The 234831-nt window shown below is 39.6% G+C and overlaps 3 protein-coding genes across 4 annotated transcripts; 1 reads left to right on the top strand and 2 right to left on the bottom strand.

The window, feature by feature from the left end:
• Positions 1 to 14364: 14364 nt before the first annotated feature.
• LOC137295692 (dynein axonemal heavy chain 12-like) lies at positions 14365 to 114475 on the bottom strand. The gene is made up of 68 exons (XM_067827176.1): positions 114307 to 114475; positions 112265 to 112488; positions 111962 to 112052; positions 109900 to 109926; positions 107610 to 107799; positions 107101 to 107176; positions 106551 to 106709; positions 105381 to 105464; positions 99541 to 99652; positions 98742 to 99087; positions 98006 to 98026; positions 93783 to 93874; positions 88315 to 88493; positions 87933 to 88068; positions 87509 to 87634; positions 87208 to 87414; positions 86524 to 86645; positions 85777 to 86050; positions 85230 to 85415; positions 83763 to 83963; positions 80278 to 80472; positions 79950 to 80071; positions 79322 to 79604; positions 78653 to 78929; positions 77907 to 78232; positions 77667 to 77759; positions 77124 to 77516; positions 76074 to 76303; positions 75700 to 75883; positions 74869 to 75093; positions 73273 to 73455; positions 72972 to 73097; positions 67815 to 68003; positions 67556 to 67701; positions 66761 to 67063; positions 66455 to 66647; positions 65604 to 65809; positions 60784 to 60858; positions 60315 to 60402; positions 55538 to 55716; positions 54863 to 55055; positions 54152 to 54313; positions 53716 to 53910; positions 53419 to 53552; positions 53129 to 53291; positions 52530 to 52787; positions 52113 to 52244; positions 51879 to 51968; positions 51079 to 51609; positions 50710 to 50855; positions 50122 to 50336; positions 42910 to 43102; positions 41386 to 41578; positions 40782 to 40954; positions 40120 to 40260; positions 36678 to 36836; positions 36356 to 36500; positions 35220 to 35444; positions 34866 to 35045; positions 34033 to 34173; positions 33778 to 33915; positions 25662 to 25895; positions 20686 to 20871; positions 20312 to 20415; positions 19372 to 19576; positions 19036 to 19173; positions 17677 to 17768; positions 14365 to 15791 (listed from the first exon to the last, which is right to left on the bottom strand). The coding sequence occupies exons 2-68, from the start codon at positions 112486 to 112488 to the stop codon at positions 15530 to 15532; spliced, it is 11997 nt and encodes a 3998-aa protein (XP_067683277.1). The 5' UTR covers positions 114307 to 114475; the 3' UTR covers positions 14365 to 15529.
• A 101-nt stretch (positions 114476 to 114576) lies between these two features.
• Positions 114577 to 125130, top strand: LOC137296624 (IQ motif and ubiquitin-like domain-containing protein). 2 transcript variants are annotated; one of them, XM_067828434.1, is made up of 13 exons: positions 114632 to 114677; positions 117024 to 117052; positions 118464 to 119146; positions 119307 to 119441; positions 119929 to 120096; positions 120466 to 120797; positions 121318 to 121528; positions 121713 to 121888; positions 122365 to 122535; positions 122970 to 123146; positions 123476 to 123724; positions 123987 to 124172; positions 124501 to 125120. In XM_067828434.1, exons 3-13 carry the CDS (start codon positions 118468 to 118470, stop codon positions 124678 to 124680), a joined length of 2664 nt encoding a protein of 887 aa, XP_067684535.1. In that variant the 5' UTR covers positions 114632 to 114677; positions 117024 to 117052; positions 118464 to 118467; the 3' UTR covers positions 124681 to 125120. The 2 variants fall into 2 exon arrangements, with proteins under 2 accessions (XP_067684534.1, XP_067684535.1); XM_067828433.1 differs by lacking the exon at positions 117024 to 117052 and having other exon boundaries at positions 114577 to 114677; positions 124501 to 125130.
• Positions 125131 to 133189: 8059 nt separating this feature from the next.
• LOC137296319 (uncharacterized) lies at positions 133190 to 220817 on the bottom strand. Its single transcript, XM_067828090.1, has 11 exons — positions 220506 to 220817; positions 199743 to 199794; positions 179389 to 179496; positions 162903 to 163018; positions 159125 to 159251; positions 142093 to 142265; positions 141461 to 141511; positions 141194 to 141269; positions 139943 to 140089; positions 139324 to 139401; positions 133190 to 138577 (listed from the first exon to the last, which is right to left on the bottom strand). Exons 1-11 carry the CDS (start codon positions 220599 to 220601, stop codon positions 137484 to 137486), a joined length of 2118 nt encoding a protein of 705 aa, XP_067684191.1. The 5' UTR covers positions 220602 to 220817; the 3' UTR covers positions 133190 to 137483.
• Positions 220818 to 234831: the final 14014 nt, after the last annotated feature.

Raw genomic sequence — 234831 nt, 5'->3', positions numbered from 1 at the left:
GTGTGCGCATCTATAGGCGGATCCCCCACCCCTGTGTCCTGGTGTATTTTATATTTGAACACTCACTAGGGTGAAAACGAAGTGTGCACCCCTTTCCCCTTTCTCAGTAGTGTGCTCTCCCCAGCACCTCAAAAAGCTGTATCCGCCCCTGGTGCCAATGTCAGGAGTGTACGCCGTACATTAATCATGGATCTGTCAATACTTCTGTGCCGGTTTTGGCGTCAAAATCTCCGATTGAGGTTCCTGTTTTGATTGGTTTGTGTTTGTTCACGTGACCAGTCGATCAGCGTGGGCGTTTGTGTAGTTTCAGGACAAAGGGTTTCACATTTTAGTTGAGTTATAATCGCAAAGTATCGCTAGCATAAGTTGTCATAAATTCGGGTTCACTTAAAATACAATTGTCAAAAAATGTAACATGGTTATAAGCCTATCCTGCTACGTTTCGTATCATCATAAGTACTTTTCCATCGCAAGTGGAGAGCGAAAGTGGACTGAATGAAGATCACATGTAAAAAATAACACAATATGTTCTGGTATTATTTATAGACTTACCTGCTTACCTCCTCAAAGACTGCTCCGAAAAAATAAAGCGTCACCGGTATCATAGCAAACAAAACATAAACACACACATACAAGCATACAGAGAGAGAGAGAGAGAGAAAGAGAGAGAGAGAGAGATCAGGTACCGTTCAGGTGATTTGACTAGTTAAAGTAGTTTTCAGATTTACGGGGTAAACTGCAAGAAAATCTAATTTGTGGTTTGAAATATGATGAATAGATCTTAGCGATAATACGATGTTGTCATGATGTGATGGCGGTTGCCACATATTGGCAAGCAGAACATGGATAAAGGACAATCAAATCGAAGTCGATTGATCATGATTGTTCAAATATGATGCATATCATAGTGACATCATAATATTTACAGGTCGATATTTTACCTCATCAGCTTTGTAAAACCTTTTAACCCGTGTAAGCTCAACCGTACCGCGGGCTATTCCACGCACTCCTATCTGGTTATTCCACAAACCGTTATCTCGCTATTCCGAGCAACACTCGAGGGTGTTTTTTTTTGTCAATGTTTATTGTGGCGCATAGAGGTCGCACTATCCTCTGGGGACATTTCAGCAAAGAACATTTTCTTGATCATGCATGTGTTTGGATGTATTTGCTGTTGTCATTAGAAGAAAGCGCGGCCATAAGCAGGCCACTACCAGTACCGTCAGCATGCACCTCTTACTCGTGTGTGTGTATACTTACACACTTGTGTCAATGTACATATGTATACTTTTTCACGCACATTCACGCGTGTGTCCATATACATACCAGGAACAAATCTGAAAGTGTCTCCGGCAGAAGCAAAAGTAAATTTACACATTGTCTGTTGTATTGTTTACGAATATACCAGCGCCTTAGGATGCAAAATCATTTTGGTCAGCAATGTGTAGTAAGCAGTCTTGATTTTATAAACTCGATGAAACTTGAACTCCATTTTCTATCCTGGGAGCGTGGTAGGGGGCGAACCATCCGATTTAGTATATACCACAGACTTCCACAACGCACTAACAACCAATTTAAGCACAAACTACGGGGGTCAGGTGGAAATCTGTGCATAGTGACAACATCACCCGACCCCAAGGAACAATTGACGGCAACACAACAATTCGCCATGTCTTTGGTGACGTCGAGAAATCAGCAAAATGACGAGCTTCACGCACATTTTCTATACATTTAACTGAAAATTGTTCCCTCTATGACGTCACTGTAGGGCTCTGGCGACAGAGTTACGTAATCTATCTGCGGTTTCGTTTGAGAAAGAGAAGCAGACGGCTTTTTAGCAACTTTTGAGCGCTTGGTATTAATTAACCACAGGTTTTTTTTAAAAAAATAATATGGTGTTCTGTTTATGACTAACCAGAAGTCTTTCATATCAAGTGATAAAAGGAGTACCAAAAAATTGAGTTTAGTTGTTAGATACACACCAACTCATATGTGGACATTGAGAGCTGGGCAGACAGTGTTTTCTTTTAGTTTCAAGGAGTTAAACATTTGTCGAGTGATTTAATGAAACACATGTATATTCACTCAAAGATGTAATTTCCTTCTCATTCGGCTTTGATTGGAAAACAACCTTTTGTGTTAAACGGCTGATAAATATGTGTGCCTTGCAAAACGTAGATTACCTAACGTACACCGCTTCGCAATGTCCGTGCGAACACATGCAAAATAGACTTATACTTGCGTGTATATAGCTACGCGTATAGATTGTACAATGCTGCATACGACATGTCGATTTATCAGGAAGTATGATTGTTTGTTATTAACGCCACACTTACCAATAGTCCAGCTACTTGGGGCCGGACACTAAATAATCGTGTCTTGGCTAGACAGTCCAGTGACCGAAATCATCAGCATATATCTACCTAACTGGGATTTGATGGCCATCGTCCACCAATGGACTAGTTAACTAAGCCCATTTGTTCTGTATTTTGTCAGTGGTCAAACTCCACCCATGGTGTTGATGAGACAGACTGAAAATTAACCAGTACCACAAAAATGCTTTGTCATGCATATCGTGCAGTATCATATTGCATGTGGTAAATGTATTGCAGATTTATGGTGACATATGGTCCTGTACACTAAGCTCAGGTCACGAATAAGTTGCAGTTAAGCACCGTCGAGCTCGGACAGTCCTTGCGTGGGTGACGTTGTTTGGCAGCTTGACTACTGAGAGTTTCTTCCGTCCTACCCCTGCCTTAGTTAAGTGTGTTCGTTTAAAGCTGCCTCTGTTCACCGAGCAGAAAATGGGTACCCTGTTGGACAGTCTTGTGACTATAACCTTTTAGCGCCTAACAGGCAACTTGGGTTATCCGGAGTAATAAGATTCTGATTCTGCCACTAGCAATCCCTTGTGTTTGGACACTGCGCCATAGAAGATGACTGATTATATTCTAGATGACTCATATAGGTACATATCTGAATAAATTATTAATAAAGGCCAACTGTCTTCCCAGCACGAAGGAAGGATTGTACTTTGCCAGCAACACGATGACTTGAGTCTCCTGGTGGAAAAAAAGACTTGATCTTGAAACACTATGTATATCTCGGTATATTTCCATTATCTTACCATGAAATCCACAGTTTCATGAGATAAACATAGTACTTCTGGCGTAAAGGGGTATCGATTGTACAGTTAGAGATAAACACTACTCACTTTATACACGACTCATGTCTTTTTTAAGAATATTCCTTTGTTGATATATGATATAGTTTGAGCGATCTAAGAACATTTATTTGTCCACGTGAACGCATTAATCGTGATTTCCACTTGCAGTTTGGATGTTTCACCCAGACACAGGAATGTTAGGGTGCCTCCCCATTGTGATATAGATGTCGCACACATATAGCACTGGGTTCCAATTCACATTTCTCAGTTGCCGTGGACACGTTCATCTCTTGTTTCATGTTCATAAGACAAAGTGCTTTTACCTGCTTGATGCCAGTGTGAGAAGCGGCGGTAAAATCCCAACCTCTAACTAAACTGATTTATTCAATCCTCATTTCTCAAGGCACAAGATAGTATGTGCGACCTTCAGCTTACGTACACTGAATGAAATACTACCCGCACATCGGTAGTACATGTGGACACCAACGGGTTCTGAATATAAAGCTAAAGAGCTATGGTTCTTATACTATAGAACTACCCAGTGCTTCAGCAAAAGAAAACGACCAATATTTTTCATAGCCTTGATTGATTCATCAGTCCGAAATATACTCGTTTGTGAAATCCTTCAAAGTATCACCATATAATCCTCATGTTGACAGCCCGCCAGAAGTTGAGGACATATTCGTTGAATAACTACTGTTTCCTTCTTAATGTTAATCGATATGTCTGTAAACCAAGTCTGTGTGCAATGGGTGTGTTTCTAGGTCGTCTGCTAATTGACAGACATATCCTTCTGGTTCTATTTCCAGTGTAAACATTCTGTAGATATGTACACCATAACTTCCATTCAGTGCCGTCTTACAGTCTCAAATTTATATATTTGGTGGAACCAAATAAGTAAAGGTAAATTTCAAAAGAGCGCCATTAGCTTGGAGAAGTTTTTAAACCGAGGAAATCTGTTACTCCTTTAATTAAGAAAAATACCTAAGTGGCATAAAGTCACAAAGTCCTTTCCATAAAAATGAAATCCATGTTTTGTCTAATGTATAATAAAATTATTCCGAGTTAATAATGAATTTTATAATGGCTATTATGTCCACCCACTAGTGCATGCTCGTGGTCCAATGAAATCATGGAATGTAGAAATCAGCCATAGGCCAGTCTGAATAAGTGTTTCTTTAGGCTGTTGTTATAAGAATCAAGAGAACGTGTTATGTTGTGGTAGATCGTTCCATAGAGCAGGGGCGGGGTGGCGGCAAATCTTCTTTCTACAAGACGAGACACGAGCGGATAAAGCTGAAGTCCAGAGAACTCTAGTTGGTGTAATCTCAGTGAGGAGATGTGAACGATGGTCTGGTGCAAGATTGTGGAGATATGTGAATACTATGTAGAGAACATATACAGAACAGGAAGCAGATGGAGACATTTCAAAAGGGAGACGATGTGGCCATGCTCGGAAGTGAGAGAAATAACTTGGGCTGTGGTATCCTGAACTCTTTGGAGCCATACTATATGTTTCTTAGGCAACCCAGTGAGGAGGCTCATGCAGTGGTGCACTTTCTTTGTTACTGTATTTCCTTATTGTGTCGGTGACATGAATATGATTGTAACAGGCCCTGCACAGATCAACAACATGTGCGCTCATGGAAAGGTCTGCAGTAGCACCACAAGCTGTTGTCGCGATAGTGAGATTCTGGCTTAAGCAGTCTTCATGGAATGTATGTCCACCCTGTCCATACTTTTTTTTATTGTTTTTCAGCTGTATCACAAGAATGTTTGTATGAATCACTATCAAACAATCTGGACATCAGGTATTCGCGAAAACCTTATCCTGAACCTCTTGTTGCAGCCCCACAAACACCTCAGTCCAGACCCATTGGTTGCACCCTTCACAAACACCTCAGTCCAGACCCACTAGTTGCACCCTTCACAAACACCTCAGTCCAGACCCACTGGTTGCACACTTCACAAACACCTCAGTCCAGACCCACTGGTTGCACCCTTCACAAACACCTCAGTCGAGACCCACTGGTTGCACCCTTCACAAACACCTCAGTCCAGACCCACTGGTTGCACCCTTCACAAACACCTCAGTCCAGACCCACTGGTTGCACCCTTCACGAACACCCGAGTCCTGGCTAACAGCAGCTACTGATATGATATATACTTTGCTCTTGTACCACCGAGAGTGTGTTACAAAGTCCCCGTACTTAGTAAAAACAACAAAGGGAATTTACCTTGCCCAAAACTAGATCAGGTCAACTTACGTTACAACTATACTTAACCCACAAGAGGGGGGATCAGCGGTGGTCAACAGTCTTATTATCGCTTCGATGTGATCAGAGTTATGAATGCTGAATGTATGACTCGTCGAACACACACAAGGCATACATATAACTGGCATATCTCTGACTCACCTCACAGGTACGGTATTAGGTACACCTATAATCACCTGTAATGGCTTCACCTGTAATTGCAATATGATTGCATAATCAATCAATACGTCACGAGCAGCTGCCCCTAAGTGCTTCCCACGTGCTTCTAAGCAAGTATATCTAATTGCAACCAATATCCCTGTTAGCTAGCAATATGCTCCGAGGAAATAATATGCTTTCAAATTATGCGTCCTAAAATACTTCGGAAATGTTTTGAACCCTTGTCAGTCTCTATGTCGTTTATAAAAAAACGCAATAAAGCCTATTATCTTGTAACCCTGCAATGTATTATTTGTCTTTTGGTGTTTAACGCTGCTCTGAACATTCCAGCTTTATGGGCTATCTGTATAATCAATCGAGTCTGGACCGGGCAGTGATTGACAGCATAAGCATCGATCTGCACAATTACAATACGATGACATATGTCAACCAATTTAACTCAGCGAGCTCGCCAACCGATCCCGTATGTCGCCTCGGTAAACATGGGTTACTGATGACCAGTTGTAACCCGGATCTCAAGTGATCTGTAATATATGGCATCACTCATATGTATATTATTTCATGTTCAGGATTAATGAAAAACATTCAATCACCGATCACTGATAGTCAGAGCAGCATATTTAACATTAGAAAATGGAGTACTGTATTAATGCATAACGTGGTATTTGCAAGCAATAATTAATGTTACAAATATCAAAGTAACCCTTAGTAAACTGACGTTATGTCTTCTATGCGGATTGCCAATCAATCAATCAGTCAACCAATCGATCAATCGATCGATCGATCAATCAATCAATCTGTTCAAGTAGGTGAGAAGATCCTTGAAACATCGTGTTTATTTAATCCTATAATTAAGTAACAAACCTGTCAACAGACATCTCACATATATACATATATATAGCATATAGGACCATTTTCACCACTCCATTAACAGCGCCAGATATTGGCAAGATCGTTACCACATGTTATTGAGCATATCCTTTGGTTTATACAAATACTTTGAGAATTATGTAATAGTAAAATGTAATTGTAATGCTTTTCATCAATATCCTTGTTATCGATTCAAAGAAAACTGCAAGCATGTCATGCTTTTCCGTCATCTCTATTTCGAGATACATGTCAACCTCAAGACTATCGATAAGAGAAAAGAAAATAAATGAATATTTCTTTATATAGTACATATCCACGAACTAGGATGACATGGCTATATTAATTAGCTATTACAATTTATGCGTTCTCCAACTTCGGATCCAACTATGCTTGTCATAAGAGGGGCCTGACTTGATTGACACGTCATCGGTTCCCAATGTTCATGATGTTGATCACTGGATTGTCTAGTACAGAATAGATAATATACAGACAGTTGCCATATAGCTGGAATGTTGCTGAGTGCGGCGTAAAACGTAAATCACTCTCTCCAATCCTTATTACATACTGTCATTGCATGTAATAAGGATTGGTGTATAACATAGTTGTGCTGTATAGATGTAAGAAAAAATCAGCTCAGAGTGGTAGGATATATTTCCACACTTCCCCCTAGTGGATACCTATTTCATTTATTACAATCTTTCTCCGCTAATGTTACGCCTGTATTCTCCTGTGCACATGTAGTGAAATACAGCAATTAGGTAGTATTTCACATGAGGGTTATTGTGACGGGAATACATCAAGCGTATCATTGAGACAGTGTCTGGTGTAGATTTAATGCGACACAAATGCACCCGAGCAGTCAACTTTGTCGTTACAATCTGTTTATTACCTTACGTAATCGCTGTAGGTAACCATTACTTGTACTTGAGCGGTCACTTAGGTAACACGTTAAGATAAATCTCTGTGAGTCAACAGTCTGATGGTTAATTTAGTTGTAAATATTATGATTTCAGAGGATTTAGAATCAATCCCTTTGCAAATCGACGCAATGACATTTCGCTTTCAGCTGAAGCAGTTTGATTTTAACAAGATTGGTGATTTAATAAGAGTGAGTGCATGAGTTATTCCGGAAATATCATGGCGGGGGACACCACAAATCGGCTTCACATATTGTACCCATATGGGGAACAGAACCCAGATCTACGGCGTGACGAGCGAATGCTTTAATTAGATTTAATAAGAACACGTACTAGTTATGGATGACAACTTTTTGTTGAGACATTGCGTTAGCAAGGTTCAGATATGTTGTTGTCAGTCTGGAAAGACTGTAGTCAGTAAACGAGGGCTATATGATACGTCGTTATAAGCAGGAAATTAACAATTACAAGAGGGGATGGATAACAGATAGCGTACGGATAATTGGACGAAGCCATGTGCACAGTGAGAATAACAAACAGCACACTAGCAGGTAATGAAGCTAAATTAAAACTTTGACCGGACGGACTAGCTACTGATTAAACTGTTGAGCAAGCTAATAGGATCCACATAAAAACTGTCTGTAGCTTGATTAGGCGGGTCGTCATACCTTTGATCTCTGTTGATCAAATGTTTGACAGCGCTTTTCATTTGCTTTTAAGAGCAGTCTTTTAGTGACGTTATGGTGTTTGGAAAAGAGGATTTACATTTTGTCAAACCGAGTTATGATCCTGAGGAACTTATAACCTTCTCTGATACGTGAATCTACCTGTCGAAACTATTCACTAAGACGATGTACTGCATCCCACAGATCACTCCTTTGGGGAACGCTTGTCCAGAGTGAGTAAATTTAGTTTTGCGCCATTTGAAGCAATATTTCTGCAACATTACCGCAGGGAAGACCAGAAATGAATCTTCACACATTATATCCATGTTGGTAATAAAACCCAGGTCTTCGGCTTGACGAGCGAACGCCTTAACCACTGGGCCAACCTACCGAATCTGTAAATATTTGTGTACAGTCCTTGTCACAAAACATTACTACTGGAATTACTTTTGTACGTCAGGGGAAAATGCAAATAGAGTAACTGTTCCTTTTAACATCTGGATATAAATTATTAGCAGAATAATTCCTATGAACGGTACATCTTCTGATATACTTGTTTATTGTGATCGCATTTTTAACGGAATTTACGAAGCTGTCAATAATGTGACCACAAGCACCTCAGTCATGCGGTATGTTAATGGTTACTAATCTCAGTGGCTAATCGTATGCTCCCATTGTGTAAGCAGGCTCTTGAGGCATGTGGCGTGTGTGTGGGCGTAATCATGTATCCGCTTACGTTGTGAGCCAGTGTGAAGGTTGGAGTCATCGCCAAGGGCAAGACTGACAGATGAGGGGGATATACCAACTCACCAGAATTCACCAGGCAGCTATCACCTAGGTGTATTTGCGTCCCAGTGTAAATATCTAGGTGAAAATGACTGTCTGAGAAAGCTTTTACGAAAGATTTAGCAATATTCTAGCAATAGCGCTAAAGAGATCAGAATACTCCACACATTGTACCCATGGGAGATTCAAACCCGGGTCTGCGGCTTGACGACAAACGTTCCTCTAAGCGAGAGTTCGGCCGGCCTGCGGTCATACATTCCATTCCAGCTGGATGTAGGTTTTTGTGTCTTGACTTAACCCAGCATGTTATCGACCTTCCTTCTACCACATCATTGCCTAAACGTCCAGTGGTAAGTATAAAAGAAGTCAATTATCGTCAATGTATATTTCATCACGAACACTCATAACTTCCATATCCGTATAATTTACATACCAAGAGTAACTAAATAGGGGTCAGACGTCTGGCTGCATAGGCCTCAAACGTTCACGATCCGTGAAAAGGAGAAAAGCATTGAAAACACCCAGCTTAAATAGTTGTATTATCATTCACAAGCACTTCAGCCACAGGTTTGTTTACCGACGTACTTACAGCAAACACCCTATGTCAAATGTCTCCAGTTTCTGAATGTCAAACTACTGCCGATAATACGCTTATCTGTCGACTCCGGTTGTCTCACCAAACTTAGTCATCCGAAAACTACACCTACAAGAAAAGAATGGTGTTATAAAATAGGGATTTTCTCGAGAGGAAAGCGTTGTTGTACTAGTAACTATTAAATCTGCTTCCAGCTTTTGTAGATGCAAGTCGGTTAGAATCGAAATCAAAGGAATCCGGATGAGCTGTCGGACGCTGTCGGTGAATAAATCTCCCGTGGCAGAGACGATCGTCGACACGTCTACAATGGGTGGGATATGATACCACAAATTACTTGAACTCCCGACCCCAACCACACGTACACTGTCCATCTGACAAGACCAGGCAGTTTCTGCACTGTGTCCAATGGTTGTGTTTAAACAAGGTGTTCAGCAGTGCCATAGTAAATACACTGTCCTTTGGACATGGTCCGTGGTTTCTACACGACGGATAGATTTAATCGTGATGTCTTCTGTCGAATATTGCCCCTAACACGCAAAACTAGATCACAACACTTGAGGTCAGGCATCATACATGGACAACGTGCACCACTCAAAATACAGGGCCAAATGTTTAACACCATACTCAGCAATATTCCAGTCGTCTGTAATAATCGATTCTGGTCCTGATACCGCAGTGATCAATAGCAAGAGCAACAACATCAGCATCGATCTACGCAATTGGGACACGATGACCACTACAGCGAGCCTGACCACCCGATTCCGTTAGTCGCCACTTACGAGTTAGTGAGTGTTTAATTTTACGCCACCTTTAGCAATTTATTCAAACAATATCAAGGCCGAGGACAACGGAAATTGTGCCCACGTGGGGAATCGAACCCAGGTCTTCGACGAAGGCCTTTACCACTGGGCTATACCGCCGCCTCGACCACTTACTACCATGGGGTGCTAAAGACCAGTTCTAACCCTTCAGTGGTAGGTAGCTAATAAAATAATGATGCTTTGCCAGGAAAAAAATCTGAAATAATTAGCAAATAAACAATGATCATCTTCCCTTTGACGTCGGCGCATGTGAAGCGACGCCACACACACACACACACACACACACACACACACACACACACACACACAGTTGAAGGTGATGTGACTGGCATCACCAGATACACACACACACACACACAGTTGAAGGTGATGTGACTGGCATCACCAGATACCAGCAATACGCCAGGATCAGTTGACATGGCTGACAGTGTCGTGAATTATTGATTGCCGTGCTTCTCCATTGGTACCGGAAATATATACCACCCTGTCTGTATTGAGAGGCGGCCACCAGGGTGCTGAGCTGGAAACCTGCGTCAGACTGACACATGAGATGACTACCTACTGAAACCCCTGTCAGTAATTGCCAAAACAGAAGCCAAGATTGTCTTCAAACAGCTTTCAGATATTTCCGCTTTGTAACGTACACAGTCCGACACCTGCAACAAATGCTAATCCCACATGTTAATACATCGTTCTCTTGAAGAAGTAGGTGATCATGAAATATACATGTTAATACTTTCAGTGTTATAACAAAGATAATTGTTGACGACAAATGTCTATTGCAAAAACGTGTATGTCTGTGTAAGGTTGCACCATAAAATGTCTTTGAAGGCAGCACCAAAGTATATAATATTGCTGTACATAATGGCACCAAAGTGCATAGGATATGATTCCTTGTTTTGACACGTTCAAGGAAGATCCAACAGTTGCTATTATTTCTGTCTATCTTGCAGGCATTGTTTCTGATACTGTTGTGACTATGTAAAACCAGGGATTACGTATAATCCTAGAAACTGTCAGTGATAATATATAATGTTTGACTCAGTGATTATACATAATCACCGAAAAATAGAATTTTAGACGTATTTCCTGAAATCATTTCTTGTGAAGTTTGAGATACCCAAAGATGTGGGATTAGACTTTTGTATTAAGCAGGATAGAGACGCATCTTTGCAATAATGGTACATGTATTTTTATTCAATATAATGAAATTTATACATGCTTCATTTACGAAAAGAAATGTGTGATGAACATGTTTTGAAAACATCAATTCAGTTTTTATTTTGACAGTTTGACAAGACAACCATGTGTGACACTTTGAATGTTGTTGTCGAAAACAAATACCTCCCCAATGACGGCAGCATTAAACTCGGAATAATTGTCACCGGTGTAATAATGTCCAGAAAGATGTCGACAAACTGATACGCTACTTCTACAGCACTCTTGGAGGTCAAGGGTCTCATCACACAGAGATGGTCCTGATAATCCTATTAAATTGACATTGACACATGGACTGCATGTCAATCAAATTCACTCTTGCTCCTGAACCAAAGTCCTTGGAGATGGCGCGATGGACTGGCGATGGTGCGTCTGTAACGCCCGGAGCGTCTACTAGCTGTTGGAATGCTGGACACTGGACGAAGTGATCTTGCTATGGAACAGACGCACATACCATTAGAATAGCTCTTAAAACACTATTTTGTCACCCTATTATCAGCAAAATGATATCCACCATCTTAGTGTTATGGTGACGGCCAAGATCCGGTTGTAGAACAGTCCCACCAATTTCACGAGATATTGTCACTGTTGTAATCGATGTTGGACATGTCTTGTATTTCAAACTGTATTGCCACACAGTGATATGTGAAAAGATGTAACACCACTTATGCTTCTGAAACGATATTCCCTTCAAAATCCAGATTCACACAAAACAGAAAAGTATTTGGCAGTGAACTCTAAACATTTGCTATCAAACCATTGCTGTCATTTAACTGATTTCTCATTAACGTTTCTAATTTCCACGCCTGTACTTTTATTACATTGCCTTTTTTTGGGTATTCGCATATTGTGATTCTGTTCACTGATTCCATTACATCGAACCATAAATACTCACCGTGACCGTTAAATTTTCACCAGACACTGTTTAACTGCCAGACTGTGCATGAATATACACAATACTATCTTGAAAGAAGTCAAATGTAACCCGTTTGATATTACATTTTCTCAGTACTAGAATCTGCACTTTACCGGTAAAGTGTAATCTCAGAATAGAACATCTTACATCGTAGGAGTTTGTTGCCTGTTTAGTCGTCTCTTAGGACAAGCATGGGTTGCTGAAGATCAGTTCTATCACGGATCTGCGTTGGTCTCTTCCCCAAAATACAATTTAGACCTGGGAATTGGGAATGGCTACGTGCAGATGTTCCAGGGATAGTATGCAAAGTTATGCAAAATGATCATTGTGAAAAGGAGCCTGATACCTGGAAAACTATGGCACAGAAGCTTGGAAATCTTTGTATTGGTGTTGTCTGATTTTTCTGAGGAGCAAATAGCTCTTATAACAAGCATCGCCTTCTTTTATTCACTTGGCACCTACGATGCTAAATCTGCTGGGATTTTAGCGCTGGTCACATTGGAAATTTAGCTTGTATCCCTTTTCATGATATCAAGTATGACTTGGCTTTCTGGATCTAGAGATGGTCATACCGTCCTCTACAATTCTGTGGAAAAGTAAGTTCATTTAAATGTTGTTTTTTTTGTTGTTGTTTTTTTAAAGTCGGGTCATGTCATTGTTATCAGTTAATGCACCTAAATCTTTGAATCTGTTCATGTCAATTTGTATTCTATTTGAAGATTTTATGCAACTTGTAATTTTTATAGGGTAGGATAGTTTCATAGGGACAGTCCTGTATAGTGTTGGGCGTCTTCAGGGGCTAACCAAGAGAAACCTTGCCTCACCTTGTACTTGAAGTCAGGACTGACATGATGCAGTTCATGCACAAAGCACCCATGTAAGTAACCCATTATCATGTGGAACTGGGGCTTATTGTTTGACACATGCTGTGTGCAGTAGTGAGTGAGTGAGTTCAGTTTTACTCTGCTCTGAGCAATATTCCAGCCATATGGTGGTGGTCTGTAAAAAGTCGAGTCTGGACCAGACAATCCAGTGATCAACAACATCTGCGCAACTGGGAACTGATGACGTGTCAACCAAGTCAGGATGCCTGACCACCCGATCCCGTTAGTTGCCCTCTGGCAAGCATGGGTCGCTGAAGGCCTATTCTACCCCGGGACCTTCACGAGTCCTGTGTGCAGTAACGATGACTACTGCAGTTTCCTGTAGCAGTGACAGAAGGGACACAACTTGCAAAGCAGCACAGATTCCTCCCGGAAGCTTCATACATGGGTCTTTGGAATATTATGTTGATTTACATTCACATTTTCTTCAAGACACATGATATAAGTAAACATTCCTGGCATTTATTTTGTCATGAAAGTTGGAAGATGTATGCTTTCATCATCCATTATGCAAGGTTATGTAATCAGTACTATATGAAAATCTGATATCAACAGTTTGTAAATGTTACGACATTATGGCTCCATTCACTGAATGACTTCATTTTCAGGGGTGAATGAGTGAGTATGATTCTACACTATGTTTAGCAATGTTACTGTCTGGGAGTATAAAGGATCAGATTCTGGGACTTCTTTCAAGACATGAGCCTGTTCACTTTTGGACAGTTTGGCATGGATGTTGCCCAATGCAGCACTATTGTCATCCACTTTCTCAATAATGATAATTTAGCAGATGACTTTTTGCAGATGCTCTAGTTTCCCTTCCCAACTTGACGAGAAAATGTAATAGTTTCCACCTCTCACATGCACAGATTCATTGAGCTTAAGGATAAGGTTTACCTCAAAACTGATCAAATATCGTTTAGCTGGGCTTTTGTTAAAAAATCTTAAAGACATTAATGTGATGACAGCCCAGATGTGAACATATAGCATGCAATGTTAGAAGTAAGTATTTGAGCAGTTTTACGAGTTTGTCCCTCATTACTTACTCATATGTTAGTGAAACAAATATGTTAAAAACACGAACAAAGTTGTTGTGTATTGTATGTATTTTATTAACATCTCATATCACAGTGGTATTGTGGGGACACACAATGTAGTATGTAAATATATATATGTGTACAAACAGGAGTGGCTCCTGTTGTTTATTTACACATGTACAGTGGACGGATAAAGCATGTATAAAAACTATAAACTCTGGAAATGAGGGGTTAGTATCATTATTCAACTCCAAGAAAATCTGTATAAGCACTGATAAGCACCTACATGCTACATCACTCGCCACGGCCAAACAAAGGCAGCTGTAGGTGATCTGGTATTGTTCTCAACTAACATTGAAGATTTACTCACACATACACTGGTCTTATTGCTTGATGGAAATGTTAGAATTTCAACACAGAAAGACATCAATCAGAATTTCATGTGAAAACTAACACCCAATAAAAATGGAAAAACTAACCCCAACACCCATTCTGATCCTTTATGTGGGACCTGTATAAGTAAATACTGAAGACAAGAAAATGCTGGTTTCACTTATAAAAAGACAAACAATGCACTAAACATGTAAATCTCTTGAAACCTGGGACAAAAACAAGATAAAATGTAGATTTTATTGACTTTTATTGACTTGTTTCCGAGGTTATCAGTGTCCCACTATCTACTGGACACGACTGAAGGTGAAGGTCGGGAGGGGCAGGTAATACTGTTCATCAGGGACGTTGCATAACACTTTTGTTTCAAAGACAGATAATCATTTGTCTCAGATAGTCATTTGTCTTTAAGATATTGTGCTGAATGTAACTTGAAAACAGCTACCGATGAATAAAGAAATACACCAGAGAGATCAACAGACAATTGATTCAGGAACAAAAAGATATTCAGTTTTCATTGTTAAGGTTCTACAATATGTGAACTTTTGATAATGCTGTGTATGTTTAAACAGTTCACATTGAAAATCAGCAAACAATATCAAATCATACATTCTGCTTTGGCCCAAATTTGATTCACCAGTGTTTCCCTTGTGAAAGTAAAATATTGTCATTAGTACTCTACTTATTTGAATGTTTCTGCAACATTAAACAATAGCAACAAAATAAATAGGATTGACTTCAGAACACATATCAATACATGACACAACAGATCAACATAAACAGGTAACACGTGAGTTGAACATGGCAAACTTTTGTATCTGTCTGTCATCTAGTTGTCCAGTTGACACAGCAGAGCTGTACCCCGCTTGACCCAATGCTGGACTGGCTTCTCAGTGGGCAGTAGGATGGCCATGACAAAGTTGGTGGAATGACCAGTTGTTGACAGTGTGCCCCGACGTTCGCTTGTCTTGTACACTGGACATTTGTAGCGCTTGTTGGATATATCAATCTTCTCCTGTAGGCCAGGCTTCAGCCATATGATGGGCACTGCATCATTGAGAATCTTTGGCAGTTGTTCTGTCAAACAGCCGCTGTAACACATACAAAGAGAGTGAAACTGATATTTTACTAAATGTCACAATGGCCATTAACATTTGTAGATGCCAGCAGGAGTACTCCCATTATTGGACTAGGGATTAAATAGGGCAACACCTATATATACGAAAACTTGACAATGGTAAATTTATGATTTTTTTTGTTTCTGTTCACTGGAATATTTCAAACAGTATCTCCAGTATAAGTAAACACTGTGAATCCTTTAATTTCATGAAATTGTAAAGTCACGTGCAGTTTTTGACTTTGTTGCCTAGAAAATGAAAAACTGTGAATGCATGTGCAAACACAAAATCATGAGGTCAAGTGCTGCATGTTTACCTAAACTGAATAAGCACACTGAGGTTAAATTGGGAAAACAAATTGAATTTTTCCTTTTGATGACCTTCTGGAAATGCCACATCTTGTAAATGAAGAATGTGCTATTGGGAGGCTCGATGATGGTCAGTCTGTGGTCGCTGTTGCAAGAGCCTTTAACTGTTCAAGACAAACAATCTTTAATCTAAGGATGAGAATGCATCAAACGGGAACAGTTGCAGATCGCCAGGAGGCCAAGAGGCCAGAAGTGTCATGTTTGACACTACTCTAGGAAGATGCAGCTATACAATTATGTCACCTTCGCAACAGACTTGTCACTGCAACTTCCTGCAACTTGACGAATCTCGATTCAACTTGAGATTTGCAGGGCCAGTGTGTACTGCAGACAAGGTGCGTCCATAAAGTTGATCGATTTGGGGATCTTTTTGCACACACGAATATTCTCCTCTTGTTGTTGTTCAAGCGAACTAAACTGTTGTCCAGTACAGGGATCAGATTTTGCAGCCTGTACTGCTTCCGTTCATGCTGAGACACGCCCCTGGACTAATGTTCCAGCAAGACAACGCTACGCCCCATACGGCAGTTCTCAAGCAGAATTTTCTAAGAAATGCTGCTGTTCATATCCTGGATTGGCCATCACATAGCCCTGACCTCAATTCCATCGAACATATCTGGGATGAACTGGGTCGACGTGTCCATCAACAAGTCAATCCACTACAGACGCTGCAAGATCTTCAACATGTCCTTGTTGCAATGGCGACGTCTTCCTCAGGCAGTTTTCACTATCGTTCTGAGAGCCATGAGGAGACGTTGTGTGGCTGTACGAGACGCTGGAGTTGGACACAATCATTACTGAACTCCTCAGCTACATTGTTCTCCATTTTGTGAACTTCACTTTGGAGAGTAGTCTGACATCATAAATGTTATCAACGTTACAGGTAAACAGCGTGACATGTTTTCTGTTTTCTGTTGATGTCCAGGTGTTCTGTGCACAGCATACAACTAAAATCAGTCCTCTGGCTAATCATTATTACACTACTACCATAATATATTATCATTTATTGTCAATTGTACCTCTAATGATGACATGTAAATGATATCAGCCTTAGTGCAAATAAACTTCTGATCAGTTCTTTACTAATTTTATGGGCTATTCCTATTTCATTCTGAGGTAACAGGCAGTGGATTAGCTGTGCACTCAAGCAAGCAAATGGTTTGTTCTTTTAAATTATTTGACTATTGGGATGTCTGACAAATGCCTGTGTGGCACCAGTAGATATAGAATTGGGCTGAGGTTATCAGGAAATGACCAACAACACAAATGACAGGGTTTGGGGTAGATAAACTCTGTTCTATTGTACAACAGATTTCCCAGTGAAATTGTTTGAACTACTGATGTCCTGAGAATGTCATGGGTGTGTCAGTGTGTCTAATTCTCTAATTCTACATACAGCTCTGGCAGCACTGATTTAGTAATGAGGGATTCCACACTAGGAGCATTTCTCTGTACACACTGTATGACAGACTATAATGTGCTTCAAGTACCTGTTTTTGTCCCAGCGGGCTCCATCTAAGAACAGACCCACAATGTAAGCTCCATCCTCAGGTGCCTCACTCAAAGTGTCATGGACTAAAACCTGAAAAAAAGCCAACTTGATGTTCAATAAATGTCATTCTTTATAAAAATCCAAAGTGTTAACTTTATCTGCTGTGTAAGATCAACAGAAGCAGACTGACAGGTACATTTCTAATAACGTGATTTGGCTCATCATGTCATCACTAATGTGACACTTGGATGCTAACTGAAGGCAGTGGTCAGTGGTCAGTCATATCAGATGAAGACTTCTAATCACATCTCATCAAAGGTTAATCATCTGTCTTTACACCAGGACAGACAGCCTGTAACAAGCTTCATTCCTGGCTGAAACTATAACAGTAAAAGTGCTAACTTTTCAGAGGTTGAATCACTTATAAGCATAGTAACAACACTGTATGGCCTCGTCCAAAACATTTTAAAATTTCAGTTCTAAAAGACTTACTTAGCAGGTTTCAAGTAATGAAAAACAAACACACCAAAAACCAACCTCAACTAATGAACAAAATACTACATAGCACTCAGGATTTCCCTGCCTCAGGTGAAAGGGCAGAGCTGACATGGATCTCGCATGTTGGTGTGATTGTAACTAAAATGCTGACCAAACAGCCAAAGCAACACATGGTGCTCCAGAGTTCACTGGACGCTGACACATACTACACTCTTTAGTCCATTAACAACCTCCCTTTCATCAAGCATATATATATATAAAGGATATCTGCCTTCACTTTGAAAGTCGTTATATTACATAGAAAGAGATGGGTATATTTGACTGAATTCTAAGAAAACATCATACAATGTATGAAAGATGATTTACACCACAGTCCAATATCACCACCAATATGACAGTGACTTATGAGAGTGAGAGAATGGGTGGCAGTGTTCATTGCAGCTTTGTACAGAACTCAAGTTCAGTGACAGGGTGCACCTAAATTTGGAAGGAAAGCCCAAAGTATTGTTGGTACTGATGTATTGTTGGTGTTAGATGTCTACCACACCTCGGTCAACATCCCAGAGGACAGGTACATTGCTAACAAACCTAGAGATACCATAGAGGCAAGGTGGGATTCAAACTCATCATCATAAGTTCGTAGGTGCCTGAGGGAAACAACTCTACCCAGTGAATTGTTGCCTCCTAGACAAATGTGCCGTGTGCAAGCAGTAACAGTTTAGTTGTTGCAACAACAGTCATGTTCAGTGTTAGATCTAATGACAACAAAGAAGTCCTACATCACACTCATATTTTATATGTGTAAAAACAAAATGAGCATCTTTGGTTGATGACATCACCAAGAATGTTAAGTACGTACCTCAAAGTCAAAGGCCAGTTTATCAATAGGTATGGTGTACTTCCTGGCGTAGTTTTGCATCACCCCAGTCAAGAAGGCTTGAGTGAAGAAGAAGCCAGACACCCAGAATACTGGGGGCTTGGAACTATCATACCAGGTCTGTAGGGGTGAAAACATTTCTTAATCAATGGCTGCAGATTAAAACACACAAGACTGTTCTTTCCAGTCACCACAGTATTGAAACATCTTGGAAAATGTCCAAATCCTTTTTCAAACTGAATTTCAAAAACCTTCCAAAATTATGCCATGATCATGTCCACAATCACAAGCATTCCAACATGAATTGACTTCCCTCACCTGTAAGAACTTGAGTCTCTCAAGGAAGTCAGCAATATAGCTGCCCAATGGCTTGAGAGAGGGGTATGAGCGCTTGGCCCACATGGCTGGTTGACGGCCAATCAGGAGACTCCCAGCCATGTCCTCCAGCTCGGATGACATGACCACCAGCCCCTTGATGGCCTTCTGTAGGTTCTGCAGGCTGGATCTGATGATACTCAAGAGTCTGCGGCAGGAGGAAACATTAATACACCTCACATCTCCTCACGGTCTAACAATTGCGGAGATTACTAGGGGTGACTTGAGGGGGAAACAAGTACTGTGATAGTGATAGTCTACTAATTCTTACTTTTGCAACCAGTTATTCCAATACCGTTGCAAACCTTTTTAATATACTTGAACTGTCTCATTTGAAGTCATTTCCCAAATGAAGGTACATTTCTATAAAATAAAAACAAGCAGAAGTAGTCTCAGTCTCTTTTAATGACTGAAGAAACTTGAAACCCCGATAAAACAGCTAAAACATAAACTTACTGTTATTCACAATATCAAAATCTGAGTAGCAAGCTGTGTTTGCTGCCATGTTTGTTAATGAGGTAACTCTATATCAACATCAGTCAATCTGGTACTTCCTGTATTTTGTGTTGCACATTTATCAATGGAAGTCACTTATTAAACTATCCAGAGACCATATACCGATGTGGTCTCTGAACTATCCAAAGTCACACATACTATCAATGCATCGATAGTTTTTCGTTTCTACCATTAAATAATTGTTACTGGAAACTCAACTATGGTCATCCATCAACAGTCTGATACATCGTTACAGCATTAGAGATAACTACATGAGAGGAAGATATTGTTTATATCATGAGTACACATATGTTCTTTGAAAACTGTAACGGCACATGGCTTTCACACCTAGATGTGTAAGAACAGAAAGTGTTGTCTCATGCTGTACCTGTTAAATCTCTCCATCTCCTGTACCAGGACGGTGTTCATACTCTCACTGTACACAACAGGGAACTTCTTTGTGGCCTCTTCAATGTCATAGTCACTTGGCAACTGGTGATAGATAAACGCCCAACATTCATTTTGTTTACTTATTTTTAGGCCACTATAAATATATCATATATATATATATTTTTGTCAAGATTTGATGACATTCTTCTCACAATTTCTCTTTATCTGTTCTGTAAAGTATGTCCATAAATGAATTGATGTTGGAAGAAGAACACTGTTTTACACTTGATCAACTACTTTAATTTAGTTTAACGCAAGAGTTGTATTGTGAATTTGCAGAAATGTGAATAGCATGGAAACCCCATTACCCACCTTTGCAAGAATATCAGCAGAAATGTCAGACAGTTTATCATCTGTCTTGCCACCTCCTCCGCCACCTGAGCGGCCTTGAGTCAGCAGGACTGAGGCAAACAGTAAATTTGTCTCTTGCAGTTCTCTGGAGATGTCCACATTCTCATGCATACCGAACACTTCCGGGTGCTGGTTCTGGGGCAGGTTCTGTCAAGAAAATGTCAGTAAATATACTGGCTGATCCTGGAAAATATTTTCTGTGACAATTATTTCCTAAACAATCTAATATGTGTCATTTCACATATTTATGGTGGTGCGTGGTCCTGTGCATACAGCTGAAGCTGAGCAAAACTGGGCACAGAGTGTCCTTGCATAGGTGACCCTGTTAGGCAGCTTGACTCTCGAGAGTTTCTAGTCTTGCCTCACAAATGAAGCCACATATATGTGGCATTTGTTCAAAGTTTCCTCTGTTTACCCATCAGAAAATGGCAACCCTGTGACTATTAACCTTCTAGCGCCTCACAGGCAGTTTGGGTTACCAGGGTTAACCCCCTGGATGCCACAGGAAGATATATGTCCTTCATCTTCTCCCCTCACTTTAAAGTCCAATAAAATTCTAAAATATACTTCACAGTTTTGAATTCTGCGAAAAATTCCCTGTTTCTTGATACCATCCACTATTGTCTCAGACCAAGCTAAAGTGCTTAAAATTGCCTTTCAAAAAGGCTTCATCGTAAATGTCACCATTTTTCACACTATTCAAAATCGCGATTCACAGCGTTATTTGATGTATGTTTTGAATAGTGAAAATTGGATAAATAGTGTCAGTATTGAGTTTCAGAAATAGCATATTAATGATCACTCATGTCAAGTTTTCATGTAACCAGTAATGATAATTCTGAAACCACACCGATGAACCCAGAATTGGTTGGGATGTCTTTGAAAATACACTTACACAAACGCCGAAGTACGCTTTCCACCATATTGGATAGTGTTTACAAAATCACGTTTCAAGAAGGCTGGTATTGAGAGATGCCTATTACATCACATATATTTCATAGTCAGCTGCGACAATGCATCTTTGAATTCCCCACACATCTTAGAATCAAATTACAAATGGTCTTTGTCACCAATACCAACTGTCTAGATAAAATGAAACGAAAAATACTGGATATGAAAACAAACGATGTGCTAGATAGACTGCGGTTGTTTGAAAGGTAAACAAAGGTAAACACTGTGTAGAATTTTGGGTAATTTTCCAACATCCTGCCGTGGAATAATTGCCTACAATAGCTCAATACTCTTAGAATATTCAGGGGAAGAGTATCTTTGCATGAAATAGCAAATTGTGCCCCCTTACCTTCATATGTGCATGACCTCTGTTAACGTTTGACATCACAGAAGAAAATCGATTCCAGGCTGTTAATAATTATCTGTGCTTTGAGCATGATGTTGGTGTGGATCTTGCACTATTATTATTATTATGTCTTACAGATTAAGATAGAAATGCAGCAGGCAGGGTTTGGGTGATCCTGGCACAGTCAGGCATGTAAGGTTCATCATCAGCTCATTACCCCCTCTACATGCAGCCTGGACAGCGAATGCAACTTTTCTCATGAAACACTGCCTAGTCGAACCCACAAAGAACGTTTCGGAGAATATGAGAATATGAAGGCTCCCAAACACTACAGTCTTCTGCATTACCCAGATTGTCAGAAGGGCTGTGCTCCCAGTGGAGAACCCAGGCACTCTCCTGATCTGCACCAAGAGATCAGGAGGTACCAAAACCATGGACACCAAGAACAATGGGGAGCCTGTACTTGGGATGCAAGCAAGACATTTTAAAGGCAAGGTCCACATATTTATCATGCTTTTCCTGAATCTTGTCAGTCACATTGCTGTCAAAAGGGACAGAAAATTCAATGATACAAATCAATTCATTGGCTTTATCAAAAAGGACAAGATCAGGTTTGTTTGCTGGAATTTTTCTAAGGCTGCATATTGGCCTATTCCAAAGAAGTTTAAAAGCATCATCTTCCATGATGCCCTGGACCTGTTCAGGGTCGTACCATGGATGGATCTCACAGTCAAAGCCACAGGCAGTGGGCCATACCATCATGTCTTTTAAGTTTGTTTGTTCCAAGAAAGGGCATCCACTGACAAGGTGGTAGTGAAGATATGCAACCTACAGCTGCTGACAGGCATCATGTAGTTGTCTGTGAATGTTTTCTCCCGTGCAACATAGCCTCTACAAGAACTGATCAGCCACACGTTATGCCATCAAACTCTGACGTTTTCACATTTCGCATGATGTTTTGTTGGTATCAAGGCAAGGGGTGGTTAAAGTCGGTGTTAAGTCACTAGAGTGTTTATATATTTAAAGATACTACTATGTTCATATCATAAAAATCTCTTCTCTCATAACAATATAAATCACTATATATTACAAAATCTTGCCATGTCAGCTGACGATGCAATGTTGTATATCAGCGGTGTTTTAATGTTAATATATGTATTTATTCATATTGTCATCACGTATGCATATGTACTATAGGCATGTGCTGTCCTTGAGAAAGACACTTTAATTCCAACTTCTATAGTTTTAAATTCTGTTATTAAAGTCTCACAATTTAGTGCAAAGTTTGGTTTGTCAGTCAGTGTATTTGAAAGGGTCTCTGAGTAACAACAGTACAGATAAAGTTGTTTATGTAGAAAGTACTGCAGTCTTATGCTCACTATAGAAAATGAAAAAAAAATGCTGTTAGTGATGCTGATAAAAATATATTCAAACTGTCATAAAAACGAAAAGGAGCATTCGGCATCTAAATGGCAAGCCAGCATGAGTGACCTGTCTAAAAGCAACAACTGTACATGCAATATCATGGACATAGGGAAAAATATAAAATCTTCAGATACACAGAAGCAAACACATCCGTTTTCAGCTTGATCTCCTTATAAAGGATCTGATACTGGAAACATGAACAACATAAAACCTCTAGATATTCCTCAAAAGCAAAGATATCAAATCAAAATTTGATTTCTGAACTTATAAATTGTGAAAATTGAATGCTTTTCAGTTTTATTGACAAAGGGTTAGATGGGTGGAAGGATGGATGGATGGATAGTTCCAAGACACTGATTTTAATGTTTGATTCAATGGTATTTTGTCTTTAATTGTAAACTCTTACATAAGACACAAGATGTTAATATAAAATAACAGTTAAAAACATTCACTAATATTAACCGCGGATAATGATAAATGACCTGACATGTCTCTCCTCATCCCATAATAGTCTTACGTGACTAGTCAGTTTTTCGTTTTTCATCACATTTTGGGGGGGAAAAATGGGTACCCCTACTTTACAGCTGATTTCAAGAAAATGCTGAAATTCACAGAAGTCTATCATAGCGCAAACAAAGCACATGATATTATTCTACAATAAAAGCACCATTTCACTTAGTCCCTCTGAGTGGTACCGATCACCCCAATTTCAGTGGTACACAGCAAAAGTATTGGTGGCTTTGATTTTGTTTTGAGCATTTAGCTTTAGTTTATCTTGAATTCTTATCTTGGGCATTCTGGAGTTTGTCACGAACTTGCATTCCAAAATACGTGTAGGCCTGATCTTCCACAAGATGCTCAATAACCCCTCCCCCTTGTTACTTGACCGATCCATCGTTACCTTGCCACGTTTCAGATGAAGAGTATAACATTAGTTGAGTCCAAATATCATGCCAATATCATTAGAAAAGGACTCGACAAGGAGAACCTGTTCTTTCAAACTGGTATCTCCTTTGGTTGGAGCTTGATGTCATCCATGTAAAGGAGATGAGTAAGAGGTGTTGGGGATCTGTGCTGAGGAGGTCAAAGGTGATAACTCTCCTCCCTACTGAGCAGACGACCCAAAGGATTTAAAGACAGACAAAAAAAGCAAAGGACTGAAGGAGTCTCACTGAAATATTCCCCTTCTAATCAGAATAGATTCCAAAGTCTGCACCTGCCCTTGCAGTACATCTCAAGTTGAGTCAACAGCAGCTCATTTGACACTTGAGTAAAACAAGCAGTCACTCAGGGACGCTGAAGAGACTTCAGAATTCATTCGCAAGGGACAGAGGCATATGCCCTTTTGTAACCAATCAAGCACATGGAGATGTTGCGGTGGTACGTTTTAGCCTCTTCCAAAATCATTTTCTGTACAAGAAGTTGATCCTTGCACCCCCAACATCCCTTTCTTGCCCCCTTCTGCTCTCTGTAAATTATGTCATTGGAAGAGCAGTAAGGTGACATGAGGTTTGTCAAGCGTCCTGTGAACAATTTGTATTGTGTATTCAAACATGTGATAGGGCAGAAGTTCTTGGAATCAGTCTCCTTTGCTGAACCATGGTGAAACATCACCTGTGTCCACAATAGAATTAAAACAGTGAAGTAATGGTGTTTGGACACAGAGGAACAGTTTCCTGTACCAGTTTCGAATGGCATCAGGCCCTGGAGCTGTATTAGATTTGGTCTTTTTGATAACATTCTTACGGCAATCTGGTGAGATGCAACAGACAAACCACTTAGTTACTTTCTCATGCATAGTATGGTCATAATGACAGACCCATGGTGCCTCCAGGTTACAGTCGCCGGATACAGACCACAACCTTTCCAGAACCTTTCACTGGCATCCATGGGAGGCCATTTATTACGCTCACCATCACTTGTTTTCAGTTGCCTGAAGAAGTGTTTTTCATTATTTCTAAAAATTTTATTTTGTTTGATGAATTTGTTTTTCTTTTCCAATTTTTTCTTTCTTTCAGTCCAATCTCTTATTTTTGCTTTAAGGGAATCGACAATTTGGAGAAGTAACTTTTCTCTTTATCCCTCGTACTGTAATTATAATTTTCTCCAAATTGCCTTCTGTCACTTAGACATAGGATTCCCTGATGATCTTAATATCATTATTATCAAGAACAATTAAAACTCCATCCTAAATTTTCCATAATGATTCTGTCACCTTGATAAACTGCACATAGTCCTGATAGGATCCCTTGGGGGGTGAGTAGTAGGAGCCTGAAGGGGAGAACTTGTACTTGGGGTCCATGATGATGTGAGGATTGTAGAAGTCATCCAGGATGGTGAGTAGACACCGCCTGTCCCAGTCATCTGTCACCCGACCTCCGTAGTTACATTCGCCAGTCATGTAGGACACGGCGTCATAGGGCACTTCATCATACTCGTTGATGAACATCTGCAAACCCATACATGTATCTCCTTTCATTATTATAGCTTATACATGAGTGGACATCTTATCATATCTGAACACATTTTTCATTTCTGTCAACTGTCTTCTGTGTTTAAGAAGAACTTACATGTTTGTTGTTTAAAGCCACAGATGGCTGTCTGTAAATAATCGTGTCTGGTCAGACAAACAATTGATGTACAACATGAACATCGATTTACACTACTGGGATACAACTGTTAACCAATTGGCAATCCTGGATGTCTTATCCTGGCTGTTCTATCCTGCAAATAGCCTCCTACAAAAGCATGCTAAAAAGGTTGCTCAAGAAAAAATCTTGACAGGTGAAAACAACATATGATTTACATATTTTAAAATTATAAAATGAAAGCGCCAGGTAACAAATACATAACACTACATACCCAACCGAAATTATTTCTGTCATGACTGAATATCAATGGTAGCTGATAGAGGATAGGCTTTGAATGTATGAGGGGCCAAACAACCAGTATATGGTGAAGGGGAGATAATCACAACTGTGTTGTTTCCCCTCTCAAAAGTGCTTGCCATGATAAACCCTGAAATGTTTACAGCTGGGAATATTAAACTTAACATTTTGTCAACAAACATTTTCAGTAGAAAGTAACCCAGATGATAGTGGTATTCAATCTGATTTTGAAAATTTGAGTATAAATTCTATATTTATATGCTTATAATATCTCACGGTATGTACGTCTATCTCTTGATTCGACACTGAGTGGAATGGTTCAAACTTTTTTCTCTCTAGGCATCTCTCGTCCATCCTCCCAAACACTCCATGCTATCCTATTTACAAGACAGCTTCCCAACTCTCATGCAAAGCACGCAGCATGTATCACTAACTGCCCACGTAACTATCTCTGAATCATCATTCTAAGATGCTTCGGTGAAAGATCAAAAGCGCCGGGAATACTATATCAGACGATAATGTGCACTTTTTTTCATTACATCACAATGTGTTGGCGTCCTTAGTAACCGAATGCTAGCCTTACTCAAATTAAAGATGGCATTTCCGCATCGACTGTCATTTGGAGAAGTTGTTTCTCTGAATGGAGAAACCTGCCGTGTGGTGAAATTCTATTTTCCCCAAAGAAATATGGCTAGCAAATTTGTGATCGAAAATCATAGAACTGGTTGCAAAAAAACTGAAACAGACTTTGAAGATAGCGATGATGAAATGCTACTCACTTTCCGGAGACTGAATCGACATGTACACCTGACAGTGTGATTACTGGCATTGGCAATGCCGCTTCGCAAGTGCCAACAAACATTGATTGGCTGAATTGGCTGAGACACGAAACGAAAAATCAACAGAAATAAGCACAAAATGGGCATTGAAAATATTTGAAGGTAATCAAAAAGGAATCAAGACTATTAAGCTTGCATATATGTTATTTATTTCCATAAAAAAACTCATAAAAATATAAATCTATCTATACAATCAAACACTGTTGGCACTTTTGACTGTTTGATTTTGTTTCGAGTCTCATGTCTTTTCCTCAGTAATCCATATCACGTAGACTATTATCTAAAAAAACACATGCACTGTTTCAGATTGGCTCCTATCAAACAACCTCCCCATTGAGTTTGAGATACGTTCAGTTCAAGAACTAAACTCCATTTTACGAAGATTTTATGTGGAAGTCCGGACTAAAGCTGGAAAAGAGTATTCAAAGTCTACTATGACTTCCATCTGTGCTGCTATAAATAGGCACATCACATCCCCTCCATTCCATTGTCAAATGAACATGCACGACAAAGACTTTATGACATCAAACCATGTTTTCACTGGAGTTGTCAAAGAGATGAAGCGAGCCGGCAAGGATGTAACCCGCCACCACGAGGCCATTTCTCATGGAGACTTAGATAAACTGTATTCAAGTGGTACAATCTGGAATCGATCTGGTCAGAAAAGTCTGGTTTGAAGTAACCCTTCATTTCGGTCGTTGTGGAGTTGAAGGTCTTTGGGATCTACGCCATGATTCTTTTGTGTTGTCTACAGATGATACTGGGGCTAAATATTTCTGTTTACAATGAGTCAATGGCATTGACAGCCACGAAAAGTCTAAGCCACTGATGTACGAGACAAAGGATGTGAACTGCACCATTCAAAGCCACTGTCTGTACCTTGAAAAAAGAAATCCATCAAATACTTCTTGCTTTCAGCGTCCTTTATCAAAGCCTACCCCTGATCGCTGGTATTCCCAGCAACCCAAGGGAGACAATACTCTTAAAACAATGATGTGAACAATCTCCAAAGCAGCGTGTTTATCACAAACGTACACAAACCACTGTGTCCGCGCTACAGCTGCTACAAAGTTGTCCGAGGCCGGTGTTGGTGTTTTGGGAATCATGTCAGCTACTAGTCACAGGAATGAACAGTCATTAAAAAGTTACATAACAACATCCTCAGTTGCTCAGCGAAGGACTTTCACCAATATACTCAAGTCCAGTCTGACCTGAACATAAACAACATTGAAACATGTTCTTGTTTGTTTCATCGGAAGAGTGTGCCTTAACATAGGGGGTCTGACACATCAGTAGAACAGCCTGTCAGTTAGCCTGGAACATGGATGGAACATTTATGTCTTCCACAACATCGTTCTCCTATTTTGTTGTGTGACTTACATTGATCATCAGTAAGTATTAAATATGGCATCTTCAAAAAGAAATACACTTCACTCTACCACCATGGACAGTGTAATAAAGCACACTTTCGCCCTGAACTATTATAGTTAAAGCACGAGGACGCTTGCATGGTGGTAGAGCAAACTGTATTTCTTAATTGTATTTCTTGGAGCCACTGAGAATATCCATCTTGGAGATATGTGGAATGGGGAGGAAGGGCAGGAATCATCATGTGTGAGATAGAAAAAGTGTATGTCACTTGGCCACGATTTTCAAGGTACCATGTAAATTACAGTCATTGACAATAGTCTGCTTCAAGAAGGCCCCCAGAGACCGACCAGGGGTAGGTGAAGGAGAAGCATAGCTCAGGAAAATTTGAATATTCACTTCTGGAAAACTGTGAAATTGACCCTCACTCATTTACATAAGCTTGATCAAAGGATGTGTCCGGCAGCTTTGAAGTCAGAATGCAATGAAATCCACTGGAATTCAGGAGAATCACACTTCACTGATGTAAGTGCTCTGTGGAGTAGCAATAATTGAGAACAACGATAGAGAGAAATGATTGAGATCTTGTTCAACTTTGTTCCATATAACGGAAAACAGTAACGTGTATGCGGAACTGTCCCTCAACTGCATTGCAGGGCTGATGTTAGCTGCTGTGTAAATATAAGAGGTCCAAACTAGAGTAGTCCTAGGACATCTGTGACAGGTAATATGAATACCAGAAACACCATTCCGTGAGAGCAGTCAAGGCACAGCCACTAAGGAAGCAATCATCGAGGTTAATGCATGAATCTTATGAGGATGGGAGGCGGCAACCCTGCAAAATGGAGAAACCATAGCCCTTGAAGCAGCTATAAAGGGTATGAAGAGGTGCTTCCATTACCATCGACAATCCCTAGAGGCAGCAATGTAGAAATGAGAGGTACAGGACAGAGTGTCAGATGTTCAGTATCATCAGGCCCAAACATGGACAAAGGGGAAATGGGAAACATCCAGTTCGGTTGTCCTGGCAGTTGGTAGTTCACAATGAAGCCCCAGTGGAGACCCAGGAAAAACCTTGCCATGTTTCTTCCACTTGAACTGCATGGAATTGACATCAAGTGCGCGAGGCTCAAATATACTAGCAGCAATAGTCTGCAACACTGAAAGAGTGGATATCTCCATACCCGTGTTAGTAGCCAAACCTGAGTTGATAGCAACCAAACAGGTAACTAACATAGTACCCTTGAGTTTCCTGGTAGCACAGAGATGCTGCAGGAATGCAATAATGACCTGAGTGAAGGCAGAGTGGGAGATGGAGTTCCCCAAACCTGCAACAGCCATTAAATTTCTTCTACTATTGTAGTAGAAAGAATGGGTCAAAGTATGATGAACTCAAGTGATAGCTGTGGTTTCTTGATGAGAATAGCCCTAGCTATGAGAAGCCTGAAGGTACAGGCATGAAAATTGCTGTAATGGCTGAAGCTGTCCTCTGTTCATTAGGGCTTGATCTGATGTCAGAAAAAAACCTACTAGCTCAGTGAGAAACAGACAGCACTGGTGCATCACATTGCTAGGTCTTCATCCACCTGTCTTGGAGGGTGAATATCATCACTTGACTACTGTCAAACAATGTATCATTAAAGTAGGGTCTCTCGATCGATGTTTGTGTCGATTCCACAATGTACAATAGCCACCAAAACTGATGGCGCAACATGCTGGTGAACTGCAGTTGTCAAGGAAGTACAATTAAATCCCGTTGTGTCTGGATGCAATCATCAGTGTAGCTTACCACTGATGTAGAGATATCTGTTCTTAGACAGGAATGTTGAAATTGTCAGTGCTGTCATGGCAAGTGTTGAAAGTAGTAGATTCGGCACACAGAGATTCTCAGTCAATCTACTGGAATGGTCACACGGTGCATGCATTGATAAAGGTCTTAATAATGTTGATCTCAGCAACATTGGTTCGCCAAATGAAGTATATGGTCTTCCAGACCGTTTGATAAAGATAGTACCGTTTGATAATGAAACATTCGTAAAGTTGCTGGAATGACGAAGGTAAAAATGGACCAGCAATGCCAGCGAAGGTTCGTCCGGGAGTTGAAGGCAGTAAAATAGGTGAATGTGGACCATGGAAACATACCTGTAGTGACCTCAGAACTGAGTGTTTGGGCTAAGTTGACAGCTGAATAACTTTCGGTCTCCCTTGACTAACGAAATCCAACATAATAACTCTTACTTGGAATGGCACTTTTCATCGTCCCTGGCAATAAAAAAAGGCAGGGACTGCTATCCGCTTGTAGGACCAGGACAATTCTGTCATTGTACTTCATAGCGACTCTGGTAAACAAGGGTAGTTCGCCATTTGTAAATTGTACCCACAATGCAACAGTGACAAAATCCGGACAACGCCATCTTCTGTTGTCTTCGGTTAACCGGGCAAGGCATAAACCCCATAACATCCCAGCACAGGCATGATAGCTACTTGACAGACATCACTAATGGTACCATGCACAGAAACTTGACCATCAGTCCAGAAATTTCATCACCCTTCCCTTGAGAAACCAGGCCATGAGTACACCATAATGCTGTTAAGAGTAGAATGTAGTAACAGGACCCAGTGAAGTGTCAGAATTATTCCTGGGTAGCAACCTGTGTAGTGACGTACAGATGAGTGGTTGTGGAGCTGACATCTATGCCAAAAAGTAGATTCCTAAACCAAATCATTCATCAATGGGAAGTTTGGAAGGTAGATAAATCTGGAATGACTTAAGTAGAAGTCTGAGAAATCAGGGATCGTCAGTGCGTAAAGTGCCGGTGTACTCTAGATGTCTGCGCTACTGACAAAACTACAGCATCTGTTCTGTCAGCAGAAAGGGGTACCAGGTGGGATAAGTCATGTGACTAAAATCTTCTAGTGCCTCACATGCTGTAAGGTAATCTGGAAAGCCATGTCAAATGGCCATTCTAACAGCATGCCACTCCGAGGTGAGGAATGCCACGTATCACAAAAAACAAAAAAACCCCAAAAAACAAGTATAAACATTCTGGTAGAATTGAATTAATAGGAAGTATAACTGACCATGACTAGAAGTAAGGTCATTATCCTTGATGAACATGTAAAAAACCCAGTGTTCCACTTCCACACCTTCAAGCTGAATGTAGGAAATAGATCATCGGGCATCGTGATCATGATAGCTGTAGGTGAGTGAGTGATTGAGTGAGTGATTGAGTGATTGAGTGAGTGAGTGAGTGAGTGAGTGAGTGAGTGAGTGATTGATTGATTGATTGGGTGAGTGAGTGAGTGAGTGAGTGAGCGAGCGAGCGAGCGAGCGAGCATGATCTTATACTGGATAACTGTAACATTGATTGATCTGCTTGACTAGTATGGGGATGTGGTGAATCAATTCGACAATGTGGTTAGGAGCAGAAGAATTTGTTTGACGATGTCATGGCAAACAGGCCTGTTGAATCAATTTGAAGATGATACTTGGATGAATTTCACAAAACATGGGATGGCTAGATCAAAGAGCTCTGATTCAATGACTGCTGATTCAATAAATGTTGGGTTAACAAACTCCGATTCTAGAAAAAAAGGTCTGACAAATTTTCAGTTTGGTGAATGGCAGTTAATAAATGCACTCATACTAGTTTGTTGAAAATACATTCGGTCCATGTCAAGGGAACAGATTGTTGCTGATTCCAATCACTAGTGGAGGCACTTAGCATTGCAGCCAGATCTGGGAGTAATATTCTGAGCAGAAGTCCTGGAAACTGATACAATCCGAGTAGAGAGACGCAAGGAGGCAGAAGCCCGTCAAAAGTCGTAGCCTGCTGAGAACTATATAGGGAGCCATGATGAGTAGATCTCCCTATCAGTACAATCATATTGATGTATGTATTAGTGTGTAAATAAACAGAATACTAAGAGACTGGTCCAAATGACTCAGTGAAGTGAAGTGCCTCTGTGCTGAGGAGACATATGACTGTAGGATCCAACAGAGATAGTGAAGTACTCAGATGATCCAGAGAAAGGTGTTCCGATGAGTACCGCTAGGGAGAAAGTTGTTTGGCGAAAGTTGTTTTGGTGACAAATCGGTTCGATCCATGCCATACTGGTAAAAGGTGTCATTTCAGCGAAAGGTGTGGATTCAGTGGGAGGCTCCGTTTGAAAGAACAGAAGGTTTGACGAATGGTATCGATTTGGTGAATGGTGTTGATTCAGCAAGTGGTGTCGGTATGGCGACTCATGATGTGAAGAGACCCGGACAGGTGAATCATGCTCTGGCTAAATGAGATTCACTGAGCTGGTAGGTTTCGGTGAAACAGACGTAAGTGGTGGCTGAATACCGGAGACAACACCATTCTTCTTTGAAGGGGAAGCAGTCGGCCAAGTAGCAGATAAACGATGATCAGGTGAGGTAGAGAGATTCCTTCACAGCTGACTCAATGACGAGAACAAGAGCAAGTGCAGTGCATGCACTGAGTCTGCCATTACATTCGTTGAATGAGAACGAAGAACAAAGATCTTGTTGAGCAAAACAATCCCCAGGCAATGGAGCATTGCTGCCACCACTATGCGGGAAGTAGTTGAAGACGACAGACTCAGACTATTAGTATGATGAAAGAACAGCAAATTCCACACATCCTCTGAAAGATACGAATCGGACGATGCCCATGTAAATTCTTCGTCATTTGAATGAGTTGACAGAGCACATCGGCAGATAAAACTGGACGTTTAAACTTCCCTTAAGAGGGAGTAGGCCCTTCAAGCGCTGCAATGTAACAAGCCTGATCAGTAAACCAACAGAGCGTAAAGTGCCGGTGCAAACTCCTCAAAGGTGTGATGTCTACATTTTCCGCAGCAAGAATCCCACATGCATTGACCAACACAATCCACACACAGCAAATGAGGATCCTAGCTGGAAAAAAAACTTTTTCTGATCAACCTTTCCCATTTAGTTGAGAGTAAATACACAAATCCGCACTAGTGTGTGACAAGAAACAGAATGATGATTCGGAGATAGTTACGTGGGCAGTTAGTGATACATGCTGCATGTTTTGCATGAGAGTTGGGAAGCTGTCTTATGAGAGCAGCATGGAGTGCTTGGGCGAGTAGACAAGGGAGGCCGAGGGAGAAAAAAGTTAACATCATTCCACTCAGTGTCAAAATCAAGCGATAAAAGTGCATACATTCGGACAAGTTTCAAAATTATTATCTTCTGTAACCAGCTGACCTGTAGTTGCCTGATGGAGATCCGGAGATCAGACTCATTGAAACCATATGGGATGTTCCAGCCGATGGGGCCCATCTTCCTCCTCTCCTGCACCAGGCCATGGAAGAAGCACAGACCAAACAACAGCTTCTCAAATTGCTGAAACAAACAAACATGTATACTGTGAGTACCCCAGGTTGGGCTAGAAGTGATACATATGAAGGACAGCAATGAAAAAAATAGTTTTAGACATGAGCTGTTATTTGGCGAACTGACCAGTTCCTTTCCAGGACATCCCCGGAAGAACTCCTCGTCACTGATTGGGTCGTTGAGGTAGGACTGTAGCAGATTCTGACGCAGGCCAGTGGGAGGCTCATTGGTCATCTTCACACCATTCTGCAGTACGGTCACTGGGAACTGAAACACAGTCATCCATATGTGAACTGTCCTGTCCTGGGTCATTGCTTTACATAGTTTAGTGACATGTTACAGACTGGTATTGATAGTTGTGAATATATGAATGTTCAGTAAGTGTGAGTAAGAGTATATTGTTTCTAAAGTTTTTTTCTTCTGCTAGTTGTGATGGTCTGATGGGCAGACGGTGTACCACATTCTGAACTAATGGTAGTACAAGAACCAGTTTATGACTGGTCTATTGGTCAGATGTGGAAAGATATTTAAATTCTGATATTCCTTAACATCTAAGACCTGCATTGTCCAGATTTAGATGTGGTAATTCTAATTTAGCAGTTGAGACTGGAAGATACAATAAAGTTAATTATAATGAGAGATTATGTTTACTTTGTAAATTGAATGACAAAAATGTTGATTTTGAATTTCATGTATTCCTGAACGTTTTTCGGATTTAAGATTGAGATATATTCGGAAATATTTGACTGATTTTGATCCAAATGCCAATTTTATTAATGTTATGAAAACAAGTAATGACTATGTTACTAAAGCTGTTAGTATGTTTCTGTACCATGTACTTCACCACACTAGAAATGCTTCTTTTAAACAGCATGTGCACTAAATCCAACACCATATGCAAATGACTCTATGATGGGCCTGTGGCCTTTACTGAATAAACTGGCTATTGGTCAAAGTACCTTGTCTGAGGGGTAGCTGGTGAGCCACAGTCTGAACTCAGGATGAGTGTTCTCAGTGTTGAAGTCTTCACATATCTTCTCAAGGGCAGTCATCCAAGAGACAGCCAGATGACAGTTCTGCAGAAGCACCCAAGTACCATCTGCCCGGGCCTTCTCAATCATCTTAGATGCAATAGGACCCTGGGGAAAGAGTGGATATGTCAGAATCATTGTTCAGTAAAGTGATTTTAAAGCTTGAGTCCTGTATTCAATTTATGAGATGATATCAAATGAAATAATGACACTGCAAATCAGTTCATAATAACTTCAGATAATAAATACAATATTATCCATCCAACCATCCATTTGTCTCACCTGTCCCTGCCCAAGAGAGATAGAGTTAAACTTGTTGCCACCATATCCCTTGTCGTCAGCAAACTTGAGCAGACTCATGGTGGGGTCAGCGCCAGGTGACAGGACAAAGATGAGAGGTGTCGTCTGATTGGAGTCAACATAACTCTTGGCAAGGTCAAATGGCGGTGGCTCCACAAACTTCTTCCCAAGCTTGTCCATCACAAAATCAGTGATGGCAGGAGCAATCTGTGTAGACAGCAGGATTTAATATCTACTCCTTTCACATCAACCAACAAATACAAACCAAGGCATGAAAAGGACATAAAAGTCAACACATTTAGCATGTTTATAACAGTAAATAATCAAAGCGCTAAGTGTTTATCATTTACACACCATCAGATTTGAGGCACAGTTTCACATATTTCAAGAATACTTTCGCCTATATCTTATTTATTGGGGCACATGCACTCACTTTAGCTTCCTACTGATACAATAAGAGACTTATTACTCCTTAAAACTTGCTGGAAATCAATAACTGAAACTTTGAAGTGAACAACTTCCAAACAGAGAACCCTTCCCATATATGGAATGTAAACAATTGTTCCGTACACTGTTGCATGTGATGTTGTCAGATGAAGTGGTTTCAATCACAAGTTGTGTGTAGAGTATTCATAAAGAGTACTTCAAGGGACATAAGTTCACTTGAAATAAAGTTTGGCTGGTAGAGGGTCCAAGAGTCCATATAATGCAACATTCCAACTTCTTTCAGCAATGATTACACGATGCCATTTAGAAAGTGGTCAAATGCAACATATGTCATATTTGGGATTTCACTTTCTTAGTAAAGTACAAATTCTAGTACTTTTTTTCGGTTGAGTCCCATCCGGGATTCAGCAAGAAGTAAATCTGATGTGTACAGGATGGTCAAAAGGTCCATGAGGACATTAATATGGACAGTTACACCCAGTGATCATAGTGCTCAACAATCATAACACTCAAACATTAACTTAGGGCAGTCTTTGTACTAAGATGACTTTCAGGAATGGACCTATGGATGATTGGGTATTGCTGCTCAAGACAGACACCTCTACAGAAACTACACAACAACTAGCTGAGACACTGAGCTGTCATCTACAACCTGGTATTTGTGTCAGTACCTTGTCTGGCCGGATACAGCGAAGCACGATCATCTTCTGAAAGTCATTCAGCTGTGAGTGATATGGATCTGGTAGCTCGGCCTTGTTAGGTTCCTTGTTGTTATAGAACTCACGCCATTTGTCAATGTTCTTCATGAAGTGTTCCCTGGCAGAACAAGTAGAATAATAGGTTCACAAGAACAGGTAACCATGACCGAGAAATCCAGAAGTATAATCTCTAATTATCAATCTGATTAACTATTAAGTTCTGATATTCCTAAACATAAATTACACAAATAGAGGTTATAGAGCTACGTATTTGTTGGTATGAATATGTCCTTACTTGAACTTTTTGAAATGTTGTAAGTCTGAAAGGCGACAGATCTCATCCCAACTCTTGTCAGAGAGCCATGACGGTGCTGGGTTGGCCAGCTTGTTGTCCAGCCCCACACCACCAGTCAGGAAGAACATGAACTCTTCCTGGTCCAGGTCACTACGGGCCCTGCAGCACGCACAATAGACTGTCAGTATACTTCCTACCTTGGCATCTAGCCATCTTATCTAGCTATACACTTGACTAACATACCTGTAGTCAGCACAATAAGCCTACATACCCTGGTACCCTGTGTTTCCCACATATCTCCTCCTCATCCGTAGCCCACATATCTCCCTATCATAAGTAACACACATACCTCCCTATCATGAGTAGCCCATATATCTCCTTATAATAAGTACCCCACATATATTCCTGTCATAAGTAGCGCACATATCTCCGTATCATAGGTATCATACATTTCTCCCTATCACGAATAGCACACACTTCTCCCAATCATAAGTAGCACACACATCTTCCCTATCATGAGTAGCCCACATATCTCGCTATCATGAGTAGCCCACATACCTCCTTATCATGAGTAGCACACATATCTCCTTATCACGAGTAGCCCACATACGCCCTATCATGAGTAGCCCACATATCTCCTTGTCATGAGTAGCCCACTTATATCCTTAATACACAGCCATCATAACTAGCAAACATGTCTCCTATTCATGATTAGTGGACATGCCTATCTCTCATAAATAGTTCACTAACCCAGCAGGGATTGGAAAAGAGAACTTTGACAATAGGTCAGTTTCAGAATTATTAGCCATTTCTTAATTTTTGAATGGACCACTGCCCTTGTATCAATAGTTAACTTCCAAATTTTAATGGGCCATTTTTCATTCTAATGTGCAAAATGGCCCATGGCCTCTGCCTTTCCCAATCCCTGACCCAGTCATTATAAGTGGTCCATGAGTTACCTCACACTAAGTGCTTCCAGATATCTAGTCTTCAGCATTAGCCCACATACTCAGCCACCACACCAAAATTAGTCCAAATACCTTGTATACATATCTAGCATGCATACTTACTCATCATAACTAGCCCACATACCTGTAGGTCATTAGTCTTACTACCTAGCTATCACAACTAGCTCACATACTTAATTGTCTTTGCCAAAATACCTAGTTCATCTTAGTCTACATCTTATGTCAACATAGAAATAAAAACTAGTTGGCCATGCGAAATTGAGGTACACAAATACAAACTAAACAGTAAATGTAAAATGTAAACTTTTGCTCATTCTACTGACTCAAACCATGGTCCCCATCATGGAAACCATGAATATCACATGCACAGGAGACTCCTACAACACAATCCACACAACATAGCTGACTATCAATACTCAGTCCTAAACTCAACATGATGGCAAGTATTAATGGAACATCAAAACAAAACGAAACAAAACACACAGTGTTGGTGCACATCAGTTAGCCCTAGAATCCACCAGCTCAAGGAATGATGCAATGAAGGTGAGCCTGACGTATTGGGGCAATTTCTCCCAGTTTCAGGACAAATGGAAATGTTTGCAAATTCATTTTCTGGAGCATATATTCTCTTGGCCCTTTTTGGTTCCCCTCATCCAGTGTAAAAACAAATGTACCCACCCACCCCTCCCCACCCCCAATATACCAAATCATAACATTAGACATTAGACTCTATTGTAATTAAGTCCGGGACTGCAAAATTCTACATTAATTGTTATCGTATAGAGACTGTGCAATTTTAATACAAGCAGTTAGAACATTTGAGATGATGCCCCCATATGCCTTATTGACATCCACTCTTTATATCACACTAGATTTAAGGATTCGTCTGAATGCCATTCTCAATAAGAAAGCAAATGGTTAAGCAGTCTTATCTGTGAAATATACTTCATACAATTACAGCAAAATATTAACAAAGTGAAACAAACCATCAAATATATTCATGAAAGGCAACACATAAGCATCACACAGTGCCACATCTCGGGTGCTAAAAACATGCATATTTAAGGTTATTGTAAACAGCCATCAACCAGAACCTGCTTTAGGTGCTGAAACAAACTGTGTAACAACAATATATTATATCAAAATGAAAAATCCAAAGGTTGTTAATGTTACAGAAACATCTATCTACATGCTCAGATGAATGCACAGTCAGTAATGTTATTAGTAGTATGAAAGCTAAGCAAAGCAACAGCAAGGTTAGGAAGTACTTAGTAAGAAACAAGGTGGAATTAGAAACTGTTGAAACAATGTATATTTGGCAATAGGGAATAGCCAAGTCTGATCTGGGTTGTGGCTCCCACCAGGTGTATTCCAAAACAGAGTATCTGTTCGGTCATTATTACAGGCTCTCATGATATCACTGTTTAAACCTTCATATAAAAATATGCTAATAACAGAATTAAAAAACCCCAAAATATTTCTAAGCAATGGAAAACTTGAAACTCTTTCAGACTTAATGAAAGGTTTTTGCTTCATCTAGTGCTGAGGACACCATTTACATTTGACAATCTGGCTTGGGCTTGTAGCCTAATGGTAGTGCTTGACAATATAGAACATGTCTGAGCTATTTAGATTGCATCTCTGCTGATACAAATTATCAGTTTTTCCCTTTCCTTTCCAGGAGATCTGTTTGACTGTCCCTGTTGTCAATGGCACTAGTTGAGACATGTTGCTGCATACTTACAGCAATATATTCGAGCAGAGAAGGAAAGAGAAGAGCAGCTTGTCTTTTTCAAATAGAGATCTACAGACATTGCAATAGAGGTTATAGGTGAAGTGGTCCGACAGGTAGCGTAATCTTTTTTCCAGGATCTTGGATTTGTTGCTGAAACAGATGAGATGAGCACATGTGGAGATGACAGATGGTAGAGAGATGACAGTGGGCACTGCACCAACATCTCACGTCCATCAGAGGTTGCCATTCTTCTTTTCCAGACACCAGCAGGCTGATAATTCAAATGCAATTGGCAGTGAACACAGCAAAACCACAATAACTTCAAGGACAAGTGGCAAATTTTCTGTAACCACACATGGTTAAGGCTAACTTTGAACTGTTTTGGAAATATGTAAAAAGTAAGTAAACATTTGTGTGAATTTTTCATCCAGATGCACAAACATTCATATATGCTTGCATCAGAAAAAGCACACATATGTCATAGACGATTGTTTGTTTGATAGCAAGAAAGGATAACACAAAAATGTGACCAGACGAGGTTTAGGATTAACCCCGTTATTGAGGTCTTGGAATATGCCTGTTTCAAGTGTAGTCACGTAAAAGCTGCTGTCCACAAAAGTGATTGCTTGTTGCATTCTGTGCTAGCCACCTGATGGAGAGTGAGAGATGGTGCAGCCACAGCTGTGAAAGATGTTCATGCCTAGCTGCTGTGAACGCTGTGATGGCATTTTGTACTTACAGCAACTGTTTGGCACACAGGAGAAACGCAAACACCAACTTGTGCTTGGCAAATATGGACCGAGAGACATTGTCATACAACTGATAGGAAAAATGGTCTCTCAGGTAGCGAAGTCGCTTCTCCAAGATCTTAGATTTATTACTGTAAAAACAAAACTCATTAAAACATGCAAATAATTACATATAAAGATGACATTATAGACTTCAGAGTCAACATATAATGTAACAAAATGTAATAAACATGAAGTAAATACGTTCAAACTAAATAACTGGTAGCTTTTCATCATTACTGACATCATGATAATGCGTGAGTTAAGTTTTATGCCACTTTTAGCAATATTCCATCAACATCATGGTGGGAACAATAGAAATGGAATTCACACATTGTGCCCATGTCAGGAATCGAACCAGGATCTTTGGCAAGGTGACGAATGCATTAACCATTTTATCAAACTTACATTTTTCTTGCGGCATATTCCTGACAATATCATCATTTTCCATTTGTGTTGAATGTAAGTAAGATAAGTCCCAGTATTTACAGAGGTCCCTGCATCTGACACAAGAGTGTTTGGCTGTAATTGTTTTTCACAATTGGGCCTAACTGAAAAGAAAACTGATCCCTTCTCCTGATCTATAAGAGGTGAATGGATTGAAATGTCTCACCTGTCATGTATGGACATGATGAAGAGGTTGACAAACCAGATGAGGGAGTATTGGTACATGGGGTCAATGTTTGGCAGATCAGCGATGGAGAAGAACAAGATGGATGAGTGTTTAGCTATTGGTCGGTAACCCATTCGAGAATTCTCAATCTTCTTCTCCGTTTCTTCAGCAATCTGATACAGGAAATTTCCGTTTAATACATCTGGATATATGTAGCAAATACAGATGTATGTCAATACAGAAGAAACAGATGTCTACAAATACAAACTATAGTATTTATCTCTAGCTTGAACAAAGTGACTTTATGTACAGCTGCATTGGGGAGTGAGTGAGTGAGTGAGTGAGTGATTGTGTGAGTGAGTGAGTGAGTGATTGTGTGAGTGAGTGATTGTGTGAGTGAGGTTTTATGACACTTTTTATCAATATTCCAGCAATATCACCATGGGAGACACCAGAAATGAACTTCAGAGATTGTGCCCACGTGGGAAATCTAACCCAAGTCTTCATTGTAATGAGCAAATGCTTTAACCAATGGGCAACCCCACCGTCCCAGGGTGGTAATATTAAAATTCAGAAATATGTCAAGCTAAGAAAGTGCAATGACCTTCTGTTTCTTTGATATTTCATCTGACAGTATTTTGGAGGAGTCGAGAATCTGTATAGCACTTTCATCCTCCAGAATGTTGCCCTCGGAGGCTGACAGAGTGTGCAGGATCTTGTCCTCTATCTCCTTCAGCTGCTTCCTGTTGGCTGCACTTGTCACAATCAGAGCCTGTCTCTCCTCTTCAAGCTCTGGCCTGCAACAAGGAACATACCAACTTGTCACACACTAGGAGACCATTATGTACATGTGGCAACAGCCATGTCAGACACCTGAACTGACCTATCACTGTTCTCCATACACATATGCATCAGATATCAATCCTCATTTCTAAACATCACTCTTAATGTCTGTGCTGTCATAATGACACCATGTTCACTCACCATTTCCTCTCATGTGTAAGAAGGCGATGTTACGACGGTCAATCAAAAAGAATGTAGATGATACCAATGCAGTTATTTTCATGCTTTATTTTTCTATGATATCTGTCAACCTGAAGCAAATTAGTTTTCCTATATTCCAGCCTCATGATCACCATTCTGTTTGACATTTTATCTTGCTAACTCCTCAAAAATGCTAAATCTGCAATAAATGCATCATAAACTTCAGGAAACAAAATATGCAAGGAACACTTTGTGTGTCTTAGATAGACAGAAGTCTAAAAGATAGAAGCTGCGATAATAAAGTGCATGAAAAGGTAATTTGAAACTACAATCGCTTGTCAAAGTGACTACCCACTTCATATTTACTATAAAAGCTTGTTTTGAAGACACTACCCTTCCCCTTTCATATGACACAATCATAAGGACATTACTTATTCTCATGTTTTCAGTTATCCATACACGATGACAAGGCTTCAAACTAAATACTGAATGGTCACATAAGTGTCAGCTCACAATATATTGTAAACAGTGCTAGCTTGAATATCTGGACTGAATGGGGTTGTCCTATAAAAGCAGCCCATGACTGAATATAAATCAAGCAAATCTGAGTCAAGTCATTCAATACTATACTCAAATATTTTATATAATGTAATCTGCGGACATACCATTATCCAGTAGGTACCAAATGAGAGATCAATTCCATTTTCTGCCATTTTGCAAGAAATATTATATCCCAGTGTGTTGTGATGACTAATATCTCAGTAACCACATTACCCACAAATGTGAAAGTTTGGATATGGCTTTGGTAATGATTCCTTCAAATTGGAAAGGAAGTTTTTCAAACATGGCATATTGAGAATGCAGTTAAGCTACATACTTTCTGATCACCCCTCGTATGCCATAGAACTTCAAGGAATTTTCTTTTTTTTAAATATGGACCAATGCACAGACATCACTGACAATCCACATGAGCAAATATTTCATAGATAAAAGATAATGACATGAACTGTTTTCAGGATGTATGTATCTTCCATCTGCTTTCAGTTACAGATAATAAGCCCCATGAACATGACATGAATAAGACCATGTATGTAGGTGACTTGCTGTGGTGCAGCATCCCATGGCCAGCTGACCAGTCACTCACCTCTCCTTGGCCACCACTATTCCCAGCAGCTGGTCCTCTAGACCCTCTGGGGTAATCATGAAGTTGAGCAGAGACACCTTGGTGGAAATCTCGGGCAGGTAGTGTGGGTTACGGAGCTTTGTGGTGATGTAGAAACGGAAGTCCTGGCTGTACTCAATCACATTGTCTCCAAGTCGGATCATGTCAACTCCAGCTAATGAGCAAAGTAACAGTCTTACTTACAAGTTTGTTTCACATTTTAACAATTGATTTATTCCTATTACACATGTGTTACAAAGTCAACAAGTGTTTCAGTGGCAGAAGAAGTACTTAGTTCAGTCAGTAATTATAGGCTGAATCATAAAGAACATATATGTGCGTCATTATTAGTTACACAGAACATTACAAACAAGTCAACCAACACAAATCAAATATGGATTCACACTGATTCTCAATCTTTTGTATATTAGAAAACATAAAATGAGGTTACTGATCTGAAAGAGTCTGATGAGACATTTCAAGACAAAATAGTTGTGGTGGTGCCAGCTGGCTGTGAGGGATGAAAAAGCTGCGAGAGGTACACCTGTTAGCCGAGTGTTGACATGATGCTCAGGACCATTGAACCCTATCCCACTTACATCACAGGATCAACATGGATGATAGTATGATATGCATTCATACAACATGATGGTGAAAGTGGGGTGGAGATGAAGGTGGGATTAGCTGAAGGATGTCACTCACATCACAGGATAAACATGGACAACAGTCAGATATCCACAAACACCTTGGGCAGGTGTTGGATGTGGAGGATGTCACATAGTTAGGTTAGGTGGCAGATCTCACTTACAACAAGGACATTGGTCAGATATATGCACGCACACACGCACACATGTACACACGCATGCATGTACCTATGCACATGAACATGCTGCATCCAAGCAAGGCAAGATTTGGGTGTGGAGACTGGGGTGTGGGGATTATGATAGGTGACCTTTCTCACGTAATAGGATCATTAAAATGGACTGCAGGCACATATTTAAACAGTAATATACCAGCAGTGATGGGGTGAGGATGTAACAGGACAAATTTCACATTCAACACATCTAGACATCATACACATACATCACACTATCAAAGCAAACTGTATCTGATTCATGACAATCTAGCCTGCACATCAAGGCAACATCTGAACCAGCAGTCTGTGCAGCTTGCATCACACGGGATGTGATAATGTATTGTGTAAATGAAGCCAGTTGTGATGCTAGCATGGCACAAGGAAATCAAGGAATATGGAGCATGTGCATAGAAGCCTTCTTTTCTCTGCAAGGCTTGCCAACCACCTCCTTGCAGTGCTGGTGTTCGATGGTGTGAAATACAGTTCAGCTGAATCTGAACTTCCATACAAGCTGACACAAACAGCAACAACTACAGCAGCAGCAGCTCCATCACTGAAGGCAGTCTGAGCAATGACCTCCTGCTTGAACACAGCTGAGGAGCAACACTAGACACCTCGGTGTAACACAGTGTGTGACAATATCAGGCTCTACTACCTGACTCTTCTCCAGCTGGCTCCCCATCAAAGATACTAAAATGCTCAGTCATTCTACGGCCTTGTGAGTAAAAAATAATTAAAAGACAAATATGAATTTCTTTCCATTGTGCTTCCATTAGTTCATTATACACACCTATTCACTGGCCTTTGTCCAGTCTAACTGACTGTTTCATGAGTCATTAAGAATTATAGGTACACATTTAAACAAATACACTGACAGGACAAATACACACATCAACATTAAAACACATGCAGAGGAGACTCAAGTTTCTACACTTTGAGTTTGCCAGACCAACTCATGTTTTCAATTACTTCTTGGTGAATGAACATTGCTATGATATTGTATTAATGACTGTGTATTAGTCTTGTGGACACAAAAGTCTATTACGCATTACCATTGTTAATATCATTATACAACAGAGACCAGTGACTGACCACACATTCATACTGGTAATGAAAGGAAAATCTTTATGATGACATACACATAGTTTTCAGTTTTGCTATCTGAACATCAAAACCTTTGACATTCAAGTTTGTGTGATATAAACATTCAGGGACATGACTACTGCAATAGACATGAGGGAAAGGTACATGATCAATGAATCATGCATGTATACCGATGTAACAACAGTCACACATGACAAATACATCTCTCTCAGATACAGCACAACAGTTACAACCCAATGACATGTACAGGCTACATGTGTGGAGCCAGGGTCAGGACACAGGGCCAGGACACAGGGCCAGGACACAGGGCCAGGACACACGGCCAGGACAGACTAGGTTGTCCACTGACAGACATACACAACAGAGTAAACAAAGGTTTACACAACAGAATGGTATGGCTGACATTGACACTGGACAAAGTAGAAAGAGTTTTACACTGGCTTTTACATGACAAATTTAACTGAATATCAAACATACATAATACATAACACAAAATATTGACATAAGGATGAGGTACATTGAAAGTTCTTGTGGCTCATTGGAAAAGTAAATTATGTTATCAAACAAGTACTGACTGACATAATAATCTTTCCTGTACTTCACAAACACAAAAAAATAAAGCAATTTCAGATCTCAGTTCAAATCGTTTCTTACATATCATGATCATTTGTAGAATTTTTTGACCATGTGTAGCCAGATATGCACTCTACGATACCTCATCCTTTGCTTGAAAGATACTCTTAGTTATCACAATATCAGAACATGATTAATAAAGATTATATTGTTACTATATATATCTACATGTATCATCAATGATCATGCATGGAGCTAACTATCTCTATATCCTGTGCTGACTATCATTATTAGAAAGCATGTTCTTGTGTCTTGCAGCTAAGATGACTTTACAGCAATAAATGTCTCCACAAGTCTTCATGCTGGCTATTTAGTTACACCAGATATATCTCCATGCTAGCTGACATTACATACACATACACCTCCGACCTCTACCTATTCAGTTACACCAGATATAGCACATGTCCATGCTAGCTGACATTACACACAGACCACTGACCTCTACCTGTTCAGTTACACCAAATATGGCACATGTCCATGCTAGCTGACATTACACACAGACCACTGACCTCTACCTGTTCAGTTACACCAAATATGGCACATGTCCATGCTAGCTGACATTACACACAGACCACTGACCTCTACCTATTTAGTTAAACCAGATAAAGCACATCCCCATGCTAGCTGACATTACATACACACAGACCACTGACCTCTACCTATATAGTTACACCAGATATGGCACATCTCCATGCTAGCTGACATTACACACAGACCACTGACCTCTACCTATTTAGTTAAACCAGATAAAGCACATCCCCATGCTAGCTGACATTACATACACACAGACCACCAACCTCTACCTATTTAGTAACACCAGATATAGCACATGTCCATGCTTGCTGACATTACACACAGACCACTGACCTCTACCTGTTCAGTTACACCAAATATGGCACATGTCCATGCTAGCTGACATTACACACAGACCACTGACCTCTACCTATTTAGTTACACCAGATATAGCACATCTCCATGCTAGCTGACATTACATACACATAGACCTCTGACCTCTACCTATTTAGTAACACCAGATATAGCACATGTCCATGCTAGCTGACATTACACACAGACCACTGACCTCTACCTATTTAGTAACACCAGATATAGCACATCTCCATGCTAGCTGACATTACACACAGACCACTGACCTCTACCTATTTAGTAACACCAGATAAAGCACATCCCCATGCTAGCTGACATTACATACACACAGACCACCAACCTCTACCTATTTAGTTACACCAGATAAAGCACATCTCCATGCTAGCTGACATTACATACACACAGACCACTGACCTCTACCTGTTCAGTTACACCAAATATTGCACATCTCCATGCTCACTGACATTACACACAGACCACTGACCTCTACCTGTTCAGTTACACCAAATATGGCACATGTCCATGCTCACTGACATTACACACAGACCACTGACCTCTACTTATTTAGTTACACCAGATATAGCACATCTCCATGCTAGCTGACATTACACACAGACCACTGACCTCTACCTATTTAGTAACACCAGATATAGCACATCTCCATGCTAGCTGACATTACACACAGACCACTGACCTCTACCTATTTAGTTAAACCAGATAAAGCACATCTCCATGCTAGCTGACATTACATACACACAGACCACCAACCTCTACCTATTTAGTTACACCAGATAAAGCACATCTCCATGCTAGCTGACATTACATACACACAGACCACTGACCTCTACCTGTTCAGTTACACCAAATATTGCACATCTCCATGCTCACTGACATTACACACAGACCACTGACCTCTACCTATTTAGTTACACCAGATATAGCACATCTCCATGCTAGCTGACATTACACACAGACCACTGACCTCTACCTATTTAGTTACACCAGATATAGCACATCTCCATGCTAGCTGACATTACACACAGACCACTGACCTCTACCTATTTAGTTACACCAGATAAAGCACATCCCCATGCTAGCTGACATTACATACACACAGACCACCAACCTCTACCTATTTAGTTACACCAGATAAAGCACATCTCCATGCCAGCTGACATTACATACACACAGACCACCGACCTCTACCTATTTAGTAACACCAGATAAAGCACATCTCCATGCTAGCTGACATTACACACAGACCACTGACCTCTACCTATTTAGTTACACCAGATATAGCACATCTCCATGCTAGCTGACATTACATACACATAGACCTGTGAACTCTACCTATTTAGTTACACCAGATAAAGCACATCCCCATGCTAGCTGACATTACATACACACAGACCACCGACCTCTACCTATTTAGTAACACCAGATATAGCACATCTCCATGCTAGCTGACATTACATACACACAGACCACTGACCTCTACCTGTTCAGTTACACCAAATATAGCACATGTCCATGCTAGCTGACATTACACACAGACCACTGACCTCTACCTGTTCAGTTACACCAAATATAGCACATGTCCATGCTAGCTGACATTACACACAGACCACTGACCTCTACCTATTTAGTTACACCAGATAAAGCACATCTCCATGCTAGCTGACATTACATACACACAGACCACCAACCTCTACCTATTTAGTTACACCAGATATAGCACATCCCAATGCTAGCTGACATTACACACAGACCACTGACCTCTACCTATTTAGTTACACCAGATATAGCACATCTCCATGCTAGCTGACATTACATACACATAGACCTGTGAACTCTACCTATTTAGTTACACCAGATAAAGCACATCCCCATGCTAGCTGACATTACATACACACAGACCACCAACCTCTACCTATTTAGTAACACCAGATATAGCACATCCCCATGCTAGCTGACATTACATACACACAGACCACCAACCTCTACCTATTTAGTTACACCAGATATAGCACATCCCCATGCTAGCTGACATTACATACACACAGACCTCTGACATCTACCTATTTAGTTACACCAGATATAGCACATGTCCATGCTTTCTATATAACACTGCATGGACCTGTATCACAGGGTGCTGTCTAGAGCAGTATGCAAATCTCATACAAGCATGGGCGGATCCAGACAGGTGTGTGCATCCACTTTTCTCACTAGGGAAAACCCATTTTCGCTGCACTCATTGTATATAAAATCCTGGATCCGCCTCTCTACAAGTGGAACTTACAACAGTGCATTAGCATGGAGCTAGACAATCATCCATACCTTTCAGTTTCATTATATTTATCAAATGATGTAATTTAATCTTGTTTGACCGCTCAGGTTGATCTATGAAAGATGAAAATGTCTCCTACTAGGAATACATCAAACTTTCATCTATATAATCATCTGATAGAGAATATAAGATACAAAATGAAATGAATCCATGTTCCTTGCCTCAAGATATGACAATCCATTGCACTACAGTCTGTCATACAGGCAGCATTACTACAGCTGTATCACAATGGGCTGACAAGATATGACAATCCATTGCACTACAGTCTGTCATACAGGCAGCATTACTACAGCTGTATCACAATGGGCTGACTCCAGTCACACCCCCAGACCATGTGATAACACACTGTCAGTGTGCAGTCACCCAAACCACACTTTCTGGATCGGACAACAGACATGAGTACTGGATACCTATCACCCCAAGAACATTTACAGATCTATCTGACTAAAAAGCAGAGTGATGTTGGTTAGATTGAGAGAAATCTTGATATAAAAGAAGCAATAATTGTCAGCTAAGTATAAATACTAAGATCTATCTATGTATACTGTATATAGCAGTCTGTGAGTGGAGTACAGGGTGAAGTACAAGATATAGACATGGTATGCTAATGGTCTTACCCGCATCGTCTACTATGGGTTACCAAATACAGAAATAACAGATCAGGAGAGAAGATCACAGAAAGGAAAAAGCTCATATATTTATTAACATAATCTGATAACTTCATACCTGACACTGGTTTCAGAAAAAAAAATTCACAGGTATATTAATAATTGAAATGATAACAAATTCATCCCTAAATATTATACAGTGAAACCATATAAATCAAGATGTGTTGATATAACCAAAGTTTATGGTTCAATGTCTGAAACCATTGCTACAGAATTAAACATAAACCACAGGACATAGTCAAGCTAATTACTCAACACTATCTGAGTGAGTGAGTTAGTTGGGTTTTACATCCCTTTCAGCAATATTCCAGCAATATTACAGTAGTGTAAGACCAAAGATGTACCTAAAACAAGGACTCGAAACTGGTTTTTTGGCATGACGAGTGAACACTTTAACTCCTGGGCAACCCCACTGCCTGCATTGGTCACTGGTCATTTACATTCTGTCACTGTATATCCAGTGACCTTCAAACAGCACTGACTGCAAACCAAATGGCCAAAGTGCTGCTAGTTCACAAGGTTTCACTGTATATAGGAACAGGCTTCCTACTCGAAATCATTACCTGCATATTTAACATGTATAAAGCATCTCTGAAACTTACAAAACATGAAATAATCATTATGAACATGTACCAGAAATACAACTTAATTAGTACTTGGAGAAAAAGAAATACATGTGAGAGACCGTAACAAGGACTGACCTTGTTTGAATGTCTGTTTTAGCAGCAGGGGCTCCAGGGATGGATCCAGCTCTTCTGCAACATTCTCCAGCAGCAAGGGGTTCCCAAAGGAGATGCAGTTCTCCAGTGTCCTCATGTAGTCAGCATCAGTCAGTTTGATGATGGACAGGTTGCTGTCCTTCTCTGAGTTCTTCACCCACTTGTTGGCCTGACCTTGAGGGTCAATCATCAATGGCCTGCAATACAGCAGAAAGTGAGTCAGTTCAGTTTTACAGCAATATAACGGTGTGAATAAACAGTAAGAATGTTCTTCACTGATTGTGTTTTGTTTGTTGATTAATATCACACTTACACAATTTTCCAGCTATATGATGGTGGTCTGTAAATAATTGAGTCTGGAAAAGACGATCCACTGATCAGTGCTGTGAGCATCAATCTGGGCAACTTAGACATGATGACATGAATCAACCTAGTTACAATGTCGCCTCTTACAACAAACATGATTGCTGAAGATCGCTCAACAGAAACTTATTACACAGGGTTTTAGACAAGGTTCCAGACAGGGTTTGGGGGCAAATAGGTAAAGACTCCATATGGAGTCTAACTCACCATCTCCTTGAGTTGGCCACAATGACACCATTGTCTATGGAAAAGCTATCTTTAGGAAGGCCAGCAATGTTCCAGGCTTGGATCTTAATGGGTTCCCCAAGAGTCTTACTGAGGGAGAAGTCCATTGAACATGGAATCTTTTTCTCCTGTCAAGACCAGAACAAGTTCACAAATTAAACCTGAATTTGACAAAGCAGAAAATGTACAAATCAGACAAGCACTAGTTCTTCTGACAAAGCTTTTCCTGTTCCTGATTAAACACTGGTGTTGGTTAAACAAATTTACTCAAATTTGAATTAAGCTGAAACTAACATGTTGTAGAAAATCTGTTAAAGCATGATGAAGGAGCAGAAAAGCATGACTACTCACGGTACATATTTTGACCCAGTTAGCTGTGCAGGACTCCCTAAATGCAGACGTGAAAGGACCAAGGTAGGCAATGACTCCAGCAGAAATGAGGACATCGCCCAGCAGGTTGTTGTAAATCTGTTGCAGGTTGTTGGCAGCCACTGTCCATCTGTCCTTCTCACCACCCAGTCCTCCAATTAACTTCTCAGCCCTGACTAACTTCTTCCCACATAGGTCAACCTGGGCAGACAGCCTCTCCTTCTTCTCTGTCATTTCCTGGAACGTGGATTTCAGGTCGGCCAAGCGCTTCTCCACAGCCGCAAGTTCTGCCCTCTTCTCATTCAACAAGTCCATGGTCTTTTTCAGTTCATCTTCAGCTTCTGCCAGCTTGGCTTTCTTTGGTGCCACAACTTTGGCAACTCGGTCATAGATCTCCATGGCCAGGATCCACTTGCACAGACCCTCAGCAGCAGATGAAGCATTGGCGACCTTGGCAGGGTCAAAATCTGGGTTACCGATATACTCCTTCCTGATTTTCTGCATGATGTGAGGCTGTGAAAATTTTGACAATGAATAAGTTGTAAGTGATACAGTCTACAAATATATCTTGAAGAATAGCTCTTAAGACACCATCAAAAATTCCATTTTGAAATAAGATTCTGAAAGATTGCAGCTATATCCTCTTGGAAAACATTGGAAATGGAAATGGATCTCATACAATATACCCATGTAGGAAATCAAATGGTTCTTCAGAGCGATGAACAGATTCTTTTACCATCTGACTATCAAAATGCTCCCATTTTGGAAGAAAAGATACTCACAGCAATGTTGTCCTTGTCATACACTTTCAGCATGTTGAGGAAGTTCATATCATTCAGCAGCTTTTTGGACGGCCCCCAGTAGTCCATGATCTGTGACAGATAACATGAGATAACATGAGAGGTGACAGATGCATGAACTCTGGCTGTCACATACGGCAAATTGTAAAGTTGGTAACAGGACACATACACATGTACGTATTACTGTATCTAGGTTTACAGCATGTAATGTATTACCTTCTGTCCTGGCTTGTCTGGGTCATTGATTTTGTCGGGCTTGATGTCTTTCATGATACACACAGCTGCCATCACAACCTTCACTCCATTGGGAGGGTTCTTCATGGACTTCACAATTGTAATTTCAGATGACTGAAATTGAAATAATGAGCAGGTGAGTGAGTGAGTTGGGTTTCACTCCATTTTTAGCAATATTCATGCAATATCATGATGGGGGACAAAGAAAATGGGCTTCACACATTGTTCCCACGTGGGGAATCAAACCTAATCCTTCAGTGTGACAAGTGAACACTTTAACCACGAGGCTACCCATCAGCCAAGAAGTGATAAACCATACATGAAACACCTATTGAGACAGCTTACATCACAACACTCTGCTGTCAGTTTGATGTAGCTATGCAGTCTCCACATACCCACCTTGAGAGTGTCCAGAGCAGCCAGGGCAGCCTCCAGGGCAGGGAGAGCCTCAGCCAGGTCAGCCTCACATTCATCTTTTAGAGCCTGGGCTGCTGCTGCCTGCTCATTAGCCACTGCCTCATCAGCCTTCACTGTCTGACTTGTCACCTCTACCTCCTTCGACTCCTTCTCAATAACTACAATCATTTTCTCATTCTCTTCAGAGCTTTTAACCAGCTGTGGTTGTAATTCCTCCAGTTCCTTCTGCATCGTGGCCACCTGGATGAGAAAGACAATACAAAGTCAAGTGGAGTCTATAACCACTGCCAAATCTCAAGTGACTTCTGTAGCATGCTGACTTGTACAATAAATGTTGGTGGAAAGCTGGAGATGTCTTCACTTTTGTGAAACTCGCAAGGATAGGTATGGGATGGATTCCTAAGAGTCCATGATTTCCTGAAGAGAATATGTTATCAGTGTCCAATCCTAGAATAAGGTGCTTACACATTCTTGACTTGAGCATTTGCTTAAACTTGCACAGATTCACACATCTTTGTTTATCTGTTATATTCTTGAAGTATTTTGAAGACTTTTGATTAAAGGAAAGCTTGTAAACTAACCTGAGATGCAGCAAAGGCCAACTTCTCTAGACCAACAACATATCGCTTCTTGGCCTTCATCGTCTCATCTTGCTTCTTGCCCAGCAGCAGTTTGAAGGAGTAGATGAGCTCCAGGTAGGAGGTCGGTGTCACGTAGTTGTGTCGGCCCTGCTCATCCAGGAATCTGGAGATAAAGCATCCAGTGTGTATACCTTATGTCCATTATGGGAAATAGATAGCCTTCTTCAGATAACAAATCAAACCAACTGATGTTGTACTAACTATACTGGGAACATTTCCCCTTGACTCACTTTTCTGAGAGTTCCCGCACACTCTGGTGGAAGTATTTGCAGATGTAGACAGAGTCGGACTTCTGCTGGTCCTCAATCTCCGCATCTTCCAGGAATTTGTTGGCCACTCTCTCCAAGGCATCCTCTGGCCATGGCTACAACACAAGAAATATGTTTAAACACCTATAACCTCACAATACTCACCACTCTCTGCCCAAAGTACACTCCAAGCAGGAGGAACGATATTTCAACACATTCTTTTAATACAAAGAAACACCACAAACTATCAGGAATAACAATCACTTTGACAGTACTCACCTGGAACCAGTCGATTGTGCAGCAGTTGATTAAAGAAGGGAATTGCCTCAGTCTGTTGCGGAAGGCATCACCGATGGGGCTGAAGGCGATCATGATGTGAAGGTTCTCTTTACAGCGGTTCACGAAGAAGGCAAACAAGGCCAGGGGACTGAAGTCAGCATTTTTGTCTCCAGCTTGAGCAAATGGCCGCACAACCTACAGACAGAAAATGTCGCCAACATTTTAAGAGGTATGTTATGCATAATTATATAATAATAGGTTGGATATTTATATAACTCAACACATCCAGAGGTATCCCTGTTCAAGTGCACTTAGTCATATGCTGTGGAGAAAAGAACTGTTTTTAGGGTGGATGAGTTCCTTGATTTGTCTGAAACCAGTCCATCCTGACCATCAGTTATCATCAGTCAACAGAAAGTTATCCAAACCAACACACCTCCATGATCTCAGCCTTCTCGTCTGTGGGGAAGAGGTTGGGCACTTCTCCTGTATTGAGAAGGTTGTCGATGTCCTCGAGGAATGACTCCTCCTTGATCTGTGTGTCTGTGATGAGGAACACTGTTGTCTTGCCCATGGCTCCAGCACTCTTAAGTAGGCTCTGTTGCAGGCAACAACAGTGTCAGTTGTACCCACCCATGGGACTCCCATGTACAATATTCATAGATGAGATATCTAAGCATATCAGCCATACTAAGGGGAATTAGACCAAAGAATATTCTATCACCATCTGTCAACCTCAACCATTAGAAGACTAGTGGTACAATGCACCTTAACATTACAGCTGTGGAATCAACATTGTACAAACAGAAATAGTACAAAAGCTGTAGGAATTAAGCAAACAGTTGCTATCATTGTCTATCAATTTCTAAGAATACTACTTCTCTTACATGAAAGCCATGAAATCCTGTTCTGGATATAAATTTAAAAAACAAATTGAGGAGATATTCATATGAAACAGTGGTGAGGCAAACTGTATCCTCTGTGGGGTATGCCCATGCACATGCTGGAGGCAAGGAAAACACTACTTTTTTCTACCCATAACTCTCATCAACTAGATGCATATACATCATATAAAACAGTAACAACCAGGTAGTAAACCCATCATATCAAAACGAACAATGTACACTTTCAGTGCTATGAGTCCTACCTTCAGATCTTCCCTCCACTCTGTCTTGCCATAGTTCTTGGAGATCTCAGGTTGGAAGATGCTGTAGCCAGCCATAGCTGTGGCTAGCCTGGTCAACGACTGCCGTCCACTGCCCCCCACCCCTACTAACAGGGCATTCCCTCCCGGCACACGCAGAATACGACAGATACGGGACAGGTGCTCCAATACATATCTGTTGACACAACAATCAGTAAGTAAAGCACTGGAATATCTGGCCCAGACAAAACTACTTCAGACTCTGTCATAGAAAACTGTGGCATTAGCAAACCCTCACCTACTGAGTGTCCCCTGCTTGTGAGGGAGTATCGCGTGGTCCTGTGCATAGAGCTCAGGTCACAAGTCAGTTGAAGTTAAAAAACGTTGGGTGTGGAAAGTTCTTGGACTGTGTTTGACAGCTTGACTCCTGAGAGTTTCTAGAACTTCAGTCCAGCCCCACAATAAAACACATGATACATGGGTGGTCTCACCCTTGGCAAGTGAGTTCAAAATTGCCTCAGTTGACCTAGCAGACTGTAACCTTCTAGTGCTTAACAGGCAGCTTGGGCTATCTGGGGTAATAATGCTGTGTTGTTTGTGCATATTTGAGCATGCCTCTTTGTGGTGTGGAGTACTGCATTGTATGAGTACCCTCATTAGTAGTAGTAATAGGAGTACCTGAAGATGACAAGGTTCATCCTTGTCTTGTGGGTGTTGTTGTACTCCTCCAGACACTGCTCCACCACTCGGTAGAACTCATCCAGTGACTTGACCTCCTCGTACACCCTCTCCTCCGTCTCTGCATCAGGGTTCATGTAGTCCCCAAACATCAAACTCCGCAGGTCTTGCTCTTGTACCTGTAGACAACCATACTCTCAGCAACCCTTACACATTTCAGGTCAAAATCCTTAAGTTTAGATTCATATAAATTTACTTACTAATAGTCCTTATCTTCGAAGGGAATCATTAGATTTTATCATCAGTTCTTAAAACATTAGGACATTTATGGACTATTTATATATTCAGTACTATTATTGAAAACAATAATTACTCAACCAAAAGACACCAAATTACATGAACATCATCTGTGAAAATATCGACCACAGCCGTTTTCTGTATTTTACTTTTGAAAAGAGTTTTGGCAAGCTTGATGGTTTGGACCGCCTGAAATACAGCTCAGAGTTAAAAAACTGTAGGTGAAATCTAATCTAGTGCTATATGTTCCATGTGTCTCAGCTGCTAGTGCAGGTGGAGTCTCTTATATAGCACACAAAAACCTCTAGAATAGACAGCCAAAGTAAAAATATTCTGTGAATGAATAAAAACATGAAAACTCAAAAGTGACTCAAATATCAATAAACAAAAAATGATCTGGAAAGTCTTCAAAGTCATGCATTTTAAAACTAGATGTTGATGACTGATTGTTTTAACAGAATTCTATCTGTCAAAATGATTGCAATCATAGTGTGTCGAAAGCTAACTACTGTTTACTCACATGTACTATAGCAAATACAGAAAGCACTATTAATTTAAGGCAATGTACAAACATGCTGACACCTGTGCTATATACAGGCAGTGTACAAGTATGTTGATACCTGTGTTAAATACGAGAAATGTACAAGTATGTGGACACCTGTCTTAAATATGAGAAATGTACAAGTATGTGGACACCTGTGTTATAATGGCATTGTAGCATGTTGACCTGTGTTACATACATGCAATGTACAAGTATGTTGATACCTGTGTTGAATACGAGAAATGTACAAGTATGTGGACACCTGTGTTATAATGGCATTGTAGCATGTTGACCTGTGTTACATACATGCAGTGTACAAGTATGTTGATACCTGTGTTAAATATGAGAAATGTACAAGTATGTGGACATCTGTCTTAAATATGAGAAATGTGCAAGCATGTTGACACCTGTGTTAACTTTGGGCAATGTACAAGTATGTGGACCCCTGTGTTAAATACGGGTAATGTACAAGTATGTGGACACCTGTGTTATAATGGCATTGTAGCATGTTGACCTGTGTTACATACATGCAATGTACAAGTATGTGGACCCCTGTGTTAAATACGAGAAATGTACAAGTATGTGGACACCTGTGTTATAATGGCATTGTAGCATGTTGACCTGTGTTACATACATGCAGTGTACAAGTATGTTGATACCTGTGTTAAATACGAGAAATGTACAAGTATGTGGACATCTGTCTTAAATATGAGAAATGTGCAAGCATGTTGACACCTGTGTTAACTTTGGGCAATGTACAAGTATGTGGACCCCTGTGTTAAATACGGGCAATGTACAAGTATGTGGACACCTGTGTTATAATGGCATTGTAGCATGTTGACCTGTGTTACATACATGCAATGTACAAGTATGTTGATACCAGTGTGTTAAATACGAGAAATGTTCAAGTATGTGGACATCTGTCTTAAATATGAGAAATGTGCAAGCATGTTGACACCTGTGTTAACTTTGGGCAATGTACAAGTATGTGGACCCCTGTGTTAAATACGGGCAATGTACAAGTATGTGGACATCTGTGTTATAATGGCATTGTAGCATGTTGACCTGTGTTACATACATGCAATGTACAAGTATGTGGACCCCTGTGTTATAATGGCATTGTAGCATGTTGACCTGTGTTACATACATGCAATGTACAAGTATGTTGATACCTGTGTTAAATACGGGCAATGTACAAGTATGTGGACACCTGTGTTATAATGGCATTGTAGCATGTTGACCTGTGTTACATACATGCAATGTACAAGTATGTGGACCTCTGTGTTAAATACAGGCAATGTACAAGTATGTGGACACCTGTGTTATAATGGCACTGTAGCATGTTGACCTGTGTTACATACATGCAGTGTACAAGTATGTTGATACCTGTGTTAAATATGAGAAATGTACAAGTATGTGGACATCTGTCTTAAATATGAGAAATGTGCAAGCATGTTGACACCTGTGTTAACTTTGGGCAATGTACAAGTATGTGGACCCCTGTGTTAAATACGGGTAATGTACAAGTATGTGGACACCTGTGTTATAATGGCATTGTAGCATGTTGACCTGTGTTACATACATGCAATGTACAAGTATGTGGACCCCTGTGTTAAATACGAGAAATGTACAAGTATGTGGACACCTGTGTTATAATGGCATTGTAGCATGTTGACCTGTGTTACATACATGCAGTGTACAAGTATGTTGATACCTGTGTTAAATACGAGAAATGTACAAGTATGTGGACATCTGTCTTAAATATGAGAAATGTGCAAGCATGTTGACACCTGTGTTAACTTTGGGCAATGTACAAGTATGTGGACCCCTGTGTTAAATACGGGCAATGTACAAGTATGTGGACACCTGTGTTATAATGGCATTGTAGCATGTTGACCTGTGTTACATACATGCAATGTACAAGTATGTTGATACCAGTGTGTTAAATACGAGAAATGTTCAAGTATGTGGACATCTGTCTTAAATATGAGAAATGTGCAAGCATGTTGACACCTGTGTTAACTTTGGGCAATGTACAAGTATGTGGACCCCTGTGTTAAATACGGGCAATGTACAAGTATGTGGACATCTGTGTTATAATGGCATTGTAGCATGTTGACCTGTGTTACATACATGCAATGTACAAGTATGTGGACCCCTGTGTTATAATGGCATTGTAGCATGTTGACCTGTGTTACATACATGCAATGTACAAGTATGTTGATACCTGTGTTAAATACGGGCAATGTACAAGTATGTGGACACCTGTGTTATAATGGCATTGTAGCATGTTGACCTGTGTTACATACATGCAATGTACAAGTATGTGGACCTCTGTGTTAAATACAGGCAATGTACAAGTATGTGGACACCTGTGTTATAATGGCACTGTAGCATGTTGACCTGTGTTACATACATGCAATGTACAAGTATGTTGATACCTGTGTTATATCGAGGCATTGTAGCATGTTGACCTGTGTTACATACATGCAATGTACAAGTATGTTGATACCTGTGTTAAATACGGGCAATGTACAAGTATGTGGACACCTGTGTTATAATGGCATTGTAGCATGTTGACCTGTGTTAAATACGGGCAATGTACAAGTATGTGGACACCTGTGTTATAATGGCATTGTAGCATGTTGACCTGTGTTACATACATGCAATGTACAAGTATGTGGACCCCTGTGTTAAATACGGGCAATGTACAAGTATGTGGACACCTGTGTTATAATGGCATTGTAGCATGTTGACCTGTGTTACATACATGCAATGTACAAGTATGTTGATACCTGTGTTAAATACGAGCAATGTATTAGCATATTGACACTTGTGTTATATAAAAGCACTTTATCATTAAGTACCAGCATGTTGACACTTATGTTTAATTCATGCAATGTACTAGCATATTGACACTTGTGTTATATACAAGCAATCTACCAACATATTAACACCTGTGTTATATCCAAGCAATGTACCAGCATGTTGGCTCTGTGTTTAATTCATGCAATGCACTAGCTTATTGACACATTTGTTACATACCAGCAATGTACCAACATGTCAACATATGTATCATCTACAAGCTATCTTCAAGCATGTTGGCATTTATTTTGTTTATTCACTACTGTGATCTACAGCTGACATTTTTCATGTGTATCTTAAGTACATCATATATCCTGAGAGAGTTATTACTTCCAACCTGGAAAAAAAATCTCAACAACATGCAAGGTTAAGGAGGGAGAAACAAACAGGACAGAAACAGGAATGAAACACCCAGCAGACAAATACCTCTTCCTGTAACAGAAAATATGTTACAGAGTTACAGCAGGGAACACACTATCAGCAACAGTTACCAGACTACAAAGATTCTGCTAGAGTGTCACAAGGAACATGTTGCCCCAAGAGTTGTTACAGTTAAGTCTTGTTTAACCACCTAATCCTTTCAATTGCTAATGAGCTTTCAACATAAAAGACACATATTTAATTATTTGTTTTACAATTAAATTGATGAGTCATCTCAATGTCAATCTTGTATTTGCAATTTTTGAATAAGATTAAATTCTTGTTCAATATTTACATAATCAAATATTTCACATCTATAGTGATGTTAATTTGACAACAGTTAGCACAATACATGTAGATATTTCATATCTGACAGAAACTTTACATAGAGCATACACATATACACAGCAGGAGTAAAAGCAGACTTACTCCAAGTAAAGATTCGGCTGATTTAAGAAAAAATGTAGTTCCATATGCTACACAGTCTAAGAGTACACAGAATATGGGAGAATTTAGTAGCCTCAGGGAACACAGAACCAGTTGATGGAGGCAGTAACGAGGTTATATGTTACATGACGGAAGCAGTTTATGAAGCATGTTAGTATAGCTAGAGAACATTATTAGACTCAAACATCAACAATACAGATTACCTACCTTGCCACCGTCACCTCCATTAGCGAGATGCTCAAACACTCCATCAAAGCTCTCTTTGAAGTGTTCCCTTACCAAGCTACCCACAGTCCTGGCAATACAAACACACATTGTCAGAATAATTTCTTATATTGAAAGTATAAATGGATTCTTGAACAATTCACAAAGAAGCAAACTTCAAAGTTCTAAAAATCTTTGATGGGACTATAAACTACCTTTTAATGTGCATGACGTCAATCACTGGATTGTCTTGTCCAGATTATTGAGACCCCCTTCACATAGCTGGATAGTAGCCAAGCGTAAACAAACCTTCATATGTTATGTGACTGAGTACAAATGATGAACACATTTATTGCAGTATCTGGAAGAGTTCATTAGAGGAAGGGAAGTAATACAGTTCTGCCTTTGACCAAATCTATCTCAGAATATATAGTTTACAATCATTACAATCAAAATGTAACATAGTACTTACTTAAACAGCCATGATCTGTCACTATCGTCAGTGAGACGATCGTAGAACACTCTCATTACTTCATGCACCCAAAGTCTGAAATATGACAACATATATGACAATGTTAGATTAAAAGAGGTATAGTCTATAGTTGGATGCCATTACCAAACTAATAACATTTACAGGCATATTTGCAGAGACAGGACAAGATATTACCATTGTTTTGGGTGGAATATTTAAATAAATATGTTTTCATCAGTTTGACACTCATGTAATTTTCTGAATAAAATTTTTTTTTTTTTATACTTATCCAGACTCATGATTACAATGCTTATCTCCTCCATCTGTGCGATAATAGGGAAATCCTTTTAAGTTCCCTTCTAATTGAAGTAGACATACAATACACTCACTCATCCGGAGGCTCCCGTTCCTGCTAATACGATCACATGACCTGCCATGCTTGTCACTCTCTCTGAATCTCATAAGCCTGACATGGAAATTACAGTGAATTCAGCATGCGGTTGTGAGGGCTTGATGCCATGAGTCAGGATAAGTATTAAATATCAATTTTATTTGGAAAATTGCATATTTTTCCTAATCCTGACTCATGCTTATTATGATTACAGAATCCAATGGAAACAACAGTGGGTCAGGCAATGCTGGATTCTGCTGACTGCCATATTAAGTACGATGTCCAGTACTATAACGGCGATAGTTCAGTCCTGTTCTTTCAATATTTATCTGTGTGATGGGGGGATCACATCCAGATGAACATGTCTTCTCTTGAAGCATTTGTTAACTGGAACATGATAATATATATAGATCAGCTAGCATCCTGCTAGTGTGTAATGCACCTGTATGTCCAGATTTCCAATCAAGACCAGTTGCAACCCTGCTTCATGTATAAAGTATCTTCATTACAAGTACAGGGTCATAATCACTCATGCTAGCCTGGTCAAGAAGTGCGCATGGACTCTCAACCATTATACTCCACATAGCATCTTGGTCTCAACAAGTCATGTGATAAAAGGGTGAGTGAAACTCAGCGCCTTTGTGAAATCGTTAGTCTTTGACTTTCATCCATACTGAGATAGTGTTGCGGGATACTTCCGTAGGTGTCTCAATAGATAATTGGATGAATAGGTGCTTGAAACGTTGTCTCCTATTCTTAGTACATTGGAGATATATTTTCAACGCTCTGACTGGGCATAATGATAAATCTTGTGGCCCAAGGACTGTAGATAATGCCAGGATGTGGAATTGTCTGTCCAGTTGTCCAGGCAGTGGATTTTTAGCAATAAAATCCCATCTCAGTCCTAGATGTACAATCTCATGATGACTCGAGTCGAATCGTGTGTGTGTGGCTCATAGACATCACTCGTGAGGTGTAGTACGACATTCCAAAGCTCAAAGTCCAAAGCTGGAGCCTTAAATCTACATTGTTGGTCCTCCAGCTTGAATGAAAACGTAAGCGTTCAGTCCTTCCCACAAGATGGTGAGAGCATCTGTTGCCCACACTAACAGATCTGGCACTGGAGATATGAGTGTTGGTATCTGTTGAACCTTGTGGCAGATAGCTCTGTTTGTGGGGATCGAAGTTCCCGCAGATATAGGTAAGTGACTATTGGCTTGGTGACTCGAGTCAATAGCCAAGCGGCCAAAGATATTCCAAACTATAGAACCATCCAATGGTAGTGCTGACTGTTGAACAGGAAATGAAGATATTTCCTGGAGTCTGGATGTATTTGAATGTGCAGGTTGGGATCTTGTAGATCTATGCCCGCCAGATAATCCACTGGACGAATGAGATGGCACAGTTGTGGTAGATCAATTTTTCTGAACTGTTCTGGCTTCAGTAGATAATCCTTGTTGAACTCCTTCATGTTGTATATAAGTTGAAACATTTCCTTGGAGCTTTTCTTGGGTACCAGAAAAACTGAGGAGTAGAGTCCTGGTGTTAGTTGATCCAGGTTTAGTTTTCTGACTGCGCCTTTCTCTAGAAGAGATGATATGGCATCAGATAGTTTGTCTCACTGATCCCTGATGTACATGAGTGAGTGAGTGAGTTTAGTTTTATGCCGCACTCAGCAATATTCCAGCTATGTGTCAGCAGTCTGTAAATAATCGAGTCTGGACCAGACAATCCAGTGATCAACAACATGAGCATCGATCTGCGCAATGGGGAAGCAATGAAATGTGCCAACCAAGTCAGCAAGTCTGACCACCCGATCCCGTTAGTCGCATGAAGAGTGCTGGGTCTGTTTCAGCTGTCTGTAGCTGTCTCGTAGGATGCTCATGATGTAGTTGTCCTTGAGGACTCCCTAATTTTACCAGTAGTGCTGTAGACATCCACCCACACATGAAAGTTGTACAGGAATGGCTGGGAGTGGAAGACTCAAGTCGTTCTGAACCAGACCTTCAGCACTTTCTTCCTTTAGCGCTCCTGGTAGGGTGTCCTGTTCCATGGGGGCACCTGTTTCCTCTGGAGCAACAAAAAGAGCCCTTGCTGTCATGAGCATGGTACTTCTTGTCTCTCCCTTTCTGAACTCTGGAGAACTGTGACTTGTTGGAGAAATGCTGAGAAGTCTGCTTGAGGACAGTAGGCATAGTAACGATCAACTTTATCATCATTACTTCCCTGGAGTCACGAGTAACAGATAAAGCGATATCCTCAATTCTGCAGTGGATGCTGACAGGGAGCTCTATACAAGGGTTTAGTAAAGCTGTCACCCAAAGGAGACACTGATAGTAGACCATGTAAATTCAATCCCACAGACCTCGAAGCTAGATGCTCCGAAATGAATGGTTGCTCCTTCTTCTAGGTGATAAGTGTAGAAAGTATCATCCGTTTTTCTTCATTGTCTGGATGTTGAACTTGGAGTTGAGAGCCTCATTGATAGCCCTGGAACGGCCGAGTCCATAGAAGGTATGCCAAGTGATTGTATCCAGTTCAGCTAGTCGCTTATCCTCAACTTTGTGGGATCTATTGCTTGTATGATTCGTCTACTTCGGGCGCTTTCCTAAAGGGCTGCATATAATGAAGTGGGAATTGACAAGCACTGAAGAACAGGATGTGTTGCTGCTGGTACTTAGTCGCCATCTGAAAGACTGTAGACAAAGTTTCTGGGATGGAAAATATTGGCGCAATTGGCGGAAACATCAAAGTGTCCATGTCCTTGTTGCTCATCATATAGGTATTATCATCATTCGAGTCCTTCGATGGTTCTCCTGTCTATATGTATCCCTGGAATGACTACAATTCTGTGAGTGCCTTTCGCTCTTTTCTATGTCAGTCCGTATCTGATGAAGATGACAAACGATGACAGTGTCTCCAACGAATGTATGACAGTGAACACTTGTGTCTGTAGAGGGATCTTTGAGTGCAAGCACTCAGCGAGTCGATGGAAGGAACATCATCCATACTGCCACGTGAGGATACAGCTAATGGCAATGATTTCCGTGAACAAGAGCATGATGCCTCTTCTTCATCCAGTGGACCTAGTGCAGTCGATGAACCGTCATGCAGGGTGACTGTAGTTGGAGCTGTTGACTGGCATTTCTGCTCCTCTTCAAAACTGTGATCCATCAAGTTCATCATATGAGTGGTGAACTGTTGCATGAAGAGGCCAGTGTCCATTGACTGTGGTGCAAGCAGTGGTGGTCGATTCGCAGAAGCATCTGACATGTTGAGTGTAGACATTTTATATGCAGCATAGTAGACAATGTAGTTGATGAAGGTCTAGCAGACGCTGCTCGTTTTTTTCCTGCTTGCTGACGATCTGTACCTCAGAGAGTAGTAGTGGAGGCTCGTCATAGATGTGACGTTCTTCAGGAGGGACGATCTCATTGCTGAAAGACATGAGCAGTCATGGAGTGTTGTTTCAGCGCAGGTCTAGTAGTGGAAGACATAGTCTTCGACAATGACGACTTCAACTGCTTAGGTTCAGATGATCCTGATTTTGATGACGCTCTTTTCTGAGATCTAGATGAAGATTCACTAGTATCTTGACCATGCTCCCTGGGAATGAATCTTCTGAATCACATAAATTCTTGCAAAGTTCACAGTGAACAGTGGAAGAACAAATTTTTCCGCCTAAAGGACATACTGCCAAAAGTCATAATTCACAATTGGGAATACAATTTCATCAACTTAGACCAAGCCTAAGTCAACTAAAAATGTGTCCAAAACACAGGAAAATTTATAAATTTTACATAAAGATAATAGTAATTACAATAAAAAAAATGAATACAACATAATTTTGATTATAGGACCGAAATTAATGTAAACACTTATCACCGTATCAGGACACAAAGTGCCTCAATGAAGGAGAAAGTGACAAGCATGGTGGGTCATGTGACCGTATTGGCAGGAAAGGGAGGCTTCCGATCGGTGAGTGTATTGTACGTCAACTTCAGTTAGAAGGAAACTTCAAAGGATTTCAAGTGTTCCACTATCGATGCAAAAAGGGAGGAGATAAGCATAATAAGCATGAGTCAGGATAAGGAAAAATATGCTGTTTTATTTATAGACAAGCATTCATTAAACGTCTATCATATTTTAACATAACATCCCAACTGTTTTCTACAAACAATATTTTAATCAAATTATCAAATTTTCAAGCTTTCTCTTTCATGTTTACATTATGTTATGTCATGAAGAAGATAAAAAGAAGGAATCCTCAACTAACACTTAAGTCCTACATGTGACAAGTCATGTAAACGTCAACATTAGTGTTCCGTCCTTCCACTGTTGTTTTACAAGTGATAAAGTTGCCTGTATTACCAATAAAGTTTGCAGCATTAAAGTTATCTGTTAAAGCACTCAGCTACAAGGAGCTCACCTAATTATCTGTCGTTTATTCTCTACTTGTTCTTTCTTAATAAGACAGACACCCAGGATGACTCGAGAGAAGTCTCTCAAGTTGAACACATAATGGGACTTGGCTGGTGTGGGCAGCAGGTTGTCCATGGCCTGCTTGTACATCTCCATGGTAGCTTGTACAATGTTGTTACCCGCAGAGAAGAAGTCAGCGGAGAACTCCTGACCCTGGTAACACAGAACAATGGTAGTCAGAGGAGACGATGTTCTGTCTAGTGTACTCTTTTACAACAATAAAAGATAAAACACGAACAGTTTCCCCTAAGGAACCCTTAGAAACAAGACTGAAAGAAATAAAACGTGTTCCAAAGTTTCAAGGACAAAAGACAGAAAACTGGATTATGGCAGCCATATTGGATACTGGAATGGAGAAAAAAACAGTTATGTCTCGAATAAGTGGTCAATGTCAAAGTGCGAGGATGAACAAATTCAGATTGTTCTTGGATATATGCTGGACAATTTTGTATCTGGTACACTGACAACACAACATCATACTTGTGGGAACAGGCCTGTGAAGGTCCCGGGGTAGAATAGGCCTTCAGCAACCCATGCTTGCCATAAAAGGTGACTATGCTTGTCGTAAGAGGCGACTAACGGGATCGGGTGGTCAGACTAGCTGACTTGGTTGACACATGTCATTTGTTCCCAATTGCGCAGATCGATGCTCATGTTGTTGATCACTGGATTGTCTGGTCCAGACTCGATTATTTACAGACCGTCACCATATAGCTGGAATATTGCTAAGTGCGACGTAAAACTAAATTCACTCACTCACTCACTCACTCACTTGTGGGAACTAATGAAGATACTTACTCTTAAGTAAGCTGACATGATTGTTGAAAAAATTTTGATCATAGTTTCCTCGTTAAAGGGGTTCATTGCCACCAGGTTGAAGTGTCGGAGGAACCTGGGAGTGACATGGTTGCGGCCTCCCCCAGGGGGTCCCATGGCTGCCAGGAACTGCACATCCTGCAGCACCAGCTTGGAGGTGTCCTTCAGGTCATACCTGCACAACCATGGCTTTAGTTACAACCAACATCAATACAAACAGGAACACTCCAAGAAAATCTCTAATGAAAACTTTGTTGAATTTGAACCAAAATATAAACAAAATCTCACCAGTTTCCATGATCAATACACTGCCTAAGCAATTCAATCGGAGGTTGGGCGCCATACACTTCTTTAGCTGGCATGTTGAGATCGTCCACAAATATCACGGCTTTCTTGCCCATCTGTGGTCCGAACACGCCCTTCCTCCGCTTGTCAAGCTTGGACATGATGATGTTCTGAGTCATATTGGCGCTGGTTTGAGCAGAGAAGTTGACAAAAGTTGGCAGGTAACGGTCCTTAGACAGACTCATCATCTTTTCCTGGACATACACACTCTTGCCTGTTCCTGTTGGGCCCACAAATAGAAGAGGGCTGCAAAGAAACACTTGTCATTACACACAGGAATCAAATTCCAATTCAAACTGAAATACTGGCGTTTTGTAGCTATGTATTCTTAATCATCATACTTTGAGAGGATAATCACAAAATAGACTAAAACTGTTTACAGTCTTTATTTACAATTCTGTAAACGATAGAGAAAATGACATGTCAAGAATTATGGCACAACATTCATAAAATTCAAAATTCACAAAAGTCCAAATGAATTGTACAAATTAATTTTAACCTACAAAGAGTTCTCTCACCTACTTAAAACCTTGTGCACCTTACCTTGTAAATGTTCACCATCTTGCATGTGGAAAGAAATTAGTACTTGCCCTTGATCTAAATGACTTAAAAACTTTAGGCAAATAACAAGTTAGTATTAAGCTGTAAACATATCTAGAGTATCATTTAGCCCAAACAGGACGCATACGTTAAAATTGACTGCATGAAATGTGAATTAAAAACAGTGTGTCCTCTTACCGTCCATGTTCTATACACAAGTCCATGAGGTAGGCATATCTGGCCGTGTCCATGGTAGGGACCAGCATCTCTCGGATCTTCTTACTCTTTGACTCAGCTCCCTTGATGAGGTCATTCCAGTGCCGCCACTGACCTCTAGCCTTTTGCTAAAAGCAGAAAACATGCAGTGTCACATCTGCATTCATCGATGATGCAACAAGGCCATAAATCCATCAGCACGTTACACGCAGTCACCAGTAGGCCTTTCAGAGTGACTCACCTCATACATGAAGTCATACACCATGTTGTCACTGGGTAACGGCACCTCAATCTTTCCAAGAACTTTGGGTATCGGGTGTTCCTCAGACTTTCCTGCCATCAGATCTTTGTAGAAGACATCAAACTTCTGTCTGCTGTCAACGTCCACCACTCCTCCAATAGACCATGGTATGGAGAACAGGATAGCTGACTGAAAACACAGACATTCCACAGTATATGACAACACAGTGTAGCTGATATAAAACTTGTGTTTTTATCCTGTTGCATCACTTGGTGTTCCAGACAGAAATATGAAAACAGCATAAAATTAAAGAGCTGAGAGTATGGGCACCCATTCAATTATTTTAGGATTAAGAGACACAAATAATAATAATAATCTCCTGTACATGGATGACATCGAGCTCCTTGCCAAAGGAGATACCAATTTGAAAGAACAGGTTCTCCTTGTTGAGTCCTTCTCTAATGATATTGGCATGACTTTTGGGCTCGACAAATGTAATACTCTTCATCTGAAACGTGGCAAGGTAACTAATGATGGATCGGTCAAGTTACGAGGGGGAGGAGTTATTGAGCATCTCGTGGAAGATCAGGCCTACACCTATCTTGGAATGCAAGTTCGACACAAGCTCCAAAATGCCCAGATACGAGATAAACTTCGGGCCGAGTATAAATCTCGTTTAAAGAAAATCTGGAGCTCTGAGTTAAATGCTCGAAACAAGATCAAAGCCACCAATACCTTTGCTGTGCCAGTCCTTTCCTATTCCTTTGGAGTAGTTGATTGGACAAAACAAGACATCTTGACCGCCAGAGTCTTGACCGCCTGACCAGGAGGATCATGTCTGATAACAGAGCACACCACCCTCGATCCTCTCTTAATCGTTTATATATGCCAATCAATTCGGGAGGTCGGGGTTTGATTAATGTGGAAGCTCTTCATGATAGAATTCTATTGTGCACTTTTGCACATATTTATTTATCGGATGATCCTTTGGTGATGCACGTCAAGACTCATGATGAAAGCAACGAATTCCACAGCTATTTTAAGCGTGCCAAGGTTGTTGGACACAATTTGAAATTGGAAGTTGATTTTGCTCATGGCGATGTACTGCTGGACGGTACAGTGATGGGAGTAAACCAGGTGAAGTCCTTCACCAAGTCTGCCCAGAGTCGGTCCTTTCTGGAGAAGCTTTCTGAGAAGCCATTGCATTGTGTTTACATGCAGTGTGTGGAACAGAACAGCAATCCAACTGACTCCTTCGCCTGGATGAAGTCGGCTGGTCTCAAATGTGAAACTGAGGGCTTCCTTTTTGCAGCTCAGGACCAGTCACTTCCCACTCGCAATCGCAAGAATGTGATTCTTAACCAAAATGTGAACATGAAATGTCGTCTTTGCAATGAATTTACAGAGACTGTCCAACACCTTGTCAGTGGATGCCCTTCCTTGGCACAAACAGCATATCTTAAAAGACATGATGGCATGGCTCGCTGCTTTAACTATCGTCTCCGCCATGCCTGTGGCTTTGACCCCGAGGTCCATCCATGGTATGACCCTGAACATGTCCAGGGCATCCTGGAAAATTATGCTTTTAAGCTTCTCTGGAATAGGCCAAAATACAGTCTGAGACGAATTCCAGCCAACAAACCTGATCTTGTTCTTTTTGATAAAACCAATGAAATTATTTATATCATAGAATTTTCTGTCCCTTTTGACAGCAATGTGATTGGCAAGATTCAGGAAAAGCATGATAAATATGCGGACCTTGCCTTTGAAATGTCTCGCTTGTATCCAAAGTACACTGTCGTCAGGCTCCCCATTGTTCTCGGTGCCCTTGGTTTGGTACCTCCTGATCTCTTGGCGCAGATCAGGAGAGTGCCCGGATTCTCCACCGGGAGCACAGCCCTTCTGACAATCTGGGTAATGCAGAAGGCTGCAGTGTTGGGGAGCCTCCATATTCTCCGAAAAGTTCTTGGTGGGTTCGACTAGGCAGTGTTTCCTGGGAGAAGTCCCATTCGCTGTCTGGGCTGCGTGTAGAGGGGGCCAGGGCCCTGAGCTGATGATGAGCTTGACCAGCCTGACTGTGCCAGGATCACCCAAACCCTCTCTGCTGCATTTCATTTCTAATCTGTAAAACATAATAATAATGGATAGCATTTATATAGCGCTAATCTCCCGTAAGGACAAAAATTGGATGGAAAAGTACACATTAAGGGAAAGCCTGTTTGAATAGGAATGTTTTTAAACCAGTCTTGAATGAACTTAGAGAAGGGGAATTGTGCAGTTCATTTGGAAGAGCATTCCAGACTATGGGTGCACTGTATTTGAAAGAGCGCTGTCCTGCTGACTTTAAGTTGTATATTGGGACTTTTAACAGTTTCTCACTGGAAGAACGGAGAGTTCGTGGAGCCTTGTATGTAGAAAGTTCTCTGGACAGATATGGCGGTAGTGAACCTTCAAAATGGCGAAACACAAGTTTTGCAATCTTGTACTTGCAATCAAAATGCGATAGGCAGCCAATGCAGATGCTGCAGCATGGGTGTTACATGATCATGATGAGCTGCACTGTGCTGTATTCGTTTGAGTTGAGCGATCTCGTCAAGAGGGAGACCCAAGAAAACTGAATTGCAGTAGTCCAACCCTGAAGTGATAAAGCAACTTACAAGACTGGTTGCTGCATCTTCAGTGAGATATGGTCTAATGAAAGCAAGTCGGCGCAAGTATGTGATACACTGGTGATGTGGTTGTGGAGAGTTAGTGATTGATCCAGGTGCACCCCTACATACTTCACACAAGGTTGGAAGGGAATATCGCTCTCCCCTACCACAGCTGACTCATCTTGAATGAGTTTTAGACGGTTTTGCGCACCAGCTGGCATAAGTTCTGTTTTTTCAGTGTTCAATTTCAGTTTATTACTGAGCATCCATTCCAAAACGTTGTCAATGCATGATTGGATGCCATGTTTGACCACATCAAAGTCCCATGGAAGACCACTTTGTGACAGTTCGGTGTCGTCTGCATATTTCTCAAATTCACAGTCATGGGAAGAGATGACCTCTGAGAGTGGTTGAACATATAAAGTAAATAATACTGGCCCCAGGACAGAGCCCTGTGGAACTCCATACATGAGGCAACTGGGGTCGGACTGCATAGAATCAATTCCAACTCTCTGTGTACGTCCACTGACATAAGATTTAAACCATGCTAACACTGTACCTCGAATGCCATATGTTATTTCCATGCGCTTTAATAGAATTGAGTGGTCCAGCATATCAAACGCCGCACTCAGATCCAATAGAGCCATCAAAGAGACGTGTCTTTCATCAGCCTTTAGTAGTAGATTATTGACAACACTAAGTGCAGCTGTTTCGGTGCTATGATTCTGCCTATAAGCGGACTGATGTATTTCCTGAAGCCCTGCATCACTGAGATGTTCCAACAGTTGCCTCAGAACAACTTTTTCTAGTACCTTTGAGATAAAAGGCAGATTCGACACAGGACAGAAATTTTTCATATTGTTTGTATCCAGTCCAGCCTTCTTCAGATGGGGTATAACAATTGCCTCCTTGAATTTTTGTGGTACAACGCCAGTGGAGAGAGATGTGTTGACCATAGCAGTTATCGCTGGAGCCAATTCAGCAATGTGCTGCTTTGTGATCGAGGTTGGAATAGGGTCTAAACTACAACTTTTATTAGGCGACTGTAAGATGATATCACGAACTGTGCTCTCCGAAACTATTTCAAACTTCGAAAACACAAGGCCATCATATCTTGAAAAAGTAGGTGGGTTGGCAGGAGATGAGTCAAGGTCTTCTCGTATCTGACTTATCTTGTAAAATAATCACAGAATTGCTGTGGAAGATCAGATTTTGGAAAGTCGTTGGGAAGAGGTGTAGTTTTCCTTTTTCCAATTAATTCATTAGTGACTGAGAATAGTTGCTTTGGTGACATACTCCCTGTGATTTTTTCACAAAAATGGTCCTTCTTAGCATTTTCAAGCACAATTTTTGTAGTGCGCCTTTCATTTGTAAAAATGTTTCTGTGCACAGTTAGATGACTCTTTCTCCACTTCTCTTCAGCCCGTCTGCGATGCCAATGCAGCTTTTGAACGTCATCAGATATCCAAGGAGCTGATGGGCGAATAAGTCGAGTGACCCATGGATCATGCTGATCTAGTATTTGGTTAAGGTCTCTGATATAAATGTTGACTAATGCTTCCAATTTCAGAAAGTGCACTTTTGACATTATTGACTGACTAAAGGCTTTGATTTCATCGTTAAAATCACCAGAGAGAGATTTGATGTTCCTTGATGTGATAAAGCGTTTGGATGTTTTAGGGCAAGAGACTTTCAGCTTGCAAACTACAGCATGGTGGTCTGACAGGTCTGCACAGTCAAGAACTGTATCTAAGGACAGTAGACTGACATCACTACGCACGACAACCCAGTCCAAGATGTGGCCACGGCGATGTGTCAGTCTGTTCACCAGCTGGCAAAAACCATGCTCATCCATCATTATTTTAAGCTTGCTGCATGAATGTCTGAACTATCATCATAATGGACGTTGAAATCACCCATTATAGATACATCACTGAGACAGCCAGTGAAAGTACACAACAAATCTGGAAAATCCGTAAAAAAGTCAGAAATTAACAGCTTGTTTCATTTACTGGGCGGTGGTTCATAGGTTTAAAAGATATTTTTGTAGCAAAATAATTCTTAATGATAAAACCTATGCCACCCCCTCTAGACTTTGTCCGTGGAAACGAGTGAAAGACATAGCCCGGTGGTGTCATTACTTCAATGTGGGCTTCATCACCCTGGGAAAATAGCCATGTTTCTGTCAAGGCTAGTATATCAACATTGCTATCAATAACAAGTTCATGAATATAAGTTGCTTTCTGACGACATGAGCCATCACATTGAATCTAAATCAATGTAACATGTGTTCTGAACAGATATAAAGAAGAGAGGTAATTTGTATTGAGATATTTTGCAGCTAGAGGACTTCACAAGAATCAGGAAATAGGACTGTATTAGAACAGAGTTTACACAGGAAGATATGACAGGAGGAACTTCTGTGGGAAGAGAATGTCTATACCCATTACTCTACAACTTCTCACTCTAGTAATCCTGTAGCAATTTGTTACAAGCGTTTACTTACCACTAGATACACCTTGATGTGCTTGTTGTCAGCTGCATCATCTTTGTTGATGGACTCATGCATCAACATATCGATGAGATACATCAGAGAGCGGACCAGGTTGGCGGGGCTTGTGGGGACATACTCCTGTAAACACAGTAATCTCATGTGATAACTACTCACACTTGCGATCCTCACTAGGTTGATTTCAGCTAAACTGAAAAAGACATTTCATCCAGCCAAAAAACTTGTCATAATTTAATGTTATAGTATAGGAATTGAGATCACTTTGTGGAAAATATTTGTATTCCTGTTTCTCTACCTTGCAGTGCTTCCTGACAAAGTTGAGACAGGGGTCCACAAGCCACTCAAACATGGCATCAACCAGTTCCGCACTCTCCTTCAGCACACTGGGGAAGGTGTGGATCCAGGACTTGACGATAGGCCTCCAGCCCAGTGTTGTTGGCTCAAGGTACACCATACCACACCGAGACACAGTGGCAGGCTGCAGGGAATGGTCATAGCATTAGACAGGAGCATTTACCCAACATTTAAACAGGTACACAATGTCACTGATGACAACTTCCTGATAATATTTAAGAAACTGAAACTGAACCTGAAGTTCATGTGGTGTTCAATATTATTTGCCCTTTTCTAATAAACCTATGACTTACAATACTGTAACACTGATATCAACTTTGATCAAAGACATCAGTGTCTTGCATTTTCATTAATCAGTATGCACATTATGAATACACCGTGTTACTGTGTATGCTAGGTATACTGGGTGTCCTCTCTTTAAGCCAGAAACTGGTCTCTCACATAGCTAAAGTGGGATTTGGCTGACTGGGGTTAGTGTTAATTGTTAATTCAACAAAATGACCAGTTGATGAGATTTGTGAAATTTGTATTAAAGTGAAATATAAGTACATTGATAATGTATTATTTGATGTTTTTTGAGGATTTGAGGAAATGCTCAATTGGTGACATTAGTGATATTTGTATCAAGGAGAGATACACTGATATTGCATTATTTGATTTCATCTGGAGGATACATTGGCCCCATACATGATTACATCCCTGACTTTGTGAACTTTATATAGTTTGAGTAATGACGGGCCTAATTCACATTCTCACAAATGAACTTCCAATTTTCTTTCCATTCAATGAACAAATACATCAAGGCAAGACATGGCCCCTGTGGATCATTCTCAACTGTAAGTTGTATGAAGTAGAAAACTGTAAGTTTGAAGGTACACTGCTGTTATGTTTCACAATGAAGTAACACACGTCTTTGGATTCACAAACATATCTTGTCTAGCACACATAACTGTTTCACTACTATCTTCTGCCTTACAGCAGATGCATACCAGAACAAGACAAAATTGTGTCTAGGGACAAGGAAAGCCCCGCTACTGTAAGAAGCGTTCCTCCACATTGAGTGTGCTCTGGTGATTAATTTCTGCTAAAAATGTTCACTAGACATCTATGCAACTATGAGATGTACACCTCTCGGGTCCCACTGAAACGCATCAATAAGCTTAATCAATTCTGCTGGGCAGTTTTTGTGGAGAAGTGGATAGACTTAATCCCCTATTTCACTATCATCAGAGAGAAATTCCACAAAATAGATCTGAGTTCAAATGTCTCTAAATGTACAAAAAAAAATAAAATACAAAAACAAAATGTGAGATGCACACCATTAGAGACCCAAGTTTGTTGAATTCCATAAAGTAGTTTTTCATGAGAAGTGGACAGAGTACATTCCCTATATCATATAGAAGGACGAATGGATGGACATGGAGGGTACCCTATATGCCCCCATCCATATTATGGCGGGGCATAAAAAGACAGCATTACATGTACTGTCAAATCTTCTGCTCATACAGGTCTCCACCTTCAACTAGTATGAGCTTACCGAGGCCTGTGAGAGATCCATGGTTTCAAAGATGAGACTCATGACAGAAGACATCTGTATGATCTCACCACTCATGAGACACAGCTTCTTGTTGTCATCCAGAACAGTGTTCATGTTCTCAATCCACAGCGCATCAATTGGGCCATCAAATATCACCCACTTCCTGTCGGGGGTATCTGTGGAGGCAAACTCCCTGAATGTGTTGGCTACAACTCCATCTGTCCACTGGAAATATACAACATCACACATAGGGACTAGACAAGACAACAACAGCAAACAATTGTGATAGGATGAAAACTGCTTTTACATGTAACTGACATGTTCATGTAACAATGTCTATTTGGACAAGTTTGTTCACACTGTGTCAGCTTGAACCAATGAAGATTCGAGTTAGAATTGATGCTTGTCGACTGAAGGGATTGGGTGGTGAGGCTGACTGACTTGGTTGACATGTCATCGTATCCCAGTTACATAGATCAATACTCATGCTGTCGACCACTGGATTGCCAGACTTGATAAATTCCACACTACTTATATATTGGTGGATTATTGCTGAGTGTGGTGTAAAATGAAACTTAACTCACTCCCTCACTCACACTCATTCATAGAGAAAAACAATTTCAGGACACACATACCACATTGGCAAACATGTGCTTGCAAAAACAGGAACAGAATGAAGTTGAACTTGGATTCAAACCTATGATCACAAGTCTCAGTCACACAGCTAGAGCACAGAACATTGTTGCCTTAGGCAAGTGGGCCACACATGTGCCCTGAAACTGTTTCACATTCACAAGAACATGTTTACTCCCTATCTTGCTGGCTGTTTACCTCATGAGATACAGGATCAAACTGTCCAAACAGCTGCCCCATGGTGATAGCCTTTGGGTTGATGATCCTGGTGATGACCCTATCAAAATCCTCATGGCCATCCTCACTGAGCTGTGTCATGCCTTCACCTAGCACCTCCAGCACCTTAGACTTGGCACCAAATGGCTCCCCCACCAACATGAAGCTGCAAACAAAGCGCACTTCAAAATCTAATTTCTGATTAACATGCTTTATTTTTCTTTGAACCAACTTAAAACAGAGTAGCTCCAACCTGCAACATGCAGTGGTCCGGTTCACACTTAGTGACAGCTGATCCTACGCCAGTGGTCCGGATAACACTTAGTTATCTTAGGTATCACTTAGTCCTCACTCACCCGTGTCTCACTATCATCATCTCATACGTCTGGATGATCTTCTCCTTGAAGAAGTCAACAAACTGTAGGTTCTTCTTCACACATTGTTGCTCCATGGCAGCGAGGAAGAGCTTGTAGTCTGCCTCTGGCAGCTGCAGTCCCGGGAACAAGTCAGAGATGATGCCATTGAACAGTGGGATGTCGTGGGATAAAAACTTTGGCAAGTTGACATCAATGATAGATCGCAGAAGCTGAAAGAGAAAAAGTAATGTTGAGCATTGATATATGAAGAATGTTAACTTCAGGGACATTCACCTCACAAACAGGTAAGACTATATGAAATTAGATATATGACCTTCACGATAAAGAGTTTATCAACTATTGTTCAGTGATAAAATATATAGAAAATACTACAAAAGATCTCATTATATACAAATTATACGAAACAAGTGACCCTCCTTCCATGGGAAGGTCAATAGTTTTGTGCAATTTTGTAATTTTGTAATTTTTATGGTTTCAAACCAAAACCAATTTCATAAAGAGGTTGTGGAAGAATCGTGTACTTTAGAACATTTTTTCAAATGATGTCACACTGTATTGACGTCACTACCACTGTCCCCTTGGTAACAAACTGCACAATGCATGTCAGTTGTCACCCCCCTCGTACAGTCTTCTACTATACACTACTTGTCACACACCCTTTCCTGGTTTGCAGTTCTTCACTCAGCTAACATCAAAGATGGAAACATAACATTTATATTTTTTGATGGAGATATAATCTATCAATTTGACTCATTTAAACAGTAACACGACTTTGTTTGCAAGGTTTACATTCAAACAATACACATAAGTTGTAGAATGAACAAATTCATGTGTTTGTTATGAATGAAAAAGTATTTCCATCACAACATGACCTAACTGAGAGGTCATCCATTATCCAGTCAAATCATCAGAATCTCATGTTAAGTTGTTATGACACAGGTCAACACGATACGTACTTGTGTGATATATGAGATTATTATACAACTATCCATATGTTTACAGTGTGGATAATAGATGAAGAGAACATACCAGGATGTCTTCATCTTCGTCTGGATATTTCAGCTTGAGGTTACCAGCAGCTGACAGGACAGCTTTCACAGCTCTCATTCCATAGTCATAATGAAACTGGGATGACAGTTGTTCAGAGCACAGTCGGTAGGTAGTCACAATCTTCACAGCCAGATTTCTGGCATCCAGGAAGCCGAAGGAATACAATGAGATCTCAGCAATCATGGCATAGTCAGGCACCATCATGGCCACAGTTCTGAAGAGCACCTTTAGGTTGTCTGGCAGCTCGGAGCGACCAGCGTAGCCAGGGTTCATGGTGATACATACATAGCAGTTGGGGTTCAGAGCCAGTTCAGTTCCTTCAAACATGAACGTGTCAACCTTGCTCTGGACAGCACGGATAATGCACAGAATCTGAGGAAGACAGGCAAGAATCAGATTCATGACATCAACTATCATAATGACATTGCTTACACCATACTTCACATGACATTCCTGGATCACAGTAATAACAATATACTACACATGAATTAAATTATAGATATGAAAATCTGAAAAACCAACCTGCTGTGCTACCACTGACAACACCTCCAGATCAATACGATTGAACTCATCAAAACAAGCCCAAGCTCCCGCAGAGGCAAGGCCTTTGAAGAACTGAAATTACAAAGCAAATATAAATACAAACATATTACTGTAAAGGAAGATAACAATTTGCATGAAACATCTCACTTCATTTAAACAAGTCTATGAGGAAAGCGGTATGTATTATGGAAACATTTGAATCATTCAGCAAGTATATACCTTTCCCATGGCAATGTAGTCCAGACCATCAGAGCAGTTGAACACAACACACTGTACTGCCAGAGCCTTTGCCAGATCCTTGGTGGTCTCAGTCTTCCCTGTTCCGGCAGGACCTTCTGGGGCTCCATTCAGATTGAGATGGAATGCTCCGACCAGTGTTCTGTAGCATCTGTCTGTGAGAGGAGTGATGACAAGGCGTCCGGAGTTACCGAGGTACTCGTTACAGTATTTAACTGTAGCATTGGTAATGCGTACTAACATCTTCTCATCCTCCCAGTAGTACCGCAGCTGGGACAACCAGTTGAAGTCATTCTCTGCTGCCACACCTAGCACACAAAAAAATCACTGAGATGAACCTACCAGGCAGACTAAATATGCATATATATTCAAAGTGCTATAGAGAACACCATCATCACATCATGCCATGTGTTCAAACGATCTGCACTTGTATCTAAAACTGAATGTCCTGTTCTCCAGGAACCCAATATTTATTCTACACAACTAAAGGCAACGAAGCATTAATGGCCTTAGTAAAGAAATCACTAAATCAATTGCCTCAACATCTCCTCCGCCTTCTTACTTCAATCAAAACTATTAAACTATTGCAATGTGTTACAAACAAACAAGCAAAAGGCCTTAGAAAAACATATTGAAGCTCTTTCAAACTCAAAGTTTTCAAAGTATTCAGATGAATATGTGATAATTAGTGTAGAGTAACCCAACACTCTTCTGTAAGCTATAAATACCTTTGTTTGCCATGTCTAACACCACATCCCGAGCATGTACGTCAATGACCACAAGAGCCCCTAGTGTGATTCTCTGCTGCTTGGTCAGCTTGCCTCGGACAAGTGCCACAATGTCCTTCAGCTGCAACTGCAGTTTCTCCCAGTAGTCCTTGAGTCCTTGTGGTCCTCCGCGGATGGCCTCATGCACCTCCCGTGTCCAGTATACCTGGGATGCACACAGGACAACCTGTCCTGGCCACTCCTTCACCCACTCACAGCGAGGAGAGATCAGGTAGGCCTTGGAAAAAAAATCATAATATATTACAAACTAATAATTTTAGTTTGACAAACAAAACAAGATCAAACATTGTCTCTATCTATACTCAGTTGTGTTTTTCAAAGTAAAATCAGAAGGACCAAAAAGTTTTGTTTGTTATAGTTGTACTTGGTGATATGCATTTCAAACTGAACATACAGCAACTGGTCAGCAACTGGACAGCAATCCCCACCTCACCCAAATGTTTCCATTAATTCATTATAGACATGCTCATTACAAATATAGATCACTGTAATCCACTGAGACCAAATTATAATCAGTGATGGCACACACCTCCCACATGAGTGTCAATTTTGATTGGGAGTTTGACCCTATATGATGCATATAGATTGTAAAATGTATGTCATCCTCACCTCCACAGCAGCAGCAATAACATCATGTATAGACAGCAGCATGACATCCTGGACCTGCAGCAGCCATTTCTCTACTGCCCCCCGAGCCTCGGCTGTAGATATAGCTGTGGAGTACTTTACTTTCTCCCCCTCACTGGAGAACATGGCATGGATGTCCAACTTGTCATCAAACTCCAGCTTGGCAATGCCTTCAAAACACTTCTTCAGATGTGGCTGGACTCTCATTGGGTCTTTGGTCTCGGAGAGAATCTCAAGCATCTCATCATTGGACAAGAAGAAGAATCTGGAAAATGGATGGAACAGAAAATCAAGGGAGGTAACTGGCTCTGTGAATATTTAATCAGGCATAATATACATAATTTCAGTTCAGGAAAAACTATGAGGAGGTAGATTATTGAAGCGTCACTCAATTTATGTTGAAAAGCAAACCAGTGGTGGATTGTGTGAGCAAAAACTCAATGACTAAGGCATGTCAAATCTGGTAACTCCATATCAGGATACTTGTCAGTTCTCTTCATGAGCATGGGGAACTAAGAAACCTGTTCTGCTCTGGTATGGTGAAAGTGCATTAGAAAGACAAAGACTTGTAAGAACCCTTGGGAGCTACTATATGGCAAAGGACACTCACCGTGGGAAGAAGAGTCGTTTCTTCTCCAGGTAGGCATTCAGACCCTTGTTGATCTTGTCAAGGAGACCATTGCTGTCCACCAGCTTCTCCAGGAGCCCCTGCATGCCTACTGCTGCCATAACCTGAAGCAGACGACAACACTCACTGTCTACATCCCACTGAGGGACAGTAGCCCCGACATATCTTACTTTTTTAAGTCGTTATATCATTTTCAGTTTGTTGTCATAATGCTGTTCTTTTGACATATCCAGAGACCTGGACAGGGGCACATTTTAGTGGCATGTTAATGTGTTCATTGAAGGCAGGCTTTCTTCAAGACTGAACTGACCTTGGAATCCTTGACGGTGTGCCTCATGACATCCTTCCAGTTCCTGTCCACCATCTGGAACAGCCTCCCTTCCTCCGGCATCTGCTGCATGATGTCCTCAGAGGAAAAGATGGGTTCCAGATACAGCCACTGAGCCTGCACCTTCAGCCACTCATCTATCGTCTCCTGTGTCCGCATCAGCTTCTCTTCCCACACCTACACACACCATCAATATTAGTTAACACACAACATCGTAACACACAACAATCTACATAGATGTATAACTAAGAGCTAAACTGACTGAATCATATTTCTAGAAACTGATGAGAAGTTCTTTGGTGAAAAAACCCATAGGGTTTAGTAATGATGAGATGGTTGTTAGTAGACACTGTGAAGTCAAATGAAAGGCATGCTGTATATCATTTGAAAAACAAGGGAGATGGAGACTGATATCAACTGATATCACACAAGGAATAAATACGAGTCACACATAAAGCATCAAAAGCTATATCCCCTGAATAATAAGAGAGTTACAAGCAATCCCTTGAATACTGTTTTCACAATCTCCTCTAAACATTGTCAATGTCATGCAAGAGTGATCAAAAACATTTTGATTCATGTTTATATTTTTATTTAAAGCAAATTTTTAGAGTTTTAGTTTAGAGCATAAGACAAATATGAAACAGTCGGAAGTCAATTTACTATATGTCAACTATATGAAAGTTGAACATGACATACTGGCTTTGAATAAGGAGCACACATTGCAGGTCAATTACATGCCTCTGATTTCACTGTATATATAAATATAACTAAGATAAAACACAATATGAACTATTGTCAAGAAGCAATCATAAAATACTGATAGAAAGGACAGGTTTCTATGAAGGTCTCTATGAAGGTAGGTGAAGCATTTCTTTGCAGATAGTGATCCTACACTATCCACCATTATTCCTTGTGTAGTACTACAAACCTTTACACATTCACTACAAAGATTAGCTATTTCATGACAACTGTCATCCATTCAGTGTAAGAAACAATCACTAAGGTGCTGTCATGTGTTAGTGATGAATTAGTACAAGGTTCAATAGCTAGGTACGTGAGCATCATGCATTGTTTTCAATCAGATGACTGCAGGACCCATAAGTAGGTCACAGCACTTTGCAAGATCTTAGCGCTTTTGGCGACAAAAAACTTATCATACTTTTTCGAATGGTCTCATGGTTGTCAGCTGACAGTAAGGAACTGAAAATCCTTGAAGGAATAACAAATTTCCACTCTAACCATTCTAAAATTAGCCTACTATTATGACTCTTGTCAGCTCTGACAGCCAAGAATGGTTATGCACCTTGGTTCGATATAGAACAATTATATTTGATGGTGTTACAGTCAGGAATAAGTCCAACTTGAATGCATGCTGAAATCTGAAAAAGTCGTAAGTAAGCTGTGCCCCGTCTCATATATTGTAAGTTGGTGCACACAAAAGGGAGCTGGAAACTAGCCTAGTAGCAGAAGTAGCTTCTTGCAAGTCTTACAGGCCCTGTAGCAACTCAAACCACATACTGTCATCATACCACTCTATTCTGTGTGCATTTGGGCCAAGATGCAAACACTTGAAACAATTTCTTTGAAACATAATGAGAATCAAAGACCTTATACTTTGTGTGAATGCATGTGATCAAATGCTGCAGCATGTCAGTGAGTGAGTCATCAGAAGATGAGTGAGAAGGTGGAGTGACATGAGAAAGGTTGATGACTTATTGGCTACCACCTAGACTGTATGGAGAGTCTTGGAGAGAGAGTTGTTGCTAGTCATGCAGAGAACTAACAGGGCAACCCTGGGTCATCCTTACCACCGGTCACATAACAACATAGCTTCATCTTGTGTGAAGAGTATACATGTTACAACAGCATCACAGACACTCATGAATAATAATAAAATGCTCTATTACCAATCAAACACACACTTTGAAACAAGTGGCAGTCGTTCCAATTTTCACTACAGTATAACCTAACATAATCATAATATGTTGATACAAGCACTTTCTTACAAATTAATCCTGTTACATTGATTTACAATAAACTAGTGGGTTGGTGAGTTTAGCTCTACAGCTTACTCAGCAATATTCCAGCTATATGGGGCAGTCTGAAATGATAGTCTGAACCAGACAATCCAATGATTAATAACATGAGCACTAAAACTACACAACTGGGAGCCAAAGTCAGCGACTCAACCCCTTTAGTCGCCTCTTATGACAGGCATGGGTTACTGAAGATCAGTTCTAACTTTGATCTTCATGGGTTACAGTAAACTGTACTAAAACCTATACATGTTTCAGGACATCCATGGAAGAATTTCCCTTTCACATTCCTTGTTACTTTTCATCTTCAAATCTACCTGCCACATGGAGGTATTACCAAAAGGTGAAACTGTACTGTTCAAAGGCTTCGCTTGTACATAAAACATACAAGGTTTGTATGCCAGTATTGTTTAAACAAATTTCCAGTTTGATGTTGATCATGCTTATACTGGCATAACGTGACAGTGTGAGGGTGTTTGATGGATAATACAGCTCATGATTATTATTTCACAAGTTGCTGCATGTACTGCCAAATGTCAAAGGTATCCTCTAAACAGCAAACTGTTGTACAAAATATAGGACTGTGACAGACATATGTCAGCGTGTCATATAAATGTAGTCACTTTTGACACAACTGGGAGGTGGGAAGTGTTTCAAGTGTCAAGCAGCTCCAAGTCTTGGTAGGTCCATCCTTTACCCTTCATATATAAACAGCTCTCCAAGCTTTGTTTGGCAGTAGTCACGTTGATCTTTCGGTTGGGAGGTTTTTGAAACATTGCAAGAGGCAAGCAGTGTAGGAATGCAATGATCTTGGTCACAATAATGTGCATCAATGTGATGCCAATAAATAAAGTGTACTTGGCAGTTTACACCATACATAGTGTACTCATGGCAAGACGGAGAATATAAAAAGACATTCTGCAGTGGTCAAGACATACACACCAAATATATTGGATCTGAATTTGGAAAAGGGTGGAAATACTTTTTCATAAAACTAAATGATCCGACTGTTGAAAATTCAGTATGTATTGAAAATAATTCTCATCAACCATAAGTGAGTGTTGTGATAAAATGTACTATTTCCAACCTCAGTCATCTGCTCCTTGTTCTTACAAGGAGGGTTGAATTGTGTTCAGAAAGTGATTGTTGTATACTGTAACTCTTTATAGCTGGTAATCTGTGGTCTCTAATAATTTGAGAGAGTATGTTGAAGAGTCAAAAATATTTCATATGTTACATTACAGGCATAAAGATATCTTGTGCGACCTTTCCAAAAATGATGTTACTCCATGAATAGGTGTCTTACATAACTGGATGTTCACAGATCTGTGAAAACTCTTTGTGTTGGTCAGTGTTTTCACTAGGTGTGTCTGCAGCAGTGCTAGCACCATCAACGTCACCACTGCAAGGGGAGGCTACTCCATCTACCTTGATTTCCTTCTCGAACGGCTTGATGAAGGGTGAGCCTCTCATGGTCTGTGTCTTGACGATCTGGTCATCCAGCGTGGTCTGAATGTCATCCACAGATGCCAGGATGGATACGCCGGTATCCCGGTACTGGATGAGGTTGAAGTTGATCCCTGTCCATTCCTCCATCATCTTGTTCATTGCTTTCTCCAGAGAGAATTCCTAGGATTGACATAGAGTTGGTCAGCTTCATGTAAAATAAACAACCTGCAGAATTTCTGCATTGTACTGATTTACACCATACCCACATGCATGTTCCTAGAAGTATGCATCACATTGGTTCAAACACATAGCACTAAAGCTTGAATGGCTGAAAACCAGTGTACTTAAGTTTCATACATGTAGTACTAAATGTTTAACCACAGGACAATAAATGTGCAACCACATCATACTAAATATTTAACCACATAGTGCAAAATATTGAACCACATCACAATAAGTGTTTAACCACAAAATACTTAAAGTTTAACCACATTATACAAAAGTGTCACCACATTGTACTAAATGCTTAACCCTATCACACTAAATGTTTAACTACATTGTACTAAATGTTAAACTACATTGTACTAAATATTTCATTACTTCGTACTATACATTAAACAACATCGTACTAAACGTTAAACTACATTGTACTAAATATTTAACCACATAGTGCTAAAAGTTTAACCTAATCATGCTAAATGTTTCACATATGATACTAAATATTTAACCACACCAAACTAATAGTTTCACTACAGGGCACTAAATGATAAGAAAACATAGTACTCTAGGTTTAGCTTCATTGTACTCAAGGTTTAGCTACATAGTACTCAACGTTTAGCTAGATAGTACTCTAGGTTCAGCTTCATTGTACTCAAGGGTAAGATACATAGTACTCTAGGTTTAGATACATAGTACTCAAGGTTTAGCTACACAGTACTCAAGGTTTAGCCACATAGTACTCAAGGCTTCGTTACACAGTACTCAAGGTTTACCTACACAGTACTCAAGGTTTACCTACACAGAACTCAAGGTTTAGCCACATAGTACTCAAGGTTTAGCTACATAGTACTCATGGCTTAGTTACACAGTACTCAAGGTTTACCAACACAGAACTCAAGGTTTAGCCACATAGTACTCAAGGTTTAGCAACATAGTACTCATGGCTTAGTTACACAGTACTCAAGGTTTACCTACATAGTACTCAAGGTTTTGCTACATAGTACTCAAGGTTTAGCTACATAGTACTCAAGGTTTAGCTACATAGTACTCAAGGTTTAGCTACACAGCTTTCAAGGTTCAAGGTTCCAGCTTCAATAACTGTTAATCACATAAAAGAAAACAGACGTAAATGAGTAGCTAGTAGTTATGTGCTCACAGAATTTAAATGAGAAATACTGAGTGTATATTGAGTCTTTCTTCATTTATGTCAGTGACATGTTACTTTACCTTGGATGCAGCCCCAGATATCTGTTCAAACTGCTCCATGTACGGGTCAAGGTTCAGCTTCAGGACCTTCCTAAGAGTTGAACCAGAGTCTGGGGTGAGGTCAAAGCCAGCAATATCTGACATTTGCTTCCAATGGCGTGCACGTACACCAGGGTTGCACATGATGCTGATAACAGGGATGAATTCCTGCAAGTGTATCAGACCAATGACAATAAATGTAGCCACACCCTCTTGAAGAAACCAGGCAAATAACAATACAATGAATTCAATTAAGTACACATACAATAACTATACACAAAACCCAATTGTGACACCTGAACATGACGAAATTATTTGAACAAATACTGGTTGATAGCTGTAGCTGACAAATGTTTCAGAGATATGATAGTCCAATATCTTATAAAACAAACATATCAGCATCTTATTGTACAACTCAACTCAGGTGAAAACATACCAGCACTACAATGATATCTGTTAATACAACTTTTCACATTTCTGAATCTGCACATATACATTACCATCCTGGAATATAAACTTGTTTTAATACCTTGAATTCCTTCATGTTGTCCATGACTGTGTTGCAGACAGCCAAAGACTGAGGTGGGTGGAACTCATCCTTTTCGTCCTTGGCCTCATCACCTCCGTCTTCAGCAGCACGTCGCTTCTTCTTCCTCTCCCTCTCCAGTTCGTCCCTCTCCATCTGCATCTTCTTTACTTTCTGGTTGAAGACCTTCTGTATCTTGTAGGTCTCCCTCCAGTACTCATCCACCTCCCCCTCCACTGCCTCCGAGTTCAACTCCAGGAAAGCTCCATCCATCCATCTGCAGACCACATTAATTGTCAGTAACAACAATATCCTTACAATGAGGACATACTTTAAGGATGAACAACTTTATTCAGGTGGTGTGATGTATCAATACAGCCTCTTGTATTACTGTCAGGTAGGTATCATATCTGCTTGACCAGGATACAAGAATCTGTATCAAAACATCACACCCCCATGAATACAGAAGTTGTTCATCCCTAAAGTTTGTCCTCATCTTACTCTCCAACTTCTGAAAATGGCACTTAAAGAATGTATCCTAGCAACAACAACATGGGAGACCAAAACAGATAATATAGTAGATTCACAAAAATATAGCCATGTACAAGTCCATGCATTACAATATGATATTTCCAGCTTGGCTGCCAATCTAATGTAACTCTTTGATATTGGAATTAGGAATGATGTCATGATTGTTTTAGTTAAATTAGTAATTTTATTAGTAATAAATAGGCCCTTCCCTCTGCTCACCTCTTCTCCGCCCTCTGCCATTTGAGAACAACATTAAATAGCCTCTGGAAGGGGTCAAGTGATGAGGAGATCTCATCCACGTCTGGGTAGGATGTCACAGGATACTTGAACAGTGCCTCCTCCTGGAGAACACATTTACGTAGTGTAAGTCATGGCCTTGTCAACTATTACACAAGTCCTAGTTCATATGGACAGTTTTACTGAGTTCACATTGTTTGGAGAATTATCATATGTAACAGAAGATATCTTGTCAAAAGTTAAGTCATTGACACAAGTAGGTCAATAAAGAGAATTCTGCTGAGGCAGTCATTTAGATGTGAGAATGCTTGAGAACGAACTTTTAATTTATATTGACCTGGTTCATAACCATACCAACGCATTAAAAACTTTTGTTACTGATCTAGTTGTTGACAGTAATGTACAACATCTGGGAACTCAATAACCACCTTAGTCAAGCTTTATTAGTACAGGGCCTACATTTTCAAAGCTCTCTTAGTGCTAAGAGAGCTGTAAGAGCTATACAATGACACTAACTTACAGCCATACTAGCTTTATGAGAGTTTAAAATTTCTAGACCCAGGGATTAGGAATCTAGCCAACAGAATCCTCAAAGGGGTGTTTAAATTAACGATGGCAGTAAAATGTTATGAAAATCACTATGAAGACTACATGGACATTGCATACCTTATTGATCCAGGTGATCTGTTCCTGCACATCCACTAGGCGGCGCTGCACAGCACGCACATCCTGCACATACTGCTGCATCATGTCCAGCTCGCCATTCTCATTGAACTCATCAACACGTTGTCGTAGCTTCTCCAGTTCAATCATCACTTTCTCTCTCTTCTCCAGCAACTGCTTCTCTCCCTTCTGTTTGGAACTCTCCACAAGCTGAGGAAAGAAGAGTCAGACAAATATATGAAGACACCACCTGATGAAAACATGCCTTAGCTAGTGTCATCTACAAACATAAAACAAAACATACCTCATCATTAGAATCAAAGACAGGGTTGATTCTTGTGGGCCATGTAAGAACCTCACAGTTGAGTTCAATATCCTCAGGTGTAAACATGAACACATCTATGAGATATGCCAGGCGGTCTTTAGATTCCTGTAAGTTTAGAAAACATATCAATGAGGTTTATTGCAAACAGTGGTTATAATGGTCAACATACTTAACCTTTAATGAAAGATACATACATGTAAGCATTTGCGATCTCATTTAGGTATGTTCTGATGGTGTACTTGCAGTAAAGACCTGTAGCATGTAAAGTTGAAATGTCATATATATATGTATATATATAGGTAAGCAGTTGACTAATCAAATTCCTTTGACTTTACCTCATTACTGAAATGGGGCTTAAATATAGCTGCATACATATGATTTCTGTCAGCTTTTGATTGCTCACCTTGATCCTTTCATTGAGTTTGATCATGCCTGTTGTGCGAGCTTTCTCCACAAAAGACACCATGTCCATGAGGTCCTCACTGGTCTCTGGCTGTCGCAGGGCTCGCTCTTTCATGGTGTGGAACTCCTTGCAGATACTGGTGGAAATAATGACACAATTACCTGGCATCCATCATCTCTCTGTGTCCTACTATCATCTTTCATGTTTCAATGAGTGACCTTGATATTTCTATAATTTTTTGTTTGTATTGACAGTATACAGACAACATTCAGGGTTCCTCATGAGTCCAGCAACATTTGTCATATGTTAGTTCATGATCAACAATCAGAGACAATTATTTACAGGTGATAAATATACACAAACTCCTCTGTGGTGAACCCACCTCTCATTCTCTGACCGATGATCTGCAGAAACACGACTCAACAACTCATCAGCCAATCCCCGAGCAGCTTCTGCCAAGCCCCGCTTCAGATCTTCACAGTCGAGGCGGATCATAGCGAAATGCTCAATGCTTGGAAGTCCCATGATCTCACTAGCCAAGTTACGGAACTTCTCAATTTGCTGCAAACACAACAACATTATCTTCCTGAATTTTAAAATGTTTGCTAGACATAATTGCAAAAAACTAGAACCAATAGTGAGCTGATCACTTTTCCGGGCCTAACAGTATTCAAACATCGTAATCATAATAATCATGAAAAATAAGAATAATAGTTATCACCCATAAAAATAACAACTATAATTAGGTTACTGTTCACATCATCTAGAAGGTTACTGAGATACTACGTTCAAATGACTTGTTTCCATGTTTCCATGATATATCTGTCATATTTTTATGAAAGATGTCAAATAGTTTTGGAGCTGGAAACACAATCAAACTTCTTATTACACTAAATACAAATTGTTTCCATTGAAATAAAAAAAAGCTATAGAAACATAAAATAGACATATGCAGCAAAAGGTACCTGTTTGATATATTTGATATGTCGGTCAAGTTTGACGCGTAGAGAGTGATTAATTTTTTTATGTGCTCCAGAAAAGAAAAGTTTGATGGACAGAACCTTGAAACAAGGTCTATATTTACTTGTTTTCAGTGCTTAATTGTCACACACTCATCATCTGAAGTAATAAATAATCTGCATTGACAAGGCTTATGCTGTTACGGTAATTATGAAAAGAACTCTAAACAAGGTGGAGCTAATGAACAATCATTATGTAACCAGTACACAATAAACAAATTGTTCAATGATCTGGAAAAATACTTTGTAATTTTAATATATATTGTCCTTTTTACCTGCTTGTGATAAATTAATAAAGCATTAGAATATAATACAGTTGTCATTTAAAAGGGTTGTATTTTCACAAGTACATGGTTTATTTATAGTAACCATTGAGTCATAGGTCAAAAGTAGTTTCTATGCAAAGTAGCCAAATTTTAATGAGGTCAGATCTGCTGTCTTGTCCTTGGCTTTCATTGGCTGAAGGTGTTCAACATTTTAACTCATTAAGCCCTGGAGCCGCTCCACTGCCCAACACCTGGCACCCCTCGCTGCCTGCCTGATTGCTGCGACGAGGCTAATTAGTGCTAATCATGCCTGATTTCCCTGGCAGGTCTCGGATATGACAGGAAACTGTCTAGTCTCACAAACAAGTACTGATTATTCAATTGTGTCGTAAAGATGTAAATGGGAAAGAGGCCGATGTGAATACATATATTACAGCATTACATGTAATTTATTGCCTGTGTCTCTCATACCCCTTTGTCAGTGTGTGCTGTATTTTTATCAACACCTACGCGGTCTTTGTACATACGAGATGAGCAAATATACAAATTCCTCCTGTCTCTCTCATCGTAAGGACTGAATTATAATATATTATTTATAATAGAGTTTAAAAAGAGGGGGGGGGGGCTTGCATTATAATCGTCTAGATTTCTTGCCAATACATTGCTCGTGCTTACTGACTATTTCAAGGAAAGTATCAATAGGTGTGTAAGTAACATGGAACATATAGAGATTTATAGTTTGTCACTTTGTTCATCTTAACTTAACGCTGCAAACATACATCACCATTCATACACATACATACTGCATGATACATTTATCATTACTCGATGCTAAATAAAGCTTCCCGTCATGTGAAGGGATAAAATATCCCAAATGTAACGCATTATATCTCAGTTACTCATTATATTGGCTGATACTTTGACCAATCGTATCGTGAGAACCTGTCACATAGGAAGGGCAAGGTGATGGGGCGTGGCCTAAATTTCTGAAGAGCATGTTTGGACACTCAAAGTGATAGGGTAGAGATTGATTATTGGCTTTATCGTTGACCAATGGCTATGTTGTGTTACGGCTGTATCAACTATCATGCAACAATTTGTGTATTGTAAACATAACATCAGTTACTGTAATGATGTATGAAAGAAACACATAAGACATATGGGAGTAGACTGACACTATGATGAGTGTATTCGTTCTCAGATGGTGAACACACATGTCTTAGTGTTTTGGACATGTAAAAGAATAACCACTGAAATGCAACAATTGAAAAGAATGAGTGAATTTAGTTTTACAGCGATTTTAGCTATATTCCAGCAGTATCGCGGGGGCTTCACACATTGTGCCCAACAACTGACAAGAATGGTATACCGTACCATTTGTACAACACAACTAGTGCATAAAGCGTTATTGTCCTTGGAACAGGTCTTTATGGTAGGCCTCAAAACAGTCAACGCACAAAAACACATCACAGCTTGAACATCTGCATTTGATGTCTCAACGTTTGCCAGTCCGTTTCATTGTATGTAAGACATACTTAAACCAAATGATGTCCCTCTCATATCATTGTGAGAGATTAAATTGTTCAAAACATCTATGTCAATGGCAGTAAAGATGAATTTACGCACATGCACAATAATCTATGAAAGTAGCGTTTTTGCTGATACATTGCTAGTGTATACTGAATATTTTAAGGTAAGTACTAATAAGCTAGTCTGTGACTTATATAACATATAACAGATTCAGTTTGTCGCTTTGGTTCATCTAGATTTAACGCAGAAAATATACAAACATACATGCATACATATTGTATAATGCTATTCTTTGCACATACATAAGACAAAGGGTCATGGGATGGACGTCATCAAAGTTCCCGAATAGGATGTTTTGTATCTTAACTGTTCAATATACTCCCTGATTTATTATCTATGACCAATCGTATCATGAGGTACCTGTCACATTGGAAATGGCAGGTGATGGGGCGTGGGCTAAATTTCTGAAGAGTACGTTCGGTCACTAGACAGCTTGGATACAGATTGACTATTGGTTAGATCGTTGACCAATCCATATGCTAGATTTCGGCTTTATCAACTCTAGCTATCATGAAAAACTTTGTGTATCGTGAACATACATAATCGTAAGGATGCCTGAAATGTACACGTAGGACTAACAAGCACTTTGACGAGTTTATTTTTTTTCTAAGCACTCAAAGCGCTACAATCCGATTATTTTTACCCCGGATAACCCAATCCAATCATTGAGTAGAGATAGTATTTATTTGTGTATACTTTTTGCGCACACTACCTGTACATCAAACATAATGGCTTGCTGAACATTTCAATATAATCTGTACATTGTTATGAATAAATATCATAATTCAAGTACATGTATTATAGAATTCAAAAAAGTAACACGATACTGATTTATTGTGATGTATACACTTGTAGTTGAATCTCCCCAAATATTTATGAAGATGGGCATACCTATATTTGTTTTGAAAGCAAACGAGGTTCAGAAGATTGGCAATGGGAGTGACTCCACAAAACAGGTTGTCCAATGATGTAACAGCGCATAAGTTTGTTTTACACTTGTCATGGGACAAAAGTTTACCTGGACATGCATTCGACCAGAGGCTGTTATTTTGAGGTTGAAAGAGGTGTTCATATATTTAGTGTTGTCTGATTGAATGGTTATATGCATCAATTCCGTAACTGATACATTATCCTCCTTTCATTGATGATGGATCTGATACACATGATCATTACACAGGATAAGATAATTACAGAGATCAAGTACAAACGTTTCTTACACAATGCTTATGTAAATTGCATTGAAAAATCACATTTCAAATAAGCATGATACAGCTTGAGCAAAATACCCCAGTTACCTTTGTATGGTTTATGTGTACTATATATGTACATTATGAGTAGATGCAAGAGTTATCACTTCATATTTGATTATGTATTATTGTCAACTTTAAAAATCAATAGTCGCAAATGAATTAGGTCTAAATTAGTAACTTGGTTTATTTCAAATGTACACGAACATGAGTGTAATACAGTAGTGCTATTTATGTCTACTATTACAACGAATGAATGAATGATTTAATTTAGAAGAAGGTTTCGTAACCTTGTCACCGTTAATTCGATCAATGTGCAAACATGGTATCTTAATATTCACTCCCAATGACAAGTAACAAACACGTACCTCCTGTAACAACATCTCATAATCCCTTTTCTCGCAGACATGTGTTCATTTGCCTGTATAAGCCCCCAACATTGCAAGCAATTGTTATCAAAACACATTAATAGTTCTTCTGATTAACACAGAAAGTAATCTCTCTCGTAAGAAAGGCTAATCTTTGATCATTACTGCTAAATTGATTGAAATTATAGGTAATGTACGAATTTAAAATGTAAAACCCCCAATACGCGGCTCTCGCTGAATGAGAGGTGCTTTTCATAACCCCCAATATGCGGCTCTCGCTGAATAAGAGGTGCTTTTTATTACCCCCAATATGCGGCTCTCGCTGTGAGAAGTTAATTAATTTGCCGCATATATGCGGCTCTCGGCCTTAATGAGTTAATTGGATGTTGAAGTTTGATGCATGAGGAAAGTGGGAAGATTGTTCACTTGCTGTGTTTCTGGCAAGGTGGTAAAAAGGGCATGGAAGGTAGATTTAATACAGGTTAGTTACACTTGGTTTCAGATAAAAGAGATGAATAAAAAAAATATGGTTAATTGTTTAAAGTTTAAGGCATTTTTGGTGGAAGTATGTCTTGAGTTCTAGTTAGAGGTTCTTTGTGAAAACTTATATTTGACTCAAGACATACTACTGTACAATTACTATACTGGTTAAAACTGGCATTTCCATGCAAATTATTGCATACATATTTTACTTCTAGGTTGCTGTTTGGTGCTTCATGACATGTGGCAAGTTTAGTGCAAGTTGTCCAGTAGATGGTAGGTAAGGCATGCTGAGATGTTGCATGGCTGGTTCCGGGATGCCATATATAATAATCACATATTGCTCTCCTAAAGATTTCAGTTTGCAACTGAACTACTGGTTCCTGATCTCCATTTATTTCATATCTTAAATGGTAATAATGCAATTGTTATTCACGAAACTAACGTGCAATGCGATGAACTGTATTTATTGAAACAGATAATTTGACACAGCACTAGATCTACATATGTGATTTCAGATTTTGTGTAATCCAACTAGCTTAAATAAACATGGACTTAAAGCCTCAATGGAGATATTGTTGGACAGACATCACACTTACAGATATATGTATAAATAAATGAAAAACAATCAGTGAACTTATTCCAGTGTTGAAAATGAAAATATTCTTTGTGAAAAGGGAGGGGTACGAGTGCCACTCTTTCCCAAATATTTACTCAGGGGTGATATACAGGTGAGTCATACTTACTGGACCGTGGGAGTCATATTTACTGGGTGTCATACTTACTGGACTATGGGAGTCATACTTACTGGACCATGGGAGTGGTACTTGCTATACCTTTTTTGATTTATGGGAGCAATTGCTATTCATCAGACACTTACCTCTGTGTATTCAGCAAATGTGTGTTCCTCGGCCATGTAAGCATGGATCTCCTTCAGAGCGGTGCCATTCACAATGTAGTCATACCGGTCAACTGAAACAACACCCAAAGTTACAGACTGCAACACTTCCATGCCTAATACAGAATAAAGTCTTTAAAGATCACATTTACTCTAGGGGGTGCAAATGCATAAGTGACTCATTGAAATCGTTACAAATGAAACCCCGCTATTAAAACTGCTCATTTCGATCTTTAATTACCTTAACCTTTAGCTTACCTTTTTGACAACAGTGCCGTAAATGAAATTTCAACCAATCAGAGCTGCGTGTCTCTGTGACGTAATAGTAGGTATAGATATAGATACTTTGTTTACAGGTTTGCACAAAGTAATATCATTTAGTGTTGTCTCCTGCTTTGCCCAGTTTCTGAGTCACAAACCTTGTTTTCATAGACGATTCTGTCAAAAATCACTTGATGTTGATAGGTTGTAATCTGTGTTAGGTGGTATAAACCAACACGTTATTTTTTATCATAAACTCGATGCTCAGTTAATGAATTTATAACAGGTATAATTAGTGGTAACGCCACTTAAGATTACCCGACAAAGGCCCCATCTGGCATTTCTTATGTCTGCATCAATCATAGGATTAACCGATAACATGCTGATTGATTAATTACTTTTATGCAGATTTAAATGGGGATTTGTCAAAAGGTAGTGTTTATGTATGTACATTTACTAATCTATACTGAATACGCTCTGTTGTGTCCATGTCTATGCAAAAACAACACCCTTCTTTCAAAGGATTAACCACCAATACATTGATTGCTTGCTCATTATTGGTTAACTAAATTACTTTTTTAAAAAAATGACGCACATTATGCAATTAGTTGCCAGGTTTGCTATCTTGAATGACCAATGAGACTATACAGCAATGAGAAAAACCTGAAACGATACATTACGTTTTCTAGTATTCACTTTGGAAATCTGCAGATGAATTATAGATCACTCGTTTTTGTGGATATTGATGGATACATTCCCCGAACAAGGTAATAGCCTGACATTGCACCTATAACTTTAATTTGTTTTAATTTTAATATTTGCATTTTGTTTTATTGCTTTCAACATAATCATTGTTTTTGTCGTGAAGTGTAAGGATACACTAGGGCATGCGTGCAAATTATGATTTATATAGGCAAACTATAAAATGTCTAGATATTACATTCCTGTTATACATTCGCAGATCGCTTCTTTTTATTAAGTTTCAAAACGCATACAAGTATGATTATAAAGTAATTAGGATTATGAGACCAAATACAAAGACGTATACTGACAAGTGTCTACATACTGGTGAATGAACATTGCAAATGAAGTAATTTTAGCAAGTGAATAGTTTTATCGCACAGTTTTGTCACTTCGACCCCTGATCTCGCTTGTTATGTTACAGGTTGTGTCATGCAAACTCCTTTTGGTCATGATTCAAACTACTAGTAGAAAGTAGTTTTGATTTTCTAACCTGATGAAAACAAACCATAATCTCATTAATTCTAACGGACTTTAGCCCGTGACTTCACGGCACCCTGTCTGAGGATAAATGCTATTTAAATTTGTTTTCACTGACTTACAAAATCAAAATTACTTTTCACTGGTAGTAAAAGATGTATTTTATTGATGGACATTAGGATTTTACATGACGATATGACATAACAATTTCACTCTTGGAAGCGAGGCGAGGGTCAATATAATATTACTTATGATAATATTGTCACTTCGACCACAACCTCGCTTCCGAGGAAGAAAGCGTTATATTCATGCAAAATCCTTTTGGTCAGCAATGTGTAGTAAGCAGTCTTGATTTTATAAACTCGATGAAACTTGAACTCCATTTTCTATCCTGGAAGCGTGGTAGGGGGCGAACCATCCGATTTAGTATATAACACAGGCTTCCACAACACTCGCTTCGCAGGCTCAAACAACCAATTTAAGTACAATCTGGGTCCAGTGGAAATATGTGCATAGTGACACCATCACCCAACCCCAAGGAGCAATTGACGGCAACACAACAATTCAGCATGTCTTTGGTGACGTCGAGAAATCAGCAATTTGACGAGCTTCCCACACATTTTCTATACAACTAACTGAAAATCGTTCCTTCTATGACGTCACTGCAGGGCTCTGGTGACAGTTACGTAACCTGTCTGTGGTTTCGTTTGCGGGCGAGAGAGAAGCAGACGGCTTTTTAGCAACTTTTTATGTGCTTGGGATTAATTAACCACAAATTTTTTTTAAAAAAAGAATGGTGTTCCATTTATGACTAAACAGAAGTCTTTCATATGCAGTGATAAAAAGAGTACCCAAAAATTTGTGGAGTTTAGTCGTTGTTTAAACTTACACTGCCTTGCACAGTTAAAGACAAATCATCAGCAGTAATAAGAATAAGAGTAATAAAAAGTTAATCCAGAAAACTGCTCAAAGGCGCTTCCCCACATTCTTTCTTGAACATGGGTATTTTAGCTCAGATCTGAAACTTGTGACGTTGGTACTGGTATATAAGTAGGCTGGAATATTGTTCCATAACACAGCTCTTGCAAAATGATCTATCTCCATGTTTGACAATGACAGTGACAGAGCGGACATTGATTGTAATGTCCTCCTTGGCTGATAGGGGGTGAAGTGCACCTGGATGTATTCTGGAGAAAAGCCATTTAGTGCTTTGAAGACAACATTAGGAACTTGAATTGAATTGTCTCCCTGATTGGTAGCTAGAGTAGTTCTTTGTGTACAAGTGTTATATCCTGTTGTTTTTTTTTTTAATTGGCTAATGAGACATGTCATGGAAATATTTGAATTGTCTCCAAAGGAAATGATTCCCGAAAATGGCACATGCAATTATGTTCATCCATAATTCATTTCAAGAAATATTTCATACCTTACTGGTATTGAGTTATGGCATAACAGTGCTTTATAAATATATCTTACTGATGAACCAATATTTGTCTTTGCATCTGTAGCTGTATTGAAACTGGCATTCTATTGATTGGATGCCATATTTCTATACTTTGATAGGCATTTTAGAAGTTGAGGTGAGGAAGAATGAGGATGATTTGATGTATATATGAATATACAAAATCTTTATTCTAGGAAAGGCAACATTTCAATACAGATTCAAATGTCATTGACAAGCATCTGATCACTTGCTTGATGACATTAGAATCTGTTGACACACTGCCTTTCGGGGAATAAAGGCATATACATAAAAAAATCATTTTCCATACTCCTATAATATAACCATCAGTTGATACAAGACTGTGGAAAGTTAAACAGATGTGAGTGAAGCTATCAGACAGACATAATGCAATACCACAGGCAAACATCTGCTTTGTTCAAGGTTTGACTCTACTGAATGTTTTAAACTATCAATTGCATGAATTGTTATGGAAATAAAACACACCTAAAATAAAAAAAAAAGAATGCATGCTCACAATGATTGACCATTGTATAAAAATAATGTTCATATATTACGGAATGTATTGTATAAACAAAGCATCATATCAACTCAGTCTGTTATGATACACTCACATATTCGGTGAATCAAACCATAGCCCTTCAGGAATTCTATTAGTTATTCATGGTCACCAGAACTGAATAAGAATGAATATTTACATTTTTCAAGGGAGCATGTTTCACTTGAGTGAGATATGCAATATTGTACTAGCCATGCAGTAGTGCAAGTCTGTTGCATACCAAATTTGAGTCTCGTGTGACAGATCACTAATGTTATTACTACAATAAATGAACAGTCAACATGGGTGTTCCATAATGTGCATCAATCACTTAATATTGTATTTGTGAATAATAATTCATATTCACTACCCAATATTTGTGATACATCTCATATTTGCCACACAGTGTATTTGCTACCTGTGGTATGAACATTTAGAATGTCATGAATGTGCACCAAATGAGGAGTATCACAGATGCAGTGTCCAAGATACAGAAGGCATCTTGCAAGCATTTAACTTGGTCATTGCATATATAGATATACAGAGATGAAGATATATTGTGATAATGTGATATTCATGCTGCAGATATGGTGAGAAGAATGCATTCCAACATTCCTATTTGATTCTAATGAAACAGTTTGTAAGAAAATAGTACGAGATACTAAAGGAGAGCAAAGAGTGAAACAGTTTCCATTTCCCATGCAAGTGTGTCGTCATACTCACTGGTTGTAAAATCTCCTCTCACTTATTGCAATAACAGGAACATATAAATAATTCTTGAAATATCTCAGAAGATATATGAATGTTTCCAACAGAAATGTCAAACCTCAGGACATTTACAGAAAAAAGACTTGGGGAAAAATGTTTACTCAGTGGATCATATATAAGTTGTTTATATTGACACTATCAATCACCTCAATCTAGGAGAGGATAAGGAACAAATACATCACATAAGAATGATTTCTTCTCATAATTTAAACCTGGGCAGTTTGGGTCATATCTTGTGTGGGTAATTGATGGGGTGCATTTATGAAAATGATGGAATTTCACTTCTTACATCTTCCATTTAAAACCATACCAATAATTCCAGTTCATTTCTGGATGAACATGAAAGGACTAGTATGGTTGTCATATACTGCTTCAGTCTCATTAAAATCAGATCTCATGTTTACTAACTATGTACAAAAGTATGAGAACATCCTATGACAGGTTGAGAGAATGATATTGAAGGAATCTGTCTTACAGCCCTTTCATTGTGAAAACAATGTGTTAACATTAATTGGCCACATGATTAGAAAACACTTTTGACAGTCACTCTCTGATCTCACAAGCTGGACTAAAGGATGCCTTGAGATCTGTAATGGAGATGTTTGTTTAGCACTAATGAGAGCAAAGATCTGATCTGAGTGTGAATCATATAGCTTATACATAAGATACCATACACTTACTGTATACTTACCAAATGACTGTAAATGCTCCTCGGGATCCTGGAAGTATCGTTTGACTGCTGCCTTGAGTGTCTTGATGGCAGCATGTAGGATGTGGTCAGCCACACTGGCATCAGTGTGAGTGACCGTGTTACCGCCAGCCAGCCAGGACTGGACAGTGGGCACATGCTGCATGGTCTTGGTGATCTGGCTGACCACAAACAGGATAGTCTCCTCTAGATCCTCCACAGGTGGGTAGAACTGCATCTTGCGGTCATCAAAGGTCAGCTCCATCTTCAAAATCGGCAGCAGCAGATGATTTTCTGGCTCAAACACATTAACAAAGGCATCGATTGTCCGAACCAGCAGGTCTTTCAGCTGAAACATCAGTCCCTTGGTCAGTCAGCAGTGGTAGGTGCTAATCATGGACACACAATCCCTAATTAGCACATGTAACAAAGATCCTGACAACTTTTAATGGAAGAGATGGGGCTTTTTCTGTTCAAATGTGAAAACTGTTTCATTTTATTTCAGAAAATGTAGTATATCCTTGCCCTACCAATAAAAATAGAATCAAAGCAAGCACCAAAACTTGAAGTACACCGAATGACTCCTTTTCTCCAAATTTGAAAAAAGAGTGAGTTTGGTTTTACACCACTTCCAATATTATGGCGCGGTACAACAGAAATGGGCTTCACACATTGTAACCATGTGGGGAAGAACACTCACACCTTTGGGCATGATGAGCGAACGATTTAACCACTAGGCTACCCCAATGTCCCTGAGAAAAAGAACATAGATTGGTTTGTAAGTGAACTTAGGGTCACAGACCTGGTTTGAAACAAGTGTGGACACGCTGGCATAGAATGAGTCCATCAGTTCTGGCTTGATGTTGGTGAAGTTGTTCTTGTCTGTGAAAACATTGATGACACCAGGGTGCCAGCTGAAATAGACCAACGTTTGAGTTGACATGTCAGTCATTGCAATAATAGATACACTGCAATAAGTGTATGAGCGATTACTACACATACAGTGAACTACGGCAGAACATTAAACTGTAGAACGAATTGGACAAAGTAATGCATTTTGAAAATGAGAAACTAAGCTGTAATGTATGTACATATCATGCAACCAAACATAGGTAAAGACACATAATGTAATTTTCTTAATTAAATTGATATTTATATTTATCCTGACTCATGCTTTATTGCTTATCACCACTTCCTGGCGAAGGCAGTGGAACACCTGAAATCCTTTGAAGTTCCCTTCTAAAAGAAGCGGACATAAAATTTACACTCACCCATGAATTACCTTCCCTCCCGCGCACATGGTCAGCTGATCAGCCATGATACTCACTCTTTCCTATAATCGCCCGACACGAGAATATGAGAATTCAGCGTGTCTGTGAAGGGCAGCTGGGAGGGCTTTCACCATGAGTCAGGATAAGTATAAAATATCAATTTTAGTCCTAACAGGAACTTGTAACGGCAATAATTTGGTCCTATTGTTCTCATATTTATTGTAGATTTTGGGGGGATCACACCCAGTCGAACTTGTCTTCAGTAGAAGGCCTCGTTGATTGGCAATTGATGACATCAAAAGTAATTAGCGTTGTGCTAGTTTCTGATGCAATTAATTGTCAAGATATATCAATTGAGACTAGTTGCAACCCTTCTTCATGTACAAATATCTCCAAAACGAGTACAGGGTCCTAATCACTCATGCTAGTCTATTCATGATGTATGCATGGACTTTCCCCCAATATACTCCACAGAGCGTCTGGCTTCCACAAGTCACGTGATAAATCGGGTGAGTAAAGTCCGTGCCTTCAGGGAACTGTTAGTTGTTGAGCAATGACAAGTGGCCTAAACTCATGAATGCCAGTGATGTTCTCCATGGCAATGTCTCTCAGGTAAAGGTTGGCAAACATTGTGTTTGACTTCCCAAAACAGCCCTCCATTATAGTAGACAGCGAGCAATTTCCATGTAGCGCTAGTGTAGAAGCTAGGGGTCCGACTTCATGCAGGTTAGAGGCTCGCAAAGGGTCTAATCCTGCTGCTTTATATGCTCTGAGTACAACAGCTCTGATCCACACTGAGATAGTGTTGCGGAATACTTCCGTAGGTGTCTCAGTAGATACAGGGACAAATAGGCGCTTGAACCATTGACTTCTAGACTTGGTACCTGCAATGTATATCTTCAATGCTCTGACTGGATATAATGATAAATCTTGTGTATCATGAGGTCCCAAGATTGAAGATAAAGCGGACCTGGCAATTCATTCTTTGCGACGAAATCCCATCTTAGACCCAAATGAGCTGTTTCTTGGTGGCTTGTATCAAACTTTGTTCAATTAAAGTCTAGAGCATGAATTTCTGACATTCTTGCAGCTGTAGCCAGGGCAAGTAACAAAAGTGTCTTTTGAGTCAACATTTCAGCTGAAGTCTGAGCGAGTGGTTCATACACATCACTTGTAAGATGTTGGAGTACAATATTTAGGTACCACGCTGGAGCTCTAAATCGGTGTTGCTGATCTTCCAACTTGAATGAGCGTAGTAAGGCATAAGCTCTGGTATTTTAGCTTGGTCCCTGTTCCCATGGTGACTACCGAGCTGAGAGCTGCTAAGTATGTAGACAATAAAGAGCCTTTCACACCTCTGGAATGACATAAATAGCATAAATAATCTGCTATTTGAGGATGAGTCGCCTTGTTCGCCGAAAATCCCTTTTTCCTGGCGTATGCTTCAAAACATTTCCACTTGTCATCATAAAGTGTGCGAGCGGATTTCCGTAAGGCTAAGGTGACTGCTTTCACTGCTCATGCCAAATATCCTCTGCATTTCAAACAGGTCTTAATACTGTCCAAATGTGGAGACGAAATACAGATGGCTGGCCGTGCGGCTGCTTTGTGTGGGGGTGGATGTAAAGATTATTCCACTTTGGTAATTGTTGTGTTGGTTGTCCTAACTCTTCTATAAGTGTTGGAAACCAATCTCTCGTTGGCCAGTAGGGCACGACCAAAATCAGTTGTAACCTCTTCGTTTGTCTGATTTTCTTGATGACTTTCAGTAGCAGTACTGGAGGGGAAATGCGTATGCATTTAGTCCTTCCCATGGAATGCTGAGAGTGTCTGTTGCCCAGGCTAAGGCATCTGGTACTGGTGATACAATATAAGTTATCACATCGTGTCGAGGGAAATACAGGGTTTTATCCGTCCCCAGTAAAGTTGAATACAACCTTACGAGGGACTGATAAAACCCTGTATTTCCCCGAGACACAATGTGATAACGCATTTATCTAGCTGAAACTTTTAACGAAATCAAAACAAAACAACACGCATTGAATCGACTTGCTGCCATGTTGACACCAGCTGATCGTTTGACCTCAATGCACCGCACGTTACTAAAGGCTTGTCGATGCACGCTTTTCTCACTTCTCGCGTCGTCACCGAGGCGTAGCGGGAGGATATGACTTTCGCAGCGTGAGTATAAAAGTCGTATACTCCCGCAGGCAGATCGTGATGGATGTACATGGTATTTTATCAGAGTCACATGGACCAATCAAAACTCGACATTCTTACATGAGGCTAGATAAAGGTTGTTGTCTGTTTGTTGAACCTTGTTGCAAATAGGTCTATTTGCAGTGATCCAAGGGCCTGACTGATTAGTTGAAACGCTTCCGGATGCAGCATCCGTTCTGTTGGGGGATGGACGAAGAGGACGAGATAGGGAGGCTGCCATGATGTTGCAGGCTCCTGGTATGTGACATGCTTTTACTTCAAGATTCAGACTGTCAACTAAGTTGAACAGTTGAAACATCAGGTGTAGTAGAGATAGTGATCTCGTTGACCCTTGCTTGTTTATGTAAAAGGCTACAGTTGAGTTGTCTGTGTGGATCATTAATAACTTGTCTTTCAGTGCTATCAACCAGTGGTGGATGAATGATAGCTTTCATTTCCAGCTGGTTGATGTGACGAGCCTGTTCCTCTTCGTTCCAGATTCCTGCTGCTACCTCGTTTCCTAGATGAGCTTCCCATCCTTGCAGAGATGCGTCTACATAGAGATGGTTGTTGAATACTGGCTCTAACATATAGGTTCCTGTGCAAACGTTCGATCAGCGAGTCCACCACAGCAGAAAGGGCTCAAGACTGTCTGGGAGCTGAATCCGGCCTCTGTTGTTGTGATGATGATTCAAAAAGCGTTGTAACGGACGCAACTGCAGTCTTCCTCTTCTGGTCATATCTTGTGCTGACATGAGGAGACCTAGAAAGCACTGCCACTGTCGAAGTGTTAACAGAGAGAGTAGAGCTTGCATTATCATTGCTTCCATCGGTCCTCCAGAACTACAATCTGATTCAACGTAGTGATGAAACGAATCCCGAGGAATTTGATATCTTGTTGAGGTTCCAGTTCCGACTTTAGGTGATTTACTAACCAACCCAGTTGTGTTAGTAGCCTGATTGTGAAGTCTAACTGTATTCTGAGTTGACTTTCCTCTTGATGCACTTGTATGCCATCATCCAGATAATAAGCACTGCATAGCCCCTACCTAGGTGTAGATAGTTGACGATGGGTTTGGTTACCCAAGTAAATAGCCATGGGGCTGAAGATATTCCAAACAGTAGGACCATCCATTGGTAGTGCTGACCGTTGAAAAGGAAGCGCAGATATTTCCTGGATTCTTGATGAATCGGGATGTGCAGGTACGCATCTTGCGGACCTATGCTGGCTAGATAGTTTGTTGGTCGGATGAGGAGTCTTAATTGAGGAAAATGTAACATCTTGAAATGTTCTGGCTTCCGTAGAAACATTTTGTTGAATTCCTTCATGTTGTAAAGGAGTAGGAATTTCTCTCTGGAATTCTTCTTCAGTACTAAGAAGATTAGGGAGTAAAAGCCAGGCGTTAGATTCTGTGGCTGTATTACTTCTACTGCTCCCTTCTGCAACAGTGTTGATTTAGCATCGGTCAACTTGTCTAGTTGATTGTCTGCATTGATGATGGGAGTTGGTAGTTTTGTGAGCGACGGTGTATCTTCCAGTGGAATCCCGTAGCCGTCTTGCAGAATATTCATGACATAGTTGTTGTTGAGGATTCTCCAATTTTGCCAGCAGAGCTGAAGACGTCCACCCACTAGAGACGGTTGTATGGGAACTCCTGGGGGTGGAAGACTCCAGTTGTTCCGAACCTGATCTTCAGCATTTATTTCGCCCTCTGTCCCTAGACCATCTTCCTGACGTCTGAGGGCGCTTATTTCCTCCATGGGGGTGACGAAAAGAAGAAGATGACTTCTCCCCTCGAGCGTTGAATTTCATATCCCTTGCTCTTTGAACCCTGGAGAACTTGGACTTGCTAGTGTAATGCTGATTTGTCTGTTTAAGGACAGAAGTCAAAGTGTCAGCGGATTTAATCATCATGACTTCCCTTGAATCTTGAGGAACCAATCTTGCTATCTCTTCAATCTTCCCGTCAAAAACAGTAAGTGCAGACCATGGGGAGTGATACAAAAGCTTTGTGAAGTTCTCACTTCATGATGTGGCGGACAGGAGCCCCTGTCTCTGTAGTAGCTTAAGACCCACAGTAGTAGAGGCTAGATGTTCGGACATAAACTGTTGATCCCTCCTCTGGGTGATAGGCGCAGACAGGATCATCCTCTCTTCCTCATTGGCAGGATCACTTAATTTTGTAAAGAGAGTCTTGTTGATGGCTCTGGATCGAGCTAATCCGAAAAAGGTTTGCCTCGTAGTAGTGTCGAGTTGCACCAGCCTCTTGTCTTCTACTTTGTAAAATCTGCTGCGAGCTGTGTTGATAACTTTGTAACCTTCGTCTACATCAGGTGCTCTGATGAATGGCTCCATGTGATGAAGAGGGAAACGTTGAATGGCGGCACATGTTGCTGTTGAAACTTGGTTGCTGATCTAAATGCTGTAGACAAAGTCTCAGGGATCGTAGATATAGGAACTATCGGCAGGAACGTTAACAGATTGATGTCATCATCCTCATCTTATACATATTGAGTCCATTTGAATCCTTAGATGGTGAAACAAGGTTTAAGCCATCCATGATCCATGATGTGACATCTGAATCCGAGAAGAGGGCTTCCTCCAGTGACAACTCTCAGTGGTGTCTAACTTCGTTCCTCCTAGAGTAAGACACATTCACTGATCGCCAACGATCCCGACTGTGTGAGTCTAAGTCTGAAGGGGAAAATGACTGCATACAGCCCCTTCTATGAACAGGGGAGACTGAAGGAGACCTTCTCTGTTGATGAGTCAATCCCCGAGTGCACTCACGTAAGAGTGTGACATCACTCACCCGAGTATAACTACTCGTGTGAGTGCACTCATTTGGCGTGGATGTGTCCTTCTCTGTACTGCTATCTGATGACTGGGACATGGATCTTCTGGAGCGTGTGTGTGCATACACCTCTTCTTCATCTTGTTTGCAGTAAAGCATTGCTGTGGAATGTCAAACATTAAGAACTCATCTTCACACAGACATTCGGATGATTCAGACAAGAGTGTACCCATTCTTGTTTTGATACCTTATGTGTCAGTCAATGCATTTGTCGCTGTCAATACTTGGCTAGTGCATGTACACACACATTTCAAGATGTTTCATAAACTCAGCTACATTCTTCTGTGTAACCAAAGGTTCACACCCCATTTCCTTACCTGTGCATGAGTCTCTCTTCTGCCTTCTCTAGGTCTAAGATAACATTGTTCTTTAGGCTCTCAAACTCCATAGGGCCATTAGCTCTGAAACAAAGAAATAGGCCACATGGTTCTAATGTATTTGTCCAATCTGAATGATTTCAAACCAGTTGGTAAAAATGCTGTCAAATAAGCTACTACCGTGTTTTTCTGCATGAGACAGTGTGGGTGAGATTTGCCATCCTCTATCAGTACAAGGACATGTCGACTACCTCTATGTAGTGCCCTACTGGCATAAGGAGCCATTAACCATCTGTATGCTTTGCTGTTCCTTTACAAGAAGACATCAACTCCTATCTTGACAAGGAGACATCAACTCCTATCTTGACAAGGAGACATCAACAATCTGTGTTCAGTGCCCTACCTGTATGAGGAGATGTCAACCACCCATATTAAGTGACCTACCTGTACGAGGATCCGTCAAGCACCCATATCCAGGGGCCTACCTGTATGAGGTGACGTCAACCACATGTACAAAGTGTCCTACCTGTATGAGGAGACATAGACCACCAATATTCAGTGACCAACCTGAATAAAGAGACGTCAACCACCTGTATTCAGCGACCTACCTGTATGAGACGTCAACCACATGTATAAGGTGTCCTACCTGTATGAGGAGACATAGACCACCCATATTCACTAACTAACCTGAATAAAGAGACGTCAACCACCTGTATTCAGCGACCTACCTGCATGAGACGTCAACCACATGTATAAGGTGTCCTACCTGTATGAGGAGACATAGACCACCAATATTCAGTGACCAACCTGAATAAAGAGACATCAACCACCTGTATTCAGCAACCTACCTGTATGAGGAGACATAGACCACCAATATTCAGTGACCAACCTGAATAAAGAGACATCAACCACCTGTATTCAGCAACCTACCTGTATGAGACGTCAACCACATGTATAAGGTGTCCTACCTGTATGAGGAGACATAGACCACCAATATTCAGTGACCAACCTGAATAAAGAGACATCAACCACCTGTATTCAGCAACCTACCTGTATGAGACGTCAACCACATGTACAAGGTGTCCTACCTGTATGAGGAGACATCAACCACATGTATAAGGTGTCCTACCTGTATGAGGAGACATCAACCACATGTATAAGGTGTCCTACCTGTATGAGGAGACGTCAACCAGGATCATGTTGCCCAGTGTACTCTGGCACATGTGAAGCACTGTCTGCATGGATGGGTGCAGCAGATGCAGGTTGGTGCTGATTGTCTGACGGCTGTCAAGGTAATCTTCATGCCATGGGCGCGAGAAATCAAGACCCCTACAGGATCAAACATTCCTCGTCAGCTGTTGCTCAACATCCATAATGTACATGTCAAATCTACTACAAGTCATCATTATTGTGCATAACAATAATACCAAAAAACTCATTTCTGAGAAATAAACACCACTGTCACAGCACAGTCATTACTGATAGATAATAGATACAAAAGCTCCATTTTTATTCTTCAGAATGCATAAACAGCATTTGGAAAGGGATGGGTACCTTGCAGTGTCAGCTTTGTTTCAAACCATGACAGAACAAGCTTCAAGAAACCCAGTTATGACAAATGAATTGCTGTATACACAGCTTAATGGATGTACAGTTATGAATAGTTTCCTACAGTCACTTGTGTTAGTATACACCACAATAAAGACAGCAGAAGTCCTACTGTGGTTCTGCTGGGGGAGGTCCGGCAGACTCCAGTTCAAGACCCTTTACTTCAGGCTTGACTAGCACATGCTGAACTGGAATCAACAATAACAGTGCATTAAGATGCTGCCAAACATGGAAAAAAGGACTCGCAACACACCCATCACAAAGGAACTTATCCAAACCTCAAGTTGAGCAATTGTCACTCACAAAGGCCCATATTTGCTTTTCAATGAAAGATATTGGTTTACAAAGTTATCAAGCTGTAAGGTTACTGCATTCTGATATTGTGTTTGACAGGTGCATATGATGTTCAACTTTGATTGTAGCATGTGCACAAAAGTCAATATATGGTACACCCAAAGGATAAACCTCATCATACAAACAAACAAACATAATTATGATAAGAAGATACAAAACTATATGGGGGTAAAAATAACTTGTTGCAATATATTTTTCCAGGTTTACAGTTAGATATAATATTATCAAACACATTTGTTTTCTAGCAAGATATGAAAGTGATCATACCCATTGACTTCTTCATACTGCCATAGTAGTCTTTTCTGACTTCTTCAAACAGCTCTGCAAGATATTCCCTGAGATCTGCCCCTTGTCGCAGGTGTTCTGGCACCATCGTGAGGATGTGTGTATGCCATTCCTCCTGCATGGGGGTGATAGGGCCACTCTCCACACAGCTTCGCAGGAACTGGTAGTTCAGCTACAAACACACCACACTTCAAACATACCCTCCTCTTTCCATTGATCCTTGCATAGCTCAAAATAATTTAATCTGTTTGATTTTGTAGAAGACATGACTTGAAATATGTTCTTACATTTACCTTTGGAAATGCTAAGGGATTGTTTCATTAAGACTTAGTGCAAATAAATAAAGACACATATTTTCAGAAAATAAATTTTTTTTGTAACAATATTTCAGAGATTACTCATCTTTTTCTATAATTTTCACACTGTGTCATAGCCACAATGTGTTGAGGCTAGAATTTGTATATTTAAAACATAAGTGATAAGCATTCATGATATCAAATCCTCATAATTAAATACTGAAGTTCAAAGTCTATAGTGTAATATAAGGAAGCCTTAAATAACACAGTTACAGAAGTAATCTCATAGTACATAACTGTTGGGCTGGAATATATTGTTATATGAGGCCAAAGTTCATTACAGTGGTGTTTGATTTAGCCGCATTGTGTTAATAATTAATTGCACAATCAAATAGGTCTTGGAAGCTCTCCAACAAGTCAGACCCAGGGACTGGGCACTTGGCCAAGTATTTCTCCTTAATCAATTGACTGATCTGGGTTAGATAAAGGCAGAATTATAAAGCAGGTAACATTCATATTTTATACAACTGTAATCTCATAGCTTGATTGACTGTTAGACAACCATCAAGGAAAACACATTTAGACGATATTAGAACACATTTTAAATCTTGAAGTGTACACAGAGTTGGCATTATAAAAGGACTGTTGGCACTCCACAAGATAGGAATAATATTAAGATATATCAGGTAATACACAGACTGGAATCATCAGGCTCTGTGAAACATACAAATGGAGCATGTTCATTTGCAAGATCAGATTTCCTATTACTGGGTCTACACAATGAATAATTCTTCACCAGAACATCACATCAGCTATACCAAATATTCCAGTGGTATATTTGCTCTTAAACCAGGCCTTTAATCAGGATATATGGATATACCAAGTAAATCTTACCAAAACTAAACTGATATGTCACAATAAATCCTATTTGTTTATTACATAAGCTATGGTCTCCAGTAGATACTGCAATGTCAGAGCTGGAAATGTGCAGCTTGTGTAAATAAATCATGCAAAAAACATGCATATGTAAACAAACTCACACCAGTGCATGCACGGTGCAACAGTGAGAGTGTCATGTATATACCAGTACCTGGCAGACTAAGGTCTGCACACTCAAGTTTTTCAATCAGTATCATCACTATTTTGTACACATTGTTTTGGTTTCTTTGCTGCTAGTGAAAAAGAACTTCCAACTCATTCATTTTTGTAATGTTGCATTCCAACAGTTGCATGTACACTAACTCTAAAGTAAACTGGCTTTCTACTCTATTTTCAGAGTCAAGAATTTATATGTTTCCTAATTTCTATGTAGGGCCATTACAGTATTGCAACTACAATGAGGCCAGGAATGTTCTTCAAGTATGCACAAATATATAAAATATAATGCATTCACATTCTTTACATGGTGCCAAACTCTCGACAATAAATGTAAAGGTGGTGTGATTAAAGTCATTATCAACTCATCTGGTACAGCAGGGCAATGATAATAGTTAAATGCTGCTTTTGTTAATATCACAGCAGGGAACGACAGAAAGTGGCTTCACACACTGCACCCATGTGGGGAAGGGAACCCAAGTCAACACATGACTTATTCCCTAGGCACACACACCATTTCCTTACAGTACCACACCATTTCACTTCTTTACAGGACCCTTCAATATAATAGATAGGATTCTTGCAAGCCCCAAGTTTGGTTAGATAAGGGGAAAGCCAGATAAATGTAAAAATCAGAAATACTATAAAAATGCATTTACTGTTTAGGCCATAGATGGATCAGAGCAGCATTCTGAGATTGTAGGAAATACCAATGCAGTCAACATACTGTGAAGGCGGGTTAGCAAAGTCTTGGTGATATAGGTTGATAATATGTGCATATTGGGATTAGTTTTCAGGATAAATGTATGACAGCAACTTGGCCTGGTGATTACAAGAGGCAGCCCCTAGCTACTGTCTACTGCAACACCGGCTGCACTTACCCGGACTCGGCGCTCAGGACTCATCATCTGTGAGGGTGGAGGGAAGTGTAGGATGTAAAGGGTGGGGCAGGGGATAGGGAGTTAGGGTAGTGATGTGGGAAGGAAGGTCAAATAAAAAAGAAAAAGAAACAAATCTGTGAGTGTATGGTGATAATATTATTACATGTTGTGACTAGTTTTCACTAGTTTCACTCATCTGGCTTAGTTCTCACAAAAACAAATACAGACATATATGAATTAACTACAGCATTCATTCATACCTTAAGCTTATGACATTAAAACATGAATGTCCTACTCCAATGGACTAATTATCAGTGACATTTTATCAGATATAGAATGACACAGAATAGTTGTGCTATCATTATTAAAGATTTATTCTGAAAAACTCTGTTCAAGTATTTATTTCAATCAACTCCGTAAGCCAAAGGCATCAAAGTATTTTATACATAGGCTAACACAGCAACAAAAGACATGTATCACTGTACGTGATATACATATGAGATCTGAGAACTTCTGATGTTGATTTTGATCAAGTTTCTTTGAAAGGGAAACAGTAATGTAAAAGTAATGAACAGAATTAATCACTCATGTTTTTGATATTGGAAATATCAAACTTATCCAGTTACAGTCCATCTGACTCAAAAGCACACCTGGCTGTCTCTTCCTCTGCACTCCTCCCGTGTTACAATTTGTGAACTGTATCAATATTTTAATGATAGTCTGTTAAACAACTTTTCGGCAAAAACCTCAGGGAGTTGTACTGACAATTTGGTATGCGTTTCATTGAGTATTTTATGTTTAGTAGTTTTCAAGTTAGATTACAAATAATCGGTTCACTTTTGAGCCAAATAGGCTGTGATCAGCATTTGCATCTCAAAACACTTGACAAATATAGATGATTAATGAAGACTCAGTTGATATTTCCTGTATCGAAAGCTCTTTTCACAAATCTCGTGTAGTTTAAGGATGCTAATGCATGCAAGTGAAAACAATGACATACAAAGTGACATTTGTTTCTGTGTCCAAACATAAACATGGGACAGACAATGCTGTAAATGTGATGTGATTCAGGACTTTGTCAAGACATCCTGTGACAAATACAATGTAGTCAGTGTTCTGTGTCAGACAACATTCCAACATTGCAGGACATAAATTGTGAAGATATTAGAGGTGCATTGTGGACAAACAATCAAAACATACCGCAATTTGTTCTTCCTTGCTTTTTCGTTTCTAATACAGTTCACATCAAAATTAGGTTAAAAAGGACAAAACAATGAACATATTTCATCATGTGGAAATGTTCCACATCAGAAATATATTCATAGCAACATCTAAAATCTTTTTTCGCAAAACAACGAACCCAGAAATGGTAACACATTTGTGAGTGTGTCTTAAGAGGTATCACCAACAACATTTCCACTAAAATTTGTTTGAAATTCAGCCAGTATCTTCATACAACTTTGTAATTCATACACATCATGTCTGTTCAAAAGTTTCACAAATGACATCAACAGACAAATTAGTTAATAAATTGTCTTTTTGTTGAAGGTGACGAAACAAATTTTTATGAACGATCAACTTCTTTATTTTCACAATAGCGACATTTCGGTATGGATTCTTATACCGTTTTCAAGCATGAAACGTCACTATTGTGAAAATAAAGAAGTTGATCATCCATAAAAATTTGTTCCGTCACCTTCAGCTCAGCAACTTCTAAAATGCCTCTAAAACAGTTTCTCTTTTTGTTGTTTTAAAGAAAAGGAAATTAACTTAAACTAGCTTCACAGTTCAAACAAACATGGGCACCCACTTAAAAATTCTGGAATTGTACTTCCCATTGAACAGTTTTAGCAATATATAAACCAACTTGTGTGCTTGTTTACTTAAATGATTATTTGACCCAATCAATCAATATATATTGCATCTCAAAAATGTTGTCTCTCTTATTTGAAAGAATACTGAAATTAAATACAAAATAACAGTATTGAAATGAACTCTGGTGTTATTTTTCTGACCAGTATTAATGCTGCAGTGTGAAGATATAAGACAAGAGACATCTCACCTCCTCAGGGTAGTCTGGACTTGGAGGTTTGTCAGGGGTTAGTTCCACTGCTTCCTGGGTTTCGTCCATCGCCTTCATGGCTGTGTCTTGTCTAAATATAAACATGGGAAATGTGTCTAAGTCTACAAGATATATTTACACACTTACAATTCTACGGATGGACAACAATTTGACTTAATGTTCACTGAACTTCGAAGAAGGATGTTCTAAACTATGTTTTGGACAGGCACCATCATAAGTTGCAGTCATATTAAATTGAACATCCATTGAAGAATTAGATATGTTTCATGGAAATGAACTCACAAGATCTGCATGAGTAAAGCTTGTTTGTGGTTTGCAAGTCTGAACTTCATCAGTTTACTATTTGCATATGGATCTTCTTTGGAGACCACTGGTCGTTTGATTGGCGGTAGTCTTGGATATCCATCTGGGCCAATGCCACCAATTTTGGTTCTCTGTCTGACCAGCCCATGTCTCCCATTGACTGTTTCATTATCACTATTGGTATATCTGCCAGGGGATGCCATCTAAACACAAGAAGAAAATACATTTAGTGTTTGATTATTGTAGCTTAAGGTCACATCCAACAATAGTCCATCTATAAGGTGGCGGTCAAGAAATAATCACGTATGGAAAGACAATCTAGTTATCAACAGCATAATCATTGATTTATGTAAATGACGTGTTAACCAAATCAACAAGCCTGACCACCCAATCCTGTTAGTCATCTACTACCACAAACATTGGTGGCTGATAGCATTTCTAATTCAGATGTTCTCAGGTGACATTTAGTGAGGACAAGAGTATATGTATCTTACTGAGCAAAGTGGTGTTCACCATCATACATTTTGAAAGTAACTGACATTAGTTTGTATGTGTATGCCTGCATGATATGCACAGTGATCTGTAAGAACTGGTTCTCACTTGGGTCAAGACAGCAAGTGGCATTTTGGTTCTGAGACAGCTGAATGCCGCCTCTGTTAAACTTATTTCCTAAAATACATCAACGTGGTTCAAGTGTAATTGCTTTTATCGATGTTACATAAACAACAGCTTTAATTTAAAAAATAGAGGATTTAATTTTGAGTATGGCGTTTGGTTTACATATTTTGAAAGAAAAAACATCTCATGTACACACTGAAGTTGTATTTTTCTTCCAACAACAATGACCTCTGAGTCATGAAGTAGTATAGACAACAGGGGTTTAGGTGATATGAGCAAAACAATTTAACTTGTATCTACTATGATTTCTTTGTTTTTGAGCAGTTCAACACACTCCATCTTAAAATATATCAATCGATTTTTAATTCTAATAATATAATACTCAATACACATGAAACATCCTCCACAGATAAAGTCAACACTCATACTTGACCCCAAATTCCTGTTGTCTATATTACTGCAAAGAACTCTCTAGCATGTTTGCACTTGGCTGTATTTGCATTGCATCCTCTGTGTAATGCAAACGGGATATCTATTGTGACTTTTTGTAAGTGTTCCCTTATAAACTAAAGGATAACCCATGAGTTATCTGTTTTCTAACTGGTAAGACATAATATTTGAGTGACCAGGCCAGCTATAGTAGAATTGTTCATAGCCCTATGAACGTCTTATGCCCATTTTTAACATATTGGATACAATACAGTTATGACGAACATGTTATTTCAACTATTTCAGTTAGGAGATAAATATCATGTGTTTGCCTATTTCCTATCTGGAGCTGCTCATTTGTGAGGCCATTCTGACTTTACATCACAATATGATTTGAAGGACATCACCACTGTTGATGACACAACAAAACAATTATTTGCGATGTTTCTATGTGTCAATATGCAGCAAACAGTCTTGCAGTTTCCGGGAATCAAATACCATTTGATCATGTTTTTCAACCAATCAGACTACAGAACACAGTGACTTTTGGTTTACAATTCATATTTACTGTGATGGATATCTTGCCTCATATGCTATACTTAATTGTTTTGAGTGTCAAAAAAAGTTGATAAATGCAAAATAGAAAAAATAAATGTTGGAATCATCATTATGTCATGCCCCATTTAAACAGCAAAGGACTCAAAATGAGTAAGATCTGTCCTGTCAGGCTGTGATAGTTTGAAATGGTAGATCTAGACATTAATTGTTAGGTGAATAATTGTTGTAAAAAAGATTTTTACCAGTGTCATTCTTCCAAATCTAAGAATTACTCAGCTGAGAGTTACAAGTTAGTCCCTTACATTTCAGGGAGCTGGCAACAAACGTTTCGACAGAAATCAACTGATGATGCAGCACTTGTTAGCCCAGACGATTTGTTTGGACGACTGATTGTGTTAGGTCACTTAAAACATTACCTTTTCAAGAAGTCCTGGTCGGCAAATACAAAACTGTTATTCCAGTTGTTTGTAAGATTGGAATCTTCGCAGCAAATTGTATAAACCTTACATTTTCGTAATAGTTACGCGTATCACCATTTCACACTGCGTTGTTATGGAAGCTTTACACCTGAGCCTCCATAACGTTCTAAGCCAGCTTCGACGGTGGTGTAAGAAGAGACATGCGATTGGTCCAATTCGGCAAACGTACCAATGAGAATGTTTGTCTTATACAGCGTCAGCAAGTGCGTGGTAACCATGCTGTCTCCAAAACAAACGGGGAAAATGGCGGTGGTCTGTGATCTTGACATATCAATTGAAAACATCTGAGTGAAATTGTATAGGTACAGGTATGTTACTTCAAATTCTTTTACCAGTTATCCCAAATTTCACTTCGCACGTACGTGTATAATGCGTAAAATGCTACAGTGCATAATTATAAAACACCCGTTGTCAAGCAGAATCCCGAATATTTCTCAGTGAAAATGCACAGGTAGATAAGTCAGCGTGGCGTAGACACTTTTGGGAAAGAGCACCTCCCTCATTTTTTATTTTTTTGTTACCCTGTTGACATATTGAGGTAATACTGGCATAAAAACTAATTGTAGTAAAGGAATTGTGATGTCGTACTCTGTTGGTGGGTGGGTGTGAAATCTGAATGAGAGATCACCTGGTGTGCTTTTCCCGTGCATATGATGATTTTGGTACAAGTTGCTTGTATGTTATGACGTCCCATGATTTAATGCTTTTTGGATAAAACATACATGATGTCGTCATTCCCATGTGAGGCCCTCGCTGACAGAGTGTGGTACACATTCCCGATGCAAGAGAAAGACAAAATTTAGAAGCCATGTTAACACAGTCATCCTCTAGTTTAGACATTCCCGTAACGTAGTACGAGATCGTGAGCCCTCTTCTCCTAAGACCCACTTTTGGATTTTTTTCTTCCTTATGGGATGGTGACATCGACCCAGCTCAGAGAGCAACTGACAACTCACCGAGATTATCAAGCGTTAGTGATCGATGGACTGAGCGACGAACGAGTGACAGTGAGCCTGGCAATTGTTCAGTGTCCAGCACAGGTGTATTTTTTTCACTTACTCAAAATATTATCACCAGTAGTAATAGTACACTGCTCCTGTACCTCTTCATCCACACCCTAGTAAGTCATCTCCTCCCATTCCAGCACACCCTAAAGGCATTATTAAAAGTCCCGTTCGCTTGTAACTTCTTCACCCCAAAACCCTGCTAAACCATCTGAAACAAGCCGCCCCCGTAAGTGTAAAAAACACCCTGCACCTACCTCCTGCAGACCCCTTCCAGTCTGTTTCTCCTCCACGCTCTCCCATACCTTCAGCTGTTGATGCAGTGTCTCACCCACACCCCGTCGTAACATCTGCCTAGCACCTTGGGTTGTTGCACATTCCAATGCTAAACAACCCCCTCCCATGAAGCTTTTGTTTTAATTTCACATTTAGGCAGCACTTATAGCAATGTTTCTTTTTGCCAGCGGTACGGGGTGTTACCAACTCAAGCAACTTGTCCTACCTGTCGCACTTATGCAATTAATCACAAGGGTCAGGCACCCGACTATCATTTCCAGTGTAACCACATGTGAAGTATGTTTAAAAAAAGTAACAAAAATCAAGTTCCAGCACGGAATGGTACGTGGTTTTCTGGGTCGAATTTGTCATTGAGACAAACCGTTTTGCTCACCTACTGCTTTGCTCATAAAATGTCATATGCAGTCACAATCAGAGAAATGAGTATTGATTGTGATGGTGATGGGAAAGTCCTAGAAACCTCAAGAGAAACAGTATCGGACTATTTCATGTATTGTAGAGAGGTATGCTCTGCGATGGTTGAAAAGAATGATTCGGACAGAATTGGTGGGGCTGGCTTGACGGTGGAAATTGACGAAAGTAAATTTGGGAAATGTAAGTATCATAGAGGTAGGATGGTAGCAGGTCAGTGGGTTTTGGAAGGTATTTGTAGGGAGACTAGACAGTTCTTCCTTGTTCCTGTAGAGATGTGCGACTGACGGACATGACTTGATGTGATTTGTAGGAAAGTGGTAGGGGGTAATCATATTGTTATGGACTGTTGGAAGGCTTATGAGGGACTGTTTGACCTGGGTCATACCCATGGTACAGTCAACCATTTAGAGAACTTTTAAGGTTAAGCATATGCAGTATAGCATTTCCAGTAATGATTATGTGTATTTATTGCCAAATCCCACCACCAGTGCCTGTACAAACCTGATCGAAAACTGGTGGTGGTGCATCAAAAGGCAAGTACCGACAACACACACTCAGCGACACTACTTTGCCGAATATATGTATCACTGTAGTGCCAATAAAGACATTTTTATGCAAATCCTAGAGGATATTGGCTCCCTTTACTCTGGAGGACAGTAGGATACCTATCTAGACACCCGTTCGATTTCCGAGGCTGAATACAGGAACGGCATTTATATTTTTTTCATGTCTTACACACATTATTGATGGCTTAACTAGTGCACAATTTGAGTGACAGTTCATAAGTTAATGTTTTGGAAGGGGGGTTATGGGCGAAACTCTTAACCAGTTTTGTGCTTCATTTTAGTATGGGGTTATTTTTGAGTGTATAGGAAAATTAAGTGTATGCAGAAACTGCTCAAACCTATGTCGATATAACGACCCAATTTTTGTTGTCAGAACAAACCAGTGAAACGTCAGATTGAAAGGTAAAAGGAATTAATTAGACCTAGTATTCAAAACGATTAAGATAACACCTTTGGTTGACATGTCCAGATGTCTAGCACATGTATTTGTTTCTAGTGCAGAGATTGATAGTGCTGGTATACACATGCTTTTTCACAGACACCAATTCATGATACTACCAAGGTGTAACATGTTTTGGGGTAATAATGCAATAGGTGATAACATAAATCATTGCATATCAGTAAATTATCAAAACTGTAGTTCTGTAATTAAATATCATCTCACCTTTCATAAATTAGAAGTAACATTACTTTTCAAGTTACTTGTTACAGTGCGGAATCACTACCGTGTATGGAAACCCAGGTGATGCATTCTTTTTTAAAGAAATCAACAAATACAGCATGTCATTTCAAAAAAAAGTAAAGAAAACTGGTAATTTTTCTTGATTGTGTATGCAAATGTTTTTTTGTGAAAATTGTTAAAAATTGTTAAAAATAACCATATTTACAGGTAAGTGATTCAGTCATATATGCACATTCATTCTTCTTGTCTGCATGGCATGCCATGTCAGGGACAATAAAAGATGTCATGTCCACAAAGTACAGTGACATCGTAGCAGTATTTAAATGAATCCAGTGGTCATGACCCGGATACGAATTATGCAAAGCGAAAAAAAAATATGCAGGAGATGAACATTTCGGTTTTCCATAGTCATTTTTATTACATCAACAACATTCCAATAGAGTCACATGATGTTTGTGTTTGGCTTTTCACCCAAATCAGCCAATGGTCCACTTGACACATTGGGAGCTTTATTTCAACAGTTATGATCACATTTATGGAGGCTCTGAAAGTGCATTACATTCTAGGGTAGAATTTCAGTGCTTTGACAGAAAATTTGGCCACATTTTCTGTGAAAGCTGATTATTTCAAACATTTTGTGTCCCAGTTGTGATGGAAGCTTCTGCACACAAGACAGTGTTTTACAGATGGTGCTGTCATCTGTAAGCAAAAAATTACGGGAAAAAGAAATGCCCTGAAAACATGGCATGGCATGGTAATATAGATGTAACGTTGATACTATTTTGAATACATTGTATGGCTTCATCAATCGATATCCATCAAGATAATATTTTAACATTTGTGTATACAACTGTGTCATATGTAGCCTATAACATTTATTGCTGACTTATGTTCTTTCAACTTTTTCTTTCGAAAACATTTTATTAAAACCATTGTGAGGGGCCCCCAAATACCCTATTTTTTACTCAAGGTGGCAAAAAATGTATCCTAAGGAAGGAACTTGTCCATATTTTTTACTGAAATGACAAAAGGTAAATGTAGCTCACTTAGTTAAAAGTATGGTCGTGGAATTCAGATGTTTAATCTATTCTGTTTATCAATGTAGTGTGATATGTTGGTATATATTTGCAGAATAATGTCTGATCAAGAAAAAGGAGAGATTCCAGGTGAGTCCGCAGACAAAGAAGATTCTCCCCAACAAGAAACTGCTCAGGCAGAAGGAGAGGATGTTCCCCAGGAAACAAATAATGTCCCTGATGAGGCACAAGGAGACACTGCCCCTGAGCAGGTGCCTGGTGAATCAGAGAAACCTGAGGAGGGCAGACTGACTGGTGTAGAAACAACAGGGGAGACCAATGTACCAGTTGAGAGTGAGGGTCAGAAGGAAGAAGCAACAGCAGAAGAAGAGGGTCAGAAAGAAGAGGGTCAGAAGGAAGCAGTAACTGACACAGAGGAGGGTCAAAAGGAAGAAGTAGAAGCAGAAGAAGGTCAGAAGGAAGAAGTAAAAGCAGAAGAGGGTCAGAAGGAAGAACAGAAGGTTGATGAAGCAGAAAAGACAGAACAGGAACACACTGGAGAAGATGTTAAGGCTGAAACTGAAACAGCAACAACCAAACAAAAGGATGAAGTGGTGGATGATGAAAAGGATCAGGATAAGCTTGAGCTGGAAGACAAGCCCGAGGTAGATAGAGCTCCTTCCGTAGCAGAAGTGGGCACTGAGATGAAGAAGACAAAGCCTGAGGAGAAGCAGGCAACACAAGTGCAACAACCTCCTCCGGTGAAGACCAAGATCAACCTTGATGCAACTGCCACAGGTAGAATGCTTATACTATCGAAACATATCTGCATCCATTTATCAAGCAATATATTCTAAATAAATTTCATGTTATTTTGAAGAGGTCACCAGAGTAACTATAGAGAGAAAAAAACAGCATCACTATGCAAGGTTACATATGGTACAACTTTATGTTACAGTGAAGTTTGTGTTGATGCCAAGCGGTCAAGTGGTCACTCTGGCATGTACACTGGGTCAGACTCTCCTACAGCTCAAGGAACATTTTTCCAATGAACTGAAGATGCCAGTTAATCTTATCATGATTATGCATGACGGTATGTAAACAGAGAGAGTACTTTTTTATTCTACAGTGTACACAGCAGTCAGTCATCACTTACTGATGATTAATGATTTTATACATCATTCAAGAACTGACAGATGTTTTTGATGATAGCTTTTTGGTTCTTCAATTGATTTGATATTTGAAAACAATATTTAAGTATTTCACATAGATACTGTTGCACAAGATATCACCCAAATTGATGGATAGTAATAGCCTAATACACAAGAAAGTCAAATATTTATGTGAAACTAAATGCTTGAGTGTATTTACCCTCATGGGATATTGTTAATAATTAACAGAAGTCTTCTTGTCTGAGACTAGTTAAATATAGCAAACTACATATAGCAAACTTTTTACAGCATAAGGTTACATTGTCAGTGTCAGACATTTGTGGCATCATCTGTTCATTTGCCAATATATTTTTGTTGGTACATTTTACTTTTATCCTTCAACTGACCATTGTTGTTTCTGGTATGTAGGTAAAGGTATTAGCGATAAGTCAACTCTTGCTGACCTGGGTGTCGGTCCTAATGGCACAGTTCAGCTGGAGATGCAGTCGGCAGATCCTGTCAACACACCCATCAAATCATACCGTCCTCGTCAGGAGTATCACATGCCTGACGTCATCACTGTGCGTGTGCAGGGAGGTTAGTATGTGGTTTGTTGTTCTGGTAGTCAGTGTGGACATACATTTACTAACCTTGAAGTCAATATTGAGTTCAGCCTCTCACCTTGATTCTCAGGCTACATTTAAACTCAGCTGATTTGAAAACTTATGTTTGAATTTAAACTAAAGTGTACAAGATACAAGTTGTTAGTCAAGAATGACACTTACATGCCACAGACACAGACATGTTGCACAATGTATCTAAGTAATAATTCGAGTACCAAATATTAATTATTTTCAATTTGCACTCTGTCAATCTTCAAATGACTATCATTAGTCATCGAGAAACAGTTTGTTTTATCAAAACTCCTGCCAAGATGAAAATATCTTTGATATTCTCCTGATGTAGATGATGGAGAACCCAGAGACATTGTAGTTGAGATTGAACGAGCCACAAAGAAGAAGCCATTCTTGGGAGGATTTCGCCACAAGACAACTGGAGTGGAGTACCACAATGCTTCAGCACAGACAGTCACCAAACCAAGACCTGTGTCTAATATAGAACGCTTCTGTCGGGACACACAGACAGTCCAACAGCGTCACCAGCGACAGCAGACCACCAATGACACATCAACACAGATGACAAAGATTGGTGTGTATGTGTCGAATATGCCAGACAAGCTTCTCATCCCCGGCAAGTACACAACGGCCGATGACCATCTGGCCATGCTGCTTAGAAAGGTAGGTGTTTGTTCTTTTCTTATTCATAATGTGAAAGAAATGGTTAGTGTATTCTGTCTGAGTGTATTACTCTGAGTTCTTTTTGAGTAGCCATTGAGGACCGTAAATGAGGATCGGAGAACTTTTGATTGTAGAGATTGTATGGGATTATGACCTGACAGTGCATTCATGCCATCAGTCATTGGTTTGACTGGCCTAGATTTGAGTATTGACTAGCCAGTGTAATATTACTGTCTTAATATAGGACCACCACTTATATTATGTCAATCTTGAAGAAATCAGACTTACGACTTGAGTCACATTTTACAAGAGAATAGCATGTTTCTTGAATTTGACATACTGTGAATTAGTAAACAATTTTTCAGTCTAGTTTACATTCCAGTTTATACATTCATTTCAGAATTGAATCTCAATCTAAATATGAGAAAATAAGACAAAGAATGCAGTACTTTTAGCAGTACTGTGATGAGTCTGAAGCCTAGTGGGTACTTTGTGTGAAACATTGATGTGTTTGTTCTAGATCATCATCATTCAGAAGTATTACCGGCGCTGGTTGGCAAAAAGATATGTGCACAAGCTGAAACAAGACAAGCAGCGTAGATTGGAGTGGGAGAAGGAGGAAGAAATCAGGAAGAAGAAAGAGAAAGAAGACAGAATAAAGAAGGAATTTGCAAGACGAATGAATCCAAAGAACAAAGAGGACTTTGATCTTCTCTTTCATGCTTTGGAAAGTAGGTGGAAGATATTTCTGTCGTTTCTAATCAAAATTATTTCAAAGGAAATAAAATTGTTTGTGGGTTCTGTTGTGCTAAAGTATTAAATTCAAGTGATGGTACCTGTTGAGACTTTTGACTGGTTAGAATGTGATGCCAGTAAAGTAAATATGGGTGGTTATAACCCTGGTGTCTTCTGCAGAGTGGCGACAGGAGGAGATAGAGCGCATCAACACTACACTAGAAGGGGCTGAGAGGAAGGCTGCGCTCTGTATGTTGCTGGACCAGGAGACCCAGCTATTGGCGGCCATTGACAGACACAAACTGGAAGCTGGCACTGAGAACAAGGAAATGCGCATCCAGAGTTTCCTGGAGAAGGTGAGTGCTTCATCTGGTGGCAGATGGAGATGGAGAGGTGGGATTGACAGTATTTGGATGCTTTGGTTTAGTCGGTGTCTAAATTGTTTCAGTTTTTGAGCCTGTGTCTGACTCTCGACATCACTTCCAGGAGATTTTAGAGTTATCACATGGGGTTCTATGAGCTGATCTTACCAGACCAAGAAGAATTTTCCTAGAAAAAGCCTTTGGATTAGTTGCTTTTGTCACAGACTGGTTCAGTATGCTAAAACTGATAATATATTACAATGTATTCGAGTTACTTTAATTGGTGACATATTTTCAACAAAATGTCACTAAAACTTGTAAAGTCACATAATGTACTCCTTGTTTTCCCAAAAGATTGTATATATACAGCTTTTTACATCATTTCGTAACAATGACACACCCTTCATAAAGTTCATTAAGTGTTCACAAGTGAGGGAACTGTATGATGATTGTAATCCACTGACTTGTAGGCTGCTGCTCCCAAGAAATGGAAAGGTCATGATGGAAAACTCACTGAAATGGACACTCCATATACAATTCGAGCAAGAGAACTGCGAGATATCTACAACAGTATTAACATGAAATATCTTACTCAAGATGAGCGACTGGACGTACTTCTCACTCTCAAACACACTGTCAAGGTGAGATCCTGATATGTCAGAGCACAGAATGCTTTGGATGACCTGAAATCTTGAACTTCAAATGACTTGCCTTTTCATTTGCAAATCATTACTGAATGTACTGAATGTAGCAATATAATGTCATGTTCCCATGTGATTCTTCAAAGGCATTTACAATTTGGTTTAGTAATACAGGACAAATCTTATGGATAAAAACTTCTTGAATTTATTTCTCACGATGTTTCAGGGCTAGAACAAGCTAGAACAAGCCCCAAAAGTAATCACAATAGGTATAGAGTAATTAGCAAAGTTTAGATACAAAACTATGGCTGTTGCCTATAGGGAGCATGATGATCTGTTCCTCTAGCCATGCACTCTAGCCATGCACTCTAGCCATGCACTCTAGCATGTACTCCGGTATATACTAAAGTTATCTTAACCATGTATTCCATTAGGAGCATGACTGCAAGTTGACACAGGAGATCATCGAACTGATTGACAGAGAAGCTGACCTGTTGATGCGGGGTGTGAAGGAAACAAACTTGGATGGCCTGAGAAAACGAATCTCAACCCTTTTCCTCCAGTACATCAAAACTCCCACTTTCAATCCCGAGTCTGCCAAACTCCTCAAGGTAGACATATGTTATTAATGCTGTATACTAGTAGGGAGCTCCTTCGCCGTCTGTGCAACATTAATTATCATTGTGGAAGAGAGATGGATGATATAGGCAGTGTCATCCAAATTATTGACAAGGAAGGAGATCCTGTGTGACTTATAAGGACCAAAGTTAACCACCATACACATATTGTTGGATATCTGAAGATTGGGATCATATATGTGCATCTCAGTTAAGATTAAATTACTTTAGTAATGAAGCATCTGTATCTTCACTGGACCTTGCACTCACTTCATGTTTGTTGAATTAATAGTTATGATAGTTATCTCCCCTGCCACCCACAGGTACCCCAAGATCCATCCACTCTTCGAAGAAACATCTACTTCTGTCCAAGCTGCAACAGTTACCTACCCTCCACCGAGTTCTCCCTGTCCTCCAACTCACGCTATGTTGGCAAGTGTCGCCGTTGTGGCAAGACTGACAATGATGCTCGTGTTCGCCAGGACTTCAGTCATTTCCGCTTCATGTTGAAGTCACTGCGGAAGTCTGAGGAGGGATATGGGGATGGATCGCAGATTGCATTCTTGTTGCAGGTATGTTTCTACACAAATCATTTAAGAATAACAATAATCTCTAATTCAGCGGAACATTTTGAAATACTGATTTTATGTGATCACATATAAAAAGTGTTCATTGACAAAATGTTTACTTTTATTAAAGTGCTTCTGTACAGATTGTTATAAAGTTGTTTTTCATACACTGAATCCACTTTAGCTGCTTCATTTGTTAGCTTCTAAAGAAGTACCTATATCCAACAGTTCAATGTGGAATCTATATGTATGGTTGTGTCTACAGGAGAATGACTTGCAGTACTTGGTAGAGAACATCTGGAACAGCCAGAGCATCCTGAGTGCCTGGGAGGACCTGTATGACTTGATGCTGGTGCGCTGGGACAAGCATGACGAGTGGTCGCCCTGGAACTGTGTGCTTCTCACCAAGGAGGAGGCCTCAGCACATGACAGGCTACACAGTCTTGAAGAGGTAGGGATGATAGAATATGTTTGTCCGTGGATACAATCATGCTGGAATCAGTGATTTGGAAACCTATACCCATTCTCATCCCTCACATTGGATTTTGTCTAGACTTGCTGCCTTGGTTGACACATGTCATTGTATTCTAACTGGGCAGATCAATGCTCATAATGTAAGTCATTGTATTGTCTGATTCAGAGGTGAATATTTTCCGACTGATATAGGAGTAATTTTGAGTAATGAACGGTGTTAAACACAGAAACTGACAATTACACGTCTTGTGTTTCAAGAGTAAGATCAAATATTATGGATGTCAACTTCTTCTGTTGTATTTCAGGGATATGGCCATGTGTTCATCCACAAAGTGAAGCAGAAGCACACACTGGCACGGAACTACTTTTCCCGTCTCCCTGGGATGGCAGAACTCATAAGGAAGAGGACAGGCATGAGAGACATCCAGAGTAATAGAGGACCATCCGTGGCCGGAACAGCAGTCCCAGTACAACAGAAGGCATAACCCCTCAATACACACATCTCTTAAATACCAAGCTGTGATATAAGTTAATGAGAGGATCTTATGGGTGTTTGTTGTATAGAGGTGGTTTTGTGATGTGTAGATGACTTTCATTCTTCATATTTTCACCCATGAAAATGATTTGAAAGTAATTGGGGAAGTATATTTTCTAATATTTCATATTATGCATGAATTTATTCTGTACATATTTTTATTAGAAAACATTAGGATCTTACCACATGTTTTGTCATTAAACTTGGGTTATGTACAAGTTATAATCTGGAATTTGGAATCTGAAAATGAGAACTTCGATCCTGATTGAGCTTGTATTTCAGAGGTCACTATTTTGTCAATTTTTACTGTCTGTTGATATTAGGTATAATACTGACAAGTTTGGTGAGATGAATACTGTACAGAATGTGAATAAAAGAATTACAGCACAGCGTGTGTATTCACAAGTTGTTTTTGTACTGACTCACTCACTGCTGCATATTAATGGTTCCCATCAAGTTTCAAGGTGAGAATAGGTTCTCAGCAACCTAGCTCTTTGCTACGTGCCATGCAGGAAAAAACAACACTGACACATTCGATGTTTTTATTTACAAGGCACATTGTGTCAGCAACACAAAATAAATCTCCAGCTCAACAAGAAGCTGTAACAATTACAATAATAAAACTCTTCACAAAATACATGTTGAGATATACGAGGAGGTACTGTTTCCACGCTTCTGTTTGAGCACTCATTTCAATCCCCGAGTCAACACATGACGGAACCCACAAGTAGTTTACAACAGTCTCTTTCAGTAAACACCATGCTGTGATATGTCAAAATAATCAGCAATACTGAAAAGTCAAAAACAAAGGAATGTCAGGTGATGTATGGTGCTTAGAGAGCATGCTCCAGCATAAACACTTCCCCAGCTGTCGCTACAGTCCAGGAAGAAATGTGGTCCTATACAGAATTGTGCTACAGATTATTCAGCTTGACCTGAACTTTTCTACATATGCACGAGTAGGTAGCTCATTTGGCATAAATGGCAGGTCGCGTTTACTTCATTAAATAGGGGAGCAGATAATGTTATAAATGTTTCTTTGGTGCGAAGCATGCATACATTGGAAACATTAAACGATCTGCAGTTTCCTTTTCAGAAGAAAGTTAGGACATTGCTGACAATTTCTGGACACTGAGATGTCAATTGGCAGCCTTGTCTCGGCTGTTGGGACATGCTTACAATCATCTGACAAAGGTGCACCACTTCACAATAATAGACCCAACCAGTTGTGACATGGTCAGGTCAAGCTGAACAAGCTTTCATTGTCTTCATGATTTACTGCAACAGAACTTAATGATTCAAACTAGACTTAAGAATTTTATTCATCATGAGAAAAACCCAAAGGTTGCCTATGTCAGAAAAATATACAGGAAAGTACCAGTGTGACAAGGTGTCCCCTCTCCTTGACAGGTGAGGGTTAACCTGGGCCACTTTTTCTCACCCCTGGCCAGATCTCAGGTGGACTTTACATAACAGGGGAAAAGTTCAGTCTTCAGCCACATCACCACTTGGTGAAGGACAATTATGGCAATGGAGGAAGTCCATTTTATCATGAAAAATGTAATTTTATGATTAAAATTTTATGCTTATCTTGCTCACTATGCTCGTGTCCTTCTTCTATCTGAACATAGTGGAACACCTGAATCCCTTGAAGTTTCCTTCTTTTAAACAGACATAAAATCAATGAGTAACCTCCCTTGAACTCGTGCATTTGGTGCACAAGCCTGTCACACGACATCACATGGTCTTCACTCTCTCCTAATACTTGCCTGGCACCTGGATTTGCAGGGAAATCCAGAGTGTAATGAAAAGGAGGACAGGAGTGAGGAAAAGCATAAAATTTCAGTTTTAATCAGAAATTGACAGAATCCGACAGAATGGGTGGTGGGTCATGCCATGATTCTTTGGTTGTCATGTATTCTGTCATGTAATCCCACCATGGGAACTTTAAACGGCACTGTAGATTTGCAGAATGTCAACTTCCGTTCTTGTATCTTGGGGGACCGCAATTGTTAAAACCTTTTTCCTGAAGTTTATTTATGACATCTTCCTGTGCTTTTTTAGATAAACTAGTGTCCTACTAGTTATCTTATAGCAAATTCACTGATTGACACTTGTGACAAGTGAAGATGGAATCCCTTCTTCAGGTACAAGTACGATATAGAAGTAAAGAGATATAATCACTCATGATGGCCTGTTCTGAGATGTGCACATGCAGTGTATTGGCATTGACAAGTCACATGATAAAAAATAGGATGAGATTTTTTCAGCACCTTTTAGGAACTGTTAGGTGTTGTGCTACAACTAGTGTACTGAATTGGTGAATGCCAGTGACCATCCTCAGTGGCAATATCTCTGAGGTAGTGGTTGACAAACACTATTGGATTTCCAAAAGCAGCCATCCATTATAGTTGTTATTGAGCAGTTCCCATGTAAAGCAAGTGTTGAGGCTAGGGCTCGTACTTCATGCAGGTTGGAGGTTTATGGTGGCACAAGGCCTGCTGCTATATTTGCTTGTAAAATAACGGTTCTCATCCATACCTATATCGTTTTCCTTGAAACTTCTGTGGGTTTAGTGTTTTCTGTGTTAGCAAGTGCATGGATGTCTGATCTAGAGACTCATAAATAGCGCTTGTAAGATGTTGCAGTTCTATGTTAAGATCCCATAATGGAGTCTTGAATTTCTTTTTGTTGGTCTTCCAACTTTAAAGAATGTAGTAATGCCAGTAGCTCTGGTACTTTAGTTAACTTTATGCCAGTCTTCATAGTGATGACTGTACTGTGCGCTGATAGGTACACTGATAACATTGAGCCTTTTAGGGGCCGTGTGTCACAAATGACAAAAGTAGTCAGTCATTTGAGGATCATCCTCGATACCTCCAAGGTATATGTTCCGATAAGTCTCCACTACACCCTGGACGCATGTACGTGTCGGACCGATAATTTTATTACCTCCCTTTGCTGGTCCTGCATTCTCACAGTAGCCAATCAGCTAGGCCACAGTTATAACTGAGCTTGCCAGTGTTAACAAAGGTAGCAGTCGGAACTGCAAAGGTTGCGATTGATATTTTGGGGAAATCATACAGACAATTTTATAGGTCTGAAACTTTAAAAAAATACATATGCAAGAACTCCTTCTACCTCTTTCAGAGAACCTCTGCATGGTTTGTGTTGCCAAGTTTAATTGGCTAGATGATTTGAAAAACGAAAGTGAGTTGTGATTGGTTCGCTTAACTCCCCAACGCAGACACCTGATTGGATAAAAAGGCGGCCAAGGGAGGTAATAAATTCATGGGGCTGACATGTAGATGCATCCAGGGTATAGTGGAGACTTATCGGAACGTATACCGTGGAGATATGGAGGATGCTTGAGGATGAGATGCTTTGTGTGCAGTAAATCCTTTCCGCCTTGCATATGTCTCAAATCTCTTCCACTTATCATTGTAGAAATGTGTGTAGGGCAAAAGTGACAGCCTTTGCCAGTCCGGTGGAATCTTCTCGTTTCTTCAAACAAGTTTTAACATGTTCCACACGTGTAGTTGGAATATTGACAGGTTTCCGTGTGCTTGCTTGGTGTGTGGATGAATTAGCAGATTCAGCCATTCTGGTAGTTTTAAGGCATGATTTCAAAGGTTTTCTAGGAGGTCGGTGAACCACACCCTTGCTGGCCAGTAGGGCACAACCAAAATAGGTACATTGTCTGCTTGATTTTCTGTAATACTTGATGTATTAGTACTGGAGGCAGAAACGAGTACGCGTATAGTCCCTCCCACAATATACTGAGAATATCTGTTTCCCAGGCTTGTGGATCCAGTCCTAGCATCTCAAATGTCTGTGTCTGTTTGTTGTTGAACTTGGAAGCATCCATTGTTGGAGATGGCTGCAGTGGTCGAGATAGAGCATCTGCTATGACATTCTTTGCCTCTGGAATGTGGAATGCTTTCACAAACATCTTCAGCTTGTCAGCCATGCTGTACAGGTGAAATGTGAGCTATAATAGATTTGGTGACCTTGTTGACCCTTATTTGTTCATATAGAACACTACCATGGAGTTGTCTGTGTGAACTCTGAGTTTAGTGATCCTGAGATGACTTACCCAATATTGCATTGATCACTGCTTTCATCTCTAGGACATTGATGTGTAGAGCCTGCTTATGTCTTGACCACTTCCCCCAGGCTACTTTGTTGTCAAGATGAGAGCCCTATTCTTGGAGAGATGAATCTTCAAGTAGATGAACTATGCAGTTTGGCTCTGTTAGGTAAGTTCCCCGACAGACATTATCTCTGTGTGTCCACCAGAGGAGGTATGTCTTGAAATAATCCGGAAGAACAAACGGGTCGGTATTGTTCAGTTGATGGTTGACAAATCTCTGTTGCTGTAACTGTAACCTCCCCCTGCATTTCATGTCTTGGGCTGATGGCAGTAGACTGAGTAAACACTGCCAAATGTGAGGTGTCAATGGAGAAAGTATTATGTCTTTTATTATGTTCCAACGATCTCCCAGGACAAATATGCGAATCTGCTCTGTGCGGAATAGAGTCCTGTCCCAGAGTAGAAACTTGCTGTTGCACTAGCCATCGTAACAGGTCAACTGAAGACTGGGACCTCTGGCAGGAGGATCGGGGGTTTGTCAAAAACGTCTGCTTCATGTGGCGGGAATATCTGCGAAGAGAAGGACCTCAACTTCTGTGAAGAACTTGACGAAGTCTTCAAAGCCTACGATTTCTTTTTCCCAAACGCTGATGTAGACGTGTTTCTGGAATGACTGCAACCCGAATGACGATGATCTCTTCTGACTGGAGACGGTAGTTGCCACTGCACCAGATGACTGCCCCCGGGAGCCACTAGGGGATTCACAAGAATGATGAATGTGAATTTCATGAGCAAACATCAGTACAAGAGGGACAATATAAATGCGATTAAACTGCTGACAACCAATTTTGCAACACAAACAAGTTTTCATCAAATGTTATTAAACACACAACAATGAATACAATTCAAAAAGGGAAACAAATTATGTACAATTTGGTTTGAATTTTGTTACATGATGTAAATATAACGATAAAAAACCGAATACAACCGTAATTTAGTTCATTTCAAGGCCGAAACTAGTAAAGGATATGTACTGTATCGGGACCCCGGTGCCCTAACATTCGTCCTCTAGGGCGAATAAGGAGAGTGAAGAGCATGGCATGTCATGTGACTGGTTTGCACGCCAAATGCACAGGCTCAAGGGATGCTACTCGTCGGCTGAGTACTGATTTTTGTCTGCTTTAAAGAAGGGAACTTCAAGGGATTCAAGTATTCCACTATGTTTGGATAGAAGGAGACAAACATAAAATCAGGATAAGGAAAAATAATACATAATTATTAAAAAGAATTAAAAAAGAAAGTGATATATCAATTTAATGCCCCACAAATTTCACTGGAATCGAAAGATTTTACACATACAGATTTGTAAAATCAAACCTTCCCCATATCTGTGGGGTAGACTAGTGGGGGTAACATGTCAGCTTGTCATAACAAGGACCCAGGTTCAACTTCCCACATGGGTACAATGTATAAAGTATATCACCCGGCTGTGAATGGCATCATAAAATTGCTCACTCAAGACATCTAATGAGAAGGTCTGGAAGAACAAGCCAAAACAGAAGAGAGACGATCTGGCCTTAAAGAACCTTCCCTATCGTAAGTCATATGTGGGAGGAGGAGGGTGTCTGGCCATGGTAGGGATGAACCGGTCTAGGGAACATTTCAATGTTATGACAGCAGAGATGCGAACACCTAAACATGTTGGTAACGGAACCAGTATTTCATGGCACTGGACAACTGCATAAAAAAGTATCAGTGTCGTAGCGTATCACAATGTTGTCAATGTATGTAAGATATGGATTTCATTTCACTAAATAATTTCCATTCGGTATATTTCATCTTGACGATCATGCAAAATATTTGGCACTTGTTCCAACAAAAGAAAACAACAATTTGTTGTTAACATCCAACATGTTTTCAGTCACACAGATGTTGAAAGCAAGCATTAACATGTTGCAATGTTCTTCAGAAGCATTTGATGGGAACATCCTATACCTGCACCCTACCTTTGAATTCTGTACTACAAGCAGTTGGCACCACCGAAGCAATGAGTGCTAAAACTCAACACAACTGAACAACCACAGTCATCTGATAATTGTTCAGCACATCAACAAATTACATGGATGAAATATCAAAGCTATCCAAAAAATAGCATCTCCCAGGCATGGCCAATAAATACCTAGTCTAAAGTTGTCATGATGCATCCGTCTTCCAAGATTATGATACTTGGCAATTTGCATTAATTTTCAATGAGAAATATTTGTCAAAGAATATCCCCAAACTAGGAAGGAGTTACAGAAGACACCCTTCCCACTAATCCTTTTCTGAATGCCATGAAACTTTCTCTAAGAAATCACGAACCATTTACCAGACACCTGCTCAGATAACACTTGTGTGAATACTTTACAATTTTTAAATAAAGTCCAATGATTAAATAAAGTCCAATGACTGAAATTTGAACCATTTCATAATTGAACATATAGCCACTTTGACATAATAAGCAGCGATCCTAAACTTGTATGTGCTGAAACACTTCCAGAGAGAAGGTGTGTTGTATGTTTCATCCTATTCCACTAAACACTATAGATAGAGGTCTACATGGGTTTAGTTTTCAATACAAGCTGAGGTCTCCTTTCTAACATGTTTCTAAAAATGAAAATGAATACTCTCAAAAAAAAAGTTACAGGAACTTCATTTTTAGTTTATGACTGAAAAAAAAATGTGAGATACTTAGGAGTCAATCAATGCTGATATGATTATAATGAATGTTTTGGGAGTGTATCACCACTTGCTCTTCCTAATGGCCATAGTTGTTTGTACAATTATCGCCCTTGAAAGATGATTGATGGATTATGTGAAATTTGCATGTGTACAATTTTCATTTCCAAACAAAAACAATGGTTTTAAACAAAAGCTAAGAACTCTGTGATGCAAGATGTTTGTCAAAATTAATGGTCTACAGGGAGGTCTATCAACCTTCTTGAAAACCATCAAAATCAATGGGGCTCAAAATCAATGTGTTGTGCACGTGCATCCCATGAGCTGTGCTAAGGGTAGTGATAAAGGGAAATGGTGGTGTGTTCATAAGATGTGTGTCTTTGAAGTTCACGCAGGCTCCACAAATTATTTTGAGGAGTATATATTCTGCTATTTCTGACATGGAGAAGATGCAATGCAGTGTGTAGGGATGCATGTTGGTTCATGGATGCTGTGTCCTACTTGTTGCTCCTACTGATGTCACCATACATTCATATACACAGGAAACAGCACTTAAACAACACAACTTCCACCATCTTCTACATATGATTAGAACTTTCAAATGCTAACCCAAAACAAACAACTTGACAAGTTTCAAGGCACACTGAAAAGTCACCACTGGTGGTGCCCAAGATCAGCTGGGTCCAACTCCTGGAACACGTCTGCTGCTCACAACCCTCCAGCCCAGATCTGAAATTCCTGCTGATGCTTGGTGACATTATGATCACTCAGAATCTCCACATCCAACACAGACAAGGCAGCAGTAGCACCTTGAGACAAACAACATTGCTAATATGATGATAACATGACAATGTCTACCATGAACACAACAAAAGTATAAACAGCTTGGCGGCTAATCCACTACACACACTGGTTCTATTTCTAATACTGTCCAAGAAGCGACAGTCAACACTAGTGTAGGTACTATTCTGTTTAAAAAATAACAATTACCACTGAATCACTCAGCCACAAGCTTCTCCTTTTCAACATTTACTCATGTCAGAAAGTTAAAATGTTGTTAACAAACACTATTCCATCCCCTGAGGTAAACTTTCATTCTCTATCTATCCACATATACAGTCAGGCTTCGTTTCTCTGAAAAGTTTGGTTTTTTTTATGAATTCTTCAGACAAATGACGCATTCGGATATCTGAATCAGGACCTAGGCAGTCGGCTACAAGTAAAAAACAAAACAAAAAAAACACTAACCACTAAACCACTAACAATGAAACATCACTACATCTTTATTTAACAACTCTGTCTTCATTTACTTATGCTAAACCAACAATTTGAATCAGTGTCAACTCAATATCAAACTTAATTGTTTCCTTTCTAATTAACATAAACACATTTATTCAATAAACAAAGAAATAACTAGCAGTCAGCCCAATGTTTTGATAAGCGGTAGACATGAAAGAGTCATATTTTGATACCTCGCCAACAACAGACCTTTTGAGTTTGGAGAACCGATCAAAAGTCAATGCAGTGAGCACTGTTGAGAAGAGGTAAACATGAGACATCTTGCCGACGACAGCCTTGGTGTTCAGATATAAAAAGCAAATTTGAAACCGAACATTCTGATATATTAGGTAAATTGTAACTGGAAAAATTTTCTTTTTTTGTGGGGAATGTTCGGAAACTGGGGTATTCGGATATCCGAGGTTCGGATATACGACGTCTGACTGTAGTACAAATGTAGACAATCAGCTTAATTTGTTTGGTCTATAGTGATCAGTTATTGCCCACAATACATTCAGTGACCATGTAACACAATGTTCCATAAATTACCATATGCCCTGGGAACAGACTACAGAGGACCTTCATACATTTTCTAACTGAGAGATGTTACATCGGCTCATACAACCTCCACCAATAGATCTCAGGAAATAAAACCCTATTTCATTACTAGTTTTCCATATTTTTGGCAACACCATCTTGTGTAAATATCAAGGTAGAACATTATATACAAGCGCCCAGGCTTCTCTTCACCACAGTTACCATTTGGACTTTATACCAACAACAGTTCCTGACAACATGGCAAAACCAATGGAAGAGAAGAACCCAGGTATGATACTGGCCATCGAGTACACACGTACAACAGAAACATAAGATCTGTGCGATATCACATACATTAATTCCCTTCTCAAGAGAATTTCTTCGACAAACTATGAAAGTTAAAGGCTATCACTGAATAAAAGTAATATACGCTGTCAACTGCAACCAATGCCTGCCCAACCACTATCCAGTGACAGGCATGTTTCAGTATCTGCCCCAATGATACCTGTACAACGACAGCTTCTCAAACCATCCATGGTTTTCTTGAGTTCCCTACCTCCTACTGCTCCTGAACTACATCCATTGAAGGATTACACAATCCTCATTCCTCAGCTGCCTAGTTGTTTTCTTCTTGTACTGCATGACATTCTCACCTTAACTCCCACGCTTGACATGCTATGTTGCAGTCTACACTAATGTATTCACAACATTCATGGGCTATCACAGTAAACAGATCTTGTTGAAACGATAAATCAAGACATACAAACCATAGCTCTAATCTTTTCCTGTACTGTTACAATATTCTGCCAAATCATATCCTTGAGGAAATCTATCATATACTGGCATTAACAACACAATTTGATAATATATGTTTACCATATGTAATGGTATATATCTCTCAATTCTAAAGACCAAATTGACATATTACTATGTTTGTATTTCATAAGACAAAGTTTATGAAATGTAACAAAACTCATCAAGAAATCACAAAATGCCTTGTATGAATATTATGATAGCATAAAAGAGCTAAACATAAACACAATAAATCGTGGTTCTAAAAACTTCATCTGCAATGATTATGCAAGGTCCCACAAGAATTATTCACATATCTGATATTGGACGGACCAATTTTTGTTTCATCTATGTTGACAACCATTACATCAACTGAACCAACTACACCAGTGTGTTGCAGGTAGCTGTGTAAGATTACCTCCCTTGGACCCAAGATTCACAGTGATCTCAGTACCATACCACAGCTTGCTGGTTTCACCAATGAAAAACATACCTCAATGTTGTGTCATAGTACAAGCTATCTCAATGTTAGACTATCACATCAATGTCACTAGACTGATATTTAAAGAGAAACATTTTAACCCTCTCACTGGATCTCACTCAGTTAAGCCTGAACACTGGTCATAAACCACAGGCACTAACATAGATTCTGTACAGTAAACGTCCATATACTTGACAGGAAATTGTTTCAATCACAAAGACTGAGATATATATGATAGATATATACTTCACATTTGAAACCATTCTAAAACATATCCCTGATGAATACACAATGCCATTTAGAAAGTGGTCAAATGTGACATATGTTATATTTGGGATTACACTTTCTTAGGAAAGTACAAATTCCAGTACCTTTTGGGGTTGAGTCCCATCCAGGAATTGAACTCACACCCTCGGAGTCAGGCACATAATTGCCAGCACACAAAGTCAGCTGCCTAACCCTATTAGGTGCTGGACTCTGAGGGAGTGGGTTTGATTCCCAGATGGTACTCAACCCTGAAAAGTCACAGAATCTGTACTTTACTTAGAAAGAGTAATCCCACTGTAACATATATCACTGATGAAGTTTCCCATTCTGATAATGTACAACACAGGGTTGAGCATGTCATGGACAATAACAGGCCAACAATAATGTATGTGTACTGAGAATTACACCCACCATCAGTATGTACAAGTAACAACACTTTAAAACTAGTAACAACATCAGCAATCAACTCTGTCTACTGGGACATATAAAAAGAAGCTGAACACACATACTGTACTCGCCATGACATGCAGTCTGAGCACTTCAGCACATTGTAACAGCATTCTGATTTCCATGCAGTGTCCAACATGGTGGAATATCAACTGATTGATCTACTAACTTTCACACAATTCATTCTGCTGATATTAGCGTTGATCTGATAATATCGCACGGTATCTTATTTCCATGGCATCAGCATCTCTCCGGCAGACACAGCATCAGTTATATAGATACTATGTGAAGAAAATGCCAGTGACTTTTCCAGAAATGCCAAGCTGATCGCAGCCTTCCTCTTTTGGAATAATTTCTGGTTGTGAAGTTCCAGAGTGTTTATTGACTCATGAATGAGCCTTCCATGAAATTCAAGGCATGGTTTCTTTGAAGCAAATGAAGGCATGTTTTGTGCTTGTATGTAAATTTCCCACGTGAAACCAAAATGCAATCTGATTGGCTGCACCTCACCCAGCAGGCTGAATAACTGGACTGGATCAACCAATTTGACCAATCAATCAAGACACAACTTTGTTGAATTTCTGCATATTGATATGGCGGGCTGACCAATGTGAGGCCGCCTTTAGACATTTGAAATGGGGAGATTATGAATACCATGGACAAGTTGCTTCCAGGTTTTTCAAGGCACATGTAAAGATCACTAAAAGACTGGCCCTTGAGTTAGCCAGGGTGCTTAGTGGCAAATACAGTACATCAAACAATTGAATAAATGGAAAGAGACAAATGGTACACTAAAGGCCAACCAGCTTCAACTGTCAAAAGTTTCAACTGCGTGACAGCTGAAGATAATTATCAAAATAAACGTTTGAGTCTGCCTGGTATTAAGGTAAAAGTATATCTGAACCAACACAGATATATGAACATTCCCAACAATGTGCCACTACAGCTCATGTTCATCTGCTCAGCAGCCTTTGTGACACACAATGGCAGATACTGGGCACCTATCTGGGAAAGAAATAAAATGATACCGCGAGTAGATGATAAAAAAATCTGAGTTACAATTCACAATCCATGAAAATGCAAACAGCACTCTTACACTAATGAAGCTCTAGCAACTGTTGCTATGACCCAGACACAGGACCTAACACCCGCTCATTACCAAGGTGTCTGCTTGCACTCACACTGAACAAAATGTGTGTGTGCAGTTCATTATCTGACTGTCATTCAAAACAAATGTGCATTACATAAATCTCTAAACAACAGAATATATGTATATCTGGAAATAAAAACATTTATACAAAAATGACATATATGAATTCTCAAAGCAAATCTAATATTAGGAACATTTTGTTCTGTTGAAGTGCCATACAATTTATGAACAGTATGTTCACACTGTCACAAAATTAATGGACTTTGTAATAGATTTGAAAATCATAAATTGAGTCATAGTGACAAAGTTTTAAAAAAAGTCTCTTCTCACTTGATGATCCTATTCACAATAACTAAAGGACCATCAGAGAAATACAAAAGAATGTCACTAAAACCCTTACATACTGCACTAAAATTCAAATTTGTTCATATTGTTCATGAGGATAAAGAACTTGGTCACTACAATAACAATATCATCTGTAACTAATATCTAGAGTTGTGTGAATTAATCTGAGGCACAAAGAAGGTCAATGATACATAATAATGGCAGTATTATCTATGGATAATCAAAATATAATGATATGATAATTCAAGAAAGGTCAGCATGGCGTGCTGAAATATGAGATACTCAATTAAGTCTCTGAACTGGTGTAAATAACCAAAGAACTTTTAGTGACCTTGACCTACACAAAGGTCAGACCAAACCCCAAGAGTTGTAGGATTTGTAGGACAAACCCTGATATGTCTGTGGATTAGGATCTATTTGATCATTTAAACAAAATTTTCAGAATGAAAGACATTAAAAATAGCCCGACTTAACTGAAATGGACTTTAACGTGTGCATAAAAGTCTCCAACTGGGCTATATAATGGAGCTGACTATCAAAATTTCATGATGTCCGAAAGATGGTATCAAAATGATCAAAATGTCATTTCAAACAAAAGACTAAAGCAGCTTGTCTTCCCCAGGAAATCTGAATGAAACATTTAGATCATAAATATCCATTGTGTTTGTTGACATTCACAAACTCTTGCTGTATGTGTGTGAGACTAGCACTGGAACTAGGCACCTCTGGAGGAATGAACTGAAGAGGGCGAGAATGTCCAAGATGGTCTAACTCCAGGGTGTATGTGCTGCCTGCATCGGTGCCCTTAGACTGGACATTGCAGCACTGCCCAAAGTCAAAGGGCTGGCCATGACAACACTTCTGATCCCCACAATGCTTGTGACCTGGAGGGTTACTGTAACGCCTGTTTTGACATTGTGTGGGCATACAGAAGGCACCACTGTGGAATGGTGCCGCTGATCCCGAATCATATCCACTTGAGGCTGTATTGGCATTGCACCCCATTAAGGGACATAACTGTCTTTGGTCACCAAATTCCTGATGGCGAGGACTGGTGAACATGTAACCATGGCAATTGCATTCATTGGAACATGGCCCCATACTTCCATGGCAACTGTCTGTACTACCAAAGTCTTGTGACGTCAGATTGTTGCAAAGTGATGATGAGATCATTGGCTCTGTTTCATGGAACTCTCCTGTGAACTCTCGACCATAGAGCTGATGAACATACATGCAGAGATCGTGAGTTTCTTCCTCACTTGGCAGACTCAAGTTTTGCATTTCTCCACCTGTCAGCCTGTAGACAAGAGTATCAAAGTGGTTGAGGCACAGATTCCCACTAGCTTCTTCTTCAATCAAACCAATGATGTTCTTGATCTGATATCTCTCAGGATCATCAAACGTAACTGGTACAGAGACAATGGACTGACCGGCCAGGTTGAGCGTGTTCAGTCTGTGTAGGGCGTAGCGAGCTACATCCTCATATGGGCTTTGGTCATTCAAAGTGTCTCCCTCTCTAATCATCTCCATCAAACTCTGTGAATAGTAGATCAATACAACACTTGTCTTCAGTTGGTCATTGATCCAGGTAAACTTATCTTGATACAGCTCGTCCCTCTGGTCGTCATAAGACTGGATGTTGAAACCATACTTGGTGTCAAGGATGTGGATGTGCTCGACAACTGCCTGGGTGTATGTAGGACTCTCGGGGTAGTAGATGGGAAACACACGATGACATCCTGTAACACAACAAGCTTCTCATTAACATGTTGAAGCAGTTAGGCATCTTAACCCTTCATCTTATTCCATAGTGATCTTCATCAGATTCATAACAAGGCAGCAATTGGTCAGAGAACATTACCATTTAGATACCTATCTATCATTACAATGCTACAAAGATCAAATGATATCATTAAAGGAAATATGGACGGCATGAAGATATCATCTTCTTGAAGATATCAACATGTGAAGATACCAACACATGAAGATATCAACTTCATAAAGATACCAACACATGAAGATATCAACTTCATAAAGATATCAACACATGACAATATTAACGCAGAGAGAGAGAGAGAGAGAGAGAGAGAGAGAGAGATAGAGAGAGAGAGAGAGAGAGAGAGAGAGAGAGAGAGAGAGAGAGAGAGAGAGAGAGAGAGAGAGAGAGATTAGGTTTACGCGGCACTCAGTAATATTCCAGCCAGCAATATGGCGGCGGTCTGTAAATAAGCAAGTCTGGACCAGACAATCCAGTGATCAACAACATGAGCATCAACCTGTGCAATTGGGAACCGATGACGTGTAAACCAAGACAGCAAGCCTGTCCACCCTATCCCATTAGTCGCCTCTTACGGCAAGCGTAGTCACCATTTATGGCAAGCAGGCAAGCATGGGTGAGATAGATATACTCACACAGAAAGACACGTTTACAGATAAGAACACAGTGAGACAACGCACCAAGACAGAGATACATAACACTGCCTACCCTCATTGTTGACCGGTTCTGGCTGTGAACTGTTGCGAGGACTGCAGAACAGACACTTCGCCAGCAAAGGCACAACAGCTGCAAGTACATACACCAAACCATTGAAACTGAAGAAATACTCACTGATACAGGCAGATACAATGCTTACTAGGTTTACTGTCAGTCACGTGAACTTACTTACCCATCATGTGTCACAATGACGTTTGCCACATTCACACAGTTAAAGCTTACAAGGTTTACTGACAGTATGATGGAACTATTATCATTTTTTCATTATAGGATATTTATATAGCGCACATATCCATGCAACTAGTGTTTGCTCAAGGCGCTGGTATCTGTACTCTGTGTCTTATAATCAGGATCACTGCACAGAAACTTTCAAACTTACATGTGTGTGATAATCCAGCAAACAGTTAACATTCCAATGATTCAAACCTCCAAGGTTTACTAGCAGTGGTCTACTTGTATGATAATCCAGGCAACCAACATTCATATGATTCAAGCCTACCTGGTACAAGGTCTACTGGAATTAGTCAACATGTGTTATAATCCATGCAGCCAATATTCAAATGTTTCAAGCTTACAAGGTTTAACTGGAATTCCAGTGCAGTCAACTGACCTGCTCTCCGTAGCCAGATGAAGACGAGAGATGCCATTGTGAGACACAGGGCAAGGGTACATATGACGATGACTGGAATGATGCCAGGTGGTGGTTGTGTCGCCACAGTCCGTGATGGGACTGGTGAAAGTGATGAAACAGGTAGCACTGCAAATATACAGTGCTGAATTTACAACTACTAAGGCTGCAGTAGGGTCCATAATAACCCAAATAATGATAGCTTGAAGGTCAGTTTGGGGGATACTTGTAACATTCCAAATAGATTTGAAAAGGTTTAAAGTTAAAAAAAAGGTAGATGGAAAACAAGCACAACATTGGACTTGACTCACAACTTCAAAACAACTACAGAGATCAAGTTGATGACATTTCCACTAAGGTTGCTCACACCAAGCCTTGGCTTCAGACAAGGCTATTAGCACTGAACAATGATATGGTTCCGGGATGCAGACATCAGAATGACCAAGACAAAAATTGTACTACAAGCAATGTAACAAAATGTATGGGTAATGGCAGTCCCCCAATGTCATGTAGACAAGAGTGAGTGAGGAAGTTAAGTTTTACACTGGACTCAGCAGTATTCCAATTTTATAGCTAAAATGGATAGAATTATCATGAAAACATCTGCATGTTATCAGAAATGAGTGTGCCACTGTAACTTGATAATGCCCGCAAAATGCTTGACGATGGGCCATTATAAAGCCTGTTTGTTGGGTGAAGTCATAAGTAACTCAGCTGTTGATGGTCAATCACCTACGGCTCATTTGAACTTGGGTTCACTTTTTGCGATATTTCCAACTGACATTTGTCATTTGTATTTTATTAAACATTCTGTCCATTTTAGCTATAAGAGTAACACTATTTTGTAGGGTACTGTCATTTGCGGAAAAGCCTTCAGTCAAATGAAAGACCAAAGGGTTTTCCAAATGATAATGCCCTGAAAAATAGCGGAACCCTTATAATAGTGCTGCAAATGTTGAGAGGAATTGGCATGCGTATTGGAGAGGGTACACTATCAGTTCACTAAGACATAAGAACTGGAACAGGAAGGGTTGGTTAGTGCTGTGATGGCTGGTATTGAAAGATACCTTCAGGGTTCATAAGAGTCTTAAAAGATTTTAGTGTTCAGTATTTGGTTCTTGACATGAGCATTATCTAATTGCTTCAGTAGACTGGGTACCTGATATAGCAACAAACATTTAGTCTTCCTAGGCATGGAAAGAGTGTGCCATGGGCTGTACAAGCTTTACTTACAGCAAGGCATGGTGAAAGGATCTGGAGCCTTGATCCAGCCATCCAAACTTTTCTTAGCTGACGTGAATGGACGAATCTGAAAACAATACACAACATATAATACGTAGACGTCATGACATGATTCACAATCTTCACACTGTATGTCTTGAAACTTGGTAATCTTGTTTTTAACAATGTTGTGTCAGTCATTTTACATGAACTTAATACATGAGGAAGGGGAAAGATGAAGGTGTTGTTATGTGTTTTGATGACCTTAACTAAACATACCCAAACTCTGTATGTCCTGTTGCAAGGAACATCAGCAAATCTTTTGTGATTCTGAAAGGGAGAATAATTGTGTCTTCTTAAACCATATTGTCTTCTCATGAAAATGACTTCCTGCAACAAAAACTACAGAAACAAATATCCATCAACACACAACCACACACAAGTCAGTAATCACACTCTGATATCCATCAACACACAGACACACACAAGTCAGTAATCACACTCTGATATCCATCAACACACAGACACACACAAGTCAGTAATCTCACTCTGATATTCATCAACACACAATCACACACAAGTCAGTAGTCTCACTCTGATAACCATCAACACACAATCACACACAAATCAGTAATCTCACTCTGATATTCATCAACACACAATCACACACAAGTCAGTAGTCTCACTCTGATAACCATCAACACACAATCACACACAAATCAGTAATCTCACTCTGATATCCATCAACACACAACCACACACAAGTCAGTAGTCTCACTCTGATAACCATCAACACACAATCACACACAAGTCAGTAGTCTCACTCTGATACCCATCATCACACCAGGTTAAAACAAAGTGCTGCTGCTTCCTCACACCATGTCCATAGTGTGTAGATTATCCTGACTCACCTCTGGCTTGTTCACACGTGTCTCCATGAAGCACCGTTTAGTCCTCACCTCCTCCACCAGACATACAGACACATAGTCTGCCCCTGGCAACAGAGGGTGAAAGGTCACAGCAACATCACGGGAGTCTGGGGTGGCTGAGATGTTCGGGTTCCAAGATGGTTTCCTCATGATCCCTGGATACAAGAAATCAGTGGATCAAGTGCTGTGTCAAATGGTAGTAACTGTATGTGGGGGAACTGAAGGCATTTCACACAGCAGTGTCTGGCTACAGCTTCATGTACAGTGTTGACTTGGCTGCAGCTTCTGTGTCTTGGGTAGGAAGTGAAAAGTGCCAGCTGCCCTATCTGTTAACTCTTCATGCTGATATTCCTGAACTTGAGCACTAGAGGATGTGTGTCAGTACTTAACCCAGACGATCGAACATCTATGAGAACAGCAGGGAATTGCCATTGCAAGAGATAAACATATCCTGATAAACTACTGTCTGTCATTCTCTGTCACAAAGCGGATCCTCTCACTTTGCTTACCACTGCTCCACAATCCTGCTTCCTTTACTGGCCCTGTTCCATGATATATCAAGTAACTTATGTGAAAGTGAGATACAACTGGAATCAATTAAATCTCATTACATCATTGATAGAACTTTAAGAAAAGAGTCAGCAGTACATAAGGTTCCTCACAAACTTTTTCAAGGCAGGACCCTGAAAATCCCCTCTAATTTCACTACATCTGTGTATGTTGAAATCTGCCGACAGAATGTGTTGTCCCTACCATCAGGTATCAGTATGACAAACTAGTGTCTCTTTCATTTGAATCATTACTAACGTAACTCTCGTTTGAATCATGTTTTTCTAGAAATTTGATTTTCTCAGCAACACAATATAAAATATTCTTATGCACCACTTCACACTAGAGGGCTTTCCACATTATCAAGGGTACCCTTCAAATAGAACCATGTGACCCGCCCATCACTGTCATGCCATCACAGGGCAATCTTCAGTCCACATCTACACCCAGCTCATGCAGGCAGTCATATATGACTGTGGTCATCATAGAATCAACAGACACAACCTGCACTTGTTGTTTACAGCTAGGGCTCTTCACCATGTAAGCCTCAACATCATAGCTCAGTGGATATCACACAGCTGTTTCAAATTATTCAAAGAGATCTGAGGATTCAGCATTGTTGTTATAATGACATTATTCCCATCTTTAAGATACACCATCTGATAAACTTGCTCAAAGTTTGTTAACATAGTGTATGTGGTATAACAAAGCTTCATAGCTGAACTGAATTTATGATTATATGAAAAGGTCAAAGGCCACAGCAGTGGTACACACCAATTAGACCAATCCTAGACACACTGCACACACTGATGCACATGAATCCTACTTTTGTTACCAGTAATCATACTGCAAAATTTAACAGATTTATTTCCTTTTACTTGTCCCACTCTTTTCAGTGTGGCTGATTTGGATCGTCCTATATGGTCAGAGCCCATCACTCGTCTGGGACGCTGGAACCTTGTATGTGGTTCACTCAAGTGGGGATGAGATGGAGGGAACTGGTCCCAATCGTGGAGAGGGAATGTGTCATCCAGACCCATCTCATGGTGCTCGTAATAGATGGGTTGGATCAAATAACATGGAACACAAGAAGACCAGCTTGCTATGCCTTGTACTCTACGAGTGGCTGCTGCAGGTGCAGCTACTGTTGCCCAACACAAGGTTTATGTGGTCCAACATGCTCCCCAGTCACCACTGGAGTGGTGCAGCCTTGTTTTTGGTCATTGTGAACTTAAAACCTTTTGCCGTGTGTGGTGCAAGTGCTTAACAAAAACATTAACTGTGCTGTGCTGGCTGGTTTGAAATCAGCATAGATACAGGTACCTAAGTTAAAGGTCACATGCAACAAAAAAATCAAACATAATTAAAACACAATTATCACTTATTCATGACATATAATATACAATGCTGCTTGTAAGAAACAAATAAACAAAATTATAAGCCTACAATTGCGATTCAAAAGTGCAATATTTGGTACTTGGACTTACTTCCCCCGAAACGAAGACCTCAGGAGATAGAACCCAGTCATAGTGGGTGGGAGTGCACTCATGTGTAATGACGGCTTCAGATTGGCTGGTTCATTTGCTGATATGCTGAGAGCTCATTGTGTGTACAGAAAGATGATCTGTTTGATGGGCATTTTAGAAGTATGGCAAGTCACAAGAAAGTAAGATTCTTTACGAATAACAACTTCTTTTATTGTACTTGATGCATCATTTCGGTATGGATTCATATACCATTGTCAAACAAAATCATATACCTAGAAGAAGTCGTTATCCATAAAGAATGTATATAGAGATGTTGGGTTTTGTAAATACATGTTCTCTGAATTTGCCTTCGATCCAGTCAAAAATTATCACAGTACAGATGGTGAACTGATGGTGCGTGGCTGCAAGCTGTCATTCGTCCAAGTACAAAGCAGGATTTGAAACTGATACGAGTTCGCATCAGTTTCCGTCAGATCCAGTCATCCGAGAAAAATGGATGTAGTTTGTTTGCAACCCACAGATATAAAAACTTGTCATGTGTACAAGTATCACACCTGTCTAATTACAAAATGTGGCAGAAACAGGACTCAGGTGTACAAGTCATAAATCAATGTATTTTGTTTATGTAATATAGTCTGATAGGTATTAATCATTGCATGTGGTCAGTGATTGCAGCGGTTTATTGCATATTGTTTTTAGCAGACAGGCAGGCAGACTTGCAGATGTCAATAACCAGACACTGAGATTTCTCTGTGACAGAAGCTACTTACCACAATCAACAAGTTTTTTTTATGTAATGAGTAGATTATTTACTTGTTTGTGTACACAACCAAGATTAGACTACTGCTCACGACCTCATACTTGGGGCATACATACTGTTTCAATCTCTGTAAACGTATTCCCTGCACATTCGTTAAGGGCGCAGCGCAGCACAGGTGTTGAAACCACTTTCACATTTAGTGAATCGTTTGAACTCTGATTTTGAAGGGGTTTTTTATCCAATTTTCTTCAACCTTATAGGTTGAATTCGCATTTTTGATGATTTGTTTCTGTAAGTGCATATCAAAAGGTATCAAAATCTGCAAAGTTGCATTTTACGTTGCATGTGACCTATAAGGCTATGGTGGGAAACAATCAGGAGGTGTTAATGGTCATTTGTGTGGACTCAGCTCATGCATGCTTTGGAGGGATTCTGGGAGGCGTAAACATATTAAAAAATGTTCTAAATTTAGGGGTCCTACTTTTCAGTTGGACCTTTTTGTCCCTCCACTTATCAGTGGTTGGGAATTTTTTAGCAAATTCCTGCTACCCTGCTGAACTATATCTTTATCATTCATTTCGCTTCTGTTAAAACTGTTTTTGCCCTTGTTTCTACCCTTCTGTCACCTGATTTAACTCCTCCTCCATAGTTACTGAGTTAGAGGCCCTCCAAGACTCGCCATGCTCAATACCAATAACCCACAACAAAATTGCAATTTTCATTTTGGGGGGTTGCATGCGGGACATCAACGCACATTAGGTTTAAACCACCCATCCAACAGGGAATGAGTTTTGATAACAGCCAGTTACAAAAGTGAGTCTTTAGAGAACAAATAAAATCACAATTTTGCACTCTTTTAACCATTACATTTGAAAGACTTGTGGATAGTCTTAAGCGGAACACTAAATTCATTCTTTAAAAAATGTATGCTTAATTAATATCGAGCAATTAATAGTTGCCAAAATGTTGTCTGCTTCACTCTCACCCATCAACGAAGCCACAGACAGGTTATGTAACTATGTGAACTGCAGTGACATCATGTGAGGAAGGATTTTCAGTTAGTTGTATATAAAACGTGAAACAAACTTTTTAATTTGATGACATGCAAAATTGTTGTGTTGCCATCTATTGCTTTCAGGTGTCCAGTGATGGTGTCATCATGCACAGATTTTAACCGGACACCTCAGTATGTGCTAAACATGTTGTTTGTGAGTGTGAAGTGAGCATTTTGGAAGCCTGTACATATTAAATTAGGTGGTTTGACACATACCTTGCTTCCAGGATAGAAGATGCTAATTAGATTTATTTCCATCGTGTTAAAAGATCAAAACTACTTACAAGTTGTAGAAATGATTGATGACCAAAAGGATTTTGCAACACAACTTGTAACTTAACAATTTCTTCCTCAGAAGTGAGGTTGTGGCCGAAGTAACAAGGATATTGTAAGTAGTATCGTACTGACACCCATCTCTCTTCCTAGAGTAAAATGTAATCAGCAATGTCATGCAAAATCCTATTATCCACCAATCACATACATATTTCATTACCGGTAGAAAGCAGTTTAGATTTCGTAACTTGGTGAAAACAATCCTAAATAGCATTTCTTCTCAGACTGGCAGATGTTCATGACACGGGGCAAGCATTTTATAAAATCGTGGCATCACAGTCTGAAGTTTGTTTGAGAAGCAATTAGAATGTGGTTTGTCTTCATCAAATTAAGAGATCAAAACCACTTCCTACTTGTAGTAAAATATCTTTTTGACCCATGACCAAAAAGATTTTGCATGACACCTTTTGTAACAGAACGATATATAATCATTATGACAACAAGCAATTTTGACAGAATCATCTACGAAAAGTGGAATCTCGGGAAATAAGCAAAGCAAATGACAAGATTAATGGCAGTAGATTGTGAAAACATAAAGCTTTCAAAACAATTGTCATGACTGCAGGCATAGACAAACCTATAAACAAGAAAATCTAAGCCCAGAAATATGCATGAATACTACAGCCACCTACATATGTATACATAGGTTTTGTTTGCGGGAGAGAATTATGCACTGTTGTCAAAAAAGGTCAATTTAAGGTAATTTAATGTTGAAATGAGTAGTTTTAATAATGGGGTTTCATTTATAACAATGTCAATAAACGATTTATGCATTTGTACCCCCTAGACTATAGTGTTATGATCTTTAACAAATGATCTTCTCAATGTAGCAAACAATATGAATCAAGGACTACAACTGATGGCATGAAGAGTAACCTGTTTCCTTCCAAACAGTATGAAGAAAAACTACAACAAGATAACAGAACATGAAACAGCTCCTATCTCGGCAAACATGCCTTCAAGATCACCCACATCTGATGGAATCCACAGTAAACTTGTATCAGATAGACTGTGGAACACATGTACTTCATACAAGATCCCCCCCCGACGTGTGTATGCAGGATCACTGAAAACACCAACTGATATCTTGCACAACTTTAGCTGATGCAAGGGAACATTCCTTATGAGCATCTATTTGACAAATAAAGAATCAATTTGTACATGCGTATTGAAGATTGTGCAGATGACAAAGTCAGCATTGTGACATTACTAGGCAGTGTAAACACTATTGTAGAGAAAATGAGCCTTGACAAGGTGAATTGAAGGCAAGTGTAGACAAAAGCTCCTGGAGCCTGTAATCACTACTTCATCAATAGACAGTGATGTATTTCTCACCAGGATAAGGTAAACATGTGAATATATTGTGCTAAAAGTGTAACAAAGGTATGTCTGTCAAAGTCTGAAGTTATCAAAGGGAACAAAGACCATCCATCCATCCTTCCATTCATCCATCCATCCTTCCATTCATCCATCCATCCTTCCATTCATCCATCCATCCTAGAGAGACATGCTACCCTGGTTTGCAACACTTACCTTGTGCTGGACTTTGTGTACAACCTGTAGATACAACAGACACAAGCTACTGGGAAGATTATTCTAGGGATACTGACAAAGCCAATGTGTTTTTTATATCACTGAATCACTTTCAATGCTCAAATACACATGGGAAAAGCTGGTGCAGATGATATAACAAATCTCATTCTCCGTGGTTATCAAAACCATCAGTCAGTGATGTGTGACGTGTGCTGTGTGATCCGTGTTCCAGCCCCAACACCATAATGCGTGGCGGAAATAATAACAAGTTCACAAAGCTATCTCAGTCTGCGTGTACTGTAGCTGTCCCCAAAATCTACAGCTGACAACAATTTTCTATTGTGGCGAAACCTTTTCACTTCCCAATAACTGTAATTACCAACTAAAATACACTTTTCTCAATCTCATAAAATGAACATATTAATTTCATTTTTTTTCATCCAATATAGTTTGCTTTTACTTTAAGATTTTGATTTTCCGATTTTAATTGAACTTCCTGACTGAATCAGTGAGTATGTCATCCATGTCATCGGGTTCCCTCCGGTCAATGCTGTCACACAGATTGGAGGTCTGGCTTTCCAACACTCAGTTCAGGACAACAAGGTTACATGATAGGATTCACGTATAACCCAATAACTCTATGTACTGTACCTCACACCAAAAAACATACATGAATAATCAATTCTGAGTTTAGTGTCATGTTGTTTTGTTTAGTATTTCAATCACATAATGGCGAACCTGATAAAGCAGAAATAGAACATCCCAAGGACTGAAGATAACAACATGGAACCAATCATCCTGGACCACCTGATCCATTATGAATGAGTGAGTTGGGTTTTCTGCCACCTTTAGCAATATTCCAGCAATATGACAGTGGGGGAAACCAGTGCTTCTCACATTGTACCCATGTGTGACCCAGCTGACTAAAATTACAATCCTGAAGATCAACTTGCTATGGGAACAATGCTTTGTAATCCAGATGTAGCTGACTAAAACAACAGTCCATTGGATAAACATCTCTGTTACTTGTGTTTATAATGGTTGATTAACTAACCAATTCTATGAACATACATTAAATAATGTCACTAAAGTGTCAGTTTGCAGCTACTTGACAGCGAAACGTAGGTAGACCGATTTGTCACTTGAAGTGAAACTTCAAGTCAAGTCAAAACAGAAAGATCTCACTGAGAAATATAAGATAGGCTGAGACAGTGTAGAGCAAAGTGAACATTACCGATAGTCTTTTTAAAAGAACACAAGTGAAAATAGCAGAACTCAATGTGGTGGTGTGAGTGGCAATGCTCTAAGCACTGACAAGTCACAGTTCATATGCACAAGATAATCCATGGATTTATAAAACACATTTTTGAAAGTGGCAGAGTTGGCACTAGTTTTAGATGAAGGGGCATACTGTTCCAAAGGGTAGCAGATGTAAGAGATCATGATCATGGGAGCAAAGGGTTCTGGAAGGAGTGCACAGTGTCGTGAGATCTTGAAGGTAGAGAGGTACCATGTTGTGAATTGCCTGATAAGTGAGAATCAGTGTTTTGAATTTGATATGCTCAGGAATATTAAGCCAATGGAGAGATTGTAGAATGGGTGATATGTGACAAGATGGCTTGCTTCTTGTTATAATACAGGCAGCAATGTTCTGAATCTTTTGTAACTTACTGATCAATTCATTTGAAACTCCAAACAATAAACTGTTACAGTAATCTAGGCAAGAGAGGACTAAAGTTCTCATAAGACATCCTGTAGCATCTTGTGTCAACAGATGGTGAATGGATCCAATGTTTCTCTAAAGGAAGTAGTAGCATTTGCACAGCTGTGAAACTTGAGTTTCCATTGAAAGATTGCAGTCAATATGAACACCTAAGTTCTTTAGTGAAGATGTAATATCCACTGTAAATTGACCAATGTGAAGCTGCTTAATGCCACATTTCTTTAGTCTTGTAGGTGGTCCTACAAACAGTGCTTCTGTCTTGTCATCATTCAACATCAACATGTTCAATGACATCCAATGTTGAATTGTTGAGATGCAGCTCTCGATCTTGGAAATAACTGTTTTTTCTTCATTTATATTAAAATGGTCCACAAACAATCAGCATAAAAGTGGTGGGCAAACTGCTGTTGGGAAATGAAACGTCCGAGTGGTTTCATATACATTGTAAATAAATTGTAAATATTGGTCCCAAGACCGAACCTTGTGGCACTCCACAGGTCTAGACATATGGTCGGATCGCACATTGCCAATCTGGACTGCTTGAACTCTGTCAGACAGGTAAGGTTTGAACCATGAGAGTGCTGTGCTCCTCATGCCATACTCCTGGTGTATGCGATCCTGTAGTCCTTGATGGTCAACCGTATCAGAGGTCAAAACACACCATCATAGCCACTAAGCCAGATTCAACAGTCATGTTAATGTGGTCAAGGACACGGTCAAGGGCCCTTTTTGTGCTGTGGTTAGACTTGTACCCACATTGATATTTATCAGTTAGGGAAAAGGTCACCATGTGTTTCAGAAGTTGGATTTTTACAACTTTCTCCAGGACTTTGGATTAAAAAGATAAGTTAGATACTGGTCTGTAACTTTTCAGGATGTCTGGATCAAGGGAAGGCTTCTTGATTGTAGGCTTAATGACAGCTCTCTTGAAGCAAACTGGAACCACGCCAGTTGATAAGCTCAAGTTGACAATTTTGGTTATAATGGGTAGCACACAGTCAATGATTTAAAGGAGTAACTTGGTTGGAAAACAATCTCAGCTACACCAGATTAGTTTTGTGTCCTTGATGATTTTGCACAGTTCATTAACAGTCAGTTCATGGAAGTTACTGAAATGTTCACCTTCAAATTCACTGTGGGACAGGTTATCATGGAATGAGCCCAGTTTTCCACGTACATCGGAAATTTTGCTGACACAGAAGGATGAGAAACTGTTTGCAAGAGTGACATGGTCACTTCCTTTAGGTAATATGACGTCTTGTTTTCTACCTAATAAGCCATTAAGTTTTGAGAACAGCAGTTTGGGATCACCCCCAGATTCGATGACTGCAGAGTTAATGTAATCTGCCCTTATTTCTGATGTTTTTCAACTCCTGTTGAGCAGCATTATACATCTGGCGGTGTAACTCGTGCCGTGACTTGCTCCAACATCGTTCGTCAACACACTTGCATCTTTTGGAGGACAAGACATCATCATCATATCATCGTGACACATCCTTAGGCCGCAGCTTCTTAGTCTTCAGTGGAGCATGCTTATCAAATACACATTGAAGATTATCATTGAACATGTGTCAAGATCATTCTGAGGGTCGACTACAGGAGGAGAATTATTCCGTATCTGCATTTCTCTCCAGATCCGTTTCGGCCTCAGACAATCAAGAGTAAATGTGAGAATGCAATGATCTGACATCTGTGTATCTAGCACATGAACATCAAGGTGTTTTCTACTCATGACCCAGTCAAGTATATGCCCCGTGCAGTGTGTAGACTCGTTGACACATTGCATCCAGTCATGGGCATCAACAACAGCACATATCTTCTTTGTAAGTGACTCACTGCACACGTCACAATGCACACTGAAGTCTCCCAAAAGAAGAATCTCAGTTGAGTGTTTATCCAGATTATCGCATAAGTTTGACAGCTGCAACAAACACTGAATTTGTGAGTTTATTCACTTTTGACGGTGGTGGCCTGTAGATACGGACAGCCTTGAAGGGCTTCATCCCACACACGTAATTGAACATGATGAAAACGTCAGAGGCAGTTTACTGACCATAACATCTAACTTCTACCTGTACAGAACAACCACACCCTTACCTTTGCATTACAGACGGGGAACTTGCAACAGTTTGTATCCGGGTGGGGTTAATTCTGCACATTTTGGTTCGTCATGAATGTCATGTAACCATGTTTCGGTTATGAAAAGAATGTCTATATTTGAGTCAGCTGCATAGTCACATATTTCCAAGGTTTTATTTTTGACAGACTATGCATTCCACAGCCCAGCTTTAATCATTATTTTATGTTTTGGCTTTGGATGAACTTGAATGAGATTATCATGACTGATCCATTTTTTATGACAAGATGACATGAACCTATCAAAGACTACACACTGTGCTGATTTTCCTTTGTTTGGTCCTCCAACCACGGCATCCCCTGTGAATAGCTTTGATTTGACAGATACCTAGAGAACTGAGCTGATGTAACAAACTTGGTTCTATCCATTGTCTCTGGTCAGCTTTGGGCTTCAAGTCAATCAGCCACTCTCTGCAGTACGTTAGGTCACACGTCCCTTGGGGTAGTGATTGGAAAACAATAGCCAGCCATAATCAAGATTTCAGTGAAACAGAATACGTAGCAAGTATTTCTCGATAAATACTGCATTTTCAGTCACTTTTTTTAACAAAGACGTCTTCATGAGCTTGACGACAATGTCCTTATCTGTATAGACACCAAAGGTGGAGTCAGTATCTGATATATATATACAGAAATTGTATAAAAGCATGAGAGCTCACAAGTCAGCTGCCTCCTGGCGCACGACTGCTACGACTCATGTCCTGCACATGTCATAAAATTTGGCCAATTATTTCTCATATTCAACCAGTAGCTTAAATAACAATGAAGTTTGTTTATTACACCATAGAAAAATGGCAAAGCCTGTACAGAGCAGTCTTTCACTTTATAAGAGGTTTATAATTACGATCACCTTCTTGTGAAATACTAGCTGCACCAAAGCCAATCCACTGGCACTAAATGTCTGACACAAGTACCCCAGTTCCCCATATGTGTTCACATGTTTGTCTTAAAGGACACATGCAACACAAAACACAACTTTGCAGATTCTAATAACTTTTGGTATGTACTTACCCAAACAAATCATCAAAAATGCAAATTCAGCCTATGATGTTGAAAAAAATGAAAAAAAAAGCCAGCGAAATCAGAGTTCAAACAATTTACCAATTCTCCCCCCAAAAGTGGTTTCCACAGCTATGTCCACCCGTTGCCAATAAAAACATGTTGATAAGCAGCCTCTGTCACAGAGGAAACTCAATGTCTCGTTTATTGACTCTTATATGTCTGCCCGCCTGTCTGCTAAAGACAATATGCAGTACACAGCTTCAATCATTGACCACATGTAATTTGAAATTTACACCTACTGGGCTTATATGCCATAAACAAAGAGCCGGCTAAGCATACTGATTGTGTTTTAATTGTTGATTTTTGGTTGCATATGCACCTTTACTATAAATTAAAACAACACACTGAACAGGATATAAACAGGGTGAAATAGCATTAAATGTTAGAGTTCCCTTGAAATGAAGATCTAGGTCACCCACACTGACTTGGACTTTTCGCATACTGTGAGTGAGCGAGTGAGTGAGTGAGTGAGTGAGTGAGTGAGTGAGCGAGCGAGTGAGTTTACTTAGTTTAGCACTCAGCAGTATTTCAGCTATATGGCGGTGGTCTGTAAATAATGGAGTCTGGACCAAACAAGTGATCAACATCATGAGCATTGATTTGCACAAATCAGAACCTATGACATGTGACAATTAAGTCAGCAAGCCTGACCCTCCAATCCTGTTAGTCGCCTCTTACGACAAGCATATAGCCTTTCATAGGTTGGTAAAGGCCTATTCAACTCTCGACCTTCATGACTCTTGCATATGGAAGAATGGAAATAATCTAATCAATGATTCTTAAAGGTCATATGCAACCAAAAAAGTCAAACATAACTAAAACACAATTATCACACATTCCTGGCATATAATATACATTCCTGATTGTAAAAAGACAAATGAGCAACATTATAAGTGTACAATAGTGAATCAAAAGCACAATATTTTGTCCTTGGGCTTACTTCCATCGAAACAAAGCACTCGAGAACCCGGTCAAGCGGGTGGGTGTGCACTCAAGGGTAGTGAAGACATTTCACTGGCTGGTTCATTTGCCAATTCCCTGAGGGCTCATTGTGTGTAAGATGATCTGTGTCATTAGTACTTAGAAAGTTAGAGGTTTAATGTTTTTTATGCGACGTTACACTACGGATTCATACACCATTGTCAAACAAGAGTGATAACGGTATAAGTATCCATATAAAAATGTTGCATCATATATTACAGAAAAAGTTCTTATTCATAAAGAATGCACATAGATATAGAGATTAGGCTTTTGTAAATACATGCTTTCTACATTTGCGTTCAATCCAATCAACAAATCCTGAGATGGTGAACTACTGCGTGGACTGTTGTTCATCTAAGTACAAAGCAGAACTTGAAACTGACTAGTTCAAACTGAATGTGGTTAATGATTGAAGTTGTGTATTGCACATTGTCATCAGAAGACAGGCAGCCCCACAGGTGTCAGACAAAAAGACAGACAATGAGTACAGTCTGTGACGAGGCTGCTTTTGCTGTCTCCATAGACATGAACTAAAACATTTCAGTTTTCAAGATGAACAATTTTTAACTATGGAATTATATTTTTTGATGCTACACATTCTTGAAAATTTGGAGGTATGGGACCAGTGTATTTTCATTACTGCAGACCTAAGATGCCTGTAATCACAAGAAACATCTCTTGTACTCCAACCTTAACTGCAGGGTTAATCCTTGCATGCATCACTTGCTGGGTTTTTACAAGTTGCCTTCCCTGGTTCAAGCTGCGCAAACCTAATCACTGCGAATCCTTTGAACTTTGATTTTGCAGGGTTGTTTTTAATCGTGTTTTCTTCAACTTCATAAGTTAAATTTGAATTTTTGTTAATTTATTACTGTAAGTCCATACCAAAAGGAATCAGAATCTGCAAAGATGTGTTTTGCATTGCATGTGACCTTTAAGATATTTCAATTCATATGTATGTACAGATGAACAGATCCTAATACTATATCCCCTTCTTCGTGACAATTATACAGATTACACCTAATATATGAATCTGAACATGACAAGGAAAGTAAATAGAATATTCGGCAGTAAAAAATATGTTTTCAAACACATGTAACACAGGAGGTAAATTTTGAAATAGAATAACAGCATGCACAAATGCACAAATAGTTTCAGCATAAGATCGTTCTTATTCATGGTGTGTACTTCAAAGCTGGGTTTAAAGGCAAATTTCTGAGTGTAGACACAAAATGGCACCACTTTGGTACACCAACATCATGTGAAGACAGTATGTCCAACAACATTTATACATGCCCCATTCAAGGGTCATTACTTGTGGGATGGGCAGTGACACAGGTGATGAGAATGCTCCCTGATATCATGGACAATACACATCAATATGAAACACGTACAACTGATCTTGGATAAATACACTTTTCTTTTGTTTCATAATAACAATGACATGACGAAGGCGGCCTACTAAGCCAAATGTCAGGGAGTCCTCCCATCACACACTTGTCATTCCTATTACTTGCAACTTCTAGAAAGCCTCTCAGTTCAGTCCTCACAGTTAACCAGTTAACCTGTCCTTGATCTTTAATACCCACTCACAAAATCATCACTATGTTACATACGTACAGAGCTATAACCTCATCTCCATGGTTTATGGTTGTCAAGGGACGAATAATGTGTTTTTCCATAGCCTTGTTTCCTCTTCATCTGAGTGAGAAAGCTGTTGCCAGTCAACCATTAGAGCATGGCAGCCTGTGACAATTAGCTGGAGTCAGTGTATTCTCAAGTTACAAAACTGTAGCGCAACATGATGGCAAGGTACACTGTCTTCCACAACAATACCACTGGCTGCACACTTCGGGGTATGAGGAATGTCAAAGTACATCTGTCATTGAGTGTGAACATTCCTGATATCTCAGAATACAACATATCAAAGCAAGGTGTTCAAGGAGAACGTATTAAGTGTTGGGGTATACTGAGGCCTGTTATATGTATTCTGTGAGGAATTCAGTTGGTGAACTGTCATTTAAAGATGCGTACTGCAGGAGTTATGTGAGGATGGATGGTGTACTGAGGAAGGAGTTATGTGAGGAGGGATGGTGTACTGAGGGAAGAGCCTTATGAGGATGGATGGTGTACAAGGGAAGAATTATGTGAGGATGGATGGTGTACTGAGGGAAGAGTTATATGAGGATGGGTGGTGTACAAACGGAGGAGTTTTATGAGGATGGATGGTGTACTGAGGGAGGAGTTATATGAGGATGGATGGTGTACGAGGGAAGAGTTATGTGAGGATGGATGGTGTACTGAGGGAAGAGTTATGTGAGGATGGACGGTGTACTGAGGGAAGAGCCTTATGAGGATGGGTGGTGTATGAACGGAGGAGTTATGTGAGGATGGATGGTGTACCGAGGGAGGAGTTTTATGAGGATGGATGGTGTACTGAGGGAAGAGTTATATGAGGATGGATGGTGTACTGAGGTAAGAGCTATATGAGGATGGATGGTGTACGAGGGAAGAGTTATGTGAGGATGGATGGTGTACTGAAGGAGGAGTTATGTGAGGATGGGTGGTGTACGAACGGAGGAGTTTTATGAGGATGGATGGTGTACTGAGGGAAGAGTTATATGAGGATGGATGGTGTACTGAGGGAAGAGCTATATGAGGATGGATGGTGTACAAGGGAAGAGTTATGTGAGGATGGATGGTGTACTGAAGGAGGAGTTATATGAGGATGGATGGTGTACTGAGGGAGGAGTTATGTGAGGATGGGTGGTGTACTGAGGGAAGAATTATGTGAGGATGGATGGTGTACTGAGGGAGGAGTTATGTGAGGATGGGTGGTGTACGAACGGAGGAGTTTTATGAGGATGGATGGTGTACTGAGGGAAGAGTTATATGAGGATGGATGGTGTACTGAGGGAAGAGCTATATGAGGATGGATGGTGTACAAGGGAAGAGTTATGTGAGGATGGATGGTGTACTGAAGGAGGAGTTATATGAGGATGGATGGTGTTCTGAGGGAGGAGTTATGTGAGGATGGATGGTGTACTGAGGGAAGAATTATGTGAGGATGGATGGTGTACTGAGGGAGGAGTTATGCAAGGATGGATGGTGTACGAGGGAAGAGTTATGTGAGGATGGATGGTGTACTGAAGGAGTAGTTATGTGAGGATGGGTGGTGTACTGTGGGTGGGGTTATGTGAGAATGGGTGGTGTACTGTGGGTGGGGTTATATGAAGATGGGTGGTGTACTGTGGGTGGGGTTATATGAGGAAGGGTGGGGTAATGATATGTGAGGATGGGTGGTGTAGTAAGGAGGTTAGATTTTAGGTAGTGTATCAGTTGGTTGTACCACTTGTCCAACTTGGCCACATTTAAGATAAGATCATCATCCACTGTTGGATGTCTTCTTGTGTCAATGCAGAGTCTAGACTGTATGGTTTTATGAATAAAGCCCCAAATGTAATCCAGAGACTTTTGCCTCATGAGGCATTTGTCTGTGTCTGAAGGACCTGTAACACACACATTCTGCACCATCAGGCACACATACACATTATTACTTAGAGCTGACCCATTAAAATTCTGTATATAACATTTTCTCTCCTATCATACAATTTTTCACGGCGGAAAATGGTACAACACATAACTAAACAAAGGCACCACACCACCTTTTCATTTAGTCTGCAGCAGATCAGTCAGTGGAGGTACAATTCAGCACTGAGAAAGTGGTTGGGTGATATTAGTTTGGTGATGTATCAGCAGATTGAGCTGAGAGATAGTGTGTGACAGCTGAGAGAGTTAGATTCTGTGAATGCCTCACCAAATGACTAAATACACCAGGTGTCATTCGTGGTTGTGTAGTGAGTGGCAAGATCTGCCTCAACATTTGGTCACAGTATACTTGGACCTTATATCGCTGCATTCATGGTTTTGCGGCAAATCAGTATTTCCAGTTTTAGGCTCTAGACACGCCTTTTAGAGGTGATTATTCATGTCAGTCGACATCCTAACATCAGTGGCTTGTTTACTTTTTTTTATATTGACAGGATGTATTGAATCAAGTTTTATCCAACAGAATTATTAACATTATACTCTGGAATCTGTCTGATCCCCCTCCAGATTTTACCTGCTATAATATTTACATTTCATATTTGACCATTCCCACTCCATCTGAAAGACGTCTGCATATCCTTGTTGCCAAAAATATAGCGGAAGTGATGTCATGAGCTATATTTATCTCCTGGGGAATGAATTTTAGTGTTATCATGATACGAGGGAGTTCCCGCCTTTGGTAAATGCTAATTGGCTCTGTTCGTCTAATGGCTTTTGCTGGAAAACTTTTGAAGTTAGAATTATAATATTTCCCCACATGTGTTGATAAAAAAGGCCTGATAAGTTCAGAATTTCTTTTCAATCACGGATATGTCAAGTAGCGCGATACAACAAGGTCACAGGCTAAATAACAGACTACAACATTGACTCTCAGTCCATATCAAAGTATATTCCACATGTATTCTTTTCATTGAAATAAACTTCAAGGAACCTGTTTAATGTCTTGAAACATCTCATCCCACTTTTTTGCTGCAAGGTTTTCTCATATATGAATATACATAGGCAGGTCTAACTCTCTCAGTCCCTTCAAGTCTAATTCTTCAAAGCAAAATGTCAGATTTAATTTGAATATGAAATAAGACCTGCATTGCAGTTTATTTGGGAATCATATCATTAACTGATGTTTAATGTTGACTTTGGTGTTGTTAAAAGATAAGACAATTTGGGAAGAAAATTTCATGTTGCGAATCAAACCTGCAACCACTTTACATCATGTCTCTTATTATACTAAGTTGTTTTCTTACAGTGTCACTCAGAGGGACAGGTGATGAGTTAAAGGGTCATGAAGCAAGGTCTTGGTGAGAGTAGTCAGAACACTGGGATTTCAACCGTTAGTCATAGTATTCCTACCATGACCTCAGTGTTCTCGGTCATGAACTGTTACGGAAGTGCAACATTCCAACAGCTACCAAGGCAGATAAGAACAACAGGATTGTCTCCCTTAGATCCATAAACCACATGTTTGTACTATTTTAAGAGTGTTTCAATCAACACTGAAAGGGACATGTCCTCTTCATCTGTTCTTGGATGATGAATGGCTAATATGAATAATATGAACTTCTTTACCAAAATAAGTTTTTCAGGCAAAAAACATGTTTTTCATTCCAGAAGACTACTTAATTTATGACAGATAGTTATAACTGTCACACATCACTGTCTCAGCTACTTCCACCATTGTGTTGGCCACACACAGGCACAAGAGACCTGTGACCATCCTCTGATCTTCATCACATACAGGTACTTCATCTGACCTGTGGAAAGAGGATTAGGAGTGTATTTGTTCTCACTTGAGTACTGGATGGTGATCCTCTCTCTTTCCACCCCATGAGTTGCCCTGGGCAGACTGTAGAGTGAGATGAACAGGGTGTTGGACATCGCTGCACTGTAGCGAAGACAGTGGTTGAACTGCACATGCTGTAACAGACCAGACTTGAGATAAAGATAAAACTTACCATGGCATTGACACTATTGCCACAAAATGCAATAGTTGAAGAATATACGGGGGTGGGGTGTGTGTGTGCGTGTGTGTTGTGCAATACACTGTCCATTATGTCTCCACTATGTTACCTGTACATTGTCCAACAGCACAACACACATTACCTACACACTGTCCACTACATCTCCACTATGTTACCTGTACATTGTCCACAACACAACACACATTACCTACACACTGTCCACTATGTCTCCACTATTTTACCTGTACATTGTCCAACAGCACAAAACACATTACCTACACACTGTCCACTATATCTCCACTATCAGTCCCTCCTGAATTCCGCAGCAAATTTTAAAGAATTCTGCGGCAAATTTAAGCAAAGTCTGCACCCCACTTTTCAATATTCTGCAAAACATTCTGCGGCTAAAACATTTAGAAAAAACAACAAAAACATTATACATACCTTCATAATTTAATTCTCAAACACACACATAAAGTTAAGTCGACAGTACATATCACATCTTTTATCTAGCCTCATGCAAGAATGTCGAGTTTTGATTGGTCCACGTGACTCCGATAAAATACAATGTACATCCATCATGATCCGCGAGCGCTAGTACAAAAGTCATATCACCCTGCTACGCCTCGGTGACGACATGAACCGAGAAAAGCGTCTGCGTCTGCTACATCTCCACTATATTATCTATACACTGTCCAACAGCACAACACACATTACCTACACACTGTCCACTACATCTCCACTATGTTACCTGTACATTGTCCACAACACAACACACATTACCTACACACTGTCCACTATGTCTCCACTATTTTACCTGTACATTGTCCAACAGCACAAAACACATTACCTACACACTGTCCACTATATCTCCACTATTTTACCTGTACATTGTCCACCAGCACAACACACATTACCTACACACTGTCTGCTACATCTCCACTATGTTACCTGTAAACTGTCCAACAGCACAACACACATTACCTACACACTGTCCACTACGTCTCCACTATTTTACCTGTACATTCTCCACCAGCACAACACACATTACCTACACACTGTCCACTATGTCTCCACTATGTTACCTGTACATTGTCCACAACACAACACACATTACCTACACACAGTCTGCTACATCTCCACTATGTTACCTGTAAACTGTCCAACAGCACAACACACATTACCTACACACTGTCCACTACGTCTCCACTATTTTACCTGTACATTCTCCACCAGCACAACACACATTACCTACACACTGTCCACTACGTCTCCACTATGTTACCTGTACATTGTCCACCAGCACAACACACATTACTTACACACTGTCCACTACATCTCCACTATGTTACCTGTACATTTTCCACCAGCACAACACACATTACCTACACACTGTCCACTACATCTCCACTATGTTACCTGTACATTGTCCACCAGCACAACACACATTACCTACACACTGTCCACTACATCTCCACTATGTTACCTGTACATTGTCCAACAGCACAACACACATTACTTACACACTGTCCACTACATCTCCACTATGTTACCTGTACATTGTCCAACAGCACAACACACATTACCTACACACTGTCCACTACATCTCCACTATGTTACCTGTACATTGTCCAACAGCAAAACACACACTACCTACACACTGTCCACTACATCTCCACTATGTTACCTGTACACTGTCCACAACACACATTACCTACACACTGTCCACTACATCTCCACTATGTTACCTATATATTGTCCACAACACACATTACCTACACACTGTCCACTACATCTCCACTATGTTACCTGTACATTGTCCACAACACACATTACCTACACACTGTCCACTACATCTCCACTATGTTACCTGTACATTGTCCAACAGCACAACACACATTACCTACACACTGTCCACTACATCTCCACTATGTTACCTGTACACTGTCCACAACACACATTACCTACACACTGTCCACTATGTCTCCACTATGTTACCTGTACATTGTCCACAACACACATTACCTACACACTGTCCACTACATCTCCACTATGTTACCTGTACATTGTCCACAACACACATTACCTACACACTGTCCACTACATCTCCACTATGTTACCTGTACATTGTCCACCAGCACAACACACATTACCTACACACTGTCCACTACTTCTCCACTATGTTACCTGTACATTGTCCAACAGCACAACACACATTACCTACACACTGTCCACTACATCTCCACTATGTTACCTGTACATTGTCCACCAGCACAACACACATTACCTACACACTGTCCACTACATCTCCACTATGTTACCTGTACATTGTCCACCAGCACAACACACATTACCTACACACTGTCCACTACATCTCCACTATGTTACCTGTACACTGTCCAATAGCACAACACACATTACCTACACACTGTCCACTACATCTCCACTATGTTACCTGTACATTGTCCACAACACACATTACCTACACACTGTCCACTACATCTCCACTATGTTACCTGTACATTGTCCAACAGCACAACACACATTACCTATACACTGTCCACTACGTCTCCACTATGTTACCTGTACACTGTCCACCAGCACAACACACATTACCTACACACTGTCCACTACATCTCCACTATGTTACCTGTACATTGTCCACCAGCACAACAAACATTACCTACACACTGTCCACTACATCTCCACTATGTTACCTGTACACTGTCCAATAGCAAAACACACATTACCTACACACTGTCCACTACATCTCCACTATGTTACCTGTACATTGTCCACAACACACATTACCTACACACTGTCCACTACATCTCCACTATGTTACCTGTACATTGTCCACAACACACATTACCTACACACTGTCCACTACATCTCCACTATGTTACCTGTACATTGTCCACAACACACACTACCTACACACTGTCCACTACATCTCCACTATGTTACCTGTACATTGTCCACAACACACATTACCTACACACTGTCTGCTACATCTCCACTATGTTACCTGTACATTGTCCACCAGCACAAAACACATTACCTACACACTGTCCACTACATCTCCACTATGTTACCTGTACATTGTCCACAACACACATTACCTACACACTGTCCACTATGTCTCCACTATGTTACCTGTACATTGTCCAACAGCACAACACACATTACCTACACACTGTCCACTATGTCTCCACTATGTTACCTGTACATTGTCCACAACACACATTACCTACACACTGTCCACTATGTCTCCACTATGTTACCTGTACATTGTCCAACAGCACAGCACACATTACCTACACACTGTCCACTACATCTCCACTATGTTACCTGTACATTGTCCACAACACACATTACCTACAAACTGTCCACTACGTCTCCACTATGTTACCTGTACACTGTCCACCAGCACAACACACATTACCTACACACTGTCTGCTACATTTCTACTATGTTACCTGTACATTGTCCAACAGCACAACACACATTACCTACACACTGTCCACTATGTCTCCACTATGTTACCTGTACATTGTCCACAACACACATTACCTACACACTGTCCACTATGTCACCACTATGTTACCTGTACATTGTCCACCATGCTCCAGTTGACAGCAGACAGATTGAAGTGGTAACATTCTATAGGGTGACTGATGGGATGTACTTCAAGGAGGAAGCCTGTCACTGCTCTGTAGGAATCTGCAAACAAGTTCCATAATATTACACCCATGTCCCATCTCAACCTCACCTAAAGCTATTTGGAAAACATAAGTTACCACTGATTTTTGCTCTGTCAGTAAATTCTATACACAGACAATACATACACAATATGTTTTAGGGGTGACTGGCCCCAGTTTATTCTTAATCTGAATTCAAATTCTCAAACCATACAAATCATTTCTATAAGTTTACATTAATAACTCATATCAAACAACAAATTTTGTCAATGAGTTTTTTTAAAGCACAAATCAAGTCTTAAGGCTTGACAGTTTAGATCTCTATATATATACTGTATTAATACATCCGTCAAGGCCTGGAGACAATTCAAAGCTTGCCTGCACAAAAAATCTCAAGGATCATACTGGACAAAGACAGAATTTGGAGTACCCATACCAATTTGGCCAGGTCAAATGACGTTTGGAGCAAAATAATGATGATGGAACATACCTCAAAGCACTTATCAGCAGTGGCACAGACAGCCTGATCTCAATAACAATGACATATATATATATGCTGGGGGAGCCCAAGTTAGTTAGTCCGATGAGGTATCTTATACAGTGTCTGTGAGGTGCTGTATGACGCAGGATCTACATGATTATTGTGTTTGGATCTCGGCGAGATAGCTATATGTATCGGCATATCTCCTTGTAAGATCCAATTCTCGAGGGGACAGATCGAGCTGGTGAGTTAACCCACTTTGGGCAGTATTCCAGCAACGACACAAGTATTGGAATGGAATGGAATTCACACATTGTTTTCATGTGAAGACTCAATCTTTGGCATGACAAGCAAACCACTAGGCTACCCCATTGTCCCGGACAAAATGGTGGTGCTGATATATTTGTGCCAGGTCAGCACACAGTGGTAGAGTTGATGTGGACCCTTACTTCATGTCTATTGACCAAAGCTTCTACGCCCAGGGTGATCTGATTGAGGTGTAATAATAAACAGCAGGAGCAATGCAGAGCTGCAAAGTGACAGACAATTTCCAACTTACTATTACCTTTCATATTGACACAGGTCAAGAAATACATGTGATTTGATCATTACTCAATCTGGAAATAATGATCACAAGCATGTTTACATTACACAATGCTATTTTAATTTGTTTAAATATTTACAACATGACATAGTAGACTCAAAAAAGGCTGTGTCAAATTCAAAGTGACCTACACAAACGGTTCAAGTTTGCTGATGTTGGACACAAGAAGACGATGATTGAGAAATACATGGGCACAAAGATCTTACACTGAAACAACCATAAGGTTTACACAGCAAAGTACAACACTATGAGTATGAATGTATCATTGATACTCAATATTTGTACATTTGTATTAGTCAGATAATTTGTAAAATCAAAGTAATCTTAATTGGTAAAAGCATATTACAGTTTTCATACAAAAATTCTCAAGGGTTAATCAATATATTCACATCCACTAGTCACTGCAATGTACATCACACTGATAGAAGATTAATATTTGATTTGTTTCACCTTGAACAAATAACTACAATATTTGTTTTCCCATCTTTAGACCAAAGAAGGACCTGAGGTGGTTCAGTAACACTCAGATGACAAACGGAATTAAAGTAACACTGAATCCAAATCATTTTCTTCTTTACCTTTACCTTAGACCCTGGAGGATTATTCAAAGAAAATATCATCATGAAAGATTTACAAGCACAGAGGAAAACTGGCTGTGGACACAGGCTGGACCTGCGTGACAAGCAGAAATGTAATAACCTGGGTTTAAGTACCGGGAAGAAACTGATGAGGGCTGTATGCAAGATCTATGATGTTCCATTCTCTCCATCAAATGTGGGACACTGGAGGGGGGAATGGATACAGTATGTAGAATAAGCTAGACTATGAGACTGGAAGATTTGATAATGTCATCCATCTTGAATCACACAGAGACTGGAGTTCTCTATCCCAAGGTTGTGACACTCATGTGAGTGTATGCAATGTCGATTAAAGGCTGAAAGTGTGTTTTCTGTTTTCTTCTCATCAGGCTGATTGTGACATGGCACAGACGGGTTGTCAGCAACCCCTACACAAACTGTAGATAGTAAGCCTTAACACTCACTAACTCACTCACCCACTGACACTGACAAGGAATAACACCTAGATAGTCAGCCTGAAAACTCACTGACACACCAACACTGAATGGGAATAACTTCTAGATAGTCAGTCTTAACACTCACTAACTCACTCACCCACTGACACTGACAAGGAATAACACCTAGATAGTCAGCCTGAAAACTCACTGACACACCAACACTGAAAGGGAATAACTTCTAGATAGTAAGCCTTAACACTCACTAACTCACTCACCCACTGACACTGACAAGGAATAACACCTAGATAGTCAGCCTGAAAACTCACTGACACACCAACACTGAAAGGGAATAACTTCTAGATAGTCAGTCTTAACACTCACTAACTCACTCACCCACTGACACTGACAAGGAATAACACCTAGATAGTCAGCCTGAAAACTCACTGACACACCAACACTGAAAGGGAATAACTTCTAGATAGTAAGCCTTAACACTCACTAACTCACTCACCCACTGACACTGACAAGGAATAACACCTAGATAGTCAGCCTGAAAACTCACTGACACACCAACACTGAAAGGGAATAACTTCTAGATAGTCAGTCTTAACACTCACTAACTAAACAACATTGCCTAGAAATAACCCCTTGATAGTCAGCCTGAAAACTCACTGACATTGACTGGCAATAACCTTCAGATGGTCAGCCTTACCACTCACTGACATTGACTGGCAATAACCTTCAGATGGTCAGCTTCAACACTCACTCACTCACTGACATTGACTGGCAATAACCTCTAGATGGTCAGCTTTAACACTCACCCTCACACTCACATTGACTGGTAAAAACTTCTAGATGGTCAGCTTTAACACTCACTCACACTGATATTGACTGGCAATAACTTCTAGATGGTCAGCTTTAACACTCACACTCACACCGACATTGATTGGCAATAACCCCTAGATGGTCAGCTTTAACACTCACTCACTCACTGACATTGACTGGCAATAACCTTCAGATGGTCAGCTTTAACACTCACTCACTCACTGACAAGGACTGTCAATAACTTCTTGATGGTCAGCTTTAACACTCACTCACACACTGACATTGACATTGGCAATATCATTCAGATGGTCAGCTTTAATACTCACTCACTCACTGACACTGACTGGCAAGGACCTCTAGACGGTCAGCTTTAACACTTACTCACTCACTGACATTGACAGGCAATTACCTCCAGATACTCAGCCTTAACACTCACCCACCCACCAACATTGATTGGGAATAACATGAAGATGGTCAGCCTTAACACACACCAACATTGACAGGGAATTATCTCTAGATGGTCAACTTTAACACACTCACACCAACAATGACTGGCAATAACCTCTAGATGGTCAGTCACTTACTCACACACTGACACACACACAAAACAATCTTTAGATTTTACACTCTCACTCTCACATTAATCTCCCATTTATGTTTGATACCAGTTTTTCAACACAGGTTTATTACTCATATTCAGGGCTCCAGATAAGGGCCATATTGGCATAAAAAATATGCACAATATGATAGGAAAAAATCAACAGAAATCAGAAAATGTAGCAGATATGCACCCAAGCAATGGTGTACAGTATAAGAATCATTTACGAACACATTTGTCTGAAAAAGTATTGCTTTATTGTTTATTGATCTGTTTACACAAGAGTAGCATTGTTGTGGTCCATATATGAGATGAAACACGAGATGACTTACATGCCATAAAATTCCATTCAGCGTTCTAACTTATCCCAGTACTCTCATATTGAAAAAATAACGCATATATATTCCTCATGTTGAAATATTATCTGGAGCCCTGCATATTTGTGTATTAATATGTGTTAACTCCAGACATGAACAGTGTCAGCAATCTGCAGGATTGCGCATAATCACTGGAATATGTATTGTGATTTGTATAAAAGACAAGACAGAGAATACCTTGGAGGATACGATATTGCTAACATCTAAAATAGCAATGTGGAAAGATATTTCCATTGACTGTTTGTGGACAACACCTCAGTTGATGGATCAGATTCTATCATGGGCCTGTTTGACAGTTTCATCAAAACAATGTCAAAGTATGCATCTCATACATCTTATAAACATGTAAAACAGTGGACATCATCATTACAACTGGTATTTGCAGATTGATGGTCATGGTCTTGATCACTGGATTGTCTCATCCACAATTATTTTCTGAAGCCATACAGCTAGTATAGTGCAGTGAATGAAAACCAAAATTCTAATATTTGACTCACCTTTAATTTACCCAAATTTGTTAATTTATGTACACTTCAATGAATGACCGACACTGCACAGAAGCTGCAGTGCTTTCTGAGGTCTGATTATGAGTCATCAAAACAAAATTCTTCTAAACATCAGATGTATCTCCCATTCATGTGACAAATGGAAAAATAGTAATGACTTTGAAAGTGTCGGAGTTACTAATTCATAAAATGGTCAATCAATTCATTGAGTATAAATCATCATGCAAAGGAATATATTATTGTACGTCTCCTGTATCAAAATCAATAAACCATTGTACTAGTGAAAACACTGAATATTTATCTGTGAACACAGCTTGAGACAGATGCAAGAGTTAGCACCATGCCACAAACCAATGACAAAGGATACTACCTGTCACATCTGGGTAGTTCCTTGTCACTTACACAACTTTATATCAAACAGTTACAAGAATTCAGATTATTCAGCATCCACAGCCCTGAGCCTGACGGTGTAGTGTTAGTCATTGATGACGTCAAGGAACACAGTACTGGATGACGTCATTGCATGTGACTTATTATGTCACTATGTTTTAGAGCAGAAATTCAGGAAAGAATCAGCTAGATAAGAGCAAGTACCCCATGTAGATACGTGTGCCTGCAAAAAATATAACTCCACTTCAGTGTAACACGACTATTCATCTACTTTTCAGACGTTAATTTGATAACTGATGACTGGACAATTCACAGGTCATGTTTCCATAATTGACTGGTAACAGTGTCACTTTGACTGTTTATGACAGAATGTATATCTAGGCTGTATGGCACATTTGAGGCATGGATATGTTGCCAGTTCTCCTGCATGTATGGAACAGTCTGAAGAGTAGACACGGGATTATTACTATTATCATTGTAATCTATTTATATAGCAGCTCATTACAGCTCAACTGCTCACTGGCACTTTGTTTTTTTCCCCTCGATCATACAAGTCAATCTCAATATAACTCTTGCAGCCACTAGGCACACAAAGTCAATGTGGCTTTCTCATTCTTCTGAGGTCCCCATTCACAGCCCATTCTTTTCAGTGCATAGTGTTGTGTTCTGCACACTAGGGGTGTGACAATACTGAAAGAGTCTACACACAAAGTTTGCTGACATAAAAATGTCCAATGATTTGGGATTCTTCTTTCTTCCCTGAGGTACTCAGCACTTCTTTCACCTATCATCACAGAAAAACCTAAATTTTTGGTGGGGTACCTCCAGTAAGGTTCTGTGGGATTCTTTGGGGATGAAAGGGTCGGCCACAAGGGTCACAGGGGCAACTTTGGCCTCGGCCAGATTTCCTCCCAACCACTCCTGATTAATCTTCCATGATGACATTTTGTCCTTGGCCAAATTTTTCCCATCCTTGAAACAACTGTTGTTAAAGGCTTTTTCTTTCCCATCCTTGTTCTCATTTCAAAAGGAAACTAAATCCGGATATATATATTTAAGGAATAAGAGTGAGGAAAATGGATGAGTTCTTTCAATTCAATACCGAACAATTAAAGGTGAAACATCAGCTTGATTGTTATGTATGTAGTAGACCCTTTAGCTTCACAGGAAATTAAAGAAAATAGTTTTATATCAATATGTATCTCTGTGACATGAGTACTAAAACATAAATAACCATTGGTAAAAATAATCATGTTTGAATCAACACAATTCCCTCAATCCAAAATATTAAAAATAATTAAAGATAACAAAATTTATCTTTACTTTTCCATATATTATACCATTGCTACTATTTTATGCTATAATTTACCTACTTTTATATTCTAATAATTCAATTATCCTCACTTATTCCCAACTGGCTAATCTCAAAATCATTACTTTACTCAAAACTTCCACTTACTAAATATCCATGTTTTCACTTGGATGTCCATATCCATCAAAAGTGAGACTGAATGTTTACATCTTATGTCGACATAATTTGGACAGATAATACAATATGTATATCAAATGCTGTATCATTAGACTTTCCCTGGGGTAATAATATCCTAAGCTAAAACTCCCCTGGGAAAATTTGAGAGTCCCCGAGTTTAGGGTGGGGAAGAAATGGCTTGCTACACAGGGCATGGAGACAGCAATGTTCATAGCAATTGGCCTTAGTCCTACTCAAGTACCATATTACATCTCTCACTGGGCACAGAATACTGTGAAGTAGTTCACCATCTAGAGCAGAAGCCTGGATGCTCGTTGTCTAAGATGTCCCATTGATGACTTTTGATCCCTGGCAAAAATCTCTTGCAATGCTCTAATTTCCATGCCAGATGGATCTTAAAAAGCTGTCAAAGCATACATTCATAGCTAATGCCACCAGAAAACCTGTCTTCCATGAAAATGAACCACAGATGCTTTTTCCATAGGTTCAAAAGGATGATGGAATAATCGTGACAAGACATGTGATAAGTCCCATAACTTTCTCTGAGAAATGGAGCCTGTTAAGTATTGTGTGATCTCCAAGATGAATCACCCTGTTTGGTGAAGACAGATGCTACAATACCCATCTTGCGTGACATGTAGATGATGCTGATCCTTCCAGAGATGGTGCAGAAATTCTGCAAGCATAGGTACTGTTATAGGATCACAAGCAGTTCCATCCTGGATTCTCTACGGCTGGTTCCACTTTCAGTCATACAAAGTGGACACTGAAGACTAAACTAACTGAAGACTGAAACTCCTTCTGAAAATCTTGCTGACATGACGTGTCACTGGATAGTTTCCAATAGTGTAAGGGGAGCTGTTCCAGACTGTGATGGAATTGGATTGGTTAATTGTATAGTGTTGGCCTGAGGGTGGCTGAGAGGTGGGTTTCCTAGCAGAGAGAGAAAATCACAAATCCTGACCTTTGTTGGTTGGTGACATGATGTCCACTGAAGTGGCAGGTTGCTGTTAATCAGTGCACAACACACATACAGAAATAATTTGTTTTAGTGGCATTTAGACGTTGATGTGATGGACAAGGGAGTTCTGCACATACAACTTCTTTATTGCAGTATACGTCACATCACATATACTGCTGGGATAGGGAGCATGTTCATTCGAAACTGTTATTTTGTTCAGATTCTTGAAAGAATTGAGAAAGTTGTTCTATGATTTTGGATTTGTTCCATAGACATTGGAGCCATCTGTCATGACAAATACAAAATGTTTGTAAAACGATATCATCAAGCTTGACTGGGTTCTTGTGTACATTAAAAAGCTCTAAAAGTGCTCAGAGCCTGTGGCACATAACAACAGTAGAACCACTTTTATGAGCATACTTTATCTGAATTTCAGGTTGTGTTTTTAGTTTACATTGACAAAACATACATTTTCATCAGTGAGTGAGCGAGTGAGTGAGTGAGTGAGTGAGTTTAGTTCCACGCCTCACTCAGCAATATTCCATCTACATGGTGGCGGTCTGTAAATTATCGAATCTGCACCAGACAAACCACCCGATCCCGTTAATGACTTCTACGACAAGCAGAGTCACCTTTTATGGCAAGCATGGGTTGCTGAAGGCCTATTCTAACCCGGACCTTCATGTGTCCATTTTCATCGGTAATATGTACACCAAAAACACATGAAAACATAGAAACATTGATTTCTTTAATACATTAACTTAATAACATTATCAAATGAATGTTAACAATTTTTTAAGCCTACACCAATTTTTAGCAAATAGAATCCGCACATGTCATTTTCTTTCAAATCAGTAACTGATGAAAGACGGAAAAATTATGAAAGGAAATATCACCTGCCAATAAAAAATGAGTAATTCATTACTGTCTGACCTTTATTATTGTTTTAAGACCTGTGAAGATCTGGGTTAGAATTGATTTTCAGTAATCAATGCTTGTTGTTAGAGAAGACTGACAGGATCGGGTGGTCAAGCCGGTGGTCAAGCTCTCTGACTTGGTTGACTTGTGTCATTGCATCCCAGTTGAGGATATAGACAGTCATATTGTTGATCACTGGATTGTCTGATTCAAACTCGATTATATATAGACTGCAGCCATATATCTGAAAGATTGTTGAGTGTGGCATAAAACTAAACCTACTATTATTGTTTTTAAGAAGTAAAAAATATCTTCTCAAATATAAAAAAGTTCAGTGTAAGTTTGGTTGTCTGCAGGAACATACCTTCTATGACAATGTTTGGAAATGGCATACTCGGATACACTGAGAACAAGGTGCTGCCATGAACATCTCTTGCTCTATCCACCATGTTACTGACATTTACCAACATTTAGGTAAATGGTGTTATGGGCTGCGTTACCATTTTGTTAGGTTTTCTCACTCTTCCATTGTTTACATTTTGTCCACCAGCTAATTTCCATGCTTGAATTCACTTCCGCTTACATCAGCAGCTTGCCTCTCGTGCAGCTAAACTTAGAGCCACGTCGTATTTGCTGGCATTATGTCACATCTTTCAACAGCATAGCTTCACATACCCTGTCAATCGCTGTATGAAAGTGCATTTCAAGTACATTCCACTGTTTGTCATTGCTGCTCGATATTTCAAGTCAGTCTGAAATGCCTCCTAAGTGCAGATCAGCTTCAAATCATCGACTCGTGCCTGGAGGAGCGAAATCTGCTCATTTGAGCTCGTAGTGGGAACAGCTTGGTGACAACACTCCCATGGTGCCACCGATGGTCAGCACAGAGCCAGCTCCGGGGACCAGTCTCGAAGTTGCAGAGAGAGCCAGGGCACGATTTAGGTCAGCAGCACCTCACATGGACAAGTTACCAAACCCCTCGCCCGACAGCATGTGGGACATCTGATGTCAGGTTAATTGACTCACCGCATCATCTTTGGCACCAAATACATGGCGCACTTATTGGGCGGGCAAAACAGCGTTTGATCAATTCTGCGCTGCATTTGGTTTACCGTCTCTTTGGCCTATACCACTGGACCAATGGCTGCAGTTCACTGCTTATTTGTCGGTGTCAGGTAGGTCCCCTTCCACAGCCAGGTCATACGCATCTGCACTGGCAGCACTCCATAAACTGCATAATGTCTACGATGCGTCGCACCATTTTCTGGTTCAGAAAGCTCTTTCAGGTATGTCTAGCTGGCTTGTCTCACTGACAGGATACACGACAACCAATAACAACCACCTGCTTACAGAGATCCTTCATGCCTTGCCTCTGGTTTGCAGCCAGTCGTTCAATGTAACTCTGTTTCTTGTCGCATATTTGTTGACTTACTTTGGTTTTTTCAGAGTTGGCGAGTTGGTAGCAGCCTCAGCAAATGACACAACTAATAGAGCTTGCCTTTTTTCAGACATAACTGTCACAGTTGACTTTCCGGAGCTCCAAAACAGATCAGGATTGTCTGGGAACATACATCATGATTCATACGCTGCCAAACTCCCAACTATGTCCTGTTGCAGGTATGCAATGTTTCCGCTGCCACAGACCTACCGGTGCAGGATATTTTTTCACTCATTTTGATGGCTCCCGACTAACCAACTTTAAACTTCAGGCGGTGTTCAAAAAAGCATTGGCATCAATCCCGGAGCCCTCAACCCCAGTTTATACTCATCACATTCATTACACTTAGGGGCCGCCACCACAGCAGCATTTCACTGGGTCAGTGCACAACAGATCCAGGAACTGTGCCTTTGGAGGTCGGATGCTTACCAGACATCTGCATACCTTCCTTTCTATGATCTGCAGCCTGGTTCATTGGGTCCAGTTACTTGGTCCGGCTGCTACATCACACCGAGGCAGGATAGAGATTTGCCATCAGTGGCAAGCAGCAAGCGGTTGCCCAAAGGAAGGATGTGTTGGGCTCAGTTCTGTCCTTGCATCGACAAGCTCATAACTCAAGAGGCCCAGCCAAAAGTTGTAGTTATACATTTAGGCTCTAATGATCTCTGTTATACACCAGCAAAACCCTACTTTGACAGCCTATATCTTGATTTGCTGTACTTGCATCTTAGGTGTCCACACGTCACAATCATATGATCATGTATGCTGCCCAGGTTAGCATGGACAGGGGCACAAAATCCATGGGTTATTGATATTAAGCAGCACAAACTCAACAGGCACGTTGCCAATGTTGTGAGGGAGCTGGGAGGGAAAGTGGCTCAGCACTCCAATATCACATCATAGATCCTCATGCTTCAATCTCCAGTCTTATATATTGCAGAGTGCAATATGAGTCTAAACTCACTCTCATCATTTGTAGATATCTACAACATATAGCCTGAATATGTCTGAGTGCGGCTGCTAACTTGTCCAGGGATTGGGAAAGGCAGGGGCAATGGGCCATTGTGCACATTAGAATGAAAAATGGTCCATTAAAATTTGGAAGTTTACTATTGATAAAATTCAGGAGATGGCTAATAATCCTTACAAGAGCCATCAGAAGATGACATATACCCCTGGTCCGCACATATTTGAAAGGACAAATCATCTGACAGTTACTTGATGTTTTCTTAGATTAAGTTTGAATTGTTTCCAAGGACGTCATGAAAAATATAAATGCCATTTATCTGTACTACTCCAAGATCTGTCTCATATATCTGCCAAGATCTGTTCAAAGATATGAAATGGTTTTTGAATTGTCCTCTGGAAACGAAGCCTATCCCTCCATTTTGAGACTAAGTCAGATTGTTTCAATGGAAAGCAGGAAAAATAAATATGCCAAAACACTGTAAATAGAAAAAGGCAGATATCTGCCAAGTTTTGCTGTAAGATATTGAACAGTTTTCGAGTTGTGCTCTGAAAACGAAGCCCATCCCTCCATATTGAGAATAAAGTAGAATCGTTTCAATGGAAACTGGAAAATGATAAATCACAAAAATCTGTAAGTAGGAAAAGGCACCACTTTAGGGTCTCCCCTACATATCTGCCAAGTTTTGCAGAAAGATGTTTAGAAGTTTTTGAGCTGTGCTCTGGAAACGAAGCCTATCACTCCATTTTGAGACTAAGTCAGAAATGTTTCCATGGAAACCCAGAAAATTATTGTTATGAGTATGTAGTGAGAATAGCTTATATGTTATACTATACATATATCTGTAAATATGTTTATAAAATCTGAACTTAATCTAAAATACTTTAACTACCTGTTCACCATGAAGCTAAGAAGCTCTGCTTACCACTGACCACTCTCCATTGTATGTAATTAAGCTGGGGTAAGGAAAATACAATAAGATTGTATAACTACAGTTTGGGTTAGACTTGGTTAAGCAGGGTAACACAAAGAAAGGTGATCAGTTCCCAGGTCGGGAGTGAAGAGGTTGGCCAGGTCGGCTATCTTCATTTTGTCAAGTTGACAGTGCCACGTCGGCATAGTTTATGACAATTATTTGGATTTATGTGATCACATTCAGAGGAAGGAGATGGAAAAGGAGCAATCGGAACTGTTATGTGCTTAACAAAGTAAGACTTTTAACTATACACTGTGATACTTGTGTTGCCAGCATTAAAACTATTGTTAAAATTGTTGTGTGATCTCTCCACTTGTAACATTATAAATCACAAAAACCTGTACATAGCAAAAGGCACCACATTGGGCTCTGCCATACACATCTACCAAGTTTTGCTGACAGATAAGGAACTTTTTGAGATGTGCTCTGGAAACGAAACACACCTCGCACTTTTGAGACAGTCCGAAACGTTTCCATTGAAATCGAGAAAATGATAAATCACAAAAACCTGTACATAGCAAAAGGCACCACTTTAGGTTCTAACTGATATGTCTACCAAATTTTGCAGAAACATATTGAACGGTTTTTGAGTCCTGCTCCAGTAATGAAGCCCATCCAACCATTAGACTAAGACCACAATGTTCCACGGAAAAACAACAACAAAAAAAATGCCAAAACTCTGTAAGTAGTAAAAGACACAACTATTGGTGGAGATTATTATATCTATCAAGTTTGGTCTAAAAATATTGAATTGTTTCTGAGTTATGCTCCGGAAACAAAATGATTATGGACTGATGGACAGACAAGGTGTCGACTATATTTCCCCCTGCATTACTTGCCGGGGGGGATAAAAATGGCCCATCGTCAAAATTCTCGTTCCCATTCCCTACCTGTCTCATTCATATATTTCTTAACCATAGATTGTTGTTCACGCACATTGTCTCTCCTTCTCTCTTCCTACCCTCCCTTCCCTCATTAAGTGGTGTGGATGGCAACCACGGGCCACTGCAGCCCTCTCCCATCCTTGGTGCGGGGCTGTTTGGGGGGCACATTGCTTGCTCGATCTACCTGGATGCTCGGTACACGCTGTTACAGCGGGAGCCTATTAAGCTCCCACCTGCTGCTTCCGCAGCAGGGAGTGTTGAGTTTTTCCAGCATTTGAGCTGCCATGCCATGGCGGACCAACTTGTGCACACCTGTGCAGGTCTGCAAATGCTTTGCTAACCCGTGCAGGCTTTACATGCTACGGTGCAGTTTCCCGTCCTCGCCATCCAGACTGCGCCCATTTAACTCCACACTGGCTTTTGTCTTCATTTCTTGTGTTGGTGCCTTTAGGTTTACTTAACAGTCAGCTCATAATGACCTGTCTACCGGCCTGTCAATCAGGCAAAGACAGAATACTAAGTATCCTTCTAATCATGAAAGCTGTAGGTTCAGTGAGATTGTTGAAGGTCTGTGTGTCCTCTATGTCCTGTTCATGGACACAGGGTTCTTGATGCTGACACCCACATGAGATCATCACAGAAATAGCACCTCTTAACACAGAGTCTTGGAGAAGTCAGATATAAGAAACCAAAATGTCCCTTGGAACCATTACGTGGGTGATCTGCTTATGCCATTATGACATTTGATATTCAGAATATGAGTAGCCTGTTCAGTTATATCTGTTACCAATATAGCATTTTAATAGTTTTTAACAAGACATGACATTCTGCCACATAGTGACACCACTTTTAGATATTGCACATGACACTGATGGTTTAGGGTTAAGAGATTGAAATGTTTTTGTCATAAACAGCTCACAAATTCAAATTTCAACAGGCCCAAACTTCCAGATCATTGATTTTGTGAAATTTCATGTAGGTAATAATGCAAATTAATCATATCAATCAGTGTGTATTCAATGAAAGCTTTCGTATCAAAATAACAAGACATTAATGTGTTAAAATATATTTGATTTGTTCTGCTTTACATGATATGATATCGAACTTTCACTTTCATCAAACTTGTCATCTATTAAGCTCTGTAAATATTGCTTGGTGAAGTTGTTCAAGCATATTGTATATCTGTATATTAAGATGCATGTATCATGTACATGTTGTACATCTAATGCCAATCACTGACTTTTAGTACAATCTGCTTCTACAGTATTTTTCTCCTTTTCAAGAGCCAACAAGGTTTCAGCCCAGGAAAGTTCATATTTCAGTCCTCTCTGTTCCCCTTAAAGCAAATACCAAAGTTGTGCTAGAAGTGCTGGGCAAGCAAACTGTGACACCTATATTGAGAAGATTTGGTTCAGATTTCACTTTTCTCGACCATAACCCCCAACAACCCTTTCATAGCTTTTTCCCACTTTTGTACAGACAGGGTACTGTGGCATTGAGAGATTTAAAACCAGCAACAGCTGTTACAAAAAGTTATGTGAGGAAAATACACATTAACAAATTCTTGTTCTGCGACAGTTATTGCTGTTCTGTAGTTGTCAAATTGTTTGGTACTGAAATCTACATCTCATCATCATGAAAATAGGGCTGAAAGTGATAGTCTATAATTCATACGACTTTATGTTGAGTCAGTGTAATCTAACACATTCCCGATCCTAGAAAAGAGATATTAATGTTTTTTAATCATTAAAACTCACTGGAGAGGAAAGATTCTATTTGCATATAAATGGCATCCCAAACAGAACATATTACAGCAATGGTAATTACCATACCCAGAATACCGGACACACAAACTTCCATGTATGTTGGCATGGTTTTTAACTGAAGGGGAGTTACTATGTATTGTCTCCTGCTGTTCTGTAATCTTCTTATTGTGATCTGCTTATTTTCATTTCAGGTAGTACAATATTTTCAACCTTGATTTGATCACATTGACATCAAAGAACGGTCTGATTTATGAGTGAGTGAGTGAGTGAGTGAGGTATTTTTTTTATTTTATGCCACATTCAGCAGTATTCAAGCTATATGGCTTTGGTTTGTAAACAGACGTATCTGGACCTGACAATCCAGTGATCAATAGCATGAGCATCAATCTGTACAAATGGGAACCGGTGAAGTGTCAACAAAGTCATCAACACTGGCCAGCCGATAGCGTTAATTGCCTCTTACAAGCATGAGTGGCTGAGTGTGTAGCAAAGACCCATCAAGAGCCTCTACCTATCTCTAATGGCTGAAAGTCAAAGGAAACATAATGAAGCTGAAGTCCACTGAACCTCCATCAGGTCACAGCATCAGCAGCCAGAAACTCTCCTATATTTTACTCAAGTCTTAATGACACATACCACATCACCACTGGGGGTGAACACCTCATCTGTTGCTGAACCAATATTAATTCCTCCATTAGTGAAGTGCACTTTTACCTTGTGATACAGCAATCACTATCACTGCCACTGAGTAATCCTGCTCTGACAGCTTCCTGGATAATCTCTTCCTAATATTCCCAGGAAAGTTCCATCAACCATAAGAATGAAGAAACATGAAACTATAGAGTGATGTGTTCTGGAAGTTCTGCCATACAACGCACAGCAGACATCACCTTGCCTCATCCACAGCAGGTCCTTACTCAGTGCCAATGATAAAGCATGGTAAAATCTATCATAATCCCTTCTTCAAACACTAAGTCAAAATCAATAGTCTCATAATCCTCCTTAGTTAATTATAATTTCTATTTCAGTGTTTGAGCCGTCTCCACTTAGCAAGTTCTTTACCTTGGCTTTACCATATGGCAAGACGTTAACCCATATCATCTGCACCAAAACTGTACTCACATACTCATCCATACAACCACTGAACAAACTGAAAAGCACTGAGGACAGGATTGCTAGAGTACAGGTTATAGTGAATTGTAGTCCTGTCTTCCAGAAGATATCATTTCACAATTCCAAACACAGAAGTAATGAAATTTTGAAGAATACATTCACCTGTCAGTCAACCTGTACATTCACCTAATCTGTACATTCACCTGTCAGTCACATTGCACACTCACCTGTCAGTCACCTTGTACATTCACCTGTCAGTCAACCTGTACATTCACCTGTCAGTCACCCTGTACATTCACCTGTCAGTCACCATGTACATTCACCTCTCAGTCAACCTGTATACTAACATGTGAGTCACCCTGTACACTCACCTGTCAGTCACCCTGTACATTCACCTGTCAGTCAACCTGTACACTAACATGTGAGTCACCTTGTACATTCACCTGTCAGTCACCCTGTACACTCTCCTGTCAATCACCCTGTACATTCACCTGTCAATCACCTTGTACATTCTCCAGTCTGCCACCCTATACACTTTTGTGTCAATCACTGTGTACATTCACCTGTCAGTCACCCTGTACACTCCCCTGTCAATCACCTGTACATTCACCTGTCAGTCAACCTGTACACTCTCCTGTCAATCACCCTGTACACTCTCCTGTCAGTCATCCTGTACACTCACCTGTCAGTCAGCATGTACATTCACCTATTAGTCAACCTGTACACTCACCTGTCAGTCAACCTGTACACTCACCTGTCAGTCAACCTGTACACTCACCTGTCAGTCAACCTGTACACTCACCTGTCAGTCACCCCGTACACTCATCTGTTAGTCACCTTGTACATTCATCTGTCAGTCACTCTGTACATTCAGTCAGTGGCCCATTACAGTTTTCTGTCGGTCACACTTTACACACACCTGACAGTCACTACAGATGGAACTTGGATGTCACTGTCAGTACATCAGTTTGGCGCCTCTAGATGTACATATAGTTAAAGGATCAAAGTTGACACATACATAAGGGCCCACTACAGAGTTACCCAAAACATGTAGAAACTACGGAGGGAGTACCAAGTTACTTACATCCTTTAGGCAGGAGCCAGCTGAGATGGAAGATGTACGTGTCATTGATGAGATCTTGGCTGTAGGTCAAGTTCCTTGGCTTGTTGGGAAAGTCTTTCTCATTGACCGCTGTAAAAGACAAAGTGACATGTCTCTATGTGATTCACTGTCAATTTGGAGAAAACAGTAACTTCAACATTATAAAGGAACTAACACTAACAGACACCAAACCATCCTAACAAGCAGCAGATGACAGCTCAGTCTAACAGGGGGGATTTTGTGAAATTTGAAATAATAAACAATACAGCAGCTAAGTCAATTGTATGAGAACACTGGGTAAAAACAGATAAAGCGGGCAAGGAACTGATGGAAGTGTAAACTGATACTGATGTATTGTGGAAATACAACAAATTTGACTGATCATGTGCGTCAGAGACACAGCCTTGATGCACCAGCCCCAACCAAGGGTAAGCCTACGAGACAAATAACTCTTTGCTAAATGACAACTCTACTCTACTTTTGTCGTCAAAACAAGCAAGAGGCATTTCCTTCTGAAAGATTTGTTTTGCAAACAAGAGTCATCAGAGGATGACATATCCCCCCGGCCCCAAAATATTTGAAAGGACAAATCATCTGACAGTTACATGATGTTTTCTTGGAAATCATGAAAAACATAAATGCCATAAAGGCACCAATTCAACATCTGTCTCATATATCTGCCATGATCTAATGAAAGATATGAAATGGTTTTCGAGTTGTGCTCTGGAAACAAAGCCCATCCCTCCCTTTTGAGGCTAAGTCAGAATTGTTTCAATGGAAAGCAGGAAAAATAAAAATACCAAAACTTTGTAAATGGCGAAAGTCACCACTATGTGGTCTGTCTCATACATCTGCCAAGTTTTGCTGACAGATATTAAGTTTTTTCAAGTTGTGCTCCGAAAACAAATCCCATCGCCCCCTTTTGCGACTGAGTTTGAATTGATTTTTTCCATAGAAACTGGGAAAATGACAAATGACAAAAGGCAAAAGGCACCACTTTAGGGTCTGCCACACATATCTACCAAGTTTTGCTGAAAGATATTAAGAAGTTTTCAAGTTGTGCTTCAAAAACGAAGCCCATCCCTCCCTTTTGAGACTGAGTTTTAATTGTTTCCATGGAAATTGGGAAAATGATAAATGACAAAAGGCAAAAGGCACCACTGTAGGGTCTGCCACACATATCTGCCAAGTTTTGCTGACAGATATTAAGAAGTTTTTAAGTTGTGCTAAACAAATCACACCTCTCACTTTTGACACTAAGTCTGTAACATTTCCATGGAAACCAAGAAAATAATAAACCACAAAAACCTGTAAACAGCAAAAGGTACCAATTTAGGTTCTGACTGATATATCTACCAAGTTTTGCAGACAAATACAGAACATTTTTTTAGTTATGCCGCGGAAACGAAGCACACCCCACTATTAGACTAACACCAAAATATTCCATAGAAAAACAAAAAAATTAAAAATGTCAAAATCTGTAAATATCAAAAGGCACAACCATAGGTTCAGATTATTATATCTATTAAGTTTGGTCTAAAAAGTTTGAATGGGTTTTGAGTTACGGGCTGGAAACAAAATGACAGACAGATGAGGCATCAACTATATCCCCCCGCATTACATGCCAGGGGTATATCAATGGAAATTTCCATGCTTCGATTTATTTTTCTCTGTGAGCAGCCTAATAGCTTGTTTCAGTTTTCATGTGAAGCTCCTTTTCCTCATAAGCAAATCAGAAATCATACACGAAAAATATGTTTTTGCGTTTTACAATTCTTTTGCAAACACTGCAGAGGAGTACTCTTGTTTCTAAACAGGAATTGGAAACTTGGGAGCCTAGATAATGATTATCTGCCTGTATCACACAATTTGAGTAAAATAAGAGTTTATGAGAAAATGTTAACCTATCTTTCAACTTGAGTCACCGTGTTATCTCATGACATGTTTATCTGTGGCATTTCTTGATACTTGCATAGTGATATAAAATTATTGCCCTCTTTAAATCTATTGTGTCTTTTAACTGTTCAGTGCACTGAATATATCTTCATGTTGTTTTAACAAAAACGAATATCTACCTGTGAACTGTAGAATTTTCAGCTTTTACACACAGTCATTGTTTTCTATTGAAACTGAAAGGTGATCATTTATCATTAATGTTGACAATGTCACAAAGGCACAGAGCCAGTATTTATTATTTAATTTGGGTGTTATTTTAAATACAAAGTTGTGGAGATCTAAGAGTCCGCAAACCACAGGTTTGTAAAAAATAGAATCAAATCCTGCGTGAATGTGATGTCTTGTTGTTTGTTAGAACCAAGTCATCATGCATACTTCAAAGGTTCTGACCTGAATGTCCTAAGGTATAAATGACTGAATGCATTTTGTTGCATAAGTAGTTTAATCTAAACAAAGCTGGTAGAAAATGACAACTCATTTGAAATTTGAATTTTTCCTGAATTATCGCAGTAGTTATTAGTCAAAGACTATCAACATGGCAACAATAGCATGCAATAGTCTATCTATATCGCAATACTTCCTTCCACCCCAATAGTCTATCTATATCGCAATACTTCCTTCCACCCCAATAGTCTATCTATATCGCAATACTTCCTTCCACCCCAATAGTCTATCTATATCGCAATACTTCCTTCCACCCCAATAGTCACCCCTATTCTTCATGCTCCATGAATCACAGCTAACAACTAAACGAGCAGTTGCCTGAACGCCAGGCCTGCAAGTGCTTGCACCAATCTCTACTCATATAGGATAACTGTATATGGACGACAACTTCTTTAATACTGGAACACGACGCTTTGATACAGGTTCTTGTATCGTTTTCAAAGTGTAAATGATACAGGGAGAGAACAGGCGATATATATACATAAACTAATTAACAAGTGATGATAAAGACAACGGGTAAAAGGATAACATGGAAGCCAGTTGTGCACAGAGCCTAGTATGAATACAAGTTAACAAAGTGATGATAACTAAGGAAGCCAGTGAGGTACACAGAGTGGGTTGTTTGTACAGTAGGCTAGAGTGGTTTGATGAGCTCATCGTAAGCTGTGGGGATGGGGTACCCTTGGTCTCTGTTAATCAGGGGTCGGTATCTTTTGATGTTGATTGCTTCAGTTATTTTCCTTTTGGTAAAGTCTGATTGGTTCTTTGAGAGGATGGTGTAGTCAGTCCAGTTGATTTGGTGATCGGGATGGGCCGCTATGTGATCTGACACTGCTGATTTCTGGTCCAATTTGATGGTAGATTTCTGATGTTCCTTGATTCTGGTGTCGACAGGCACTGTATGAGTGCCCACAATTGCAGTCAATTTTGTAGGTTACATCCTTGGGGTTGGGTTTTATGGCTTGTGGGTGTTTTCTTCCACTGGCCTGTAGGAGGTTGTTGATGGTGACAGAGGTGGGGAAGGTGGTGTCTATTCCTGCTTGTTGCTTAAGAAGCCTGCTGATCTGGTGGGAGGGCTTGCCGATGTATGGGATGGAAATCTTTATTGGAGCCGATTCAGGTCGAGAGGGTTTGGAAGTAGGTGGTGATAAAGTTGCTGCAATTTTCCTGTTCACTAACTGGGGTGGGTAATCATTAAAGTTGACAAAAACATCTCTCAGGTGGTTGATCTCCTCATGCAGTTTTATAGAACATACGTTCTTAGCTCTTCTTGTAAGTGTGAAGATAATACCTGACTTCACTCGTGGAGGGTGGTTGGACTGATAGTGGACATACTGGTTGGTGTGGGATGGTTACGGTATACTGTTGTCTGAAGCTGGTTGGAATGGTTGCGGGATACAAGGATGTCTAGGAATGGGATCTGGTTGTTGGTTTCTGCCTCCATGGTGAATTTGACTCTGGGATGTTGCTTGTTGAGGTGGTTAAGCAGCTCTAGGGGGTCGTTGTCAGGTTTCAGGACGACTTTTGCTTAATGATTACCCACCCCAGTTAGTGAACAGGAAAATTGCAGCAACTTTATCACCACCTACTTCCAAACCCTCTCGACCTGAATCGGCTCCAATAAAGATTTCCATCCCATACATCGGCAAGCCCTCCCACCAGATCAGCAGGCTTCTTAAGCAACAAGCAGGAATAGACACCACCTTCCCCACCTCTGTCACCATCAACACCCTCCTACAGGCCAATGGAAGAAAACACCCACAAGCCATAAAACCCAACCCCAAGGATGTAACCTACAAAATTGACTGCAATTGTGGGCACTCATACAGTGCCTGTCGACACCAGAATCAAGGAACATCAGAAATCTACCATCAAATTGGACCAGAAATCAGCAGTGTCAGATCACATAGCGGCCCATCCCGATCACCAAATCAACTGGACTGACTACACCATCCTCTCAAAGAACCAATCAGACTTTACCAAAAGGAAAATAACTGAAGCAATCAACATCAAAAGATACCGACCCCTGATTAACAGAGACCAAGGTTACCCCATCCCCACAGCTTACGATGAGCTCATCAAACCACTCTAGCCTACTGTACAAACAACCCACTCTGTGTACCTCACTGGCTTCCTTAGTTATCATCACTTTGTTAACTTGTATTCATACTAGGCTCTGTGCACAACTGGCTTCCATGTTATCCTTTTACCCGTTGTCTTTATCATCACTTGTTAATTAGTTTATGTATATATATCGCCTGTTCTCTCCCTGTATCATTTACACTTTGAAAACGATACAAGAACCTGTATCAAAGCGTCGTGTTCCAGTATTAAAGAAGTTGTCATCCATATACAGTTATCCTATTTACTTCCAACTTCTAAAATATGCCTCTCAAGCAAATCTCTACTCAGTTTACATGTCACAAATGGTTATGGTTCTTGAAAGACAATGTCTGTAATATAAAGGAACTTGCCAAGTTTCAGTATGCAGTTTTGAACATAATGTTCCCCATGTCAGTAAACACATCTTCTGTCTGAACAGCAAACAAGAAATGTGGCACAGGACCAACATTTTTCCATGACAGTTATGGCCATACTCTGTGTCCTTGAAACTGCTGACATTGCACATTCATGTCACCACAGTTGCTATGGCTAACATACTCCCATGTGTTCCTTCCTCCATTATTTCAGTAGCTTTTGGCTATTCTACCCAAACAAACGACTCCCAATGTACAAAGACTTACGAAATTAATGCTTGGTTTTCATTTTGTCAAAATATCCGCAAAATTCTGTCAGGTATAATCAGGTAGTAAAAACATACAGATGAATTATTTTTAACCCCCATGGATGCTGAGGTTTCTTTTCCCGTGCACATTTTCATAAGGCTTGAAAAGTGAATGTTGTGCAAGAATTGCACTCGCATGGTCCTGAACCTGCATATGAAAATTACACAGAGATATAGAATACTACATTTAGTATCCGTTGATATAATATAAGCTCAACTATAAGCTGTTTGAGAAACAGACACTGCTAAATGTTGTCCAAGATTTTGTTATGCGTTAAAATGCCGTCAATTTCTCCGTTTTTCATAGTGCACCCACAAAAGCACTTTGTATGATTCTTTTATTTGGAGTACAAAATACAGAGTGATGTCTCAATGACGTAAGTGTATGAACGTGCATTATGTGTTAATATCTAACATTGGATGCTCAACATAAAAAATTACAGGCAATAAATGTGAAAGATGGATTTTCTTCTATGATGCCAAACGTTGACAGAAAAGTCATGTATTTGTCAGGGTTGAGATTGCGATCGGAGTCTCTACCAGCAGAGATTGCGATCGGAGATTCTACCAGTAGAGATTGCGATATGAGTCTCTACCAGTAGAGATTGCGATTGGAGTCTCTACTTGTAGAATCTCCAATCCTTCTAGTTGCGATTGCAATCAGAGTCTCTACTGGTAGAGACTCTGATCATATAAAAGAACATATACAATCACAATCCCTACCAGTAGAAGCTCAAATCTGTCAGGGTTGAGATTGCAGTCCTACACTTATGCAAGTGTAGCGGCCACAAAATTTCCGAGTCCCGTGCTGGGATTCGAACGACGGACCTTCCGATCCGAAGTCGGACGCCTTGTCCACATGACCAAAGAGGTTAACCCCGTCAGCAAGCTGACAAGGTAAGGATGTCATCTGTGGGATGACTCCACGCTCTGCTACATACTCCCCCGTCAACAAAAGGCACGTCCCGGGCCACATAGTTGGGTACTGAGGCTTATTTTGTTCAAATATGATATGAACGTGCTCAGCCCCACGTTGGGCGCCAATGTAGCGGCCACAAAATTTCGGAGTCCCGTGCTGGGATTCGAACGACGGACCTTCCGATCCGAAGTCAGACGCCTTGTCCACATGACCAAAGAGGTTAACCCCGTCAGCAAGCTGACAAGGTAAGGATGTCATCTGTGGGATGACTCCATGCTCTGCTACACAAGCCAGTGAATATTTAGAAACACAAAATCTATTTTCATATACAGTGTTCCCAGAAATTATTGAGAAAATCTTTGTATTTTTTCTGATGATGCTAAGATTGGAAAAAGGGCTTTCACTATGCACTAAATAAGGGAGACAAGTCTTGAAGGCTTAGAAGGCAGCTCATTACATCAAGAGTTATCTCCCTTGTCTGAGCAGACGCTTCCTGTGTTGACATGGCAGAATTTACAGCAAGAGAGAAAAGAAAGCTCATTCTAGATGATTTTGAAAGGGGTGAGGCTGATGCTAAAGTGGTAGCTTGTAGACATGGTATTCCTCTGTCTACAGTATACAGAACTTTGAAGAATATTCAAACAGGAACCGGGATAGAGCACAAAGCAGGGGCAGGTCGGCCTAGGAAATTCAGTGTTGTGGATCGCCGAAGACTTGGGCAGATTGTGAGTAGGGGCAAATTGAAAAGTGCTGAGAACATCAGAAATGAAATGATTAGCAGAGGAAGTCCTCAGGTATGTAATGAAACAGTTAGGCAGGAATTACAGAGACTTCATTGGGTGAAAAAACATGGAATTCCCTCACCGTTGATGAAAGATGCACAAAAGGAAAAACGTTTAAACTGGTGTCGGGCTCATGAAAATCAAGATTGGGATAATGTTTTCTTTTCGGATGAAAGTTCTGTTTGGCTTTTCCCTAACTGTGTGAAAATTTGGACCAAAGATACTGTCAAACCTATCTACCAGCGACCAAAACATAGCCCGAAGTTTCACATGTGGGGTGGCATATCGGCTCGCGGAGTGACGCTATTGTGTGTTTTCACAGAAACTTGACAAAAGAAAGATACGTTGACATTCTAAATGGTCACCTTCTTCCGACAGCACAAACATTGTATGAAGATGATTGGATTTTCCAGCATGATAATGACCCAAAAAACACTGCACGCTACACAAAACAGTGGTTGTCAGGCGAAAATGTTCAAGTTTTAGACTGGCCCAGTTACAGCCCAGACCTAAACCAAATTGAGAATGTGTGGGGAGTCCTGAAGGACAGAATAAACCAAAAGGGACTGAGAAATATTGAAGATATGAAGGCTGAGGTGGTCCAATATTGGGATACCCTGTCACACGATTACCTACAAACTTTGATGGGTAGTGTGCCTAGGCGTATTCAGGCATGCATTGCTGAGCGAGGAGGTCTAAAAAAGTACTAAAACAAGACTGAGACTGTAAAAGGATGATGTTTTAACATGTTTATGTAAGTAAAACGCCAGAAGTTAATAAACGTAATGAGTTACATGACGCAACATGATTCTCAATAATTTCTGGGAATACTATATGTAAACATAATGTAAACATAAAACAATATGCCACACCTTCCTTACATGCTGCTGTTGGTTGTACAAAAAATCAGTTTTTTAGGTTGCTATTTGATCTTTTGTTGCCAGGAAAAACTAAGTGATTTACTTATTTTCCTACTGTTTACAGTGGGATGTTAAATACATGCTGTCTTTAATCCCACCCCAACTCCTACATCTCAAAGTCATAGTTAAAAGTAGGAAGTTTGAATTCATTCCGATGTAAGTCTCAACTAATTATCAGTAATCGTCATAAAAACACTGCTTTTCAAAGAGGTGGGGAAATGACCAGGCAATAATATTCTCAGGTGGGAAATGTCCAAGAAGTTAATTGCCCTGCACCCCTCCTCCCAGAATGCCCACATGCCACCTACACCTTGTAACAACAAACCAATTCGGTATTTCCTGGGACAGTGTTAGAAAAAGCAACCATGCTTTTTCACCAATTCAGGTTTCTCTAGAACATAAAACAATATGCCACACCTTCCTTACATGCTGCTGTTGGTTGTACAAAAAATCAGTTTTTTAGGTTGCTATTTGATCTTTTGTTGCCAGGAAAAACTAAGTGATTTACTTATTTTCCTACTGTTTACAGTGGGATGTTAAATACATGCTGTCTTTAATCCCACCCCAACTCCTACATCTCAAAGTCATAGTTAAAAGTAGGAAGTTTGAATTCATTCCGATGTAAGTCTCAACTAATTATCAGTAATCGTCATAAAAACACTGCTTTTCAAAGAGGTGGGGAAATGACCAGGCAATAATATTCTCAGGTGGGAAATGTCCAAGAAGTTAATTGCCCTGCACCCCTCCTCCCAGAATGCCCACATGCCACCTACACCTTGTAACAACAAACCAATTCGGTATTTCCTGGGACAGTGTTAGAAAAAGCAACCATGCTTTTTCACCAATTCAGGTTTCTCTAGAAATATAATATGTTTGAAAAAAAAACAAACCTTAAGTTAATTAATATAATTGTTTACACAGTTCCAGTCAATCTTAATCTGTTAATCTCAATCTGTTAATCCAGTTTTCATCGCTACCTAGTTCTCGCTTTACTCTCATGGATTAATTGGTCTTTGGGAATCTTCCATTTTAAGTAGGTGAAATCTTTTTGTTGTTTGAACTAAATTTAGATATACTGGGCTGTAGGTATGTCAGATGTCAGAAGTGTTACACTGTTTATGGGTATATAAGGGGAATAGACTTGAGCATGAACCAGTTATCAGCTGAAGAGATCATCACACACCAGTGGACAATGGAGGAACAGAAGGCCAAGTTTTACAAACTGCTAAGCACTTCAAGCTACAAAAGATAGGATCTAGGAGGATTACCTACTGCCAGAAATCATCAAGAAATCATCATCCCCAAGGAGGATATATCTGACACAGTTAAACGGTATGTTATACATTCACAGTATTCATTACAATTAATACATTATTTAATCAACAATTTATACATTTGCCTCTTTATGTGGATTTGAATGAAACAGAAAATAAAATCCTTGTTTTCCTTTGCAGACGTCTTTGCAGTTGGTCATTCACGACGTGCCAAAACATGGGATGAGATCAAGGCTAACTACTCCTGGATCAGACATGACTTGGTTAGACTTTTCCTCAGCACTCAGCACATGCCCTGAATGTTCCACACCAGTCTAAAAGATATATCAATCATCCGGGCTTCAAGAATTAACACAGACTGGACAACAAGAATGACACAAGGATCAAGTGTATGTGCTTGTAAGGGCAGCTGTATAACTAACAGATGTTGTAAAAAACAAGGAGTAAAGTTTCTACAAAGTGTCACACAACCACAACTAACATGTGTCAGAATAAAGTTTAGTGCTATCTTCCTGTTACCTATTTTGTAAGTAAGATGTGTAAATATTGTAATAAATGTATCAAACTGGAAACATTCTATACCTTAGTAAAAATGCATATTATTGTTCAGCAAGTGTCTTTGTTGTTGTCCCACAGATAAATCAGCATTTCTACCAGCTGAATTGGAAATTGACAATTCAGTGGAGACTGCATTTGCAATCTGTACTAGTAGGATCGGAGATTCTACCAGTAGGGACTCCAATCTCAATCTCTACTGGTAGAGACTCCAATTGCAATCTCGACTGGTAGAATCTCTGATTCTACCAGATTGCAATCTCTACCCTGACATATATATAAAGAAAATGGGTCATTACTCCGCTATGCTTAACATAAGGTCAATGTAATGCAGATCAGGGCATCCATAGTTTCTCATCGCCAAATACAGAGAGACCAACAAATCAGTTTAGGCCTTTTCATACACACCGAAGCCCCACTAATCTACTTATCTACAGCTCGGCAATTAAAAATGCATAGCCCATTTGATGATAATCCGAAATGCGTAACTGAACAATGCAAATGTTCAGGGTCTCTACAAAACACTTGTTCAAGATAAATGACTTCTGATCAGTGGTTTTACGAGAAGAAGTTCAAAGTCTCAATGAAGTGGCATAAAAATGACAAAACAAAATGGATTTTGTAATGTTTAAACAAGCTTTATTAATCAACCTTGTCAACTCCTGTCTTTGTTACAGATATTTTGAATGTTAAACCTAACTTCACCTCAAAGAAAGTGCCTAATATGTACAACTATGTTGATGTATTGCATTACTACCAATGACTGATTTCTTACAAAATAGGGACTTTGCTAAAAAGAGTACACAGGGTTTTGCGATGACCTTTCCCTTGATTTAGGGATTGTTTCTACATGAACATGGGATTTAAAGTAATCTGACTATCTGTGTATTGTTATATGTTTTTATCATTTACATTGTAAATAACAGAAGAAGCCAGAAATGCTGATAATTACCGTTGTCATTCTGTTTGTGTTTGTGTCAGTCATGCCATGATCCAAGCTGCACAGAAACTTTGACAGTTTCTTATGAATTATCAAATCACTGCATTGTATTTATTCTTAATTTGTTATATCTTTAAGCTACATTACTCTTTCCATGCATATTCTAAAGGTACTGAGCCATTTTAAACAATGATTAGACAAAATTCTAAAAAATCACAAAATTTCTAAAAATCATACATAGTGTAAAGTCAGAATTTTTCTTTGTTTAAATTTCAAACAAGTGGAGTCGTTCAAGCACAGCGTTCATTTTCACACCGAACATCTTTCGTTACATTTTATCCAGACAGTTGGTATTGGTGGCAAAGACCCTTTGTAATCTGATTCTAAAATGTATGGGGAATTTAGAGATGTGTTTGTCACAGATGACTATAAAAAATATGTGATGTAATTGGTGTCCCAATACCAGCCTTCATGAAACATGATTTTGTAAACACTATCCAATGTAGCAGAAAGCGTGTATTTTCACAGACATCTCAGCTGATTCATCGGCAACATTTCAGAATTATCATCAGTGATATTGTGAAAAACTGATATCAGTGATCATTAGTATGCTAATTTTTAAATTCAGTACTCCCAATAATTATCAGATTTTCACATTTCAAAACATACTGCAGAAAATGCTGTGAAAGCAATTTCATAACGTGTCAAAAGAGGCAACATTTATCATGAAGCTTATTCTGAAAGGTTATTCGAAGCACTTTCACTCTGTCAGAGATAATAGTGGATAGCATCAAGTCACAGGAAATTTCCCAAAGAATTCACAAAACTGTCAAGTATATTTCTGTGTTTGATATATTTAGAATTTTACTGGACTTCAAAATTAGGGTTGAAGAGGAACGACATGTATGTCCCTGTGGCACCCAGGGGAGTAAACAAAATTGTAAATCAAATAAAGTTAAATTAAGATTGCAAAGCCTCATAATGTGACCTTCCCTGTTAAACATTTAAATATTAACATTTTATTCAACTTATGATAAAAGTTGCTTGAGAAACAATTATTGTTTCAAACTGCTATTACCAGCTTGTATTACAAGTTCAGTAGTTGGAACAGTGAAACAAATGCACGTGCGTTACATGATCAGCATTAACATAGAACAACTCTTCTTATTATCAGTGTTTCATTTAATCTCCTTGTAATACAAACCAATAATAGCGATTTAAAACTATGATGGCTTGTTAAAATCCTGAGGAATAACTATCTTGATTTTACTTTCTTTGATATACTGTACCGTTTAAAAGACATTTATTGGTACGTTTTCACTGCAGACAGACTATAGTTCCAATTTTTCTGCTACTGCATTTCCTGTTTTTTGCTGAGTACATGTGAGTATTGCCTCCACGTCAGTCAGGAGTTGGGTTAATGCACAATTTCCAAACAGACTGATTTCAATACCTGGGATAAATGGACATTGTACTCCTACACTACTTGCAGCTGCATGATGTCAATAGATGGTTCTTAGGATCAGTGTTCGCAAGCCTGGCAACAAGTCATAATGACAAATGTACTGAATGTTGGGGGGGTGGGGGGTTATGGAGTGTTTTAGAAAAAAATAAAAAGTCTGTTGTGCCTTTATACTTTGTCACAAGCAGACATACTGTTTGAGAACATTACCAAGGTCTTGAAATAAACCAATCACAACATTACTATTTATGTTAGTCACTGCCAGGGGTGATCAAGCAGCTTGCTTCACATAATTGGCATATCTACTTTAAAGCTTGTAGCAAGAATCTGTCCAACACTCCCATCACCATTAGCTGCCTTCCTCATTTTTCAGCATTATTATAGCATGTCAACTTCATTTGGGAGACAAGTTGAAAAGAATCCATATTTTCATCACTTTGTCTTAAACCCATGAACAGCATGACCTGGTGCAGACTTATCCAGAAACATAATGAGGGCTACACAGGATTCAAACCCACTACCACCAAAATGGTGGCAATTGATGTTCATCCCTGTCTCCAGCATATACACCATGACAGACATGAAAACATACTTCTGAATCGTGGGTTATTTTAACGTTTGTTCAGGCAAGGCTGACTTACAATTTATGGGAAACAAAAGCAAACTGGTCACTACTATTTGTTATCACTGTCAGAAAGTAGAGAGAATACTTTCACGATACTCAAATGCAATATTGCCAGTAAACTTATGCACAATTTTAAATAAGGTGTGATGCAATACTGTTGATGGAATTAATGTTACTATTTGGTGATAAATATATTAATCCACACGCAAATTTTTCTGAATGTTTCCATGTCACCAAAACTCATCTAGCCTATGCAACCAGTGACTTCAAGGTACAGACAGAAATAGTTGCATTTTTTGTTCAGAAGTGTTAAGAAATAGTCACTGAATACTTATACTGTTAGCGTTAATGTCTACATAACAAATTTTAATATATATCTTTAGCATCGTGTTAGAACCTGATTTTGTGAATGTTGCATTCAGGGACCTAACCTTCATAATTTGTATTCATCCTTCCTGTAATCATTCATTTAACACATGATGACAGGTTTAAACGCTATTACATGTCTAGTAAAGTGGACATAATTTCCCTGGGCTCTCAACACATGGTGGATATTAACTTTGTCTGGTTTTGATAAAACAGCCAATTTTAATGTATGTTTTAATTCAATTTAGTTCAAATTCTCATGTAACCTCCGTAACATGTTGCAGGTTACAGCATCTATTGCTTTGTTGCAATTGCCTTTATAATTACAGTGATATTGCATTTTCTGATTTATTACATTGACATTAATTGTATTTCATATTAATGCTTATATTTGAGAGCTTCATGTCAAATTGTAACCTCTGTCTGTAACACAGAGCCTATGTAAATTTGGCATTACTGATCGTATCGTTTGTTTTGCAGTTAAGTAAACTGTGGTATTTTTAAAGTTCAAACAGGCAAAATCTTCATGAAGTTATTGTTTTGACTGATTATGGTGCATGTTTCATGTAAACACATTTGAAATGAAACATTCAATTTCCATGTAAGTTTTTCATCAGACAAGAATGTTTTCACTTATCAGACATTTGTCTCGAACTGCTCACAGTAATACTCCCGTCTTCTTAGAATGTCCAAGACTGTCTGTTTGCTTATTTTGTACTTTTCTGCAAGGTCCTTCTTCTTCACTGCCGGTAGCCTCTCAGCATCGTTGATCAACTTAATCTTGTCAGTCAAGGTAAGGGCTGCATTTGGAAGTCTTCGCTTTGGTGGTAGTTCAGCCATTTTGTCACTGATGAGAAATTACTGGAGTATCGTCGTTTTATAACAAAATTGCATACCATCAAAATGACACTGAGTGAGTCATGTCAGCTTATTGAACTGCTTTGTTAATTCCTTTTGTTAATTGGTTACCATCACACATGATAATCCATTTGAAGTTGGTAATCGTCCAACTACAAAGCACTTCTGCCTCATGCAGTCCCGCTAGTCCGAGTTAATTAGCGATGTTTTCATAGTAAATTACCTTGAAGGGCGGAGATTTCAGTCTGAAATCCGAGTTACATGAAGTCCGAATTAGTTAGCCTATATATAATGATAACTTCTGCCGGGACCAACAATTTGGTCCGAATTATATAGAAAAATGGGTTACTTAGGGTCCGAGTAAGACAGCTTCAACTGTATCTGATTAAAAAAAGCCTGAGGTAAACAAAGTTTATTGTGATTCAACAGAATAAATATTCCTCTTTAATTTGACAGATATGAAAGTGGCTTGATAGGGAGAGATTAAATCTGAGGCATATAATAGTTCTCACCTTGGTAACAGAAGTATAACAACATATAAGAATGAAGATTTTTATGGATATCAACTTCTTTATGTGAGAACACAACGTTTCGGAGTTAATGCTTACTCCTTCATCAGGTGATTGAGAAAGGGGATACAGAGGTGTATTTATATGTACAGGTAAAACAATAACAAAGTAGCAAGTGGAATGAGTTAACGAAAGCTGGAAGCCAGTATAAACAAGCACTGATAGGAAGCCGATAGTTATGATAACAATGATCGAAGCCAATGGTAATGCATTACAGTTGATTGGATATGTTTACATAACACAGATACAGGGTAAGGACGATGTACATGATTGGGGATAAGGATGGAAGCCAATGGTGATACATTACGCATGATAGGATGATGTACATAACACACGATAGGGGGTGAGCATGTTTACATGAGGGTTGATGATGTACAAACACAAGTAGGTAAGGATGTACTCGGGCAGACTGGCTATACATGAATTACATAGATAGAATGTACACAGATAGATGAGATTAATTTATCAATAAGTCCCAGGCACTTGGTAGGTACACTCCTTGGTCGCGGTTGATGGCTGGTTTCTGTCTCCGGATCTCGATGGCCTCTTGCAGTTTCCTTTGGCGCCAGTTGTTGTTGTTGGTAGATAGTATCCTAGTGTCCTCCCATCGAATTGAGTGTCCAGGGTTCTTGAGAATGTGTTCAGAGATGGCCGATTTCTGGTCAAGTTTGCTGACTGAGGTCTGATGTACCTTCATTCTGGTGTTGATTGGTCTCAGCGTTTCTCCAATGTATAGGTCGCCACAGTTGCAAGGGATCTGGTAGATGCATCCTCTTGGGTTAGGGTGTTCACAGCTGGGTCCTTTACCGTTGGCTTTTAGGTAGGTCTTGATGGTCTTGCCACTGGAGAAGGTGACATCGATGCTGGCTTTGGTCTTGATGAGGCGTGATATTTGATGACTGATGGGGCCAAGGTAGGGTATGGTTACTCTGATGGGTGATGGAGAAGGTTTGGGGCGGGGTTCTCAGTCCTTGAGGGTCTTGTTGATGGTGGCTGTGACGAGCTGGGGAGGGTAACCGTTGAGTGTGGTGAATGTCTTTCTGAGGTGGTCCAGTTCATTGTTTAGGGCATCGGGGTGGCAGAGGGCTTTGGCACGTCTGGTAAGGGTGGCGATGATAGCTTGCTTGATCTGAGGATGGTGGCAGGAGTTGTAGTGGATGTACTGGTCGGTGTGCGTCGGCTTGCAGTATACTGAGGTTCTAAGTCCATCGTCTGTGGTGTGGAGGGATACCAGGAGTAAGCATTAACACGTTGTGTTCTCACATAAAGAAGTTGATATCCATAAAAATCTTCATTCTTATGTATTTTCACTTCTAAATGACATTCAAAGAATTGATATAACAACATACATTTGGAGGTGGCATATCTTGTCAGAGAAAAATTTGTTCTGAATATGTTGGATGTTTGTTTCCTAGAAATATACGTCATTTTATTAATATTAGATATATATTTTATTTTAGTACATGTGTAATCACAAGTGAGTCAGTTATGCTGGAATTTTATTTTAGTATATGTGTAATCACAAGTGAGTCAGTTATGCTGGAATTTTATTTTAGTATATGTGTAATCACAAGTGAGTCAGTTATGCTGGAATTTTATTTTAGTATATGTGTAATCACAAGTGAGTCAGTTATGCTGGAATTTTATTTTAGTATATGTGTAATCACAAGTGAGTCAGTTATGCTGGAATTTTATTTTAGTATATGTGTAATCACAAGTGAGTCAGTTATGCTGGAATTTTATTTTAGTATATGTGTAATCACAAGTGAGTCAGTTATGCTGGAATGACAGTATCACATATCTATCCAAAACCAGTACCTACCTTAAAATCACATATTTATCCATACCTACTTACAATCACATATTTATCCATAACTACTTACAATCACATATTTATCCATACCTACTTACAATCACATATTTATCCATACCTACTTACAATCACATATTTATCCATACCTACTTACAATCACATATTTATCCATACACTTACAATCACAAATTTATCCATACCTACTTACAATCACATATTTATCCATACCTACTTACAATCACATATTTATCCATACCTACTTACAATCACATATTTATCCATACCTACTTACAATCACATATTTATCCATAACTACTTACAATCACATATTTATCCATACCTACTTACAATCACATATTTATCCATATCTACTTACAATCACATATTTATCCATAACTACTTACAATCACATATTTATCCATAACTACTTACAATCACATATTTATCCATACCTACTTACAATCACATATTTATCCATAACTACTTACAATCACATATTTATCCATAACTACTTACAATCACATATTTATCCATAACTACTTACAATCACATATTTATCCATACCTACTTACAATCACATATTTATCCATAACTACTTACAATCACATATTTATCCATACCTACTTACAATCACATATTTATCCATACCTACTTACAATCACATATTTATCCATAACTACTTACAATCACATATTTATCCATACCTACTTTTAATCATATGTTTATCCATTACCTGCTTATAATCACATATTTATCCAATACCTACTTGCCCGATCTGAATTTTTAACTCGCTAGGCAAGTCGAAGTTTCAAGATTGCTTGCCCGTGGGCTAGTGGGAAAATTCTGTCATATTAAATCAATATATGCCACATCATAAAGATATGTCGTAGAATCCTCCCGATTCAAATCACAATACACATCTTTCAAATGAGCATGTGATTGCTAGCAAAGTTGTTTACCTCTCCCCCCACCCGGACATTTTGACAGTATTATGCACACTGCCACTGGTTGAGACATGTGCAGCTCAGCCAGTCACGTTATGTGTAGTATAGGATGCTAGGCTTTCTCCTTTGCATCTTCGTACCGATTGTGGGTATCATTACAAGACGATCACATATCAATAAAAATGGAGAAATTCATCCCTGTAACTAAACGTTCTGATAACATTAAACTGAAGAAAATTCAAGCTGGAAAGGATAAGGACTATGAAAAAACAAGAGTCATCAGAAGATGACATATACCCCCGGTCCCCACATATTTGAAAGGACAAATCATCTGACAGTTACTTGATGTTTTCTTAGACTAAGTCTGAATATTTTCCAAGGAAGTCATGAAATATATAAATGCCATATATCTGTAAACAGCAAAAGGCACCACTTCAAGTTCTGTCTCAAATATCTGCCAGGATCTGTTAAAAGATATGAAATGGTTTTTGAGTTGTCCTCTGGAAACGAAACCTATCCCTCCATTTTGAGACGAAGTCAGATTGTTTCAATAGAAAGCAGGAAAAATAAAAATGCCAAAACACTGTAAATAAAAAAGGCACCACTTTGTGGTCTGCCTGAAAGATCTGCCAAGTTTTGCTGTAAGATATGAAATAGTTTTCAAGTTGTGCTCCAGAAACAAAGCCCATCCCATTTTGAGACTAAGTCAGAATCGTTTCCATGGAAACTGGAAAATGATAAATCACAAAAATTTGTAAATAGCAAAATCACCACTTTAGGGTCTCCCTACATATTTGCAAAGCTTTGCTGAAAGATATTTAGAAGTTTGTGAGTTCTACTCCGGAAACAAACCCCATCCCTCCGTTTTGAGACAAAGTCTGAAACGTTTCCATGAAAACCCAGAAAATTATAAATCACAAAAACCTGTACATAGCAAAAGGCACCGCTTTGGGGTCTGCATCATATATCTACCAACTTTTGCTGACAGATATTAGGAACTTTTGGAGATGTGCTCCGGAAACTAAACACACCTCTCACTTTTGAGACAAATCAGAATTGTTTCCATGAAAACCAAGAAACTAAGAAATCACAACAAGAGTCATCACAAGATGACATATCCCCCCGGCCCCAACATATTTGAAAGGACAAATCATTTGACAGTTACTTATTGTGTTTTTAGACAATGTCTGACTTGTTTCCATTGAATTCATGAAAAATATAAATGCCATGTATCTGTAATCAGAAAAAGTCACCACTTCAAGATCTCTCTCATATATCTGCCAAGATCTTTTCAAAGATATGAAATGGTTTTTGAGTTCAACTCTGGAAACGAAGCCCATCTCTCCATTTTGAGATTACGTCCGAAACCTAGAAAATAATAAATCACAAAAACCTGTAAGTACCAAAAGGGACCACTTTAGGTTCTGACTCATGTATGCAACAAGTCCTGCAGAAAAATATTGAACGGTTTTGAGGTTCCCTGCTCCAGAAACAAAGCCCACCCTACAATCAGACTAACACCAAAATGTTCCATGGCAAAAACCAAAAAAATGAAAACGTCAAAACTCTGCAAATAGCAAAAGGTACAACTACAGGTTGAGATTAATATATCTGTCAAGTTTGGTCTAAAAATATTGAACGGTTTCTGAGTTATGTTCCAGAAACAAAATGAAGATGGACGCACGGACGAACGGACAGACGATGCGACAACTATATCCTCCCGTATTAGATGCTGGGGGGATATAAAAAATATCTTAGTCAGAATACTAAAACTACCAAAAGGCACCAGAACACCATCAGACCTATCTATGTGCCAAGTGTGGTGAAGAAATAGTGACCACGATTTAAGTTCTGGTCCGGAAAAGAGCACTATGACCACATTCAGTCAAAGTCAAAAGTGTTGCCATGGAAACCATTAGAAATAAATGTTTTTATCTGGGTCCAACAGCACATCTATGGATCATGCTTGATATGTGAGCCAAGTGTGATAAAGATAGCTGGTGTAGTATGGTATACTTGCCTCAGACAAGATGATATCATGGAAACAACAAAAATTACAATATATATATGGGTATAACTCCCAAAAGATACATCTAGGGATCATGGTTGACATGTGTACCAAGACTGGTTAAGCTATCATGAATAGTTTAGGAGATATGCTTTGGACAAAGTGTGACAGGACACGGACAGATGCATGGACAGACAAAACTTTGCAAATATTGTATTCCATATCCTCTGCAACTTTGTTGTTGTGTAGGATAATAACGGGTTAACACATCTGTTATGGAAAACCATTATGCACTGCTTTTGTGCTATTTCAGCATCACTAAAACCTGTGTTGTAGTTCAACCTTTATAGCAGCAGTGTCTGAACAACGGGACTCATCCACTCATCTTTTCAAGAACCATGTTTATTCAAACACAGTTTTGACAGGGCACTGAACATTATTTTAACAAGCATATTTCCAGAAATCTCTTGTACTGGTGTGGTTATTCTATTTATTACCCATAATGTATTTTGAAAAGAAGAATCACAAAATAAATATTTGTCAGTGAACTTTAATCATGAAAAGTAGATCCATCAACCAACCATATTTCTTCTCGCTTAGCTGACCAATCAAGATTGAGCATTACTGAAAAACACATGGGTGAATATCTAAAAACTAATTACCTATGTATTCCTAGCGCTAATGGGTAATAACTGTAAATGTGCAAGTAATCAATTTTTGTCAGATTTTGTGTTCATACAGTGCTATATAGAAAGCAGTAGTCCAAGAAGAGGTTTGTACAGTTAGGTCAGACTAATACCAGTTCATGTAGGCTTAACAAACAACAGAATTTAGGGATCTTAAATGTTTTTAGATATTCTGAAATGTAGTCTCAGCACATATTATGATAGATATTAGTAATCCCTTGCAGTTGTTAACATATACTGAAATACATCCCATCAGGCAAAATTCCAAATGCAACTGCTTGGGGTTTTTTTCAAGATAAATCAATTCTGGATGAACACACAAACCAGCCATGCTGATGTTTATAAATGTTATCCGGTTCATTTGGTAAGTTTGCTATGGTGGAGTTGTTACTAGTAACTGTGTGGGTTCTGTTCAGAACTTGCTACTCACATGGCTTCAGGCAGTGGTAGGACAGCTGCTTCACCACACACGGAACGTCCTTCTGAAACACAAACAGCAGAGTGAAGGTGTATCTTACTTCCTCTAGCATCCAGAAGTGGTAGGTTACACCAATGGTTTAAAAGCGTAAGTCTCAGGATATATACATAATTTTGATGGAAACAAAAAAAACATTCCTTTTAAACTGAAAAAGAGAATGGAAATCTAGATTTTTACTGGACAGGATATTTTTATAACAAACATTTCCATGCAACTAGTACATGCTCAAGATGTCAATCTCTATGATGCACATAGTATTATCAATCTCAACTCCTGGGGAATATATAACTCTTGCAACCACTAGGTGCACTGAGTCACTGTGGTTTTCTCATCCTTAGGAGGCACCCATTCACACTTGGGTGGACAGTCCCAGTACTTTACCCAAGTTCACTGTACGTTGCTGTATCTACTAGGTTTTACATATTCATGTGGCCACCATCTAGTCATTTGTCAATGGATTGGTGGGTTCTTTTAAGGGAATAGGGTTGTATACTCTACACTAGGGGAAACTGGAAAAATGACACATTCTAAAAACCTGTAAATAGCAAAAGCACCACTTTAAGGTCTCCCCTACATATCTGCCAAGTTTTGCAGAAATTTTTTTAACGAGTTTGTGAGTTCTGCTCCAGAAACAAAGCCCATCCCTCCATTTTGAGACCAAAACGTTTCCATGGAAACCAAGAAAATGACAAATCACAAAAACCTGTACATAGCAAAAGGCACCACTTTAGGTTCTGATTGATATATCTACCAAGTTTTGCAGAAACACACCTCTCACTTTTGAGACAAAGACCGAATCGTTTCCATGGAAGCCCAGAAACTAAGAAATCACAACAAAATGAAAATAGCAAAAGGCACCATTTTAGCTTCTGATTGGTTTATCTACCAAGTTTCGCAAAAAAATAAAGAACAGACTTTGAGTTCTGCTCCAGAAACGAAGCCCATCCCTCCATTTTGAGACTATGTCCGAAACCTTTCCATGAGATCCCGGTTTTGAACGTTTTTTGAGTTCTGCTCCAGAAACGAAACACATCTCTCACTTTTGAGACTATGTCTGAAATGTTTCCATGGAAACCTAGAAAATAATAAATCACAAAAACCTGTAAGTAGCAAAAGGCTCCACTTTAGGTTCTGATTGATATATCTACCAAGTTTTGCAGAAAAATATTGAATGAATTTTGAGTTCTGCTCCAGAAATGAAACACACCTCTCACTTTTGAGACTATGTCCGAAACGTTTCCATGAAAACCAAGAAAATAATAAATCACAAAAACCTGTACACTTTAGGTTCTGATTGATATATCTACCAAGTTTTGCAGAAAAATACTGAACGTTTTTCCAGTTCTGCTCCAAAGCCAACCCCACCATAAGACTAATACCAAAATGTTCCATGCAAAAACAAAATAAAAATGCCAAAAATCTGTAAATAGCAAAAGGCACAACCATAGGTTGAGATTATTATATCTATCAAGTTTGGTTTGAAGATATTCAACAGTTTCTGAGTTATGCTCTGGAAACAAAATAATTACGGACAGAAAAGGCGTCGACTATATTCCCCCGCATTACATGCCAGGGGGATAAAAAACGTGGTTGAGTCATACCAAGTGATTGAAAGTTGCCGAAAAGTGTGCTTCACTCTTGACTGCCAATAAACAAAGGACTAGTTACATAATTCTGTCACAACTATAGCACTGCAGAGAACTGAAACTGACATAATCTGAGGAAGGATTTTGAGTTAGTCGTAAATAATTTTATATTTTGCTGATTTCTTGGTGTCAAGAAAGATGTGACATGAAGAGAAACATTTAGCCGTCATGCATAGAAGTGTGGCGTGATCTGAAATATTCCATGTATCTTTTAGCTGATACATGGCAGATGACATGAACATAAAGCACAATATGTGAGAACAGCTTAGCATGGTAAGAACATGTTGAAATCCAAATCAAACAGAAAATATTGGAAAATATGAGGCTTATAACTCACTAAAAACTAAGAAACATACCAAATTTCATTCAGTTGTCAATGAAAGTGGATGAGTAATGGCTACAGTAAGGTATAAATCTAGATAAACTTCACTACAATCCTTGTAGATTTAACAATTTTGAGAAGTATCTGAGGATATTTTATACATAGATGGGAAACACCATGGTTGCCATAGTTAGGTCATGTGAACTAGTTCAGTTTTTAGGCTGTTCCCTCTGTATCCCTACACTTTACATGACTGCAAATAGCATATGTTGAAACTAAATTCAGTAAGCTGTGAATACATATATCCATTAAAGTATGTTTACTCATACAATCTAGCAAAAAATATGGATTCAACTGCTGCTGAAAACAATAGTTCAGACTACAGATGGCAATTAGGTCATTTAGCCAGGTATGACAATGGACTGTCAACTCACCTGGCATGAAATGCATGTGCTGCCTACGGGCAAAAGGAGTCACCTCAAACATATTTCATGCTTTTTCATGTGTGTTCAATATGTATCATCTATTGATTAACATCTTATGTGTCTTTCTTTCTTAAGGTTTATGTTGATACCCATAGTAAAGCTTAAATCGCCTGTCGTAATAAATGTCTCAAAATATATAGGTGGCATGAACACCCAAAGATACACAAAGATGACATATGCCCTCAACATCCAACATTCCCTACAGCTCGTACATGTCTCTCATACCCTTCGTGCACTGATACACAAAGATGACATATGCCCTCAACATCCAACATACCCTACAGCTCGTACATGTCTCTAATACCCTTTGTGTATGTAACACCAAGATGACATATGCCCTCAACATCCAACATACCTTACAGCTCGTACATGTCTCTAAAACCCTTTGTGTATGTAACACCAAGATGACATATGCCCTCAACATCCAACATACCCTACAGCTCGTACATGTCTCAAATACCCTTTGTGTACTGATTATGTAACACCAAGATGACATATGCCCTCAACATCCAACATACCTTACAGCTCGTACATGTCTGTCATACCTTACATGTACTGACACACCAAGATGACGTATGCCCTCAACATCCAACATACCCTACAGATCGTACATGTCTGTCATACCTTACATGTACTGATACACCAAGATGACATATGCCCTCAACATCCAACATACCCTACAGATCGTACATGTCTGTCATACCTTACATGTACTGATACACCAAGATGACATATGCCCTCAACATCCAACACACCCTACAGCTCCTACATGTCTGTCATACCTTACATGTACTGATACACCAAGATGACATATGCCCTCAACATCCAACATACCCTACAGATCGTACATGTCTGTCATACCTTACATGTACTGATACACCATGATGACATATGCCCTCAACATCCAACATACCTTACAGCTCCTACATGTCTGTCATACCTTACATGTACTGATACACCAAGATGACATATGCCCTCAACATCCAACATACCCTACAGATCGTACATGTCTGTCATACCTTACATGTACTGATACACCAAGATGACATATGCCCTCAACATCCAACATACCCTACAGCTCCTACATGTCTGTCATACCTTACATGCACTGATACACCAAGATGACATATACCCTCAACATCCAACATACCTTACATGTACTGATACACCAAGATGACATATACCCTCAACATCCAACATACCTTACATGTACTGATACACCAAGCTGACATATACCCTCAACATCCAACATACCTTACATGTACTGATACACCAAGCTGACATATACCCTCAACATCCAACATACCTTACATGTACTGATACACCAAGCTGACATATACCCTCAACATCCAACATACCTTACATGTACTGATACACCAAGATGACATATACCCTCAACATCCAACATACCTTACATGTACTGATACACCAAGCTGACATATACCCTCAACATCCAACATACCTTACATGTACTGATACACCAAGATGACATATACCCTCAATATCCAACATACCCTTACATGTACTGATACACCAAGATGACATATGCCCTCAACATCCAACATACCTTACATGTACTGATACACCAAGATGACATATGCCCTCAACATCCAACATACCTTACATGTACTGATACACCAAGATGACATATACCCTCAACATCCAACATACCTTACATGTACTGATACACCAAGATGACATATGCCCTCAACATCCAACATACCCTACAGCTCCTACATGTCTGTCATACCTTACATGCACTGATACACCAAGATGACATATACCCTCAACATCCAACATACCTTACATGTACTGATACACCAAGATGACATATACCCTCAACATCCAACATACCTTACATGTACTGATACACCAAGCTGACATATACCCTCAACATCCAACATACCTTACATGTACTGATACACCAAGCTGACATATACCCTCAACATCCAACATACCTTACATGTACTGATACACCAAGCTGACATATACCCTCAACATCCAACATACCTTACATGTACTGATACACCAAGATGACATATACCCTCAACATCCAACATACCTTACATGTACTGATACACCAAGCTGACATATACCCTCAACATCCAACATACCTTACATGTACTGATACACCAAGATGACATATACCCTCAATATCCAACATACCCTTACATGTACTGATACACCAAGATGACATATGCCCTCAACATCCAACATACCTTACATGTACTGATACACCAAGCTGACATATACCCTCAACATCCAACATACCTTACATGTACTGATACACCAAGCTGACATATACCCTCAACATCCAACATACCTTACATGTACTGATACACCAAGATGACATATACCCTCCACATCCAACATACCTTACAGCTCCTACATGTCTGTCATACCTTACATGTACTGATACACCAAGCTGACATATACCCTCAACATCCAACATACCTTACATGTACTGATACACCAAGATGACATATACCCTCAACATCCAACATACCCTTACATGTACTGATACACCAAGCTGACATATACCCTCAACATCCAACATACCTTACATGTACTGATACACCAAGCTGACATATACCCTCAACATCCAACATACCCTTACATGTACTGATACACCAAGATGACATATGCCCTCAACATCCAACATACCTTACATGTACTGATACACCAAGCTGACACATAATACAGTCCATACATCACTTGTCTGCCAGCTTTAAACTCTCAGTTTCCCCTTTGTATTGTGATTTTGCATGAAGCCTAATACAATACACTATAGTAATAATATATCAACTCCATACTCACAATGGAGATAAAAAACTTTAATTGTTAGCATATCAATGAGACTGCAAGGTGTTACAAAGTGAATGGATGCAGCATGTTCCAGATATCATATCAAGTAATACAATTATACCAAGCGGCGATAATGTTATATTTACAAAATCACCCCCAAACACAAATACCACACCACCACACACCCTTAACACACCACCACACACTCCTATCACACCACCAAAGAAACCTACCACACCACCACACACTCCTATCACACCATAAAACACAACTACCACACCACCACACACCCCTACCATACCAACACACACCCCTACTATACCACCATATAACCCAATCACACCTCCACACACAACTACATCACCACATCATACCACCATACACGTCCATCACACTACAACACATCCTTATCACACCTCCGCACACAACTATCACAACACCACACACCCCTAACACACCACCAAACACTCTTATCACACCCCCAAACACAACTACCATACCATCACCCACCCCTATCGTACCACCATACACCCCCATCACACTACCACTCTCCCCTACCACACAACTAAACACAACTACCACACCACCACACACCCTTGTCACACCACAACACACCCCATCACACCACCAAACAACTACCGCACCACCAAACATAACTACTCACCACACACCTCTATCACAGCACAACACACCACCGCATACAAATAGCACACCACCACACACTATCACCACACAGCCCTACCATACACCACACACCCTTACCATCATATTATTACCAGACACCACTACCACACCACCACACACCCCTGTATCATTACTATCCTCAAGCACAGTCAGATTCCTCTGTGACAGAAAGTGCACCCTGACTGTACAACAAAACACTTAATAATTACCTTCATTTTGAGCAAGCATTTCATTTTGAGATGAGATTGCATATTGAAATTGTAAAACTTATCACTTTTTTGAGCATATCATTCTGAATGGACATGTCAATATGTACATACAACATCAAATATATATATACTTAGTCTGATAACACTATGAGTAGTTCAAGTGTTTTGGGTTATTAAGGATAGTTTTTTAGCCTTACTTGACCTTCACAACAGGGTCATATTGTAGTCTAGTGGTTGAAGACATGGTGCCATCAGTCAGTGGGTTTGCTTCCCATGATGTGTACAATGTCTTAAGTCTGTTTCTGGTGTTCCTCTTAAGTGATGAAACAAGGTACAAATGGCATAAAATCAATTACATCCCAATTAAACAAGTCACTATGGTAACTAATCAAATTTGTTTCAGACAATAGTGAATCTGAAACATTCATAAGCAGTACAACTATCAAAACTGTTTGGATCTTTTCAAATATTCAAAAGTTGGAAGACAAATTTAATGTGATCTCTATATTCAGGAAATAGAACAGATAATGTCAAGCAAAGCACACACTGCAAGGTTTTAACAATCCAAATCATGCTAATCACGCAAGTCGTACCAGCTCCCATTGTTCCACTAGAATGTCTTTATGACTGCTTCAGGTGATTAGTATTCAAATCAAATGACTTTCAACATAAATATTTAACAACAATAGTCAGCATTTACCATCACAAAAATTGCAAATGAACGTGTCGTCATGGCAACATTTTCATTTCAGCACTGTGGTCATTTAAATTTCACTTGAGTTGCGACCTTGAAAAATGATTACCTAAACGCACTAGCTACTGAGCCCTAGGAGGAGAGTAATGAGAAAAAGAGAAAGAGGAGGAGGGTGTGTGCGTTAAATCTTACAATCGCAATTACCACTTACACGAGGTCTACAAAATAGGTGTAGGCCACAGCCTGTTTTGTTTTGTTGATTATTGGGTAATAATACTTGCCATGCTGATTTGGCCAACAGCAATGAAGTTGGCAATTGAGGATGAGCTATTTCACACTGGCACTCAGCTTATGGTCAGTCTTTCATCAAAAATAATTCAGAAGATGACATATAGGGGGATATGACCCCCACATATTTGAAAGGACAAATTATTTGACAGCTACTTGATGGTGTTTTTCGACTAAGTCCTAATCATTTCCACGGAAACCAGGAAAAATAAAAATAATAAAATCTGCAACTAGCACAAGACACCATTTTGAGGTCTGCCTCAAATGTCTGCCAAGTTTTGCTGAAACATATTAAGAAGTTTTCGAGTTATGCTCCGAAAACAAAGCCCATCCCTCCCTTTGAGACTAAGTTCGAATCGCATAAATCAAAACTGGGAAAATGATACATCATAAAAATTGTAAATAGCAAAAGGCACCACTTTGGGGTTTTCCTCACATATCTGCCAAGTTTTGCTGAAATATATTTAGAAGTTTTCGAGTTGTGCTCTGGAAGAAGTCTGAATCAATTTCATGGAAACCGGGAAATGATAAATCACCCAAATCTGTAAATAGCAAAAGGCACATCTTTAAGTTCTGATTCTACCAAGTTTTGCAGAAAAATACTGAATGTTTTTTTGAGTTATGAAACAAAGCCCACCCCTCCCATTGGGACCAAAACGTTCCATGGAAAAAACAAAAAACATAAAAATGCCCCAAATCTGTAAATAGCAAAAGGCACAACCATAAGTCCAGTTTATTGAATCTACCAATTGTGGTCAAAAAGTATTGAATGGTTTGTGAGTTATAGTCTGGAAGGACAAGGTGTCAACTATATCCTCCCCCGCATTACATGCCGGGGTGATAAAAAGCATAGAGGCTCTTGACTGGTGTACAAATATCTCCCCTCCTCAAAAATGACAGTTACCAGTTATGCAGGAGTGTTGTGTATGATCAATTTACATCAGGTGATACTTACACAACATACAATATAGTCCATTGCTATTAAGTAAGCAAGACTACTGTAAGCCACTTATCATGAGTTTACAGACAGTACCATAATAAAGCAGATAGTCATACAGATTAAGTATACAGATTATTGGCAGCAAATCCATACTGAAATATGAATGCATTAGTGTTATCTGCTTCTTAAAAGTGCTGTTTATACACCTGGAATCATGTTTGTAATATGTTCAATTATTTTTCTTAAACTAACATTCAATATCGTTTTATTTAAACAAAATATGGAAAAGAATGTGACGTTATAAGCCTTGACTGCATGAACTCACAATCATCAACAACAACCAGGATCATATTACTACTTTGGGCACTTTGAACTTTAGTTGACAGAGAATGATTACCGGTACCCATAGCCTAAACACAACACTGGTTAAAAGCAGTTAAAAGGCAATTTGTAGTAATTTGAGTATTATAAGTCAGTATAATGTTTTCCTGACTGGTGGCAAGAAGCTTGAGACAAAACCACCAAGAAACAGGTGTCAGATGTACCTAGTACTATTAACTGATATGATAAAGACACCATCTTGTGAAAGCTGCAACTCAAACTGACAGGATAACATAAATTGTTGACAGAAGATATATACATTCTTTAAAGTTATATTATTACATATATTTTCACTAAATAGAGAAAATGTGTGTACTGCTTACTAACATAGTTTATGAGAAACATATTGGGTTAACTGATGGCGGTTTACATCCTTTGTTCCTATATCTCAGTCCTATGTCTCAGGTTGTAATATCCAGCAAGTTATTTTTTTTTAAATTTGGTTGACAAATACATTATAGGGTCCTGTCTGTACTCCTCTAGTTTGGACATTTTGCACTGACCATTTGGCAAGTAGTGCATGCAGACTGGTTTACACCTGATACAAAGTCATCTGACTCATTAAACAAACTTGATAATCTGATATTGCATCTCTTTGCAACTAAATATCTATCCCTAAATTGCTTAGTTATACCACTTATGTTATGTCACATCATACACTTGTCCTTATGACGATAGAGATTGCCCTTGCATTTTGGAAGATGACTAACTGCAGCAGCATGGTTAAATACAAACAGACTCGTCAAAGTTGCTGAACCTTAGTTCAGGTCATATGCTCAACTTGTGATAAGTTACTTCAGAAAAGCCTCAGGTTATAGCACTACTATACAAATTCTGTTGCAAGAAAATACGTCTGCTTTAGGTCTAAGGAATCTTAGACAAAAGATTACTAATCTGTGGAACTTCATGTTCGTACACTGGCTTCATCTTGTGAGGGTTGGAAGCATCAAGAGAAGGTACAGCAGTAAATGTGCCGAAAAGAATGTGACCAGAAGCAGAAGTACTTTCTTGGTTGCCTGAAGCTGAGGATGGAGGTCTGCTAGCAGGAATGCACAACTGTTCAGGAGTTTCATGATCCAAAGCTAATGAACCTTGCAAACAAGGTGTTAAAGAGTCACAAAGAGGTCCACCCATTTGACTGTTGATTAGTAGTCATATGAAATGAAATATGTCCAGCTGGCGACAGACAGAGCTTCTGAAGTTATGAGTCTGAATCACCTGATCAAGGAGGACTGGTGACTTCATTGATCACATACTATTGAAGTATCACACTAATGGCTTTCTACATCATAAGGCTGGTGAAACACCAACACTGGACTAATATGAGACAGCTGCAATTCCAAGTCACTGATGTGAAAGGATTTGTCCAAATAACAAAAGCCCTGCCACCAGCTGACAGTTAAAATGCACTCCTCAATCCTTGAATGACACACTGACCAAGAGATCATGCTACTATAAACAGAATCAAAGAAACTGTCACAAACATTCAGCTAGCTCATGAACCACTGATGGAGGAATGAAAGTAGATCAATCTTTTTGGGTAATCTGAACCTAAACATAAAACAACATAAAATGACTTGGAACATTCATTGCTGCATTTCTCCTCTGTGACAGCCAGACCCAAAGATATTAAATTTGATTTGAATGGACCTGACGTTATTTGTTGTAATGTTTGTATTTATCATGTTACTTTTGAACTGGTATGAAAGCAGACTAGATCCATACACTTCAGTCACCATGATGACACCACATTCATGCAGGCCAATCACTTCACAGGTGAAACATGTCCAAACAGCCTTTGTAATAGGGGCTGTATGAAACCAGCTGAATCCTATTAGTTCTTCAAGCTCCACAGAGAGCCTATCCCTATCTGCAGTACGAGAGGGAATAAAGTCAGTACTCAGCTTTATGTATCCACTGGCACAGAAGCCTGTAAATAACCACACTGGGGTACATTCAAAGAAGTGCACCAAGTTTCACCACCCACTTCATTTATGCTGCCTTCTCAGGCAAAGAATAACCGTACGACAGTTCTACTCTTGAATGCCCATGGATTCAGCAACTACAATGTTACCTGTAGTTTATGAATATGGAGACCCCATTCAAACTGGACCAGTCCTATAAAGATCTGATTTGTAAAAAGATACAACAGTCATCCTGGTCACCACACACATATCTAGTTGAATATAACATCAATAAACGTTACCAAGTTACTGCCCAGAAGCAAACTGTACACAAGAAAATCCACCACTACAAACTAATGGAGCTGAGAAATATGGAAGGTCCATATCTTTTCACTCACACATCAGGAACCTGAGAGGTGGTGGTAATCAGAATCAGAATGGAGGGCAGATGGCAGCTCAAGCACAGATGGCGTGTTTAAGCTCTCATATGTTACAACCTGCTGATCTTCTTATTGATTAGAATATTGTTTGTCATAGTTTTGCTTGAAGACTGATGTGTGACCTTTCTGTTTGTCATGGTTCTGCTTGAAGACTGATGTGTAACTTTCTCAGATTCACAAGGAATCCCATCATCACAATCTTGCTAGCTGCACTTTTGTAAGGATTAGCTTCTTGTAGTGTCTTCTTTCTAAACAGTCAGACTGACAATCTTGCTTCAACAACATGGTACCTCCAGGCATTGAAAAGCTGATAAATCTGATGTGTACTTTATGTGCTGTAATATATACAAATGATACATTAATAAACATAGAATACGCATACAGTGAGTGAGTGAATTTAGTTTTATGCCACATTCAGTTATATTCTAGCTATGTGGGGCTGGTCTGACATAATCAAGTCTGGATTAGACAATCCAGTGATCAACAGCATGATCATGAATCTACACAATTCAGATACGGTTACATTTATGAAATAATTCAGAGAGCCTGACCACTGTCACAATGGTGACTTTTTAAGAAATCATAGAAGAGAAAGATGAACTTACTGAATTATCACGGGTAAAACGCACATATATTTCTGGTTCTAGATTTTTTTCACTGTAACAGCTCGCTGGGCAATCATGATTGAGGGAAAACTTATTCAAAGGTTATATCTGTTCAAAATGGACAAAATGCTGAGACTTGATTTCAAACAACTCCAGAAACTATCATATGTCACGATTTAGTGAGGTATCCTATACAGAAGGTGGCCCACTTCACATCACTCTGATCCTTGGTACAAAAACATCATCATTCTTCTACACTTATCCCGAAACTCTTCTACACTTTTCCTTGATCAGTTTACACTCAAATTACATTCTGCACTGTTCACTGGATTATAAGTAAATACACTGGCATTTCCACATGCCTAAGCTACAGCATAATGTAACACTGGAATAATGCTTTGTGTGATACTGTGGATGTATGAGTGTGTGTGTGTCCAATACCATGGATACACGTGTGTATGTGTGTGTGATACAGTGGATGCATGTGTGTGTGATGCCATGGATGCACATGTGTGTGTGTGTGTGTGTGTGTGTGTGTGTGTGAGAGAGAGAGTGATAGCGTGGATGCACATGTGTATGTGTGTGATGTCATGGATGCATGTGTGTATGTGTGTGATAAGATGGATGCTTGTGTATATGTGTGTATGTGATAACATGGATGCACATGTGTGTGATATTGTGGATGCATGTACGTTTGTGTAATACCGTGGCTGCAAGTGTGTGTGTGTATGTGAGTGTGTGTGAGATACCGTGAATGCACGTGTGTGTGTGATATTGTGGAAGATTGTATTTGTGTGTGATACCGTGGATGCACATGTGCATGTGTGTGATACCATGGATGCATGTGTACATGTGTGTGTGATATCATGGATGCACATGTGTGTGAGATTCTGTGGATGCATGTCTGTGTGTGTGTGTGTGATACCATGGATGCAAACGTGTGTGTGTATGTGTGATACCGTGGATGCATGTGTTTGTGTGTGTGTGTTTGTGTGAGAGAGAGATACGGCGATTGCATGTGTGTGTGATACCATGGATGCATGTATGTGTGTGTGATACCGCCGATGCAAGTGAGTATGTTTGTGTGAGAGAGACACCATGGATACATGTGTGTATGTGTGTGTGATACATGGATGCACATGTGTGATACTGTGGATGAGTGTGTGTGTGTGTGTGTGTCTGTGTGTGTGTCTGCGTGTGTCTGTGTCTGATACTCTGGATGCACGTGTGTGTGTCTGTGTGTGTCTGTCTGTGTGTCTGTGTCTGATACTCTGGATGCACATGTGTGATACTGTGGATGAGTGTGAGTGTGTGTGTGTGTGTGTGTGTGTCTGTGTGTGTCTGCGTGTGTCTGTGTCTGATACTCTGGATGCACGTGTGTGTGTGTGTATGTGTGTTGCTGTGGATGCATGTGTGTATGTGCACACTGATTTGGTTATTGATAATAAACATGCTGAACACCGTCTTTTTTACAGATGAAGTATTTTAAATCTATTGAATCATTTTCCTGTTGTACATGAAACTGTTATGAAACATGTATGCAAAATGTGTTTCTCAAGAATGAAAATTACATTGACTGCCATAATTATTTACACAAACTGAAAAAGTAGACAAAAGCTATCCATCACATTGAGTTTCGTGAGTCAAGACTGAGTCAGTCCAAACTTCGCATTTTGCTTGAAATATATAGTTGTTTGTTGATACAGGATGACAACATTAACAATGTTCCATGGTTGTAATCATACAACTGATAATCTCATGTTCTCAAATTGTTCAAAAAATCAATCTGTCACAAGGCGCTCCTTTCAATTATCAGGTCTTTGTTGCCAAGCACCTCAAGTATATGATTCCAAAAATATTATGTAAATATCACATCACATGTAAATATCAGGTAGACTCATGATAACGAAATATATTTGTATCACATCAAACAACAAAAATTGTTTTCCTTTCAAACATAATGACTAGCAGCATATTCACACACACTTGGAATCTGTGAAAGCCAACCATCACATTGAGTTCAGCATGGTACCTCCGACATGGCAGACAATACAAGGTGAACTCATTGCAACTTAAATGTGTTCAGCATGGTACCTCCGACATGGCAGACAATACAAGGTGAACTCATTGTGACTTAAATGTGTTCAGCATGGTACCTCCGACATGGCAGACAATACAAGGTGAACTCATTGCAACTTAAATGTGTTCAGCATGGTACCTCCGACATGGCAGACAATACAAGGTGAACTCATTGTGACTTAAATGTGTTCAGCATGGTACCTCCGACATGGCAGACAATACAAGGTGAACTCATTGCGACTTAAATGTGTTCAGCATGGTACCTCCGACATGGCAGACAATACAAGGTGAACTCATTGTGACTTAAATGTGTTCAGCGTAGTACCTCTGACATATCAGACAATACATGGTGGACTCACTGTGACTTGAATGTGTTCAGCATTGTACCTCCGACATGGCAGACAATACATGGTGGATTCATTGCAACGTAAATGTGTTTAGCATGGCATCTCCGACATGGCAGACAATACAAGGTGAACTCATTGCGACTTAAATGTGTTCAGCGTGGTACCTCTGACATATCAGACAATACAAGGTAAACTCATCACATGGTGAATGTGTTTAGCATAGTATCCCCGACATGGTAAACAATACTAGGAGAACTAATCACATGGTGAATGTGTTTAGCATGGTATCTCTGATATGGTAAACAATACATGGTGGATTCATTGCAAGGTGAATGTGTTCAGCATGGTACCTCCAATCCAACATGGTAGACAATACAAGGTGAACTCATTGCAACTTAAACGTGTTCAGCGTGGTACCTGCTACATATCAGACAATACAAGGAAAACTCATCACATGGTGAATGTGTTTAGCATGGTACCTCTGATATGGTAAACAATGCATGGTGGATTCATTGCAAGGTGAATGTGTTTAGCATGGTACCTCCATTCCAACATGGTAGACAATACAAGGTGGACTCACTGCGAGGTGAATGTGTTCAGCATGGTACCTCTGACATATCAGACAATACAAGGTAAACTCATCACATAGTGAATGTGTTTAGAATGGTACCTCTGATATGGTAAACAATACATGGTGGATTCATTGCAAGGTGAATGTGTTTAGCATGGTACCTCCAACATGGCAGACAATATAAGGAGAAATAATCACATGGTGAATGTGTTTAGCATGGTACCTCTGATAGGGTAAACAATACATGGTGGACTCATTGCAAGGTGAATGTACTCAGCATGGTATCTCCAACATGGCAGACAATACAAGGTGAACTCACTGCAGATTTCCATTACATGACTGTGCTTCAACTGGGAGACTGAGTCGGAGGTGCTCAGATCATCAGGTCTAAGATCTTTACAGTTTTAGTGAAACTGAGACAAAACCAGTTATATTCCTTGTTTTACAGATATTTGTCCTCAGAAAACCTAAAGGTCAAGCATTGATTTCTTACACAGATTTTGTTAGATAATTCAGTTTAAAGTCTGTGAGAACAGATACCAGAATTTAAATGTCCAACAAACTGCCTTGCACAAACAAAATCTCGCTCCTGTACATCTTAACATTAAGATATCAATTTTTGAAGACTGGGAACTTTATTTTTATTTTTTATCTTATATAAGAAAAAATATGACCAGCAGATCAGTAATACAAGAAGCAAAATTGGCCTGATCAGAGCATGCAGGTGTGAATACACCTTGATATATAACACGGATAAACCTGGTTTCTGGTGTGCTAGAGTGATCAACATAAGTGAGTGAGGATGAATTTATGCCACTTTGAGCAATATTCCAGCAATATCACGCCAGTAGTTCCAAAAGTGCCAACGACCACTTTGAACCATGTTTGAGGGTCATGTATGCAAAAAGAATGATCAAAATGTCAAGTAAGCAATAACGATTGTGAAGTATTTACATTTCACGTTCAAAATTGTAAGACTGTAAAGATTTTGTCAATGTCAAATGCTAAATATTAAGTTCCAGGATTTAACTACGATTCTGAATGTCATGCCCCCAGGAAACAGTATTTTGTTAAAATATGGGATTTCCAAAAGTTTCTATCATCCACAAGTGTATTTAACATTGAACTCTCTGCAAGAATGTACAATTTATGGAGGATTAAACCTCCATCCCTTTTATTGGTCCTGTCATGAGTGCAATAGAAGTCTGCAAAGCTGAATAACATGAGTTACTTGTGATTAAAACAACATATATAATTCCAACTTGGGTATTCCTATTGACATTTAATACACACTGGGGGCAGAACATCAGTCTCAGAAAAGGTCTAGAAAAACTCGCCAACTTCTTGTGGCTTCTGTTTCAGGAGAAAATGTGAAAGAGACAAAAACATGCCCCTCTTGAGACTGTGTGAAGTTGTCAGTACAAAACCATCCTGCTAACCATATTGTATTAATTTATCAAGGGGACTGAGAAGGTATGCTGGTGAAATGTGAAAATAAGAATATTTCTATACATAAAAAATTACCAATTCAATGTGAGCAAAACGTTTCTTAAAGAAATTTTGATCTGTTTAACAGTGTTTCCTTTGCAGAATGAAAATATTTTGGAAAATTCCCAACCTGACCTGAAAACATTCACAAATTATTTTCTAAAATTCCTGGCAAGCAAAAGGCAACAGAACACTGTGGTCCATGCCTGATGATGTGTAAGTTTCAAGAAAAATAAATTTTGTACTGTTTTTGAGTTTCACGCAGGAAACAAAACTGTGACAGCAAGAGTCAGTCTACATTTCCCCTGCAGAACTCTGGGGGAAGGATAATATCACACGACACCAGTTTCAACTTACAGCAAAACCACACTGAAACCCCAAAACATGGCTCACAGCAGGGAAATATATTTCAGAACACAAATCATAACGTCCATGAGGTTATATACCAACCAAAAAACACACATACCTGCTGTCAAGTACTAACCCTTGCAATCTAGGCTTCATGTTACACTGGCTTCAGTTCCTTGGCTTCACAAACACGTCTGCAAACCTCTCAAGAACATTTTAATTTTGTGCAGTCAGACAGTTATTTACAGTGCAAAATCATCCAACTTACGAATTTCCATATATTTTAATCATGAATTGCAGTAATATTTGTGAGAAAACAAGATCAGGATGACTCTTTCTGAACTAGTGAAGTTAATGAATTCAACATATCTTTGCATAAAGCAAACCAGCATGGATACAATCGGTGTTAGCATAATGCCCCAAACCTACTGTACATTGCAGTATTGACTCAAGTTTAAAGACAAAAGAAACCCACATTGTTCAAAGGACTAACCAATAAGAAGTTCATTGATTGTTCATTGTTGTCTATCTACAATGAATATTTTAATGAAGTATGGACATCATTAAGACAGATGTCACATATGCTACCTCTGCTGATCACCCAGATATCTGAAGCAATCAGCTGAGAGACAAAGATGGGTTATATCTATAATATTAGAGATTTTCAAACACTATCTTCTTACAAAGAAAAGTGACATCGAACAATTTCCTTTGTACAAGTTTAGATGTATTGTTCCCATGTGTTGATACCTAAAGATATATTCGTTAAAAATGGTAACTGCATGATTATATATTGCTTAAGTTATAATCATAAGAATTGCATTTTGTCTTGCGCCATTTGCTGAACACGTGAGTCAAAGTGGTTAGTCATAAATCTGTTTCATGGTGGTTCAACATGTTTCTTAAAAGCCACTTGTCACAGGGAAAGTGACTTTAAGAAAGTAACTTGTCCTGACTAATTTTTCACTTTCCCTGATTTTTATGACATAATCATGATGAAATTATGAAGGAATAAATCAACATGGTATTTGATGGTAATGTTTACTGGACTATTTATCTGAAAGTGATTTAACATGGTTTCATTGCGAAATTTAATAGCTACATTTTGAGCAGATATGAAATGAAATCCAAGTTTATTTGCAGTTTGAAACCACAACCAGAAATTATCTACTGGCTCATGGACACGTAAGATAGCATTACTTGATTGCCTGAAATGAAAACTGATTTGTCTCAGGCGCTGGGTGATGGGATTTTTATCTGGCATTATCATGGCAACAGCAATCCATTATTATAGAGGTATAGTGCTATTATTTTATTTTCATATTTTTAGTAAAAGGTGCAACTCGAATGATTTGATATTGCGTCATATATTTTCATATACCATCTTCATTCAATCACTACACCAAATTTCTTTCAAGTTTCAATACTGGGTGTATAGTTAACTGAACGACAGGTATATTTATGAAACATGTATGCTGCATATTGCTGCTTTCTCAGGTTTCTGAGAACATATATCATAATATGTAGTAATTGCTAAACCTAGCAAAACAGTTACACAATTCAAATGGTAACTCATGTGTGGTAATTGTCTATCAGATTTCACATTTTACTGACCAATGGTATCAGCTGTCCCTTTACCTGTAAGGATGGAAAGGTTACTGTGCACTTTTTTAGAGTGTTAATACTGATATTCATTGGTACCTTCACACTTGAAGTCTCTTATACATTATTTAAAGGTCACATGCAATGTAAAACACAACCTATCAGATTTTTATACCTTTCAGTATGTACTTACCGAAACAAAACATCAAAAATACCAATTCAACTTATACAGCTGAAAAAAAACGTGATGCAGAAAAGTCCACGACATCAGAGTTCAAGGGATTCACTAATTTTCCCCCAGAACCTGGGGAAAAAGTGATTTCAACAGCTATGCTGCACTCATGCTCATGCTCAGTGAATAAGTTCGCTTAGCCTGAAACAGTTTGCCTGCCAGGGTCGTGACCAGTGGTCTAATCTTGGTTGTGTACACAAACAAATAAACAATCTACTTGTTACATAAAAAAAATCATGCTGACTGAGATAAACAGATTCTGTCACAGAGAATACTCAATGTCTGGTTTATTAACACCTATATGTCTGCCTGCCTGTCTGCTAATGACAAAATGCAATGCACAACTACAATCACTGATCACATGCAATTTGAAATTAATACCTATCAGGCTTATAAGCCAAAGAGCCAGCTAAACAAATGAACCAGTGGCCAATGAAAAGGCTTCTGTACACCTGAGTGTACACCCACTGGCTCTGACTGGGTTCGGTATCACAGCTGTTTCATTTCGAGGGAGGTAACTTGAGTACAAAATACTGCACTTTTGATTTGCAATCATGCACTTATTGTTTTCTTTATTTGTTTTTTCACAATCACCAATGCATTTTATATGTCATGAACAAGTGATAACTGTGTTTTAATTATGTTTGACTTTTAGTTGCATGTGACCTTTAACAAGAGCAAAACACATGTCTGTGTGCATGCACATGTTTACTGAGTATCCCTTGTCATAATAAATGATGTATTGTTTATTTGATAACAGCACTTAACACAAATAAAACCTGTTGTTGTTCCACAATAGTTATATAAGGTAATTCTGTGAAGACATGGCTATAGTAGAATTCATGACATTTCCAAGTCCCATGCTGGGATTTGAACCACAATCCTGACCTCAAAGTCGGACACCATTTCTACATGCCCAGTGAAGTTAAGCCCCTGAAAATTTAGCTGACAAGGTGAGGATGTCATCTGTTTGATGACTCCACACCCTGCTATATAAATGGTAACTGTAAACCTCTCTGAATAAATAACAATTGCAAACCTCATTGCATAAATAATTACTGGGAACCACACTGGAATGACAAATTTGCATCTCTCTGACTAGCCAATAACTTTGAATCTCTTTGACTAAACAACAACTTAATGGCAGATTTAAATTTCTCTGAAACTGAATAAATGAAAACATTAAATCTCTCTGAAAAAACGACAATCCCTCTCACTAAATGACAACTGCAAATCTGCTTGCATAAATGTCAACTGCAAATCCCTCTTGATAAGTGACAAGTCTCTCTATTAACTAGTAGATTGTAACTGCTGAAATCTCTGACTTAACAGCACCTTATAACCTGTGTCATCACATGAGTACAATTTGACACATTAATACTTCACATTTTCAGACATTACACATGACAACATATTGTTAATTGATTTTATACTGACATGGGTTTGTCTTAAAAAGAAAAAATGGCATGTGACAAGATAAAAAATTCAAATACATTTTTTAGGTGTTTTTCAATATTTAGCATTAAACACTCAGCAAAATATGCCTTAGCCATATGTACATGACACGTCAGTGTCTTTACGCTCTATATCAGCGAACTGACGTGTATTCTGCCACCGCAACAATCACCAGTCTAAGCTTGCTACCATTAACATTATAGTTTACTGCCTTCACTTTCAAAATCTTTAATTAAATTTCCAAATGATGATCATCAAGACAGAGCACATAAACTTCTGCAGTTACTGCCAAACGTATTTCACAGTAATTCACGACTGGAGTTACAAGGGATGTAGGTGTATATGAATATACAACTTGTGTATTTCATTATACCATTTCAGTATAGCTGCTCACATAGCTATGAAGGAAGTGGATATTATTATTGACTTCTGGGCTCATTTCAAAATATGCAGCTCAATGACTGGATTGATTAACCCAGTTCCACTTACACATGTGGGTCTGATTAATTTACCCGAAAAATATTTCGCCATAACTGAAAACAAGTCAAACCTCTGTTATGCTTATAATAAAGCTGCCCCACCACTGTCAGGTATAAAAATGTTCATCAAAGGCATAAAACACAGAGCTGAGGCTGCAGTCAAGGAGACTGCACTAGAAAGTAGATGTATACAGGCCACAAATGGGGTTAAGAGGATGAACAAGCAGGAAATTCCTGACCCATAAATCGTTTTCATTGTTCATCAGATACATTCAAGATTTTTTTCTATAGGCTGTCCTCATTTCAAAGAGTCACAACAACATCAAGAAATACACCACATAGGGCAATATGTTTTTTCATCAGGCTTTAAAGTCACTTCAATGGAGACCTTTGAATATTACTATTATTTATCACCATATAAACTAAAGAGAATAACACATTCACGTCGTTTGAATAGAAAAATGGTTCAGCTTCTATTCTCTGGCATGCTTCTCTCTGTATGTGTAAAGATTACGTGCCTATTGATGCCTCTACCGCAGATCGAGTGTTAGCTTAAATTCAGATCCAAAACATAAAACCCACTGTGGGCCCCCTGACAGCTACAGGTGCTCTGCCTCACTCACTGGGCGGATGAGTCGAGGATCACACAACACGATAATCAATGGACAGACGGAGTCACCAGTCAACTGACAACTGTTGCATAAGACCCACCTGAGATGTGCACGTTGAGCTGCATGTAGACCAGGCGATGTCACCTACTCCTGTTGCCACAAACACTACGATGGCCAATAGCCTTGGCATGCCCATCAAAGATCAGTCACTGTTCTCGGTGTGATCACTTGTTTCTCATCATATCGCCGTCATGTCAGGAAGAACAGTTCCTGAAGTTAATCACAAACACGCCAGTCAAGTCTGAAGCTCGGCCGGGTCAGTCTGTCAATACACATTTTAAAAAATCAACATGTTACAATGTCTCATCCCCAGTTCCATCTAGCCATCGTCACCCATTGAGGGTTCGTGAACACTGCGACAACATGCGGGTTTGTTTTCAATCTCACCTAGAGTTACCTCCCATTCGATACAGGTGGGTATCAGAGCACGGTTCAACACGATAGATGCGGAAATTGTCGGAAAGGGGCGAGGTAGGCTGAGAAGGTGCAACGGAACAAAACAAACATGTATCAATGCAGATTGCGTGCAAATAATGACACCGATTATATTAACAGGTTTGAAACGCCCAAGTCTCTGTGTTTTCATTCAGAGATCATTTTGTCGCTATCTCTTGCTACATATATGCGAGGCCTACCCGTCAGGGAATCGGAGATATCCGGCCAACATTCGAGTGAATGAGTGAGTTTAAGTTTACGCCGCTTTTAGCAATATTTCAACAATATCACAGCGGGGAACACCACAAATGAGCTTCATACATTGTACCCATGGGGAATCGAACCCGGGTCTTAGGCGGAACGCCTGAACGCTTTAACCACTAAAACACCCCACCGCGTACATTGTAGGCCCATCTTCATACAAGGTTGCAAACTAGGGCATTCCGTATGGACTGGGTGCAAGAAGCATTACAGTGTTAAGGTTAAAATAAGCAACAGCGCGATGCGACAGCAAATTTGTATGGTTCCGTTGCGTTATGTCACTGTCAAATAAACAAAACGTTCATTAATTGCACCGAGGGATAGTTTGCGGAATGGCGTGGTGTTGCACAGCTTTTCTGAAATCTAAGGCTAGATGTATTGAATTCATGACATCTGTCGAATTAAGTTCCTCCGGACCTTATGATCGGGCGTCCCAGTTTTTATACACCACGCTCAATACGAAATTCAATATTATTATTTTCACTGTTTATGTCACATGGTGCGGGAGATGTCGAGCTGGGTGTTTTCAACTAGTGTAAAAATAACTTTATTAATTCACACTAGTCTGCGTTTGTGGAAGGTGTAACTTTGGCATGCGATTTTAATATTTGTTTCAGTTTAATATCTGAGTAATCAATGAATATATTGTGACATATATTTAACAAAGCTATGTGAGTTTATGGTAGCTGGTTGTATGTTTTGTCGGGGTTGTGGGTAGTGTCTGGGTAGATAGTATTTTAATGTAACATTGACTGGTAATCGATGAAACCTGTTCTTGGTCATCAGAGACTCAAGGACGTTTCTGCAGTCAATGTATAACCCCACACAACTAAATACCTAGATTTTGCCTCGAATAGTTGCAATTTGTCACGTGTGGCGATCAGAGGAAAAGCAGCTTTCAATAAGAAACATTTCTTAAGAAGAATGACAAAAACGCCAACAGGTTTGTCAAGGTTTTAAACGGAAGACAGAAACATGGACGCTTACTTTTATGAAATTTCATTTTTTCGAAACTTGCGTTTCTTTCGCTATGCAGTATAGCATATACAATTAGCATATTTGTAACAATGTGACAAAGGTGTGTAAATGTGGCTATCATTTTCAAATATATATAACACGTGAAATGATTGTAAACGTCGTCCACTGATGACTCAGGCTTCAACTCGTGCATGATCAGACTTAGATATAACCTTTGTCTCATATTGTCTTAAATGCTCGGTTATATTGGCAAATCGGTAATTACCATATTGACAGAAATTAACATATATTCAGATGATTTGTTAATAAAACGGCATTGCATTAGCATATAGCAATGGCTCGCTAGTGTGCATCATCCGCGACGACATTGACGTTGTACAGTAATTAGTAACATATGGCGTGGAGGTCCCTTTTTCCTTCTGATATCTGAAGTTTCCCATGTTGATTGATTGATTGGTTGGTTGGTCGGTCGGTTGGCTGGTTGGCTGGTTGGCTGGTTGATTGAGTTTAGATTTCTTCCAGCTATTTGGCACCGGTCTGGAAATAATAGAGTTTGGACCAGACAATCCAGTATAGTAGGTTTGAGGGTATATCTACTGTTTACTCATGAACTGACGTAGTGTAAAACAAATTCGTAACTTTGAAAAGATTATTGTCTAGAGTTCAGTAAATTAAGAAAATAAGTGTTCTTTCTTTTGAGGCAAATTCTTAACAACACAGTACACCAAAATATATACACTCCCCTGCGTATATCTATGGGGGTTATGCTTTAAACCATTTAAACCATTAAATGATTGTGCATTTACATTATAAGCAAATATGATTGAAAACAATCAGGAAAATTCAAAGCGCAAATGATGGAAACATCAACATTTCCCCTACCCCACCTAGCTTCATCTTTACTGTTGTATCAGAGATTAGAAAATCACAGCACGAATCAAAGCTTCGACGTGCCCCGTTACAATTATTAAACAGTTTAAGTCGAATATTTTGTGACCTCTTCAATAGTACCGAGTGAACTCGCCTATTTTTACTTGTAGCATATGTTCCAGAATCTCTTCCTTTTTGTGTGAACCATATGTTCATTTCCTTACCTGTGTTACCTGTGGTGGTGCAGAATGTGCTCGCGTTGTTACAAACACGTGTGAACCATATGTTCATTTCCTTACCTGTGTTACCTGTGGTGGTGCAGAATGTGCTCGCGTTGTTACAAACACGTGTGAACCATATGTTCATTTCCTTACCTGTGTTACCTGTGGTGGTGCAGAATGTGCTCGCGTTGTTACAAACACGTGTGAACCATGTCTATGTCACTGTTGTCCATATGTCAGCAGAGCTGTATAGTGGCCATTAGTATTAGCACTTGGTCAAAGAAGACATTCTATCGCTCTGTTTAACCCAATATGATGTGTAATCATATGTTTTATCACAGATAGACTGTCAGATCCATCACATGCAATTCTAAAACATTTTGTGTTTGCATTGTATAAATTCAACACACCTCTTTCTAATGGAGTTGACCCGTGAAGGTCCCGGGGTAGAATAGGCCTTCAGCAACCCATGCTTGCCTTAAAACGCAAAAAAAACCACATGCTTGTCGTAAGAGGCGACTAGCGGGATCGGGTGGTCAGACTCGTTGACTTGGTTGGCACATGTCATCGGTTCCCATTTGCGCAGATCGGTGCTCATGTTATTGATCACTGGATTGTCTGGTATAGACACGATTATTTACAGATCGCCGCCATATAGCTAGATATTGCTGACTAAACTCACTCACCCACTCTAATGGAGCTAAAGAGAAATTATTATTTAGGCTACGCAAGCAGTTTGTCCAAGGTCCGCGTCTCACAGAATTACATCTAGGGTCCACATCCCACAGCATTACACCTAGGGTCCACATCCCACAGCATTACATCTAGTGTCCACATCCCATAGCATTACATCTAGGGTCCACATCCCACAGCATTACATCTAGGGTCCATATCCCGCAGAATTATATCTAGTGTCCACAGCCCACAGCATTACATCTAGTGTCCACATCCCACAGCATTACATCTAGTATCCACATCCTACGGCATTACATTTAGGGTCCATACCCCACAGCATTACATCTAGGGTCCATATCCCACAGCATTACATCTAGGGTCCACATCCTACAGCATTACATCTAGGGTCCACATCCTACAGCATTACATCTAGGGTCCACATCCTACAGCATTACATCTAGGGTCCACATCCTACAGCATTACATCTAGGGTCCATATCCCACAGCATTACATCTAGGGTCCACATCCTACAGCATTACATCTAGGGTGGATATCCCACAGAATTACGTCTAGGGTGGATATCCCACAGAATGTTATGTGCAGAGCGCGTGTGTGATACCTTACCTAGCATTAGGTAGTGGGAATAGTTACAGGAGACATCTCATAGGGAACAAAGTTTCAATGCATTGATACGTGGACGTTTCAAGACCTCCATATAACCTGCGTATTTGCTTAAAATATGCAAACTACAGATACTGACACCCAGATACACAAAAAAAACAATAGCTAAGACTTTGAGCATAAGTACATATTGGAGCATAGGTAAATGTTGGAGCATAGGTACATATTGGATTATAGGTACATATTAGTAATGTGACTTTCAGTAAGTTGTAAAAGTCAAGTATCCTTATAAGTTTTAGTTATTGACTGAAAGAAGGAATACTGTAACTAATGTACGGATACGAAATATCCTGTTTTAGAACTCATAATGTATTGACACATACAAACTGTTAAAACGAACACCCCTCATGTCTACAATGATACATTTCTAAGGCATAGATTTTTTTAAAAAATCTACAAAAAGTGTTACCCCACTCAACAAAATATATTTCCATTCCAAGTAAACATGTTTCTGTAGATATTATAGTTGAAAGAAATGTATTGGTAATACTCTCTGATCAAGCATTTATTGCGGTACCCAATTTTGGATTCATACGTAGAAATGTCAGCAAATCCGGCCATAGCATACCTGAAGAAAGTGCTGCTCATACGGCAATAAACTATGTGCATATGTTGGGAGAAAGTACACTACACAACATACGCAAATCCGGTTGTAGCATGTGTTTCCTGCTATATTTACGTTTGTTTCAGTGGTGTTTGGTACTGTGAATCTGCTATCTCACCGAATTCCCGTGACGCCAGGAGAAAATGCCAAAGGATTTTTTAAAAATAGGATGAGTTCATTGAATAGGTGCTAATGGACCGGACAGCCCAAGTCAAGTCAAAACGTCTGTCAAATTCTGAGCACAGACAAATTGTACAGAACAACATTAAGGATGTCAGAGACATAATTTTCAAGGACAGAGAACAATCCCCGCAGGAATTTGTTGAGATGATAATTCGTGAACTAATCCCGGCCCAACACAGAGGCGGAGAGCCAAGGCCACACTACTGTGCTACTAGCGACGTCAGCATCGACCCCACGACTACACACAGATGTGATGACAAACCTGTTGTTATATCTAAATGTGGTATTACATCTAAACTCCTTAATCCAGACTTTATGGCATTATTTTTTATTTCGCTGACAAAAAGTCATGCAGACATGGAAGTAATAAACATTCCGAGCAATGTTGTCTACCTGAACAACAGGAAATGTCGGTCCAAAAGAAGTACATCTAGGGGTCGATAATGGCAGTTCTCCACAGTAGCTGTCAATGTGTTAAAATTAAATCTGATATATAGATCATGTGCATTTATCTCCAAGGCTTTTCTGTATACAACTGACAACTTATATTGGATATCTCTACACTCCAGCTGTAGCCAGTGTCTGTTCGAACCTTATAGTGGATATCTGTACACTCCAGCTGTAACCAGTGTCTGTTCTAACTCGAGCATCACACGTACATTATTAATTTTCTACAATATTAGATTACGGGAGATTGAATGCAAGGACCTAAATGAAACAGACAAGTTTATTAGTATCATAATAATCACACTGGTGTGGACTTTCCACACTCAGATGTTTTGATGGACAAGAGGCGGTGGGTTAGTCTAGTGGTTAAGGCGTTGGCTCGTCACGCCTACGACCCGGGCGCGAATCCCCACATGGATATAATGTCTTAAGCTCATTTCAGGCGCTGCATGGCGTGACATTTGCTACAATATTGCTAACAGCGGCATAAAACCATATTCACGCGCTCAGATGGACAACAGCATACTAGCTGAATGTAACTAAGGGTTCAAATAACTGTAGGTTCAGGCTGACGGAACTCCTTCGCACACGTTACTGACACATGTTGTTGGGAATCAAACCCGTATAAAGGACATGACTTCACTTATTGTAAAGTAATAACTTCTCATTTGTTAGCGAACAGCGTCGGTTCGCCATTGCAGGTACAACAATTGAACCTGCACGTACTATTACTCCTACCATTGTAGGTACAACCATTCAACCTGCCCTTACTATTACTCTTGCCATTGTAGGTACAACCATACAACCTGCACGTACTATTCCTCCTGCCATTGTACGTTCAACCATTCAACCTGAACGTACTATTACCCCTGCCATTGTAGGTACAACCATTGAACCTGCACTTACTACTACTCTTGCCATTGTAGGTACAACCATTCAACCTGCACGTACTATTACTCCTGCCATTGTAGGTACAACCATTCAACCTGCACGTACTATTGCTCTTGCCATTGTAGGTACAACCATTCAACCTGCTCTTACTATTACTCATGCCATTGTACGTTCAACCATTCAACCTGCACTTACTATTACTCATGCCATTGTACGTTCAACCATTCAACCTGCACTTACTATTACTCCTGTCATTGTAGGTACAACCATTGAATCTGTACGTACTATTACTCCTGCCATTGTAGGTACAACCATTCAACCTGTACGTACTATTACCCCTGCCATTGTAGGTACAACCATTCAACCTGCACTTACTATTACTCCTGCCATTGTAGGTACAACAATTCAACCTGAACGTACTATTACCCCTGCCATTGTAGGTACAACAATTCAACCTGAACGTACTATTACCCCTGCCATTGTACGTTCAACCATTCAACCCGCACGTACTATTACTCCTGCCATTGTAGGTACAACAATTCAACTTGCACGTACTATTACTCCCGCCATTGTAGGTACAACCATTGAGCCTGCACTTATTATTACTCATGCCATTGTAGGTAAAACAACTGAACCTGTACGTACTATTACCCCTGCCATTGTAAGTACAACAATTCAACTTGCACGTACTATTACTCCCGCCATTGTAGGTACAACCATTGAGCCTGCACTTATTATTACTCATGCCATTGTAGGTACAACAACTGAACCTGTACGTACTATTACCCCTGCCATTGTAAGTACAACAATTCAACTTGCACGTACTATTACTCCCGCCATTGTAGGTACAACCATTGAGCCTGCACTTATTATTACTCATGCCATTGTAGGTACAACAACTGAACCTGTACGTACTATTACCCCTGCCATTGGAAGTACAACAATTCAACCTGAACGTACTATTACCCCTGCCATTGTAGGTACAACCATTCAACCTGCACGTACTATTACTCCTGCCATTGTAGGTACAACAATTCAACCTGAACGTACTATTACCCCTGCCATTGTAGGTACAACCATTCAACCCGCACGTACTATTACTCCTGCCATTGTAGGTACAACAATTCAACCCGCACGTACTATTACTCCTGCCATTGTAGGTACAACAATTCAACCTGCACGTACTATTACTCCTGCCATTGTAGGTACAACCATTCAACCTGTACGTACTATTACCCCTGCCATTGTAAGTACAACAATTCAACTTGCACGTACTATTACTCCCGCCATTGTAGGTACAACCATTGAGCCTGCACTTATTATCACTCCTGCCATTGTAGGTACAACAATTCAACCTGTACGTACTATTACCCCTGCCATTGTAAGTACAACAATTCAACTTGCACGTACTATTACTCCCGCCATTGTAGGTACAACCATTGAGCCTGCACTTATTATTACTCATGCCATTGTAGGTACAACAACTGAACCTGTACGTACTATTACCCCTGCCATTGGAAGTACAACAATTCAACCTGAACGTACTATTACCCCTGCCATTGTAGGTACAACCATTCAACCTGCACGTACTATTACTCCTGCCATTGTAGGTACAACAATTCAACCTGCACGTACTATTACCCCTGCCATTGTAGGTACAACCATTCAACCTGTACGTACTATTACCCCTGCCATTGTAAGTACAACAATTCAACTTGCACGTACTATTACTCCTGCCATTGTAGGTACAACCATTGAGCCTGCACTTATTATTACTCATGCCATTGTAGGTACAACAACTGAACCTGTACGTACTATTACTCCTGCCATTGTAGGTACAACAATTCAATCTGTACGTACTATTACTCCTGCCATTGTAGGTACAACCATTCAACCTGAACGTACTATTACTCATGCCATTGTCGGTACAACCATTCAACCTGCACGTACTATTACCCCTGCCATTGTAGGTACAACCATTCAACCCGCACGTACTATTACTCTTGCCATTGTAGGTACAACAATTCAACCCGCACGTACTATTACTCCTGCCATTGTATGTACAACAATTCAACCTGCACGTACTATTACTCCTGCCATTGTAGGTTCAACAATTCAACCTGTACGTACTATTACCCCTGCCATTGTAAGTACAACAATTCAACTTGCACGTACTATTACTCCTGCCATTGTAGGTACAACCATTGAGCCTGCACTTATTATTACTCATGCCATTGTAGGTACAACAACTGAACCTGTACGTACTATTACTCCTGCCATTGTAGGTACAACAATTCAATCTGTACGTACTATTACTCCTGCCATTGTCGGTACAACCATTCAACCTGAACGTACTATTACTCATGCCATTGTCGGTACAACCATTCAACCTGCACGTACTATTACCCCTGCCATTGTAGGTACAACCATTCAACCTGCACGTACTATTACTCCTGCCATTGTAGGTACAACAATTCAACCCGCACGTACTATTACTCCTGCCATTGTAGGTACAACAATTCAACCTGCACGTACTATTACTCCTGCCATTGTAGGTACAACAATTCAACCCGCACGTACTATTACTCTTGCCATTGTAGGTACAACAATTCAACCTGTACGTACTATTACTCCTGCCATTGTAGGTACAACAATTCAATCTGTACGTACTATTACTCCTGCCATTGTCGGTACAACCATTCAACCTGAACGTACTATTACTCATGCCATTGTCGGTACAACCATTCAACCTGCACGTACTATTACCCCTGCCATTGTAGGTACAACCATTCAACCTGCACGTACTATTACTCCTGCCATTGTAGGTACAACAATTCAACCCGCACGTACTATTACTCTTGCCATTGTAGGTACAACAATTCAACCTGTACGTACTATTACCCCTGCCATTGTAAGTACAACAATTCAACTTGCACGTACTATTACTCCCGCCATTGTAGGTACAACCATTGAACCTGCACTTACTATTACTCCTGCCATTGTAGGTACAACCATTCAACCTGCACCTACTATTACTCCTGCCACTGTAGGTACAACAATTCAACCTGTAGTTACTAGATAACGGTCATGGCTTACTGGTAGCATAATTTCTGAAACACATGTTATGTTTCGGGGGTTTCTCAGCGATATAACACGATTCCTATTTACGAATAAACAAGCAGTCCAAACGAACAGGAACACTCTTAGACATAACCTGTATAACTTAATTCTGCCATCAGGTTTCGCCCCCAAACATATTCTGATCCAATTCAATGAATCTTCCAATTACCATCCAAACAGGATTCAGGAACGCCTACACAATAATAGACAGGCTGTATGTATGTATGTACGTACGTATGTATGTATATGTCAAAGTGAATGGCTATTATTGTCAAAAGATAATATATATGAGCATATCTTTTTCCTGTAACAGCTGATCTTGTAAGTCTTAAAAGCGTTCATGCGGTCGGGGATCCAGCACCCTCTTTTTGTGTTACAAAGATACGACAAGCGAAAATGTCCAACAGTTACATTCGTTTCATCGCTTGATTCCACCAATATATTTACATGCATCTCAAGTGTGCATCTTGGACAAGTCAGTAATGAGTAAAAGAATTTGCTGAAAGCATTGCAAGCGTATACTCCAGGGTAAGCAGTCAACCCAATTCGTTCTGGTAGATGATGAACTTGAGGATACCAAACTAGGAATATCATAGAAACCAAATATCATAAAAACTGTCACTAAATAAGCCGGTGGGTGTGATGTAGAGATTTATATATTAAGTGGTATCAATGCTGTTCTCTACATTTAAGTTGTGTTTGCGTGCGCCTACCTAAGATTTGGTAATGAACATGTCTCTATGTCATCCCTGTTTTAAATCCCGTGGTTTATAACAATAAACTAAACTATTTTGTCTCGACGGCGGCACAGGTCTTAGATACATGCTAGGGAGAGTCAATACCAGTCATTCCAAAAAAAAGCAATAGCATTAATGTTTGTCACTGAGACAAAGTAACCACATGTAGTGACCTTGACCTACCAACTTTTGAGCAAGGGTTTATCTTTGAAATATTCGCGAAACGACAGCTCGATTGTACCTCAAAAGTTATGGACATCAAAGATATGATGTCAAATGGACAATATATCACAAGCTTAAGGTCACACTCCTTTCTTTTGATTTTGACAATCTCAGAAGTAATTTCGATTCCTGTGCTTAAAGAAACAGCTGGGAGCGCAATCTGTGCTTAAGGATAATATTTCATCTTTGCCTTGCCGTAATTTCACACAATGTCATCAATTACGGAGTTCAGCGTTTCACATCATCAGAAAACACCTGATTTCATTCTGGACTTATTACCCCGAACCTCTGTAGGCCTTAAGTTACTCATGGGGAACAGAAGGATGTACAAACGTGAATACACATATTTCCAATAACCGAACTTGTACTGTCTGAGGCAGTGAGCAAACTCCTTCCTTTTACATCCATTGTCCTTAAGAAGAGAAAGACACACATGGTAATAGGCAGCTGTATCTGAACACCACTCCCTTCCCCTCCCCAACCATTCCACCCTTCGTGTTGAGAAAAAGAGAAACAGATGACTGATGATGATGATGGCGTTGAGAGCAGACACAAACAAACGACTGAAAACAGTTGTATATTTCTTTACCACGCCCTAAGACGCCAGGAAGGAGAGAATCGTTGCTTTTAGTTCCCGCTATTTTACAAAACGTTGTCAGTTAGTCATGAAAGTATTGTATGTATGAAAGTAATTATTTCGCTTGCTATTGATTTCCTTAATGTACGTCTCACTTTGTCCCGTAGGATCAGTTTGCATAGCGATATGTTACTCAGGTCAGTATAGGTGTCAGCATTAGAAGATTTGCAGCCAAAGACGACATGGGGTTGAACATGGTAGCATTTTCTCTATACACTGACATCGAGGTGAGATGACCATTGAACGTGCACAACACCAGAGATATGGTGACTCTATGGTCATTTTACAACCGTCAGTAGTATGCGTTCCACCAGGTTCAATTGGGGCAACGGGAAGACCAGTTTATGACTTCAACATCATCATTTTGTTAGGAACTGCACCGTTGTCATGTTGATCTTGGTGCCTTGCTCCCCCCTCCACCACCCTCGTTTCCTGCCATCAGCATCAGTGTGTGACTCCTTACTGGAGACATCCTCCTCCACTGTCTATGGTTGAATCTGTCTTGTGTCCGAGTCCACGATGAAGCTTCAGAATAGGTCATGGGTACGGTCCCTTACCTGTTGTGCAGCCGATGTCTGAGGGCCCGTGCTGTCACTCGGCCTCTAAAAACTAATGTCTGCGAGTGGAGGTTGACTTGTGCTTTGTGATTTGCAGATATGGATATTTTTTTTGCTCATGGGACGACTGCATGCAGAGGTCGCGCGATTGCTGCAACATGAACTACCCATGATACGCACACGTTTCTCAGTTGTAAGTCGCTGGACATATTAAAGGTCTTCTCCTCTCAAATTAAAAGGCAATCTCAGGAGGGGGTGTGTGTGTCTTAACAAACAAAAAGCAGCCAAAAGGCTCAAAAAGAAAAAAAATACAGTAACAATTACAAACAGCACACACTCGAACAAAAAGACAAACGACAACAAGAACACAAACATATATACCATAGCGGGAAGAGACAATTGCACAGGGTGGCCCAGTTAGTGTCCATGACCTATATACCCATTTCTGCGCTAGGTCAATGACTGAGTTGCTTCCCTGACACCATGCAGTATCTAACACTTGGCATACTCATTTACTGCTCACGTAAACTGTATCTCTTTCGAACTGTAACTGAATTCCGCGCTAATGCACTTTAGTTGAGTGTAATGCATGAAACCATCGGGTTAATATTGCAATAAAATAGGGTTTGGAGATTGACAAACGACACCCGACTGCTGGGTGAGCCACAAGTATTCACGTGAACACATTTCACAACTGTTGGTAAAGGAAAACATTCTTTAACCACTGATTTGTCTATCTTATATGAGAGTTACTGTTTAGTCTTTCTTAAGTGACAGTCACTGTTTCTCTTTCTTGTTGTTGTTGTGTTTTTTTTTCAGGCGCACATTTTCATAAGGTTGGAAAAGTGAACGTTGCGTGGGAATTGCGCTCGTGTGGTCCTGGATTTGCTATAAAATTACACAGACAGAATATTAAATTTCCTATCTGTTAGTATAAATATAAGTGGGATTACCTCGGCGTTACGTCGAAATAAACTCTGATAGATGTTGTCTAAAATTTGCAATAAAAGGCAGAATAGTTCTCCGCCTCCGCTTAGTACTGTGCACTGATAAAAACACTGTGCTACGATTACGGAAAGTGTGAACGAAGAAAATGCATCCCGATACCTGAACGACACAAGTATAAGTTTTTAATGAAATTTGGTTTGTGTGCTTGTGCATAGCGTTCAACATTAAACATGACTCGCAATAATTGTCAAAATAGGATATTCTTCTATGACGTCAAATGAGGTCATAGATAAGGGAGCATAACTCCGCTATACTTCGCATTGGTCAATGTAACTCAGATCACATATAGAGAATTTGCTGTGGATACCGACGCCATATTTTCACTATGTTTTGCGCACGGTGAACTAAACTGTTCCAACACAAAGTTCCCAACTCTGAGCAGATACATTTTGGTAGTTTCACAATTTATGAGAAAAGATGATAATGTACTACATAAAAAAGTTGGCAAACGTGATTTGGCTGACCCCATCCGGTATATATAGTAGTTCTTAGATTCACATATTCTCATGTTTGTGGAGATGTATTTTGACCAATGTCGCATAATTATTAACAGGGTATTACGCATATCTTCAAATGTAATGAAATACTGAAGTTAATACGCCATTTCAATTGACTTCATTGCCTGTTTGGTGCATTTTGTGACATCGGAAAAAGACGACATTGGTAGATGCCTAGTCACAAGTTTTTACGTGCACACAAATCACTGGTTTGTCCTTAACTGACAAAAAAATACTGGGTTGTTTTTCTTAACTGACAGCCACTGGTTTGTCAATTTCACAACTGTTGGTAAAGGAAGACATTCTTTAACCACTGTTTTGTCTTTCTTATCTGACAGTCACTGGTTTGTCTTTCTTAACTATCAGTCACTATTTTGTCTTTCTTAACTGACAGTCACTGGTTTATCTTTCTTAACTGACAGTCAATGGTTTGTCTACCTTAAGTGGGAGTCAGTGGTTTGTCTTTCTTAATATTATATATGTACATATGTTTTAGTTAGGAAGACTATATCAGGTATTAAGGTGCATGGCATCGTTTCCATTTAATAACTTACTCTATTAAATAGTAAGAACATCTGTAAAAATCTCAGTTTCGTTTTATATTGAATTTTACTCTTAGTCCATACCTTTGCAAAGTTCGTCTTGTAACTCTCTGTCTGACCTCCAATAATTGTCACACGGCATGCTTCCAACACTCTTTGCTCTTCCAGCTCTCAGTCATTTCCATTTCTATTGTTTCACTGATAGGCCAAGCTGGCCACAGCTTAACTGCAATGGTCAGATTTCAAACTCAGATACCACCTTGTACTGTTGAAGGAAAACATATACCTATAGTCATGACAATGTTATGACCATTTAAGATCTTTGATGATTCTGAAGAACATCCTCTTGTATCAGCGTGGGTATAACCAACCTGGATGTTTCACGCTTCGACTAGAAATTTGATTTTAGTCGTTTCACATGTGCACATGCCACATTTGGAATGGACATCAGATAAGACCAAACGTGGTGCATGGTGAACAGACATGAAACTGGGTTTTAAAATATCTAAGAGTTGTTACCTGTGCTGTTAACTACTTCTAATTATGGCAAATGTATTATTTCAGCTGTTATTTCTATTACCTGTTAAATAGTTCACTGTTATAAAGTTCTAAAGACACACGAGATAAACTTTGTCACGGAGACACAAAGGAACGCGCACAATCACCGACTGTTCTGAACTTACGTCATTCCTGTTTCTTATGTACAGCTATAGACATGAATACGCAAACAAATAGCCCACAAACACAGTTTCTGTTCTTGGTGAATGCATGCTTCCAAAATGCATGCGAGTCTATTCAAC

The sequence above is a fragment of the Haliotis asinina genome, chromosome 9 (genome assembly GCF_037392515.1).
Source record: "Haliotis asinina isolate JCU_RB_2024 chromosome 9, JCU_Hal_asi_v2, whole genome shotgun sequence".
In the NCBI taxonomy this organism is placed as follows: Eukaryota; Metazoa; Mollusca; class Gastropoda; order Lepetellida; family Haliotidae; genus Haliotis; species Haliotis asinina.
Note: the sequence above shows the minus strand (reverse complement) of the source record. Positions and strands in the feature narration are given on the sequence as shown.

Coding starts and splice junctions, on each gene's coding strand:
- LOC137295692 (XM_067827176.1), bottom strand. CDS start 112,488: ATGGCATCCCCTGGCAGATATACCAATAGTGATAATGAAACAGTCAAT. Junction 107,800..109,899: donor GTCCTGAGCGCCGAGTCCGG/GTAAGTGCAGCC, acceptor GTGTGTTTGTAG/CTGAACTACCAGTTCCTGCG. Junction 85,416..85,776: donor ACAACATGAAGGAATTCAAG/GTATTAAAACAA, acceptor ATACACTTGCAG/GAATTCATCCCTGTTATCAG.
- LOC137296624 (XM_067828433.1), top strand. CDS start 118,468: ATGTCTGATCAAGAAAAAGGAGAGATTCCAGGTGAGTCCGCAGACAAA. Junction 119,442..119,928: donor TATCATGATTATGCATGACG/GTATGTAAACAG, acceptor TCTGGTATGTAG/GTAAAGGTATTAGCGATAAG. Junction 120,097..120,465: donor CACTGTGCGTGTGCAGGGAG/GTTAGTATGTGG, acceptor CTCCTGATGTAG/ATGATGGAGAACCCAGAGAC.
- LOC137296319 (XM_067828090.1), bottom strand. CDS start 220,601: ATGGGCATGCCAAGGCTATTGGCCATCGTAGTGTTTGTGGCAACAGGA. Junction 179,497..199,742: donor CTACCACTGCCTGAAGCCAT/GTGAGTAGCAAG, acceptor TGTCTTTTACAG/CGGTCAATGAGAAAGACTTT. Junction 142,266..159,124: donor GATCACCATCCAGTACTCAA/GTGAGAACAAAT, acceptor TCTTGTATCCAG/GGATCATGAGGAAACCATCT.